This window comes from Carassius auratus, chromosome 41 (genome assembly GCF_003368295.1).
Source record: "Carassius auratus strain Wakin chromosome 41, ASM336829v1, whole genome shotgun sequence".
Taxonomy (NCBI): domain Eukaryota; kingdom Metazoa; phylum Chordata; class Actinopteri; order Cypriniformes; family Cyprinidae; genus Carassius; species Carassius auratus.
Genome location: NC_039283.1, coordinates 8,501,048 through 8,765,464, shown reverse-complemented (window position 1 = coordinate 8,765,464; position 264,417 = coordinate 8,501,048). Strand labels below are relative to the sequence as shown.

At 36.8% G+C, this 264,417-nt stretch overlaps 2 protein-coding genes across 4 annotated transcripts; both read left to right on the top strand.

Moving 5' to 3' along the window:
- Positions 1–35,094: 35,094 nt before the first annotated feature.
- ascc3 (activating signal cointegrator 1 complex subunit 3) lies at positions 35,095–219,225 on the top strand. The gene is made up of 42 exons (XM_026228825.1): positions 35,095–35,210; positions 35,831–35,938; positions 40,363–40,513; positions 45,551–46,134; positions 54,047–54,167; positions 78,422–78,623; positions 87,439–87,574; positions 88,775–88,900; positions 102,010–102,213; positions 102,632–102,772; positions 132,573–132,737; positions 147,639–147,815; positions 147,925–147,996; positions 160,474–160,608; positions 176,530–176,721; positions 176,808–177,032; positions 178,195–178,314; positions 178,476–178,640; positions 179,291–179,377; positions 180,224–180,400; positions 184,831–185,056; positions 185,160–185,314; positions 186,954–187,052; positions 187,512–187,680; positions 188,524–188,744; positions 188,826–188,911; positions 189,002–189,168; positions 191,201–191,346; positions 192,297–192,417; positions 194,545–194,687; positions 198,596–198,733; positions 199,627–199,747; positions 199,818–199,950; positions 200,034–200,159; positions 206,323–206,434; positions 206,669–206,803; positions 209,957–210,181; positions 213,023–213,174; positions 215,704–215,851; positions 218,126–218,332; positions 218,416–218,591; positions 218,667–219,225. The coding sequence occupies exons 2-42, from the start codon at positions 35,849–35,851 to the stop codon at positions 218,812–218,814; spliced, it is 6,624 nt and encodes a 2,207-aa protein (XP_026084610.1). The 5' UTR covers positions 35,095–35,210; positions 35,831–35,848; the 3' UTR covers positions 218,815–219,225.
- Positions 219,226–221,210: 1,985 nt separating this feature from the next.
- Positions 221,211–233,523, top strand: LOC113060038 (single-minded homolog 1-A-like). Of its 3 annotated transcripts, none has more exons than XM_026228822.1 (12): positions 221,211–221,521; positions 221,771–222,295; positions 225,398–225,480; positions 226,058–226,147; positions 226,257–226,365; positions 226,461–226,546; positions 226,861–227,060; positions 227,413–227,528; positions 228,099–228,246; positions 231,128–231,293; positions 231,815–232,217; positions 232,565–233,523. In XM_026228822.1, the coding sequence occupies exons 2-12, from the start codon at positions 222,121–222,123 to the stop codon at positions 233,251–233,253; spliced, it is 2,265 nt and encodes a 754-aa protein (XP_026084607.1). In that variant the 5' UTR covers positions 221,211–221,521; positions 221,771–222,120; the 3' UTR covers positions 233,254–233,523. The 3 variants fall into 3 exon arrangements, with proteins under 3 accessions (XP_026084607.1, XP_026084608.1, XP_026084609.1); XM_026228823.1 differs by having other exon boundaries at positions 221,212–221,521; positions 227,413–227,519; XM_026228824.1 differs by lacking the exons at positions 221,211–221,521; positions 221,771–222,295; positions 225,398–225,480 and having other exon boundaries at positions 226,067–226,147; positions 226,261–226,365.
- Positions 233,524–264,417: the final 30,894 nt, after the last annotated feature.

The following is a 264,417-nucleotide window of genomic DNA, read 5'->3' as shown; positions in this document are numbered from 1 at the left end:
AATATATGGGCTCACAAAGGCAATTATGGGAATTCCGTATTTTCCATATGTTAAAAAGGTAATAATTTTTCTTTATGAATTTAAATAAACGTTCTATACTTTCATTACAATAAATAACCATTTCATATATTCACACTTGATAAGCATATATAAAAGTCACAATTTTGCTGTAAAATATTGTTTCTTTATTCAAGTATTTATACATATACACACAGACACACACATATACATATATATATATATATATATATATATATATATATATATATATATATATATATATATATATATATATATATATATATATATATATATATATATATATTAGGGGTGTAACAATACGCGTATTCGTATTGAACCGTTCGGTAGGAGGCTTTCGGTTCGTTACGCGGTACGCATTATGAACCGAACGGTTCGTTGGACTTATTAATTACATTTGGGGAAAAAAAAGTGAAATATAATGATATGCGTTCAACAAGGTAGCCCAATAACCCAAACGACGTAACAGGCAACGCCCTTGACACCCCCGAAGAAGAAAAAAACACCTATAGTGGAAAACGCAGGTTTTAAGAACATGCTTAATGTAATTGAGCTCCGTTACAATATTCCTTCACGAGCCCATTTCAGCCAGACCGTAATTCCTGCTTTGATCCAAAAAACATAAGCCCTATAGAGAACCAATTGAGTAAAAACACACTCAATATAAAGAGTTATAGAGTTCCATATAAAAAGTTACATCTTTGTATTTGTTCATAACTACTACAACAATATAACATTAAAAAAATTTTATAAGGAGCTGTTTTTGATTTATACAGTATGCTGCTAAGAAAACACCATAGAAGATGGATAAAGAATAGCTCCATCATTGTTTAATGTAAAAAAAAACATACTTTGTTAGTTTTAATAAATATATATATATTTTTTTAAATCAAGGAAATTTATCTGCCAATTTTTCTTTTTGTTGTATCTAAAACGTACCGAACCGTACCGAACCGAACCGTGACACCAGTGAATCGTATCGAACCGAACCGTGAATTTTGTGAACCGTTACACCCCTAATATATATATATATATATATATATATATATATATATATATATATATATATACCACAAGACAAGGCACAAAGCATGCTGTCCCTGACTTTAAATCTTGAATGAGAGTTTAATCAGGCTAGACTTGTAGTGTGTGTGATCAGAGGTAAAGCCCAAATAATGAGATGGCTCCTAAGAACTGCATTTGAAATAGCCATGACAGCTCTGGGGGTCTTCTAAAGGACACACTCGCTATAGTCTCAGCTTTCTGTCTCTTATGTGTGTGTGGCTGTGTTACAAGAGAGAGAGAGAAAGAAAGAGAGGAAGTGATAGAAGCAAGGCATCTCATTGCTTTTCCCATCTCTCTTTAATTACAACCAGTCTACCATATCGGAGAGGAAATTAATTATTCACCTAATCTGCCACAGGAAGAAATACACGTCTAATGAAACACACCTCCAGTGTAACAAACAAAAAGACACATGGAGCACAAATCCATAAATACTCAACCAAAAAGCTGTAATACCTGTACACTTGTGTATAGAAAGAATTAAGAATTGCTTAACTATATATATATATATATATATATATATATATATATATATATATATATATATTAGTTTTGGTGGTATAAATGTATAAATGCATGTAGTTTAGTTAAATCAGTGAAAATAAATAATATTTTGTCTTGAACAAATCCTGTTATAATCCAAATATAAAGAAACCTACTTGTACTGTATGTGCTCATGACCCTTTTTACGGTACTCTTAAAATAGTATTCAAATGGATGGTATTAGACACATAACACATATACTGAACAAAATTCTAAACACAACACTTTAGTTTTTGCCCCCATATTTTATGAGCTGAACTCAAAGATCTAAGACTTTTTCTATCTACAAAAAAAGGTCTATTTCTCTCAAATATTGTTCACAAATCTGTCTAAATCTGTGTTAATGAGCACTTCTCCTTTGCCGAGATAATCCATCCACCTCACAGGTATGGCATATCAAGATGCTGATTAGACAGCATGATTATTGCACAGGTGTGCCTTAGGCTGGCCACAATAAAAGGCCACTCTAAAATGTGCAGTTTTACTGTATTGGGGGGTCGGGGGGGTTTGAAAACCAATCAGTATCTGGTGTGACCAGCATTTGCCTCACGCAGTGCAACACATCTCCTTCACATAGAGTTGATCAGGTTGTTGATTGTATCCTGTGAAATTTTGGTCCATTCCTCTCCAATGGGTGTGTGAAGTTGCTGGATATTGTCAGGAACTGGTAATTGTGTACAGATCATTGTAACATGGAGCGGTGCATTATCATGCAGCAACATGAGGTGATGGTCATGGATAAATGGCACAACAATGGGCCTCAGGATCAGGTCACGGTATCTCTGTGCATTCAAAATACCATCAATTAAATGTTCCTGTGTTCATTGTCCATAACATACGCCTAACCCCACCACCACCATGGGCCACTCGATCCACCACACTGACATCAGCAAACCACTCACCCACACGACTGCCATCTTCCACCTGGGATTCATCTGTGAAGAGAACACCTCTCTAAAGTACCAGACGCCACTGAATGTGAGCATTTGCCCACTCAAGTCGGTTACAATGACAAACTTACGAGGACAACGAGCATGCAGATGAGCTTCCCTGAGACGGTTTTTGACAGTTTGTGCAGAAATTCTTTGGTTATGCAAACCGATTGTTGCAGCAGTTGTCCAGGTGGCTGGTCTCACAGGATCTTGGAGGTGAAGATGCTGGATGTGGAGGTCCTGGGCTGGTGTGGTTGCATATGGTCTGCGTGCTTGTGAGGCCATTTGGATGTACTGCCAAAATCTCTGAAACACCTTTGGAGACATCTTATCTTATAGAAATGAACATTCAATGGTGGACAATCCTGCTGTCAGCATGCCAATTGCACACTCCCTCAAAATTGTGACATCTGTGGAATTGTGCTGTGTGATAAAACTGCACATTTTAGAGTGGCCTTTTATTGTGGCCAGCCTAAGGCACACCTGTGCAATAATCATGCTGTCTAATCAGCATCTTGATATGCCACACCTGTGAGGTGGATGGATTATCTCAGCAAAGGAGAAGTGCTCACTAACACAGATTTAGGCAGATTTATGAACAATATTTGAAAAAAAAAATAGGCATTTTGTGAACATAGAACAATTCTTAGATCTCTGAGTTCATCTCATGAAAAATGGGGGCAAAAATTAAAGTGTTGTGTTTATAATGTTGTTCAGTGTATGTACTGGTTGTAGCATTAGTAAGCCGAAACATGGGCATGTTATGGAAATGTATACATTTCATTTATTTACCATTCGTCCCCTTGGAATTATAAGGTTCTATCTGCGTTCTGAGTAGTTTTGAGATATTGAGCTTTAAAGTTTTTGTGTTCCATATACTTCTGTAGATAGAACCTTATTGTTTTTTCAATAGAAAATCCCAAAATGTACACAAATGTAAATAAAACATCACATAATGTAAATAAATTGTCACAGAATAAGAATATGTGAATAACTCAATTTTGACAAAAATGTCAGATAGAACATTATAATTCCAAGGGGACGCATTGTAAAATATGCATTATTCCTGTGTTTTGTATGGGAAACAGCAAATAAGTGAAATGTGTAGTGTAGTACAAGCTAACTTGTGATTTATTTCACATTTCAGCGGCCTCACATCTTCTGAGTAAACGGGAAATATCAACAAGCAGCTTATCTCTGATCCTGTGTGGTGCAAGACTAATTTCTAGTTTTGAATGTCTCATGTTTGCACCAATTATTTATGGTGACATCCCTATTAAGATCCCTCAGCTGCTTTTGAATTAGAGAAGCACTAATAAGATATTTCAGCATATTATACACTGCAGTCTGTAGACTTTAATGAGCCCCTGGTCACCCCTATTATCCCAAACAAAGATGGAGGTGGATTACTGCAAAGGCTGGATTAGCCCATGCTCTCAGACCTCCTGTCATTCTTCCTGGAATGTGCCTTCTTAATATTAGTCAGGAAACATTCCATGAGGCAAACAAGTGCTGTGATATTTGTGAATTCTGTGGCATTCCCACAAGATTATAAATGTGCTGTGTCTATGGGAATGGGAATGGAGTTAGGGCTTGCTGGTTTTAACACGGGAAAACCGTGTGAGTTCAGTCTATGTAACTTTTCCCTATGGTGTCCAGCTCTCTCTCTCTCCATCAGCTCACATTACATAATAGATGTCATGATACAGTTATTGTGCTGGTTTGGTTGGTAAACAAATACAAAATTAATAATTTCCACAGTTGAATATAGTAGGTAGAACAGAAAAAAGGTAACTTTCATTGTTCAACACTGTGAGTGGTAGTTGATAATTGAGACAGCAATAATTCCACATTCTTATATTTCTTTGCACATCTGTGAAATGTGACCATGAGATAATTTTGAATAATCTCCAATATGCATCATAAATTATTATTCATTTTTTACAGTTCTGCAAATGTTATTAAAAAAGAAAATAAACATAAAATATTGTGTGTGTGTGTGTGTGCGTGTGTGCGTGTGTGTGTGAAAATAGTTTATTTGTGACAGCAAACAAATGACACTATGCCTCACATTTGTATTGTTTTGGAGAATCTGCTTATGATTCTATAGTATTAAATCAAACACTTTACTTTATTAAAACTGTGAGCTGTACATTGGTTGTTAAAGCTGAAGTTACAATCCATCCAAATTGACGTATTTTTTATAGTCTTCATCTTTTAAGGATGTTTATTAACAAAATAAACTGGAAGGAAAAATTCACATGGTCAAAAACTCTAATTCTTTAATCTTTAATCTGTCACGATCATTAGATGGAGTGCCCATGAACTTCAGTAAAGGGCACTCCACTCAGGACCATTCCACCCATCAACCACCTGATGTCACTTGGACAATAGCACCTCTCATACTGTTGCACCACACCCAAACTACATTCCCCATGAGTCACTGCATCACAATCACCTTGCCACACCTGCACCTCATTCATCAGCCAATTTCCTTGCTACACCTGCACCTCATTAACACACACAGATAAAAGCAGCACAATCACTCTCACTCACTGTGAAGTCTTGTTTAGCCTGTCTGATATTTCTGAGTGTTTTTCCTAGTGTTTGTTCTCCCTATTTGAAACTGACTCTGATTCTCTGCTGCCTGCCCTGATCTCTGCTCATTACAGTTGATGATTCTGGATATCCCTAACATACCTGATGCCGTTCCTGATTTCTATGACAATTCTCTTAATAAAGTTTCTGCACATGGATCCGAATGCCTCTGACTCCCTGTTACACTATCACTGCAGGAAATTACATGACCATCAGTAATTGAAATTATTGGCGATTTAGCTTTACATTTTTGGAAATATTGAAATCTTACAGATTACATTTTATTCAGAATTATTAAGTCCACATTTGTATGAAGAAATAAGTAAATTGTGGCTCTTATATTTATACTAAACTTAAAAAATTTAGTTTTTGTTTTTTACAGTATTTTACTCTGTATGTCTGCTGTGGTTTTACAGCAAATATGTTAGGGGTAAATATATTATTTTAAGAGTTTCTTTAAAAAAAAAAAATAATGTACAAAAAAAAAAAAAATACTGGACTAAGTATACGTCATGTCTATATGTCTATCTGTATATCTATCTCTTGTGGCAGCAGGTTGAGGGACATGAGTAAGAGGACTTTGATTGAGTGTCCACTGTGAAAGCATGGTGACAGGTGAGTGGCTGTTGTCTGTGAATGCTTGGTCAACAGCTGAGGAGTGGAGAGCACTACTTTTCATTCACACTTTGAGAGTACAAAAGAAACACGCATCAGATTTGAAGTGGAAGGTAAGCTTACCAGCTGTTTCTCTCCGGCTTGCTTGTTGTCAAGTGCCAGTGACTGGAACTGCCCATGCCAGAATGACGCTGATAGGCGTGAAGATGGGTTTCTGCCAATGCTGATCATGTCGATGGGATAATCGACAACCCCTGCAAAGGTCAGCAACAGTGTGCAAGTAAACTTACCAGCAACTCAGTGAACAGTGCTTGTTTCCTTGTGTCCTATGACCAGAAACATACTCAAGTATAGAAGTATGCAATGGCTTGGTTAACATATTGCAAAAGAATTGTCCACAGATGATGATAATTGGGCACCACATCCAAAAGGCCACCATCATTTCCAGACAGGCTGCCATGTAGGGCTACATAAATGTTTTCAAATAGAGCAAGATGTTGTGCAAAGTCCAAAGAGTCAAGAGTCAAAGTCAATATATGTTGCCTCCTTCTGGATGACTATTTAGGCAAGAACAGCAATAGTGAACATGGTTTAAACACACTTGTTAAATTTAAATGAAAAGTAAAAATGTATGCATTTAGCAGACACTTTTATCCAAAACGAGATCCCTTCTCCTTATTTTATAATCAAGAATGGTATATTGTGCTTTGTGGCATCCAGGAGAGTTTAGACTAAGAAATGGTTGGTATATATATAATTATTATATTTTTTTATTTTTATTTTTTGCACCAAAATTACAATCTGTTGTCTTTAGCAAGCATTTGGCTAAACTTAACCCACCGCCCTTTACAATGTATCCTTGTTACCTTAGCTAAAAGTCCAATGCCCATAAAGATACTACATGATTAGTAATGAGAAATAGTTTCAACTATAGATTGGCTTAGATTGCTATAGCTATAGATTGGCTGCTAAAACATGAACAAATGATTAATAAATAATTAGTAAAGATGTGTGAAAAGGGTCAATTTGGGTATTTCAAGACATTTTTTTGCTATCGAGATGACTGCTCATAAAGGTATTAATGATTAGTAAACATTTATAAACATATGCAAATTATAAATAGTCTCAACTTTAGATTGGGTACTGCAAAAATATGAACAAAAAATGAATTGATTATTTGTTAAGATAGAAAATAGAGAAAATGGAGATGAACAAATGAAGAATCATATGAACTGAAAGTTTACTGACATTTGTAAGCATTTCAATTTACATGAAATAATCATGTTTTCATCACATTGTAATGTTTAGTAAATTGATTAGTAAACATTAAACATTAACAAGAACATTATCTCATATTTGAAGCTATATATATTATATAACTAATGATCTGTTAAGTATTATATAATGTTTGTTAATGATTTATAAATGAACGTTATTATAAAGTTTGACCAAATGTGGTTTTTCCAAATGGACCCAATAAGTATTTGTGTGTTGGTGTTAAATGGATAATTCACCTAAAAATGATGGGTGAATAAAGGCATCCTGTAGTGAATCAATGCATTTTTGTAAGAAGCAAGTCCATATTTAAAATGTTATAAACAGTAATCTCTGGCTTCCACTAACTGTTGTTCACGTGTTCACAACAGAATGCCATTCATGTGGATGGTGTAGGATGTAGATGTAGCGTAAGGTCCAGTGAGAATAAGCTCGCGTGAACCAACCTTTGTTTACAGGAGCAAAGGAAGCAAAGTTCCATTTCTTAAGCAAAGGAAAAACAGTCTCCTCTTGGCTTATATTGGCTTAGATTCTTTATAAATCTTCGTTTTGTACTTCTAATTTGTGATCAGTGTTTTGTTTAGCTTTCTCCTTTGCGCTTTCATTTTCATCAATTCTCACTAGACTTTAAACTACATAAGGCAAAATCGCGTGTATAGTGATGGTCATTCACGTCGCCAATGATGTTATAATTTTTGAATCACGTGACACTTAAGGTCCAATGCCCGTAAAGGTACTACATGATTATGAATACATCAGGTAAGAAAGACTGGTGGGATACCTAACATGTAGAACCTCTTACTGTATTATCAACACAAGGAAGACATAGATGTCTACTAAAATACATTTTATTAACAAAAGATAGACAAGAGCAATCAACAACTGCTAAATGAATGTCATAAATGAAAAAGGAATAAAGTGCATGCGATGTATAAAATGCAAGTGGTTCATTTGGGTTTTGCTATGGCAGAGTTCCATCATCTTATGAAAAGAAACTGAAAGGCAAAGAACCTTATTATGCCTCAGTCAAATAAATAAAAAATTATTTGTTCTTAACTGATCAGCTATATAATTAGAAAATAATATACTGATAATATGCAATAATGCCGTGGTCTCTTGAAGAGGTTGGGATAAGTGATATTTAAGTTCTCTGTGGTTGAGCAGTCTGATGGCAGTGACATCTTCCACTGGTTGTGCTGGTAACAATGAAAGCTGGATGAAGACTCTGAACGTAGAATATCTCTTTCCTCACAGGCTAGAGGCTCAGAACATGCTCATATCTTTTGCTGTCTTAAAAACTGGAGACTCAAAACTTGTCATGTTATTGCCTCTTCCCCCAAGGGCCAGAGGCTCAAAAAGTTGGTGATCTGTTAATGTCTCTCTGGATGGGAGATCCAGAACTTTTGGCTCGGTTAAGGCCTGTTCACACCAAGACAGATAACTATAAAGATTAGCATCCACACCAGTTTATTCCAAGCGCACGCACATCTGCAGCTATAATCTCGCAACCTGTCATAGTAGAAATATTCTGATTGGCTGTAAATGTTTTTATCGAAGATCATTATGAAAGTGATTCCAACGATATTGTTTCTCTGTGCCTTTATTGTTGTAGATGTGGTGTAGACTTCCATGTCTCCTTCAAAGCAGACCAGTGACTCAGATGTTGAATGTCTGTTCGAAGGGTACATTTATCCCTTTCTGAAGAGGAGGAGATTGCAATGGCACTTCTCCATTCCAGTGCTGTGATTGGCTGTTTCCATTAGAGTGGGAGGAGCACATATGGCCCACCTTCTTACCTCCTGTGGAACTTATTTGCATAGTCAAACACACATGTAGAAAAGTGTCACCAAAATTTTACTGGTGCATTTCTCACTTTAGCCCCTTTCACACTGCACGTCGGACCCGCAATATTTCCGGAACATTGCCTGGTCGCCTTCTGTGTGAAAGCAACCACGTCCCGGGATTGATTACCGAATTGAACCCGGGTCGGGGACCTAGTAACGTTGCGGGGTTCGACCCGGGACGAGCGCTGTGTGAACAAAAGCCAGATCTAATTCCGTGTCGAAGTGATGACGCGCGTTATCGCGACTCTTTTACCGGCTGTTTTGAAGGAAGATCAATGTTCGCGCCGAAAACATATGCGCAAACTGTAATGAAGCAGAGATCAGTTAGTTCCTCACTTTCCGTCCTGACGCAGAGATCGTTTGCTTGCTTCAGTGAAAGTATAACGTGCCTAGCATTGTCGACTCGTACATTACACGTCACGCGCTGATGTCACGTGTCGTTACGGGATCTTCAAGGGTTGTGTGTGAAAGCTTCACATATACCGGGTCATCACTGGCAGTGTGAAAATGCAAAATCTAGTGACCAGGGAACAATTGCAGGAACACTTTACCCCTGTATTTGCCAGAATGGCAGTGTGAAAGGGGCTTTTCTAAACCATCACCAGAATACATCTTGGGAACATGATGGGAAAAGATTGAACTGTTTTTCATGCATTCATTTGTCCATTAACAGCTGAGTTTGTGTAAGATGTTGCACCACACATAGCGGTCACTGAGAATAGATATTTTATATTTTATATAAAATGGGTGTGTCGTAGTTTCCATTAGTTTTATCGTTTGAAATCATAGTTATGAATAGATTTGGATGGATCTCTCTTTGTTTGACCCACTGTTGCTGCATCCAGAGGCCATGAAGGGATTTTTGGGGCGGTCACAGGCCAAACCTTAGTCTTTAGGTGGGTGAGGGGCAGAAACTGCATTTTGACCAATGAGAAGTCTTGTCCTTCCCGGGCTTGGTACCAGAGGTCTTCTTCATTTCCCTCTAAAAGGTTTCTGGCTGTTGTCCCACCATCTTTATCTTGGCTTTGGACAGTTTTCTTATGTTAGTCCACCAAGATCCAATAAAAATTTAGCAAACCTCTGTAAACTATTGTGGTCAGAGAGGGAGCCGGCCTGGAATGTGCTGTTCACAACAAAAGAAAATAATTTAGCACCACTTTTAATGACTGTATTGAACTTTAGGATGCAATGTCATTGTGTGGGCCCCTGTGCAAGTTACAGGATGTGAGGCCCCCCAGGTAAACGTGAAGGGGGGACCTCCCCTTTGGCCCATTGCAATCATTTTATTCCATTTGGAATCGCTTTCCAGGGAATCCCCCTTGGTCCAGTCAATATTTAAGGGGGGCTCCACCTTTGGTCTGTTTGAGATTGCTTTCCTTTTCAACCATTTTTTGGTTGATGGCCCCAAAAACTTCGCACAGCCCTTGCGACTGCTCCAGGTCTGGAATGTGTGTTTAACCACCTCATGAGAGGGGCTTGCGCATTTTGGATGGTTCTTATACCTGGACTTTCACAGATGTGTTCATATATTTCTATATGTGCCATCAGTTCACTTTTTTATATATATAAAATCATAAACCTCCAGGGAAATATTCACCTATCAGAGTGTTTTAGCAGAAGGAATCATTGAAAATGAGCTCTGCAGTGACTACCCACTCCCATTTCTGTGATTCACCTGAATGAGAAAAATTCTGAGCTAAGACGGCTTAAACATTACACAGCATTAGGTTCAAAATGTGTTCAGAGTGTAATGTCCATGAATAAAGATCGTACAATGCAGGTGTAACCCCTTCAGTTCTACTTCTCGTAATCATTCCAAGCAGGATTCACAATGGAATTGTTGGCTCGGGGTCCAGGTACGGTAACAAGGATGCTAAGACTTCAGCCTCTAACGTCAGTCACTACTATGCCTTTTGAGATCAGGGAAATAAGGTTAACCTTTAAGATTACTCTGACTAGCTGGACTTGGTTAAGCAGGCTGCATATTTTCAGGAGGTGTCCTCCAGCTGTGCAGCTGCCATTGAGAAGGGGAATGATTACTAAGAGTTTTCTGCAGGTATGACATACCTTTTTGTTTGTGTAACCCTGATAGCATGGCCACCTCCCATGCTAGCTGTGGCCGGTTCGATCCCCATTCGGTGTGGGGTAATCAGAACTGGTTGCATTGGTTCCATGACTCGGATGGGAGAGTGGTTGAGAGGATTGAGTCTAACAGAGACCAGTTGGTATGCAGTACACCTCACTCCCCTGACCTCCAGAGGTGCATAAGAGGATGCCTTTAGGATCTTTGTTAGCACTGTTGCCAGTTCAAGCCCCTCTCTGAGTGGGCCAAGCAAAATGTGCTGCATTTACTTCCTGTATAAATGGGTACATCTTTTCCTGCAAAACAGATCTTAAACATATAATATATGAAAAATATATATGAATATATGAAAGTTTTTATAGCATCTTGGTTTTATACAGAGAACTACTGCAACATGAAAGTGTGCAATACTGTGTTTTATTATTTTTTCAATAATGGGAATAATAAAATATTGAATCAGTCTTATAATGCTGTATCTGATGCAATATTGCAGTTACAGTATTGTAACAGTATATTATTGCAGTGTCGTAAGTGCATTTACTAATTAGTAGAAATGCAATTTATGTAAGCCGAGAAGGAAAAGGGCCAGATCACAGGTCATCCTTCACAGCATACTCTTTAACTCATCACTCTTTAGAAGGCAGGTTAGATGCTAGCTGTCAGAGGGGAACAGGATTACAAAAAGCCAAAAAAGAGAGAAGATTGCTTAGGAGAAGAAGATTGCCGTGCCCACATCATTCCCGGTGCCGAATAATTGTATGAAATTGAAACAGCTGGGGAAAAATATATGTTACCATTGATTGTGGATGTGTAGCGTTTGCCTCCGGGGTTTGTGTTATGTAATTTTACTTCTACAGCACACTCTAATTCAGATTTAATCACTAGAATAGAAAGTTAAGTCCAGGTGATTGTAAACTCACCGCATAAGTCAATGCCGTTGGTGAAAACACCTTTGCAGAGGAAAATAAATCTAAATACACTGGCTTTTTTTCTAACAAATTTGTCTGTTCTTTTTTCAGGCTGTGAAAAGTTTTTTAACTAATTTTCCTGCGGCTTTTCCTGCTTCAAAATCTCAACATAGCCATAGTTGAGCCAGTGTTGTTTTAATATCATCATACTGTTTATACTTTTGAGTAAAACAGAATTTTAATGGATTAATAACAGTTCTGTCTGCAAAGTTTGGATATGATAAAAAATAAAATCAGAATGTTACCCAATTTACAGCTACATAAATATTTTGTGTCTGGCAATCAGCACTGCTTTTTAATCTCAGTCTCTCTGCAAATCCAGCGTCGACCTATGTCTTGTTTACAGAGGAATCCGCGCTGAAACAAAGCGAACAAACGCTCAATGTTTATTTGCGTGAAATGAAACTTCATTAAAAACCAAGTTTCACCATACATTCCTAATATTTGAGTCCGAAGAAAGGCAGCAACTGTGTTCTTCCACAAATTAGGCTTGCACAATATTTCACGATCTTCAACGGCATGTTTATTCCTTGGTTGCTCGATCCGGTTTAGCCCCACTTATGTTATTTCCATATTATGTCATGCACAAATCATTGGATGCAGCTACAAAATTAGGCATTGATTCTTCTCTGGAAGCTGCATTTACATAGATGCATAGATACAAAGACATAGATAGATATTACATAGATAGGCACATTCCAGGATCTTTTAATTACACTGTATGCAAGTGGATGTTTATTAGATGCATTTTATTTAGTACTTTGAACCAAATCTGTATCTGTATGGTGCTATTATCACCCCAGTCACATTTTTTTCATTCTTCTAACAGGTAGAGTTATTTTTCATAGACATTCTATTTCAAGGTGTGGGCAGATATCAGCTGAAGTGAGAGAAAGCAGCAAAGTACATGTCATTTTGAAGCAGTTTTCAATGAGAGGGCTGAGAGAAAAGGAAAGTGGGCGCAATCCCATGAAACTGCCCAGAATATTGTATATGACACGTATAAAGGCAACTCAACATAACGTGTATGATAAGATCAAAGCAAATGCATTTGCAATTAATGTACAGATGTATTTATTTCATAGTGGATTCACATATTGTTGCTGTTAAATATAGTAAAACCATTGGTCACAATTTATTTCAAGGTCCAATTCTCACTATTTATTAACTATTAACTACAATTGTGCCTTAGTAAACTCCTAATTACTGCTTATAAATAGTTAGTAAGATAGTTGTTAGGTTTCGGTATTAGTAGGATTAGGGATGTTGAATATGGGCATGCTTTATAAGTACTAATAAAGATTCAATATGCCAGTAATGCTAATAAGCAACTAGTTAATAGTGAGAACTGGTGCCCAAACTAAAGTGTTACCAAACAAACATAATTTAATGCTAATAATAAGTGTGGATTTTTGACATTGTGAAGTAATCCATAAATTTACTTTGAATTTCTTTGAATATCAAACTAAATTCGGTCAAGTGTGTCCCTTTGATTTGTACATCATTTTGAGTGCAAAGCAACAAATGCCTTATATTTTCTTATTTATTCATTGTTCTTTTTGAATTTTACTTATTTAAATGGACCCAAAGCATCCTGAGACAGTAAAGTCATTTTCTTACTGAACTGTATTAAAGTCAGGAATTTAATCTGTGAAAAGAGCTCAAATACATGTTTCATTGTTTACTGCCTACACCTGCGTTCTGCTTTGCTGCAACCTTGTGAAATTTTCCATCTGTGATGCTATCTGCAACACGCTTTATGTGGTCAGAGCCACTCGTTTTCTTGATTTGAATTGCATTAAAGCCATAGTGTGATAAATATTTATATTTAAACTTAGAAGCAAGGGAATAATAGCCATTAGGGCTCCAGCAGGGTAATGAGGATCTACGGAGAACATACAAGCAAATGCACTCTATGATTTTGCAGGTAACATTTACCCCATATTATTTTACCTACTCAAGAAGCAAAGTAACAATCACCTCAAATCATTCACAAAGAGCCTGGGTTAGATGTGCATGGCTTGTCCTCTATTTGTCACAGTGTATAGGACAAAACAGTAAACAAGAGACATTAAAACAAGACGTGGTTGACATGAAATATAGACATAAAAAAATCTGCAAAATGTAACTATGAAACTATTACTGCAAATCATTTGGACACGATGAACATCTGTTCTCTAAACGTTTTATAGAAGCTCTTAAAATGAATTGTCAGACTCACCGTATTTGTGGATGCAGTTATCAGTGTCATGTTATTCCTCCTCTACAGAAATTCTGAAGGGCAGTGACTCAAATGGGAGAAAAAAATCAAAAACACTCAGAGAATAGGATGTAATGCAGTTGAATCATCACACTGCATCTTTACAGAATACATTTGATCAATAATCATGCAATCAGACAGGATGATTGTCATTAATAATCACTGTATCAAATTTATGATTAATAGGCAAAGTAATCTTGTATCGTTCACATTGTATACTTCAGATAACATTTAACTTTTAATTGCTGATCACAATAATGCAAATGATGCACACTATTAATAAACTTGTGCTATGCTTTAATATGTTGACGTTACTATAAACTAAAACCCATGTAAAGGAGTTGATTATAACATTTCTTGAAGTGTGTTGTTACATTTTGAAACTACCTCATTACAAATGTGTAAATGCATTTTATTTTAAACTACGTGACATGAAAGTTTCAACTGAAATTACATTAAAGTATATTGCAGTTTACAATGATTTTAATTTGTAAAAATGCCAAATGAAAAGTTTTACTTTAAAGTGCATTATGTTCTAATAACATTTTGATCTGTTTGTAAAGTACTGGACTACATTGTAATTGTGTGTTATTTGATATTTATATTTCAAATGTACAAAACTGCAGCAATTGCAATTACACATTTATTTAATATATCTGACATACAAGTTTCAGTAGAAATTATATTAAATTATGTCTTTTTTCTAAGCTGCGCACCATATTTTAAAGACTATAAAAGTACATACTGTATAAAGATGTATTGAATTAAACTCTATAATGGAAATTTAAACTATAAACACATTTTCATTTAATTGCTATTAACATGCAGTTAAGTGTCCAACAAAGTATGTTCAGTTTGCACTTAAGTATATAAATATTTTAAGTGTATAATTTCCATAATAAGCTAATCTTTTTAGAAGTATGCTAAAATGTATTTTTTTCACAAGGGTAATAGTTCAATTTTTCTACATTTCCGATATTCATCCAACTGTACATGTCAAAAGATATAATGCTTGCTGTACTTCAATGAGGGCAACATTGTCCTGATAAATGTAATTTAATTTAACATTAGAAAGGAAATTTGCAGCACTCTCAAACATGCAAAAATGTCGTCCTTGAGCCAAACTCATCACTGGCCTTCACACTACAGAGCTGAATCAAACATGGCTTCATATAATATGAGAGAAAGCAATCGCAGGGCCAGATCAATAGACTTTTAATCGCATCTCTGCAGGCCTATACTCCACTCAGCCACTTTTGTCTTATTTCAAAAGTGTTACCTCACCTTACCTCATCTGACCAAACTCTTTTGTTTCTGCCTTCGTCATCTGCTTCATGTGAATTTTTTTTATTGAGAATGTAGATCATATATGAAATGGTGTTTAGATAGTTTTATGACTATGTCTACCTTCAGTGATAGTGTCGCTGTTTAATTCTATATAGCTTATATAACAGATCATTAAGCTCCACAATCTGATTGGTCAAGCATTTTCCAAGAGTAAAGATATAAGAGTCCAATAGCACTGAGAGTTTTTTATTTGTATCATTCTGCCTGATTGTTATTTATATATATATATAAAGAAATACAACCAGAATTGATAGATAGAAAGTAACAATTACCTTTTTTCATGATTTTATTCTGTGGTAGAAACAAAAAGTCACAATTCAGAGAGAAAAAAAAAGGTCAGAATGTATTTCTAATTTATACTAGAATTACAAATTTATAACACATTTCCGAATTTTTTCTTTCCTATAAATGTGAAAAAAATGTAATCGCAAGCTAAAAAGTCACAGGTACTTACAGCATTTATTTATTTATTTGTTTATTTTAAGGTAGATGGCGACTCACTTTATGAGTTATTGAATTATTCATTTAACCAACTCTTTCAGAAATGAAAAACAGTTCAGAAATGAATCGTAATCGTAATCGAATCTTATTAGCAAGATTTGATGCCATTGTCCCCTTGTTGTTGTTGTTATTGTGAGTGAATTATTAGTGCATGTTATTCTAAAGAAAAATGTCTGTTTGTAAGATTCCAAGTAATAACTTGTATAATAAAATTAAACTTGGATAGTCTTTTAGGCTACCGTACTGTAGGAAAAATAATGTCACCTTCTTCATCCATCTACAGTAGCTTTGTTTCTGCTGCATGATGACTTTTCAAAATCCCATTAATTCCCAATTGATAAAATCAATTCATGCTCTAATGCATCACATTATGAGAGCAAAATGAGTTTTGAATGCTATTTTAAATAGACTTTAAACTCCACAGCTGCATGTTTAATAAATAAGCACAGTGAAAACTTGATAACCTACGAGCCAGACATCTCATCAAAAACATGATGTACTCTAAAGTGCTTTACTGTCAGATTTCAGAGCTATTCTATTAATTAGCTGTAGGATGGTGAATATTCCAGATTACATCAAAACCACAGCAAAGATCATATTCCCTGAAGGATTGGGGAAAGGAAGCATTTTCCCTAGCTTTGCCATTTCTTTAACCATTACTCTCAGCTGAAACCATTACTCTCAGATCTGTCAACCTTAAGTTAATAAAGCTTTTTAGTGTGTTATGTGTGACATTTCTCTGAAGGTAGCAGTGCACTTCTCTTCAATGCTTTCACAGCAACCTATATTCTAAATAAAACATAACATCAAAAAGGTCTCTAACCAGCTTGCCTTCAGGCTATGGGGGGCAGGGGTGGGGGGGGACCAACTGGTTGTGACATCATGGCATGAATACTACTTAGGCCATGCTGACTTTGCTAAGTAACCTTACCACGTAACCTTCTAGGAGCGGGCAATGGAGGGCACCTTCTCGGAACAGGCCCTGGAGGATCAGAAGCCCCCTCAGGGCTGGACAAGGAAACCAATGACAAAGAAGGGCTGGATGTGACCAGTGGAGACGACGGAGAGAGGAAAGGGGGCAGATCAATTTCCAGTAAAGACTCCCAGAATATGAGATCCTCCTCCTCATTTTGGCCCTTTTGATGCACCGTATTCAGCTCACCATCAGCCGCGGTGCAGGGGGTGGAGCTCCTCTCCGCACTCACACCATCCGTGGCTTTCTCCCATGTGGCAGGGGGTGTTACACACCTGGAATGACCTCACAGCCTCTGGCTGAAGCGATACTCAGCTCTGTCGCTCCACACGGCGATGGCTCGTCAGTTGTAATTTGTACTGGCATTTAAACGTCAAACTTTACTTATATTTACAACAGTTATAACAAATGTTTGTTAACGTAAATAAAAACTGTTAACGCTTCATCTACGTTAACGTTCAACATTTTGTAATTTTTGAACGTTAGCAAAGCTACGCGCATAGGATTGTGGGTGATTTTTACTGTGTATGGGATATTCTACGAACGAAGGACTCAGTCCTTGGTTGAAATCCCGAGGATCCTCGACATTGAAACAGTCCTTCGACGGATGTCGAAGACGATCCTTCCTTGACATTGAGAAACACCTAGAAACTAGGTCAATAATGGGATAAAGTGTGACAAAACATAACACCTCAAACTTTTAAATGGTAAGATATTTTAAATTCAGGTGATTGTTTTGTTTTTACATTTTAAAAATAAAATTAGCCAGTTGCAGTCTAAAAAAGTTAATCTTTGTACTGCATGGACAACAAATTAAGCTGTATAATACACCTGTTTATATTATAGTAGAGAGATTCATATTTATTGGGATGCTACAACTACAAAAAATTATCTGTACCTTCAGTGTATCTGGCCTTGTGCAGTTTGGTCAGGAATCTAATTTCTGTTTTTCTCTTCTTGTGGAGGTTTGTGTGTGGTGCCCTAGCTCGGTGCCTCTCTCTCTGCCCCTGTAACATTCAGCCTACGATATGGTGTAATATTCAGAAGCTGAAAATGAAAGAGAATATCACATTCAGTTTAATATGAAGTGGCACCATACAGAGCATTTCTAATTAGTGTCAGGGTCGACTAATTATAGACTGTGAAGAAGCCTTTAATTTCACATTACTTAGGAAGGTTGAGGAGGAGGATGGCAAACAAGCAGGAGAGGTTTAGTTCTCGCTCGCTCATTCTGTTCTGAGAGACAGAGACCTCGTACCTGCAGCTGAGCCAAGCTCATAAAATAATGACTGTTCCAGTGGATTTCGCAATGTTTTGATGTATCAGAGAAAGGCCGTCATTTATCATTATCATTATTTGTGTTGTTAAAATTGTATTGAATAGCAGTTTTAATTACTTATGGGAAATATAACCTAGGGTGATCAAATACAAACAAAGGAATTTTTTACCTAAGACATTTAGCATTGCATCACTTGCTCACCAACCGAGACAATGGGTGCCATCAGAATAAAATAATGTATAAGAATTGAACTTGTTTTAAAGATTTTCAGATAGTTTTTTAAGGAAAACAAGACAAAAATGCTCATTAATTTTTGTTTATTTTTCCAAAATAAATAAATAAATAATAATAAAGAAAATTGGGTATCCAGTGTTTGGAATATTGAAAGAGTCTGATGCTCATCTAATGTTTCCAACTCAAACCACTGCTCGTTCTAAAAGCTGAAGCTGGTGAAAGCAAAAATCTGAAACTTGTGTGGACAAAAACAACAGAACCAAATAGTTGTTAAAAAGGGATATAACATGTACTGCATTTTAATACATTAATAAAAAATTACATTTTTAAAGTGAACGTGCACTCTAAGAACACTTGACGTGTCTGTTTTTCATTATATTATCTGCAAGTAAGATTTAATAAGTGAACATTCAATGCAATTAAACACTCTTCTTTTTTCACAAGGGTACATCCATATGAATTTACTTATTGCATCTTTGGGACGTTAAGCTTTTAAAGTTCCCAAGTTGATGATGTAATATCAAGAATCATGACAGATCTCAATTCATAACAACAGTTTTCATTTCATTCTTGTTGCTGTATTGTGTACTTTAATGAACAAGCTTAGTAACAGGTAACAGGTAAGTGAATTTTTTAAATGTGCTGTACAATAAACGTTACTCTTTAATTGTCTTAGAATATAGGCTATGTGGTATACATCACAGCACATACTGTATGTTTGTCTCCAGGACAAGGAATAAAAGAATCATTGATCTTTACAGAAATTTTAAAGCTGTGAAGCTTTGCTTTAAATATATGCTAGTATATAAGTGTTATGGATGCTTGGATGACCTTTGAGGCCATACGTGTTAAAAATGAAAACTGAAGAACAAAGCTAGCCTTCTCACCCTGAACATCACTGGAGTTCAGACTGACCCTGAAACACACAGATGGAGGAGATATATGGATTGAAATTCACTTCTCATCTTCTTCTCACTTCTCCTCCAGGCTGAAATCGTACAGGCATGGTGAGCACAAATTGCTTCACTCTGCTCCCCCTAAAACATTTATGACAGTGGAATCAGTCATTTAGAGCCCACAATTGTTTTGAACTGATTTGTATTTTCAGTGGCACAATGAATAGAGGAATCGGCAGCGACAGCAGTTTGCATTATAATGCGTGATCATTAGAGCTGAAGACAAAAGACAACTCTTCTCTTCCTCAGAGGAGCAGATTATGAGATATGGATTTCAGTAAAGTTGACTTTAATCTTTTGCTTTTTGTCGGACATTATGTGGAGAACTGAGTGTATTTTTAATAGTTTTATGAAACTCTCTGGAACTGAACAGCAGGGCAGTGTGACATGAGGCCATTTTCTCAGGGTATTCAGAATTTATTCAGAAGCAAATGCTGTTTTAAGCTTCTAGTGCACTGAATTATACAAAATCTTCCATTTACATATGACAACAGTTGATAGTGGCCACAACTGTTAAGCCAATAAAAATAAAATACGAAGTAGTCATTCAGCTCTGGAATATACTTTCTGTTATATCCAAACCCTTGCAAAAGAGAGTTTTTATTGAGGACTAGGGGAAAGAAAGAAATAATATTATATATTTATAATAAAATAAAATATTATTTTTATCAAATATTATTATTTTACTTAGACAAAATATGGCATAATTGGTATCAATGTTCTTGAGTGGTGTCATCTATCATTTATTATCTAATTGGTATCATCTATCGAGACCAGTCTCAAGTACACTAGAAAAAAAAAAAAAAATCATCAAAATAAATTAGCATTTTTTTTTAACAATTATAATTTTAACATTATGTTATAATATTATAGATTGCTAACTTTTTAAGCACCTTCAGAACATGGTGGCGAAGACACACACTGAGTTTTGTAGCAATATGTCCATACTGTAGGATTTCAAATGTAAGAATCGGTTTAAGATCTGCTGATTCTACATCCTGACATAACATCATATGAAAAACTAAGGTGATCTACGTTGTACTGGGCATTCAAGGAGAACATGATGGCATCTGTTTACTGATTAAATTCAATTTAGTTTCCAGTGAGGGGGTTCTGCAAGTCTCTATTGTCTCATGAAATATCTTTCTGACTTATGAACTACAGTGTTTTATTTGCAATGCAGAAAGACAGTTTGTAATGTGTTTAGAAGTTCTATGGACGGAAACTTATGAAAGGGATTCAGTGCTCAGGATTGGCTCATACTGAGAGTTAGCTACATGTGAATGTTTACAAATCTTAACCCATTTTAATTAATTAAATTAAATTAAATTCAAGTTTATTTGTATAGCACTTTTTTTATGATACAAATTGTTGCAAAGCAACTTTACATAAAATTAAGTCTCTTCAATATTTAGTTGTAGCTTATCAGCGGTTACTGTCAGTTTATGTACACATAAATAAAAAAAAAAATCAATTAAAGACGTAATCAAACAGACGATGAACATTATTAACAGCAATTATTATAATATGCAATCACACTTTTAGCTAAATTTGTTATTTCTGTATGTTGTTGTAGGGTTGGCATCATCTGAGGTCCTCTGAGGGTCAGCATCATCTCTTCTCAGGTGTTCTGGATCCAGACTAGAGCTTGTGTAAATCCTAGTTACAGAGGCATATAGAGACATAATTAGCGTAGCTGCTGTTCCAACCAAGTAAAATTAATTAGTTTAACCCAAGCTAAAGAATAATAATGCACATTTTATGCCAGAAATGTACAGTAAAATTAATTAATAATATAATTATTAATAACTAATTATTAATTAGTTAATGACACAATCAAACAGACAATGAACACTATTAACAGCAATGATTACATGTTACAATCATATATGTTGCAAAATTTGGTAGTTTATGTTGTTTCAGGGTTGTTATATTTTGTAATAATATTTTGTAACTGATACGGAACTTAATATGTAGCCAGTGCAGGGACTGTAGAATTGGAGTAATATGATCATATTTTCTTGACGTGGTAAGGACTCTAGCCGTTGCTTTTTGGACTACCTGTAGCTTGTTTATTGAAGATGCAGGAAGACCACCTAGCAGTGCATTATAATAGTCCAGACTAGAGGTCATGAATGCATTAACTAGTTTTTCTGCATCAGAAACAGGTAACGTTTTTTTTTTTTTTAGATTGGCAATGTTTGAAAGAATGCTTATCCAAATTTAATTTGGAGAAAATTATTGGTCATCCAATCTTTTACATTTTACTCTGTTAGCTTAGATAATTTAGAAGTTTCATCTGGTCTCGTTGAAATTTATGTAGTTGTCATCAGTATAACAGTGGAGATTAATCCTGTATTTTCAATTAATTTTACCAAGGGGCAACATGTATATTCTTAGGACATAGGACAGATCCTTGTGGCACTCCATATTTAGCACCTTTGGTGCCGGGCCCCTAATAGCTATAGTCGATTTTGAATAGCTGGCTGAATTTTCAGCAATAATACTCATGCAATAATTAATGGTAATCATTTAAATTAATAATTTAATTTGCTGATCAAGAGACTAGAAGATAATACTTTTTTCAACAACATTAACAAATTTAATTATTGCAATTAATTATTTACATCTTACCATTGCATTTTGTAAAGAAGCAAGCCATCTCGATACTGCAAGCTCACAGATGCTGCCTTAAGATTCATGCAGCACAGTGTTTTTTTACATGATTGCTGCACCTTACCTAGACCTCACGAACACTTGCTGCATGCACAAGAGAAAACCTGGATTTATGGCATAATAAACATCAGGTGCATCTCAACAGAGTTTGGGTTTAGGGGTCCTCCTCTTGGCTGCAGCTTCTGCTGTGAATCTGGACATGGGTCAGTGGAAGGCTGAAGGGCGATGATGATTTAAGGGGAGTTGAATTTTACATCACATTAATGTGATACTTGTCAAACACTGAGAGAAGGCTGATACGGCCATACGGGTTGACTGACATGAGGTTCTGAGCTATGAAAGAACAGTTTGAAGAGCTTATTTCTGATACGGTCATGATGTTTTTACATTGACTTTAGTGTCATAAAGCATCTGCAACATGATGTGGGAATATATTAATGTGCCTTCACAAATAGTGTTCAGATGTATTGCAAAGTCCTGTCTGACTTGTGTGCTCATAATTGATGGGAGATGGATGCTTACTGTCACTGTAACTGAATACCTCATGATTCCTATACGGTTCACTTAAACAACAGATGGCAGTTGAGGAAAGTTTGTGAAATAAAGTACAGGACAATATTAAATGTACAGCATTACTTGAAATAAGAAAATTGCAGCTCTACTTATTTCCAAAATGTATGCAGGTATGATAAAACTAAAGCTCACAGAACATACAGTGGGGTCCATATATGTTTCAGATCACAAATACACACACAAATCTTCTTCTCGCCAAGGGTGCATTTATTTTATTTATGATTAATGATCCAGAATACAGCAAAAACAGTAACATTGTGAAATATTTTTTTTTTTTCAATTGAAAATATATATATATATATTTTTGGTTTTACTTTGTTCTTTTAAATATGTTTTAAAATGCAATCTATTCCTACATTGACAAAGTTTTTTCAGCATCATTACTTCACTTACATGATCATCCAGAAATCATTAAAATATGCTGACTTGGTGCTCAAAAACATTTGTTATTATTATCAATGTTGAAAACAGTTGTGTTTAATTGATTTATTTGTCAGATTTCTTTGATGAACAGAAAATTTAAAAGAACAGCATTTATTTGTAATAGAAAGCTTTTAATATAAATATAGTTTTGATATGAATAGTATTGGCCACAGTATCAACATTTCTTATTCGCACAAAATGTAAACAACCATGTTTCATTGTTTATGAACACACAAAATAACAATTCCACAGGTTACGTAAGGTGCTATGTATGTATGTATGCATTTATTTATTTTTATCAGTTTTTTAATTGTGTGTCTTGATTTATGTCTTCTGCCATCTCCCTACATTATGTTGGTCAGGCCGTAGGACCAGGATGTGTAAAGTATGTCAAACTGCATGCATGCTGATTCAAGAGATGCAGACAGGTGAAATGGGGTAATTATTTCCAAATCAAAAACTTGCAGCACTATTGCAAAGGTGCTAACAATGTGAAACCAGCATTTCAGTATCGACAGCCTCCAGCCAATGGACGCTGCGGTCAAACATGATATTTCTGACAGCTCCACAGGTAAACTCTCATTTCCATGAGAACAGTACTGTGATTTCAAATGAGCAGCAGTGGTACATCGGCTTTACTTTTTTCTTTGTTTCTCCTTTCTAGCACTTTTACCCCTCTTGCTTCAACGACCTGCTTAGTTTGAGACGGAGAAAGGCCAGTCTCATTTGTAGTTAGTCTCGGCTCCCTGTCTCTCAGCCTGGAGTTGATGGAGTGATTCTTACCTACGATGCGCTTGAGAAAGCTATTGTGCGCTGCTGATGGATGGAGTTTGGAGGTGCAGTGTGGTCTGGCCACTTGGAGTTTAAATCAATCTGTTCATTTGTGTTTCTGTTGGACTGAAGTGCAAACAGTTGAGCGGCCGCAGTATGAACTGCCCTCATGCTGAACAGAATGTTTTCATTACAGTGCACTACAACAATCTGAATGCGCTCTCTAGTTTCACTGGCCAAACAAAGTCTGTACGTTTGTAAGAGTGCAAGAGGCAGAAATCTCAAAAAGATCTAAGATTTAGGTGCATCTATCTATGATTCACAAACACATCCCCCCAAAAAAATAAAATAAAAAAATACCTAGGTTGCCATAACTTTACTGTAAAAATAAATAAAAAAACACATAGAAATATATTTTTGAAGTATGTTATGAGAACAATGTTACTTTGCAATGCAAAACAGAATTGTGGATCCATTGCATCGCGTCACTGTCATTGCTTGCAAAAGATTTTGGAAAATTTTCAACTTTTTAAGCACCGATGCAGACGTCAGCCAATCAGATTACCTTTATGCAAATACCCAAGCACAGACGCTAGCTAATCGCGTTTGTGCAACACCGGAGGGTAGAGGAACATCAAAATGGTGGAAAAGGTTATCAATGCGGTGGGTTATCACGCAGTTCCTTAAGATAAGTCTTTAAATGTTACAGTACACCATCCAGGTGCAAGTCTGTGATACTCTCTCCATTGACGTTTCTTTCTGAGAATCGAATGCACCCAACAGCAGCAGGCACCACATCGCCTGAGCTTATGCAGTGCTTTAACAAAAACTACATAAGCAATAGCTAGTGCAATCAAATCTGCATCCATTTCGTATCACAAACTAAATGTCAAAAGCTGGCTTTTAGTGTTGTGTTGCAGTCCAAGCAGGAAGTAATGTGATTGGCTGTTGTCTCTATGATGGGCACATCAGCACCAAGCTTCAGACAAGTCCTCCATCAAGCATTGATTCCCCATGTGAATGCCCCGTTATGTCAGATCAATGTTTATTTTGAGGCTTGTAGTTCATGTTCATATTTTGTTCCATGTTTTGGATTAAGTTCATAGTTTATGTTTTTTAATTATTATCATTTTGGAAAAAACTGTGTTTGGGTTCTTTTACATCTTTATCCTTCTCTGCTACAGGCCATCAATGATACAGAATACACAGCCAGTCCTGAACCCAAAAGTTTGAATTGTTTGTCTTCATCAGGACTCATCCTACAGTAGAAACCATTTTGAAACCATCACGTCATGACTGCTCAGGATTCCCCTTGGGGGGCTGTACACAGCTCTGATGGCTGCAGATATCGGTCCACAACAGACTTTATCGATCATGACCTCCACTGCTCCACACTCCACATGTCTAGACTGCTAAGTCAGGTGCTCTTAAGTTCAGTGATCTCAAGTCCTGTGATTCTTGAGGTCATTCCACTATCATCGGTGCTTCCTGTAGTAACCACCACTATTTTGTGTGTGTTTGTGTGCAGTGTGTGTGTGTGTGTGTACTGCAAACATTTTCCCAGAGACAACATGTCTTTCTGTGATCCCTATTACCGCAACTGAGACGGTCCATGCCTCTTCTGTGTCAAACAAGGAGGCCTTGCTCAGCATCCATGCCTGTACCACAATGACCATAAAGGCCACTTTTGAACTCTGCAGGCTTGTTGTCCCACCGTCTCCACCCTGGCCTCATGCTCTATCGGCTTTGCCCTGGTCCTTGGCCCAGCCATCTCTGCCTTGGCTCCATGCTCCGTCGGCTCGCCCTGGTCCCTGGCCCTGCCGGCTCCGCTTTGGCTTCATGCATGATCTTCTCAGCCCTGGTTTTTTGTCCTGCCATCTGCTTGGCTCTATGCTCCACCATGGTCTCTTCCTCTGCTTTTCAAGTCTAGGCCCGCCTCTGCTTCATGGTTCAGAGCCTCCTCTGCTCCATGGTCCAGGCCCACCTTTGCTCTAACATCCATGCCACCACTCCATGTTCCAGGTCATTTTTATTCATCAAAGAATCCTGTAAAACTTATCACAGCAACCCCCCCCCCCCCCCCATTTTTTTCAGCCCTGGTATATATTAAGCTGTTAAATGGTTTCCATTGTTACTGTTAAATCAGAATATTAGAATGATTACTGAAGGATCATGTGATACTGAAAACTGAAGTAATGATGCTGATGAAAACTCAGCTTTGCATCACACAAATAAATTATGTTTTAAAGTGTCATAAAATAGAAAACCATTTGTTTTCAATTGCAATAATATTTTACAGTATCATATTATAATAGTTCACAGCTCATCTAGAGTGACTATCATGTTCTTGGTCACCACACTAACTCATGCTTGTGGTTGCCAGATGTGAAGAGATTTATTCCCCAAAAAAGAGCTTTTTCCTTTAAGATACACTTTCTGCTCGGTGTTTTTTTAATAATATATTTAATCTGTGCAATCTGGCAACACTGTGCATGCTCACTGATGGCAAAACAAGCGCTGATGATGATATGAAAACATGGTGATCTCTCCACTGATCAGTTTCACTGAACTCGAGTTTCAATAATTGATCTATTGTGTTTGAGGAATAAATGCACTTTTCCAACCTGTGACAATACAATGGAGAATAATGTACATAAATTGGAATATTTGGAACTTATATTAAGAGTTTATAAAGTTTTAACGAGTTTTTTTTGTTGAAAATGGCATGGCAATGTTAGTTTTCAGTGTGCATTAACGATCTTTGAGCAAATTTACCTGTTCGATTTGAGTGGCTTTTTCCCATTTGCGAACAAATTATCACTTAGAAAATGTAATGTGATTACAGATGACAAAACACTAACTAAAACCATGATTTTTTTATTATCATACACTGAAAAAAAAAATCTTGGATTAACTTAAAAAAATTGAAGTAATCAATCACACAAAATATTTGACATTGACTCAAAGTAAATAATTTAATTTAGTTTAACTTGCAAAGTTTAAATCCATGCAACCACTTAAAGGTTGATCAAATGATCAATACTTGAAATGTATATAAAATAAAAAAAATGCTTTTAATACATTTTGATCAATGACTACTCAGAACATTTTCCTTTAGAACAAATATATATTTACTGTTCAATAAACTGACAACATTGAAAATTTTTTTCAAATGTATGAATATTGACAGTCTGCTTCACACAAACGGTAGGCAAAGTTTATTGTTTTTACCTTACCATTATCAATGTTGCTCATTGAAAAATGTGAAAAAATTTCTAAGAACATTTCCATGGATTGTTCTAATAGTGTTTTTAGCGGGTAGTTTTATTTTTGTTTCCAAAACGTTCTCTCAAAAAATAGGATAACGTTCTCTAAAAACATTCTAAAAATGTTTATTAATAACAGTAGTAGAACATTATCCCCTAACATTCTAATTAAGATATAAGCAGAGGTTTAGATGTTGATGTCTGTTTAAAAGTTTGGTTTGGTGTCACCATAATGGTGGTAAGTGTTGGCTTTAGTTGTGCAATTTGACACTTGATTTGTCAGAGTTGTTCTTTAACAATACAAAACATTAAGTGAACATGTGGTTTGATGACGCTGGTTGCTTATTAAGACATCACCACGTATATGGCCTGGTTATCTGGTTTCACCTAATCTAACGCATGGTGGTAGTTGAAAATTATTTAATAAAGTGACTCAATGGGTCAACAGCCTGAGACCCAGCTGAATTTAAAGCAGATAATTTCAAGGGATTTTTTTTGTCGCACAAACATCAAGATTCAGTGTATGAATCTCAACAATGGTGACATGCTTCATGCTGCAATGTATATTCTGGGTACATCATTCAAAACTCATCCATGGCACCCAGAATGCATTGCGGCATGAGTCACGGCACCATTGTTGAGATTCATACATTAATTCTTGAGGTCTCTGTGTGTCGAAGCATTCTGTGGTTCATTTAAAAATAACAGGAAAAATGTGTATGATGTAAATCTGTAGAATCTTATGCATTGCAACACATTTGCTATGGTCACTAGTATTAAATTAATAGCACAGATTATACTCCAAATAAATCCAGTTGAACAGATCATTAGATGATGAAATTTTTTTACATCAACAAGTAACTTTGTCTCTCACTTAGCCATAATATAGTTACAGCAGTAAATACACATTAAATGAACAACAGCAATGTTAGACTATTTTCAGTGTACCTGGTTAAATTAAGTCATAGTCAGTGGAGGTTGGTTAAAGGACACATGAAATGTTCAAATCCCTGTTAAAAAAAAAAAAAAAAAAAAAAAAAAAAAAACACTAAACCCAGCCTAAGCTGGTTGATTGATTTTAGTTGGGGATTTTTAGTTGGTTTTTGCTGGTCAGAAGGCTGGTCTTAGAAGGGTTTTGACCATTCCTTAGTTGGTCATGCTAGGAAACCAGCAGGAACAACCAACTTGACCAAGCTGGGAGAGTTTAGTCTTGTTTTAGCAGTTTTTTTTTTCCCATCAGCATAGAATGATCATCATTAATAATAGTGATTATAATTTTTATCAAAATAATCATGATTATCAGTTTAACATTTATCGTGCAGCCCTAGTCCCAGATAAGGGTGAGAATACTTACGCAATGGAATCATTAGATTAATCTAGATTAAAATGGCTCATTCGAATTCTGCCGAAGGCATTCAGAATATGTGTGTTACCCAAATAAAATTGACAAACAGTAAGTCTTTCAGAAGGGGTTTATCAAGCTAGATGGTGCATTAGAAATGTACATCTCCTGTTTCTAAAATGCATAACAAACCGCTTGAAAAAGCTGTAAACTAATTCCACATTGCACAAGCGGGGACCCGGTGAAGGTTGTACCAGTGGGCCCTGTTTGAAATTGTCTAATTTGTATGTTCGTTTATTTTATTTATTTGTGCTATTTACACAATGTTTAAGGTTTTTTTTTTTTCAAGTTTGTAGGTGTCAAGGTACAGAAACTAAATAATTAAATGTAAAAAAATCACTGGATAGTCTTCAATGTAAAAATAAAATATACAATGAAACCTACATTTATTCAGACACCTTCAACATTTCTCACATTATTACAGTTTTGCTATCAAAAAATATATCTGGTGTCTGAATAAGTTTTGGTTTGACTGTTAAAACTACAAAGTAGTCAAGAGCAGTGAGTGATTTTCATTTTCATTTTCTTGGATTAACATTAACAGCAGCCAGTCGCTAAATTAGGCGCGGTCACTTTAAGAGACGATGAACGCATCCAATATAATACACATCCCATTTTTCCTCAACTGTTTACTTTCACTTAAGAAATAACTAACAGTTTTTTCGAGCATAATTTCCAAGGTGGATTTTTTTGACATATTTTTTGTCGGCACTAGAGCAAAAATAAGCAAATTCGATGTTCAAGTGTTTTGATCAAAACACTTGAAAACGCTTATTTTTAACGTCTCGAGACGCTTTTCTCTGCGTGAATGGCACTCACATTTTCTTCAAAATACGTGAATCTGGTAGATAATTTATGCTCTTCTATAGCAAAGTTTACATTTACATTTATGCATTAAGCAGATGCTTTCAAAAATATTTAACAAATGAGGAGCATAGTCAATTAAAAGTAAATCAATTTATAAAAAGGCTGTAATAATAAAAAAAAAAAACCCTACAAATCAAACTAAATTATTCAAGTCTATATCAGGAAGTCATTAATTAACCTGTTGATGTCTCTAATGATGCTAGCCATATGTCAGCATTGCAGGGAAACATCTTGACATAAATACTGGAATTTTCTTTACAGATATTCTGGTTTTATAGGTGTGTGCTGGTTATAGTTTGAACTGAGTATGCTCTAAAGTGAAATATAACACTATTTAACATGCTTAGAAGTAAAGCACTATTTATTTATTCCAAATTGTGCAGGGCACCAAGAATGCATTCAAGTCATGTTTAAAATGCATTACACAAATTGTTAAGCTTTAAATACATTACGCTGTAAAATGATTGCAAATTATAACCATTTATAAATTACCTGTTCACTTCACATTCAATTCACATTCAAAATACTTTTAATTATTATGATTATTAAATGTGTAAATGTAAAGAGAACAGAAATGTCAAATGAAGAGGTCCTGTATATGGGAGTTTACTCTATAACTATAAACCAGTTAGCCTCAGATTTACCAATACAGAACAGCTCAAGCACACACACAGACAGACGGAGAGAGAGAGAGAGAGAGAGAGAGAGAGAGAGCTCCTGTCGGAGGTCTGGACAGATTGGAGTCTGGATTTGAGCTTGAGTTATTAAGATGCATCCGGTGGAAGCTGCTCCACAGGATAAGACCTTTACTGCAGAGTGCTCTTCACTTTGTGAATAATTAGGATAGGTATCCAAGTCTGAGCGAGACACCAGCGTGAGGCATTCTTGAAGTGCATTAGTGAAGTGTTCAGCACCATTCAGACGTAAACAGATGAGTCCATTCACTGCAGCAGATAGCCCTAGTCCTCCTGTTTTATTAATATTATGATTATTGAAATTTTGGAAAGAACTGGTTTTGATTTTAAGCCGCAACGGGAATATAATATATGCTTTGCGTACAAAATGGTACAAGTAGATCAAGATTTGTATGTGTGTGTGTGTGTGAGGGAGAGAGAGATAGAGAGAGAGAGAGAGAGAGAGAGAGAGAGAGAGATGACAATTGGTCAAAATAACAAAAAAGATGCCATATTTTCCTGTATATATATATATATATATATATTTTTAGATAGCACAATACCAATGTTTCCATTTCAAATGAGCTGAGAAATCAATATGTGGAATAACCCTGATCAGATGTTATAGTAAATAATTGGTTATATATATAAAAAAAGTTCTTCATGATTATGTAAAAACTATTTTATAAATAAAGACAAATACCAACATGAGTTAGATAGATAGATAGATAGATAGATAGATAGATAGATAGATAGATAGGTTAAATGAATTCCCTTTCAATTCATACTTTTTATTTAATTTGAAAAGTGGGAAGAAAATTGGATCAAATTTGAATCGAATGTCATGTATTTACTGTGCGTGTTAGTTTTATTAATTAAACAAAATGTTGGATTCTGAACAATACCTGCACTGTTTCTGTAATAGAAATGCAGTAACGTTTCATTGGACACATTCAATGAACAATGCTCATCTCCATCAGTGTAATGAGGCAATTGTTACAGATATTGATCAGCGTGCAGCATTTACTAAATGAAATAACATCAGGTCTGAATGAACTGGAAGAGGAGGAGCAGACCATAATTTAGAGCTGAAATGATGAAAACAAAGTCAGCAGATCTCAGTTGGCTGGACAGATACGTGTATTGTCTGCTGAGCCGCTCTAACGGCAGCACAATGCTTCTGAACAGATCTCCATAGAAGCACAGGTGCCATAATCACCCTGATCAGAAAATGGTGCAGCAGAACTCTCCGACTTATTTACATTCAGATGGCCTTTGGCGCAAGCGGTCACGCTCATACAGACACAAGGTCACTGTGGGGAGAACCAGTGGCAGCCGCTTTGACTAACACAAAAAGATTAGAGCAGCATCAGTATTGGATGAATGATAAAATACTATATCATCACTACCTCACAGAAAATATGAGAATAAGAGAATGCTTTGCTACAGTATTGCACTTAGTGATGTCACTGAGAAAATTAGAAAAACAGAAATTGTTAGTCAATTTCACAATTACAAAGAAATAACAAGTATCAAATTGAATTGATTGTGCCAAATTGAAGTATGTACACAATGTATATCTCCTTGATCAGTTGCTGATTTCTATTTTTGTCATGATTCATATTTTATTACTTATATTATGAATGCATATTGCACTGTCTTTTTATTTATTTATTTTTTACCTGGGATCAGGGGTGGATATAGAGAATTGGGGGCCAAGAGGAAAAATATAGGAATGGGGCCCTATACATTTGCACACATTTACCAAGGTCAACCTCAAGGTTTCTTTGTTGCTGTGGTGCTTGCTGCTGCACAATGGTGCTCCATAGTTGTGTCCAGTCTTTCTACGTTTTTCATGTACACATTACAATGGCTTTCCTTCATGTTGTAGACCACGAAATAGCAACTGTTGAGATGCAGTTTTCACAAAAACAAAATTAAATTATAAAATGCTAAATCTCACAACGAGTCATTATCCCATTCTTTTTTTTTTTTTTTTTTTTTTAAAGAAAAGGGATAAGTCAGAAGAATGAACTATTATATTAATTTAAAATGGGGTGGATTTTTGCAATGGTCTGAACAAAAACAGCAGATGGAATTACTAAAAAAAATGCACATTCATTCTCTGCCAGTAGGAGGCGTTTTTCGAACATCAGAAATATAGCGGTTTCCACGGTTATGGCTGTACAAGAAGCAGTGCTCTGCTCATAAATGAAAATGCCATTGAAGCTTTTCTGAAGACAGATGGTTCCATTCAGAGATTCAATCATATAAAAACCTGAATTAGTAAGAATGAGAAAAGTGGAAAGTGGAAAAAATCTAGCCTATATCGATGATGGGAGGGAAGTCCAACTGATGAGTTTCCAGCTTAATTGCTCTCCATTCTCCAAAGCACTCTCCAAACGCTGTCTAATTCTAAACTTTAAAATACATTTATTTTGACTTATTTTACCTGCAAATTTAAATGAAACTGAGGGGGAAAAAGTAAAATACATTTACTCATTTATATTATATTATATTATATTATATTATATTATATTATATTATATTATATTATATTATATTATATAATAATATCTTTTAGCAATTTCTAACAATTCCCTCCAAGTTTTCTCCAGCAATCTCCTCAATATCTGCAAGAGAAAGAACATTCCCTGCTAACCATCCTAATACCTACCTGCATCTCCATTTACCTGAGGTGTGCTGCTGGCCACAATCCATCCACAAACCCATCCGTCCATCCATCTATCCGCCCATCCATCCGACCATCCATCCATCCTGCTGATCCCCTGTGTACCTGTAAGTGAGACACTCTTCAGTTCATTATGTCAGTGTTAGAGCATTGCATTAGCAGCGCAAAAGGTTGTGGGTTCAATTCCCAGGGAACACATATACTGATAAATAAAATTATAGCCTGAATGCAATGTAAGTAGCTTTGGATAAAAGCGTCTGCCAAATGCATAAATGTAAATAGTACTAAATTTGTACCCATAAAAATAAAAATTGAAAACTGTGGTTTGCTGTAGTCCTCTTCCTTAACTGTGGAGTCTGCAGCATGTCATTTATAAACAGTTGAATTACTTGACTGTGATTTGTCAGTCATGGCATTCTGAGGTCAAATACTGTTGTCTAATGATTGTGAAACTATAATTGACTGAACTGAATTTCTACATAGCTTGTTTGTGGTTCTTGTACTTGACAAATACACCTTTTAAACACACATATTTACATTTCCTTTACAGAAACAAGAAGCTAAGCGAGTGGTGACTAATAAGAGGAATCATCTACACGAGCAGTTCTCCTGTGGATAACCTTTGAGTATAGAGTCACTTTTTTCAAGTGCTATATAACTGCTGGTCTGTGTTACTACAGGTCTGGATGGAGGGTTTATTTAACACTACACTAAATGACTTTGCCCATGGTCAGGGTGACGCCTCTCTGCTGTTTAAATCAGGTTAGTGTTACGCACTGCTATATCTACAATGACACCATTCAGAGAGGGTCTTCTGAGATATGAACCTCTTTGAACAGCCTTGCCTTGGGCATTTTACAACTCATGGTAACTATGGGGCCAAGTCTGGTGAAAATATAACAGACTGTTTCTGACAGTCCATTAGACATTGTGTATTTCAAAAATTATTTGGATAGAATTATAAGGATTGAAGTTCTATGACTTTACAAGTGCTTTGGATTTAAGCCTTGCAGCATATGTCGTATTGTCCTGCAAACCTTCCTGCAAGCACTATATACCAGAACATCAGTATCGGCCTACATATCATTATGAACACTAAACATCACCAGAATCACTCGAAGGGCTTTTTTAAAAATTATTATTATTGTATCTTGGACTTTTGTGCTACATAATTATCCGGTATCTATATAACCTATCTACCTATGTATTCAGCAAGGATGCATTAAACTGATGAAACCTAAGAGTAAAGACATTTTTAATTTTATTAAAGATTTATATTGAAAAATGCAATTTCCTTTGTTAATCCAATATATATATATATATATATATACATATATATATATATATATATATATATATATATATATATATATATATATATATATATATATACATATATATATATATATATATATATATATATATATATATATATATATATATATATATATATATACTTTGAAGAACCTAGAATATGACATATTTTCAGTTGTTTCACACTTTTTTGTTATGTATATAATTCCATATATAATTCCACATGTGTTAATTCATAGTTTTGATGCCTTCAGTGTGAATCTACAATTTTCATAGTCATAAAAATAAAGAAAACTTTGAATGAGAAGGTGTGTCCAAACTTTTGGTCTGTACTGTATATAATGTATATGGTTTCCAAAAAACATTTTAAGCACAATGTTCTAAACATATAAGAAATGTTTCTCGAGCAACAACTGATTACAATGATTTCAAATTAACAGTTATGATTGAAACAATATTACATTATTTTATTATTATCAATTGTATTATTATTATTATATTATTTTAATTCAAATGGAGCCTTGGTATCCCTTAACTTTTAAACTCTATATTTAAAGTAGATTTTAAACATGATTTGGCTTAGCAAATATAGTCAGACCTACACACACACACACACACACACACACACGCACATTCTTGTTGGGTTTCCAGGTTTTATGGGGAATTTAGATATAGATGTATCAAAAATACAGATCCTGCTTATTAATAACATTCAGGCGTTTAAATTAGATACGTACATTACTGTAACTTTATTTTGAGTCAGGTAGAACTTTGTGGTAATAAGCATCAGTTTCTCAGGGATTGATTACTGCTGCCTTGCTATTTCCGCATTTGACGTTATATCGGATATTGTAGTCCACTAACTATAAATGAACCGTTGAAAAGGGGCATGTAGTAGCCTTACAAAACCACAATTCCCATAATGCACCGCACCATAAGACTGCCGCATGTACGCCGGCTGACGCGGTTCTGACGGGTCCAGCTACGAGAGTCCACTTTACCTCAAACTCTTCACAGCTATCAACTCTAATTTATCAGTGGTCAGTCACCATTCATATTAGTAGAACTTAACGATATTTCTGTGTACCGAGGCTTTTCAGTGCACTGATGTGAACGTGGATAACAGACGCTAGCTCTGTTGTCATGTTCGTCTTATCTCTGTTTTGGTCAGGTTTGGCCAAATTTACACTTTATATCATTTAGCTTATAAACCTTGAAACGCGTGTGTGTGGTTTCGTGAAGTAGTGTTTAATAAGTTTTTTACAAAATTAAGTTGCTGTATTCATATTGTGCTGTCATCATTATATAAACAAACACGTGATGAGATCTTAAACGGATGTAACCTTACATTAGTTATTAAAATATCACGTAACGTTATATCAATATCATAACGCATTAGATCCGATATAACTGAGCAGTCTGCAAGTTCTGTCAGACTTATACTTGCACAGACAGAAAGGATGTGACACTTCAAATTAGATAAAGTGCTATATTTTGTGACAGAAAAAAAAAAGAGAGTAGAGTTTCTCAAATGTCATGGAACTGATATTCTGATTATGCACCCTAAATAACGTAAATGGAAATGATCTGTACCGTCTGCTCCATTAAGACACATAAGGAGCGGTGTATACTGATATTTGTCATGTTCTCACATGAACAGGTCTGTCCACAGAGGAACATGTCTCCTCCTCGGCTCACCGGAGCTCTGCGCTCCTTCTCTTCTGTCAGCAAACAGGACGATTTAACCCAAGACATTTATGATCTAAAGGTAAGACAGCATGAATTCAACTGGAGCTTTGTTTAATGCTTTATTCAATATTTTTTTCATATTTTAGTTTTGTGTAACTAATAAATTTGCTGTTTAGTTTAAATTGTTGCAATTTGGTGCATGCGTTAATATAGAAATCAACTGACGTAATCACATGCTTGTGTAATTGGCTGTTTTATAGTTTCTAGTTCACCCAAAAAATTAAAGTTCGGTCATCATTTAGCTACTCAGCCCAAGTTGTTCCAAAAGTTCTTTGTTCTTTTGAACACAAAACCAGACATGTTGAAGAATTTGTCTAACTGAACAGTTGGTCAGTAGGGTTCATCTGCTGTTTGGTTATCTTCTTTTATGTTCTTGAGGGTGAGTAAAGGATTTTTCAATTTTGGGGGAACTTTTCCTTTAATGATTTATATAGTGCGCGTGTATGCATGCACACATGCACATACATGAATGTATTCTTAATTTGTAAATTAGTGTGAATAATACTTTTCTTGTTGGATCTTGTTTTGGATGCATTCTAAAGTGCTGATTTGGTGCTCAAGTAACATTTATTATTATTATTATTATTATTATTATTATTATTATTATCAACACAGCTAGAACTAAATAGCGGTTTTTATGCACATTTCATCAGCAAAGACGCTCCTGTAATAAGAAGTATATCTCCAGCACGTGCGTTCAGATCAGGGCTGCCCAGTTGCTTCTCAAAACTAGTCCAAAACTAGCCTAATCGCGTTTCCAGAAGGTTCCCCGATAAAAAAAATGCTTCACGGGGTTAAAATATACGTTTTTAACAGGGTTGCCTTGGTAAAATTCACATTTTAGGGGCTAAATATCACACTATTTGTATTGGGGTCACTTTGACCCGTGGACATGAAAAACAACCACCACAGACTTGGCAACATTGGTTGGCATTTACTACACAGAGCCGAAATTCACTGGCAATCTACACAAAATCGATGTTAAAATCACAGGCGATTCTTTGTCGATTTTGAAAACAATTTTGTGTTAGTTGTTGGTAGACTAACTGCCGCTCCACCTTAACCAGTGTTGCCAAGTCTGCAATTGTTTTTCATGTCCGCAGTTCGAAGCAACCCCAATACCAATAATGTGATATTTAGCCCCTGAAATGTGAATTTTACCGAGGCAACCCTTCCCAAAAATGTATATTTTAACCCCGGGAAGCAATTTTTATCGGGGAACCTCTCGGAAACGCGATTGGACTAGTTTTGGACTAGTTTTAAGAAGCAACTGGGCAGCATTTGTTGTGAAAACCTGGCAACCCTGATCTGCTGGAGATATACTTCTACTTACAGTAGTATCTTTACTGATGAGATGCGCATGAAAATCGCATTCGATTTTTTGCACAGCCCTAAAACTAAAGTTGTGCTGCTTAATATTTTAGTGGAAACCCTGATATGTTTTTACTTTGAATTGAAAGTTCAAAGGAACAGTAATGTTTTCTTCCTGGATAAAAGTCCTGAAGCATATTCTAGGGACCAGCAGGCCTACATGAGGTTGTTTTTACATGTTATCATCAGATTCAAATGGGACAGTGTTGCAGGTGTAGATGGGGTCCAACATGGTTTGAGATTTGGTAGCTTTCTGACAAAAATATTTAAAATTTAGTCAATATAGCCACTAAAATAAAAGATAGTTCCTCTTGAAATAGTGAAACAGGTTACCAAATCACTGGAAATAAAATCTTAAAAATGGAGATGGAACAGAAACAGCAGTGTGTCTCGGCTGACCAACATCATTTCAGGTTTAAACAGGACCATTTTAGATTTTAAACTTGCAGAACCACCCATCTAAAAAACATAATACTACCCTGGCTCTCACAACACCATAGGACTGTGATGGTGAGCCTTAGGAAATGTAAGACATGTATTATGGCGTTGTCTGGACAAGCGATGCCTAAACTGTTTTGATCAATCACCTGTAGTCATGTCCACTGCTTGGAACAGAATCAACAAAAGTTAGGAAATTAAACCAATGGGTTAGCTGTGATATATAGATTAAAGTGGATTTAAGGCCACAGATAGTTCTGTAAAGTGCTGTTTTATGCTGATAATATCAGCCTACAGATCTATATCGCTTTAATTAATAGCCAAAACAGCTTTTGTCTCTTTGTAATCTGATGTCCTCTGTTTGTACTTCATTTAATCGTGTTTCTTTGACCTTAAGAGTGTGATTCAAAGTGTATTAAACGAGCTTTGACCGCGCTGTTCCTCTTTAATCTCTCTCTCGCTCTTGACTTTGCTTTTATTGGGATTTGGTTGGAAGCAGAAAGTCACACCTCAGTTCGGTGGTAATTCCTTGCTCGTCTCTAAATTCAGGTTTCTTTATCGCCACTGCTGCTGCTTTTGGACAGAGAGCACAGGGTGCAGGTTTGTCCAAGCGCTCACTCATAGTGCTGAGTTTGAGAGGGCATTGAAGTGCAGATACAGTGGCATGGTGTTAATTTACTTACTGACTTGGTGACATGACCTATCGATCAGACATCACAATCCCGGGCCCTTATTCAAATAACCCTTTCACTGTACCCTGAAACAGCTTATTGAACAAAATAATAATTATAATACTTTTGAAAGGAACTGGATTTAATTTGTTTTATTTTATTGGTTTGTAAGAAGTCGAATCTGAGGGGGCTTTCTCAGTAGCTTTTTTGGTGAGCACCTGGGTCCATTTTGACACCAGAGATCGATTCGTTTGGATATGAACGCTGTTTTCTGTACTGTACGCACACGCAAACTACCAGAGTCTGCTTGAAAAGGGTGGTCTGGGGCGAAAGTCATGTGAACACAGTTGTACACAATCTGTGTGTTAATGTGCTTACTCACATGCTTTCCTGATATGAAACACAAAAACCAAACCAAACAAAAAGATAATTTATGTTGAATATCTGTGCACAGAAATTGACTCCAGCATTCTTTTGAACCCTTTGAATTACATGTATGTGCAGTTTTGTGTTAGAACTTCAGAAATCAATCAACATTTTCAAAATCCCAAGTACAGTAAAGTTAAGAGCAAGCATCTATTCATTTAGCCGTCTTCTGAGTAGTCAAATTCAAATTTTTTTAAAAATATGTTCAGACCACTCATTTGCATACCAACATCTTTGACAGCTGTTAATGCTCAATCACTGTTTTAGATCGACTAATTGTAAAACTGTATAACACTCAAACCGAAAGCATAAATCTAGACTATGTGCTGCTGGTTTCAGAGCAAAATGCAAAACTGACATTTAATTCACTGACACGCTTCACTCGGCAGTGCTAAACCCGGCAGCACATATACTTACTTCAACCCGGCAAAATTAAAGCATGCTGATTTTAGGTTTAAAATGAAAAAAAAGTCACATTAAATGAGTCACATTATGTACAGTGTGAGTACCAAACCAAATCTCAGCGTGCTTTAATGAGAACCAGGCCAAAAAACTTGTGTATATAACGTAAATAATATTTCACAATATTACTGTTTTTGCTAAACATTTTGATCAAGTAAATGCCGCCTTGGTGAGCATAAGACTTCTTTCATCAGAACAGAACCTAAAAGCGTAGTGTACATTATGCCTAATATATGGAACATGCCAGGTGGGCATTTATGTGAACATTTTTGAGAAAAATGCAAACGCATTAAATGCAACTATTAATACTTCTGTCTTGTTAACATACTTCCATTTGTAAGGCATTGCGAATCTAACCAGGTGATGTGGCTTTTAGGAAACTTATTGACAAAGTAAAAACCTGCCTCAGTCATTGCGCACATGTGATGCGATCTGGGAAAACCTGTCGGATGTTGTGCTGGGACGTTTTCAGGAAATTCTAAAAATTGGTCATTTTTTTATTTATTTTTTTCTTCCTTTTTTGGCAATTATTCTTCTATAACATCTTGTCTATCATCTCTGAAAATATATTGGCAAAATTCACTTTTTTTCTGTTTAGTGCAGAAAAATAACAATTTATTGCAGCAAGCAGAAAAGGCTTTCTCTCATGTTAAGAACACACTGCGGTGGTGCTTTCTCTTAACACCACAAAAAAAGTTACCCTATCAAAATAAATAATGTGACGTATATAACATGCACATTTCCCACCACCCGTCTCACTTTAAACCTGTTTTTCTTAAAATTCCATTCCGGAAAATCATAAATATCAGCCAACTTCAGGTAGCCATAACTTTTTGTTACGTTCTCGTTTTGGAAAGGCCTTGAACACAGCTTTCATATGGCATCAAAACCTAAAAAAGGTGAAATCTCACCATGTGTTGGGTTTTCCTAGATGGCATTACATATATATTCACACACACACACACACACACACACACACACACACATATATATAATATTTTTTTATATAAACAAGTGTTCATTGAAATGTCCTTTCTGTTTGAATTGAAGTTTTGTTGAATGCAACTCTCTGCAGAGCAAGCGCCTGAAACGGCAGGAAATATTTGCCCGAGACGGCCTGACATGGCAGAAGATAGTTCAGTTCTTCACCCAACATCTGGAGAAGAAAGATCAGCCGGCAGCCAATCATGAGTTAAAGAATATCCTCCAAGCAGCCAAACAGATCGGTAGGTAATTCATATCTTCAGTGTGTTTGTAAAACAATTGGGAATTTACAGTAAAGTGCACTTTACAAACTGTCGCAGGTGCACTCTTTCAGTGCAGACAGCATCATTGATTTTAACTGAAGTTAGTTTTGATGTAACAAACCAAATGCTTCTAGTGAAGATGGTGTTACTGTAGGTTGTTTGTGTTTGCCAAACACATCTTAATGTGAGTATAATGATTATTTTTTTGTTCATTAAAGGGGACATAACTCACACATTTTTACCAATATCATGTTAATCTTGAGTACCTATATAGTAGTATTGCATTCTTCATATCTCAGAAGAGTCTTTAGTTTTATCAGATTTATAAAAGAAAGATACAGCTTCATGATTCTCTCCGAAAACAGCCGAACCCCTGGAGGCATACTGTGGGTGGAGCTTGTATTTGTAGCGGTTAGTTTTGATATTGTGGTGGGCCGCCACAAATAAATCAATGTATGGGAAACACTGTAGTTATAGACAAATTGGGGGAAGAGACGTCACAATTCCGTTACTTGCAGCTGCACGTGCATTTTGGTGGCAGAAAAACACTGGGAACAAAGGGAGGGAAATGGGTGAAATCCATGGAAAAAGAGAAAAACTGTATTGTGCCTTTGGTTGTCAGAATCAGAAAGCAAATCATATTTATAGAATACTGTCATCAAAGAAGCCATCTGAAGCTAAACGCAGACATTTAAACAGACAGACTGTGGATGTAACCGGCTGTGATTACCCTACTTTTAAAGCATAAATTTGATTTAAACAATAGGTCTACAAAATATTCACATATGCAGTTCATCGGGGACATATCGTATTAGCCCTGCAGTTACTGCATGAAATAGCCTACTATTTAACCCTCAAAGACCGAGACAGCAGCCTGCGGCTAAAAATAACTGTTGTTCTTTAATGTTTAATAACTTTTGAACCGCTAATCCTATCTGAATGCTTTAAAAAGTGATGTAAAGCTGAGATTCTCCGTAAAGCCCAAGATATCATCACCATTTCTTTCATTTGGATATTCAGAGGCACCTCAGTGTACGTGTTTACATCATCACATTTTGACAACATTGATTCATCAGAAGAAACCAATGCATTTCGTTCCTCTGAGCCAAACAGAAACGATTGTTGATGTTTAAGTCCCACCCCTGTGCCCAGATTGGTTCAAACTGACCCATGTTCAACCAATAAACTTAGGTTTTGGTCTTTTGAACTACTATTTAACATATTTCTTTGGAATTATGAATGAACACAAAGTTAAAGGAAAGTCTTTCGTGCATACATGAATACAAAACACAAAATAACACATTTGCATGAGAAAATCCTCTGAAAAAGCCCAGAAAAACACACAACAGAGTACTTTTGACATAAAACAAATCAAAACAAAGATGAAACAATGGTACATGTCTGATAAAGCACTGGAATTTATGCCTTCGTGTTGCTAGATGACGTCCCGGAAAACTCACTCCTGATGCAGATTATAGACAATAATCCAGGATCGATCATGTATATTATGTACTTTAACTAAGTAATTATTATATAGTTCATAAAGATAATTTGCACTGTTTGTATTGTTGCAGATACAGAGACTTTTTGTGCAGTTGTTTTTACTACATGCTGCACAGTTTGTGTTAATTGTTCATATTTAGATTTAAAATATATTAAAATATAAAAAATATATATATATATATATATATATATTCTCTGAAGAAAAAAAAACATTTTGGTTTTGTTTTGCTTTTATGTAACACTCTTTGCATTTTCTTTACTCCTTAAAGGTTTTTGGATGCATCTCTATTTTTATTAAGCAAAATAGTCCTTTTTTCACTTAAAAGCGCAAATAACAGTATTGCAATAAATGGCTATAACTTGCTTGGGGAATGTTATATGTAAACTATTTTATTTGGAATTGTAAAACACCCATATACAATTTATAAAGAAAAATATCCAAACTTTAGGAGTTTCTGTTTGAGTACACAGTAAAAAAAAACCACCCAATTGTTGCTTTGATATATGGCACTTGATGCTGATCCTGTGGCTCAGTGGTAGAGCATTATGTTAGCAGCGCAAAAGGTTGTAGGTTTGATTTAGGTTTGATTATATATATATATATATATATATATATATATATATATATATATATATATATATATATATATATATATATATATATATATATATATATAACCCCCTAAGCCTGGTTCATTTGACTAGTGTGATCGCTCTGTTTAGCAGTCCCTAGGTAAAATCCAAATTTCTCCATCCATTGTTAAAAAAAAGAAAACTTTCTAGCCAGCGTTAGTGAAGCAATCAGAGGAATATTTCTGCCTCCACCTAAGGTCCGTCCATAAAAAAAACTGTTAACTGACCATAAAGAAACTATTTCACTAGAAAGAATTTTGTAAAAATGTATTCGTTATTTCAGCTTTAAAATGTATCTTAGACATCAGACAAACAGATAAAGAAGTAAAAATAACACTTGAAATAACACTTAATATCTCATGTGATACTGTAAACTTTGAACCTGCAATCACCAGTTTTGTTGAATGTCGGCCTCTCTTTTACCAGCAATTGACTTGAAGGTATTTTGGTCTATTTTCCCTCATAAAACAGCTTCATTTCATTAGATTTTTTTATTTTTACATATTCATTCCTGCTTCAGGTCAGATAATGAAAATAATAAGATTCTTCTAAAACACATTTTACTGAGAGTCATTGTGTCCACAGCCTGAACATTTATTTATGCATACTAAAGACTTTATCAAAGGTTTTGTAACCCTTTCTGGGCCTGTGGGCATCCACGTTTCTTTGTTCATACACTTGTGCAGGAAAAAAAAGTTGAAATTAAATTGTTTTCAAAATTCAATTCCGTAATCTTTTACCATATGTCTTCTGGTAAAGGTTAGTTAAAAATTTTTTTTTGCAGCAACTTTGATCTAGTTCATTTTCTTTCTAATACAGTGAAGAACTAATCAAATCCAGCACTGGTAGTAGGGTTACTGAACCACCTTAAGTTCAGGATCATTTTCCACAAGTCATCAGCTCACTTAGCATCTAATGATTCATGATTATATAGCCACCCCTCACCTGAGTGCCATTCAGTTGTCCTGATGAATCTAATTCAATTTGATCCCTCATAGCCCTGCTCTGGTTAAATATCCATGAATGAATCTTGAATCCTTCTCTGTCACTCCATTTAATCTTAGTGTTCTGGTCCTGACGTGAATATCTTGGGTGGGGTAGGAACTCTGGGCTGGCACTGGAGACTTTTCCTGAACAATGCTGATGTGTTGTCTGTCTTATTCACACTTGAGCAATTGCGAACTCCTGGGAACTTGTAGGACCATTCCACATTCATGTTCTTTGTTTTTGATCTCTCTGCTTTGTAGTGCTGTCAAAATTGCTTAAAAATGACGTTTGAATATTCCCTCTAAAAAATACACGAATATTCGAACTATTCGAACATCTGGTTGCGCATGTGGTAAATGACGTGCATTACGTCAATAACAGGCCAAAATAATACAAAGAGACATAACTACTTGTATAGATAGTCTATTTAAAGTTTAAACATATATGACAACGTATTACCTACACAAAAACAAGGAAATGTTTAATGAACGATTATTTTGTTTCTGTTTAGTTTTTTTGCCCTCATAGTTCACTGTAGGCTTGTTGCGATAGTCGGTTTTACCGGTGATACACGGTGTTTAACCCACCTACCGGTCATAGCACTTGACCACCGGCACCGTCCCCATCGTGTTGAAGTTTTAACCTATAGCAATAAAGCACTTAATTCAGTCAGTGACTACGTGCCTTCGTAATTTAGCGTGAGCGGAACGAGCGCCGCAGTAAAGCAGCAAGGGGTCCGATTTAATTTATCATTTGAGGAGAGTGAGGCGAGCTAAAGGATGGCGGAAGATATGGTTTCAAAGCGAAATGCAAAAGCACCTATTTGGAAATATTTTGGATTCAAACCAAATGCCAACAGGGATGTGTTTGATTTTCGTTCGTTGCATATTCGATGGTTGTGCGGTGGTTTGTTTTTTTTTTTGTTTTTTTTTTGCTGAAAAAGCCAAGGCAGGCACTTTATTTAACGAATAGTGAATTTTATATAATTTATATAATATAGTAATATTTTATATAATTTCTTGTTTGATACTTCCACGATGTGTGCAGTGGTTCGTTTTGTTAATAAATGCACTTTAAAGGCGTTTCATAAGTGCTTTTGTTTAGTTTTTGCATGGTGTGTTAAGTTATTATTCATTTTGCAATATGTAATACAAGCGAGTGTCTTATTGTTTTGTGTATTTTTATTAAGAAAAAATAAATTAACCCATGGTTAATTCAAACAAATGCTACTGATTTGTCGCTAATTAAAGTGAAAGTAAATTGAAAGAGCGATCTGACATCATAGTGTACTATCAACAGCTATTTTATCTATGTTCGTAACATTTTTTTGCTCTGTGTAAGAGATAAATAAAGATCAGATAAAGATAAATTAGCATTGTATCAGCACGAGTGATTGCGTGTGTGAATTAGTCTTACCGTCTCTAAATTATTGTGAATCTGTGGGTTTTAAATAGCCTAGTTCCTTCAAAAGTAGAAAAATATGCTTTAATAAGTTTTGAGATTCTAAGCTACGAGTGATAAATCACAGGACAGTGCTGACAACAGGTTTCTGCGTTCCTCTGTGCGCGCAAATTTCACAGCTACTGTTTATATGAGTGTTCGTGCCACAATGCAGCTGTGCAAACTAGGGCTGTCAAAATGGCTGAAAACTAAGTTTGAATTTGCAATTAAATATTATCCAAATTCGAAATATATTCGAATTTAAAATTCATAATTTTAGTTAGGGTGAACAAAAGCTTTTGGCTTCTCTTTTGAGGCAACAAGAGTGCGCATTGGGCAAAATAGTACTAATGCACATTTATTCAAAGCAAGCAGGTTAAGCCTGAACACCTACATTTGTGTTTTTGTGCATGTAAACAAATAGTGTATGTGTTTCTTTTTACATGTTTGCAGTTGGTACAGATCATGGGCAGGACACCATTGAAAGTGCGGGAGTCTTCTTGTTTAAAACATTCTACAACAAAGACCAGATCGGTCATGAGGAAACCAGGGCCATCAAACAGATGTTTGGACCTTTTCCGGCCTCTGCCGCCGAGATGTCTTGTGCAGCTGTGGGTCGTTTAGTGGCCCAGATTGGAGAATCTCAGGTGGATGCTTTCATCCAAACACAGAGTTCTCTCAAGACGGTGAACCGTAGTTCTATCTTTGGACGGAACATTGCTTTCTCATTTGACACATATGTGCTGGATGCTCAGGATCCTCTGCCCTGGTCAGAGGGGACTGATACAGAGCAGGACATGGACTTTCACAGCTTCCTCAATAATCATGTTGGTGAGAGGAAGGCTGGGGGTGACCGAGATGATGCTTACTCAGCAGAAGACCTGGAGCGGAGAAACGCAGACAGCTCCATCCTTAGACAAGAGGTGGAGAAATACCTGAACGAGGGAAATATGGTATCGTCCAGTGCCGAAGAGCTCGCCACTTCTCTTTTTGAGATGCTTGCTTCCACAAGGAGTGATGACGAACTACAAAATGAGGTGAGAAATGTTTGTAAATAAATCTATAAATGTATTTAAAAAAAATAATACATATCTCTATCTTTCAAGAGAACTTCTGTCATGGTGGAAAAAAAAAAAGGTTTCAATCCTGCTGAGCAAATTGGTTGGAGTTAGTTACTGTCGATACATATGTCACTCACATAGCTCATAAGGTTTTAAGCAGGCTATAAATGCACACGTCTGGAATTAAAAATCTATTAGACAGAATTGTTAAACCGTTATCATTGAAGACTGAGAATGGGAGTTCTTTGTGCTTTCAAAATAAAATACTGTTTGGCCAAGCAAGAACAATTTATCGGGCAATGCAGATAAAAAATAAAAATTTAAAAATTAAATTATATACAGTATACACATAGTACACACAGCACCAGACACATAGTTATTTTTTAGTTGATTTTTCTATTATATCTGTAAACCGACCAGATCATGAGTAAGTACCTGATTTTGAAACACACAAACACACACACACGCACACACGCACACACACACACACACACACACACACACACACACACACACACACACACACTGTATATTTAGGGGCCAGGCACCAAAGATGCTTGGGCACCTATTGTATCCATTAGCGTGATTTTTTTTTTCTTCTTCTTCTGCTAAATAAGTCTATGGCAGCCAATAGAACCACTTTCGGGAAAGTTGTGAAATTTGGTGTACTGAGAGAGGACTATGAGAAAAGTCACCATAGCAAATTTGGAGTCTTTAACTCAAACTCTCTAATGCCACCACTTGTCCAAAGTTGCACTCATGTTTTTTCCTCTGAATCCGTGGCTCATGCGGAGTTGATTGAACTCAATTTTCTAAAATCGCAAAGTTTCGTTTTATCGCTATTTTTAATTGTTCGTAAAACCTACTTTTTCGAACTTGTCGATTTTCACCAAAATCGAGTCAGATAATCTTCAGACTGTCGTGACAAAAAGTTATGGATTTCGTGTCGATAAACACAGTGGTTTTTGTACAGCGCCATGATGACATATTGACACCAAACTTTGTATGTTCCATTGTCACCTCATACTGACCATGCCACATTAATTTGGTAACAGTGCCACATATTGGTCAAAAGTAAAAGCTAAGAAATCTTATTACTAGTGGTTTTATTAGATTTTTCAGCCATTTTGACTAAAATAATCTTAAAATGGTTTTAATTACTCATTCCTGCAGTTAGTCTGAGGCTTGCTTCTGTAGTGCTTGGCCCTGTAATTGCTGCTTGCAGTTATACTTATAATGTAATATAATGTATAATTTGAAGCTTGACTTACTTTGTCTACTTTGTGCATTGACTGTACATCAGCATAAATAATACATTCTGTCAAAGATCAGAGAACTGATAAAAATCTGTTCACGAAGGAAATTGGACAAGTCCCATTGTAACCTTGTGCCTCAGCATTAAAAGTTTATATTTGCAATTAATTATTGCATGCACAGAGTGTACCAAGAGTGTTGTCCACTGTGAATAAACCCACTTGTCGATCTGTTTAGCAAACTGAAGATCGCTCTGTCGTACCGCATTCATTGAGTCCCACAGGAATCTGAAGGCCTTTCTGGTAAACAGTGTTCTGGTATGATATGCACGCATAAATCCTCAAGGTAGACAGATACACACATTTGTTTAAAAAGAAATTAAATAAACATTGATAATAATAAGAAATGTGTCAGGGGCAGCAAATCATCATATTAGAATGATTTCTGAAGGACCATGTGACCTGACTGGAGTAATGATGCTGAAAATACAGCTTTGCATCACAGGAATAAATTACATAAAAAATCGAATAGAAAACTTATTATAAATTATAAAATATTTCACAATAGTACAGACTTTAATATATTTTTTGATCAAATAAATTAAGTCTTGGTGAGTATAAGTATAACAAAAACTTTTGGGCACCAGCCAGTGTGTTACATGGTCAACATATATTTTTTAAATATAAAAAGAAAAGCTTAATTGTTTTTTTTTTCCATTTGTAATAAAATTATTAGTTGCCTTTTTTTTTCTCTGTGTGTGTGTGTGTGTGTTGTGTGTGTGTGTGTGAACATGAACACGTGACTCAAGTTAGTTCCAATCTGCTCTGAATATTTAGATTTTTAGAAATCACACAGAGAAGAATAGACTAGGTTTTAAGCAACTTTGTAGGCTAAAATTATAAAACACTATGACCCAGACTGCATTAAGGTTCTATTGAGAAAAATAAATAAATTCGGACCCACTTTATATTAAGTGGCCTTAACTACTATGTACTTACATTTTAATTAATAATTTAGTACAATGTACTTATTGTGTACATACATGTTTTTACATTGTACTTATATTTATAAAAAAACTACATGTAATTACATCTGTATTTAATTTCTGTAATTACATTTATAATTACACTGTTGACCCATACTTTACACCTTAACCCACCCTTAAACTTACCCATACCTCCAACCCTCTCCCTAACCTTACCCCTATCCCACCTCAATAGCAGCAAAAGTGTTTTACAATACAATATGAACACAGTAAGTACATTGTACTTATTTTTTTATGTAAGTACATAGTAGTTAAGGCCACCTAATATAAAGTGGGACCTAATAATCTATAGAAACTACAGAATGCTTTTGGTGGCAAAACCCATAATGTTCATTATGGCACTGTTATTATTATTCTATGGCAGGAAGTATGACATTGTATTTACAGTAATGCCTTTATAGGCCCTTTGTGAGTGGTACTGCAAAACCGTAGGCTCAGAATGCAGGTCGTATGTGCTGTTTTTGATGTGTAATCCTCGATGATAGTGGTAGTCCCCTGTGCCAACATTGAGCACTGTAGTACCTGAGTTACATCGTGTTCTAATGATCCTCACGTAGTTGACATTTTGAAGCCAGCTATCCCACTGACACATTTAGATGTGGGGATGGCCTTTGTGTGCCTTTCTCTTCACTATTCTCAGCACGTGTCACTCCAAAGTCAACAACAGAAAAGTTAAGAGGCTGTCCATTCACTGCCATTAATCCTGACAGTGACAGTGTGAAGAGCAGCTATTGGTATTTCACATTTACAGATATCATTTATATAGTCAAATTACAGTAATATGAATAAGACTTGACAGTTAGAAAAAAAAAAATCCATGTCACTACAAAAACCTTAATGAGTGCAAAAATAGGCTTAATTTTAGTATGATGTATGACCTTGACATATCTCGAGTTTCTGTGAAAATCACCCATTCATGAACAAATAACACTTTCTGTGATGGTGGAAAATAATACAATTAGCAAAATAGCAATATAAATGCATTTGAATAATACAAAGCACAAAAGGCAGATTAATTCACTTGTAATAGTCTCTGGAGAGGACAGGAAATGTGTATCTGCCAGAATGAAAACGCTTTGTTCTCTCAGCATGGAAGTGCACATTTGTCAAATTTACAGATTTAGTTTAGCAACCCTGCAGGACTGCTAACTGTACAACAGATCTGCTGAAAAGATTTTACAGTCATATCAGTGAAGCTGTCATATCAATACCATTTTATTGTTATTTGGCTTATAAAATCATTTTGGCAACAGAGTGATTTTAGATAAGACAGGATGTGGAGAACAGTGGTTTTTACCTGAAGTCAGCTCAGATGAATGAAAGATGCAGCAACATAAAGGTTCATTTACACTAGGAAAACTTGCACCATGACCTGTTTCCTTATGAGCTCCTTCACATTTTGCACTGCAATAAAAATATTTTTTTACTTTATCAGTGTTTTTTAGGTAATTAAAAAAACAACAACAAAAAAAAACCAATAATATTATTTTTAAATGAAAATGAAAATTGGCTGTAAATGTACTCCTCATCAGGCCAGCCAAGATTTAGTTGAGTTTGTTTGTTTCTCTGAAGAAATTTGGAGAAATGTAGCCTTCCATCACTTGCTCAGCAATGGATCCTCTGAAGTGATTGGGTGCGGTCAGAATGAGAGTCTAAGTAGCTGATAAAAAACAAAAACTAAATCACAATAATCCATACCACTCCAGTCCATCATTATTATGAATACATGATTTTACATTGGAAGCATTTTAAAGTAAAAATTGTCTTATTGATGGATTTGTTTCTTCTAAAAAAGCAACTTTTCACTTCTCGAGATGTTAACTGATATCTGCAGATGATCCATTGGTGAGCAAGTGGTATAATGTTAAATGTCTCCAAATCTTGGATGGCCTGAGGTTGAATGCATTTTCAGCAAATTTTCATTTTTGGTTAAACTGTTAATACAAATACAACTAAGTGTAATCTTTTAATCCTGTCTTCTTTTTGAGTCTTGCTGCCACTTTGGAATTTAAATGTGCAGTGTGTGCATTTATTAGGATGTACAGGTGCATCTCAATAAATAAGAATCATTAGGGCTGCACAATTAATCGAATTTGTAATCGTAATTACAATTACAGATGACACAATTATGTAATCGTTTAAAGGCACAATTACACAAAAAAAAAAGTTCACTTACATCATTCTGTGTGCATAAGATATGTTGTTGTTCTCTCTACAGATTATCTTAAGGGTTTTTTTCCCAATTGTTTGAATTTCTTTGTTTTAATATAACATAATACCATGCATATATTTACTTTGGTTTGGTTTCTCAGAAAAAAAAATAAAATAAAATAAGTATAATTATATATATATATATATATATATATATATATATATATATATATATATATATATATATATATATATATATATATATGATATTTGAGGCTTAAAAAAAAGAAGTTTTTCAGGAAGAGTGTTTCCCGCTGGTTTATTTTGATATAACAATATGGCATGCAGTGGCTTCAAACAATGGCATAAAGCTATTAAAAAAATTATTCAATCTAAATTGTGCTAATCGTAATATATAATCGCAATTACAATTTCAAGGGAATAATCGACAATTATGATTTTTGTCATAATCGTGCAGCCCTAAGAATCATGTGGAAAAGTTAATATATTTCAGTAATTCAACTCAAATTATAAAACGTGTATTAAATTCAGTATGCACAGACTGAAATAGTTTAAGTCTCTGTTTTTTTTTAATTGTGATGGTTTTGGCTCACATTTAACAAAACCTCACCAATACACTCACAATACATATTGTAATCTCAACAAATTAGAATATGGCGACATGCCAATCAGCTAATTATCTCAAAACACCTGCAAAGGTTTCCTGAGCCTTCAAAATGGTCTCTCAGTTTGGTTCACTAGGTTACACAATCATGGGGAAGACTGCTGATCTGAGAGTTGTCCAGAAGACAATCATTGACACCCTTCACAAGGAGGGTAAGCCACAAACATTCATTGCCAAAGAAGCTGGCTGTTCACAGAGTGCTGTATCCAAGCATGTTAACAGAAAATTGAATGGAAGGAAAAAGTTTGGAAGAAAAAGAGGCAAAACCAACCGAGAGAGCCGCAGCATTATGAATATTGTCAAACAAAATCAATTCGAGAATTTGAGTGAACTTCACAAGGAATGGACTGAGGCTGGGGTCAAGGCATCAAGAGCCCCACCACACACAGACATGTCAAGGAATTTGCTGAACCACAGACAACGTCAGAGGTGTCTTACCTGGGCTAAGGAGAAGAAGAACTGGACTGTTGCCATTGGTCCAAAGTCCTCTTTTCAGATGAGAGCAAGTTTTGTATTTCATTTGGAAACCAAGGTCCTAGAATCTGGAGGAAGAATTGAGAAGCTTGAAGTTACTTGAAGTCCAGTGTTAAGTTTCCACAGTCTGTGATGATTTGGGGTGCAATGTCATCTGCTGGTACTGGTCCATTGTGTTTTTTGAAAACCAAAGTAACTGCACCCATTTATCAAGAAATTTTCCTTCCTTCTGCTGACCAACATTTTGCAGATGCTGATTTCATTGAGGCAGTAATTAAAGCAAAATGAGCCCCTACCACGTATTGAGTTCATGTACAGTAAATGAATATACTTTCCACTAGGGATGCACGATAATATCGGCACAATATCGGTATCGGCCGATAAAAGCTTAAAATGACCATTATCGGTATCGGCCGATATGAATATTTCTGCCGATGAGCCAAACCGATATTCTCCAAGTGAAATAATTGACCTGTTTTTCAGATGTGAATGTCTGTCTACATTTGTAAAATAATAAATTTATGGTAGAATCAGTACAGAAGAGATACATGGATTTCTCTTCAGTAAAATTAAAGTTTAAATATATCAGTATATATTTGTATATATATCGATATCGGTATCGGCATCGGCCAAAATTATTTTGAAAATATCGGCATATCGAATATCGGCCAAAATCCAATATCGTGCATCCCTACTTTCCACAAGGCCAACAATTCACTAAAAATTTATTTTTTGAAGTTATGAAGTATTCTAATTTGTTGAGATAATGAATCGGTTGGTTTTTGTTAAATGTGAGCCAAAATCATCACAATTAAAAGAACAAAAGACTTAAACTACTTCAGTCTGTGTGCATTGAATTTATTTAATAAACGAGTTTCACAGTTTGAGTTGAATTACTGAAATAAATGAACTTCCATGGCATTCTAATTAATTGAGATGCACCTGTATTTTATTGTACATGTAATTGTAAATGTGCAGCTTTGTGAACCATCCTTAGAAATGCATGAAAATGTGCATGCACTAGGGGGTGGAAAATTTTTTTTTTTTTACTGATACATTTCATTTGGTTATGTATGGACATTAATAACTGCACTAGCAGAGATCTGCATTATCCCTAAGAACTGCTCTTAGAGAGGCAATTGAGGAAGTCCAGCATGATAATTTTATTGGACCACATTTCTCCATTACTGTTCTCATTAATTGAATTATCATTGTCAGTGTCATTGTTTCATCATAAAGCATACAGTTGCAGCTCATCATTTCAGTATCTGCCATACTGCAGTTCCCCTGAGAGATGATTGCTCAACACTATATGTATTTTTCTTTATGTAAAATTGATTTGTGCATGAGACTAGACTGTGGCTTTTGTGGTGATTTTCAACTCCTTCAAGCACATCCTCCTCCTGCTAGCTTTAAAAGCTTTGCTTCTACTTGTGTGTAGCTTAGCTTTGGGTGCATTAAGGTAATTACCTTCACTATATTTTTTACATTACTAAAGAAAGATATTATTTGATTGACTTGATTACATGTTTTAAGTTTTAACAAGAGGTATTGGGATTCTTTACAAATGCCAAAATTGAAGGGTGTTCCGTTTATTTGTTAGGCCTAACTTGCAAAATAATTGTAGATTCTTTTTTTTTATTGAGTTTTTATGGTGCATTTTAATGATTTTTTTTGTTTGTTTCAGTATAGCTTTAGTTTGTCCCTTATAACACTACAGTTGTTCCAATTGCATATGCTGACAATAGCTACACATTAAATTAATGCATAACACATAATAACGCACAAAACAATTAAATTTCAGAATGCTTTTTTTACATTTGTTTTGTCTAATGCACTACTTTTTTTTTTTTACAATGCAGTACTCTTGATTTGTGAAACGTGTTAGTGGGATGTACGTCCCATTGCTGCTGCATTTCACAGTAAATTATAAGTACAGTCATACTTTTATGATTCACCAGTGTACACTGGGTCCACTCATGTCTACTTTCAGTCTCAGATGACCCACTTGGAGAACAATGGCCACTGATTTGCCAAAATTTGTGAAGTTCATCAGATCTTTCAAATTCTAAGTTTTGTTAAAAGCACTTTGTATCACTTAGGTTTGACACAGTTTGTATTGATTGTTGTGGTTTTGTCATATTGTAGCACTGAATGTGTTCTGGTTGCTCTCTTGTGTAAACTTCTCACACATCTGCACACATCCTTTGTATCTAATCTCATATTTTTCTCATTCATCTCTCTCTCTCTCTCTCTCTCTCTCTCTCTCTCACTGTCAGCTGTTTGAGTTTTTAGGTCCTCAGGGGTTTGAGATGATCTCCAAACTCCTTCAGAGTAGGTCAGACATTGTGGACTCGCTGGTGTCCGTCCCTTTGGATAGCAGACCTCACTTCCCTTCAGGTGAGCTCAGTAGCAACTTCTGAGGAATTCACAGCATAACCATGGCAAATATCTCCTCTTGTTTAGTTTGCCAAGATTAGACACATTACTATTGTTCTGTGTTTTAGAATAATTGAATTGTCATCAAATAACACAAATGGAAATGTAAAGCTCCCCCATTTATATTATAGATAAATTGATTTCGGTATATAAACTTTCTCAAGATGGGTCTACCATGATCAAATGGTGCTGAAAAATTACATTACTTGTAATCTTGAAGAGATACATTGAATCCACTTAAACCAGAAAAGTCATTGTTGCCTGTTACTGTCCGACCAGACATGCTTTATAGAATCCATAGTTCTTTTTCCATGTATGTTATGTACATTTTCTACATTTCAAGTTTCTTAATTCTTTGTATGTATGTTCAGATTGTTGTTATTCATCTTGCAGGATTTTGGAATAGTTTCAGAAGACTTGTTCAAGAGAGATTCTTGAGTAGACGTAGCTTGTTTTAACAAGGCTTAGATTCTTGTAACAAATCAAATGGCTTGCTTTTATGTATTCTTTTAACTGAAAAAAAAAGGCTAAAAAATTGATTTGAGAACTGAGAAAACAAAGGGTGGTCAGGTGGTCCAGTCTTAATGCAGTGCAAGCAGTGGGCAGTCTAATCCCCAGTTTTAAGCCATTCTCTCCTAGCTCATGGTAATCTCAAAGACCAGTGTGATCTTTGACTTTGAGCACTTTTGCATGGAAAAGACGTTCAGAATTTAAAAACAAAGAAAGACCATATGAAAGAGTGAGTGGAAGGGAGATGAAGAGTGAAAAGGGGCCACTGACCCTTTAACCTCCATAAAGCTTTACAACCGCCATCTCTCGAAACACTGTAAGTGTGTTAGTCTTTAAACGTTCTCTATTAACCTTCATTTCCTGATGATCAGCTGTTTGTCTGAACTCTGGATGGTGAGCATCTGCACACTGCTGACTTCAGAGATGGGAACACAACTCAGTGCTCACATAAAAGGCGATTTAAGTCACACATGGCCATTTAAGTGCTTCCCACAGGTTTGAAATATACTTGCGGTGGTTACCACGGCACATAAAAACTGTCTACTACGTGTGCCAAATTACAAATAATGTGTCATTTTTAACTATTTTTATATTTAATTATTTATTGAAATTCATTTTAATTACATATAAAGTATTCAGAATTACAGCATGGTGGAGTTCTACCTGCTTTGTCAAATAGTGTCTCTCTCAGTGAATGGGATACAGATTTTACTGATACTAGTAAAATCAAAATATTGAATAATGTGTCAAATAAAGTTATTTGAGTTATTTGACTTTTCTTCCCCGTGGGGAAGCATCCCAGCCAGAAATTACAGTAGTTTACTATGAATTAAATATAAATTAAATTAAATACAATTTATTGTGTAACTAAAAAAAAAAACTCACTTTGAAGCAGTGTGAAGCACTGTTGCGTCAGCCTGTAGAACGCCTTTTGAGACTGAAATGTGCAGTGCTCTTTTTCTATTAAATAATATCCTTTTGAAATGTAATAATCAATAGGCTGTATCGCAAAAATGTACCTCAAATACCCCAAAATATAAGACGTCTGTAAGTTACCATTAAGACTTTTGTTTTACCATTTCATGCATTGAAGACTTTTTATGACATTAAATTGAAGAATACTCACCCAGAGGGATTTTGCTTTATTCACACACATGCTCCTTAATTCATTTTACAGTTTGCACTAGGGCTGTCACTTTTAGTTCGAAAATCGATTGCACAATCGATCGTGCCAACCAAAAAAAGTTTCAAAAATGAAAATAGGGAATCGATTTTAACCAAATATGTCTACTATTAATTTTAAAAGAATAAAACAATAAAAAAAAATAGATGTAACAAAACTCACAAACAAGCAGGAAAAGAAATTAAAGAATTCCGAAAGTGCTGTATGTGTTGCAAAAGATACCGAAACACAGAAAATACCAGACCCAGTGACTTTCGAAAGCGACCTCTTATGTTGCGTTCACACCAAATGCGAATAGAGCGTCTGGCGCGAATGATTTCAATGTTAAGTCAATGTAAAGACGCATTTACGCGCGTCTGGAGGTCTCGCGGCGTGGTAGACACGAATTCGCCTCATTCGCACATCAAGTTACAGGAGATTCTGAGTTATGAAAACGTCTCGTCTCTTCTTGTCTGATGAAGGGCTTGGACCCGAAACGATACACGTGGTGAGCAATCATTAAAATTGCTAAGGAGCATTTTCTGGTGTGCGGACTCATTGTTTACCTGAGTTATGAAAAGGACCATTGCAAGCTGACAGTGACTGGCTTTTGTGGTGGAAAAATTGCAGTAATAACCCCACCTGTACCTGAGTGTCCCTGGGACATCAGTGCAGTCAGAGCACGTCTTCTCAACAGCTGGACATATAGTGAATAAAAACGCTCTGCTCTGGACCCCGAAAATGTTGATTGACTTGTTTTCCTGTCCAATAAATTTGTAATGGCCCTAGTTTTTTGCGCATTTCATTATGACTGCCTAGTGCCGTCTAGCCTAATTGTCGGTTACGTACAATAAAATAAACACACATGGCCTGTTCTCGAGTCCATTTAAAGTAAAATTTTTTGAACAATAGTTTGAAATGGATTGAATCATTAAAATAATCTTGGAGACTTTTTAATTGCCCAAATCATAAATGCAGCCGGGTTGAAGCCTGCAGTGATGTTTTTCTTTTGTTATGGCAGCCGTCCCCTCTGCATTTATTTTTTTCGAGAATGTTGCACTCCTGTTGCTGTTTGTTATTCTGTAGAAACTTCTTGTCAATAAATAAGAAATATTGCTGACTTGTGCGTTTCCAGCGCTCTCTTTACGTTTGTCCGTTATTTGACGTTGAAAAAGGAAAATTCTTTTTTTTTTTTTTTAGACATGGAAAATCGATTTTACAATCGATTCAATGAACATTTATGTCTCAAAAATTGAAAATGATTTTTTCACAAAAGTGACAGCCCTAGTTTGCACACATCTATTAAAGTCACAAATGCGACTGAAGTGCCCGTGCTGTCGAGCGCTGTGTTTGTCTGAGAGATATCCACCACGTCTCTTCTGCGCACACGGGAATGTCATCGGGAGTAACAGTTCTTCAGCACACAGAACCAGCAGATACAAAGTGTGTGGGGCATTAGTCAGTCAATCACAGATGGTTTCATTTATTTTAGCTGGATAAAAGAGGATAAAAATGATAAAAGCAAACAGGTTTCTCCAAATATACTTGGTCAGCTGTTAATATACTGTAATATGTGGGAAGCACTGCATTTTCTTAATGTGTTTTTTTTTTTTTTTCACATTCTGGGTCTGTCTTTAGGTTTAAAGATGTTGATGATTGGACAAGTAGCGCACAAAACAAGCATTTTAAAGAAAGAACGAACCAACTTTTATTCAGTGTTTGTTTTGTTCCCAAGTAAAACCTAATTTGTTGGATATTCGTCTTTATAAACAGACATTTCTAAAAATAATCCATCATCATCAGATATATATGTATGGGCTGTCAGGTGACTAAGGTTTTTGAGGTAATTAATAACATGATGTGCCAATAAATTGCTCATTTAATCACAAATTATTATTATTATTAAGATCGAGAAATTACCCCAGCCAAAAAAATGTACAATTATGAATGTGATAAGTGATAAAAGATAACATTCAATAGACTTTACAAAAAAAAAAAATAGCTCTAGAAATAAATATTACACTGAGTGATTGAGTCACTCATTAAATCAATTTGATCAAACAGCTGATTCATTCAGAAATGAAGCAAGTTTCTGCCTTTTATTAAACAGGTCACAGAATCATTGGCTCAGTGGATTCATAAAAAAAAAAAAAAAAAAAAAATATATATATATATATATATATATATATTCATTCAGTAATGAAACACTACTGTGTTTTGCTCTGTGATGCCCAACAGTTTTGCAGTGGCTTTGTGTGGAGCCGTTGGCGAAACTGAACAAAAACAGACAGCACTCATGATATTGTTTCAAATGTCACATAATATAAACTTCTTGTTTATTGGACTGTTGTATAAAATCATTATTACATTTGAAATCGTGCAGATATTCAGAAAAAAAAAAAATGCACTCGTGGTGCATTTAGCACTCGCTAAATGATATCACATGATATAAGACAAAACCCATACTGGAGCATTTTGTTCTTATATTTTAAATTTTAGAGACCTGCTTTCTAATAGGCTACAACATGCATCTTACTGCATCATACTCCACCTCTATCAGTCCAATTATCAGACCAAACCTTAAAAAATAAAGACTTATTTTTTCCCCAATGACAGATGATCCTCTGTTGGAGAGGTATTACAGAATATGTGATTGTTTGACTGGCTAAACCAACCGCTTTTGAAACCAGATCAAGATGTGCGCATATTAACATAAAAAGCCCTTTTTTAACTAGTGTGTTTCTTCTGCTTTGAGTAAATGCCTGAAAATGACTTCTAGTTACCAGTCTCTTATTCTGTCTTCACGTATCTAAAACAGAGGTCTTCCACCGCAAGTATCACATAAACCCGTCTACAGCCAGCTACAATAATAAACTGTCACTTTCTTAAGCAGTGTGAAGTGTGACAAGCCCACAGACAATAAAATGTGCTGCAATATAAAAAAAAAAAATAACTCTAAATCAAAGCTAGTTCAGTGTTAAGTGTCTCTAAGAGGGTTTCTGTCTTTCTACACTCACCGTGAGAATAAGTGGCTGAATACATGTGCAGCTCTATTGTGGGACTGTAATTTCTAAGCTATATGTCATTTCAGTTAGCACTCTTTTCCTGTGAGCACTTGGCCATTAATGAGGAACTAAGCTGCTCTTGAAAGACTCAATCCATTAAACTTCCACTTTTTTAGTGAAATGACCCTTTTGTGTAAGTGTTCATAAAATTAGTACAATTACCAGAGGTCGCCTCACTGTACAAACACTGGAAGTGAGTGAAGTTTTCAGTGCTGTATAGTTAAAGTTTATATATGCACCTGTAATCTAGGCAAGAAGCAAATATTTTAAATTCGGAATCTTAAAACTGATGCTCCTTAACCGATTAATAACAGGGTTCTGAATTAACTTTTTTTTTTCTGATCACCAGACAATGTGGCTGGTAACTTTACACTTTACACTAAAGTTACCAGCCAATCAGAATTTCCACTAGCCAATTTTATTTTATTTTTTTCAGTGAAAATAAGATAAATTACGAGTGCCAGTAAATGCATTTGGCCATTTTATTAACATTGTTATTAGTTCCCACCATGAAATTGCTCATTTTGTGTTTTTCTTTCGCGTACATGCTGCAATCCTGACAAAACATTTTGACATTCTTGTGATCAAACATAAGCCATTCACGACCCGTCAGGCATTTGGCATTACATTGTCTTTTCTTTTCTTTGTTTCTCTGTCAATAACCTCTTCCCCTGCCTCGTTCCCCTTCTCGCCCCCAGAAATCTGTCCCAACCACCGCCGCATTTAGTTTAATCTTAACTTTTTTAATAGCTAACTCCCTCCTCTTTCAGTCGCTCCTTGCTCTGATGGATGCTCCGTTTGTTTCCATGGTTATGACCAAGAACAGAGCCTCATGCATCACCAGACAAACTGGCTAGTAAGTTTTTAATAACACGCATTTGGCGGGTTGGCGGGTGTTAATTTAGAATGCTGATTATTAACCGCTAACCGACAAGATTATTTTATATTACAATTGAATTAAATTAGAAAGGATAAGTGTCTGTGACTCGTTAAAAATATTATAATTTGTTTCCCGGAGATTAAATAACAGAACATGAGGATTCACATTAGGGCTGGGCGATATATATATATAAAAAAATGATATCGTCAAAGTTTTACAATATTCGATATATATCTCAATATGTTTGCATTTGCATTTAAATAATATAAAAAACATGATTTTCTTTTGCCCATAAAAAAAAAAAAACACAAAAAAACTATTTAGATTAAACAGCTTATTTAAGCAGTTAAAAAAATCTAGACCAAGAGATCACTTACTGCTTTTTATTAAATGAATACATGTAGGCCTATATGTAACTGAAGCAGTGCAAATTAAGTACAGAAAGTTCATTCTGTCAACTTTTTAGTGGATGCAATTCACAATTTATACTATGCAACTGGGATAAGCATTATATTTAACATTTTTTAACAAGTTTTTAAGCTAAGAACACAAGTCTGTCAACTGTCTGCGGTTTTAAGAGAAGCTCTGTGGCATGAAACTATGTTCCTACTGACATTAAAACATTAAAAACCCTCTTAGATGGGGAGCTAGTTGCTAAAGCACATAGCTATTTCTAATATAAAAATATATAGAAATGAATACCAAAGACTTTTGCATTCTCTCTGTCTATATTATGGAAATTGGTAAACATATCAGTGAAATTCCCCAATAGTAATTCCAATTGGCCATAGCCTATGTTTCTCTATTCAAACATCAGCGGTCGAGTAAGTGCATTTATTTTGCGATCACAAATGCAAACAATACAGTTGAGATCTCACGACAAAACACAGACTGGCTGAACGACGCTTTCATTAGATCGCTCAATTCAAGCTTGTTAGTGTTTTCAGATTATCGTCAGCGGCTCTTCCGCAAAAAGGAGTGAGCACGTGCGCATGGTTGCCAGATTGCTTAAAATAAGCAAACACCCGGCAGAAAATGTATCCTTGTAACAGTGGAGCTCTGATTTGGAGATTCAAACTCTTGTTATCTGGCAACCGCTATCATTAAGCTCTCGTAGTAGAGGGGCGTAGAGCAGTTACAGGTTCCTTTTTTGGACATTCGGCGCGTTCTTTTGGGAAAGTATGCTTGAATTTGAAATATTCTATATTCCCGATATATTCAAATTTTACATCGTCGTCAAAATTATTCCGATACTATCGCTAATTTCGATATATCGCCCAGCTCTAATTCACATGGTCTTCAAATCACATCACTATAAATAATGCTAGGCTATAAATAGGCCTATACAAGAAATATAGTTTTACTCAAATAATAAATTAGGAAAATGAATGAAAAACACAGTTTTGGTTCATTTTTGTACTTTGCGAAAGGAAACAGACGGCAGAAAGCAGCACCCTTTTTTCTTTAGGCTTATTTAACGCACAGAGATTAGTTTTTATTGACCTTTTAAATTAAAACAAAATAATTATTTTATGACATTAACTACTGCTTTATTCATTTATTGACAACTCTTCACAACCTGATGCTTTTTGGGCTACTTCATGAAGTTCACAGATGTCAGTAATGATAGAAGCTTCAACAATATTGTAACCCATCAACAAAAATCATTGACAGCTGTGTTCCTGTACCAGCTCCCCATAACTTGAGCGAGTTAGTTGCATGAAAGGACAAGAGGAGGGATATTCAGAGGCCGTGTCTGTAGGGGGCTGAGGGGGTGCAGACGTGACCGAGTCCGCAATACAGCACAGAAGAAAAGCCCACAGCCGCCTTTGAGATGGAAATGTTAAGAAGGTAGCGAGGGTGTCCAAGGCAGTATGAATTATTCAAAAGAACCTTTTGAGTCTTGATGGTCAATATCTGTGACTGAAAGGAGAGACAAGCTCAGAACTGCACTTCTCAGAAGAGGATTCTCAGATCTGAAAGTATTAGTTGGTTTGTCTGTAATAGGCATTTCTGTCTGAACCGTGAGATGTGAACTAGGTTACAACCAGTTTGGCATAAGAATGTGTGCGAGTATCAGGCTTTGTGTTACACTGATAGCACAGTCGAGTTCACACACAATACCATGAATGCATGTTTCATGCTCCTCCTTGTATCCATGAAAACATGAGTGGCCTGTGATAGATTTTATATCAAGAAAAACAGGAAACATTAATTATTTCTTTGTATATATATCAGGTTCTAGTTTTCTTTTGAATTGATTTAATAGTTCAAGAAGCAATATGTTACACAGTTATTGCACTTGTTTTCCTTTTAAGGGTTAGTACAACCAAAAAGTTTTGTCATTTACTAACCCTCATATTATTCCATATTATTTTTGTTCATCTTTAAAATTAAGATATTTTTCCTCACCTTTCATTTCATCATTTTTTGTACATCCATGAAATATGTATATATACATAGAGAGAGAGGACTGGGCAATGATTTTACAAATATATTTTTTCTTGATATTAAACAATATGAAGAGTTCAATAAATAAATGTTCGATATAAAGACTACGCGCAAAAAGCTGAAAAAAACAGCGCGATTGATTTGTATCACGCCACATTGACATTTATCAGCTTGGTCCAATGTTCAAAATGGACACGCAGCACGAGCTCACTAAAGATGAGTCACACAAGCTCTTAACAGCGCTGTGAGATCCAGTGTGAAGATCTTAAACTCAGCGAAAAACACAAATGACTCTGCGATTTAAACTAATTTAAAGCCAAATAGGAGAAACACTGTGTGCCCCGAGACAGTTAGGAGGCTTTTCAATCTGCAAATCACCATCATTTACCATCGATTTACTGTAATAACACTCACTGCACCATGGTATTGGGGTACAAATGTGGGATATTCACATTGAAGAGAAGACCTCAGCTGTGTGGGAGCACTTTAAATTGAATAAGTGAAGACAAAGGCCGTGTGCCCAATATGCAATTTGAATCTGTCCTACCACAACAGATCACCTGAGTTCTGCAAGTAGAATGCCTATAGTATGTTGTTGGTGTAAAAAAAGAGAACTTATTTTATCCGAAATGTAAATCAGTAAATTTACACATAATAAAAACACTTGGAAAATACTTGCAAATATGGCCGTCATAGAAAAAAAGAAGTACAGTGGTCCAGCCTAATAATAATTTGTCGATAGCCTATTGAAAGTATTGCACTTAATAGACCTGTGTGCTTGGTATCACTAGTGCGGTGTCCGTTCTCGGGCAAGTCCTGTCTGCATGAGACGCGCCAATTCTGACTTGCGCTGTTCTGTAGTTTATTAAAAGTTTATTCATTTGTGCATTCTACATTTTGCGTGTCCATATTGCACCAAAATAGACACTGCACTTCCTTGGGTCCGCAGCAACACACTCATGAATTCGATTGGATGAACGGTTCTCAACATAATAAAAAAAACAGACAGACGGACAGAGATTCCTACTTTTATTACATCTACACAGGATCCAACAGTTGTCGTGTCGCGCAACAGATAAAGTCTGTCTACACTGGACCCAACAATGTGACCATTGAAAATCATTTGAGATTTGTGTAAGTATGCCATAAATAGAACACAGCAGCAGTTTACTGTCGAGAATTTGTCAGCTGCTCCACATCCAGTGTAGACAGCATAATGAGTTCTATTGTATTTTATCGCGCCGCACCTCACGCATCCAGTGTAGACACTGTGTTAGAGAGAAAAATATGTTCAGCCCCCTCCCCGCTGAAGCTTTGAATATTTGGTATTGATTACTACTGAAGCTTTGAATCTCAAGAAATGGTATTCGGACTGGCCCTAGTCTGCACTGCACAATTAATCTCTCATTTACATTTTATCTACTCTTTTAATGAGTTATCTAAATTAACTTAAACGCCTCATGTTCAGAAAATCAACAGATATGTCTGTGATTGGTTATAGTGCTCAACACGGCAAACACTGTGAATATAAACATTTGATGCTCTCCAGAACAAAAATACACACTGGATGTTTATTTGCTTATTGGTTAAGTCCATCCCTGTGTGTGTGTGTGTGTGTGTATGTATTGTGCTATTTCAAACCAGTGCTCCTTGTTAATGATCTGTCTAATGCCCCTGAGGCTGGAAATCTAGTAAATGTTTTGTAAGCAGCACAATGAAGACCTGCTGTACATTATGTCTATTTTTTGTTTATCATTGAGCTTGTTTGAAGGTTGCTGTAGGTCTGAGCTTACCTCAACTAAGAACATGGTTGTTTGGGCACCCATAGGCTTTGAGAAGTTGAACTTGCTGGTTTTAAAGCAGCTCAGCCCAGCTGCAACAGCATATTAAGAAGATGAAAGCCAAACACAGTAGTTTAATGTTATTACTGACGTGAGTGAGAGAAGATCACAGCTAAAGACAGCCTTTCCTCTTGGTGATAAATTCTCATTCTTTTTATTTAATGAAAGACCAAAACAGAATTACTTGGTGAATTAAGGTCTTTCATTTTTTATATCTATCTAACACAATTTTAAAGACTAAGAAGAACACACAAAACAATGTGGAGCTTCAAAAGAGTACTGTGTTTCTAAGCTACGGCTTGGAGCGTTTCATGTTTAGAATAGCTTACATGTAAGTGTTTTTTTGGCACATATATAGAACACACACTTTATAGAATGTAAATTCTCTGTATGAATTGGAAACCCAGATGATCTACTATTGTTGACAAAATTAGCAGCATATAACCAGTTCGAAACAATGTAATTCACAATACCATCTTCTGCATGACTGTGTTTCAAGTGTGATGAAGAACCCAGAGGTAATTACAGCTTTATTTTAAACTCATTGTTACGTCAGACAAATGTTTAAACTGTTTTACACAAAATGTAATTATGAATGCTAATAAGCCTGTGGTATTTGGTAGGGTTGGGCGCATATATGGTATGTACGTGACTTCCGGTATTATTTTCTGTGGTATGTATTTTGCTGTACCGTGTATACCATTATATATTCATTAATTCAAATCTTGCATTTATATATTTTTTTCAATATGGTACGCTTTGCAAATTTGAACACAAATGACGATAAAGAGTCGAGGCTGAACATTTTTTTTAGCACTATTAGTAGGGTCCAAGTAAACGCAGCTACTTATAATAATAAAAAATGTTTCTTGAGCAGCATATCAGAATATTAGAATGATTTCTGTAGGATCATGTGACACTGAAGAATGGACTAATGATGCTGAAAATTCAGCTTTGATCAAAACATCCAAATAGATAATTTTAATTGACAATATTTGTGGAATATAGTATATGGAATATATAATATAGTATATGGAATATAGCATATAGAATATAGTATATGGAATTGAGTATAAGAGACCTTGAAAATATTTTTCTCTACAAAAGGGGGTCTACTCAAACACACAATATTTAATTTAATCCATACAGGCCTACCTTATGTTGCATGTTTACACTTTTTGAGAAAAACAATGGCACAATAATAAAAATCCTTTTTTTTTTTTTGTTTTATAAGGTAAAAAATATATATATATATTTTGCCTGTTTATCTTTATTTTTTTTCTCATCACAATATAAAATCGATATCGACTGGACAGTGTGAAATATTGTGATATGAATTTTAGCTCATATCCCCCACCCCTAGCATTTGGCAGACTTAAGAAATGAGGCAAAGTCTGCTTAGAGCCCTGCACAGGCCTCAAATATAGGCACTAGCCCCGCCCCATGTCCAAAAGCTCAGAATTCTTGGCCCAGACTCCAACCGTCTTTTTTTCCACCCACCTTCTCCCAAAACAACTTATACTACTGTTTCAGCTAAAATATGTAATGTCAAAGTGTTTGAATTTCATTGAATTTTTTATTTTTTTTATTTAGAAAAAACATTTGGAGCATTTATCATTAAATGTGAGTTTTTGTTTTTAACAGTTAAAGTAATGACCAAGCCGCAGACAGAGAGTTGACCATAGCCGATGTTTATCAATTTAGCCTTCTCAAATCATCACGGCTTGCCTAAAATTAAATCTATAGTTTTAAAATTGTTCAAGCATATCGCAATGTTAGTTTAAATATTAAACCAATATAAATATGCGCTATTAGAGGCATATCTAATCGTTTGTGTGGAGGGCTAAAGTGCGCTTTAGTGGACATGGAGGCGCTGGTGCAGTCATATTTGCTCATAAAGGCAAGAGTAATACATCACTCAGATATGTATTTGTGTGCACTCAGAATATCAAAAATACTTTGTGCTTTTATAATAAAGATACATAGGCCTACGGGATGCGCTTTCTGCAATTTTGGCGCTTCACAATGATGGACCGAATCTCAGCAAATGCTTGCCTCACAGACTTGATAAAATAAATATCAAAGCTTTAAATTACTACTTTAAAACAGAATAATTCAAATCAAAAACTCTTTTTACGTATAAAAAAAAAAAAAAAAAAAAAAAAGAAATCTGTAAAAAAGCATTTTTCTCTAAAGGCTTGTCCAATGAGGAGGTCAGGATCATCATTTTCATCTTTGCGACATGGATAAAATAATAATAATAATAAAAAAAAAAACTTTTTATAATAATAAATGATTCAAATATCTCCTTACTATTTCCCCCAATACATTCATGGTAATTACTTTTGCTGGGACTTTGTGGTATTTTGACGTGCTGCGTCGCTCGCGTACGTTAGACAGGGTGTATTTAACTTTCTCATTTAGGCTACTTTCTTTAACTTTATTATTTCTTTGATATTTATTTTAGTGTTTTGCAGGCAGCGTTCACTGATGGAAGTGCTCAAACACAAACTGACGAGTTAAATAGGGTGTGTAAGATGAGTGTATTATACTGTATATAATATATATAAAATATATTACATGCATGCACAGTTTAAATCAGCTTTAATCACAAATTTTAAAGTATTAATAAGAAACAAGTATTTTAATTAAACACTATTTATCCAAACAAGAACACATGAAAATGTGCATTTATTTGTCTATTTATTTATTTATTTATTACTCTCGTTCTGGCTAAAATGTATAATAATAATAATAATAATAATAATAATAATAATAATAATAATAACTATATATAGAAGTAAATTAATTGGGGTCAAAATTTATTTGCCAGCAAAATGCCAAAAATAAGTTAAATGGTTTAATGTTTGAAAATGAAACTTGAAGTGAAATGAAGAGATGAAGAAATTATTTCATTAGATGCTGTACATTTTATTTTACACTACAGTATATTGTTACAAAATATTTCATATTTTGATTTAATAATAATCATAGTAAAAATAATTATTTCATTGTCACACTAAATGGGTCAAAATGGTAGGATGTGGCCTATGAAAACTGTCCAACTTTATGGTTAAATAAATAGGTTTGAGTTTAATTAAACCCATGTGTGAACAACCAATTTTCAAGTTTTCCCAAAATTGTTTCCATAAAAGGATGGTTTACATAACAAAAAGGCTTCAGAGTGAAAAGTAATTTTGCATTTATTTATTTATTTTTTCAATTATGGAATCTAGACGATTTAAATGAACAGTTAATTAAACAATTTAATTCCACAATTAATTTCACAAATATAATCGAGTGTTTAATTGTGGAATAATGCCTACTGTATCACCTACTATTTTATTTTTCAAATAGCAAGTTCAGTTAGTAAGCTGCTATTTCACTCTGCACTTAGCCATGCTTTCTTTCTTTTAATCCAGTGTCTGAGTGGGACTGCACCAAACAAAAAAACACACGCACACACACATGCTTTGTGGTTAGTATTATGGAAATTAGTTAATTATTTGTTGGTGCCATGGATAAATAGACCAAACTGGTTGTGTAAATGTGATGCAGGTGTTTTCACTCAAGCTTCTTCACTGGTAATAGAAGAATCAAGAGCTTGTGTCAGGTCTAGAGTTTGTTTGGGATTACTATGTGTGTGTATGTTTCTCATCTCATAATAAATTGGAAGTAGCAACCTACCAAGTGTGCTTGATATCAGCTTTGAATTGTTTTTGATTCGTTAAAACAGACAATTCAAACCGTTCTCAGTTCTACTGACAGTTTTGTTCCTGGGGTTTATATCAGATACCTTACTCAGATATCTTTTGTTTCAACATCATTGTTATGTTTCTTTCATTTTAATCAGTAAGGTCACAGGATGATCAGTGAACAACTCCACACAATGTGCCTTCAGTTGACAAATGCTCCATTTCTTTTTTTGGTATAATGCATCAAACACATTATCCCTTTTTGGGATATTATTTACCTTTATTAACTAAATATTTTATTTTACAAGAATGTAAATACAATTCAATTGTTACACTTTTTTCCTTGACTCTTATGTTGTATTGAAATAATTTGACTTACTTTCAGACAATTTGAGATGTGTCTGGTCTTTTGCTTATTACTTGAAATCATCTTTTTTTTCTTGGTATTTGTAGTTATAACAGTTCAAACACTGTGTAGTTGGATTTTACTGGTATTGTTTTTTTGGAAGTGAAGGCCATTGAACAAGATAGAGACACAAGACTATTCAGTGAGCTTTAGATGGCAATTAAAACAGAAGTGTTGCATATTTAAAATTGTCATTAAAGGGGACGTGTCTGATTAGATCAGGCTGGTCTGTAATGACCTGTCTGAAAACTGAGCTCTGTCACTACTTGGAACTTGAACGTGCATTCAGACAGCTCCATCTCCTGCTTTTTTTGCACACAAAGGTGTCACGTTGGCAGGTCTTGCCTTTCACAGACTGTCTGGCATCAAGTTGAAGAGGCAGGAAGATTGAATCTTTGCACCCTGTCTGTGTCTTTCATGTATGGCTCCCGTTGGACTGCTTTGCTCGTAAAAATTTTTTTTAAAACAGACATAATATATTGGAGAACATATCGAATACATATCAAAAAGTGCATCTGCAGTTTCCGAAAGGGATCAAATCTTTTGAAAAATGCTTGAAATAAGAATTCAGTTTACTGTAATGACATACTGTAGCTTTCAGGACTCAAAATTCCTTTCAGTATCCAAAAAGACTTAATAAAAAAAAGTGTTGTTGTGATATTTTGCTAAATACTGATATCAGATGGATATGCATGAGATAAACACCTTCTGGGTGTATAGAAACATGACTCACCCAGTCATGGAGGTAATAAAGAAGTAGGATAAAGTCAATTATAAGCTTGTTCCTGACTGTGTGTAGCACATACTCCACTGCATATCCTTCCAGAAATTTTAAAAAATGTTTATTATTTAATTCTGATCTTAATGACATGATGACAAATTTCTTAATGACATATATATAGATTTATACTTACAATATATACACTTAAATTACATTATGTAATGTTTTTGTTGTGAATTTTGTTTTTGTGAATTTTTGAGTTGTCCCACCATGCCATATCAGATGGTGGGACAACTCAAAAAGTTCACAAAAACAAAATTCACAACAAAAACATTACATAATGTAAGTTATGTATAAATTAAGAACGGATTCAAGTTCAATAAACTTGGACTTTTTTATTTAACCTGAGCATTGATATTAACAGGGATTTTTGAACTGTGATCTTTTTTAGACTTGTGTTTGAAGAGCAAACTGAAAAGGTTGAATAGAACCACTTCTGTACATCAAAACAAGTTGTATATACTAATTGAAAAGCAAGAAATTTCACAAAACAACATTAATCATCTTAATGGAGACTTGAAACAAACACTACACAAGTTTTACAAAAAAAAAAAAAAAAAAAAAAAGCTACATGGAACTAAAACATTCATTAGTTTTGTCTAACAAATATTTATGTCATCATTAGCCCTATGCTTGGACCAAAAGTAAAAAAAATAAAATAAATTGGTAACAACACTTTTTGGTAATTAAAACACAAATGTGTAACAGGACTAACAGCATCTTTTGGTAAATAAAGCGTTATACTTTACATTAGATTTACAATGTAATTTTTTTGATGTTACACGGCAGTGGCCAGTAAGTTAGGCTTTACATATAAATTGTGGCTGGTGTCCAGAATGTTACACTTTATCTTCAGTTGACAGTTCCTGAGGAGTTACCATGCAAGTACACTGGTATCACAGTGGTGCACCAACTACAACTCGAGATCCAACACCTCCCACATTACATATCCTTAAATCTACGCATTCCACCCACTGGCTGCCATTTCCACCCCTAAACCTACCCATCTTCACCACCTGGATCATATGGTTCCAAATACTCTTATGCATGTAGTTACAAAATGTAGTTATATAATTCCTGTTACACAAGTACTTAATGAAGTGAAAAAGTGTTTTTACCAATTTCCTGTTACACATTTGTACACAAACCATCCTCAGAGTTGTTACATGTGTGTAGTTACAGAAATATTACAGCTGTAGTTACCATGTACCAATGTGTTCTCTCACTATAGTTACATACTAAATAATGTAGTTACTATGTAAGTATACAGGTATTAGGGACACAATATAAAGTTGGACCAAAAAGAAAAAAAAGGAAAGAATAAAAAAGAAGAAAAGCTGTCTAGCTTGTGCTAATCTGAACAGTCTGAAACTTTGTATTGCAAGCACTTCCTGAGGTTGTTTGCCTCTTTGATTAATCGTTTGTTGTATTCCTCAATTGTAAGTCACTTGGGACAAAAGTGTCTGCTAAATGAATAAATGTGGAAGGTGTTTTTTATTGAAAGATGGGGGAGTAAAAACAATATTGTTCCTGACAGCAAACCTGCAGTATGTGTGTGTCAGTGCTCACTCGTGCCACGTGAAGATGAGCTTCACATTTAAATCCTTAAAGGGGGGGTGAACTGCTATTTCATGCATACTGAGTTGTTTACACTGTTAAAGAGTTGGATTCCCATGCTAAACATGGACAAAGTTTCAAAAATGAAGTTGTACGTTTGATTCCAAAAATTCTGTTCCAAAAATACTACTTCCGGTTTGTCACAAGTTTCGGAAAGTTTTTTTCGAGTATGGCTCTGTGTGACGTTAGATGGAGCGGAATTTCCTTATATGGGTCCTGAGGCACTTCTGCCGGAAGAGCGCGTGCTCCCGTATAGCGAGGCTGAGCAGCACAGACATTTCACTGATCAGAGCGATTCACTGATCAGAGCGAGAGCGTCGCGAAATGTCACAAAAGGAGTGTGTTTTTGGTTGCCAGGGCAAGACAACCCTGCACAGATTACCAAAAGAGAAACAGCATTAAGGGACCAGTGGATGGAGTTTATTTTTACAGAGTATCAACAGAGTTGTGCAAGTGTTTGTTCCCTGCATTTCGAAGATGCTTGTTTTACAAACAAGGTCCAGTTTGACGCTGGATTTGCACATCGTTTATTTCTTAAGGATAATGCAGTCCTAACGAAAAAGGGTCATGATCGTGTGTTGGAACCGCATGCAGTGAGTAAAACTGCTTCAAATATCTCTGTGTTGTTAACTTAGCTATCGACGCGTAAAACAACATGCGATGTTGTCATCAAACTGCACTTTCCACATGTACAGCTAAAAAAAAAAAAAAGACGACAAAGAAAGCAAATATATACAGTTTCAGTACATACCACATAGAGACTGATTGCTGATGCTGCTCTTGTTCAATTTCAGCCTCTGGATCTGATTCTGGATCATAAATATACGCTGAATCTGACTGTTAGTCGTGGTTTGTTTTGGTTGGTTTTATCCTCACAGTGTCACAGCTTCCAGACGCGCTCTACGCAAAAGCCTACTGGCGCTCGTGATTCTTTAGCTCCGCCCACACGTCACGCCTCCAGGCACTCGTGTTTTTCTGGGAAAAATCGGTACAGACTATCTTTCTCTCAGAATATAATAAAACTAAAGACTTTTTGGAGTTATGAAGGATGCAGTACTACTCTATAGGTACTCAAGATTAACAGGATATTGAGTGAAAACGAGCATTTCACCCCCCCTTTAAAGCACAGAATTTTTTTTAAAACGTCTACCAACTATCAAGTGTAGGGCCTGGAGATATGACAGAAATCTAAAATATCAAAATATTAATATTTTTTCTATAACATTAGAAAATTTGTTATTTAACTGTTTTGCTTTTCCTTTTTGTTGTTTAATTCAGTAAATTATATATATATATATATTGTTGTAAAATAATGCCATACGAACATTGCTCATGACTTCATTTACAGTTTCTTTGCAGTTATACCGGATGCAAGTTATGCATCATGGTTCAAACATAATAAATACATAAATAAATAAAATAAAAAAATCAATAAACAAAGCTGTTTATGGTGTCATATAGTTATATTTATCAGCTTGCTAACAGAGGTGTTTTCTGTGCCTCCTAGCCAAGACTATGCTTGAACTGTATCGAACTAAACATTTTGTACACAGGTTTTTCCTGGGTCAGAATTGGTCTTCGGTGGTGGCTGACCGACATGGTCATCCACATACACCAAAGAGTACCCTAGTACCCACATGATCTGCAAGTCCAATATTGACAATAAATGTTAAATTTAAAACAAATACACAGAAACTGTTTTTTTTTTTTTATCCTATCCATGAAAAAACGATCACTGTCATCTTTTCTTGACCTCTTTGCAAAAAAAGCTGTGATTTTTCCATGACTGGCTTTCATAGTTAAGAAAGATAAAATCCTTTTTTGATAGACCTGAAAATGATTTTAGTATAATCATATCAATTAAAAACGTAACGTTAAAAGGTATAATAGTTTTTTTCCCCATTTAAAATGTAATAAAATTAGCAGCTAGCTATAGCAACAGATCTAGTTTCATCTCACTCCAGTCTAACTTTAAACTAAATAATTTTATAGGTAATTTACTACACATTGTCATAGGCCTATACATACTGTGGATTATTAAGGCTAATTTTACTTAACACTCTTGCTAAATGGGGTAAGCACACTTACTTTCTCATTCCAGATGTGTATGTTCTTCTAAGAAGTAATGATTTGTTATACACCGATTCAGACACTGACGGGCAGACCAATTGTTTTAACCATTCATTATAAAGAATCGGCTCAACGGAGTCATTAGGTCACAAATCAGACTTTAGCGGACATGTTGTGTGGGAATCCTGGCTTTTAGGACATCACGAAAGATTTGTCAACACACACACACACACACTCAAAACACCTCATAACTGTATAGATTTTTTTTATTTATATATATGGTGCTGAATAATTTTGGTCCCAATTTTATTAATATTATCATTATCAATATTATTATTATTATTATTATTAATCAATTTCACTAGTGGTCCAGTGTATGAAGATTTTTTGGGTATAATATGTCGCAGTTCACTTTATTTTGCTATACTCACCTGCATAAATATATTATAGTGTCCTGCACCTACTAATAAAAATATACATCTGGTGTCTGAATAATTGCTGGTTTGACTGTGTATTAATTCTTGGTAAAACTACTAAGTAATTCAGTCGAGAGCAGTGTGTGATTTTTCTTTCTTTCATTTTCTTGGATTAACTAACATTACAGCAGCTATATATAGCTAAATTAGGCGTGGTCACTTTAAGAGACCATGAATCCATCCAATATAATGCACATACATTATTATTTTTTTTTTACTTTTTACTTTCATTTAAGACATAACCGACCGTTTAATTCGAACATGCTTTCCAAGACGGTATGAATTTGACGGTATTTGTATTTGACGGTACAAGAGCAAAATAAGGCAAATTCAGTGTTTAGGCATTTTGAGACGCATCTCTCTGCATGAGCTCCAGAACACCGCGGTGCTGAATTGGACTTTCCCATCCTTTTCTGTTTGTTTAAACTGCGATATGTATTTGTTCGTTCAGGTGCAGGGGGAAGTTCGAGGAGAACTTCACAAAGGAGAGCTGGGTTCAGTGTTGCTGTCTGTGATATGCGACTCTCTCTCTCCGCCTGCTCACCGAACATAGACGAATAACAGCTTCTCAGTTGAGCTTTTCAGTGTCTTGTGTTTGAATGCTTTAAACTCTTTTTAATGTTTATATCAACAAGTGGCAAGGCTTAAAAACATGTTAAAATGGTAAGCTTTTGTGACCACAAGCAGCAGTGGCCTGTCAACTATCCTGAGCGTCTTTTTAGGCTGGCCTCAGCCAGACTGTTGAGATCGCCAGGGGCACCCCCTCAGCTGTGTGCCCCTATAATCGTCACCACCTTTCACCCCACTAGCGACGACCCTGGGATCAGCTGATTTTTATGTGAGGGAGAGGGCAAAGACAGAACTGAAGACGGAAAGTGCCCGCGTGGGGGTTGAGCGCTGTGCTCGTTCTCTCCGTCACTCCGTCAGTAGTCTGCTTCACTCACAAAACCCAATTACAGATCAAATAAGGCTTTGGCAGGACAAAAAATCGTTTTGGCGGCCGCCAAAACATTTTAAATGTAGGAAAAACCCTGGTACATTCTCCTAAACATCTCCCGTGGTTTTCCACGAAAAAGGTGTACAAGTGATGGTGGAATTTTTTTGTTGTTGTGTGAACTGTCTAGTGAGCAGTACTCATGGAGGGACAGTTTAGCAAAGTGTTCAGGTAACAGGAATGAAAGACGTGTTGTGAAAGGGAGAGCAGATGGGTTTGCCGTGGGTGAGCCTTTTAGAAGAGATAAAGCAGAGATCATTCAGACAATCAGCCCATGCCCCGATGCAATCATCTCATCTCATCTGCTTTCAAGAGCTATTGGGCTTTTTATTGAGCTGTTGTGCTGCAGACAGAGGCAGTCTGATAGCTCTTTAACCCTCTGATAGGGTTAATATTAAACCCTAGCCTTTACTTCGCTGGTGGAACTTAGTCTTACAAGAGCTGAGCCAAAATAGTTTTGTATAGATGAATGGAGCAAAAATACCTTTAGATGCTGAGCTGCTTTCATCAGCAACGAGAGACCAACTTCCCACAAGTCCCACAAGTTAATGATTTCAACAGTTGACCTGTAGTTTCATTTTATCTAGTCATTTACTGTCAGACTGGATGACAGCATTATTTGTGCATTCACAGCTCAGTCAGTTTTTCTGTTTATATTTAGCTTTTAAAGCTTTTTGATGACACTGACCTCCAAATACCATGGTTCCATTGCAAAGGACTTTCTTAAAGCAGTTTTAATGTTTTATATTATTAGGGGGAACTTGTGCAACAGAAAGGCTTTATTGTTTATCACTTGTTGCTTTTATGTCATACTTGTTTAGGTGTTATGTATAGTGAATTTACTATGGATTAGGGTGCACTTGTGCATAATGCAAGTTTAAGGTGGCTCTGATGTGGCATCATTTATACAGAAGTTTACCATTGGTTAATAATCTTAAAGTTCCCATATTGTCAAAGTTGACATTTCCTGGCTTTTTTCACAGTAACTGAGGTCTAGGGACTATTTAACTACCATAAACATTTCAAAACAGTAAGTCCACAATAAAATGCACACAGCCTTCTTAAAATAGCTGTGATTTTTTACGAACCATTGTGACTTCCTTAAAAAGTTGACGTCAGAACTACACAGTCACCTCCTTCAGTCACCTCCCTGAGCACTGCCCAGCGTCCCACTCTCCTTCTGTCAAACCCCCAAACAACATTGCGTCCATGCCCTTGCGGAGCATTGAGCAACAACAGCACTGAAACATGTCAAAAAGATGGGCCGAGATGTTACGTTACACTCTCACTCAAAGGATGGATGATCTGACAGGATTGTTACTATGAGGTGAATCACATCTAACGTGTAAGACAAACGCATCGTGTCTATCTAGCACATCATGTTGAAGATGTATACCCAATTCAATTTCAGCAGGCAGCTATTTTCGAAGCTACATTATTGTTCCAGCCACAATAAATCACAACAATGTATATACTAGAGGTTGACAGATGTATTGGTTTTGCCGATTAATCGGCACCGATAGTTGATTGCTGGAACAATCGGTTATCGGCAAGAATCCATGGCGATTAGTTTTCTGGGTTGTGTGCGTTGCTGAAACGGCTGAGAAGACTCTGTTTTCATTCTACAGCACTAGAGCGGCCTCTAGTAGTTGAAATCACTGACAGCATGTGCTATTTATTTAGAAACGTGATGCTGCATGCTGAACAGAGTGAGAACTTTGGATTTAAATGCAGTTGACAGAAAATCCTGCCCTGCCACTGAGAGCCATTCACATACTTTTCCATTAAATTACATTATATTCATCCAATTCATTATTAATGTACATAATGAATTTGTTTATTGAGCATTTTCATCGAAACATTTGTCTTTCTGTGGCTCTAATAAAGTCTGTATGCTTCATTTATAGAGCTGTAGTATAGATCGCTCTTTCCGTTTGCTCCATTTTTTAAACACTGCACTTCAAACTTATCTATGCCTCATTGATCATTCTTGAAGTAAACTTGTGTTCGTTTGGTAAATAAACTTTTTTTTAGACCACTGCTCAAGCTGAACGTGATGCGCCTGTAGTGTGTGTGATACCGGTGAGTTCTTAATGTTTGTTACACACATAATTTTGGTGTTTTTGGAAAGATGACCCTTCGGGCTTTACTTTTTATCAACCAGATTTGATAATCCTCAAAAATATTAAAAGTTATAGACACTGAAGTGTCTTTTTTTATAAATATAAAAATACATGAATTCAATACTGGAGCAATCTAGAAAAGTAATGTGTTGAAAGTCACATGTCTCATGAGTTTTTTTTTTTTTAAATCAGAAGAAGGTATCATGAAAAATGAGATTCCTGAAAATATTTTTCTTGGACTGTCTACACCGCCAACCCCCCAAATATGAAAAAAATATTTACCAACTTTATTGAAGGCTTCTACAAACTATTTTTGTCATTAAACATACCACTGCATATTTTTTTTTAAATGATAAAATATTAGACAGAAACTTAGAAATCATATAAGTGATTTATATGAGCACTAGAAAAAAATAAAAAAAATAATAATTTGAGTAAGAAAAATAAATAAAATAAAAAATATTTAACTTTGTTTGCCAATTACAGAACATCCTGATATTGCTAGAAATGCAGCATTTTACTACTACTAAAATGAAACAAACATATTTATTTTTTTAGGGATAATCACACAATGTTTTTTCCTTGTTTTAATTTTAATAATAAAATCCCCTTTGTTTGCCAAAAAAAAGTTTGCTTAATTTTCAGTAATTAAAAGATAAATTAAATTAAAGTTTAATGTTTTGAATTGATAACAATAAAAATGAAAATGTATAAGTTTCATGATTTTAATTAATTAGACATGCTTTATGATTAATAACTTTAATTTAACTATTAAAAAGGAGCGGAGAAAATTTTAATGTAAAAAAACTGAATCCAACAAATTTAAACGGAAATAACTGAATTTGGGAAAATAACAAAATTTGGATTTAGGAAAAAATAAAACAGATTTCATAGGGCCCTATTAGAGTGTGGTAATTTCAACATTTACTATTATTATTATTATTATTATTATTATTATTATTATTATTATTATTATTGTTACTTCTATTATTATTATTATTACTACTGCTAATATAGTTCAGTAGAGTCTTTAATTTTTTAAATAAAGCACTATTTTAGTTTTTTTCAGTATCCATTTTAAAAACTATCAGTTAATTAATTAGTATCAGCCAGTTTGGTCCAACCTAGCTATCGGTATCTGCAAAATCCACTATCGGTCGACCTCTAGTATATACAATTACAAATGATTATATATAAATTGTCAGTTTGTTGTTTTACACACATGCAAAGACATTTTTTTCATACAGGACATTGTGAGATATATGGCAAGACATCTGTAGACTCATCCATAACAACAGAAAACAATACTTTATTGAACCTTTTCAATAAATGTGTGCTGCAAACACGAGCGATTTTGATTAATGTTTCTGTCCAGTACGCTCATTTTATCTTGTGTAACCATAGCTGTTATCGGTTTGTTTGTCTGGCAGTGGCTGCAGATATGCAATAAAATTAAAAATTTGAGGCTGTATTATGTAGATTCTGGCACCCAACATCACAACAAGATGATATTTTAAGCTCCTTACGTAGCCGAATCTTTGCTGGTTTGAGTGGGTCGCCTCCGGTTTCCCCTCTGTTTCGCTGCCTCCAGCTAGCGCTGTGACGTTGGCTGACCCTAGTTACCTGAGGTTGGTCTGGCCGTGCGTCACTCAAAAAACATCAGGCCAATCATAGAGGCTTATGAATATTAACTAGACAGGCTAATATCGACCGGTTCTTAGCAGACCTCCTGAGAAAGAAGCTGTAAGAATATAATGAGATATCTTTTTGGTAATTATACCCCAAATTTATATTCTTAAGGACATCAAAGCCTAAAACAAAACTCTGGAAAAGTGTACAATATGGGACCTTTAATAGAAGTGGCATTACACAAACTATGTAAATGCATCTTTTTTAATTGTTTCAGATGCATCTTCTGTTCCAATGTTTTTGAAAATGTTACACATTAATAATTGCCAGTACCACCTGATTTTCAGTGACTATTTATTTGTTTGTTTGCTTATTTATGGTTTGTTCTGAATAGTGCAGTCCAAATTAAATGAATTTTCAGTAGATTCAGTGACACTAGAAATATATAACTATTATTTTTGTTACTATTATTACTACATTTTGCCCTGTTGTTATTTTGTTTATGGCTACTAAAGGAATGCTTAAAGGGATGAGAGATGAATCCGCCAAGCCCACATACGGCTGCCAGGTGACCATCCAGTCCGAGCAGGAGAAGCACATGATGAAGATTTACAGAAAAGAAGAGAAGAAGGAGAGGAAACGTGAGAAAAGAGGGGATGAAGGGGATACCTGTGAAAACACCTTTCATTTTGACCCCAAAGAGCTCAGACTGCAGAGGTGAGCACCTGTCTGTCTCTGTCTGTTTCTGTCTCTCCATCTTTATCTCTGTCTGTGTCTCCCGTCTGTTTCTACATCTGTCTTTGTATGTCTATTCGTCTGTCTCTTTCTCTTTCTGTCTCTGTCTGTCTCCGTCTGTCTCTGTCTGTCTCTCGGTCTGTATCTCTGTCTCTCTCTCTCTCTCTCTCTCTATCTCTCTCAATTCAATTTAAATTCAATTCAAATGAGCTTTATTGGCATGACTGTGAAACAGCACAATGTTGCCAAAGCAATAAACAGTGAACAAGTTATACAGATATATATCTATCTCTGTCTGTCTGTGTGTGTCTCTGTCTGTCTCTGTCTGTCTCTCGGTCTGTATCTCTGTCTCTCTGTCTCTCTCTCTCTCTCTCTCTCTCTGTCTGTCTGTGTCTCTGTCTGTCTCCGTCTGTCTCTCTGTCTGTCTCTCTCTCTGTCTGTCTCTCTTTCTGTCTGTCTCTCTCTCTGTCTCTCTCTGTCTGTATCTCTGTCTCTCTCTCTCTGTCTGTCTCCGTCTGTCTCCATCTGTCTCTCTGTCTGTCTCCGTCTGTCTCTCTTTCTCTCTGTCTGTCTCTATCTGTATCTCTGTCTGTCTCTCTTTCTCTCTGTCTGTCTCTCTCTGTATCTCAGTCTGTCTCTTCATTTGTCTCTGTCTGTCTCTCCGTCTGTCTCTGTCTGTCTGTCTGTCTGTCTTTCTCTTTCATTACGTGAACAAGCACCTCTCTACATATCAGAGTGTGGCCTATTGAAAAGAGGAAGAGAGAGAAAGCGTGATAAAACTGCTATCTGGAGCTTCTGCAGAAGGGATTTTCTCTTAATGTTTAATTTCACAGGATGAAAAAGAGCAATGATCTGTTTAATTAAAAATGCTGCCGTCCAAATGAGGCAGAGCATGAGGAGAGAGATTAGAGATGAGGTGTTAATACCTCACACGTCTCCTCGCGTTCTCAGCCTTTCAATCATCCCACTGCAAGACAACAACCAAACAAAAATAACTCTGAAAACCCCAGCTTTAAATGGGATCCATGACAAACTCTCATCTGTCGTACCTGAATTTCCTCAATTTGCCACACAGATGTCTCTTTTGTAAGATTTGAAGCATTTTATTTGGAGTAATAAGATATTTGGGTATTAATGAATTTTGTTGTCAAGCTAGTAACTTTGAATATATTTGAGGATATTATGCCTTCAGAAAGATAGCAGTTTTGTGTGCTGAAGATTTTTGATATTACAAAGTGCTTTCTGGAGAGATAATTCAGTGTTGATATTTCCAAAAATATCCGCTCCGTAATTATCATTGCATTTGGAAATGCAATCATTTTAAATTTTAAATTGTTATCTACTGACAAATATAACAAAAACACAAAAAGCAAAACAGAGACATTTACTTCACCCCAAAGAGTCTGCAAAATGGATGGTGTAATTTTTAACAGAGTTGACACGCAAGTTGTATATATATATATGTGTGTGTGTGTGTGTGTGTGCGTGTGTGCGTGCGTGTGTGTGTGTGTATTAGGGCTGTCAAAATTGCTCAAAAATGACGTTCGAATATTCCCTCTAAAAAATACACGAATATTCGAACTATTCGAACATCTGGTTGCGCATGTTGTCAATGCATTACGTCAATAACAGGACAAAATAATACAGAGACATAACTCCTTGTATAGGTAGTCTATTTAAGTTTAAACATATATGGCAACGTATTACAGACACAAAAACAATGAAATCAACTAATGGCCAAGACTGCAGACCTCATGCACTCTCACCCTCACGTTCTCTGCGCAAAACGGTTTAAATGAACAAACTAATTTTTGTGCAAGCAATTTAAGGTCGCGACTGTTGTCCCAGATATAGCAGGATTCATTCAGTGATTGAAACAAATATCATTAAAATTAATTGAAGTTTCACAGCATATAGAGCTGGCATTGAATGCTCCGAGCGAGCTGTGCTGTGGTAAACATGGAACTTTTCCTTGACATGAAACGATAAATAATCAAACCTCGGATCCATTGCTTGACAGAACTCCCCGAAGCCTTCCCCATCCGCAATACTGATCGGTCTCATGTCCTTACAAATGAACGAAATTATTTTATCCGTTATGGCCTCTTGTCGTGTTGTGGCGGGCGATGCAAAGTAACGTTAAGTGTCAAGACGTGACTGTTTAGCTGGAGTTCCACACATTATGCCATGCTCATTTGGGTGCACATTTCTGAGATGTGACCTCATGTTGCTAGTGGTCGAATGGTATGCTAACTGTGTCTTAAATTTCAATTCAATTCAATTCAAGTTTTTGTATAGCGCTTTTTACAATACAAATCGTTACAAAGCAACTTTACAGAAAATTATGTTTCTACAATATTTAGTAGTAGCTAGTAGTTTGTGCACGTTTGACAGGATTTTATAAAAAATAAAAAATAATAATAATAATACAAGACGTAGTCAGCTAGACGATGAACTATCAGTATTATTAATTAATAGTTATTATATGATGCAGTCACACATGTAGCAATATTTGTTAGTTCTGTTTGTTGATTCAAGGTTAGCATCATCTGGGGTCCTCTGAGGGTCAGCATCATCTCTTCTCAGGTGTTCTGGATCCAGACTGGAGCTTGTGTAAACCCTAGTTACATTTACATCCCGTGGCAAAACATAGAAACAAAATAGAGACATCATTAGCATAGCTGCTTATCCAACAAAGTAAAATTAGTTTAACACAAGCTAATGAATAAAATGCACATTTGATCAGATGCAACTACTCTCACAATTTAAAAGCTACATTATTCGTATGCTTGGCGAAAGAGATGTGTTTTTAATCTAGATTTAAACAGAGAGAGTGTGTCTGAACCCCGAACATTATCAGGAAGGCTATTCCAGAGTTTGGGAGCCAAATGTGAGAAAGCTCTACCTCCTTTAGTGGACTTTGCTATCCTAGGAACTACCAAAAGTCAAGCGTTTTGTGACCTTAGGGTGCGTGATGGGTTGTAGCGTGGTAGAAGGCTAGTTAGGTACGCAGGAGCTAAACCATTTAGGGCCTTATAGGTAAGTAATGATAATTTGTAACTGATACGGAACTTAATAGGTAGCCAGTGCAGAGACTGTAAAATTGGGGTAATATGATCATATTTTCTTGACCTCGTAAGGACTCAAGCTGCTACATTTTGGACTACCTGTAGCTTGTTTATTGAAGAAGCAGGACAACCACCTAGAAGTGCATTACAATAGTCCAGTCTAGAGGTCATAAATGCATGAACTAGCTTTTCTGCATCAGAAACAGATAACATGTTTCGTAGCTTGGCAATGTTTCTTAGATGGAAGAATGCAGTTTTTGTAACATTGGAAATATGACTTTCAAAAGACATATTGCTGTCTAATATAACAACCAGATTTCTGACTGTAGAGGAAGTAACAGTACATCTGTCTAGTTGCAGATTGTTAATCTACAAGATTCTGTGTAGTGCTTTTTGGTCCAATAATTTATATCTCTGTCTTATCCGAATTTAATTGGAGAAAATTATTTGTCATCCAATCTTTTACATTTTTAACACACTCTGTTAGCTTAGATAATTGGGAAGTTTCATCTGGTCTCGTTGAGATATATAGCTGAGTATCATCAGCATAACAGTGGAAGCTAATTCCGTATTTTCTAATAATATTACCAAGGGGCAACATGTATATTGAAAATAGAAGGGGACCTAGGACGGATCCTTGTGGCACTCCATATTTTACTGATGATAAATGAGATGACACCCCATTTAAGTAAACAAAATGGTAGCGATCGGACAGGTAGGATCTAAACCATCTTAGAGCCTGCCCTTGAATACCTGTATAGTTTTGTAATCGATCTAGGAGTATGTCATGATCTATGGTGTCGAACGCAGCACTAAGATCAAGTAAGACTAGAAATGAGATGCAGCCTTGATCTGACGAAAGGAGCAGGTCATTAGTAATTTTAACAAGTGCAGTTTCTGTGCTATGGTGGGGCCTAAAACCTGACTGAAATTCTTCATACAGATAATCTTTATGCAGGAAGGTGCTCAATTGAGCAGACACAACTTTTTCTAAAATTTTAGACATAAATGGAAGATTTGAAATAGGCCTATAATTTGCCAGTACACTACGATCTAGTTTTGGTTTCTTAATAAGAGGCTTGATAACCGCCAGCTTGAATGGTTTTGGGACGTGACCTAAAGATAACGACGAGTTAATGATATTGAGAAGCGGTTCTTCGGCTACAGGTAACGCTCTTTCAGTAATTTAGTGGGTACAGGATCTAATAAACATGTTGTTGGTTTAGATACAGTGATAAGTTTATTTAGCTCTTCCTGTCCTATATTTGTAAAACACTGCAGTTTATCTTTGGGTGCGATGGATGGAACTGAAGTGTTAGACGCTGTAGAATCTACATTCGCTGTTGTATTTCTAATGTTATTTATTTTATCAGTGAAGAAATTCATAAAGTAATTACTATTTAACGTTGGTGGAATATTTGAATCCGGTGGCGTCTGGTAATTTGTTAACTTAGCCACTGTGCTAAATAAAAACCTTGGATTGTTTTGGTTATTTTCTATGAGTTTGTGTATATGCTCTGCCCTAGCAGTTTTTAGAGCCTGTCTATAGCTGGACATACTGTTTTTCCATGCAATTCTAAAAACTTCTAAGTTAGTTTCTCTACATTTGCGTTCAAGACTACGAGTTACTTTCTGGAGAGAGTGAGTATTACTGTTATACCATGGTACAGTACGTTTTTCTCTAACCTTTTTCAATTTGATGGGGGCAACAGCTTCTAGTGTATTAGAGAAAATAGTGCCCATGTTGTCAGTAATTTCGTCTAATTCATGTGTATTTTTGGGTACAAATAGCAGTTGAGATAGATCAGGCAGGTTATTTGCGAATCTTTCTTTGGTGGCTGGAACAATTGTTCTGCCCAGACGGTATCGCTGACACATATAGTTAATATCAGTTATACGCAGCATGCACGATACAAGGAAATGGTCTGTAATATCATCACTTTGAGGTACAATATCTATAGTAGTAAGATCGATTCCATGCGATATAATTAAATCTAGTGTATGATTAAAACGATGAGTGGGCCCGTTGACATTTTGTTTGACTCCAAAGGAGTTTATTAGGTCAGTAAACGCAAGTCCTAATGTATCATTTGCATTATCAACATGAATATTAAAATCTCCCATGATTAGCCCCTTATCAACTGTAACTAGAAGGTCTGAGAGGAAATCTGCAAATTCTTTTAGGAATTCTGTATATGGCCCTGGTGGTCTATACACAGTAGCCAGAGCAAGAGATACATTAGATTTCTTTTGCATGTCTGACAATGTAACATTTAGCAGAAGTATTTCAAAAGAGTTAAACCTGTATCCTGTTTTCTGGGTTACATTGAGAATATCACTATATATTGTTGCAACCCCTCCGCCACGACCAGTCTGACGGGCTCATGCTTATAACAGTAGTTTGGTGGAGTCGACTCATTTAGACCAAAATAATCATTTGGTTTTAGCCAGGTTTCAGTCAAGCAGAGTACATCAAAACTATTATCTGTGATAATTTCATTTACAATAACTGCTTTTGGTGTGAGTGATTCTAATATTTATGAGCCCAAACTTTGTTTTTGTTCATTTACTTTACATTTTTCTGGTTTAATTGCGATAAGATTTTTTCTAGATCCTACATTATATTTATATTTTGACCTCACTATTCGGGGAACAGACACAGTCTTAATAGTTTTTACAGTGCAAGTACTTTTATCATTTAAGCGGGTGGAACAAAACTCATCATAATAGTTATCTGAGAATTGTTTTACTAGTCACAATGAGCGAAGTGTCTTGGAGATGTTGTCAGAAAGCAGCTCCGCTCCGATTTTGGTGTAATCCATCAGCGCGAAACAGCCTAGGACGCTCCCAGAAAAGATTCCAGTTATTAACAAATAGCAGTTTCTGTTCTTTACACCATGACAACAACCATTAATTTAAAGCAAAAAGTCTACTGAACCTTTCGTGTCCTCGTCGATACGTGGGCAGTGGTCCTGACACGACGATCGTCGCCATGGGCGTCGTGCTGCGAACCGTCTCGATAAGGCTGCTGAAGTCCCTCTTCAGCGTCTCCGTCTGCCGCAGCGTGGTGTCATTAACCCCGGCGTGAAGCACGACCGCTCTGGGGCTCTCGTCGGCCTTCAGGATCGCGGGTATCTGCGCAGAAACATTGAGAACACGAGCACCAGGCAAACAATGAGTGTGCACTTTACCTTCGGCTAACGTAGCACTTACGTGTCGGATGATGGAGTCTCCGATGATCACAGCATCGCGTCCTGTCTCGCGGAGGGGAGCGAAGCGTTTCCGGATGGAGATATCAAAGGCAGGAGGGGGAGAAGTCGTTGCCCGAGACCCGGCTCGCGTCCTACGCTGTGGATGCACCCAGGGTCCGTGGTGTCCCGGCGTCGCAGTGAAGGACATCTGGGAAGATCGCTCTCCGCTCTCTCAGCTGGGCCAGCCTTACCTCCAGGTCGCGAATCTGCTTCCCCATGGCCTCGAGCTGCACAGAGTGGAGACATTCATCCACCATTAAAGCAAGTAACAGTGAGTACAGCAGTCGTAATGTGTGTGAATAGAGTATTAGCAATGTAAGCGCAGTTAGCAGCAACAACGTTTGTTGATGCTAATGGGCTAAAAGCTAATAGCGGACCCGGTAGATCAAAATAAAACTAGTGATAGCGAGGCGCTCTGATTGTTTTTGTTTGTAGAATACAATAGAGGATATATTCATGTTATATAAACGGAAACGATGATGTATAAAATTGATTTTTAAGTTAAAAATAGTCAATGAAAAGAATATAGTGACGGAGCTCAAACGCAGTATATAGCTTGCATACAACTTTGTCTCGCGGGTCAACAATTTTACCTCACTTTCTCTGCTGCGGTCCAGTTGGGCTCTGCACTTGCTGGCATCTTCCATGAAGACGCGTCAACATTCAGCAGTGATAATGTGCCAGACAGTGCGACTCCTGTGACCTGTCCCTGAACCCTCAGGCGCGCTAGTGTGCCCACTCGCAAAACAGGAAACCACGCCTCTACTACCGCAGGCGTTTTTTTCCACATTTTTTTATTTATTCGAATATTAATTTTCACCTTCGAAATTCGTTTTTTAAAAACTATTTGAATACATATTCGAATTTAGAATATTCGTTGACAGCCCTAGTGTATAGGCATGTATACTTATCAAGTTCTGTCATGAAACTCTACATGGGTCCTCAGTGTACATATTATTATTGTGTTACAGCAGGTTTATTTAGGTTGCTGTCTCTTTAAGTCCTCATGCACGGATCTAACTGTCCCACGTAAATTTTGTTTCTTAACGGTTTACATTCTGCCAGTAGCCTATATACTGACAAGGGGTGTAAATCAGATGGTTTGTCACGATACGATATGATACGATATCAATACCTCAAAAAATTATATGATTCGATTCATTACAGGAGTATATCGATAGATATATATATTGATATTTTGATATTATATATCTGTTTTAATCTATTATATATCTATTTTGGCTATTTATACTACAGATATCGATATTTTACGTATCGGTCCATATCGATGAATTGTTACACCCCAATACTGACAGTGTTTAGTATACATAGACTGTTAACATGAATAGTCATCAAGACGGCATTTTTACATGACTTTGTATGTAGTTGGCCGCTTACACTCTATAAGGCACAAAACAACTTCATTCTGTAGTCACGTCCTCTCAGTTGTGGCTCTATGTGTGCACGCTTTGGGTGTGAGCTCACAGAAAGGGTTTCACAGAGAGCGCGCTTGTACTGAATTGAGCACTTGAATGTTTAAAATTGTATGACTGAAAAGCATCCAGTCTTCTTCATTAAGTCTTTAAAGTAATTTAGGACTTTTTAACTCATTTAAGACTTTGACATGGTCACTCATCAGAAACATAATTGTGTGTGTTTTTGTCCATTAAAACGCAAAAGAGATCTCGGTACTACTCTACTGGTGTGGTCTGAAGCAGCTTTCTGTGCGTGTGCACGTGCTGGATTCCTGTATTCACAGAGAGCTGTTTCACAGACAACGTGCCAGTACCCAATAGCTTCTCTTTTTGCGTCTTATCCAGACTGATAGCTTATAGTCTACTGTGAAGGATTCAAGGAAATAAAAAAATAAATTATATATATATATTTACATCAAGTGTTTGAATGGTATAGTAGTGTATATTGTTATTGAAACTTCATAATGTTTCACTTGATTATATATTTAGTCAGGAATTATAGTCTAACTAGAAAAATGTTTACACTTTGTGTAAAAACTAGTCCAAGTATTTATATTAGGGCTGCAACTAACGATTATTTTGATAATCTATTAATCTGACGATTATTTTTTACGATTAATTGATTAATCTTTAAGTACTTATACTTTTGCCCATTTTTTCCAATTGAATTATTAACAAAGGGTCTTTATCATTCAACATAGACTTTTAGAGATTTTAACCATTTTAAAGTATGTGCATAGTGTCCCATGGACACTTTAGGTTTAACGTCTACAAAAGTTTTTTTTTTGTTTTTGTTTAGGGGTTTAGTGTGATTTGTAACACCTTTCAAAAACAGATGAATATTTTAAACTGCTCAGAACATGTTATTAGTCAGTTTTAGCAGATGCATCTGCTGTCATATTTTCCTCAGTGCTAACTGAGACAAAATGGTGCTCTGCATTTGATGGTGATCTCTATTGTTTGTAAAGTTTGTGAAGATGTGACAATCTGTGTGTTCATGTAGGGAGCAGGCCTTGCTGACTGCACGCCGTTCTCCAGTGTTAGGACGGCACAGAGAGTATGAACGCATCCGTTACCCTAACGTTTATGATTCTCATGCCGAAGCCATCAAGACTTCAGCATTCGTCGGAGGAGCCAAGGTAAAATCTCGCCCGCTGCTCACACACACGCCACTAATCTGACTCTTATATGTGTAAGACACAGAGGAAAAATAAATCTCCGCTCTTAAATACAAAATCTCTCCCTAGTGCTTTGTTTACTCAGCATCATGCCAATCTGCTCAATTATATCACATCATCACACACTAGATTACCTACAGCCTTTGTTTTTAATCCAGTTTTTATGAAGACTTAATTAAAATTCCTGCTGTAGGCCATCTTCCAGCGATTGAAATGAATTCATTTGGGCCTCATCTTTTTCCTGCGGGTGGGGAGGAACAGGTGGTTTAGAGCCAGGGCGACCTAGAGCTTTTTTATAACAAAAATGTATAAGCAGCACAACTATTTTCAACATTAATAATATGAATAATTATAAGACACTTTCTATTATGTTGAAAAATCAGCATTACATCACAAGAATAAATTACATTTTAAAATACTTAATTATTTTAAATGGTATAATTGTATATTTAAATTGTAAAATTCAATAGTATAATACATTGTGTAGTAAGAATTTAAATTGTAAATGATTTTAGAAATTAAATTAGCTTTTTTTATTGTATTTTGATCAAATAAATGCATCCTTTGTAAGCTTTAGAGGCTTTCTTCAAAAACATAAAAAATAAAATTCTTACCTACCCCAAACTTTTGAGCACCACTAATAATAATTGAGCACTATTTGAATGCTCACAGTAACAGTTTTAGCTCTGAACAATATGTGACTAAGATGAGTAGCATTGCCAGATACGATGACGTGTGGAGTTGTCTTCTGTGATCAGCAGCTGAATATGACACATTCTTTCGGCATATGCTCTCGGTTTGGTGAAAATTTGTTGCAATTATAGGAGCTGGAGGAAATGCAGCGTGCTAAAAAAAGATATTTATTCTCCTATTTCTATAAATGATCTTCATTAAAGAGTGTATAGCAACCGCAGCTCAACCCACTGCTTTCCACTACTCAAAGGAATGTGCTAGTTGGATTATGACTGCTATTTTACAACTAAAGCACATTTGTGAAGATTTTTTCAGTTCATCTCTGCTGTAATAAAGCACACTGCTGGCCGCAGCCCTTAACATTGGTCTTCACTGTTTGGTTGGAGACGGTTGCCGTGAGCTAATGCATGACGAAGGTTTAATTGTATGTGTTTTTGTCTAATTATGTCCTCTCCGCTGTGCCGGCAGATGCTGCTGCCTGAGGGTATCAAAAGAGAGAATAACAAGATGTACGAGGAGGTTGAGATCCCCCCCAACGAGCCCATGCCCATTGGCTTTGAGGAGAAACCAGTGCTCATCTCAGAGCTGGACGAGGTCAGTGGCTGCTATTTACAGCTGTTGACATTTATCAATGCTTGTGTTCACACTCCATGAGCTCTTCTCAACTAATCACACTCATTTCTCCTATTTATATTGATTGATGGCATTATGCCTAAAATCTCCTCCACATGATGTCGGATGCAGCATATGATGGTTTTGCAGCAGTGGGTTATGTTGGAGTGGAGGGCTGTCTTAATTTGTCTTAAGCCAGCTGGCTACATAGCAGCTCAAAACGCTTTGCACTGATGGAAGATGTTCCAATTAAATTATAAACTGGTACAAATATCATGGGTACAATTTGGTTATAAAGGGATGGACACGGTCAGCAACAATAGTCAGGTAGGCTGTGGCGTTTAAACGATTAAACAAAAATATCCCCCACTCCAATAAATCCCCACCACATGTCTGAACCACTGATACAAATCAAGGATCCATGCTTAATTCTGACCCTACCATCCGGATCTTGCAGCAGAAATCATCAGGCCAAGGAACCTTTTTCCAATCTTCTGTTGTCCAATGTTTGTATATTAGCATATTAAATCTTTCTTATTTGCCATCATAGGAACCATATTTAGGAATATCTTGTTATAGATTTTTGCTACTATTGCTCAACCCTAAACTATCCCTATCTCAGCATAATTTCCCATTTATTGAACAATTCAATGAATATTGACATACATTTCCTCATACAGTCCAATTGTATGACTTCAGAGGACCTGGAAAAGTAGCATGGAAGTTAAATGTGCATTTTAAAACAATTTTATAGTACTTATTGGAATGAAGTACAGTTAATTTTATGAAAAGAGCAGACTGAACACATCCCTCCTTTAGCATACAATACACCTCCAGTTATTACCATTCATCCATAACTTACTAGCCAACTCAATGAAAAAACAATAGGAAAACATTTCTGCTTCTCCTGAATATAAGCAGAATTTATATTTGGTGGAAAAAGATAGGGCTGAGCGATATGGAGCAAAAAATATACCTCAATATATTTTGCTATATCTCGATATACGATATATATATATATATATATATATATATATATATATATATATATATATATATATATATATATATATATATATATATATATATATATATATATATATCTCGATATCTTTACAGGAAAAATAACCCCCCAAAACTACTGTAAAAACAAGTATGCCAAATATTACATGTTTAGGGCCCTATGAAATGTTTTATTTTTTTCTTCACCATATGTTTTATTGTTATCTAATTCTGTGTTTTAGCATGTGTAATTATTTAAATGCATAAAAACAACTTAATTTGTAAAAAAAAATTCTTAAAATAGCCTTATATGAAATGTTTTTTCCCCCCTGAAATTCTGTGTATTTACATTTTTCTGGTAATCAAATGAAGACATAAAACATTCATTTATCTTTTAATTATTGAAAATTAAGCAAACTTTATTTTTTGGTAAACAAAGGGGATTTACTATTAAAAATAAAACATGGAAGAAATGTTTTGTGACGTGCTTCTGCACCATTCATTAACACAGAACGTGCAGGATTCATATTTAAATAGACTGTTCCGTCTTAATATTTACTGATATAACTCCATATTGTGATTTGATGTGAGTGCAATGCCCTACGTTTGATTACTTCATTCAAAATTTGACAAATTCTGTGACATTCCATGTTAAACTGTAAATTCCGTTTTTATGACAGGATTCCGCGATTCCCTCCGCGTTTTCTGCATCGCGGAAATTATACAGTAGACATCTGCATGCTGTTCGCCCAATGACTTAAAATCGAGGTTTCTCCATATAATGGAGCCAGTTGTCCTGTTTTTTTTTAATTTTTTTTTTAACTAGTTCTGTAGCCTCCGGGCTGGTTGTGGACGACGCCATGTTCAACGCGAGGGGAGGGGGAACAAAAGCAAGGAGGCGGGGGCGAGCACAGCACAGAGAAGACAAACAAGCAAAGTGGCGGAATCAAAATTAAATATAAACAATATATCGATATATACGATATGTCAAAATCCATATCGTTTTTAAAAAAATATCGAGATATATTTTAAATATCGAGATATCGCCCACCCCTAGAAACAGATATTGTTGTCACAACTGTCACGTTCAGACCAGATGTGATTTGACCATGCTTACAGCACTTGGGTACCAGATGTTTTTTCAGTGACTTTATTTCAAAGAAACAGTACTTTTCACATCCTCACTAAAGACATGATGTCCATCCAACCCTGACTGGCTTGTAAAAGCCTTTCCTTCCTTACAGGAGTCCAGATCAGAGAGTTCTACAAAGACCAACTTTAGCACATAGTTTAGCTTGATTTTGACTGGAAAGGGCACAGCAACCTCCTTGCAGAGCTAGAGGACATGATAACCATGGCTTATTCAAAAGCATACAGACTTTACTGTGCGTCTCTTTAATTACAGTCATCAGCGTGTCAGTCAGTATGACAGCCGTGTGGTCATGCCTGAGCTACAAGGTGTGTTCAAATTCACAAGATCGACGAGGGTGAAGTCTTGAGTTTAATCAGATTGATTGGTCATGCTGCTGGGTTGTTTTTTGTTGTCTTTGTTGTTATGTGAGGCTCATCTGTTAATGGGCTTTAATTCATCAGTCAGTTTTTAATACACTTTTCCTCACTAATAACGTTAGTCAAGGGTTATTGACCCAAATACAGACAAAACGTTCACCATCTCTCTTACTTTTACAATCAAATGGGTTGTTATTGCTAATTTACCTTTAAGATGTTTATAGAGAGATGATTGGCTAACCTCAAAATACTGGGAGCCTATAGTTAAAACTGGCTTTGTCTGAAAGCTGTATAAGTAAGAAGGGTGGTAATATGTTATTTAGGTTCATATTAATAATTTCCAATATGAGTTGGGCGCGGCTGCTTTTAAAGGGGGGGTGAAATGCTCGTTTTCACTCAATCTCCTGTTAATCTTGAGTACCTATAGAGTAGTACTGCATCCTTCATAACTCCAAAAAGTCTTTAGTTTTATTATATTCATAAGAGAAAGATAGTCTGTACCGATTTTTCCCGGAAAAACACGACCGGCTGGAGGCGTGACGTGTGGGTGGAGCTAAAGAATCACGAGCACCAGTAGGCTTTTGCGTTGAGAGCATGTGGAAACTGTGACATTACTGTGAGGAAAAAACCATCATCCAAAACAAACCATGGCTAACAGTCAGATTCAGCCGTTTATTTATGATCCAGAATCAGATCCCGAGGCTGAAACTGAACGAGAGCAGCAGCAGCAACGACTCGCCCCGAGCGGGGCTTGAACCCGGGTCTCCGATGGGAGGCGGCACACTAACTGTGCGTTCACACCGCCGGCGTTGAGAGCGTCAAAGCGGCCGGAAGTCATTCATTTTCAATGTAAGCTGGCATCGAGCAGCGACGAGGAGCGGCGCGGCGCGACTTGGCCGTTGAGAGCGTCGAGGAGAGTTGAAATCAAGGCAACTTTATGGTAATGAGCTATGACGCGGTTGGGCAGCAACCAATCGGAACGTAGAAGTCCACCGCTTGAGAGGATTCCAGAGAACGCAGCTCCGACCATTAGTTCCCAAGCACAATGGAGGACAGGTTGATTATTGCTGTTTCAAGTTTGCAATAATCTATGAGGTGTCCCTGTTTGCGTACAGGGACATAAAAAATAAATTAAAAGTGATACGTTGACCAAGGTGTCTGAGATTTGTTAATTTTAAGTAAAGGATCTTAATATTTCGTCCACAACAATATGTAATGAGGTTAACTTATAACGTTACCCTCCTTGTGGTTAGTCTGCACGAGATCAACAAGCTTGTTTGCTTTGCGGCCACTTTAAATACAAAATAAGCATTCGATCTACGTCAGAGCGTCTAAGCGCTCACGAATCTTTCTGCAGCGTCGTGAGCAGAGCGGCAAGAGCGCTTTTTGACGCTGTCGACGCCGGCGGTGTGAACGCACAGTTACAAGGAGGCAGAGATATTTGAAGCAGTTTTACTCACCGCCTGCGGTTCCAACACACAATCGTGACCCTTTTTCTTTGGGATTGCATCATCCTTAAGAAATAAATGATACGCAAATCCGTCGTCAAACTGGGCCTTGTTTGTAAAACAAGCATCTTCGAAATGAAGGGAACGAACAAAAACACTTGCACAACTCCGTTGATGCTCTGTAAAAATAAACTCCATCCACTGGTCCCTTAATGCTGTTTTTTTTTTTGGTAATCTGTGCAGGGTTGTCTTGCCCTGGCAACCAAAAACACACTTCTTTTGTGACTTTTCGCGACGCTCTCGCTCTGATCAGTGAATCGCTCTGATCAGTGAAATGTTTGTGCTCAGCCTACGGGAGTGCGCGCTCTTCCGGCAGAAGTGCCTCAGGACCCATATAAGGAAATTCCGCTCCATCTAACGTCACACAGACTCATACTCGAAAAAAACTTTCCGAAACTTGTGACAAACCAGAAGGAGTATTTTGGAAACAAAAATACTCCTTCAAACGTACAACTTAATTTTTGAAACTTTGTCCATGTTTAGCATGGGAATCCAACTCTTTAACAGTGTAAAAAACTCAGTATGCATGAAATAGCATTTCACCCCCCCTTTAAAATATAGGACAGCATACACCCAGCAAGTTTAACTCATCATATTGGGTTGATTCTTCTAGTTAAATTGTGACCCCAAACTAAAAAATAAGTCACCAAAAGAAAACTACGATGCACAGAATCACAATGTTCCAGCACCTGCTTTTGTGACGAGTGCAGTTTCACAGAGATGGAGAATAACTCATCTGTGGTGACTCAAGGACCTTGTCTGTTTTGTCACAAGTATGCTTGAAAAAACAAATGAACAATCCATTATCGGATTTATTAAAAAACATTTCATTTTCAGTTTAAATCATGTCTTTTCAGCAAGGCTTTCCTCTTCCGAACACATTTGGAATGTAATACAACATACTGTAGATCTGAACGAATCTATCAAAGCTCTCAGCATTTTAATCTTCACAGACAGAAGCATCTTTTCCATATTCAGACATTTACGTTTGTCTTCCTGTTTGTTTCCAAGTCCACTAAATGGCCTGCAGGTGTTTGTGGAATAGCAGACGTGGCTGGAAGCTGCAGCTTTTAGCGGCTGCCACTGGTGTCAAGCGTAATAACTGCTCTGAAGCAGTGTTTAAAAGCAGGAGGGGTCAAACTTCTGCCCTAACGGAGACAAAAATGAGCTTGACTTGCCCCCTGTCGGCCACTTGAAGAAGCAGTTGAAAAGTGAAAGCAGATGAAATGTCCCATCTCCGTTGTTATCACGTCACAAGATCTCAGATCATGGCTCATTTCATGTGTGGATAACACAGAGGACGTGATCTGGAATCAGCTCGAACTGAGGGATTGTGTTTGTGTGATTCAGAGAAGAGCCAGCAGAAGAGGGTAAATATAAGAATGGACAGCACAGATTTATTTTCTGGCCCCTGTGGGGCTCATTTCCAGCGTCGTGTTTCCTCTCTTTCAGGAAACCATTAATTAAAGCGCCAAGCTTCACGGCATAATCAATGATGCACCTTTTGTCCTAAATTTGGCTGTGTATTCTTTTTGCACTTTTTTCCTTTTGTTTGTGTTTTTGTTCTTTAAGAGACTACAGAACTATACATCACAGGTAAAGTGAATCTCAAGCACAGAACTAGTACGGTTCCAAACGTGTTTCATCACAATCCCCTTGTCTTTTGGGTTTGATTTTGTGGCACTCGTGTCTGCAGGGTGAACGGATCACTCTTCGTGTCTGGAGCGAGCGACAGAGATTGATATAAGCGGTGTGAATTAGTGGGAGTGGAGAAGTGCCTCTATTCATTAATTAAAGCCTCCGCAACTCAGAAACAAAGTGCTTTCCTTTTAGAAAACAGTGGCGTGAAACGACTAATACATCTTTATGTGCTATTAGGGTCTTTTGAGCAGCTGGCCTGGAAACTTGTCTGTTTTTTTTTTTTTAAGTGCTGCACGATTGTCATTTATTGAAAGCCATAATGGGCAACAGAGACACGGCCGCTCAACGTGTGAAACATTAAAAGTGGGGAATTTATTAGGAAGCCTTTTGACTAATGAATCTCAAGCGATGCTGTTTGCTGTACTCGCACGGTTACAGCATTTCTAATTTATGAAAGAAATATACGAGAGCTGCCTCCACAATGAGAGAAAATCAAAACACATCCGCACTTCTCTACATCAGAACGTTGTTTCATAGCGATGACATGTAATGCTGTTATTGGTGGAAGTGATACAAACGTTTGTTTACCTTGGCATGTAATGTTGCTAATAGCAATGCCGTTTGTTTCACCTTAAGATTGTTCAGCGAAAGTCTTTTTAATGAGTCTGTCTGTAGGTAAAATATTACTATTTAACTCGTCAGATTATTTCTAAATAAATTCAATTTAAATTTAAATTAAACTTTAATGAAAATTGAACATTAGTATTATTTAATAAAAAAAAATAATGTATTTACACCATTTATACCAACACAAATTTCAACTAAAAATAGAAAACCTTTTATGCCTATTGGCTGTTCATTTACACACAAGGGTTTGAAAATCTGTGCATACTAAAATATCTGGTTTTGCATTTCTATCATTTGCATAAACAAACAACATTGACTGGAAAAAGAAAACCCCTCATTACTTTTAATTATTTTGTTTACTTGAATAATTACATGAAAGCTCGAAGCGGTGTTTACCAAATTGAATAATAATTAATTATAATTAAGAAAGTTGTTTTTATTTCAGTTATTACTAATTATATGGACATTTTAGCCCATTATTGTTTATGTACCCATTTATTTATTTCTCCTGTGCTATCACATATATTTCAACATTACACTGGTATTTGTATCACCCACTAACATTTTAATAACATGACGATGTTAGAAATAAATAGAAATAAATTAGCATTTTAGCTCTAATTTTAGTAGATGTTGGGATTTAATAAATTTTCTCTCTTTGATTATTGCAAGAAATTCACTAAAATAATAAGCAGCGATATAAGCAAATGCTGTGCTCCATAGAGAAAGACTAAAAGAGATATGTGGCATTATTACTTAACACAGATTTTACTATGGCAAGTACTACGAATCCTCCTTATATCTTGTGATGCATAAACCATTATGATTCTAACCTTGACTGTGTAGTGATTTATTCTCTTTCATTTGACTGCAGTACATTTTTTATGATAGCTGACTTTCAAATGTCATTGTTTGCAAATTGAATGTTTTATCTCCAGCTTGTTTTTCCCAGTAATGCTGTGAAAACCAAAATTAACACAGATGCTCTTTGTGAATATATATATATATATATATATATATATATATATATATATATATATATATATATATATATATATATATATATATATATATATATATATTAGGGCCGGGACTCGATTAAAAAAATTAATATAATTAATTAGAGGCTTTGTAAGTAATTAATTGAAATTAATCACATTTTAATCGCAGATAAATATTTGACCTGAGAACAGTGAGAAGTATTTTTTTCACATGGATTTATAGTATACCATTGATTAACGACTAAATGCATAAGCTTAAGCAACAAAATATTGTTTATTTTTGTTCAACCAAGTCTAGCAGACCAGTGCAATTTTTGCCATGAAGTGTAGCAATAGCATATTTAGAAACAATTTAGAAATAGTACATTTCAGAAATTCAGGAAGCTTATAGGTGCTGGAACCTTCTGTAAAGTGTTTTTTTAAGTAAAACACAATACTGTCAATTACATTCAGAACATTGGAAACACTGACTATTAGAAAACATCTCTCTGTTGCTTCAGAGGCCATAACATACTAAGTCCAACTCTCAATAACCTTGGCCAAAACAATAAAGAGTTCAACATAAACTGTTGCACCAACAAAATAATACATAGTTCAACATAAAGTGTAAAGTCCACGCTAGCTGCTATATGTTTTGCGTTGAGGTTATACTTGAGGCTCGATGTGCTGCTGCGGTGATGTGCGAACGCTAGTTGGTGCTCCAGTATAATCGGTCCGCCGAAACTCATCCAGTGAGAAACGTTCCGCGGTGCAAAAATAAGTTATTAAATTAATGTTATTAAATCCTGTAATTAATTAATCTTAGTTAACGCGTTATTTTTGTGTAATTAATTAATCTCAATTAACGCGTTAAAGTCCCGGCCCTAATATATAAATATATAAATACATGTCTTAATTTTGTGCAGCTGTGCTGTCGTTTACTTCATTTTCATATATATGCTCTCAAATGAGAATACTAACAAATTATGCTTTTGTAATGAATATCCAGTGTCATGCTTAAAATGGAAAATAATAACTAGATTTACATTTCTGAAGGAAATAACAGTGCTTGCAAAGCAAAATAAAAGAATAAGGTTAAAGTTTTGGTGATAAGTATTGTATTAGTCCAGTCTTCTGCATGCCACTTAAAATAATAGCATTATATAATATTATATAATATTAGATTATTAATTTTACATCAATGCAAATGGCTAAATATTTCCTGACTTTGTGAAGTCAGTTGTCTCTTCTGGAGCTAGCATGTATTTTTGTGAGCTTCATCAAACCCTAATTTACAATATCTATAGATTCATAATAATTGGAAAAGTACGTGGAGATTGTATCATCTCCTCATCTGCATGAGCTGTTTGTGCTCAGACACCAATTATTATTTCTTGCGACTATATTTGCAGCTATTTTTTGAATACGCAGTGGATTACAGATATCTTCAGTGATGTGAGTCAGGTTACGAGTGTTTTCTTCATTAGCTGTGTGGAATGGTAAACGTCTCGGCTCTGGAGTTTGCAGTCTGCTCATAGTACACACTGAAACAGAGAAACATCGCTGATTAATCCCCCATGATTCCTGGTATTGCGTTAGAGATCAGTTTTTAATGGGCGGAGCTTCAGGTTCTTGAGAAGAGTTCCTTCATCCTTTTTCTTAACCTCTATGATTCTCTGTAGCTCTTCCAGCAGGATAAGAGAAATAAATGGCCCTCCTATTTGCTGGTGCTGCACCTGTCATTTTCCAGATCCTTTTGAATGTGTGTGTGTATGTGTGTGTTTGTGTTTGTATCTCTGGAGCGGGTAATTTTGTGCTCGAGGCGGGCAGATAAGCCGTTTGCTAAAACTAACAATTCAAACTTGATCATGCTGTCAGTTCAAATGGAATGAAATGGAACCAAAAAGTAATTAAAAGGATAGCGTGCAAATGACAATGATATCTTTTAGCTTTCTATTACCAGCGCTGTGAATTTAATTATTGTGGCAGCTTCAACAATATTGTGCACACGTTTGCACGCATAAACACAGACTTGAAGTTAAGCAAGGCTCTTGCTGCCTTTCTACTGAGCACTGTGCATTTTTTACTCTCAGCTTTTTTAAATCCAAGCCAACCGGTACAGGTATTTAGATGTTGCTGTGGAATGTTTGCTGGGGGCTATGTTGGTCCAATTAGTGTGTTTAAAGTCACGGGTGAGTTTCTGCTGTTCCCAGCTCACCCAGTCAGCACATATGGCCGAGGGCCCTTCATCCACAGCGTTAATTAGACTGTCAGGATCTATCGGACTCACTGTGGACTCTCTCCTCCCCCCACGTACAGGTGGTCAGATCTCCTACAGTTTTAGAGCTGGTACTTAGCACCATGCACTCGCCATATGTCCTGTAAAGACAACTTTTATCCACTTTCACTCCTTTGATTATATCATCATAATATCTCCAGATATATTTAGCGAACCGAAAGAAATGTGCTTTTGTTCCCTGCGTTAGAGAGAAGGAAACGTGGTCAAGTGAATTGCTGGCTCCCCGCTGATATTGGTTTTGCTCGCCGGCAGTGCGAAGAAACGCTGTAAAACCGTCAGAATGAAAGTGTTAAGGGTGCTCTGGGCACAGACTGTGAACAACTTGAGCACTAGTTGGTGTAGGAGTCGAATGAATCGCTGTCCTGGAAACCATGCCATCGCTGCAGTATGTGTGATTGGTACATTTTGATGGAACAAGTACAAAAATAAAGTATACAAGAAGCTAATAGAAGTATATATACAAGAAGTATATATAATTAGTTTTAAAGGGTCATGTCAATTGTGAGATCTTTGGAGATAAAAACAAACAAACAAAAACAAAAAATAACATGTACTATGAATACTTTCAGAACTGGAAACTTCCTCAATTGTTGGAGAAAGAGCTTTTATTGGAGCTGGAATGCAAACATTGATTTCATTGATGTCCGGAAGTTAAGGATGGATGATGACCCACCAACATTTACAACATCTATTAAGCACCATTCATTTTATGGGTGATTGGGAAAGGAAGCAAATGAAAATAATAAATAAAACCAGCAATTTTGACCTTCTCGTTCAACACAGTGAAGTTTGAATTTCGCTGAAATTCACCATTTACACCTGTATTTGGTGTCGTCCACTTAGACTAGACCAGTAGGTTTAAAAAAAATAAATAAATTCATTTTGATTAATCTTTAGCATGCAGTTTTTTTTTCATCAGTTTTTGGTGAGTGCAAGTTGTAGGTGAGGTGTTGAAAGCAGTCCCCTATTACAACAAAATTTATTCTAATCCTGAGCTCACACTTTGGTGATGTAAACCAGTTCCAGTCCAAGGGGATTTAAGTGCTTAGGTCCAGTTACAACTTGATGTTTTTGAATATGATTCATCAGTGCACCATATGAAAAAGGAAAAAGCATGAGCCTTTTTAAGGAGTAAAATATTTTAAGGAGCAAAGATGAGATTGTGCTTTCAGGTGCAAATGATTTTAGCCACTTGAGGTTTTGAATGGGAGCCTGGTGTGAGCCTGGTGTTAGATTTACCCCCGAGCCTAAAACTCAACGAGCTGAAATGGGCCTCCAGTGTGGCAATCATTCCACTCACACACTGTGATGAAAAGTCCCGTTTACTGCTGCTATTTCTGCAGCCAGTAAAGAGAGATTGAAAACCCTCCTTTGACGTACAGCTCACTGCGAGTTTGTGACTAGTTTTAAAACGTGCCGTGCACTATATGGGTTGACTGATGGATTACCTGAGGGCTACATTGGTGTGCGGAGTGTACAATAGCACGCGGGGGACCACCCTGACCCACGTCATGTTTTCATGTCGTTTAATGAGCATTCATCACAACACTGAATGCGCTTCAAAAGAAAATAACCGAATGCGAGACATTTTGCGAGATCATTAAGTAACGGCAACTCCATATTTGCTACATATGCACATTACTTTGAGGTGAATTTTGGGGCATGCATACATTTGCATTCATTTGCATGCTTAAGGGTGTGTGGGGACACTGGCAGTCCTTTACAGACAAAGCTGATAAATCAAAATGAAGGGGACTCTTAAAACAAGTGCTGCAGTTTGGTTACCATGGTGATACAACCGTTCAGTGGGATAGGAAGAGAGCTCTTAATTACTTATGAATATTTATAAGTTGGTCCTCTGAAGACCCACCCTGGGAATATAATGGGTCAGACTGGCTGGGGTTGATGTTGCCATCCTGACGGGTGGCATAGAGGAATACAACTACTTCTCCTGTTTTCTCAGAAAACACATGGCACGCAGCTGAAGGTGATGTTATATGGAAACACCCATCACCAATGAAGCGAAAAAAGCTTTCGGATATTTTTCCCCCCTTCTTCTTGGTAATTGGATCCATTTGAGCCATTAAAGCTGATGAAGATGAGGTCTGTTTCAGAACCTTGTGAGCTGCTTCGCCCATCTACTGCCTACTTAGGCATCTTCTTTTTAAGGCAGGAACTGAACTGAAACTGACTGATTTGGATGTTCTTTTTGTGAAACTGTTGATTTGGGCGTTCTTTTTAGGTAGCAACTCAAAAAAAAAAAAATATATATATATATTGTTTTTGAGGCACTACCTAAAAAGAACGCCCAAATCAACAGTTGGTTAATACCAATTATCATTAGATTTGAAAAAAAAGTAATTAACTTTTAATGGTGTTTTGCAATTTAAATGCATCAATAGGTTCCTAACAGTGAACTTGAGCTTAAAGCCTTCACATCCTTGACCAGTTCAGTCAAAAGTGGGTGCGGACTTCTTACATAAGCACAAGCCCACAAGACAACAAATCTCTGTTGTAATGATGAAGTTCACAACTGCATAACATTCCTAAGCTCTTCTGCCCAGAAAATCTGTATGCAGTCAGATCTTTACAGCTGTGCTTCGAAGCGTCATTCAGCTATTAATTATCCTTTCTGTTTGGCTTTGAAATCAGCTTGACTTTGAATCAAATCTGAGCCCTATAATAACTCTCTCGGCCTAATAGTTTTTCTTTTAAAGCATGCCATAGCAGAAAGGTAAAACAAGAGACTGATAGCATTGCTAATGAATCCCGATCCCCTGATCCAAGACACAGACACAGGAATGAGGGATGAAAAAACCTGGAGATGGTAGATAGAAAGAGACAAATAATTAGAACCGTTCTAGATTTGTTTGACTAAATGTGCCTTTTGATCTAATAAGCTTGTACAATGCCGCCCCACTTTAATGACAGCTGTAGTGAAAATAACTGTACTCAGCAGTATCCATAAAGTACTAGGTGGCTTTTCATCTCTCATCAGAACTTTGTTGAGATGGATGGCTGTCACCCCCAGTGAGATGTTCATAGTCCACTCTATAGTACTGGTGGTCTTTTGCAAGGTTTTAATGTTTGAGCCCTCCGAGCCCTCTGTATACACTCAGCAATACTTAAAGGTATTGAAGTCCCAACAGTATCTAATGGAGAAGCACTTGATCTGACAGCATCAGCAAAGCTTCTCGTTTTCAGCCAGCACTGCTTTGGGGTTCAGTATCCTTTGACTCTGGCTTACAATGATTGATTAATTTAGATAAAGTCACGGATGATTGCCTTGTGGGCGATCGGAGTCTCTCATTAGCTGTGTATTAAAATGGCTTCATTACGTTTTGGCCTCTGGTGTCTTGTCATTTTGACCGTATGTGTCTCCATCACACATGTGGCTACACCACATCTGCTACACATAAACTCATCTTCAGTATCTTGCCTTGAACAGGTTCATGCCATTTCCAGATTTCCACATCAAAATCTTGTTGCCAATGGGCCATTGAAATGTTCCTTGTGTTTTTGCAGATTGGCCAGTTGGTGTTCAAGGGCATGAAGCGGTTGAACAGAATTCAGTCTATAGTGTTCGAGACGGCCTACAATACCAATGAAAACCTGCTCATCTGTGCCCCCACCGGTGCCGGCAAAACCAACATTGCCATGCTCACCGTCCTACACGAGATCCGCCAACACCTGCAGCCTGGGGGAGTCATCCGCAAGGACCAGTTTAAGGTAAACAGACAGTCATAGAGACAATATTGTTGAATGAGCTGTTGGCTTTCTGGCAGCCAATAACTCATTTCCGCACCAGTCCATATGCCTCTGGTACAAAATGACCCGATTGGATGCGTTTGTTTAGTTTATGTCAAGCAAGGATAGACTTGAGCATTAAATATGTGTCAAGAAGTTTTATCGTAGTTTGGAGATGTAAACGGATGCATTGTCTCGTGAAGTGCATTTTCACACGTGCATGCCAGCGTCAACAATGATCGACAGTCTTCATACATCACTATTAAACTCTTACTTTAAGCAGCCAGCTTCATATTTCTTTGTAAATTGTTATTTGTATTGGTTGCCAGGGAACAAATGGTACTGTGGTGTTTTCTCATTTATCATGAGCATGTCCTGTCTCTCTTTCCTGCCTCTATAGATTGTATACGTGGCTCCGATGAAGGCCCTGGCTGCTGAGATGACTAATTACTTCAGTAAGCGATTGGAGCCTCTGGGCATCGCTGTCAAGGAGCTGACGGGAGACATGCAGCTTACCAAAGGAGAAATCCTCCGCACTCAGGTAACAAAATGGTAACGGATGCACCTTTGGCTTTTATAATATTGGACATTGGCTGGTGGCAGGTAGATTTTGTTTGTCTCACTGGACTTGGCTAACCCCAACCCCAAATCATCATTGACTTCATCTGTTGTCTGATGCCTGGGGATGGTCATACACCATGATTCTGTGAGACTCTTATTTCCTGAGAAAATGCTGGTGTAAAGATGTTGAGGTTGGAGTATTGTAGGTGTCAAAGATCACATGTGGTAGCTGTAGGGTGGTAGTTTAAATCCTGCAAGGGTTGATCCTTAAAATATGCCATTGTGTCCATGATCAAGAAGCTTAACCTTGGGTTACTCAAGAGGACTGAGCCGGTAATATGCCTACAATGGTAATTTAACAAATTAAATTTAGACTTCAGCTGTGTATTAAATAAAACAAATATATAACACCGTTTTAAGACTGCAAGCCCCTCACTTTTAATTATGACTTTATATCACATAGACTTCCTTCACCCTTCATCCAAACATTATTGCTCTGAAACAAATTACAGATTTTTTCTGAATGGAGATGTAAAGCCAAATCCTGCTAGAAGGAGTCCATGAGGTTGTGCTCTTATAAAGCACTTGTCTCGTCTCACCGATCAATATGATTGTGTAACAGAGACACGTCCATTTGTAATGCTGCAGCGCGCACAGTTTCGGACCAATAGTTTCAGGACGGAAGTGTATATGTTTGACACGCAGTGAAGAATACAGAATGTAAGCAGTGATTCCCTGCCCTTGCCATTATACCAGCTCCCAAGGACTGTAAAGTGATGATGCACTCTGTTAAAGTCTTTAGAAAATTTATTCTGTGGTTTAAAACTTTGGTAGGACTTTGTTTTACAGTGAGTGCGCTTGTAGTGTAGCTACCAAGGATAAGTAATTTAAGGAATATAAGGTAATTACATGGCTTAATGTTGGGTTTAGGGGCAGGTACAGGGTTAGTACCTAGATTTTACTCGGGTATTGTAATTACTATAGTAAGTTCATGGTGTGTACATTAGGGATGCACCGGTTGACCGGCCATAAATCGGAACCGGACGGTTTTTGCTTAAAAAACGCGATCGGTAATCGGCCGATTTTTCCGGAAGTTCGCTCGCGTGCACAGACTACATTGTAATCGTTCGCTATGTCATTTGTGTGGAAGAGTATTTCGAAATCTGTGCGCAGGACACGGGCAGCCGATCAGTACTGGAAATGCAGAGCTTCATGTCTGAGGCACAGATAGCAGGAAGCGATCAGCCGTTGGTGTACTGACGCACAAATAAGAGCCTTTCCTGCACGCACTGAAGCTGCGCGAGCGTCTACTGTACCGGTCCGCGCCCTGAACACGAGTAGACCATGAAGAGATGTTCAGATCAACTTCTCACGTGTTAGATGAGAAATGAAACGTACTAAACTGACAAAAGTGAAATGTTTTTTTTTTTTTTTTTTTATTAGAACTTGCATACACGTTTGAAAAGCCAGAAATAAACGTCAGTTCTGCTTTAGGATGATTATTTTTTTTATTTTACCTTAAAATTACATAGACTTAATTTAATTTAAAAATCACCTGCTGTAGTACACTGAAAAAAAAAGTGTTTCATTCATTCAATTAAAACAATTTAGGGTAATGATTCACATCTATATATATATATATATTTTTTTTTTTACTTGAGACAATAAGTTATTTATTTTTCACTGGCTCAAGTCAAAAAATATAGATGTGAATCATTACCCTAACTTTTATTTTTTTTTTTATTGGATGAATGAAACACTTTGCATCTTTGTTTTATTTGTACCAACATTATTTGATTTTAACATTTTGGAAAATGTATTTATATAGAATACTTTTATTTAGTCTCACTGGTAAAGAGCTTTTTTTATTTAAAACCAAATTTAAAAACTAAAATACTGAATGCTGATTAAGAAAGCTCTTACTGAATGTGTGTTGATTGTGTTGTTTGGATTGTAGAACTATGCAGTTGTTGCCTTTAATTTCACATGGTTACAGTTGATCTTTATATTTAAAGCCTCTAAAGTTCTCTGTAGTTTCAACCCAATTCAAAAACAAAAGCTAAATGCTGATGTCTGTACCATCTGTGTTTGTATTGAATGTAGGCTACTTGTTGTGCAGTAACTGCCTTTAATTTCAGATGGTTGCAGTTATTTTTTTCATTAGCCAAAAGCAAGTTTGGCCTATTAAATACCAAATATCTTGTTTATGCACACTTTCCTTCTTTCTTGTTTGTTGCTTAAAAGATTTTTAAAAAAAATCGGAAATCGGTATCGGTATCGGAATCGGAATCGGCCAGTTTGCTTGTAAAAAATCGGAATCGGCCATGAAAAATCATGATCGGTGCATCCCTAGTGTACATGCGGAGCAGGACTGTAAAATAAAGTGCTACCCATTGCTTACTGAGTAATTTTGCAGACAAACCTGGAAGTTACCATTACCGAGGTTGTGTCGACAAATACCAATAATATTTTTTTTTGTGGAAACTAAACTCTGTGACCAACAAGTTTGTGGTTCCTTATAAATGTTTTATTATTATAACCTCTGTAATCCCATTTAAACACTTATTAAAACCTTTCTTTTTTAAGATGGTAAAAGCTTAAGAAATCACACGTTCATGTTTTTTGTGTCGTAGAAAAAACAAATATCTTGAGCTTGTGTTAACTATAGGCTTTAATTCAGGAATTTAACCAAAAACCCAATAACTTTGGGGATATTGAAAATGGCAGTTCAAAAATGCAATGCACGTTGGTGGGTTTTAGGACTCATTCCTGCATCCCTTTATTCATTTGGTGTAACATTACAAATAGTTGATGCTCCCTACTGAATATGTTTGCTTTCAGATCAGTTTTGTGATGTTTCGCGCCATTATCACATTTTTCTTTTGGCCCAAATTCACACTTCCAGGAAGGAAACATCCAGGATGATTTTAAGGGTGTGAATTGCTTAAATAGAGCTTGTACCAGGGTAAGCTGTGGAAATGAAGTCCTCTTGACAACTTCTGGCCGAATAAAATTTTAGAGTGTTTGTTTATATACATGTCCAAAAAAGCTACCACTTCCTTCCACAACCATGTTTTTTCTCCATACCGATGTCCTTTTTTCTGTCTCGCATTCCCTTGCCTGAAGATTCATGCATTAATGGATAGACAAAGACTTCTACTGTAAGAGCACTTAATTGTAAAACAAGAGTGAGGAGATGAAGAATAGATTTAGAGGATTGTAGAGAACAGGAAGGATTCATGGGTCATGTGGTGTGTGGAGTGTACTATCAATGGTTGTATAAAGGGAAATTATCCTTGTGTTTTCCCGCAGGAAGCTTGCCTTCCTCGGACCACATCAATTGAGTGCTCTCGCTGTACTTCCTGAACAGCAGAGCAAACAAAGCAAAAATGAAGAGATATGAATCGAGGAGACGTGTTGTAGAATAATAAAGCATCGTAACACCTTCTCTCAGGCTGAAAGCAGTGCTTTTCTTTCCCCTCAGCCCTGAGTCTTTCAGACAGTGGCAGGCTTGCACAACAGTTTTTAAAAAAAATGACCATCTCTGCAGTGGTTAGCTGGGAGAATATCAAGTATCTTGCCTATTTTTGCAGCATTGGAGATGTCTCTGAGGTGTCTGGTAGACGCTGAGACAGGAAAAACAAGTGGTCGTTACCGGCAGACCTCACAGTTTGGCTTGTGGAGCTCAGAGACACGATGTCATTGAGCGTGCCTACTTTTTGGCCATGCACACGGCTTGTTTAGACCGTTATTTTAGTTAACTGCACATAATATACGGTGATTAACATAAGGTGGTGTGTCATGACTTGCTTAGACCCACAATGTGGTCATTAGATATTGATTGGTAGTTAGCATCAGAGCTGTATCTTCCTGAAGTGAACAGCAGGTTACAACCTAACCATTCTGTGATTTGTTGTGCCTTCCCTTTAATCACGGTGCATTCTTTCTTTTTTCTCTGTCTTTCTCTTTCCCCTCATTTATTTCACATCCTCTCTCTCATGTTCATGTTCATTCTCCTTCTCTCACAATTGCCTATTCAGATGCCTCAACACAATCGACCCAAACATCCATATGAAGCCTAACATCAACCTAACATATCCATTCCTAGCAATATATATATACCCCAGCATCACCCCCTCCTAGTGATGCTTTTAGAGAGCTTGTCATCTTCTGCTGCTTGGATCATAGAGCTTTGTCTGTCTGTCTTATTTTCTTGTTGCTATAGTAACAACTGTATAGTAAAATGCCTAATATATAGAACACACAGCTTTTCAAATGACCTTATTGAAGACTACATTTGTGCTAAATCGGTGCTAATATTTAAATAAGAGGGCATAGGTGATAAGATGGAAAAGACAGATATGCCGGCCATGATAATTAGATTATATAGCAATCAAGGATACATCAGCATGGCTAAAATTGGATAAAGGAATAACCTTGATCATAAGCATTTTGAATTATTTAGAAAGTAAAGAGAAGGATCTTCACTGTTGTAATGGTAACTAAAGTGATAGATTTTTCTTGATCCTTTGCAAATGAATTGCCCAATACTCTCAGATCAGAGGATTGAAGTCTTGGCCCTCCCAGACTGTTGTGGGAGTAATGTAATATGCAAATTGAAACTAATCGGAGAGGTGAAGGATGTTTATTCTAGAAGCACAGAGATGTGAATAGATCCTCACCAGTAATGGGAATGTCACAGAGGAAATTACCTGTTGATGTAGGAAAATTCTGTCACAAAACAGCAAACAGGACACTGAAATGTTGGTTCTGTATTGTCGACACACATAGAGTTTTTCAATTATGTCTCAGAGGAGAGCAGGGGAAAGATGTGAAGTCCAGTAGAGTATTTTTAAAGGGATATTAAGTCAGGAAATTACAAGACAGCGGTATCTGATATTTTTGAACAATGCAATAAAAAAAGAAGAAGAAAGAAAATGAGCAAGAAGCCATGTCACAGCACATGCTAATGCTGAAAAAAAGTCCTGCCGCAACATTTCTTGTCATTTGACTGAGTACATACACTGAGCATTACTGACTGAATATTTAACTAATGGGAAAAAAGTAGAGCACATCGGATAATGTACAATCCAGCCTGTCAATGTGATGCGTAATTAGTATTTGTAGTGCAACCTCTTGTTGAAATGCTTATGTAAACAGAGTATTGTTTTGATAGCACCACTGTGTTTAAACTTTTCAGGAAAATAAAACCACAAATGGTTCAGTGTTAATGGTTTCGCATATTAAAATAGGGTAAAAAAAAACACTCTTTGAAAAACAAAACAGCGCACTTCAACTTTAAATTAGTTTTGCAAATATAAAAAGTGAAATGCAGTACTCATTTTTCATTGAGGTTCACACAGAACACTGTGTGTAAAGTGTGCGAGGATATGATTGCATTGGTTTTTGACTCAATTAACAGTATTTTCCATAAAAATTTATCGTAAAGAATGCCTGAAAGAATGCCTCTTAAATAGGGCTGGGCAAGTTAACGTGTTATCACATTAACGCATTAATTGATTAATGCAATGATTACTTTATTGCACATTAACGCAGTTTTTTTTATTATTATGAAAGTCATTGATTAAATTAAATTAGAAAATATAGTACTCCGATACTACAGATAGCAGTATTGGAAATTGACGGGCTTGTGGTTAAAATGCCACCAAATTAACAAAAGCAGTCCACAAATTCAAGATAAAGGGGTAAAAAAAGATTGTTTAACACATTATTTTTGCAGCTTTAAGTATTGTAACTGTTAAGCGTATGAATGCAATTGCCAGATGCATTTTGATAAGTCTGTAATCTTCTTGCTCGCGAATTCTCTCATCCTAAACAATGAAGTGCAGGTATGATATGATGTATATACTCTTATTTACATTTTATCTGTGGTTCGTTGTTTTTTTCAGTACATTTCACAGCTTCAGTGATTATAAAGGGAGCTAGGGCTCTTTATAACCGATTCGATATGAGGCAATACCGTTTATTTCGATATACAGCAGTTTGATGCAAGCGCATCTGAAAATATAGCTGAGGACACCGACTGAGCTGCTGCAGAGAAAGTGGGTTATCTAATTTGTTTTAAATATGTGACAAGCTTCATATTAAGGCCTTTAAAAACTGGTGAGACATTTTATAGTTTTGCATATTAGTTTAAGAGGCTCGGCCCATCATATACTCTGACAGAAAGGCTGCAGGTGCAGCTGACAGAGACACTAGGCTCCTCGCGCTGTTTAACGTGTTTGAGATGTGCTGTCTTCCTTAATGCATAACTTACATTTCACCGGTAGATTCTCCATCTGTAAATTTGAGAAAATACTTTTTTTTTTTTTTTGCTGTCAGAAGTGCATGAGCTTTCTCTTTTGTAATTCTCCGCTGATCTTCACAGACTTCAGTGAACGAGTGCCTCAGCGCACATGCACGCCAAAAAGACAGAGCTTAGTTAAATAGGAGTTCAATAATTCTAACTAACATATACATTTTGCTGAAATATTTGTAGTTGGACTCTCAAGGTGTTGTAGAATTAACCTACAAGTAACTATATTTTATGATAACACTGACTGTAAAGTGACTGTAATGGAGTAATCAAAACACATAACAAAACTCTGTACTTTTGTTCGCATTTATTTTCATTTTTAATTTAGTGAGTTTAACTGCCATTTAAAAAGCCTTATTTTTGTTTTTAGATTGCAATGTTACAATGAAATGTGATTTTAACCTTTTTTTGCACATAATATAAAGCATTTTTATTGCTTGATAAATAAAAGTAGCATGGCACAAAACTTGGTGTGCTCATCATGTCCTAATTAGGACCTGAAATCGCTAAATATTAGATCTGTCTTTTAAAACAAAGAAAATAAGCTGGAAGATTGGTATTATCCAACTGGAAGCTTGTAACATATAAATGCATACATATATCCAATCACTTTATTTTAACATTCATATAAGCATTGTTTGGATTCCTCAGAACATGTCTCTGACCTGTGTCCATCATGGCTTAGTATTTTCCACCCTATCCTCCTTCATCTCTCACTCGGATGGACATTCAAGCTGCTTTGAATGCCAGGACAAGGACCACACTGAGGCATTCTGGCAGAGTCTTGTGTTCTCGACTCACTTTTTTCACAAGACAGGCATGGCATGGGCATCCCTCACTCGTTCTGAAATCTGAGCTCTTCAGTTCAGGGGGCCACATGATCAAGGAAAGTGAGAATGAGTGATTACACTAGAGCAGTCAGAGGATGAAATAACACCAGGCCGACCTTGTGTTGTCCTCTCAACCCAGAATCCTGAGGTTCTGTGATGTCCGATCTTGATGGCAATGTAATGGTCACTCTGTTGCTGTTTGAGGACTGGTCCATGTTGTCATCTTCTTCTTTACCTGAAATTTGACAACAATGGATTGCAATGGGGCATGTCCCATTACACAGACATCGCCCTGAACAAGCTATATATTTAAAAATAACCCGCAGTTGAAGAGATGGTGACTGCACAATTGTATCTCACATAATGGAAGTATAGTCCTATTTTTGAAGCCTTGTGAGGCTTTTGAAGCCTTTCAAACAAACTTTAACTTTTGAGGGAAAGGCTTATAATTTATAAAGTTAGGTGAGCACCATACTGCCCACAATGATGGTTGCTGGTACACTTTGATTTAAATTTAGCAGGTCTCGTATTGCAAGTTCAATGATGCATGCAGTGACTTATCTCTCCGGCAAATCAGTGATCAGCAGGATTTACACGTCACATTATGGAAATAGTGGTAACGTGCCATGTCTTACCGTGCCATATCATGCAGTGAAAAAGCACCACAAGTTGATCTTCTGGAAGACAGGGAACATTGGACCAGGAATCATTTAGGCTCCTGTGGTTATGTGAGCCTTCCTGCTGCTCCAAGAAATGCATTCACTACTGACGAAAAGAGTGATCGATCAGAAAGGACTGTCCAGTGCAGTGGACAAACAGGTTTGATATCCAAAAAAAAAAAAAGGATTATGTCAGATCTTGACATCTGCGTCTTTAACAAGGTGTTGAAACATTTATTCCAAATGGTCACACAGGCTATGTTTACATGAACATCTTTTGTTTCAGTCGGACTGAATTCATTCCGATTGATGTATCTGAATGTAGTGTTTACATGAATGCAAAATGAAGTGATCAGATTGATGTGCGCATTTATATGCCACAAGCTTTGACATGTGCACACTGTACGAATATAGAGAGTTTCCCACCGTTTGAGCATAATAACGTCCTACACTGTTTCTGAATATTTATTGATTTCTGGTCATACTTTTTAGACAATGAGCATGTAAACCGCTGTGTCGTACTGTTTATGGTTATCACACAATAAAAACACCCCTCCTCTGCCAAAATCCAGTCATCTGTGGATGAGAATCCAAAACAACGACTGGTAGGACGTTGTCATGCTCCACTTCACAGACACTGAGTGAAATGAAAGTTTTATAATAATGGGACACTCATCTATACAACACTTTATTGGACAGGAAGAACATCTTTTTCTGTTCCGTCATGTCATTATGCTATTTCTACTAGGGATGGGTCACAATTTTCAAATTTTCGATTAGTTGATTTAGAGAATATGGAATAGGTTGTGCGATTATTGTCTTTAAAAATGTCCCCATGTTTTCTGAACACATTGTTTCGCGCGCACACAGTAGACTTGCATTGCATAAAAAAAGACTTGCATAGAATATAATGGTTACAGTAACTTGGGACGATATCTTGAGTTCTGTGCTGACCACAGACACCCCCGACTGGGATCTAGGTGTGGCTCATCTATATTCAGAAAGGCATGGAAAACAAATAATGTGTTCTATGGAGGGGACATTGTTAGCGGTAGCCTGTTACATTACAGTACATAACATTTAACTTACCACATAAAGAGAGTAAGGAGAGATGACTGATAGTAAGATAGCAAATGATTTTCAGATCCTGAGCACCACTGAAAAACATCTAATCTTGTAAAATGTGTGCGAAGTACTGCTGCTCTGTAGTATAAACACAGAAAGTGTGACTGCAAATCTCAAAAGTGTTACAAACGCACATTCAGAAGCTATTTAAATGTCACGCATATTAATGGCATCTCCCTAATGTCCGCAGTTTATATAGAATATAATTACCCAGAGATATAATTAAAAATAAAAATAATAATATTTTCCCCCCCATCTCGTTTTTTTTTCCCATTTGAGGGATTCAGTGTTTTGAAATGGATTTGTCCAAGCCTTATGGGAAGTTGATTTATGATAATTGATGGACTGTTATGTTAGTAAGTGCCATCATTCGGTTATGTTTATTATATTGATATGTTTCAGCACTTTACAATCATTATATAGCTTGAGTTAACCCTCTGAGGTCTAAGGGTATTTTTGTGGACTGGAGAAGTTTTGGCATGCCCTGACATTTGTGTTTTTTTCAGCTTCTTATAAATGGATAAAGTCTAATCTCACTGTAATCAGCACAAACTGGGCTATAATAATATCTGAGCAGCATGTATGTTCATGATTGTGTTTTTGAGAAAAAATTGTTTTATTCATGTTTAGTGAAAAACTAAAAATGTTAAATCACTTGAATAAGGCCATAAAACACATACAGAACATTGGTTCTCGGGACTTTTGAGAACTGGAGCCTGTAGCCTAGAATTTTTCTTTCTAAATTATGTGAAAATCATCTTGTTTACTCACAGTATATTGAAAGTCACGTTTTGTTGGTAAAAGTCATATGCGAGTAGGCGTCAACTATCATGAATATCATTGTGATTTACACCTGACAAGACAAAGGCCTGCATAATGAGCTGCATAATGAGCCTTTAAGTCAGCTTGTGTCACTGAGAGGGGAAGAGTTACAAGAAAGAATGTGAGGACAAAATAAATGTATATAATTTTATGTTTGTAGTTTATTTAGAATATATTGCATTATCCCACAACATAATTTAATATTCACTTGCAAGTGCAGTTAAACAGTTTATTAGGAACAATCAAAGCTGAATTTCAAACTAATTTTTTACACCATTACTCCAGTCACACAATCCTTCAGAAATTCTTTTAACAATCTGATTTTCTACAAAGAAATTATTATTATTATTATTATTATTATTATTATTATTATTGAAAAGAGCTGAGAATATTTTTTCAGTTTTTTGGGGGGATAAATTGAAAGAACAGCATTGTTTGTTACATTTGTTACAGTTACATTTATTTGTTTCATTTATATTATTTACATCAAGCTTTTGAATTGTAAAGTATTTTATATTGTTATTGAAACTTCATTATGTTTCACTTGATTATACATTTAGTCATAAATTATAGTTTGGAAAAAGTCTAACTAGTAAAATGTTTACACATTATGTGAAAACTAGTAAAAGTATATATTAAAAAAATAAAATAAAAAGACTCATGTTTATGATCTCATGAATAAAGCACTTCATTGTTTTTTCTGAGGAAATCCAAATTTAAAATCCATAATCCACATTACATAATTTTGGGGTGAATCTTGTCTTATTAGTCTCATCACGAAGCAAACAGTAAAATAAAAACACTTGAAGAACAGTCTGGCTGTGTTGTTTTCTGTTGTGTGGGCGTATTCAAGCCACGCGCTTCAGTGAAACATTAGAATCTGAATAGAGCGTTCAGCGCAGGGCGTGGTCTCATTAGAAGATAATGAAGGGAGACGTGAAAAACAGACATTACGTTGTTTTCATATAGATTATTTGATCACAGAATATTTGTTTATGGCAGCACTTGTTTCGTTTAAAAGTAGACATGCCACGCTTTCTAAAGATATATCTCTCATGTCTCTTCGTTGAGTATTCTCTGAGTTACAGTTCATTTTAATGACGCGTGTCTAAATGAATATCAGCGCAGACAAAGGCTGCAGACAGCACACCTTGTTTGTTATCTTTATTTTATAAATGTACAAAGTTTTGTTGTTATTATGTCTGTATACAAAAAAAGTTAACCCTTTACAGATTCAATTGATGTATTGCTCTTATCTGTACGATCAAAACTGAAAGTGTAATTTAAGTTCTTTTCGGGGTTATCAGGAGAAAATGACTTGTAACGTGTATACGCGTTAATCGACTAGAAAGGGTTAAGGTGGCCTGTCTTTTGAATTAAACCATTTATCATATAGATTGAAAGCGTGAATCTTGTTCTTTCCATCTCTCTCTGTTGTTTATGGTTGTTTTTGTGTGTGCATGTAGGGGAGGGGTGTGATTTTTGAATAATAATCGAATAATACCCAGCAGTTTTCAAATATTATTTTTGCTTGGAATGCCTATCCATAATTTCTACATCATTGCACATGCTCAGTCCTTTCAGTTAAGGTTTTCAATCCGATCAAGTGTTTACATGCACTCTCAGTCATATTAGAAAAGAAATAAAACACCTCTTTCAATGCAATCAAAATTTCATTCGGATCGAACTCAATTAGTGTTTACATTAGTTATTTTCAGTCGATTGAACCATCAATCCAATTACTAATGGATTATTTGGGTGCATGTTGTAACTATTCACTTAGTCACAGAAGTACATCCTGTCTCAAGTCCACTCAAGATATGTTTGTGAATGTAGATCTAAAGGATGCATATTTTTATAACCAGATCAGTCCTTGTCACAAGCATTTTCTGAGATTCACCTGTGGGGGCAAAACAAACCAATTTCATGTTTTTCTTAATGGAGTGCCTCTGGCACAAAGTGCATGGATTTGTGGCTTTAATGGCTTTTTAAATCTGAGAAAGTACAGGAATAAAAAGCTCACTCACCACTTATCAGTGGACTTCTCTCAGCTGGATTTGCATTTGATGGAGATGAAAGCATGTCTGTCAATAATCCATGTCCACTCTATTCAGAGTTATAGAGTGAAATATATTTGTGTGTGTGTGTGTGTGTGTGCTCTTGTTTTTGTGACATATCAGGACACAACTCTGTATAATGACATGGGTATGACAGAGGTATTACAAGGAGAGGGTGACTCATGAGGACATAACCCATGTCCCCATTTTCAAAATGCTTATAAATCATACAGAATTCATTTTTTTTTTTTTTTTGAGAAAGTTTCCTGTGAGGGTTAGGGTTAGGTGTATGGTTGGTGTAGGGCTATAGAATATACAGTTTGTACAGTATAAAAACCATTAAGCCTATGGGATGTCCCCATAGGTTTCACTTTCACTTCTACTTAACGATTGCTGTCTGTCAGGAGCGCTATACTGAATCATTATGAATCATTGTAGTCTGGCGCCGATACAGGATGGCTGCCTCCGTGACGAGCTCCGCATATGTTTTTGTGTTTTTGTTAGTTTGTCCTGTCTTTAGTTATATTCCTGCCATCAGTTTCACCAGGGAAGAACTGCTGAACATTCGGCAGAACACACCACAGGATATTTTACCGGATTTCAATTATTCAGACGTTTTACTGAACGTTGTTATCGGAGGAGCGGCGGCGCTGATCAAGCGCTTCAGGACGCGCAGACGGGGGAAGCGAGCGGGAGCGCTCGTCAGACTCAGGAAGCGCGGATTTCGAACGCCGTTGCCTAGCATCCATCTGGCAAATCTCCGCTCTCTACCCAACAAAACGGACGAAATCCTTCTGCTTTCTCGGACAAATAAGGATTTCACACACTCTGCTGCTCTGTGTTTCACGGAAACCTGGCTGAATGACACCATACCGGACAGCGCGCTCCATCTGCCGGGCTTTCAGCTGTTTAGAGCGGATCGTGACACAGAATCAACGGGGAAATCGCGTGGTGGCGGGACATGCTTTTACATCAATGAACGGTGGTGTACAGATGTAACTGTGTTAAAGAAGACGTGCTGCTCAAATCTCGAAACACTCTTCATTAACTGCAAGCCGTTCTATTCGCCGCGGGAGTTTCACTCGTTCATTCTGGTCAGTGTTTACATCCATCCCCAAGCGCATGTGAGCTCAGCTTTACAGAAACTCACTGATCAGATCACAGAGACAGAACAACAACACCCGGACTCTGTTTTAATCATTCTCGGGGACTTTAATAAAGCCAATCTGTCCCGTGAACTGCCAAAATACAGACAGCATGTTACTTGTCCCACAAGAGACAGTAATATATTGGATCACTGTTACACCACAATAAAGGATGCATTTCACTCTGTTCCACGAGCAGCTTTGGGACGTTCTGATCACCTTCTGGTTCATCTAATACCGTCCTACAGGCAGAAACTAAAATCAGCTAAACCTGTATCAAGGACTGTAAAAAGATGGACTAATGAAGCAGAGCAGGATTTACAATCTTGTTTTGACCTCACTGATTGGAGTGTTTTTGAAGCCGCTGCCACCGATCTGGATGAACTCACAGAGACCGTAACATCATATATCAGTTTCTGTGAGGATATGTGTATTCCTACAAAGACTCAACTAATTTACAATAATGACAAACCGTGGTTCACTGCAAAACTCAGACAGCTCCGTCAGGCCAAAGAAGATGCTTACGTGAAGGGGGACAATGTCTTGTATAAACAGGCTAAATACACATTGGAAAAGGAGATCAAAGTGGCAAAGAGGAATTATTCTGAAAAAATAAGGACTCAGTTCACTTCCAACGACTCCGCATCAGTGTGGAAAAGTCTAAAGAAGATCACCAATTACAAGACACCACCCCCCAGCACTGTAGAGAATCAACGACTGGCAGACGATCTGAACGAGTTTTACTGCAGGTTTGAAAGAACACCCATCACCTGCCCTGAATGCCTCCCCACACAACCATTCACACCCTTCACAACTCCTGCAACCAGCCCAGAATGCCTCTCCAAACTACCGTTCACACCATTAACAGCTCCTGCAACCCATCCTGAACACCTCTCCAATCAAGCACTCTCACCATTCTCACCTCCTGCATCCCCCCTCTCCCCCACACCTGCAATTCAGATCAGCGAGGATGCGGTGCGCCAGGTCTTCCGGAAGCAGAAAAGGAAAAAAGCACCAGGCCCAGATTGTGTAACACCAGCCTGTCTGAAATCCTGTGCTGACCAGCTGGCCCCCATCTTCACACAGATCTTCAACAGATCGCTGGAGCTGTGCGAAGTCCCTTCATGCCTCAAACGTTCCACCATCATCCCCATCCCTAAGAAACCCAAAATTACAGGACTAAATGACTACAGGCCTGTGGCTCTAACGTCTGTAGTCATGAAGTCATTTGAAAAACTGGTGCTGGGCCACCTGAAGGACATCACTGGGCCCTTGCTGGATCCTCTTCAGTTTGCCTACAGAGCAAACAGGTCTGTGGACGATGCAGTAAACATTGGACTGCATTATGTTCTGCAACACCTAGACAGACCGGGGACTTATGTGAGGATCCTGTTTGTGGACTTCAGCTCGGCCTTCAACACGATCATCCCAAACCTCCTCCTGCCCAAACTAAATCAGCTCTCCGTGCCCACCTCAGTCTGTCAGTGGATCAACAGCTTCCTGACAGACAGGCAGCAGCTAGTGAGGCTGGGAAAATACACATCCAGCACCCGTACAATCAGCACCGGAGCTCCCCAGGGGTGCGTTCTCTCCCCACTGCTCTTCTCCCTGTACACCAACGATTGCACGTCTAAGGACCCCTCTGTCAAGCTCCTGAAGTTTGCAGATGACACCACACTCATCGGCCTCATTCAGGACGGTGACGAGTCTGCTTACAGACAGGAGGTAAAAGAGCTGGCTGTCTGGTGCACTCTCAACAACCTGGAGCTTAACACGGTCAAAACAGTGGAGATGATCGTGGACTTCAGGAGAAACCCCCCTGCACTCCCCCCACTCACCATCATGAACAGCACTGTGACTGCAGTGGAGTCATTCAGGTTCCTGGGCACCACTATCTCTCAGGACCTGAAGTGGGACATTCACATTGACTCCATTGTGAAAAAGGCCCAGCAGAGGTTGTACTTTCTCCGCCAGCTGAGGAAGTTTAACCTGCCACAGGAGCTGCTGAAACAGTTCTACTCCACCATCATTGAATCCATCCTCTGCACTTCAGTAACTGTCTGGTTCAGCTCAGCTTCTAAATCTGACCTCAGAAGACTACAGAGGGTAGTTCGGACTGCTGAGCGAATCATCGGTTCAACTCTCCCATCTATTCAAGAACTGTACTTATCCAGAGTGAGAAAAAGAGCTGTCAAAATCACTCTGGACCCCTCACATCCAGCACACTCCCTCTTTGAACTGTTGCCATCTGGTCGACGCTACAGAGCACTGAGCACCAGAACAACCAGACACAGGACCAGTTTCTTCCCTCAGGCAATCCATCTTATGAACAGCTTATAATAACGGCGGACACACTACACTTTATATTTATATACACACACACTTTATTTATCTAACACACATACTTAGTATACACTTAAATTTTGCACACAATATATATGTACATACATAACTTCATTTTGTAATATACTTGCCTACAATTGTCATTTGTATATTGTTATTCACTATCTACTTATTTGTATTTTTTATTCTTTTATTATGTGTTTTATGTTCTGTCGCTGTCATTCTGTTGTACTGCGGAGCTTCTGTCACGAAAACAAATTCCTCGTAATGTGTACATACCTGGCAATAAAGCTCATTCTGATTCTGATTCTGATTCTGATTACACAAACAGACTGACGTTACCCTCAAGAGGATAATTTTCTGTTGTTTATCATGATGGGCATAGTGAACTTTTGATCACCCCTTGTATGTTTAGATTGCACGAATAGTGTACATTGTAAACCTTTGTCTCAGAAAAATATTTTGCAGGAATCTCATTTTTCATAATATCTTCTTCAGATTTGAAATAGAAACTCATGAGACATTTTACTTTCAACCCATTAATTTTCTAGATTTCTCCAGGACCGATGTCATTTCATTTTCCTTCACCTCGGGAAGCAGTGGTGGATTCCTGCTTGTCCCGTAGATCAGTGGTTCCCAACCTTTTTTTCAAGAGACCCCTATTTTAACACTGAAAAATCTTAACGACCCCCATGACCCCCCCCCCATTCAAATACACCAGTATAGACATCAGCTTAATGTGACTGTCAGTTGTTTAAGTTTTTAATAACACCAGAATGCAAACAATTAACTGCAACTTGCAACTACTGAGTTTTTCCAACAACAGATTCCATTTATTTTCCTAAACCCGTTGAGCAAATAACAGCACATTTTAATCTGTTAGCGTAAATATCAAATCTATCCATTTCACTTATTACCTTAAACGTGTAACAACATGCAAGGGTTCACAATGACCGACTTTTGTTTTCAGCCTGTGCTTTTTAACTGATGAACAAACAGAAGCAAATTAAAATTTACTAACATGAATATCACTTATTCAGAGAATTAATGTATTTTTTGTTTTGCATTCTAAAAACTAAAAACATTCACCAATTAAAACACAACAATAACCACTGCATAATAAATATTTACATATTGTAAGTTATGTTTTTTCATGCCTTTTCTCTTGTTCCTGGTTGAATTAAAGCCCTTATTTAATTGTTTTAATGTGACTATTTAATGTGAAGTCTGGGCCTGCATATCCAGGGCTAGAGATTGTATATTAGGCATGATTTTCGTGACAGCCATACGAAAGTCATGGTGCACATCCAGCTTGTTGCGTGCCTTCGTTTTGATGGTTACCAGAGAACTAAAAGCAGTCTCGGACAGGTATGTTGTGGCGAATGGCAGGATGAGTCTGGTTGTAGCATGGTGCGCAAGCTTGGGTGCGACGTTAGGTCCTTTCACCAGCCAGAACCGTTTGTACCCGTGTTCATTGAAGAATCTCCTCAGAAGAGAATTAGACTTGATATCCAAGAGCTCGTCCTCCGCTTGTAAATACTCCACGTCCTCCTCCTGCGCAGTGAATGGATCCATTACCCATGCGCATTTAGCGACATGTTCATCAACATCCGAAAACCGTGACGTCATCTCTTTCTGTAGCCGTTCCATGTGAAGTATGAACTCCTTGCTCAAGGATTCAGGCAAATTTCCCCCGGTCTGTTTAAGAAGTGATGGAAAATGGTGTAGGTCTCGTTTCATCAGCTTATTCCTCCTAAAGTCCACTTTATGCACAAATGCGTCAATAATTTCCTTGCATTCCAGCACATTTGCATCCGCGCTCTGCATGCGCTTGTTTGTTTCATTATAGAGGCTGAAAATATCCGCCAAGTATGACGTTCTGATGAGAAATGCATCTGTCATTTCGTCAAACAGCTTCTGATTGTTCATTTTCAGGAACTCTTTTATTTTTTCTTTTAGTTCAATAAAACGAACCAACACTTGGACTCTTGATAGCCAGCGCACTTCGGTATGAAGGAGGAGTGTCTGATGCACCTCATCTTCACACAGCTCCGCAAAGATTCGCTTGTTTACCGGGCGGGCTTTTATAAAGTTAACGATCTTTACAACTGTCTTCATTGTTTCATTAAGTTCATCAGAGAGGTGTTTGCTGGCCAAGGCTTGACGGTGTATCATACAGTGAAACACAAGACAGTAGGGTGCTTTTTCTTTCAAACGTGCATTGAAGCCCTTGTTTTTTCCCATCATTGAAGCAGCTCCATCAGTGCAGCATGCGACTAAATTATTATAGGGAATCTGATTCTTTGTGAAGTACGTGTCAATCGCATGGAAAATATCTTCTCCTCGTGTTGTTGTAGACAAATTAGTCGACAAAAGTATGTCCTGCTTTAGTTCGGAGTCATCAACGTACTGCACATATGCAATGAGGACTGCTTCATCCGCCACAGTAGACGTTTCGTCAAGTTGGATGGAAAATGGGTGCATCTTTAACTTTTCAATCAGTGTGTTCTCAACATCATTTGCCATTCTGTCGATTCTGTGCTTTATTGTATTATTAGACAGAGGTACAGTTTTTAGTTTTGAAGCTGCCTGTGCCCCGCACATTATTTCTGCCATTTTTACACATGCGGGTTTGAGCAGAGTTTCCCCGATGGTGTGTGGCTTTTTTGATTGGGCAATTAAGAGAGTGCACTCGAAGGATGCAACCGTTGCCTGTCTATTTTCATTTCCAGCTCTTGTAAAAACATCTATTATGTTCTGGGGTCTATTTGACATAACAAGTTCTTTTTTCCTCAGGAAAAATTCTGTAGGTTTACCCACCGTCTGTGGGTGTTTGGTGCTCTGATGTCTCATTAGTTTGCAGGGCTTCATGCTTTCATTCGCTAGTCTCTCACCACAGATTACACACTCAATTCTCACCTTGTCCATCGCTTCAATGAAACCAAATTCAAGATAACTGTCTAAATAAGGCCTTGTTTTCTTTTTAGCGCATTCATTTTTATCTTCTCCTCGCCGCTTTGCCATATTTTCTCTTTGCCTCGTTTTTTTTTCGAAGTTACGTCTGTATCTTCCCACTCTCGCGATATGTTGCAAAATTCTCGGCGTTAAGGATTTTTTTTTTGTCATATTTAATTTTTTTACATTTTTTTTTTCAGAATTATTTTAATCAGAATTAATTTATCGTGCTGTTTAAAAAAAAAAAATGATTGGCGACTGGCGACCCCTCGAAAATTATTAGCGACCCCTAGTGGGGGTCGCGACCCCAGGGTTGGGAACCACTGCCGTAGATGATCTACTCGCTCGCTTTAACTTCCTGTACGAGCAGTCTGGTTTCTTCGCTTGAGAAGCGTTCAGCTTTTCCGCCAACAAATACCGCAATGGCGCGAGCGCATCTCACTCTTAAAGGGAATGGGAGATGACACTCTGATTGGTTTATTGAACATTACCATTACTTATTAAGAGAATAGGGACAACCCATTCCAAAAATGAGCCCCAGCGCACAGACCGTTTTTCCGTAGAAATAGAAATAGAAAAAGTGGAGGTTAAAAGGTTAAGCTTAGTAAGGAAAGTCTCAAGAGGTAGAGAGAGGCTGAATGTCTCTCAAATAGGGGCAGAAGAGAATACTGGCAGTTTATGAGAGCTACTGGTATGTAATAATCATTCTGGTACCGTGAACAGCCTAACACAGAGTTGCATACCAGCTCACTTCAAACCCTGCTGTCACTGTAATATTTCACAGTAACAGGTCTCAAGTAATGAAGATGGAAATGTACATGTATCCATGACGAATAAATAATAAAGGTTCAGTGTATTTTAATGTTATAAAGTTATTAATGACCAGCTATTTAATTATCCGATCTCCATTTTACAAATACAAGTACCTGAAATTAATTAATTGTATTATTATTATGATTATTTAGAGTACCTATTAAATGTCAAAAGATTGAATAAATTTGATTTCTCATGGCATGTTTTTATGCAAACAAAAAAAATAATTAAATTACACTAATAATCAGCAAATGAAAATTCTGGACAGACTGTGTCTGAAATGGGCAGATCTAACAGTTGGAAGAACAACAATGGAATAGCTGTCTCTCTCATACTAAAGTTGATGATTACCCTTAAGTCATATGTTGCTATTGCACGCCTAGAAGCCATCACAACCCGCAAAACAACCCTCCACTTTCCCCTCTACCACCCACTTCAAGTGATGACAGTTGCCATGGAAACTGTGGGAGGCGGGCAAGTGTTTTAACTGGTGTTTGTTTGCACAGGTCTAAAGCAGGTGAATATTTGCTGCTTAGCATAGCGACAGACCATCAGCCTGCTCACAACAGAAGCATTTTCACAGGCAGCTTGGTAATTAAGACACAAGGCCTGTCGTCAGGCTAGACCTGGTAACGAGGAGCTGTCTGCCCGCCCACACAGGTTCACTGTAAACATTCTTCCAACAATCCCTGAAAAAAAGCCACACACCCTCTCCCATATGCAGGCTGTTTCAGAGATCTCGGGCTGCATATCGTGACCACACTTGTTTTTTCCAAGGTGATTATAGCTTTACTTTTTTTCCCTTTCTTTCTTGGTTTAGTTTTATTTTATTTATATAAACATTTATTTTGATTGTGATTAATCTATATTTCTCTTGTAATAATTTGTACTTTTAATTACATAGTTTGTCTTGTAGTAATTATATTTAAAGGAACACTCCATTTCTTTTTAAAACAGTAGAATTTTACCGTTTTCGAATCCATTAAGCCAATCTCCATTCTGGCAGTAGCAACTTTAGTTTAGCTTAGCATAGATCATTGAATCTGATAAGACCGTTAGCATCTTGCTCAAAAAATTACCAAAGAGTTTCTATATTTTTTCCTGAAAATATAGAAAATACACCCAAATTGTGCATTTAGCACAATGAAGTCAGGAACTATTACAGTTTTAAGTTCGGTAGACCATTTTGACCTACCTAACTTTGTGTTTAATTTTTAAATGGGTGGTCCCCCTGGGCCCTGCAAGATGATTTGGCTTATTGTAACATAGCCTTCTGAGGATAGCTGTGTTCTTAGATTGGTTAACGAAGTGTCCCTCCTGATTGACTGGGTTCCCAATTTCCCCTGAGTTATGTTTAGTGACCTCCGAAATGTGTTTTTTTTTGACTGCCGATATATTGGAAAGCAGGTGGCCGATAAAAAGCCAATATTATAATTTTTTCTTATTTTGTTATTATTTATATTATGAATTTTTAAATAATTTGACAATGGATTAAACAACAAATGTGTAAACTAAACATACTTACAATTTAGATGTCAAGGTTTTTTTCACAAATAAATATTTAATAAAAATATAATACAAAGAAGTAAACACTGTAATCAATGGGCACTTAGTATTCTGGGAAGTTTGTGTGCACTGGTTATCATATTTTTCATATAAAGCCAGGTTAACCCTCATTTTACATACAGCACACAGTGAAAATGACAAGAATACGACAGTGGGCAAATGCATAAAGCGCAGCATAATTTGAATCACGAGTTTAAAGCATTCAATTCACACGACCAACATTCACACAGAGAACACTCGATCATGCAGGATAAAAATGCACACATCACAAGATCTCACAGCTAGTTTTGACTTATTTTGCAAGGTTTGTGAAATTAAATGTTCATTAGTCATTCAAAGATTTGTTTAAATTCTATAAATGCATATTTACCTAATGCTGACAGCAAACGAGAAAGTATTATAATGTTTGCCTTTCTATTACTAATAGGCCTAATATAAAAGAAATCATTATGATACTTTCTGTATACATAACACAATTCCTTTAACCATTCCATCTGATTATTAGACAGACTTCTATCCATGCTAGACGGTTGATGACGACAAACAAGAGAGAGAGTGTGAGCATTGTGTGCACTCAGGCACTGCGTCTCTCAGTGCCGTCAAAATGAAAAGTTCCAGAAGAAAAACTTATCGGCCAATGCCGGTATTTGAAAAATAATCAGCCTTGGCGATATATATATTGGTCGACCACTAGTTATGTTAGTGGCCCCAGGCATCAGTGGCTTGCCCCCTTTCTTAAGGTAGGTTCGATGTATGTCTGTAGTTTCCTTTGGTGCTTTGTCACCAGGTGAACAGCCATGCACTGTGGAATGGCTGTTTGGTAGGGGTGTAACGGTTCACAAAATTCACGGTTCGGTTCGATACGATACACTGATGTCACGGTTCGGTTCGGTTCGGTTCGATACGTTTTAGATACAGCAAAATGTAAAAACATCTCAACTTTTCAGAATGCCGCAAGCGCACCGCGGGTCATGTGACAAGAACCAACCAATCAGCTTCATCCTTTCCCGTAACAACGTTGAGAGCTCAGCCAAGATGAAGGAACAGCTGATCATAGTTGTATATGGATTGCAATTTTGAAATAAATTCAGTAGCAGAGCTACTGCAAGCGATTTTTAGAGCTGCAAATCCATTTATCCTTCGCTGAAATTTCCGCGTCTCATGGAGAGAGCACGTCATTGTTGCTTAGCAAAGACAGACGCCTCATGAGCGCTTCTGCCCGAGCGCTTTGGAAAGGAGGAGAAAGACGCGCTTAGCGTTTTCCACGCGTTTTTAGGCACGATATGTGAACGGCCCCTAAGGCGCTCGCTCACTCAGCACGCGCTGAAGGCTCGTTGCAAAATGTCTAATGCATTTAACAGACCAGAAATATAAGATCCTAAAATAACCAACAGGTCTGGTGTTTGGGTTGGATTCCCTGTAAGCTATAGTGTCTAAATGCTGCAGGGATAGTTTGCTGCGTGCATGTTTCTCCTTTTTTTCGTCTTTTCCCAGATAGTACTGACGCATATATCCCAGATATTCCCGCTGTTTTTTTTTTTTGTTTGTTTGTTTTTTTAATCCCGCTGGTGTACCCTGTCATGTTGCAGATGCGACATACCGTTGTTTTTTTATCCACCACTCTCTTGCCATCACCATTATAGCTTAAAGGGAATCCAAAGTGCACCCAAACACCAGACCTGTTGGTTATTGGAGGATCTTCTCATTTCTAGTCTGTTAAACGCATTGGCTATTTTGCAACGAGCCTTCAGCGTGTACTGAGTGAGCGAGCGCCTGCTGAGTAGCCTAACATAAACATATAAGATGGTGTTTTTTTCTTCTTCGGGAGTGTCAGGGGCGTTGCCTGTTACGTTGTTTGGGTTATTGAGCTACCTTGTTGAACGCATATCATTATATTTCTTTCTCTCTCTTTTTTTTTTTTTTTTCAAATATAATTAATTACTCCAACGGTATACATAATGCGTACCGCGTACCGAACCGAAAGCGTCGTACCGAACGGTTCAATACGAATACGCGTATCGTTACACCCCTACTGTTTGGGCATTCAATTCCCCATAGTTTCCACTAGAGGATGCAGTGCGAGTTCCTTAGAAAGGGAATGTCTCGGGTTATATATTTAACCATGGTTCCTCGAGAGGCATCGAGACACTGTGTCCCCTCGACATGCTTCAGAAACTGGTTCTGTGTGCAGCAGTCTCCATAGTGTCTACTAGAGGACCCGACATTTAAATGTTAATATATCATGGCTTCTGTATAAATGTTAAACAGCACAACTGTTTTCAACTTTGATAATGATAAGAAATGTTTCTTGAGCACCAAATCAACATATTAAAATGATTTCTGAAGGATCATGTGACACTAAAGACTGATGATGTGTGTGACTGAGAGTGATGATACTGAAAATTACACTTTGCATCACAGGAATAAATTGTTTTAATATTAGTGTCAAAATATTAGTGTTTTAACTGTATTTTTGAGCACATAAATGCAGCCTTGATGACCATAAGAGACTTAAAAAAACATTTAAAAATCACAATGTTTTCAAACTTTAGACAAGTACTTTTTTCAGTTGCAGATATATTTCTTAACCAACACAGTAATTTTCATTTTAGATTTAATGTACAATAAAAAGCCTGCTTTGTACCATATGCGTTTATTTAATCTCCATGCCAAAAAGGTTGACAGTAGAGTGATACCATCATAGAAGATTGACATCATCATACACTAGGGGTTTGGTGTGCTGCAGAAAACAAAGCCGGCGTATATGAAGTAAAATAAGTAGTTTTATTTTTACCCTTCTGGCTTTGTATTGTAATTAAAATGAGCACTTTAGCTCTGCTACCTGTTTGCCAGCGCTTCCATTTAGATTAGCGGCGGTCTAATTAACAGCAGACGTGCATTTTCCGTTCCAAAGCCAGTCTCTAATGGCTGGGCAGATTGATTTAAATGCAAACGAGAGAGGATTTAATGAACTGCTTTTACTGAAAGTGTTTAATAGGAATTTCAACACTCACAGACAGGTTGGTAAACAGCTCTCGGACCATTAATTATGCATTGTTGTATATTTCTTTAAAATGTTGGTTAATGGTGTCAAAATAATTATATTTTGTGTCTTGAATGATTACACTCTTAAATATGGCTGACATCAATGGAAATAGATTTATATAATTTAGTTGTCACCAAACCACAGCTTGCTCATCATGTGGGCAGCACATATAATTTATGGGTATTCATTAAACGTTTTTTGTGTTTAGCTAATTAATTTAAAGTCTCGCGTAAGCACAAGAGAGCTAGATGAATAGCCTACAGTCTAATTTTTCCCATAATGAATGGTTTCCCAACTCTCATATTACATACACAACCAGACAGTGACACCAGCATCTCCTTCATAATTTTTGTCTAAATGCTTCTACATGTCCTAACATCCCACATCATAACAACAGTGAGAAATACCCAGCCTACCCTCACACAACAGCAGAATATGATTGTCATTCATGTTTGGAGTATGATATGTATATCATTACACAGTTAACTTACTGAACCTGGTTCTATAACCAAAGTAGCTACCTGAAATTTTATTGAATTGAATTTGAAAATGCACGCACAGAATGACGCTTTCGATCAGGCTGTTATTGTTATAATTGTTTATAATTGTTCCCCCTGCTGTATTAAAACTGTACTGAACTGTGATATCAAAACAATTTTTTTTAATAAAAATACATAATAATAAAATAAATTAAATAATTTAAATAAATAAATGAGTTAATATTGAGTAACTTTTAAGACACATTTAATTTCCTGTATGACCAGTTATTGTGTCTGTTTTTTATTGCTGTTTACTGTTTATTATCAGCAGTAATAATTTCAAAAAAGCCAAAGCAGGATCATCCTTTGTGTATGCTGAGCAATGATCAGATTGACAACATTTCTGGAAAGGAATGAACAAAAACATCTAGTGTGATATATGAGTGCAGTGTTATACTTAAAATCTGCATCTGTCTGTCTGTCTGTCTGTCAGTCAGTCAGAAGCTGAACTAGTGTTTTATTCCACAGACCAATTTGTGGAATAAAAGCAGTGATATTTCCTACTAAATCATTAAAGTTGCAATGCATCTTAAATGTGATCAACTGTTATCTGTCAGCACACAAGAGAAACATGGTTCTCTTCCTAACTCACTAATAGACAATATTTTATTTCTATCAAGAAGTACAAATGCCCTTCTACTTCCATAACTCAGGGTGTCCCTCAAGGTTCGGTTCTTGGTCTTCTCGTTTTTCATAAACTATAATATTTTTCTATCATTATTTGTCATGGTCACAGTTAGCACTGTTACACTACACAGTTACACTAATTAGATACACTGATATCTTTCAGTTTGTTCTCTATGTATGCATTATGTAAATATTCAGCTAAACTGTAATGTAACAATGCTTATAAAAAATTAAATAAAAATCTTGATTTTAGCACTTATAAGAAATACTGACATTTGCGTTTATAGCATCAGAACTCTCTCCAAACCCTCCAAAACGATCAGGAATCTGAGCATTAGATTTGACGTGTTTTGAAGCCCACATCAAATCCATCCATCACACACATACATAAGCAACTTCACCAAATCAGACACCTCTGCCCCAAAGCTCAAAACATTGTTTCATCCAAAAGATGCAGAATTGCAGTAGCTGATTTTTTATTATTTGACCTACTACATCCCTGCATTCCAGTTCATTCATCATTCCTCATTCCAGACTGCTTTGTTTAATTTCTGTCAAACTATGTTCAATCACTGTAATGGAATCTAAACTCAGAAAAATTATTTTCACAAAATAATTTCCACTCCTGGTTTCTGGCTGCCTTTTTATTTTGTCTCTTTCTCTCTTTCTTCTTTTTTTCTTGGCTGTCTTTTTAGTAATTAATTATTTGATAGTTTATTAATTGTACATTGATAGTAGCAACCTTACTCATTCATACGGGCATTATTGGATTTGACCTGTGTCCTGCTGTATGTTCGTTGCAATTTGGATTTCACACTTTTTAGTAAATGCAGTTGTCAATACTGACTTTGTGTTTCAGAGCAAGCATGCATACTTTTTATGTAAATTAGACTTAATGTAGATTGCACCTATGGAGTGCAATTCATTTTGATCACAAAATGCGATCACTGTTTTTCATTAAATGAGGGAGAAGAGCATTATAACTAGGCATATGTACAGGCTTTTGGTGTAGTTGAATGCACTTTCTGCATTTAAAATCACTTTCTGATTCAAATTTTTGGGTGGCAGTGTTGGAGGGATGCTAGGCAGTCCCAGTAAAATATCTCAGATTGTGGTAGTCTGCTGCATCCTCAACATCTTATCACTCATCAACCCACATGATGGGGTTTTGCATCAAAAGAAATGCATTCAGCACAGATGATGTATTTAAATTGTTCATAAAACCATTCATAAATCTGATGAGTTGAGGGGAGCAGTAATTGTAGTAAGGGATCACATCTTTTCCTGAAAAATTGCATTATATGTTTGAAATGGCATTCTATTTTTTTATTTTATTGTATTATGGCTTTGAGGATCCATTATCACACCTCAGGACTCCCACAAGGTGATTTTGAAAAACTATTAAAACTGTATGGTGTTTAACAGGCAGAATCAGAGATTCTACGTTGAAGGGATTTCTTGCCTTCTTCCACATGCAATGGTTTTGTGGTTTTGTGCTCATTAATCCAGGTTTTTGTCAAAAGCTTTCCAAATGACAGCCCTAGTGAACAATTATTTGTCTCAAAACAGGAGGCCTATGCTTCGTTCACATGGTTATAGAATACAGTTAAATTCTATTTTATGTTAAATATGGCCACATTATTTTTTAATTGGTCATTTCTAGGACTCCCATGTTGAGAATGACATTTTCTTAGTGACCCTGTTCTTAGTAAATAGAAACGCAGTGGAGGTTGTCTATCACTTCATACTGTGTGATAGACATTGTGCACTGCACACACATTGTTTACATTATTCTTGGATTTTTAATGTGGGGTTTCATTAATTCACAGAGATAATAGATAAATGTAGTCAATATGTTCACTTTTATTTGTGGTCTGTAACTGAAATACTGAAAAATCAGTGGTTAGCCACAAATAATGATTGTGAATGTAGCCTTACACCCTTTTGTACATCGGGCATGTTGGTTGAGGTTATGTGACGCATTGGCCTGAAGCTCTGGTACATCAAAGCAAACCTTACCAAAAGATTTTGATGATATGTTTTTTCCCTGTTTTGAGAAGTAGCACCAACATGCCAGAAACAGAATGGGAAGCTTGTCTCCTGTAAAACAGTATGAAGGCTCACATTGCTACTAGGGATGTCATCGATTAATCGATGATCTATTAATTGTCGAAAAGAGGTGCAGTCGATTAAAGCCGTCGATGGTTGGTTAACCGATTTAATGTTGGGCTGCGTGCGGCTCATGCGCAAAACACCTGCGTGTGAGTAACGGTGACAGTATATAAACGCATCATCATTCATTCACAATGTACAAATTAAGCTTTTAATGTGATTTAAATTTTAAAAGTACATTCAAATAGAAACAACACAAAAGTTATTCAACATGGAAAACATTAGAAATGTAGTAACTAAGTCATTTTGTAGGACAGAAAGGCTATCCTACAACTTGTTAATTCGTTCCTATGACTTATGTTTTGTGGCAGTTGTCCATGTTTCAATAATTTTGTTCCCTGAATAACCCATAATTTAACTGAAATAAGGGAGCAAATTAATAAATCGAACAAATTCTTAATTCATGAAACCATGAATGTTAGTCATATAGAAAATGTTTGAAAATGGTAGAAATCTCATAATCAAATCGCTACATAAAGAGCAAATTGCTCTTTCTTTAAATAATTAGATTGAATTCTAATTAATGTTCTTAGGGACAAAAATCTACCTCAGCTTCTGCTCTAAACTATAGGGAGCCCTTTTACATTACTATAAGGTTAACAGCATAGCCCAAACGTAAATGTAATTACTATTTTATTTTATTTTTTAATAATCAACACTCAAAGTATGCAGACATATTAATTGCACATAATGCAGTTTTAAATTAACTTCTAAATGATAACGTTTCTATTGTTGAAATACAATCATTTACACAGTGTACATCCTAGTTTGCTTCATAGCAGATATGTAAACATAAATTAAATAATTAGAACATCACTAACAGTTAAAGTAAAATGTAATATAGTGTAATATTTCGCGAAATGATCTTCTCTTGACTTTATTTCTACTAACGAACTAACAAGCTGTGGACATTGATGATGTGTCTGAGGTAAAGCAGTTTTATTTACGTCTTTCCATGGTCAAAGAGAGGAAAAGAGGAAGAGATGATCACGCCGTGTTAGAACCAGAGACAATTTATATGCCACTTCCTCAATCCTCCACTCAACTATAAAAGGAAAACCCGTAACTGCTAAGATGGCGGTTGTATGCACATTTCCCGCCCCTCCCGCTGGAAAGCCAATCATCTGCTTTTAACAGTCAAGCCGGGAAACATTTGAGCCTATCGTCTGGTTCTACTGACGTATGCGCACAGTTGAGGAACCCTTGCGCATGCGTAGTAAAAGTATAACCTGTGGGAAAAAGGCGTTTTAAAGCTTATTTTTATGGCAAAGTCATAAAATATTTTCAGCGATTTTGATCATATTTTACTGCTGTTTCTATACATACAGTTTTTATGTCCCGGTGACCAATGAAGTGCAGTTCTGACTCTCTGCCCATTCATTTAGATAGGAGCTGGTCTTGTTAGTCTGAAATAGCTGCCCGGAGGCAATGCCAAGATGGCGGCCGAGTGTCACAACTTGCCTAAAAGGACTTTGGTTTGAACTGGGGATTTATATGTGATTGGTCACGCAACATCAAAAAATGGCAAAATGGCATTTATTGTTTGAATTTCCTGTAAAAAAAATAATTAAATAAATAAATAAATTACATAATTTAAAATATGAAGCTTTGTTTCTTATCAAAAGTAATAATATATAAAACTGAACATTTCCAGTGAAGTTGGAAACCTTTATGACTTAATGTATAAATGTGATTTAGTCCTTTATTTATTACATTTTTTAACTGTAATTGTATAGTTAAGTATTTTTAAAAGAATTACAAATGCAGGTAGCTGAGAACCACCAAACAAGAAAACTTAACATTAAGTGCCAAGAATACTAGAGAACAAGCCAAATCCGCTTCATATTTGGGCACAGAAAAGGACATCACGAAGGTAGCTGTAGCTCAGTGATCATGGTACACTCATATACGTAATGTTTTAGCTTCTTTTGGAGGGATTCTAGCTGTTCATGGGTTCCGGAAAAGTAATCAAACTGGCCAGATTTTGTCTGAAACGTAAGTCATCAAGTCCCTTCACATATTGAGGAGACGTTCAGTTAACTATCAGTCACCTTTGTAAATGGACCGGTGAGAATGATGGCCTTTTCTGTTCATTTGTCTGATGATGGTGGACATTACTGATGCAGAGATATTTCTATACCTTAGCCTCTCATTACTTTTTTAAAAACAAACCGTGTGTAATTCTCTGGAGAGATATAAAGGACATTCTTTTTAAGAGTTAGCTTCTCACAGACCTAGTTTCCACCAGTAATTTGTAAAAGTATTGTTAATGCAAAACAAAAAGTCCTCCAAGAGAAAGTGAGAAAGAGATACCAGTGTCAAAACACATATATTATCAGTAGATGAATGTTGGTTATGTAGAAAATGTTTGAAAATGGTAGAAATCTCATTACATACTCGTACAGTTATCCAGATGGTAGAAGCATCCCATTCGCTTGAGTATGCATTAGGAGTTGCATGACTTTTAATAGTTGACTAGTCATCCAGAAAATTAATCATTCATCATGTACAGTACATGCATCTGAAGTCGTGGGATCTCTTGTTGACACAGACTAGAAGAAAATATCTGCAGCACAGCCTCTAGTATGCACTATTGTTGGTTTATCTTCACATTTGTTTGTTATGTTTAATAGACAGTTTGTATCAAATCTACTGACAGTATACTGCAGAAATCATGTTACTGGCAAACACCGGGACAAGCTGTTGATAATTCACAGCACATGTTTGTAAGGCCTTAATCATCTAATGACTGTATTGTGTTATAGATGTTGGTGACGACTCCAGAGAAGTGGGATGTGGTGACAAGGAAGAGTGTGGGGGACGTGGCTTTGTCTCAGATCGTCCGACTGCTCATCCTGGATGAAGTTCATCTTCTTCATGAGGATAGAGGGCCTGTTCTGGAGAGCCTGGTGGCCCGGACGTTGCGTCAGGTAACACATTCTGATATAGTGCTCACTGTGTTCAATGTAATTAAGCATTAATCAGGAGGAATGCAGTCAAATGACTGAAAAGTGTCAGTAGTCTTTTATAGTCTCTCTTTTTTAATGTATTAAAATTGTAATGTATTATTTTTTTTAAAATAATATTTCACAACATTACAGTTTTACTGCATTTTTATCAAACAAATGCAGCCTTGTTGAGGATAAGAGACATTTTACCTACCTCACGGTTTGGTTCGGTACGGTTCGGTACGTTTTAGATACAGCAAAAAGAAAAAAATTGGCAGATAAATTTCCTTGATTTTTAAAAAAATTTTTATTTATAAAAACTAACAAAGTATGTTTTTTGTTTTTTTTACACATTGAACAATGATGGAGCTATTCTTTACCCATCTTCTATGGTGTTTTCTTTGCAGCATACTGTATAAAACAAAAACAGCTCCTTATATAAAAAAAAATGAAAATGTTATATTGTTTTAGTAGTTATGAACAAATACAAAGATCTAACTTTTTATCTGGAACTCTATAACTCTTTATATTGAGTCGTGTGTTTTTACTCAATTGGTTCTCCATAGGGCTTATGTTTTTTGGAACAAAGCAGGAATTACGGTCTGGCTGAAATGGGCTTGTGAAGGAATATTGTAACGGAGCTCAATTACATTAAGCATGTTCTTAAAACCTGCGTTTTCCACTACAGAGTAAGGGGCTCACTCACTCAGTAGGTTATGCACTGAAGGCTCGTTGCAAAATGGCTAAAGGGTCTTTCACACAGGACGCGGTATGTGCTGTGCTGGACCCTGGGCTCAGCGTTGCCCTTCAGATACAACGCGATTTGCGCTGCACTATGCCAAGAGCAAAGTAGGTGGAGTTTTCAAAACTGCCCGTGCATACGTTCTATTTATAACAGTTCTTCTATCTAATAACGTGCAGGCCTGTTAATTGTATCGTACTGCTCAGGAAATTCTGACACAGTACAGTACTAGTCCATTTTGATTTCCATGCTTGTTTGGATGCCCCTGTAAGGGAAACAGGTCAATTTAGCTCAAAGGGAATCATTTAAGATTTTAAAGGGAATTTGAACAGAATCACTGTTTAACGGCTGATCACTGAGACGCCCTGCGATTCAGTGAACGAGCCGTTTAACATCAAATCTGCGCTGGATACTAATATCCAAACTATAGTGAAACACTATTAATTAGCACAGTAACAAGATCGGCAGTTTAAGACATTAACTTGTAAGCACAAAACACAAGATACTTCTCTTTTCAATATGAATAAGGCTTTATTAGATAAATCTAAGACATATAAACTAATCTAACACATAAACGCACGCACTCACACATTCACAAAAGTTGCAGGAAGATATAAAGTTAGGGAAAGATGAGTTTAAGAGAATGGAAATATGGAATCCCAAGTTTACAGCAATACGTTAAATTGCATAGACATGAACAACCATCAATCACGTAATTAGCCCTCGCATTGAGTTCCTCTGTGAGGTTAAAATTATATTAGATACACCAGCAAAGGTCACAGTCTGGAGGTAAAGTTACTTGCGTCTCCTGTGAAAGAGTCTCGGTGAAAGGGCTATCCCGAGGTCGCTGATTGGCTGGAAGTTCAGTCGCTGAAGTGACGTCTTGGGGAGCCCGTGCTTGGGCGTTGGCTGAAGCTGGAGTTGTTTGGCTGGTTCGAGTTGAAACGCGCAGACGAGGTCGACGTTACAAAACTTAACTCAGAACACGAAACTCTCAAACGGAAAAGAAAAGAAATACAGTTTGACGAGACTAGGTTGTGTTCCTTCTCATCGTGGCTAAGAGCAGGCATGACTTATAGCAGAGACTAAAAGCCTACTAAAAGCAAGATTTCATGGTGTTCAAAGTATTTAACTGGCCTGTTGGCCACACCTCAAATGTTGTCTTGACCAATCAAATTGTCTTGGCTCGGGGGGTATCATAAATCATTTGTTTATCTTACCAAGCATGTGGTCCGAATTTTCCTTCCTTGCAGGGTTTAATTTTGGACATGATTCCTATTACCAGGTTATGATATATTTTACAAATAAATGATTGTCAGGACAATATCAAGCAAGAAAATTTGATCACACACATACCAAACACGATTATAAATCGTTAAGCTATACCATAGTTATTAAAAAAACATACACAATAAGTGATTATAACATGATAGTCAAATGTGTGGGTTACACATAAATGAATATGGAGTGAAGCGATTGACTGATTCATTTATAAGTCTTTTTGAGTTCATTCTGGTCCACATATCTGTACAAAAGAAGTTTCTTTGCCATTCTCTGACAAAGGGACGTTCTGTGAAGACAGAGGTTTAAAGCCCTCCCCCCCCCCCTTAGGAATTTCAGTCTGGTTCTGCTGGGTGGGGGAAGTCAATGGAAGTGTTTAACTTGATCTCCTGGGTTTACATGTGATGTCCAGCGTTGCATTTCCATTACGAACAACAACACATTTGGCACCAAATTTCTCTTCTTTGAATTGAAATTGTAAATAATTGACACTAGAACTGATTTATGACTTCCTGAGGAATTCGGCTCTCGTGTTTCAAACATCGCTTTGATAGACTCTTTAATTTGTCTGGTTCGACTCATTTCTGTTACACCCCGATCGATTGGTAAAGTGCACCCAAACACCAGACCTGTTGGTTATTGGAGGATCTTCTATTTCTGGTCTGTTAAACGCATTGGCCATTTTGCAACGAGCCTTCAGCGCGTACTGAGTGAGCGAGCACCTGACTGAGTAGCCTAACAAAATCATAAAAGTTGGTGTTTTTTTTCTTTTTCGGGGGTGCCAGGGACGTTGCCTGTTACGTCGTTTGGGTTATTGGGCTACCTTGTTGAACGCATATCATTATATTTCACAAATGTTTATTTCTTTTCCAAATATAATTAATTAGTCCAACGAACCGTTCGGTACATAATGTGTACCGTGTACCGAACCGAAAGAATATGTTTGCAATACTTTCCAAGTGAAACAGTAATATTGATTCAGTGCTACTGGAGTTTGACTGAGAGGCAGGCCTGCAATTAAAATGTGTTAAACAGTTTAGAATTGTTATGTTTGTCTTTGGGCCCTATCATACACCCAGTGCAATGCGACGCAAGTCGCGTGTGTTTGCTAGTTTCAGTCCGGCGCCGTTCGAATATTCTCGTGCAGCGCCACGTCGTTTAATTAGCAAATGGATTTGCGCCCATGGATGTGCTGGTCTAAAAAAGGTGTGTTCAGGTGCATTGCTGGCGCATTTATATTTTAAGGATCTAAAAAATAATAGACTGCGCCATAGACCAACTCAAACCTGGTCTAAAGTCAATGGCACAATATTTTTTTTGTTATTTAAAGAGCGCGCTGTTAGAAAATGCACCGCTGGGCGGGTCCACATTGCGCGTTGACTTTGCTTATTACACACACGGATGAGCATCACACAAACATGCCAAATATGTAAAACAAAAGGATTACAGTGTAAAAATATATTATTGTGTTGGCTACATAAACATAAAATGATGGATTGCGTGTATTAGAATTAGGCTATTTATTTAAATTCAGCCTATTACTACTTATAATGATGAATGAAATTGGCTAATTATTTGAACAATTGTGCCAATGCACATATATTAACTGACTTGGTGGATTCCTGCTTGTCTCGTAGTTGATCTGTTTGCGCGCTTTAACTTTGCGCACGAGCAGATTGGTTTCTTCGCTTGAGAAGCTTTCAGCTTTCTGTCGTTAAAATAGCAAAAGTGGATTTGGACACGCCCTGAGTGCACCTTCGCCGTGCGCTTTTCACTGTGTTTAGATGGTTAAAATAGGGCCCTTTAGGTTTAGGTGGTTTATTATAGTAGGTAAGCTAGAAGCAGTGTGTTGTTCTTTTTTTCTTTTCAATATTGTATTGTTAATTAATAATATTAGTTTGTATATAAATGTTTTTATATGTATACATTTCATGTTCTTCCTCTTAGTTCTTTTAGTCTTTATTAGATCAAGAGGTGTGTAATTTGTGCATCCGCTGGGGCAAATTAAAATATATGGTCTGCATAAGGGGACATTATGTCCAGTCTGGCCTTCGACCTAAAATAAGATTGTCACATCTACAGTATGTTAAAAGCTTATGGTGTGCAGAAATAGACGTGAAACTATTTATTTATTTATTTATTTTGGTCTGCTATATAGTAATAGAATAGTAGTATTGTCTTTTCTGCTAATGATTTAGTATTAAATACCTGATAGATACAGGTAGCCCTGTAGTTTGTTCATTCACTCATTTGTGGTCCAGGTCCTATGTAATTTCCTTCTCCATTGGATGCATGTGTGTGTATGATTGATAGGACCCCTCTGATGATGATTGACAGTCGCTCTTACTAGAATCACACTGGCCATTTGGGATATTAGTGTGATTATGCAAATCCTGACAGCTGGAGAGACGACAGCCCATATTACTGGGTGTCCCGTATCCATTTTCCGTTCTGACAAGCCTCAGTCAGGTGTCAATCACACGCAGGAATTTTTTTCAGAATAAGTTCCAGCAAAGCTCATGTATACTCTGTGACAAACTACACAGCTAAACTACCACTATAATTTTGCCCTTCAAGACTCTTTCATAGGGCAAATTGTCAGAAAATTCAGCTTTCTCATTTACATTGCACATTTTTCGTTAGGTGAGTTTTACTTTGAGGTCTGGAGCTGAGAGAAGCTTTCAGTAGGACTGAGTGCCGAGTAAGTGAAAGGAAATGACTTCAAGTGATACTGCTGTTTACTGTGTCCACACTCTATTCGTTTGAAGTGCTAACTGATATCAGTTCAGCGAGGCTGTGTGTGCTTTTCTTAAATCCAAACTGAGCTTATTATTGTAGAAGATCATACCGTGCACCAGATTTTCAATGTCAGATTTTGTTTCTTTGGCTATAATGAATTCAGTCTTTGCACTTCATTTCAATTTTAAAAGCTAAAAGATAACAAGCTGTTACTTTGGCTAATGTCATGGTGACACATCAGGCAGCAGTTAGTGGTAGTGAATTAGAATATTCAGTCCTCTTGGCACCAACATTTTTGCTGCATTAAAGATGTGCTTCTGTACAAAGAACTGAAATGGAAGAAATTTTAGTTTCTTGCTTACAAACTAGATGCTTATTTCTTACAACCCCTACTTCTGGCATGTTAGTCACTACAGATAAATGTCTATGGCTAATACTCTGAAAGAGGAAGGAACTGTGCTCATTAAAAAAAATAAAAAAATAATAATCTATATCTATATATAGATATATATATATATTAGGGATGGAACAGTTCAACTTACTGTTCAGTTTGTATCACAGTTTTAGAGTCACAGTTTTGCTATGTGTTATGTTTGGGCTACACTGGCAAATAAAAATAAAGAAAATAAGAATAATGTATCTAACTACAAGACACAGCACAAATAAATGCAATAGAGTAAAGATACAAATAAAATAGAGTCAAGAGCAGTTAGTGATTTTTGTTGTTGTAGCTGTTTGAATAATATTAAGAAAGCACCATCACTTTAAGAGAATGCACGTTCAGCCGGCTATGTCTACTATAGGATACTTACCAAGATGGGCATTTTGACATTTTTTGTGTGAATTTGTCCATTTAAATATAATAATTCAGAGAGAGCTTGTTATCTCCACACATTCTGAGGTGCGGGTTTGTGCACTTCAGATGAGCATACACACAAATCTTCTCACAGGAGACACACCTTATATTAACACCCTATCATAACCCTAGCCCTAATATAGCCAAAATGAAAGAGAAGCATGTTAACTAACACTCGACAACGGTGTTCCCCTGGGCTCAGGCTTAGGACCTTTTCTTGTTTGGCCACCTACAAAGTGAAATGTTTTGAGCCACCATAGTATTAAGAAGGAACAGTTGGAACAGTTTAACTTAGGGTGCCATATGTAGCTGGCCTTTTTTTTATATATCTATATTAACAGATAAAATGTATATTAATAATACAGTAATTGATATGCAGACAACAGTTTTGACACTTAAGCTTCCACAACAGTTACATTTAAGCTCTTTTTTATTTTAAACTGTTTTACATTGTAAATTGTGTTCATGTTCATATAGAAACCATGTACAAAATGGTTAATTTTTTATTTGTTACATGCACAATAGTTTTTTTTTTTCCTTAGAGAAAAAAGAAGTAGAAATGCCACAAAATCAAGAAATTTTACCCCATAACACAGCAGAAATATTTTCCTGTGTCTCTTATTTTAATTAGGGTATGTGCACAGTAATAGAGCCAAAAGTCAACACAATTTGAAGGAATTCTTGTCTTTGGGAGACTTGAATTATTGATTTCTGCACAGTAAGCAAGATCGTGGCCTGTGGAAGTAGCAAAATGAGGGGCATCATTAATAAAAGATGGTGGAGGAGATGGAAAACAATGTTTCTTGGCTTTTTTTTCTTCAGGAAGGAAAACAAAAACAAGGTTGATATATTAGGGTTGTTGAATCCTCTAGCATCAATTCCGTAATTCATGTTTTTGCCATTTTTGTTTAGACATTGTCAAATGCTTAGCTTTTTTACATCAAAAAGTTAGTGAAGATTGCGTTTGCTTATTTTAGCTAGGCTGCCAGCCTTAGTGCAGCCTAAAGATAGCACACATGCACACTCCTGGGAACCAGAATTGATTATGGGATTGTTAAATTATGATTATTTCATACCTCTTCTCACAGGCAAGTACAGGCATATTTAAAGGGGTCATATGATTTTGCTAAAAAGAACATTACCTATATTTACTATATTTACTTTAGTCTTTGCAACTTTACAAGTCTTCTTTATGCAGTAAGGGCTTGTAACACAAAGAGAAAGGAAAAATGTAAATCACATCATATGACCCCTTTTAAGCTGAGCTTAGGGTCATATTCAAGCTCTTTGGATTGACTGTATCTGAGGGTGATATTGGTGTATTAGATGGGAGAAAACACCTTTGTAGACAGATTCGCATTGGCTGTGCACTGGAGAGCACTACGAACAGTGTAATCAACAAAATAATTGGGATATCAAAGAAATAAAAGCGATTTATTTTGCTAAGATAACTAATGATATATGATTTCATGGTTAGTAGGGTCAGCATTTTATGTGCATATAGCATTTTTGTTTTTAATGAATCAGAAAATACTTGCAACCCATTTAAAAATGATAGAAAAAAATACATCTTACTTTTGAACCAAATTCAGCCATCATGTTTTCGAATGTGCTGAAGGCTTCTCAGATTCAGTGATCCTAACACTGACTATTAGTTTTCACGCATCTGTACATGGTATTTATATGGTGTTACTTTACTCTCCTCAATCACGGTCCTCTTCTGCAAGGGCAGTGAGAGAGATCTCCTCAGCACCATTATCATTACTGTTACCTCACAGACATAAAAGTGCACTCTGCCATGTCGTTTATTAAAAGAAAGAGCCTGTCTTTTAAAACTTGACCCACTATAAAAGTGTCAGATAGTCCTCAAAGGACAAACACAGAGATGAGAGAGTTCTGAAAGCTTTTACTTTATAACCTCTTGAAATTATGTTTTTCTGAACATTCGGCAGGAAATTTCATCATTCAAATATAATTTATTTCTTAATTACGTGGAACTCTTTCTCTCTCTTTTTCTCTGTCATAATTTTACATATAGTCTTTTCACATTTCTCATGGGTTATCACAAAAACAAATTACATTTTAAAACAGAATAGTTATTTAAAATTACTGCATTATTTAACAGTATTTTAAGTAAAATAAAAATAACGCAGCCTTGGTGACCATTAACCTGTTAGCGAGCACCCCGACGCGGGCGTCCTCAATGCCCCTAAACTCGCATGTGTCAGTGTTTATGAATAGATTAAATGAAACGGGACAAATTTAATCTTGACAATCTATGTATCATTATAAAGATCTAAGCTTCAAGCATCGACGACAGATCGCTGTTTTTCAATGGAAAGCTTACAAAGACTGTATTTGCTACATTTGTGTAATCAAGTACACATAAAAACATGAACAAAGGAAACGCTGTACATACCAGATCCGTCGTAATAACGAGTCATAAACACATCCACAGCTGTAAATCCCGGTTTAACTAGAAAGGTAAGGGTCCACTGAACGACATCTCATGAAGCACATTTAGTCCAACGAAGCAATAACGTTGTAATATGGATTATAATTCCTTTGTTTACGTTTCAGTTCTTCAGCAACAGAACGGTTTGTGTCCATCATGGAATAACTCATGGTCAGAAACAGCGTCTTGGTAGTAAAAACGGCATGGTTTTGCAGCGTACAGTGTCGCAAACAGAAAGAGACGATCCACCGGAAAAAAAAAAGTGAATAAAAGATAGGCGAAAGATAGTATATTTGAATTCTGGCGCTCTCTCGTGATGGCTCGTGACGCGCTCTGACGCACCTCTCAGTTTGTTATATTTTAACAGTTTTTATATTTGTGAGAGTGCGTTTTATGTTTAATGTGTATGTATCTGCATGATTACCATCTGTTTGAGTGCAAATCAGCTAAGTTTCTGTCTAGTGTTTTAAAATTGAAAAAAAAAAAACTATGCAGTGGTATGTTTACTGACTAAATAGTTTGTAGAAGCCTTCAATACAGTTGGTAAATATTTTCTTATATTTGGGGCGTGGGGGTTCTAGACATAGTCTCATAAAAATATTTGCAGGGGCCTCATTTTTCATGATATCTTATTCAGATTTGAAATAGAAACACATGAGACGTGACTTTCAATCCATTACTTTTCTAGATTGCTCCAGGACTGATTTCATGTATTTTTATATCAAATAAAAAAATATTTAAGTGTGGTAAAAAAAAAAAAAAAAAAAAAATCAAGGCACTTAACTTTAATTTTATCTATAACTTTTAATATGTTTGAACATTATCAAATCTTGTTGATAAAAAGTAAAGCCCAAAGGGTCGTCTTTCCAAAGACACCAAAATTATGCTTGTAACACACTAAAGTAGGAAACTGTTGCAATTATAAGTTAGGTAGAGCACTTTCAGCTGTGATTCCCATAATGGGGGGTAAGGTTAACAGGTTAAAAAAAATAAAAAAATAAAAAGTCTTACAGGGTTTCCGCGGGGTTGTAAAAGGTAGTAAATTAAATTATGCCAAATTAAGGCCAGTAAAAAGTAGTAAACGTCACCTGACGAGGTAGTAAATTCTCGAAGCCCCATCTAACTGGGTCTATATCATGGGTGTCCAAACCGCGGCCCGCAGCCCAGTTTTTACTGGCCCGCAGCCAGGGTCCGAAATTAACAAGCGCCAAGTGCGGTTAGATTTTCCGTTTGGCGACAGTGAAGCGGCAGTTTCAGCGTCAATTCCGGAAGGAAGTCACACCAAGAAACACGAGACAATCCGGTCAATTGTCAAAATATAAGCAATTTTCAAATTAAAATACCACGAATGACAAATGCGATCATAGGTGTGAACAGGCTGGCGGCGGACCGCGCGTGATTTTCCGTTCCGCGTTGCTTCGGTGTCCGGTGTGAAACAGGCTTAATCTCAAAAGGCTATCTGCCACACTGGCGGGTGAATGTTCCTCATACCAAAATAATAATAAAAAGATATTACAATTTCCTTTTGTAATGTTATGATTCCTGGAAATTAGTTCAAATCTCCTGCAAATCTAGAGCGAGCGAGCAAAAGCGCGCATGCAAACCGTGTAGCGAGCCCACGGCAGAGCGGGAGAGACCTTGCATGGGTGTCTCTCTCTCTCTCTCTCTCTCTCTCATGCAGTGGTGACGCGTTTATATAAACGGCACCTAAACACTGTAAAAAAAAAAAATTATGACATTTTAATTGTTTATTAATAAACAAGTGTTTCTGTGTCAGCTGCAAAGATGAGGTTGACACTGACTCGCGATCTTCGCAGTAGTGAACGCGCCGGAGAAAAATGCATTTCTTACGGATTAGCCTATAGCCAGGGGCGGTATGGCCATCGGGAGCACCGGGACATTTCCCGGTGGCCTGACGGTCATTCTGGCCTGCCGGCTGCACCTGTGCAGTCGATCAGGCTGACGTGCAATAGGCTGTTATGCAACTACGAATTAATTGACGGTCTTATGAATCTACGAATCAGGCGAACGCGGAGTGATATGAACCCACCACATGAGCAAACATCAGCGAAGCACTGCCTAATTGGCTATATCCAGAGGCAGGCTTTATCTCAGAAAATCGTGCAAAAAATGGAGCGCAAAGGAGGAGCAGAGAGGGAAAGGAGAAAAGCCCTGGCCACAGATGCAGCAAGTTGCTGCAAAATCCCAGCCATTTTCGCCAATAAGGGAGCAGGTCGGTCAGAATTACATTTATATTTACTAGGGATGTCAAATTTCGATTATTTCCATGATCGATCGTCGTTTAAATTAACGATCAATTAATCGATTAATCGTTAACCATAATACTGCAAAATGCGTCTATTGCAGGCACGCAGTCAGCGGTATGACAGGATGTGCAAAAGCCACACACACACACAAAACGCTTTCTCACTTGAATTAAAGAGGTTTTAGTCTGAATAAAATGCTAGTAGCAGGATTATAAAATGAATAGATGCTATTATGATCATTTGATAAAATGAAGAGAGCGCGCCATACTTTTGATGTCATTTTACTTTGTTGACAGTTTCCAATCCCGCACGGAGAACGCTGAACGCGCATCTTTAAATGGTTTTGTGGTGCTCGTTGTTGTATTTTAAAGCACAATTGCAATGTTTTCAACTGACATTATTGTATAAAATTATCCGAAATGTGGAGCGCGTGTGACTGCGCTGCACATTAAGTGAACTACATCGGCGCTGCTGCACCAAAACACAGTTGCTCACATTAATTTGATCCTGCTGGATTCTGTCCTAGAAAATGTAAGATTTTAAAAAAATCCGTAATCATTAAAATCATTAGATCGTGACAGTGCATGCGTGCAGACGAGGATGAGCGAGCGGGGCTTTGGCTAGATTTATTTGGAGGTTATTGCTCATGTCTCATTCGGCACAAATCGAAATGTTTCCATATTCGCAATGTATTTGAATGTTAAACTATTATTTATAATGTAAACTAGGCTTGTACTTAACACGCATTCGCATATAGACGGAAAAGATGATCCTCTTCATATGAGCAAAAACGTCCTTGGCATAACAGCAGAGTGGACCGGTATACTATGGTCTATTTAAACTGAATGCTCCAGGAATGTGTCGGTCACAGCGCCTATTAATCGCTGTTTTGAATCCAGCAATTATTTATTTAGAAATGATAAGATCTGATTATGACAAGTGTGGTATAAAAGCTTTGTTTATTAGAGGAATAATAGGTTAACTGGAAAATGTTAGATCACGACCATGCTTTTGGACCCCATAGTCTTCATTTACGCGGCTTTGTTCTGGTTTGCCGGTTAGTCACGAATTTCCTCAAATTCAGTATATTTAGGCATTGTTTCTTTTCCTAAATCTTCATAGTCTAACCCTCTAATTTCCCAGGTTTATTTTATTATCTTTCGCTTTTAATAACTGTTTTCACATCTCTTACTGTGGTAAACATGGGAAGGGAAATTAAAGATTTCATGAATAAAAAATTCGTTCGATTTATTAATTTGTTCCCTTATTTCACTTAAATCATGGGTTATTTAGGGAACACAATTAATGAAACATGGACAATTGCCACATTAATAATTCGTAGGAATGAATTAACAAGTTGTAGGAATGAATAGACTACCTGTCCTGTCACTGTGTCCCGCAGCCCTGCAAAGCGCACGATATAAAACAGTTATCTGATGAAATGATTAGTAACTACATTTCTATTGCTTTTAATGTTGAATAACTTTTATGTTGTTTCTATTTTAATGTACTTTAAAGTTTAAATCACATTAAAAGCTTAATTTGTACATTGTGAATGAATGATGATGCTTTTATATATCGTCACCGTCACTCACAGCCGCTCGCACGTGTTGAGTGCGCATGAGCCGCACGCAGCCCAACATTGAATCGGTTAACCGACCATCGATAGCCTTAATCGATTGCATCTCTTATCGACAATTAATCGATCATCGATTAATCGTTGACATCCCTAATATTTACTGTGGTTCACTGAAAAAACCGAACTGTTGAGTTTAGCACACATGGTTCAACATTTTTTTCCATAAACATAGCATATACAACTATACCGAAACCGTGACTCTAAAACCGTGAAACAAACCAAACTGTGAAAAAGTGGAACTGTTCCACCCTAATATTTACATAATCATTTGGCAGACGGAAGCTTTCATTCAAATCGACTTACAATAGATAAAATCAATTTAAAATAAATATATATTACAAATGTATATAATGATAGATCTTTTAAAAGAGCATCTTAATGACAAACTAGCACACTGTTTTACATATGAAGATACAGTATTTTTTTTTTAGTGCCAAAATTGACCAGAAACTGCTTTTCCATTTCTAGCCTATATAGCCTAGTGTACAATGCTTATTTATTTTGAAGGTGACGAAGGAAGCAACAGTAGCTTTTTTCAGCTTTTGAGTCAGAGCAGGAAACTCCCAGGTAAAGTTTAAGCTATAAGCGAAACTAAACATGCTGGCTATACTCTTAGAAAAATATGTGCTTTTATGATTTCTAAGGTCATCAGTAGTAGGACTGTGATCATTGGGACATACAATTGATCTGTGAAGCGAGTAGCCTAGGCTACCTATATGCTGATTTTCGGTTCATGTCTGAACGTGTCGTGATTATACATGTGAGTGGTATTATTAGAAAGTGAAAGCATTGATGTGACCCTTCGATGGCAGTGCACACACAGTCCTTCGCTCTGCTCACTCTGTCAAATATTCTATAATCCTGATAGTAAATTTCGAACCACTCTGTATCTATTCCATCATGAGTACTTCAACAGTCAAGGACAATCGGAAAAGTGTGTTGAGCAGTCGCCAATACAGAACAAATTCAAAGATTTCGCCATCACCGAAGAGGACCTCGACAACATCATTGCTAATGGTATCAAACTAGCACTTAAAGAATGGCAAAGTACTTTAGACTCGGTTGTGGCCTCGACAGTAAGATATGCGATAGACTCTGTACTGACCCTGGAATTGCGTGACCTACATATGGACATACAAGCAACCAACAACTCTGTAAAAGAGCTAAAAGCAGAGGTTGAAAAACTAGCCATCGCCGTCAAACAGACATGTGACTGGGTCGATTCAGTTCAAGCAGCTACACGGGAGGATAGGAGGGCAGCTACGAATCTGAGAAAGCAGCTTGAACAACTTACTGATAAAGTGACGAACATGGAGTGTAGGAGCAAGAGAAATAACGTGCGACTGGAGGGGTTGCCAGAGGGGGGCGGAAGGCTCCAATGCAGCCAGCTTCCTCAAAGCTAATTTTTGTTTTCTTTGTGCACAAAAGTATTCTTGTAGCTTAAGATCAAACCACTGATGTAATTTTATCAAAAATATCTTCATTTGTGTACTGAAGATGAACAAAAATGTCTTTGGGAGAACACGTGGGTGATTAATCAATGACAGAATTTTTCACTTTTGGGTGAACCATCCCTTTAAGTTCAAAATAAGAAATCAAGTCACATTTTGGAATATACTTTTGAGCCATAAAGACACAATTGCAAGACCTAATGTCACAGTTATGAGAAATAAAGTAAACATTTATGTAAAATAAAGGCAGAGCTGCAGGATATAAAGTCACAGCTGGTATATATAAAGTCATACTGTTATACAGAAGGTCCCAATTAATTAAACTGAAAGCTGCATCTATTTGATGAAAATACAGTAAAAACAGTAATTCAAGGGAAATATTCCAAAGACAACTTTACTGCTTTTTATCTACTCAGAAAGACTTATTGCTGCTTAAAAGCCAGACTAAATTATGGCTGCCTCTTCGCAGTGTTAATATGACATTAGGGCACCATATAAATATAACTGAAATGCATGCATTACCATAGTGTGTATCAGCTGTCTAACAATCACTGTCCAGTGCACCATTTAAACAGTGTCTTTAGTGATTCTGTTGTGTGCTTTAAATATATGCTCAGTGTTTTTTGCCTCAGTTCTGCTTTAGTTGAACCCTAACACAACAGAAGAATGTGTGTATGACACGAGAGGTCAGTTTTCCATAGCTGTGGTTCATAAGGTCATCAATGGCCGCTCTAGCAGAGGTGATCTGAGCTCTCACTGAGCCTGAGAGAAGGTTTCTCTATGAGTCTTTTCATCATTCTCCTAAATAGGGACGAGCTGTGTGATATCTAGATTACCTGGACAGACAGCTACTGCATCATATTAAAGGCCTTACCAATCTTAGCTGTCAGCCGCACCGCAGGAGGAGCACAGATAGCACGGCTGCCTCTCTCTCTCTGCCTCAGACGCTCAGACTGTCGTTAGTTTTGAGTTGTTTATTTTTCAAACTTTAATTCTGGCTGCACAATAGCACATCAGGATGTGGGAGAGTGGTGATACTTGTCAAAAGAAGGATTACTGTGACTGCTGTCAGATACTCTCATCTGAACTTCATTATATAATTGCAGCGTTGGATGTTAATATGAACATATTTTACCTGTAAAAATAGTTGTTCTGAATCTCAAAATCAGCTGCCTTGCTAGATAGCAATTTTTGGCATCATAACCCTAACATTTTTATATATATATATATATATATATATATATATATATATATATATATATATATATATATTAAGGTTTTTATTAATGTTTTGAATAGATTTTGACTTTATATGCTCGGGTTTCATTATTTTATATATATATATATATATATATATATATATATATATATATATATATATATATATATATATATATATATATATATATATATATATATATATATAAAACACCCTGTATCCATCTTTCTCTAGGTGGAGTCGACCCAGAGCATGATTCGAATACTTGGTCTCTCAGCAACTCTGCCGAATTACTTGGATGTGGCGTCTTTCTTGCATGTGAACCCTTGCATTGGATTGTTCTACTTTGACGGTCGTTTCCGTCCTGTTCCACTTGGCCAGAGCTTTGTTGGCGTCAAGACTACAAATAAGGTACCCAGCAGCCAATAAATCTCCAGCTATGCCAAATAAAATGACTTTTTCAGTCATGTTTTAGTCAGAAATATGAAGTGTCGTTGTAATTGTTATGTTCTCGTCACAGGTCCAGCAGCTACATGACATGGAGGAGGTTTGTTATGAGAAGGTCCTGAAGCAGATCAGAGCGGGTCACCAGGTAATGTCAATGTGTGCTGAAGACCTTTTTCCTCATTTCGCAGACTTTAAATATTAATTATGACTGAAGTGTTGGGTTTTGTAAAGTGTCAAGGACACAAAGGAGGTTTTATTGTGATCTCACTCAGTCCCGTTCCCGTGTCACCCTGAATTTGATCTAAACTTAGCTGCTTTCAAACTAAAGATTCTGGGAACTAGGAATGAGCAAAACTAATACAATCCTGTGCTGGTGCCCTCTTTTAAAGTTGTGTTGAAATAGAAGTAGCAACAGATATTTTCAATAGAGCTAAAATACTGTAAAGTACTGTTAAATGTAAATGTAAAAAAAAAAAAAAAAGTTCAGTTTATGTTTCTAAATATAATGTGTTGGTTTATCCAGCAGTTGTTGATTATATTTGGAGATGTGGGTAAAATTGGAGGCAGATAAACATGAGTTTCAAGGGAAGGACTAAATGATTGGAGATGTCCTGCATACATCACCTGAGAGAGATCTGTCTTTTTACACAAAGATGAAATAACAAATATGAATATAATATTTTGATAAAATTCAAAAAGTCAAAAAACAAGCAGTATATCCATGTCCAAAATATTCACAATAAGATCAATAACATCCCTTTAGAAAAATATATGCTTTTTTTGGCTCAGTTTCACCAATGACAGCAATTCCAAACAAACCCTCAGCAGAACTTTGAGTTTATAAACTCAATAAACTTTCCGAATTTATTACTGAGTGAATATTTTTTTTAAATGAATTAAGAACTCCAATGATTCGGTGACTTATTCATAATGATTCATAAAGAAGTCATTTGCTTTGTTTCTGAATGAATCAGATGTTTGAACGAATCAGTTGAATGAATGACTTAATGATTCACTCTTTAAGACTTGTTGCTACCTCCTGAGAGATTGTAGCCTTAAAAGGGACATCAGATTCCCATTTTCCATGAGTCGGCATGATTCTTTAGGGTCTTCATGAAATGTCTTTAACATACTTAGATTAAAATTCCTCAGTGGTTGTAAAACAACACCCTTTTTACCTTGTCATAAACATCTCTAATCACAATGAGCTGTTTTGGTGCATGTCTCTTTAAATGATAATAAGCTACTGCTCACCCCGCCCCTCTCTTCAGTGGGGCGTGTCAAAAAATGATGTGTGAATTGCTGCCATATATATATATATATATATATATATATATATATATATATATATATATATATATATATATATATATATATATATATATATATATATATATATATATATGACTTGGAGGTGGTCTTATAGCTAGCTTTCTGCATAAAGCCACCCACAAATTGAAACGGCTGGCTGGATGACACAGTTTCAGACTCAGACAGCCCATAACAAACTGGCTGCATGTTTTCTTTTCAGCTTTTCTGAGCTGGCAGAGAGACTAGAATAGACCTAACTAAATACAAAAAGCATTTTTTGTTTGTTTTTAGATTGCAATGTTACAATATTACAATGTAAAATGATTTTAGCCCCCTTTTTTTGCACAAAATATATCATAGCCTATGGATGTGTAAACAACAACAACAACAAAAAGTAAATAAATTAGTTTAAATAAATTGTATAACCAAGTTGATTTTACTTCAAATAATATCACATTTATTTATAAAAAAAATAGGTTTTGCAATGCCTTGGATGTAAAATGCTAGTGTTTTGCAACAATAATATGAATGGATTAGTTCATCTTCTCCAAACACAGGGTATGTTCCGTGTAACGCCAGGATGAGGGATGTGAGGATGGTATTTGTAACTGTCAAGCTCCAAAAAGCACATAAAAGTAATTTAATATAATAGTCCATATAATGTGTGCCATATATAATTAGTTTCCCCTTACCTGAAACCCCCATCCTCTAACCATAAATCCTAACACGCATACCCCTCTTCCTAGTCCAAATCACAAACCTCACCTTATTCCGGATCCCAATCCTACAGAAGAAGTCAACACATGTTGGCAGTGTTGGTCCTGATCTGTTGATTGGTTCAGTAACTAAAAATAACAACATGTGAGAAATGTGTCCAAGTTGGGTTTGTTATGTTCAGAGGACAGAGTGTCAGCGGAATGAGAAGTTGTGACCTCATTGTGGAGGATGTGAGAGAAGAGCCCTGATCATGTCCACATGCAGTATGTATTGCTGTCTTTGATCTGTGCACCTGATCGTCATTTGTCTTTTTGAGTATGTTCAGGAAGTGTCTTCTCAAGGAGAAACACAATGAAAGGCCGTGAGCAAGGCCTTCTCGGGAAGGTTTTGCGGTTTAATTGAAAATCATCATTCCCGTGTTCTAGCGTTGAAGGTCACAGGCTCTGCGGTAGCTGTGGTATATTGTGCCCTGTGCATCGTCCTGAACTCTCTTTCTAAATCTCATAAATCTCCAACCAACCCCACCACATAACCTCCCACTTTGCAAATGCTCTGTGTGTCTCACACTCCCGTCTTCTGTTTGATTTATTTGCAATTTTTGGTGTGGTTTTTAGATTCAGTCCATATTCTTTCTTGATCTTAAGGTTAGATGAGTTATACAATTAACTGCTTCTTCTGGTCGTGGACATAAGTGTAGTATACATGGTCTGATCTAATCTTACATCCACCACTTTGGAGTATCTTTTAGTTAAAAGACATGCCACATACAGCAGCCCAAAAAGAATTTGGACTCAAACCACACTTAAAAATTCGATAAAAAAAAATCAAATAATGTGATTTTATTTTTAATGAAGATCGCACTTTGCAAAGCTCAAAATACATAAATAAGCAAATAAATAAAAATAAGTAAATTAATAATAATAATAATAATAAGGTTTAAATAATCACATTATTTTCCACTTAATGTACATTATTGTTGCTCCTCTATTCCCCGCCTTTCTGAAATGCATCGATTTTTACAAAGCTTATCAGTCTGGAAAGCGAGGTGTGCTCTGATTTGCCAGCTGTCAAGTGCATTGTGATTGGCCCGAATACCTCAAGCGTGTGACGGAAATGTTACAACCCTTACCATACTGTGATGATGTTTGTCCCGGCGAGACAAGAAAAAAACAATGAAACCCATTACAAACAAGGTATTTGTTGCATCCAGTGGGGACATAATAACTGATTATAATGACTTTCAGTAGGTGGCCAACCAGATTGCTACTGCTGTGAGTGCTGCCTCATCCGCAAAGTGCATTTGCAGCTTTTGACCGCTGAGTGGCACTTTAACCACAAGTTATCAAACAAACGCATGAAAGCATATTTTCACAAATATTTTGTCGGCTGCAGTTGGCGGTAAAAATATTTAATATTCACAGATGAAAATTTAGTAGCCTACTTATAAAGCTATGTTTTTTTCTTTGAATGAATTAAACCGAATAAAACATACCTACTTTGTTATTCATTACCTGTCCATTATTTTGACAGATAACTACTTGGGGAAAAGATATGCAAGAAACGACTAAATTAAACTTGGCCACGATTTAGCTAAATCATTGAAACTGAAAAGAATGGACGGATTGATAAAATGTCCTTAAGTTTAAACACAAGTTGTCCCATAATAATCAACAAAGTGCACATGATGTAAAAAGTACTTCAGTGTTTTTAAAGGGAGCCTTCTTTACTTGCTTTCATACAATTTAAGTTAAACTCAAAAAAAAAAAAAAAAAAAAAACGAGCCACGTTTAAATGCAGGAGTGTTTTCTGTTCCTTAAACAAGGAGTTTTGCAGCATGTTCCGAAAGTAAGGGCCTGATCTTCTTGATGTTAAATAAAGCAAATCTGCAGGACTGGACAGTTTTAGCAATGTGGTCTGAGAAACTTAGCTGATCATCAATCATAACTGCAAGGTTTTAAGCTGTTTTTCAAGGAGCAAGCTAAGATGCGAGCAGCTACAGTCGGATCATCAGGATGGAATGAGAGGTAGAGTTTAGTGTCATGAGCATAGCATTGGTATGAAAAGCCATGTTTCTGAATGACAGAACCTAATGATGCCATGTAGACAGAGAAGAGAAGTGTTCCAAGAACTGAGCCCTGAGGCACCCCAGTAGTTAGATGTTGTGGATTGGACACCTCACCTCTCCAAAATACCTTGAAGGTCCTATCTGATAAGTAAGACTCAAACCACTGGAATGCGGTTCCTGAGATGCCCTTTACCAGTAGGGTTGACGAGACGATCTGGCGGTTAACCGTGTCAAAAGCAGCGGACAGATCAAGCAAGATAAGCCTTGAAGATTTGGATTCTGCTCATGCCAGTCTTAGGGCTTCAACAACTGAGAGCAAGGCAGTCTCAGTTGAATGTCCACTTCTGAAGCCAGATTGGTTGCTGTCAAGGAGGTTGCTCTGTGTGAGACAGGTAGAGACTTGGTTGAACACAGCTCGTGGTCTGTAGTTCTTAAAGAGCCAGTAAGATGAAAATTCTAAGCTTCCTATCACTGTTTATAAGTCCTGTACATTCGGTTTAAATCCATCCAAGGTTAAAAAACATTGTCAAAATATCATTTTGAAATTACATCAATTCTCAGAGATCCCCAAACGGTTCGCGCAAATCTGTTAAAAAGATTCAGTTTCCTTAAACCCCACCTTTCGTTAGCATACTGTGTTCTGATTGGTCAACTAACATAGTCAGGTTTGATTGGTTGTTCCGCACACACCTCCATGGTAAACTATGCGTTTGGGGTGAATTATGTCTTAATCCTCTCATCGCGAAGCAAACAGTAAAATAAAAAACTTGAACAGTCTCGCTGCTTTTTCTTCTGTGTGGGTGTATTAAAGCTGCGCGCTTCAGTTTGAATCTGAATAGCGCGTTCAGTGTGGGGGCGTGGTCGTGAAGGAAGACATGAAAAACAGACATTGCGTTGTTTTCATATGGATTACTTCATCACAGAATATCTGTTTTCCGCAGCTCTTGTTTAGTTTCAAAGTAGACATGTCAGGCTTTCTATAGTTATCTCTCTCATGTCTCTTCGTTGAGTATTCACGGAGTTACACTTCATTTTAAAGACGTGTTTGTACATGACGATCAGCGCAGAGAAAGGCTGCAGACAGCACACATACTGATAAGACGCTCGGGAGAAAACAGACACATAACTTCATAATCATACTTCGCATTTATGGCCAAGCGCTTTGAAAATCCCGCCTTGTACTCACCGAGATTAGAAAAGCAGTCATCAGTGAAATGTTGTGAACACAACAAGGATTTGTTGTACTGCTCTTGTATGGTGGTAAAAATGAATTTTAGCCATTGGTTTTTCTGATCTTCATTCTTTGGCAGTCTAAATAAAACAAACTTGCCTTTACAATTAAAAACACACTGTCTCCTCGACATGATGCTCTCAAACCAACCAGAGCGTCTGTGTGGGGGGTGGGGCAGCTCAGAGTTCCGTTTCTCCCAAGACGGTAGGCGGAAATTATTATGCAAAGTGTTCCTAGTGACGTACATAGAGATGGGCAAAAGATTTGAAATCTATAACGACTCGTTTCAGCAATTCAGAGTCGACTCCTTACTTTAGAAGCCAATAACTTTATAAATCGTGTACTTTTTGGTTTAATTACTTTGCACATTGTTTACACTGATGGACAGCTACATCATACACTGTAATACAGGTCATTTTTGATTTCCCATCTGTGTGGCTCTTTAAGTAGTGGTTTTATATGAGCCTGTCTAAATGTTGAGGGAAAAACACCAGTGTGGAGGGATATGTTAATGATGTGAGAAAGTAGATGTACAACTGCAGGAGAAATGGCTTGAAGGAGACGCGATGGAATAGGATCAAGTGAAAAAGTAGTAGGGTGATTAGAAAAGATGAGTTTGGAGACTTCTGCCTCACAGAGGTAAGAGAAGGATGCGAATGAGTGTATGTTTGCTGGTGAGATGTGGTTTACGGATTGTGGTGTGGAAAACCGTGCATTGATGTTTTTAATTTTATTAATGAAAAAATCAAGAGATGCTAACAGTTTAGGGGAAGGAAGTAAGGATGAAACCATAGCAGATAGCCGGGAGGGTGAGAGTGATCGTAGGTTACGTCGAAAGATGGCATGTGGAGTGGTAAGTGATGTGTCAGGGACCATGTTGAGGTTAGAGTGAAGGAGGAAGTGATCCGACGTGTGCAGTGGAGTAACCAGAACATGATCAGTGGAGCGGTGTCATGTGTAAATACAGTGCCATTTTAATTGTACACTGCAACGCTGCAGTCGTTTTGGCAATACAAATGTAAAAATATACTGCAGAAATAAGAAACTGTCCAGAGACATCATGTAGGCCTAATTATTTTTTATTTCATTATTGCGCAATTTGAGCGTTACTAAGGTGACATTTGCAGTCAAAGCCTGAAATATAAATTCTCATAGAATATATTCATTACCAATATATTAAACCACCATTGAACAAGTTTATATATATATATATATATATATATATATATATATATATATATATATATATATATATATATAGACTATTTGAGATTTTGAAAATACACGTTACGGACATGACAAAATTAAGACCCAAGATTTTGGGAGACGACATACTTATTATAGAATTTCTGTGATTTACAATGTACAAACCAGAATCAATAAAATCTGCAGAATGGAGAAGGGTTGACCATTCTTAAAACATAAAATTAAAATTGTATTTAAATTTTCATTTTTGTGTTTCAGAGGAAAAATCTATGTCAAGGCATCCATTTACGGACCATTCTGAAAGCAGAATTTATAACGCGTATAAAATGCTTTAAAAAAATATTTTCAAAATTCTTTAATTTCTAAGTATTATATACATAGTACATAACTACTGTTAATGGTGTAATATATTTTGTATATTCTTTGTTTTCTTTTTAATAATAAAAATGGTGGTGTATTCAAGAAATTGAATGAGCTCCAAATTAATGTTTTTGTTTTGTATTATTTATTTATTTTATTAAAAAAATAATAATTAAAGAATAGATGGGAGGGTTTTTGTCATGGTGCAGAAGCTTGCCACATTAATAATAATTCAGTTTATAACTGGTCACAGGCTAATGTATATAATAACCATGTTTCAGTAGCTTCTAAAATGTCTCATATTCAGTCAGATTTCAGAGATAAAACTATTAGTGCTCTAGCAGCTATTGTAACTGTCTAACTAATCTGTTCTTTTGAAAGAGCCATGATTTAATGCGCTCCAGCCATTAAATTGAATTTCAAACTAAATGCTAAATCATTTATAAATGAAATGGGATGAGATTTGGTGAAACTGGAAGTCAGCTGAAGAGATCGCAGGCTGTCTTTTTCCGGTGAAACACCAGAACAGTCTACAGTGGGGAGCGTCTCTCTCAGCTTGATATTAAATCGTCAGAAGTGGCTGTGACATATATTAATTTCATGTGGGAGCATGATGGATTGAATTTTCTTTATGAAATGCCCCCGTAGCCCTACTGTCGGGCCAGTGGTTGGCAGACATGAGGCAGATGGTACTTTAATACGCTTACGGGGGCAGCAGTTACTGTAAACTCTGCTTTCTCACAGCTTTGCAATGATGAAAAAAGTCTAATAAATAATATTTGCTGAAGAAGTCTCTGTTGACCTGAGTAGGACTAGTCTGCTCCGTCTGAGAGAGTCTGAATATAAAGGAATGCCAGAGAGAGATGGAATTCAATCTCCATGCATATTGCAGACAAGATGAATAGTTTTAGTGATTGTATCTGTATGTTCAAATTCAAGATTTGTGAAATCAAGTGGCATGCAAATGGACAAACATTTTTTATAAGTTTCTGCAGTCCAAATTCAAATTTCAAGTAACTAGTAAAGTAATGCACTACTTTTTAATTTACAAGAAAATTTCTGAGTTTTTTAAATAAGTAGCACCAGTTACTTTGTTTTCCCCCATTTGTTGACTGACAGTGCTCCTGTCCCCATGTAGAGAGAAATCGGGAGTAAGTGTGAACATGCATTCACTTATCTCACTTGCACAAAAACAGATTCAGTATTACAAAAAAATAAAAGCAATATGATGGAAACCTGTAATAATTAAATATGTTAAATAGAACAAATATCCTTTATGTATTTAATCCAGATTTATTATCCAGTGTCTCTGCTGTTGTGCCTTCGATGATCCGATTAAACCATACTAATCAAAAATGACTTTATATAAACAGGACATTCTTCTCCTGCATCCTATTCTTCATGCAATCCCGAATGGCTGAATAGTTTTGTTTTAACATGAATTTACATTTCTTTCAACCCGGGGGAATAAAAGGTATTTTAAATTGCCAAAAATAAAACTTTTTTCTTGTATTAAAAATAAGCAAGCAAGGTGACATTTGCTATATTTTAAAGCATTGCTTTTAAAAGTAACTTTCCCCAACACTGTGCACAACAGGAACGAGTGAAATTGACAATGGTAGGTGAGAAGCCTTACACAGTAAGTTGATGAGTTGTTGATCTTGTAATATGCCTTTTTTTAGACGGATGCCAAGGCTTTATAGTTAAGGTAGAATCTGCAATCTCTGTCCCAGTTAATTTGCTGCCTTATGGCTGAAATATGTTTTCCGCCAACCGGCAACCCAGAGTGTCACACAGACCAAAACAAAAACAAACATTCCGACACAGAATGCACTTCTTTAACTCGCTTAAGCTTTGTTTTCAGAGAAACAAGTATGTGAACTTAGCATGGTGCCTAAATATAACAGTCAAAACAGTACTGTACTAGAGACAGTACCTTTAAACCACCACTCACCCCCCACACACACATTTAATAACCATTAGCAGGGCCATTTCTAATGTGCTGGTGCATTCATTTCATGTAAATTTTTCATGTAAATGATGTCTGTAGTGACCATTTGGGAGTGAGAATGCCTTGCCTTAAAAAGTACAGCATGGAAGTTCAGTAAGAGGGGTATTTCTGTGGGATCAACAATAAAACACCCTGCAGCCAAGAGAGATTATGGAAAAGAACACTGAAGTACAGTCAGACAGTGCCATATAAATCCTCCATGCCTCTCTTTGTCCTTCATTGTCATTTATTGTTCTTTTATGACTTTTCTTCTTCGTCACAGTGATGAGCTCATTAAATCTGTTTTCTAAAGAGTGTTTCCACATCCTTCCAGCCCCAAACAGCCCCAATAACCACCCCCCCCCCCCCCTCTCACTCACTCTCGCTCGCTGTGCTCTGGGGAAGAGCAGATTGCTGTGAGCGCTGGTGAGAAACATGTTGGCAGGTGGTCAAGGACATGTTTGTGTTTTTTGGAAGGCTGTTCTTAAATTAGCAATCATGAATTAATTAGCTACCAATTATCGACAGGCCCAAACAATTGTGATGAATGCCAAAGTGTTGGCTCTGTTTCCAGGTACTGGCCGTGGTAAAATAAAACCCAAACAAACAGAACAACAGTGCTCAGCACATCTACACAGAGCAATTCAGTGTGGCACGGGAAATCATGTCTGGAGTGGTGCTCACTTGCTTGAATTTACCTGTTAAAACCAAACTGTTCAGTACGGCAAAGCTTGTTTCCATTTAATTTAGTTTAAATGTTTTCCATTTGCTATTGATGCGGTAAAAACTTACTAATTCAAATCATTAAGATTTATAATAAAACTTTAATTTAAATGGATAGTTCCTTCAAAACTAAAAATGCAGTTGTTTACTCACCCTCATGTCATTTTAAACTGATACCACTTTCTTCTGTGGAACACAAAATATTCTGAAGCATGTTGATAAGCAAATTTGACATCTGTTTATGGACCAAAAAATTCTCAAAATACCTTATTTTATGTTGCACGGTACGGTAGAAAAAAAAGTAAACTCTAGGGAGTTAATATGTTAGAATATGATGATCAAAGAACAGTATGTCAGATTTGTTTCTCCTCCTCTGGCGTCTCCCACACCAGCAGTTCTTTCAGTTAAAGGACAGAGAGAGAGGTCTTTTTTCCATCTCATAACTGTCTTGTTTTTTCTGTTATTGATTGCTTTTGTCTGGGGTATTGGCTGCTTTGCAAGGGCAGTCTGAGTGTAATAGGAAAATTACATCACTCTTTTGTCCTTTGACTAATATGGCACATAGACACCGCTCTGCCCTTCTGCACATCTGATGCTGCATACCTGTGGATGGAGCTTCTGCCTTGTCAGACTGAGAGAGAACAATCCAGAACTTAGAGGACAGATGCGCTTGGTAGATTTTGCATGTAAAAGACCCTCCTTAATACGGAGTTCGACAAATGAAAAAAAAAAAAAAGAATAATAATTTCTTTATTAGTATGTTTTATTCAGTACTGAAAAGTAGGGTTGGGCGATGTCTACAGTGAAACATCGCGATGGACGATGACATCGGTGGGGGCAACCTTGGGGGGAGGGGTTTGGGTGTGTGTGGAGTTAGGGGGTGTGCCTGAAGCATGAATCCTTATAAGGGAAAACCACTCACGATTCCTAACACTGTGTGTACACCAGATGTGAGCGACGTGACAAAATCCTATAAAACCACTGATCTATAATAGAGATTAATTATATATCTCAGTCAATAGAACTCCGTATAATCAGTAATGCTGTATACACTGGATGCAGCACGACACGGCGTGACACCACAAATCCCTGACCCTTGTGACGTGCTGACACAAATTTCAAATGTTTTTCAATGGTCAATTGTCGCGTCCAGTCTTTAGCTGATGTGGGATGGCACAACATGACAACTGTTATGTCAGGTGTAGATGATTGTGGACAATAGCGAATAATTTGCAAATCCTCAGTAGTCTACCAAACATATAATCTTGTTAAATGTGCGGTAAGTACTGCCGCTCCATAGTATAAACAGAGTACCTGCAATCGCGAATCTCGAAAGTGATAATGAAACTAAAAAGCGGTCGGCAATTCAAAATGGGGGGAGATCACGATGCCGGCGCAGCATTGTGATGTCTATCAGCCATCGGTGATGGCAGCTTCTATCGGCCCAACCCTAATGAAAAGAACAGTATTAATAATCAGTTCACTGGATTGGCAAAGCTAGAAATCTCCAAGTGGGTTAATAATGTAGGACAGTTATTATGTGCCTCTTTATCCAAAAGATATGGGTTTTTGAATTAAAGCATTATCAGTTGAGTTTCTAAAAGTTCCAGACTTATAATTTCCCAATGCATTTTTTTTTTGCATACAGCATTGACAAACTGATCCCCTTCAGAAAAAAAAAGAAAAAAAAAAAAAAAAAACTAAAGCACTATGTTATGTATGCCAGGCCAGTAGTAACTACAAAAAAAATGCTCATCACAAATTTTCACAAATTAGCGTTTTAGGTAGTTTATATGAAGACGATAATGGTGTCATTTTCAAACACTTGCACTTTGAAACCTAATTTTAAAAAGTTTGTTTTCAGGCCTGCAAAACACTTGTCATTTTAGTAAATGGCCAAAACGCATAAGTTTTCCATTTTTAGTTGAAAATGGTGCCCTTTAGATGAGACCAAAATCATTACAAAGTCATTTTCAACCAAAATCTTTACCACAGTTTAATTCATTTTCATCCACAGCAAGGAACAACATCATGAAATAGTAATTCTGCCCAAAACCAGAAATTGGTTCCAAATTGAAATTGAAATGGAAGCCATTAAAGTACTGATTATATTATTCTCTTATAGTAGTTTTACTCTCATTTAGAATGAAACTGACAAATAAAATGTCAATTAGGGTGACCGCATCAAACTTTAATTTATATATATATATTAATTAAAATTGATATATTTCTAAATATTTAGTAATAATGATAATACTGAGTTAAAGACATACTCAAGAAAAACTCAAGATTTATTGATTGGTTGGTTGAAATGGTAGCACTTTATTTTACAGTCCTGTTCCCTATGTACATATTATGTACTTATTATAGTAATTACAATAACTATGTAATAACTAGGTACTAACTCTGAACCTACCCCTAAACCTAACCCTACCCTATGTAGTTACCTTGTATTACCAGAACTTCCTTAGATAAATACACTGAAAGTACAATATAAGTACATGTTAGTACACGTACTGTAAAATAAAGTGCAACCATTGAAATTATAAGAAATATCTGAATTCATCAGAATTAATCATCTTTCCCAAAATCATTTAGTATGAACCAAATCTGTAAAATAGAAAATAGTAGACTTTGAAACACTCAAAAACTCAGACAAAAACATGTGACAAATTATCTGTTGCATTCATATAAATAGCAGTTGCAACAAACTAATCCGTTATAGTCACAAAACAACGTTATAATACACAAATTATATATTATTTTGCAGTTTTATTTATATTCTCGCTACTTCGATTGGGTAGAGCAGTCTTCATTCTGCACAGTGGCCTTGTCACAAGTTCTATGGTCTGTTTTAACTGGTATTTAATACATGGAGTTGTATTTGTACAGCCTTTGTACAGTGCTTGAGTTCCGTCATTTATGAAGTTCAGCAGTGGTCAGGCAGCCCACTGTCAGATAATTTCCAGACCCCAAGCGTAACTTAACCAAGTGCTGCTGTACTCTCTGTTTGTTTTAGGTGATGGTGTTTGTACATGCCCGTAACTCCACCGTCCGCACCGGCATGAGTCTGATCGAGATGGCCAAGAACCGGGGAGAGCTGTCATTCTTTCAGGTCGACCATGGTCCAGACTACGGCCAGTGTGAGAAACAGGTACGTATCAAGTACATTCACATTGTGCTTTCCAATTGTTTTCACCATTATAAATTGGCGCAAGGATCTTTTTTAGATATCCACATTTTTTCTGGACAGTCGGCGCCTCGGATCAAAAGATAAATTGAATAACCTCTTCAGTGTTTGCTTCCCTACATATTTTATACCCATCATAGAAAACCTGCATCGCACTTCTGTTTAAGACAAAGAAACTCTGAGCAGGCTCTCTTCAGCCGGATTCGGACGCAGCCAAACAAAGCGGTGTTATTTATGAGCAGTTATTCACCGGCTCTGCAGGAGAGAACAGTGAGAGAAATTGAGGTCAGTCACCTATGCTAGCAGCGGCGCTTTCTGAGAGAATGGTAAACACAGGCAGGAGACGTACCTGTGAGGGCCGAATGGGTGCGGACGCTTTGAAATGAAACCTGAAGGCGATGCAGCTCTAAACTTTTGGATGCTGCCCTATTAGCTGGAGTGGGTGTGCAATTAGAGCCCCCGCAGAGGCTGACATTCAAACACCACTCGAGTGTGCCGTCCGGCTGCTGTGATGCACTTAGACACACTAGATGAGACCAGAGCACATTCATATGTGCTTTAAGTTGTGTCAGAGGAATTGCGCCGCACTTTAATGCTTGGAAAATGTTTTTAAAGGTTCTTCTAGTGAGCCTGCTTGTGATATCAGCCAAGGTTTCTTGCAACAAAAAAAGGCATCATTTTGATTCAGATTTCAAAGGATTTTACTCTTTCTCTGTCTCTTTTCAGATGATTTTGGTGCTACTGTACCTTTAAGACACTCTTATAATTACCAGCATGGCATTCATGCAAGCAAACCCTGTTTCTAAACACTTAAACATTCCTGTTCATCACCGGTTAGCTGCTTTGACACATCTATAGAACTATAGAAATAAAGTTGACTTGAACAGTCTAGAATTTTTTAGAATTTAATGGTTCCACCGGCCTGGTGTTAACTGTGTCCAGGTTTCATTAGTCACACAATGGAACTAGAAGAGCGTCAGGCCTCTGAAGAGGTCTGTGATAGGTTTGGCTGATTCAGACCTGTGCAGACAGACAGACGGATCAATAAACAGCAGGACTCGACCCACTGCTACATCACCTCACGTTCAGAATGCATGCTGGAAACACGGGACCAGATGCATGTGTGTGTCTGTGTAGAAATCTTAGCTTCACGTCTTAAAACCAAGAAAGACGAGTGCGGCTTTTATTCACGAATCTATCAGGATAGATCAGGCTGCTGTGGTTAACCATCTGCTTGCGGTGGGCGGTAGGATCAAAATCTCATATCACAAAGTGAAAAATGTTATATAATTTATATGGTAATTGTATATGTATGACAGAATTCCAATGCAAAATATTTTAGAACACAACGGTAATGGCTGTTTTTGATAATCAAATGAATTAAATACTATACAAATGAAATGTACAAATGCTTCTGTGAAATATTTGGTGCGATGTGAAGTGTGTTATAAGTGATGCAAACTCACAGTGCTTGCAGAGATGGGGATTGTGTGAAGCAGCATTTACTGCAAACCAAGCCGCTCCAAGACAACAAAATCATTGGAGGAAAAGCACCCCTCATTAATATTAATGTGCTCTTAATCTACATATGAATATGGAGGGGGAAAACAAATCATCTGTAAGGTCAGTTTTATATAGTGGGATTGTTTATAATTCTGTTAAAGTCAGAAGTGAGCATACTCAATAATGTGCTTAATGTGTGCGTTTGAACAGACTGTCAATCAGGCTCAGATATCTTAATGCATTCACTAAGATAAGAACCTCCATAAGCACTTTTTCACCCTGTGACTCTAAACACTAACTGGTAAAGAGCAGGTATTTCTTAACTGCATGTGTATATGTCTGTGTGACATTAAAGGGGTCATATGACTTTGCCAAAAAAAAAAAAAAAAACATTGTGCATTTGATGTAGGGCATTGTGTTTATGTGGTTTAAGGTAAAAAAAAAAAAAAAAAACACATTGTTTTCCACATAATGTACATTATTGTTGCTCCTCTAAACTGTAAGAAATAAAACCTCACCAACTCAAAAATGTATATCTAAAAATCAATTTTTTTTTTAATTGGCCGAATTGAATTTAAAAAAAAAAAATTCACACTAATTCATTTTTGGCCAATTGAAACATTTAAATGTGATCGCTAATTCACACAAATTCAGTTAGGCCAATTGAAAAATGTAGATGTTATCAGTCAATAGAAAAAATTGAGTTGGAGAGGTCTGAATTTATTTTACAGTGTATGCCCCACTTCTCTGAAATGCGACGATTTTAACAAAGCTCATCGTTCTGAAAAGTGAGATGTGCTCTGATTGGCAAATGAATCAAGTTTGTTGTGAATTTGCTAAATGCCTCAAGCGTGTGACGGAAATGTTATGCCCCTTACCATACTGTGATGCCGTGTCCCGGCGCGACGAAACAAAAACAATTAAACCCATTATAAACATGGCATTTGTTGCGTACATGGGAACATAATTACTGATTATAATGACTTGTAGTCTTTTATGCGTTGCGTTGCATTGCTTTGCATATTGTGCTGCGTAAACATAAAACCATGCAATTTTTTATGACAAACAACAAGCTCTACACTGCTGAAAACTTATGTTTGAATCATCAGTGGTAAATTCTTTAAACATGAAAACTTACTTACAAAGTTGGAATTGTCAGACTTCATAGAAACAGCCTTTGTCCACAGAAGCATAGTAGCCTACTCTCCCAGGAAATAGTCCTTGTCCTCTGTAAAATGCAATGCACACATCTGAATAGTTGGGTAGAACTAGAGCCGGTTGAAAATTGATTCAAATATGTGGCGATTCACATCGGTTGAGATGCTAAACAAATCGCGATTCAGTTAGGGGTAGGACTTTATATGAAGGTATGTCTGAGGGTAACTTACTGTCTTAAGAAAAGTGTAGATGGCATTTTTACTTTTCATCTTGCCTCTGTATATCGTCTGCATATTAAAGTTCATAAGTGCAGTGCTGCATTGTTTACAACGGAAACCGTGGAAATGCTTTAAGTGCCACCTGCTGGCAAAGAGTGAATTGGCATGTTGTTTTTGTTTCATGCAGATTATTATTTTTCTTTTTTATGTATAGTTTCACAAAACTGAAGTCAAATCATTGTTTTTGCTTAAAATTTCGAAAATTGTACAATCTAATTTAGATTAAAACTGCTCATGTTGCATATATGCACCCTCAGGGCCGTCGCTAGTGGGGTGAAAGTTGGTGACAATTATAGGGACCCACGGCTGCACATTGTCACGAAAGCTTATCTTGTTCACGTGTTTTTAAGCCTTACCGCTTGTCAATTTAAACACTAAAGCATCCAAACACAAGATGCGGAAAAGCTGAACAGAGTAGCTGGTTACTCGCATGTTGTGTTCGGTGCGCACGAGAGAGATCGAGAGTCGCGTATCACGGACAGCGACACTGAACCGAGCTCTCTTCTGCGAAGTTCTCCTCGAAGTCCCTCCTGCACCTGAATGAACAAATACAAATCGCCGTTTGAACAAAAAAAAAAAATGTGAAAGAGCCCAATTCAGTACTCGCGATGTTCTGGTGTTCAGGGCTCACACAGAAAAAAAGGTGTCTCAAAATGCTTGAACACCGAATTTGCTTATTTTTGCTCTTGTGCCGACAAATACATACAAAATATGTCAAAATATCCACCTTGGAAATTATGCTCGAAAAAACTGTCAGTTATTTCTTAAGTGAAAGTAAACAGTTGAGGAAAAATGTGGGATGTGTATTATATTGGCTGCGTTCATCGTCTCTTAAAGTGACGCCTAATTTAGCTACTGGCTGCTATAATGTTAATCCAAGAAAATGAAATTCACTCACTGCTGAATTACTTTGTAATTTTAACAGTCAAACCAAAAATTATTCAGACACCAGATATAATTTTTGATAATACGTGTAAATCATTTAATTTTCTTCATAGCTATATTGTAGAAGTTGTTCTGAAGAGGTGCAACTATTTTCATGAAACTATAACACTCACTGTCTATTACAGGCACACTTATTTCAATAGCCTATTGAAATGTATAAATTTTTGTGATCTTAATCTTGGCCTATGTGACTCTAGAAATGTTAGTTAGCTAGTTGTAATTTACAGTAAATTGCAAATGAAGGCATAAATCAATTTTTAATCAAAGAGTAAAACTTTGTTTTTTGGTAAACAGAGTTTACTATTAAAATTAAAATAAAACCATGCGTATGTGCTATGTACACACAGTGAGGAATGCAGAACATGCTGGATTCATATTCAAATTGTATTTTTGTGGCTTAATATTTACAGATACTAGTCCATATCGGGACTCTTATTTAAGTGTACTAACCTACTTTTGATTAATTCATCCAAACTTTGATAAATTCTGTGACAATCCACGTCACACAGTAAATTGCATTTATGACTAGATTCCTCGGTTTCGTCCACATTTTCTGCATCACAGAAATAATATATATTATTGAGGTGTTTTGCAACTTCAGTGTAACATTAGTGGATTGTGATTTATTGCAAATTAAGCAATGTCTGCTGATGCCTTACCTTTGAGAGACAACTGATGTGTGAGCACTGAATCAGCTCATGTTATCAAACGCTTTCAGAGTGAGAGTGAATTCTGCATTGATTGGTCAGAATCATGACTCCCAACAAGTCAGATGGGTGGAGATTGCTTTTGGCCACATTGTGGTGAGTTCTGACAGTCTGCATCAGAGCAAAAAAGGTAATTTCAAAATTAAATGCAAAATTCTAAATAAAAATGTATTTTATCGGCAAATCAGTTTAAAGAAATCACGATACTGATAATCATAGACATGCTTAATATTAGTGCCGATAATCAGCCAGGCCTATTATCGGTCAACCCCTAGACAGTTAAGGGCGAGAGAGGACCGGGCTTGGATTTTATGTTGTTTTATGCTGCAGTCGTCCGTTAATGGCTGCCTCCTCCTTCCCAATCTACGAACATTTGTTACATATATACTTTTGAATGTTTAGATTGTATTAATTGGTTCCAAAACCTTTGAGAATTTAATATTATTGAATTCTTGAAGTTTAGTGTAATATTTTAAGTAACACCTTTATGTGTGTTTTGTGTGTGTCTGATGTGTGTGAATATTACAGACAGTCCATCTCTCACGTTTGATCTGCTTGAAGGACGCAACCTATTAATAGAAACGCGATGGATAGAGATCCTTTCACATGCCCTCTGACTATTCATATCCCATTCACACATCAGCCCATCAGTAAGGTCACGTTACAGTTTTCAGGAAAAGGTTATGTTTCCTCAGCTATTATGTTTATGTAGGTGGGACAAGACATACCAACGTAACCTGCGCCATCATGATGAGAGATGTGCTTTACTGTGGTTATGATCCTGTACCCTCAAATCCACATGTGTTTTACTGCAGTCAACTGATGGGTCACAGACAGCAGTAAAAAACATTTACAAATGAAAATAATTAAAAGCAACTAATATATTTGTGCAATAATAATGTCAGAAAATAGATTTGTACTATTCTAACCATAAACAAAATGAAAGCTACTCTCTTTTGGGGTCTTCCTCACTGATCAGTCTTGCGTCAAAAGCATGATTTAGTTCAGACCCATCTGATGATCTCTGTCACGCACTCAGATTCCACTCTTTCAGACCGGAGCCCCTCCGTTACGCTCCCGTAGACTCCCAAACAGCGTTCTGTCCCTGCCTCAGATCCTCCTCTCTCTCATCGGTGGATGAAAGGAGACACCTAGTGCTCGGACTAGCAATTCACATGAGAGGTAGAGAGAGAGACGACACTGACGTATCACAGAAGTGTGTGCTGATGATTAAAGCAGTCTAATGCTGGCAGTCTGTAGAATCTGGCACAGACAGAACGGTGGGAGCTGTGAGGTTTTTTTTTTTTCTTCTGTGTGGAGGAAACATCAAGTATGACAGCAGGCCTTCTCTCAGACGGGAGAGTTTCTCTTTCTGTCTAAAGTCCCCCTTGGCCTCATGGGACAGGTCTCCAAGATTTAGCTCATTAATTTCTTTTGTTTGCGCTTTCAACTATTTTTAACTTCTCTCTCCTACGAGGATGGCGTTATTCAGTGCAGGACAAAAAGGCTTTGTTGTCTTGTCTGCACAATTAAGTCAACCAAACGTTCAGCCAGTCTCTGTGAAAGATTTGTGAAGATACAGGAAGTAGAGCACTTCCAGGAAACAGCGGGAAGGCACTTTGTTTTAATCAGTTTGATCACAGTTAATAGGAATATGTAATCGTAAATATGTTAGAAATCAGATATATTTACCATATTTTAAGTGTTTTTCCCCTTTCCTTTTTCTTTTCTCTTTTTCATTTACACTGTATTATTTTCAAATTTTTTATTTTCCTCTTTCCTTCCCACCTCTTTTCTCTTTCATTTCCCTTTATTTCTCCATTTCTCTTTCTATTTCCATTACTTCACTTTTCTTTTTTGACCTATTTCAACTTTTCCTTTCCTTTCCTTTCCTTTCCTTTCCTTTCCTTTCCTTTCCTTTCCTACCCAACCCAACCCAACTAGATGTAATTTCATCATTTGTAAGATGATAGAAAGCCGTGCATCTCTTTTTATTGCCATCATTACTTCACCAATGTGAACATAAACCAGTAAATTACTTAAAGTTGTTGGTTTAAAGCATACTTAGTGTTTAATTCTCTGTCATTATGCATTGGAATCCAGCTAAAAGAGATTTGTTACAATATTTGTAACAAAATATAGCAAGTTGTCTAAGAGATGTAAGAGATGCAAAGTAGACATATTAAGACCCGTAATGTCTTTGCGTCAGCAATGAGCCTGTGTTGATTTCTCAGTTAGGTGTTTTGTTTTTTGTTCGTTTTTTCTCTTTCTCTGAGTGCTATTTGAGAAGCAGAGGTCATTGTGGTTGCTGTGGCCACAGGCTGCTTGTTCAGATCTCGTCATGTCTCAGTATCTATATGACCACAGAGGTGTGTGCCGTGTCTCCGTGCGGTATGGCTACTGTCTGCTTGTGTTAAGGCAGAGTAATGGCTAATCAGCGCTGTCTGCCGTGGCCGGTGGAAGGCAGCCCCGGCTTCTGCTTAGTTCGCAGGGAAATAATCTCTCTTCAGCGACCCTTAATCAGCCTTGATCAGAGAGCCGATGGGCTGCCATCTTGAATCCAACCTCCGAACATGAGCGTCTGCCCCAGCCTCATTTTAACTTCTGCTCAGAGAGTGCTGCATTAATACTCTGTGACACCTCAAAGCAAACCTTAGCGTTTCAATTAGAGCCTCCTGTGAGCCTCGCGGTGCCCTGGAGAACATATGCCACTCCTCACCATCTCAAACCCACCCTTGCATTCATTTCATTGGGTTTCACTCTTTTTTACCTTTTTATTTCCCATGATTACTTATTTTCTACGAGGATGCGTTTTCACTTGCTGGTAAGTTTAGGAAATATGTGATACGTTTAGAGAAACTAAAACAGAGCTGCTTTACATTCAGGGCTTATCGTGGTTGAGATGAGCAAACAAAACTATATTTGTAAAGATCAATGATTTTATTATTCTCTTCTGGCATCAGGGAGATACCTAACAGCTTAATTTGGGTTAAACTTCATCCAGATTGTTTATTTTCAAACCTTATTTTATTTTGGTAATGTTTTACAAAAAGGTATGTTTCATCATCAGTTAATGCAGTATTTAATAAACTTATTTATTTTTTTACCGAATCTTTATTCCCTGGAAATCGAACCCACAACCTTTTGCGCTGCTAACGCAATGCTCTACCACTGAGCCACAGGAACTACAAATTGATGGAAAGTCACAGTAAAGTATTTTTAATTGTTATTATATAACCCTATCTATATAATCTGAATAAACTTTCCATTCATCAAATAATCCTGAAGAAAAAATACCAGTTTTGGCAAAAATGTTAAGTAGCACAACTGTTATATATATATATATATATATATATATATATATATATATATATATATATATATATATATACTATATATATATATATATATATATATATATATATATAGTTGGAAACTGTTAGTAATTTATTTCCTACATAAATACATTTGACTTAAAAATACAAAAATATAAATAAGTTTATTAAATACTGCATTAACTGATGATAAAACTTTTTATAAAACATTACCAAAATAGCAGTGCCAACATTTTTCATGATACAATAAGGGTGAAAAGAAAAGAAACAAATAAATAACTAAATAAATAAAAAGAATAGAAATATGTTGTCTGGCCAGCAAAGTAAGAGAGAAAAGCAATGTATAAAGCAATGAAATCTGCAAAATAGCTAGGTAGAAAATAATCAGCATGCAGGACACCAAACAGGCCAATGAGGAGAGAGAGGTGAATATGTGAAGAAATGACTGAGAGCGAATTGAAAACAGACAACCAAAATGAGGAGAGGGCAGGGCAAGACCAAAACGTGTGTAAGAGTGGCAGGAATAGAATGGCATAAGCTTTTATTCCCTCTCGGATCAAATCAAACATTGATCAATGCATGCATACAAAGACTACATCAAAAATAGTTTGGACGTGGTATGCTACTACCATGACATGCTATAAGTTAGTTTGAGGTTATGAGGGTAAGTAAGCGATGAAAGAATTAGATTTTATGGTGAACTATTATTGAGAATCTAGACTTTGTAACTTCCATGCTTTCAACCAACATCTGTGATTTAGACACAAAATTGCAAGCTATTTGCAGAAAAACATTGTTTTGTATTTTACAAAAGTTTTGTTTTGACAAAGCTCTAAATTTCAACCCTCTGGCTAACTGGTCCAACAAGAAAAAAAAAATAAAAGCCATCTCTGGGTCAGTCTTAAACCTCTTTAGATCCTGATAGGGCTGGAACAACTCGTCGAGGTCAAAAAATATGTTGACGCAAAAAAAATTGCATCGATTCTTCGACCTGTTTTAATTTCTCTAAAAAACGTTTGCAAAATGTTTACCTCATGTGCGCTGAATATACGCGATGGCCGGATCAACATTCTGTCCAATGTTATATAACCAATCCAGGGGTTGTTCTGCATTGATCTTTTTTTTTTGGCGGCTGTCAAAGCCTTATTTGATCGGTGAGTGATGTAGAATAGAATGACTGCTGGGCCTGACAGGGCACGTACGAGAGAGAGCTCCGGCTGTGTGCGCACACTCGACAGCGCTTCTTGTGCTCTCTCTCTCTCTCCCTCGTGCATATTAACCAAAATCATTAAACACGATAGAAAAAGGGCGGAACGCCAAAGTTTCACGTGGAGCATTCAGGGATTTTTTTTTTTTTTTCTCCATGACAGGCTGCTGGCTCCCACTGTTAATTTTCATTTCTTTTTTTTCTTTTTTTGATGGAAGCACTCTCTGTATTAGCTTAAAGCCTTCAAGTTTACATTGGTTACTGTATTCTTTCAATTGCTCTAAACATGTATTTTGGGTGACCTTTTTTATTGAATGCTAGACATCAGGTTGTTGTTATTTTCATCTGAAAGAAGAACTTTATTTTCAGTAAGCTAGGCCCTATATGTTCAGTAAGCTTGTTTCAGTAACTATGTGTTTTCAAGGCTTCAAGGTTTTATTGAATGCTATCTCTATATAAGTGCAAAGTAATGCATTCTTAGTCAGTCTTTTATTTTGTAATTTTAAGAGCAATAAACATATATTGCAATGTTAAGGAATTCATGTTTTTTTCATTCAGATATGTAAATCAACATGTATAAATTGTTAGTAGTCAATTAATGGGGAGATAATCAGAATCGAATCGTTTGGAAAAAAAAATTGTTAGATTAATCGATGCATCTAAAAAATAATCGCTAGATTAATCGTTTAAAAATAATAGTTTATCCCTCTAGAAAGCCATGCTAATATTGATTCTTGTTTTACAGCAGGCTCTGTTGCTTTCCCTACTTGTTTGTCCCTTCAAGGTCATTTTTTGAAGAGACGTGCAAGATTTCAAGTTTAAGTTTGTGTGTGGGTGTTGGGGGGGCTACAACAAGTGATTCTTTCAAAGGTTACCAGTTGGAATGATCCATGATCAGTACTAGCTCATTATTTCAACTTCTACACAACTGCCTCCTCTAATTGTAGCCACAAGCCGAATACGTAAACACACACACACAAAAAAAACACTGACGTAAGCATGCAGTCTCCCAGAAAATCTGACTCCACACACATAAAAATGTCTATTTTTGTACCCAACAACCACTCAAAAATGAAATAAATAACAGCTGCATAGCAAGTCCTTACAACCATGTACAACACCTTAGAAACCAAACTGCAATCTCCAAGTTAACACTGTGCAAGTTAACACCTTAGATATAGAGTTTGGTATTGACACAGATTTCACAGTTTCATTCAGATTTACAAGCTCAGGGCTCCAGACTGCGACCAAATGGTCGCATTTTGCGACCAAATTTTGAGAGTGTGCGACTGAATTTTACATCCAGTCGCACATGTGCGACCAGTAGATTTGCACACGCACTCAAACACACACACACTTGCACACATACGTGCAATCATCTCATTGAGTGATGATTGCACACATCATCACTCAATGAGACGCATACAACGCGTCTCATTGAGTGATGCCTGTCTGTGAGGCGGCAAATGCGTGTAAGAAGAATAGGGAATGGCCACTGTAAGTGGCTAAAATGTGTGGAGGGGGAGGGGCCTAGAGATAATTGAGCGCGCGTAAACATCTGTGGGAAGGAAACCGTGACAAATATCATCACAACCTGATATGTGCGTGCGTCTGAGCTATGAGCAAGCGAACTATTGATTCGTTCTTCCGACCTGCGGCTAGTGTACCAGTGCCAGAGTCTACAGTGTCACCGTCAGATGATGATTCAGAGTCAGAGGTTGGTGTGGCGAAAAAAGTCCGCACCAGGGCCGGTGTTCTGTCGATTTGTCCTACGCTGTCAGATTTTCCTACCTCCCACCAAAACAGTGGGTAGTACAATTCCACAACGAAAATTCTACTGTAAAGTTATGGTTTATTAACGTCTACACCTACCACAACCCTAATCATACCCTTACAGTACTGCAAATACAGTAATTATGTGTTATATTCGCGGTTGTAGCTAAAAGGGATACAGTTACAGGAAACCAACAATAAATATTATTTTCTACCAATTAGATTGCGTTTTTATTAAAGTCTACAACTACCCCAGCCCTAAACCTACCCTTATAGTAATGCAGATACATTAAATATCGTTGTTTAGCATGAGACAAAGGACGCGATATTGATGTGCGCGTGCGCAGTAAACCCGCGTAGGAAAATCTGACAGGGTAGGATAAAATGTCAGGACACCGGCCCGCTGTGTAGGCAAATGCTAAGGGCGCCACTCATCCATAGGGGCACCAGAATGAGTGAACGAGTGAATATTTTTTTTTTTTTTTTTTTTGCATATTTTTTTTTATAATAGGCTACTATTTAAAAACCATTAATTCGAAACACTTCCAAATAAAGCAAAAAAAAAAAAAAAAAAAGTCTGGCTCTTCGATCTTCCCCCGCCCATCGAGTGCTTGAAGTGCGTCAGAAACAGAGCGCGCGCACGATCAGTTGTTGGTAATCTGTTGTGTAGCGTGCCCGACGCCGCATCCAATGTATACAGCACTGCTTTTGTTAACACACAGCTCGTTTCTTTTACTGTCTATGGTAGAAACGGGCCTGGCAGCTCGCGCCAGTTCTAGACACGGTGAAAGTTTCCTGATTGTGACGGAAGGCCGAATTTACATGACACATTATAAATGAGCATAGTCTGCGATAGATACAGTGCCAAAAAGAGGAGAACAGGATAAAGACAGAGGTAAAGAGATGTAGTGAAATAGCAATTTATTGCATAGGAGTAAGATACTATAATTTCATGGCAGTTATTTTTACCTTAAACTTAATGTTAGCAGTTGTTCTGAGTTCTGAGTCCCCAGACTGTGATTTTGTACAATCATGTCAGTTTTAAGACGCATTTTTTATTATCACTTTTTTTATTAATGTTTTACTCTACAGTTGTGCAGTTTTGGGGGGATACAGTACAGGCCAAAAGTTTGGAAACATTACTATTTTTTATGTTTTTGAAAGAAGTTTCTTCTGCTCATCAAGCCTGCCTTTATTTGATCAAAAATACAGAAAAAATGTAATATTGTGATATATTATTACAATTTAAAATAATTTGTTTTCAATTTATTATACTTTAAATTATCATTTATTTCTGTGATGCAAAGCTGAATTTTCAGCATCATTACTCCATTCTTCAGTGTCACATGTGACATCAGTCGATCACATGATCCTTTAGAAATCATTCTAATATGATGATTTATAATGAGTGTTGGAAACAGTTCGGCTGTAATGTGTGTGTGTGTGTGTGTATATATATATATATATGCGCTAAAGCATGAACACAATGACAGGGTGAAATGGGCTGTGATGCATGGGGCGCCAGGTAAAATCTTGCCTAGGGCAGCAAATTGGTCAGGGCCGGCCCTGGTCCACACTCACCATTTTCGAGAAGACTGGCTGTAAGAATTCAGATGGCTGAGGTACTATAAGCATTAGAACTACTTTTCACCAAATACAAAAGCCAGCTCGACCTTCAAAGGAAGAACGGCTTAAAACTTAACGAAACATACAACAACGATACAGCATGCACACAAACTTTTTTACTATGCACATTTTTTATTCTGAGTGTATGGAATTTTGTTTACTATTTGTACTGTCATGACAGCGATGGTGCTGTCAGTTTACCTTGTTGTTGCATCTTCAAAAGTGCAGAATAAAATGTGACACTGAATTTGAAACAGCACATTGTAATTTCTGCATCTATTAAAGTATTTATTAGCAATACAGTGGAAATTAGTAGATTTGGTTAGCATGTTGATTTATGGTGTGCGCCCCTAAATTTTCTGGTTGTGCCCCTAAAATTTTCAGTTGGGGGCCACTGTGCTCCTAGTGAAAAAAAGTTAGTCTGGAGCCCTGAAGCTCTTGATTTGTTTTGCTTGATTTAATTTCCATTTTATATATTGATTATTTTACTTTTTTTTTTTTCTTCAGGAGAAACAATAATGCAGTAAACTATACAGAAAACCTATTTTTTTATTTTTTGTTTGTTGCATGTTATCATAATCAAAACTCAAATAAGCAGTTGTATACATTTAATTTGGACATAATGAAGTTTTATATCAACCTTTTAATGATATGATTGTTTCTACTCCAGTTTGATGTTGAAATATAAACATTGAAATGGTGGCTGTCATAGCTTGTTTTTATAACTGAATTTTTCAAACATGCATTAAATAATGACGATAATAGGTTAAATAAAAATATCATGCTCATATTTATTAGTCATTTTTCTGCCTAACTGTTGAGCTATGGACATTGAATGGCCTTCCTGTAAATGTAATGTAATGTGAGAAATTGGTGTTAAACTTACGTCTTTCTGCATTGATTGAGCGATTACACGAGAGGTGAGATACTTCATTATGTTGTTCTGTTCTCATTCATGTTTATTTGGTGCTATAACTTGTAGCAGAGAGTAAAAGATGATCCCTTCACGAGCACTTGGTGATCCTTCACCACACATTAATGACCACCAAATGTATTGTATTTTTTTTTAATATAAAGAAGACAGAATTGGAAGGCTTAGGCTTTGTTTTGGATCATAAGTAACAAATACCAAGCTTATCGCAATTATTGGAGCCTTGACTAAAAGATCATTTCTTGGGCATCAATGCCTTAGTAATCATGCAGAACACCCTAGCAACCAAATCACTCAGCTGACCTTTCTGATCTGATTCTGATGCTTTGGCAGTTTTACATGGGCAAGCAGCTCTCACATTCAGACAATGTCCACATCACACATCTGAAACGGCCTCATGCTGGTAAATTGTGTAATGGTGATGTTATGAAATTGCATATGACATCATATGGCAATTATACAAAATGACAAAATCGCTTTTTTAGAATCTCACATCAGATGTGTAATTTAGCACTTTAGATTTCGTATGGGGACCTGCATGTGAATTCAGAAAAAAGGCTTGGCAGATGACGTTCTGCTACTCCCATCGTTGTCTCTTAAACGCTGCTGCTGTGCCACAGGCCACATTGAAACAGAGAGCATTGCTCTCAACATAGCTCTGATAGGATCCACAGATCAATGGAGACCAGCTGAGTGGAGCCTAAATTACCTAAAGAAGAACAGAACAAGCAAAAGAGCTTTTTTGGAGCTGAAGTTCGTATGAAGGGCCAATTCATTAAAGCAGTGTAATGATCAGTGGAAAGCAATGAGACGTTTATCTCAAAAAGACAGGATGATATTTTTACATCTGTCATAATGTAACAGATTGAAGTAACTTGATAAGGAAATGTAGTGAAAGCTGTCATAAAGGACTTTTATATTTAGTCAGTCAGCATATTGATCACCAAAGATATGAGAAGAGAGTAACACTTATTAATAACGAGGAATGCCACTCCAGAATTTTTTTTTTGCCAAAACTAAAAAAAAAGTTAAATTTAAGTTAAACAAAACTTTTGTTTAACTTAAATTGAAACCAGAAGTAAAGTTTATTTAAACATTTTTCAACGCATCTTTTGTGTTCATACCCAAGCTATATTCGCTGGCGATAAGCCGAGTGACTTGCAGATTCACTCCCTGACATCAGATGATGCTTAATGAAAAAACAGAAATACCCCGGTACACATCGAATCCTATTCGATTCACTTTTAATCACTTTTAAACGTAGTGCATATAAGCAAAAAATTCAAGACCAAGGGTTTTTTCTTTCTTTCTTTTTTCTCACACTCACATTGGCATCCTTTGTTTAGTCACGAGGCATTAAAAGTTGGTGATAATCATGAATTAGAATGGTAATATAAGGTCAATGAAACTAAATAGTATTATATCATTCAGCACCATATATCCAAGCACCACGGTATATCATGTGATCCCATCACTGTACCGCGGTACAGCACAGAGGAGAGACTGGAGTAAGGCGGATTTCAGTGCAGTTGGTATTCTGTGTGGGTTGGAGAGGGCCAGACGTGTCTGTAATGGGCTGTTCTCAGCAGCACTGAGGCCTTGTTGCTGTTGACCTCCATTTAGACTCGGGCAGAGTGAGATCAAAGCGTCTGATGGTGAGGACGTTACTGTCGGCGCAGGTCACAACCCTCATCGGCAGTCAACACAACACTCATCTCAATCACAGCGCTCTGAGCTCGGCCACTGCTGGACAGAACCAGATCTTTCTGCATGCTTTTATTTTACACAGGGGGTGTGGTTTCAAAGTGGGGTGTCAATTCTGCCAAATGGAATTGCAAAAAACACTCCCACTATCTGACATGGTGGAGAAAACAGGAAGTCCCGCCTCTCCCTCATGTCCGAAATCACATCCCTATCACACAGTGAGCCCAGTAGTATGTCTGAATTCATGAAACAGTAGGTGAAGAGTACCCAGATGATTTACTACTACTTGTGAGAAACTGGAGTGTGTAACTCTTTATTTTTAAAAGTCCACTTTAGACATTCTACTAACTATATTGTGACTATATGTCAACTGGCAGTCATTAGAGTATTAGCAGACTGTGTGTCTAACATCTGCAATATTTTGATGGTCTGAATGTAGTACACAGATTGCATTCACACTACACACACTCACTCTATAGAATCAACTTTTTTAACAGTTTCAAAGTAAATACATAATCAAAATAAAATGTTTCGGACTTAAGAGTATGCAATTTCAGACACAGCCCAGGTTTGACATTGCTCTTGACCTACTGTACCAATCAGAAAAGTGCAGCAGTGAGTTTGTGTGCTTTCTGGTAGTTTACAGGTGAAGAGAATCAAATGTGTCTTTCCCCCCGATGTATCCTGCTCATGTGATGTGTGTGTGTGTGTGTCACAGGTGCAGCGCTCCAGAAACAAGCAGATGAGGGAGATGTTTCCCGACGGCTTCGGCATCCATCACGCGGGAATGTTACGGCAGGACCGCACGCTCATGGAGAACATGTTTTCAAGAGGATACCTGAAGGTTCTGGTGTGCACCGCCACGCTGGCCTGGGGTGTTAACTTACCCGCTCACGCGGTCATCATTAAGGTCAGAGCGTCAAACTCTGCTTCATTAAATGTAATGCTGGAACCTTCAGTGCGGGCTTTCAATGGTTCCTGTTTCTCCACAATCAGGGCACTAATATCTATGATGCCAAGCGTGGTGCATTAGTGGATCTGGGCATCCTGGATGTGATGCAGATCTTCGGGCGTGCCGGACGGCCACAGTTTGACAAGTACGGTGAAGGAGCCATCATCACGACCCATGACAAGCTGAGCCATTACCTGACGCTCCTGACTCAGCAGAACCCCATCGAGAGCCAGTTCCAGCAGAGTCTCGCCGACAACCTCAACGCCGAGGTACAACACACACACAACACTACTGTGACACTGTACGTACATTAGGGCTGCACAATTCATCCCATTTCTAATCACCATTACAATTATGGATGCCACAATTACGTAATCGTTCAAAGCGGCAATTAATCGTTCAAAGTCCACTTCTGTTTTTCTGCGTACTTAAGATGCTTTTTTTATTTTTATTTTATCTTAAGTGTTCTTCCCGTTATTGTAATTTTAACTTTAGTATAACATTATAACACCATTCATATTTGTACTTGTTTATAACTTAAAGAAGAAACCAGTCCATTGTACAGTTGACATTTGAGAGTTTATACTATAGAAAAGCACTTTCATTTAGAGTGTTTTCAGCTAATATACAAATATTGACTTTTCTATTTTCTGTTTTACTGAAGCTGAAGTACAATAGTAAACTAAATAAACCAAAACTGTTAAATAAAGCTTTAATGTGCTATATAAACAAATAAAAATGACAGAAGAACAACAAAATCATTGTTGACCAAAATTGAAGTGAAAACAGAAACATAAAAAAAAATCTATAATAGGAAATAAAGCTGAAATAAAAGACAATGTAAATATTATGTGCAAATTGTGCAATTGTTGTCATGTTAAAAAAATAGAACAAATATTACCAAAAAATAAATAAAAAAATGACAAAGCGCATCTTGTCAAACAGATGTACTTTTTTTTTCATCAGTTACAGTAGAACCACAAATTGTTCTAACACTAAACTTACAGTCAAGCTGTTTCTCTTTGTATTTAACATTTTTACATTCGTTTTTTTGCACACTTTAATTTTTATTTTTGTTTAAAAAAAATTACTGTTATATTTGATCTTTGTATTAAAATTAATCAAAAGCTAACTTGATTAAGCTTGCTCTGCCACATGAGGGCAGCATCTACAAGGCCATCAAATCAAATGCATGATCACTTTGTCCAATAGATGGCGCAGTGACATTAGACACCAGCTCAAGGCAAGCTCAAGATCCTTTCAGCATGGATTTCTGTGTGTATGAATGTCCTATCAGTTATCATATAGCATCCGAGATCTCAGTTATACATGGATAGCAATACCAAACATAAACCACACCTCCAGAAAACATCTGGATTTGGTGATTTGATGTGAGCGCTGTGAAATATAATGCCTGCTTATTCTGTGCAGATCGCTCTAGGGACGGTGACTAATGTTGATGAAGCTGTGCGCTGGCTGAGTTACACGTACCTGTATGTGCGAATGAGAGCCAATCCACTCGCTTACGGGATCAGTCACAAGGCCTATCAGGTGCTCATGCTCTCATTATCTGCTGTTCATACTCTCACAGCAGTCGCTGTTCAGATGCCTTTCAGTTTTCATTCATATTATCCTTTCTTGATATATTTTATTATGTCTAATGATTAATTCTGGAACGTGTTGATGGTAGTTAATGCTGTGCTGGTATTTAGATGGATCCACAGCTGGAGCTGTACCGGAAGGAGTTAGTCGTGGAGTCCGGCAGGAAGCTGGATAAGGCACGCATGATCCGCTTTGACGAGAGAACTGGTTATTTTGCATCCACAGACCTTGGCAGGACGGCCAGTCACTTCTACATAAAGTACAACACCATCGAGGTGAGAGACGCTGTACACATACTCTGTAGTTTGGTAGATTGCACTACATCGGCTGCATGCAAAATCAGATTAATATAGTACATTTTCAGTCAGGATAAAGCATTTGCATGATATTTAAAAAACCAAATAAGAGCTTTAGCCAACACCGAGATCTGACATTTAAAATATATTTTAAAAAATTATTTAATTTTTATTCTTTTTTTTTTCTTTTTCTTTTTTTTTTTTTTTTTACTTTTATTGAACAAGGGTGTGTTAAAATGTCCATTTTAACATTGCTACAATAAATTAATAATTGCTGTTCTTCAAAAGTATGTATGTCAAAGAATCACAATGAAAATGTAAAAATAGTACATATTAGATTGATTTACTTAAGGATTTTGTGAGTAATGACGCTGAAAAATCAGCTTTGCATCACATGAATAAATGACATTTTAATATTCAGATAGAAAACAATTGTTTTAAATTGTAATAATATTTTACAAAATGACTTTTTACTGTGGTTTGATCAAATAAGCGTAGCCTTGGTGAGCATAAGAAACTTCTCTCAAAAACAGGAAACAGTCTGATCAAATCTGACAGTGATGCTCTGGACTTAATGTGTGTTTCTTTCATGTTTGACTGTTTTAACATTGTTTCTTTACGTTCTACAGACATTCAATGAGCTTTTCAATGCGCAGAAGACTGAAGCTGATATTCTGAGCATTGTTTCAAAAGCTGAAGAATTTGAGCAGGTCAAGGTGAGATGACCTCTGGTTAAATAAAGTGTGTATTTTAGAGGTGTGTGTTATAGTGTTTTCATTTGTATTTAGTGTAGTCTTAGTCCTGTGTCAAAAGTCTATTTAAGTTTTAGTTGACTAGTCATCTAGGAATCATCTGGGTTTCTTATACTTTCATTTGAGCAGAATATCATTGGAGATCACTTATTCCAATCTGGAACCTGAGGGGGCCAAAAAATCTAAATACTGAGAAAATCGCTTTCAGAGTTGTCCAAATTAATATGTAAGCAATGCATATTACCAATCAAAAGTTACGTTTTTATATATTTAAGATACGAAATTTATAAAATATCTTCATGGAACATGATCTTTACCCAATATCCTGATGATTTTGGCACAAAAGAAAAATCAATAATTCCGAGCCATTTTTTGGCTATTGCTAAAAATATACCCCAGTGACATAAGACTGCTTCTGTGCTCCAGGATCACATATGCCAGTGGTTGCCAGATAACACAAAATACTTGGAAGAAAATGTGCCCTTTTATGAGAAAAGCTTTGTAAGGGAGACTTAAATTCTGAAATTCAATTATATCTTGTAAGTCAGGCATGAAAACATATGAAGTTCTATATTTTTCTCTTTTTTTTTTTTTTGATGAATATTTGTGAGAAAATTGATTTTTTTTTTTTTTCTGTAACGATATTAGCATGTTGATGTAGTCCCAGTAGTTTCTGTATAATGAAGCTGGTGTCGTCTCATCCTCATCTAGTTAAAGTCATGGAAAAGACGGTTTTAAATCATTTCCATCATTGCTTCTTTAACAGAATGAACACTAGTGTGTTGATGGGTTCTTGTGTCCCACACACAGGTCCGGGACGAGGAGCTGGAGGAGCTGGAGAAGCTGTTGTGTAATTTCTGTGAGCTGCCGGCGGCCGGAGGAGTGGAGAACGGCTACGGCAAGATAAACATCCTTCTGCAGACGTACATCGGCCGCGGGGAGGTGGACAGCTTCTCCCTCATATCGGACCTGTCTTATGTAGCGCAGGTGAGATGCAGACACGGAAAGAGATCGATGCACATACAGACTCAAACTCGCAACCTTGAGATTACGAGTCCGAATCTCTGACCATCATGCCACGACTTCCCAATTGTCTTTATTTGATGCTTCTTAAAAGTGGACTTCACATTGCTAAATCAGTTGAATAGAAATGAAGCGATTAAACTTCCCAAATCATATGTAACTGTACATGGCAGAGGAAGTGAGCTATATGGCAATGTTTATCCTCTTCCCCAACATCTCCTCAGATTCTCTGTGGAAGCCATCTATCCCTGATATCTGCCATTCCATTATAACGGCTTCCATGTGGTCAGATAGGTCCGAGAAATTCCCTCTTTGCTCCTAATTCGGCTGATTTCAGATGTGCAGCTGGGATCCGGCAGTGGGAGGCATTTCCGTGTCCAACATATGTTGATTTTAAATCCAGACCCTCTGAGAGATCTCTCTCCGTCACCCTTCAGGGGTTTTAGATGGTTATGTTTAGATGGACGCACACAATGAATCTTTCAATGGGTTTCGCATCTGTTCAGAGAGGGAGACTCTTCCCATCATTCAGCTGTAGATCGGAATGGCTATGAGCTTTCATTGGTGAAAGTGACAGCATGTGATTGCACAGATACTTGTATGATGAATACATGCATGCATAGATAGATAGATAGACGTTTCTCAGTCTGTAAGCGCACAGCCCTAAAGATTCCCATGCATCCCAGCAGAAGATCAGGCCACAAAGCTGATGTGAAGTTCAAAGCTGTGTGTGTAGTGTGCTGTGCTTTCACTGAAGTGTCGTGAATTGGATCATGGGGACTGTTCTGCAGGTACTCATCCATTCGGACGAGTGTGGGATGAAAGAGTTGGGTTGCTCTTGAGGCCGGTTAAATGGCAGCACCTGGGTCAGCAGGTGTCTGTCCCCCTGCTTCGCTAACAGTCGTCCATTTCTGCTCAATCAATCAGTGACTAGATCAGTCCCTCGTAGCAGTCAGATCTACGAGTAAACCTGCACCTTGTAGATCAAAGTAATGTTGGATTCCCAAAGCCATCTGAACATAACTCACACTCCACCATCAAACACACGGCCGCCTGGCTCTGATTTATACCCACAGCGGTCAAAGCAAATGGACATCAGTCATTCCATAAAATGTGTTCTAGATAATGAACAAAATTTAAAGGTGTCCTTTAAAAAGCTGTTCCCCCAAAACAGAGATTGATACTTGATAAATCTGTTTAAAATGACGCTCTCGCGTTAGACATGCTATTTTATACTTCATAAGGCTGCCCACCCCCAAGTAGCTTTTACTGAGTTACACAACCAGCTGAATACCTCTCACTTTATTTCAGTAAACTCTTAAGATATATTATGAGTTATTCAAAGAATTAATCGGAATTATGTTACTAATATGCCTGTGAATAAGGTATTTCGATACTGCATGTGTTAGCACATGCATAATGCTCTTAAAACACTCTCATTATAAAAATCTATTTTAATGAATAACATGCAAACCAAAAACACAAGTTGTTTCCCATAAACAGCAGAGTTTCTCTGAACCTCTCTGGATTATCACTAGACTATGTCTGGTATAGGAATGAGGCACAGTTCTGCCACATTGTTTTGGGAAACTTTAATAAAACATTAGAAGTTATAAGATTGTGAGAAAGCAGGTCAAGATACATAAATCATACAAGAAGCCAAGCCATTATTATGCAAAAAGTCAAAATTTTGAGAAATCGTAATTATGAGAAAGTCACAGTTGATGGACAATTTAAGTCTACATGCATAAGTCATATACTAAGTCATTGTTACGGGGTTAAAATTGTGACAGAAAAACGTAATAATTAATTGTATTTCAGTTTTGACGTTGTAAAGATTTTGACTTGTTTCATAATTATGATGCTTGCATCACACCTAGGGAAGAGAGACACATGCATTTTCTCCATCTCTGATGTTTTCAGTCACTGTATTTCAACTACAGTATTTATAATGACAGTGTCAACTATTTAAAACCGACTGGCTATTTAAAAACTGTTCAGTTTATAACCGTTTAATAACAGCATAACAACACATATTTATGTATTTTCTCCATCTCTGTTTTCAGTCACTGTATTTCAACTACAGTATTTATAATGACAGTGTCAACTATTTAGAAACCGACTGGTTATTTAAAAACTGTTCAGTTTATAACCGTTTAATAACAGTATAATAACACATATTTATGTATTTTCTCCATCTCTGTTTTCAGTCACTGTATTTCAACTACAATATTTATAATGACAGTGTCAACTATTTAAAACCAACTGGTTATTAAAAAGCTGTTCAGTTTATAACAGATTAAAAACAGTATAATAACACATTTATGTATGCTCTCCATCTCTGATATGTTTTCAGTCACTGTATTTCAACTACAGTATTTATAATGACAGTGTCAACTATTTAAAACCGACTGGTTATTTAAAAACTGTTCAGTTTATAACCTTTAATAACAGTATAATAACACATATTTATGTATTTTCTCCATCTCTGTTTTCAGTCACTGTATTTCAACTACAGTATTTATAATGACAGTGTCAACTATTTAAAACCGACTGACTATTTAAAAACTGTTCAGTTTATAACCGTTTAATAACAGCATAACAACACATATTTATGTATTTTCTCCATCTCTGTTTTCAGTCACTGTATTTCAACTACAGTATTTATAATGACAGTGTCAACTATTTAGAAACCGACTGGTTATTTAAAAACTGTTCAGTTTATAACCATTTAATAACAGCATAACAACACATATTTATGTATTTTCTCCATCTCTGTTTTCAGTCACTGTATTTCAACTACAGTATTTATAATGACAGTGTCAACTATTTAGAAACTGACTGGTTATTTAAAAACGGTTCAGTTTATAACCGTTTAATAACAGTATAATAACACATATTTATGTATTTTCTCCATCTCTGTTTTCAGTCACTGTATTTCAACTACAATATTTATAATGACAGTGTCAACTATTTAAAACCAGCTGGTTATTAAAAAGCTGTTTGGTTTATAACAGATTAATAACAGTATAATAACACATTTATGTATGCTCTCCATCTCTGATATGTTTTCAGTCACTGTATTTCAACTACAGTATTTATAATGACAGTGTCAACTATTTAAAACCGACTGGTTATTTAAAAACTGTTCAGTTTATAACCTTTAATAACAGTATAACAACACATATTTATGTATTTTCTCCATCTCTGTTTTCAGTCACTGTATTTCAACTACAGTATTTATAATGACAGTGTCAACTATTTAAAACCGACTGGCTATTTAAAAACTGTTCAGTTTATAACTGTTTAATAACAGCATAACAACACATATTTATGTATTTTCTCCATCTCTGTTTTCAGTCACTGTATTTCAACTACAGTATTTATAATGACAGTGTCAACTATTTAGAAACCGACTGGTTATTTAAAAACTGTTCAGTTTATAACCGTTTAAAAACAGTATAATAACACATATTTATGTATTTTCTCCATCTCTGTTTTCAGTCACTGTATTTCAACTACAATATTTATAATGACAGTGTCAACTATTTAAAACCAACTGGTTATTAAAGCTGTTTGTTTATAACAGATTAATAACAGTATAATAACACATTTATGTATGCTCTCCATCTCTGATATGTTTTCAGTCACTGTATTTCAACTACAGTGTTTATAATGACAGTGTCAACTATTTAAAACCGACTGGTTATTTAAAAACTGTTCAGTTTATAACCGTTTAATAACAGTATAATAACACATATTTATGTATTTTCTCCATCTCTGTTTTCAGTCGCTGTATTTCAACTACAGTATTTATAATGACAGTGCCAACTATTTAAAACCGACTGGTTATTTAAAAACTGTTCAGTTTATAACCGTTTAATAACAGTATTTCAACTACAGTATTTATAATGACAGTGCCAACTATTTAAAACCGACTGGTTATTTAAAAACTGTTCAGTTTATAACCGTTTAATAACAGTATAACAACACATATTTATGTATTTTCTCCATCTCTGTTTTCAGTCACTGTATTTCAACTACAGTATTTATAATGACAGTGTCAACTATTTAAAACCAACTGGTTATTAAAAAGCTGTTTGGTTTATAACAGATTAATAATGGTATAATAACACATTTATGTATTTTCTCCATCTCTGATATGTTTTCAGTCACTGTATTTCAACTACAGTATTTATAATGACAGTGTCAACTATTTAAAACTGACTGGTTATTAAAAAACTGTTCAGTTTATAACAGTATAAAAACACATATTTGGTTCAAGTACGTGATAATGGCAGCATGTGTGTGACTTCTGTGCAGTCATATCGGCCGGTGGTCCACTTGATTGACCTGATTGTGTGATTGAGAGTCTCTTTGTGGTTTTTGTGCAGAATGCTGCTCGTATCGTGCGGGCTCTGTTTGAGATCGCTCTGAGGAAGCGCTGGCCGGCCATGACCTACCGCCTGCTGAACCTGTGTAAAGTGATTGACAAGCGTCTGTGGGGCTGGGCCCACCCGCTGCGACAGTTCGGCGCTCTGCCCCCATCAGTGCTGTCCAGAATGGAGGAGAGGAACCTCACGGTAGACAAACTCAAAGAAATGGGCAAAGATGAGATTGGTCAGTCTGACACAAGAAACATATGTAGATTTGTCAGTTTTAGACTTTATCGGGCGTTTAAGGACAAACATTACAGATATTCATTGTGTGTGTGTGCATGCAGGTCACATGTTGCATCACGTGAACATCGGACTGAAGGTGAAGCAGTGTGTTCATCAGATACCCGCCATCCTGATGGAGTCCAGCATTCAGCCAATCACACGCACTGTCCTGCGCGTCCGCCTCAGCATCACCCCAGACTTCAGGTGGAATGACCAGGTAACCATGTCAAACACACCCATGCTGCTGTCAGTCTTTGGGATATCTGGATTTTCAATTCCGTAGACCAGCAGATCCCAAACTCTAGTGCACATTTTCCACAGATGAGCCAAGAATTATTTTAATAGTGGAATATTAATCTTAAGTTTGGTTTTAACAAACATTATAATTAGTTTTATATACATGCATATATAAATATTGTACACAATTTGTTATGCACAGTTTCACATATCCTGACTGTAACACATACGCACACTCACAGTAGGTTAGGCAACGGGAGCTGGAGGAGGTATTTGATTTGTACATCTCCTCCCCTGCGTTTAAGAGCACAAAGGCTTGAATAGGCCCAGATCTGTTGCTATTGTTCTCTTGGGGGCCAGTGCTGTGATGGGCCACAGATGGGCCGCTCTGTGCCTGCTCCTCCTGTGTGACCGTAACTCGTCCAGCGTGACACCCAACAGCTGGATGACCATCAGCCAACACTAATCACCCGCCAACATGCTCTGAGCATGACCTGCACTCTGCCACACCAATACGTCATTAACAAACATTACACGTGAATGCATAAATACTTGTATTTAACAAAGAAACATTAAACGGATGTGACAATTTTTTGTTAGGAAAAAATTTGGTTTTCGTCGATAAATATAACAATGTTAATGATAATAACCATAGTGTGTGCTGAGCAGCAATTCAGCATATTAGAATGATATCTGAAGGATCATGTGACACTGAAGATTGGAGTAATGATGCTGAAAACTGGACATAATAAGTGCATTGTATTAAATGATTAATATAAATAAAGGTACATAGTTAAGGATGTTAAATATAAACTGGGTCCCAAACATTTTTGGTTTTATTGTTGTTGTTGAAGCAGCATCTGTTCATAGTCTCTCTTTCCGCGACAAGCTCACAAACCTATTATTAAAAATTGTGTAATTTTATTCATTTATCTATTCAGTTAAGTTCAGCTTTGCTCTTAGATTTATGTTGTCGGAATCATGTTTTATTTCTTAAATGTTTTCAATGAAATGTGTTAAAAATGCAGTTCGCCAGCAGGCTTCAGTTCAGATCTCTAATGTGAATGAAGCTGTGATTCAGATTCAGATCAAACAGCTCGACAATGATTTACTCACACTATGAGCAAAGCGAATGAAATGCTTTAATGAAAAATAGGAGCTTCCTGACAATACGTATATCACCCGCTTTAATGTAAAACAGGCTACAACTCAACAGACAATAAAGATTTCACTCACTGTAAATACAAGCCATCCAATTTAACAGATTTCGCTCTCTGTAAAGCAGTGAATGTGATTAGCAAGAGTTTATGTGCTCTCATTAAGATTTCCGAATCACTGTCAAGTTCCTGTGACAACACATTTTTAATTCTGTATCGGACCTTTGTAAAGTTTTGCTGTTTTTCATGCAATATGAAATGTGAGGTTACATTTATCATGCATGTGTGGTTTGGTGTTCGTAATGTAAGTTTGGTCATGTGGGTTCCATGGAAACAGTAGTTTCCATTCTCATGAAGGTTTTTAAGTTATAAATGGACTTCTGTTTGAAAAACAAAATGCATGTTATTCTTTGTGTTCTCTTTATACCACTTTCATGACACCTCACATCTGGTCCTGCTCAGGTCCATGGCTCAGTGGGAGAGCCCTGGTGGTTATGGGTGGAGGATCCGATCAACGACCACATCTACCACTCGGAGTACTTCCTTCTGCATAAGAAACAGGTAAATATACATGCACATCTGCTGACACGAGCAAACCCAAAAGTATGTACCGTAATACCAGATCACAGCATGAAGAACGAAACTACAAGAGTTGCTTTGGCAACTAACGGAAAATAAGTGTAAGTATTAAAGTGAGTAAATATGTGATTAAATTATGGCTAAAAAAAAAAGAAAGAAAGAGGCATATAGTACAATTTCTAATACTAAAATAACAAATATAAAAATTAGCTAATCAATACATATTAATAAATACTATAACAAGCATATAATAATGTTAATATATTTGCGAATCCTCTAATTAAACTGCAAGTATAATTAGATTTTGTAAAGGATGGAGATTCGATTAATGACGGTATATGTGGTTCTTTAATGAAGACGGCACGTCACACAATGTCATACAGTAAGCAAGATGCAATGTGGTGTGTGTTTCTAATCGTGTTTTCTCTCTGGCGCTGTCAGGTTGTGAGTGGAGAGCCCCAGCAGGTGGTCTTCACTATACCCATCTTCGAGCCCATGCCTTCTCAGTATTACATCCGAGCCGTGTCTGACCGCTGGCTGGGCTCTGAAGCTGTGTGCATCATCAACTTCCAGCATCTCATCCTGCCTGAAAGACACCCGCCACACACAGGTGCGTCCCATACACACACACACACACACGTCAAGCTGTAAACAACTTTGTCCTTCGATTACTTTATTTGTTATGTGGGACGAATTACTTGAAGTTTTTATGAAACCGTGATATTTTTGTTGAGATACAATTTTGTATTCATATTGTAAAATTGTCAATTAAGTTTTGGTAATTTGTTGTGTGTTTTTTGTAATTTGTATTAGTTTTTACTTGGTTTACTTTTAAATATTTTATATGGTTTTGTAGTACATGAAGTTAAATGGAAATGTTATATATATATTTATACACAGTCTATGATTCACTATAAAGACCATTCATTCACCAGTGGTGATTTTTACAACATTAGAACTTTACCATCCCAGATTTGTTTTAGCTTTTTTTTTTTTTTTTTTGGCAAAATCATACAGTGTGCACCAGACTGTAGTTTATGAGATTTTTTCAGAATGCGCCAGAATAAAGTTGCACATCCAGGTAGTGCCCCTCAATAAGTGGCACAATTTGAGATCTCAGTTATCAATTATGTGCTGAAGTGTAAGCTTAAAAAAAATAAATCTAGATTTTTAATTTATTTTTTGTCATTTATGGTTCCATAAAGAATCTTTAACATCTTTAATAACCTAAAATGGTTCCTCCTTGGCTTCGCTGTGAAAACCTCTTTATTTTTTATGAGTGTGAGTGATAGTGTTGCTTGCTTTGCAGATGCCTTGTGTAGGCAACCACAGTGGTCCAAAAACCATGTTTGTGAAAACCACATGTGAAATAAACCTCAGGCTTCAGACTGGAGAAGCCATGCAGATGTTCTTTTGTAGATTACCATTCTCATTTGCTCCATCTTCATTCCAGAGCTCTTGGATCTTCAGCCGCTGCCTGTGACTGCATTGGGAAACCGGGAGTATGAGAGTCTGTACAAGTTCACGCACTTTAATCCCATTCAGACGCAGATCTTCCATACACTCTACCACACAGACACCAACGTCCTGCTGGGGGCCCCCACTGGCTCCGGCAAAACCATCGCTGCAGAGATGGCCATGTTCAGGGTCTTCAACAAGTACCCCACCTCCAAGGTCTGAACCTCTGCCATCTGTTAGGGTTTAGTTTTAGTTCTTTTATTCGATGGTCTAACCGGCATGCATCTGTGTGAGCAGGTGGTCTACATTGCTCCTCTCAAAGCTCTGGTCCGAGAGAGGATTGAGGACTGGAAGGTCAGAATAGAAGAGAAACTTGGGAGAAAGTGAGAGTGTTTATAGATTCTTCAGGCAAATATGTATCTGTTATTATACCCTGACCTTTATTTGCTCATTATCATAAACTCTCTCTCTAGGGTGGTTGAGTTAACAGGTGACGTTACTCCAGACATGCGAGCTATTGCGCAGGCTGACCTGATCGTCACCACTCCAGAGAAATGGGATGGAGTCAGCCGCAGCTGGCAGAACCGCAGCTATGTGCAGAAAGTGGCTATTCTCATCATAGACGAGATCCATCTTCTAGGTTAGAGGCTCCGGCAAAGTTATTTTTTATTCTTCGCTTGGGGTAAAAAGAAGTTCAAAGTACCTGAACAGCCCTGAACAACCTGAACAAAGTCACCTACGCTGCTGGGAGTGGTGCTTAGATGAAATATGTGCTGCCGGTTTTCCTCTAAATAATAAAATGAACACCTATAGAATGACAGTGGTGAGAAAGCAGCAGTTAAGAAAGCATGTAATCATAGCGATGTGCATATGCTTGCACCAGCTTTATAATTTGGCACTCCAGTCATTTCACTTATTTTTATTTGCACATTATACAATAGATGTTTTAAAGCAAGCATCTTTACAAAATTAAGAAACTCCCAATCGCAAAGATTCCTATTGAAATGAATGGAATTGGAGCAAATTCCAGCTGGCATGTTTCACTTGGCTTTCCCAGAGGAGTGGAAGCTATTAGGCTGCATTTACACTGCAGGGCTTGATGCCCAAATCCGATTTTCTGACTATATCCGATTTTTTTGACGACCCGCTTACATCATCTTTTAAAAGTGACCTGTATCTGATTTTTGCTTTTACATTATACACTGCTGAAACTACCAAACGTAGACGTTCTGACCCAGAAAATGAAATAAAACAGCATGAAATACAATGGATGCAGATGTAAATAAAATTATACAGTGCACGATATTGGGAAAAAATTACATTGCAATATTTTATTTTTCTGCGATATGAAATCTAATCAAATTTTTTCTTACAAACAAAAATGGGGTGAGCAGATTTACATTCTCATTTTAAATGATTATGACACCATCGTGTCAATTGATTAATATGCGCGAGGGAGAGAGAGCTCTCTCGCTCGCACTCTCTCTCTCTCGCTGACCTGTCAAAACTTTCACTCTGTGGTTAAGCTGTGCAATAAATCCGCGATTTACATTCGTCAAGGGCTGGGGAGCTGGTGGCCCGTACAGTTAATGAATAACGGATCAACTACGACAGCCTGCATCGCACATCCTGTGATGTGACTATTGTGGATTCGTACATCGCGATATCGATGCTTAAACGACACATCGTGCAGCCCTATTATACAGTGTTTTGCTTTCCACAATATTTTGAAAAGTCAACAAAAAAAAATTTAAATCAGCAAAACATTGGTCTCGTATGGCGGAGAAAAAAAGGAGAGCCCTTTATTTCTGTAACAACCCTGCATTTTTGCCCCATCTCTTCGCCCCAAAGACTTAAAAGACATGAAACCTCGGCATTGCTCCACTGTGTGTATCCTTCGTCCTTCATCTCGCCTATAATAAGTCATGTGATCTCAGTTGGTGGTGTCCACCTGAGTTGACGTCACTTTTTTAATGACGTACGGCTCGCATTTACTGGGGAATATCCGATTTTTCTGCTTACATGGCACACGCAAATGCACGTATCCGATTCATATCCGATTTATTACCACATATGAATGAGGCCTGAATCTGATCTGAGAACATCGGAATCCATGCGTTTTTTTCCTGCTTACACGTTCACCGGTCATATCCGATCTGTGCCACATTGGATTTGGGTCACTTGAACCATGCAGTGTAAATGGGGCCTTATAAACCACAAGTCCTGAACCTTGTGTCATTGGATAACAGTGATGATAACTACTAATATAAAAGTATGAAAAATTATATTGTCTTATTTTTGTCTGACACTGTTTTCTTCAACAGAGCAGCATATAGCTGAATCAAATTTGTTAAAATTGTTGAATTTTGCAACCTCGACACTTGTGTTATTGAACTGAGTTGAATCAACATTGAACTGACTCAAGCTGAAAAATGCTAGTACTATCTTCAGTGCGTATCGCTGAATTGAACTTGTTTTATAATTGCTGAACTTTACACAGTAATTGAGAACTGAACTGATTCAACACTCTGAAGCTGAATTATGACTGTCCTCATTTTAGAGCTTCATTGTTTATTACTGTAAAGCTGCCTTAAAACAATCTATTGTACAAAGCGTTATATGAATAAAGGTGACTTTATTTGACAAATGTAACCTTTTGTTTGACTTCACAGGTGAGGACAGAGGGCCGGTTCTAGAGGTCATTGTGTCCAGAACCAACTTTATCTCATCCCACACATCGAAACAAGTGCGAGTAGTGGGACTCTCGACCGCGCTGGCTAATGCACGGGATCTCGCCGACTGGCTGGGCATCGGACAGGTTCGAAATTCACAGCAATACACAACCTGCATCCATTAGCTCAGCTCAGCTTTCACTTACATGTACTCTTTTAACGCCACATCACTGTCTATTACATTTGATGAGAGACGGATCGCTTTTGGAGTCCATCCATAGACTGTTATATATGGGCAAATTAATATTTTCAGGATCAGTGCTCCTACCTCTTCTCGGGTTTGATGTGATTTACATACGATTCACGGCAATTCAAATCAAGCAAAAAAAAATGATTGGCCCTGGTAAATGGTATATTTAAGGTTGGATGTAATGGATTGGTCTTGTTTCGGTGGAATCATGCTTCACTTGCACCCATAATGATTAGGGATGAAGTCAAAAGAGTAGAATAACGATATTATTTGTAACCTTGTACTAACGGTACCGTCGTTTTCATCCTGTTTCCATTACAGAACATTCTGTCAGCCATTCTGCATATAAATGCATACGTGTGCACATACGAGCACGCAAGGGTCTATAAATACGCAGCACCCTTCTCCCAGCGTGTAGCAGCATGTTGGCACTGTGGCCGCATCAGGACAGACTGCAGTGGTTGTGTAAACGTTGTTTTACTATTGCTGAAATGTCACCCTGCTAGACAGACGGGGAAGGAAGGGCTGGGGGTCTCCATAAATCTGACGTGTGCTGTTTGGACTGAGGCGCGTCTCTAGCTGCCCAATCCATTATCCAGCCCTTTAAATATGTGCACACACGCACCCGGGCCCGGGCCACTTGTGTGAGAGCGCAGTTGTGGGACAGGGGACAATGACAGGCTGTAATTGCCCCCAGATGAGCCACTCTGTCAGGCACACAGCCAGCTGGACACTCCATCTCTCGCTTTATTACTGTCTTTCTTTGAATTTTCTCGCTTTCTGGGCCTGTTTTTCTTGCTCTGTTTTGTGGCCCGTCCTTATTCATCTCTCCCTATGTCTCTTCAGGTGGGACTGTTTAATTTCCGGCCCTCTGTTCGCCCAGTGCCGCTGGAGGTTCACATCCAGGGCTTTCCGGGGCAACATTATTGCCCTCGCATGGCCAGCATGAACAAACCAGTCTTCCAAGGTACAGTACTACAGGAACATGCTCACACATTGAAGGAGATGATCATGCAAAAAAAAATCCTGTAGTTAGGATGTGCATTTTTTTCATGACCAATATCCGAATCGGCTGATAATTGGTTTAAATGTAAATATCGCCATCGGCCCGATATGAAAAATTATACTGATATGTCTTGCCTATAAGAGGAATACATTAACTCAGCATTGAGGCTAATTCTTAAAGCAAAGTTTTGTCTGAATGGTGATTGGATTCACTGTTTTTGGATCACTTTTTTTAAACTGAGAATGTATGTACAGATTTTTTTTATTTATTTTTTTATACTTAAGTATTGAAAGCATAAGTACAAGTAAATGCAAAATGGAAAAGAAGCATATATATATATATATATATATATATATATATATATATATATATATATATATATATATATATATATATATATATATATATATATATATATATATAATGTACATAAGATTTTGTTCAGTTTTAACTCTTTTTATCCATTTTATATTTTTGAATAAGAATAAGAAGCACTTCTACTGTAGTTAGTGTCTTTCATTCTAACATAAGAAAGCATTTCTGGAATCTGCATCTGAAAAAGCATTTAGGTGTATTTACAGTTTATGTATCTCAGAGGGGGCAGGGATGCATTTAACCTGCAGTTGCAGATGGATAAATAATGTTGTGGTTTTATCGTAAAACGTTGAATACTGATATTTTAAATAATTTAAAACATGAACAAAAACGTCTAAATTTGAAAATTAAAACTTCCAGTAGGTGGCAACAAGTGACTGTTAATGAGTGAGTCATTGAGATTCAACTGATTCATTCAAATAGCTGAATCATTCAGAAACAAAGCATTGGACTGTGTTAATGAGGATCACTTGTTTGCACATGAGCAAAGGTATTTTTAGGATTCAGACCACTGATTCGTCAAACCTGCTTTCCTGCAGTCTGTGTTCTTCAGACTATTTTGTAGTAGGTAACGACTATACTTAGGGGAAATGTATTAGAGCGAAAGTATACATTTTAATTAGGAATTATAGTAAAAGTAAAAGTTGGCTGAGATATAAAAACTCAAGTAAAATACAGATACTCCCCAAAAAATACTTATGTACTGTAATAAAGTATTATTACTTCATTGCAATACACCACTGAATTTCGTAGGGGGCCATGTTGGCCTACTTCTAATCACATGAAAGCAAAATACACAAATAATATTTAGACCGTTTCTGATCAAATAAAGCAGTTATTGATTTAAAGGTCAGAAGCTACAGCTTACATGGAAAAATATAAAATAAATCACAAACATGACACTTAAATAATTATATATAATACTGATTTATACATTATGTTTAATCATGTAAATGAGTTGAAAATTATCGGATATTGGCAAATTTAATAATGTGTTAAAATGTGAAGAAAGTGACTTTTTGCAGACTGTGATTTTACCACAGTATTAACAACAAAATAGCATAAAGACATTGTAAGACATGTTTTATATTTTCATTTTTTAATTGATTTAATATCTCTCGTCTGACTACTATAATCGAGTTCTTGATATTGTTTTACTCTTTCATAGATCTTCTATAAAGGATTTTATATTTTGTTGTTAGATCAATTGAAAACACAATTTCATTAGTTCTAGTTTTCAACTTTTCATTCACATCATAAAAGTTTACTCAACTCTGAACATTTCTGTTTCTTAAACCCGTAGAAATGCTAAAATGATCCATGCTCATGAGCTTCAGAAGGAACAGTATGAACATTTTTCTCGATTTGTTCACTGCTCGTTTGTCATCATTGTCAGATTGTATTGTTGATTTTCAGTTTGCTATTAGAACACCCTCTGGCCAACAGTTATGGAGGTTTTAGTCCTTTCCATTCAAGTACAGTAGATGGGAGCTGAAATTTTATTCATAAATAACAGATGACCTAGAGATGTTACCATGATATGGCCACCAGGTTCAGACAAATTACTAAGAATTATTGGTAAAAATTTGACTTGCAGTTTTCTTATTTCTCTTGTATTTTGACTTTTTGTTTAGATCTTTAATGCATTTTGATTGCCACATCCACAGCTGGATTATGATCTCAGTCTGACTCTGTATTTCCACTGTCCTGCAGCCATCCGCACACATTCTCCTGCTAAACCGGTCCTCATATTTGTGTCTTCGCGCCGCCAGACTCGGCTCACGGCTCTGGACCTCATTGCGTTTCTGGCTACAGAAGACGACCCCAAACAGTGGCTCCACCAGGACGAGAGAGAGGTCAGAAGTCATTGTATTAACTAATGAGTAAATGCATCACTTTTTCAATTTACATCAAAAGATATGGGCTCATTTTTCAATAACACAATCAAGGAATCGGAACGAGAGTAAGGTGCTCAGCAGGTTTGTATTATAACAAAAAGGGTGTTAATGTTCTAGTTCTGCTTTTCTGCATTGCTTTTTGTCGTAAACTAGAATAGAGCGTGCAAAATAAAAATATTGTAAACCCAGCATATTGCTTTATTGGTCTGAAAGAGACGGAAAGAGTCAAAGCAAGATGAGGAGAGAAAGAGTTATGCAAAAGTGTAGCGAGCAGTGTAATTAACATATGAACTATTATTATTTGCACCAAACACAATTTAATAGTAACCTTTAATAATAACAATTTGGTTAGGATGGTGTGTTTTCCGAATATTGTGCTTAATCTAGGTTAACTTAAAATGATAAATGTGACCCTTGGCCATTAAGTGTCCATTTATACATCATGTGAAATCTGACTAAATAAGCTTTCCATCGATGTATGCTTTGTTAGGAGGACAATATTTGGCTGAGATGCCATTATTAGAAAATCCTGAATCTGAGGAAGCAGTGTGTGATTAGGACTTACACTTTTTCTGCTTCCTCTTACTCTTCTTGCTCAGTATGCTCTCGGTCTCAGAGCAGATTCTAGTACAAAAGCCTGTGTCATCTCTCATTCAATTCCTCTTTCCGTTCCACTGCGTGCCTTCAGATTATTTCAAGATGTGAACAAACAGCTTTTTTCTGCTCACCATTACAGATGTGTGCTAATATTTTCAAAGCACTCGATTAGAGAGCTAGTCAGGAAAAAAACAAAAGGAATGGTTTTCTCGTCCCAATCACAAAGTAATCACATACAAATTGCAGCCTTACGGAGGTGATAATTTCTTTAATAGTATACACATGATATACACACGTTCAAACAGCACAGAGAGCAGAAATGCATCTTTAATGTGTTTGCTTGAGCACATACACACAGGAAACTGCCTTCTAATGTGTAGTGCAGAGGTCACTAATTAATGAACCGCAGTCCAGATTAAGACCCCAGACTTGTTCCAATCGTACTGCAAATTATGTATCATTATATATATATATATATATATATATATATATATATATATATATATATAAACATGGCAGTTTTTATGTTCTCCCCACAGAGAAAATGTTGCATCTAAAAAGGTGCATTTCACATGTGTTTACTAAACTTTGTATATATAAATAAATTAAATAATAAATAAATAACATATTTTAATTAAATTGGTAGTGTCAAATACAATATTAAACAGCCAGATTTAGAAAAATATAAGCATAAGCAATATAAGCTTTTACTATTATCAATAAAACATTGAAGAAATGTTGTGTGATTAAACCTTAAAAAAATTAATGTTAGTTTTTTTTTTTTTTTTTTTTTTTTTTTTTGTGGTAGGATATATACATTCTACTGAACAATGGTAATACATATCTGGCAAATACTTGTCTTTAAACCGGACTTTTATTTTGACGGGTTGACGTGTTCTGACGTCTTTACAGTTCTGTGTATGTGATGTGACGCTAGTTTTACTCAAATCAAACGGTCAAATGCTCATAAAGTTACTGTCAGAGCAGTACGCTGAAATTACCGGAGTGTCACGCGCGCTTCAGTGTGTGTAAATAAACGAAGAAGCGCTTCTGCGCCATTCATTAACAGAGACAAGCAGAACATGCAGGATTCATATTTAAATAGACTGCCCCGGCTTAATATTTCCATATATTAGTCCATATCGTGATTTGATGTAAGTGCAATGACCTATTTTTGATTAATTCATTCATAATTTGGCAAATTCCTTGCCATTCCGTAAATTCTGTAAATTCCGTTTTTATGACTGGATTCCGCGATTCCCTCCGTGTTTTCTGCATCGCGGAAATCATAGGGCCCTAGTTGTGGTATGCCAGCTCTATCTTGCAATGGACACACTTCACGACGTTCTTTTCTCTTTACGTTTGCCTGCGCCCTCAATTTAACACTGCTGACTCCTTGCAGTATGAGATCTCCGACTCAGCGGTTGTGTCACCTTCCGCTTTGTGGGTGACTTAACGCGTTGTGTCCACTGATCTATATATATAACTATATCATAGATCAGTGGTTGTGTCGCATTAAAATAAATCATTGCGAGAGAACCTGACGTGAGATTTAAAATAAATTAAAAGAGGCTTCGAGGCAGAGGAATTTGCCTCGATCATTTTTTGTAAACGAGTTACTCAAGGAATCGTTTCAGCCCGAGTTCAGAGGTTAAGATATTTTAGATTTAGTCCGAGAGCTCTCAGTCGCTCTATTGAAACTGTGTGTACGGTACCGTATACTGTCTTCTGGGTCTGGTTCACTGCTGGAAAGGGTTCAAAATTCAAATTTCTGAAATAATTGGTATTTTATTTTATTTTTATTTTTATTTTTTGTCTTGTGGACTATATGTAAACATATTTTATGTAAAATATCTTACTCAGGACAGTACAAACTGGCATAAAAAAGGACATGCATTTAGTTAGTAGTGATCTCTCTTATTTTGTTAAAATGATTTACAGTTGCACAATTTCTGCAAGGGGTTCCCAAACTTTCGCATGCCACTGTATATGTTATTAGTGTCCCAAACTAACAAGGTTAGAATTTTCTGCCTTTTAGAATTTCAAATCAGACCAAAAAATAAATAAATAAATAAATAATGCAAATTGTTAGTTATCAATAGGCTTTATGGAGTGAACTGATTCACCAAGGTTAGGGCTGCTTCACACAGAACAGGGTTTTGCATTCCACTTTGGGATTGACTCTGGATTCCCAATAGCTCAGAGTTAAAGAATCAGTTGATGTAGAATTGATTCTATAGTGGATCCTGTATGCAACAATACATGCTGAATCTTCCAGTCTGATTCTTAAGGGGATAGTTCACCTGCACTTTTTTAAAAGAGCTGTTCCTCTCATGAATGCAGATTTGTGTAAAACTGGTTTGACTCAAGCATTTATGTGACAGATACTGATGTTAGTGGCCTATTTTTCTTCTATTACACAGACTGTGTGTAAAGGCATGCAGCCCCATAAAACATGTTAATGCCTGTCTTTTATGAGCCTACCCTGTTAAAGACCCAATAAAAGACATCACACATGTAACAAGCAGAGAATAGAGGAAGACTGCTGTTTATACTTAGAGATAGAATTCAAGTCTGGTTTAAAAGAGTTCAGCCAATTCAAATTCTCTCATTATTTATTTGCCCCCATTATTATTATTCATCACTTTTTACAAACTCAAGGTGGCTTTACAAGTTACAAATATACTACTGTCAGAAGCTTAGGGTAAATTATGTATGTATGTTTTTATCATTTTAATCAGCAGCAGTACATTAAGCTGTGCAGTGACAGTAAAGACATTTGTTATCAATGTTATATGTGTATAAAACATTTATTCTACATTCATAGTATCCTTTTTTTTTACTGTGAACTGCTATTTTGTGCAAAAGATGCTCTTTTAAGATTCTTCAAAATGTCTTTCTTTTTTTGTAAATAAAATAATTTTACAAAGTTTGAAACAACATGTGTGCGAGTGAATAATGTCAGCACTTTTATTTTTGGATGAGCTGTTGCTCAGCGCAGGCCTGCAGCAGTGAGGTTGATGTGCTGATAGCTCCAGCGTCCTGGCTGTGTGTTCCAGTGATATACGGGGCGTCCCGCTGTTTCACTGCACTGAAGCGTGTAACGACCTGAAACCCTGCTGTCTGAGTGACAGCCGGCTGCCGTTAGCCGTCCATCTAACAGCACTTCCCTCTGTTTCCACTGTTGCCCATCCTAACATTTCCATCTCTTTTCTTCTGAAGAAAGTGCATAGCTTCTGCCAGGGTTTCTAACGTCTGTGTCCTGTTAGATGGACGATATCATCGGCACTATAAGAGAGTCGAACCTGAAGCTGACCCTGGCGTTTGGGATCGGGATGCATCATGCTGGACTTCACGAGCGAGACAGGAAGACGGTGGAGGAGCTGTTCGTCAACTGTAAGATCCAGGTGAGGCGCTGTTAGGTGATGTGTGGTTCACCAGCAGATCGACCATTCCCACACTGATCCCCAAAGAAAGGCGAGTAAATTGAATATAGGAACTATTCTGTGGGAAATAGCTGTCAGCTGAGAGATTATATAATTATACTCATTAATATACTCATGGAGAACTTTTTTGGCCATTTTAGAGTGATGAGAGATGAATCTTCATAGGCCTGGCTGTAAAATGTTGATATACCGTATTTTCCGGACTATAAGTTGCACTTTTTTTTTCATAGTTTGGCTGGTCCTGCGACTTATAGTCAGGTGCGACTTATTTATCAAAATAAATTTGACATGAACCAAGAGAAATTAACTAAGATAAATATACTAAGAGAAATGAATAAGAGAAAACATTACCGTCTCCAGCCCCCAGAGGGCGCTCTATGCTGCTCAGTGCTCCTGTAGTCTACACTGAAAACATAGAGCGCCCTCTCGTGGCTGGAGACGGTAATGCTTTCTCTTGGTTCTTGGTTCTAAATAAATGCGACTTATAGTCCGGTGCGACTTATATATGTTTTTTTTCCTCATCATGACGTATTTTTGGACTGATGTGACTTATACTCAGGTGCGACTTATAGTCCGAAAAATATGGTAATGCAAATGTGATATTTCACACATCAGTATTATAGCGGTGCAAAAACAATTTAGCATGTGAAGCACTTCTAAATTTCAGATACCACAGGCCCTCGACGGATAGGAGTCTCTGCGAATTGTGGTTTAAAATAACTGTTTTCTATTTGAAAAGTGAAAAAACAAAACAAATTATATGTATTTAAATACATTTAAAATGTAATTTATTCCTGTGAGGCAACGCTGAAATTTTTGCATCATGCATCAGTCTTCTTTGACTTTTCTCTAAGGTGTTAATTGCAACTAGCACACTAGCGTGGGGCGTCAACTTCCCTGCTCACCTGGTGATCGTGAAGGGCACAGAATACTATGACGGAAAGACCCGCCGCTACGTGGATTACCCTATAACAGGTAACATCTGTTTTTATGTGTGTGTGTGTGTGTGTGTTTTTTCGCTGACTCATTGTCATTCCCATTTCAGATGTTCTTCAGATGATGGGTCGAGCAGGGCGACCGCAGTTCGATGACCAGGGCAAGGCTGTCATCCTTGTGCACGACATCAAGAAGGACTTCTATAAGAAGTTCTTGTACGAGCCGTTCCCCGTGGAGTCTAGGTGTGTATAAAACTATAAATCTCCCTGTTTGGTGTTCGTCCTCTGATAATGACACACAGGGTGTCTCTCCTGTGTATCTGCAGTCTTCTGAGCGTGCTCTCGGACCACTTGAATGCAGAAATTGCAGCAGGCACAGTCACCTCAAAACAAGACGCCATGGATTACATCACCTGGACGTACTTCTTCCGCAGGCTGGTCATGAACCCCAGGTACTGCACTTGCATCACTCACAGCATTTACTGTGAAGATTTAGACTGCATTAGGTATCATTAATTAACAATGAACAATATGGACTTTTACTAATCTTGCTGTAATAAATCACTGCATGCTTTCATAACCATGCTGTCCCAACGTTAACCAATTAGACCTCAAGGAACCATCCAACACAGCAGCATAAATCTACCATCATCTAGATTAAAGATAATATACCATCTTTATTTTTTATCATTGCTGTCACTTACAAGTACTCTGGTAGATGATGTATTTTTAATGGTTGCACTTTATTTCGCTGTGTCCTTGTTCATGTAATTATTCATTTAAGTGCAGAGTAATAATAGTTAACTACTTGTACTTACTATATGATAAGGGTTTGGTATAGGGTTGCATTAAATAATGCATAATTTTTACGATTACGATCACGATTAATCGCATACAAAAATAAAAGTTAGTTTTCACAATAAATGTGTGTGAACAGTATATATTTATGTGTATTTAAAAATATACACAAGTGCACATTAAAAAAAAAAAAAAAAAAAATATATATATATGTTATGTAAAAACACAAAATAAAAAAGACTTTTATTTTGGATGCAATAAATCTTTATTAATTTATTAGATAGCACTAATAATTTATTGTTAAATGTAACATGTAACAAGGAGATGGTAAAATAAAGAATTTAATCTGCGTCATTTTATTACTTTGGCCATAAAAAAGCTTGTGTGTACACTGTATGTGTGTGTGTGTGTGTGTGTGTGTGTGTGTGTGTGTGTGTGTTCCCTTTCCTTTTTTTTTTTTTAAAGAACCATTACCACATGCACATAATGTATGTGTTTTGCTATCTAGAGGTTGCAGTAAGTGGCTCTTCAAAAAAGCAGATAGAAAATAGTCTGGCTCAATATCTTAAATAGACAAGAAAATGTTGAATTATATTTTATTAATTGGCCTAGTGGGAAGTCCGAGCTGTTGGGTGAAAGCGCAGTGACTCGACTGCAGCACAAGACAGAAAAACATCCACAGGACTCATTACTTACTGTGTTTCCATGGCAACATCATCCCTGGCCACAGTTCAGCCCCGACAGTTTACACCTCCATCACAAAACAAGGGGCGAAAGATCACACACACACACACACACACACACACACCAGCCTGGCAGGGTCACACAGGGCAGCTCAGACGTCTGCGATGAACAGGAGAAGATGATTCCAGAACATTCGACTGACATTTGCGCTCCTGTCAGGACACATTAAACACAAAGACCTGTCTGTGCCCTCTCTCTCACTGCCTGAAAACACACTCTCATGACTGAGGTAATCAGACTCTTCATATGGGCCAGATTCTCCACTTGTACATCTCGATTTTCCCCCTGAAGTCCACTTGTAATTTGACCTGTGTTCTTCGTGTCTATTTTTACACCCTTTTCTCTGACCTTACAGTTAAACAAACTGTTTTTGCAAAGGAACCTTGAAGATCATGTAAATTATAAGTCAATTACTGCCAGTCTTATTGCTAAAGAGTGAACAGGTGTTTTTGTGTGGATGCGGGCAGTTACATGCTAATTGTTGGGATGCCTTTATGGCATGGGAGTTAAGTTTCAACAGCTCGTCTGTTTTTAGTACTTGAGCAAGAAAGCTTTGAGTCTTCATAATACCGTCCATGTGATTAAATCAAGGTTTTTTTTTATGTATATATATGTGTTTATTTCATTTTAGTTTCTGCTTTTAAAGTCTTTATTTTATTTTTACACAAATTAAGAACTTAAAATGTCTAAAATCAAAGCAAATCTTACATTCATAAATGGCATTAAATATTGCATGAATAGCAAAATATGATTATCTTCCTTAGTTTTGTTGTTTGTCAATCACAAAAGTGCATGTAGTTCTTGTTCTCTGAGACATTAAACAAGATTTAATGAGTTTATGATTAAAACAAGAACAGATATCATGTAAATTGAATTAAGTAGATGTTTCTGAGCGCATTGGATGATATTTGTCCCTGTTTTAGTTCTAAGACTTCTTCTGTTATTTTGCTTTGCAGCTAAATGTTACCTTTGATTTAAGATATTTGCTCTGGAAACAAGAATACGGGTGACAAACACTGTTTGTTTTTTTGTTTTTCACAGTGAGATCATAAGGTGCTATTCATATTTATATTTAAATACAGCTATGTATATTTTCTTGTGCTTGGATGCAGAGTTATTTAAAACAGGAGTTTTTTTATTATTATTATTAATTCAAATGTAATGAGATCAGTAGAAAGTTGTATTTTTCAACTCTGAATTGTTGCTTATATAAATTAATGTGTGCTTAAGACATTGCATTTACAGAACATACAGACCTATTACGTTCCCTTCAGGTATTTCTCACATTTGCTTGGTAGAGAAAGGTTATTTAATTTTGGGGGTTTTTTTAGTCTTCAATTTAAAGAAATTGACATTTAAAGAAAACATGCAAAAGCCCTCCTGTTTAGTGAATAATGATCAGATGTGAGGGATGATCTTTGATTTCTCATTACGTTTTGTTCTTTACATGATATAACTCTGAAACAACACAACAGCATGTTTCCAGTAAGGTTGTATGTTAATAATAGAGCACACTAGCTCCATCAGTTTCATCAGGACTCATAAAGACCTCACTGACGGAGACAGGAGCTAAATTAATGGTTTAATCATCATATAGATGTTCACTACAGCACACACAACAAGCTGAAAGACTGAGGCTATTTTACACGTATAACACTAATCTTAACCATTCAAAATTAAAGAGGATCTTGTAGAATTAAGAGTTTGATTAACTATGAAAGCTCAGTTTGTTTTGAAAGAAATTGATACTTTTATTCAGCAAAGATGCATATCAAAAATGACAGTAAGGACTTTTACATTGTTACAGAATAGAGCATTCAGCTTCAGATAAATGTTGTTGTTTTTAACTCATCGAATCCTTGGGGAAAAAATTATCACAATTTCTTCCAAAAATATTAAGAAATGCAACTGTTTTCAACATTGATGATAATAAAAAAATTATATAGCAGCAAATCATCATATCAGAATGATTTCTGCAGATCATGTGACACTGAAGACTGGAGGAATGATGCTGAAAACACAGAAATAAATTAATTAGAAAGATCTTACTAAACTTCTGAACAGTAGTGTATGAGAGACAAATTATGAGAGCGATTGAAAATTTCTGTTTTTCATTCAATACAACCAAATAAATCACTTAAGAAAAAAAAGTATTATTTACAACACCAGTCTGCCAATACATTCTGTACTTTAATATACATAATGTGATTTATAACAAATCAAAAATGGGATTTAAAAATGAATACTCGCTTTTCACTTTTATTTCATCTGCAGTATGCATAATTGTGTGTTTTGATGATGGTGTTTAATGACACCAAATTATTGTATTTTTTCTTTGCTAATGCAATAACTGCTCTACATATAAGCTATGGTGTGTAGAACCTTCAGCTCTGCATATCCCAGAAGAAGTCCTAAAGACACAGCATCAAAATAATAATAATAATAAATGTCTAGTTTAAGGATGGGAACTACAGCCCTGTGGTTTTTTCTTAGCTAACTCCCAATGGGTTTGTTTAAGACCAGCTTTTGAACTGTCGAATAATAATTTGACGCTATGAAAAATTCAGAAAGATTCTGTAGACCTGTGGCCTTTGAGTAAAAGACATTTTCAATCTCTCTCTCTCTCTCTCTCTCTCTCTCTCTCTCTCTCTCTCACACACACACACACACACACACACACACACACACACATCCGGCAGTTACCTGCATGACACCTCACTCCACCTGTTAACTGGTTGGAGATTTTCACATTGTGCAACTGTGTACAAGCTGAAACTGGCTTTGTAAATTATCCTTCTGGACACAAAGCACTAAAGAATAGCAGTGTGTGTGTGTACATGGACATCTTTATTTACATGTCACCATGATGTGTTTTTGCTAATTATTAACACACACTGTTCATGTTTGTAATATTTCATTGCTTGAGTGCTAAAAAGTTAAAGTTTCTGCAAAATATTGGGTTTTTTTCTTGCTCACGGCAGGAGAAATGTTTGCCGTCACTCAGAATTAAGGAAGTGCATAGTTGTGTGTGGATCTCATGTGGTGGCTCTTAGAGCTTTGCTGAGCATGAAAGTGATTTTTGCTTTCCAGCAAACCTGGGAATAATCTGGCAGCGCAGTGTTGCTTTTCTGGAAGTGTTGCGAGTTTATATCTTGCAATTCTGACTTTATATCATGCAATTGCGAGAAAAAAGTTAAAATTCTGAGTTATAAATTCAGAATTGCAAGATATAAACTCGCAATTGCAAGTTAGAAAGTCAAAATTCTGTGATATAAACTCACAATTGCGAGAAGAAAAGTCAGAATTGCAAGTTTATATCTGCCAATTCTGACTTTATAACTCGCAACTGCGAGTTTGTATCACATGCAAGTTGAAATTGCATGTTATGAATTCAGAATTGCAAGATATGAGCTCAATATGAATCAATTGCGTGTTTATATCACAGTTCCGAATAAGTCACAATTGCGAGTTTATATCTCGCAGTTCTGAGGAAAAAAAGTCAGACTTGTGAGACGAAAAAGTCGCAACTACCTTATTTTAGTTTTTATTCATAGTTCGGAGTTCTTTTACTCAATACCACAGGGTTTTTCCTGCACTGAACATGTTATAGGGGCCGCCAAAACAAAAACAAAATTCCACTAAAGCTTAATTTGATCAGAGATTTATGAGCAATTAAAATGACTGCTGCACATGAGATAGCGCTAATGTTAACTGAGAGAGAGAAACAGCAGAGAGCCTCTCCCCGTGCACTCTCTCTCTATCTCTCTCTCTCTGTCTCTGTCTCTCTCTCTCTCTCTCTCTCTCTCTGTCTTCAAACTAAGTCCTTCCTCTCTGTCACTCAGACAAAAAACTAAAAATCAACTAATGTAATTACCGAATCCTTGTTTCATGTGGCGCATTTTATTATTATTATTATTTTTCTGATTTACCGGCTGGATGCAAAATTGCACTAAAAAAACATGTCACTTTATCATCTCTGGCATGCGATTCGCACATGCAGCTGACATAAACCACACTTTCAATTAACTAATAAAAATATATGCAGTGATGAAGCTTTTTTGATGTCCTGATGGCTGGGGTTAGCACACATCGTGTCCATGTCCGTTAATGTTCGAACAAGACCTAAGCACAAAGCAATTTGTTGTTATCTAGCTGCTAATTTTATTCATTCAATCTATGTTTTAAAAATGTATACAAATTTAGACAGTTAAATACATTTTTAATGCTACTCTGTAATTTTAATATGATTAAATACCTAAATAATTATCAGGTCTAGCAAAGAAGGATCTTATCTTACAAAGCTACGATGGCCAGTGGAAAAATCAAGGTATTTTATTTATTTATTTTGCAGAAAGGTAAGTAAGAGTGAGAGTAATTTGGAAGAGGTTGTGAAACTGAATAATTCTCAGTCTTCAGTTTTTTGCGAAACTGCTTGAGAAATTAAATTTTGTTTTATGTATATATATATAGAGAGAGAGAGTTTATTTTTAACCCCTTAGTATTTCTGTAAAATTTGCCTAAAATCCCCAAAGTATATTGCATGCTGTCCTTGAACCATATTGTGTATATGGCTGTTTTTGGTTTAATACAACTTTGAACACATTGAAAAAGAAAAAAATCTGCCTACAATTATTATTATTAATATTGTTTGGAATTTTTTTTTTTTTTTTTTTTTTTTTTTTTTTGTACACAGTTTAAGTAAACACTGCAGGTTATACACTGGAATGCAGTTTAATATGATTTGCCTTGAGGTGCTGTTTTTTATTCTATTTTATTTTATTTTTATTATTATTATTGTTAGTCTTTAAAATGAGACATACCTGCCAAGGTAAAAAAAATACACTTACATTCAAGATATATTCATATCTTATCCTATCAGAGATTCTTTAATAAATGATGCTGTTAGCTTGTTTTAAGGGTCTTTAGATGCTCTAGATCTGCATTATTAAAAATGCTCACAGTGTTGAAATATACTCAAGAAGAAGTTTTGTTGTTTTTACTATACAACCTATAAAATAAGTGGACATCATTTGATATACATTATTTATTCCTTCTGCTTTTATCTGCTCTCAGTTACTATAAATTGGATGACATCAGCCATGAAACCATTAACAAATACCTTTCAAACCTGGTGGAGAGGAGTCTGAGGGATCTGGAGTGTTCCTACTGCATGGAAATACAGGAGGTAAGAGTCTTTTATAATAATTAACTTGGTTATCACTAATAACCTGCTGTTTTCAGATATTACTACTGCATTATCATGAGAGTGTTGTGTGTAGAATGTGGACAGTGATGCAGAGGAATGAAGCTGAGAGTTGTTTCAGAAGTGTGTGTTTTTTGCTGGAGGACTGACCGAGTATTTCATCTCTGACCTGCTCACTGTACGGCTGTATCTTGACCTCTGGCGTCTTTTATTCAGGACGAGCAAACCATCGAGCCGCTGACGTACGGCCGCATCTCATCCTACTATTACCTGAAACACCAGACCATCCGCATGTTCAAAGAGCGTCTGAAGCCGGAGCTGCCCGTCCAAGAGCTGCTGGCCGTCCTGTCGGTGAGCAAACACTCATTCTGAAAGCATCCACTCTTTCCTCATGGATGCGTTCGGGGACGGTGCACTTTAAACACCAATGCATCACCACCTTCACTGGCCAACATCCTGACACCGTTAATGATTACTCCACGAGTTCAGTTCGGCTGGATACAGCTGAGCACTCACACACATAATTGCACCCCTAAGGGCTGGTGTGAAAATTAGCAGCTCTTTTCGTTCGCCCCATTAGAGTGCCGCCCCTCTCTCACTGATCGCGGCCATAATTGAGACATAAAGGCGTTTCACACTTCAGTGACGTCCTCACGACATGACATCTGTCTCATAGAGGCACTGCAGACCTGATGGAAACTCTCCAAGAAGATTGTTAAAACATGTTCTTGAGCAGTTTAATAACCAGTCCTGATAGAGCATTTGAGATTAGAGACAGAGCAACTTAATGGGAAAGTAATGGCAATGTGCTTTAAATTTACATTCCACGAGTGTGTTATGAATAGGTGTCTCATTCCGTTTAGTTCTTGATGCAGTTTAATGACCAAAAATAGGTCAGATCTGAAATCCTGTTAGCCATTCTGTCATTTTTGTTGTGTTGTTGATTTTTGTCACCAAATATTGATGAACGTGTTGAAATAAATGAAGCATTTTTATATAATGTATACGTCCAATAAGCAGCGTTTTTGTCCAAACATTTTTTTATGCCATTCCAAAAAATATGTGCCCTGTTCTGTCGCTTTGACCTAGAAAACCTTTATTAATTGTATACACAAATTTAAAAAGGTTTCCACACAAATCTGTTGTTGATGGTTGGACATTGTTTAACATGATCATTTATTTTTTTTTTAGTGTTCCTGTAGCTCAATTGGTAGAGCACTGCGCTGTCAAGCGCAAGGTTGGGGGTTCGAATCCCCCGGAGCACATGATAGGTACAAATTAATAGCCTGAATGCACTGTAAAGCGTCTGCTAAATGCATCAATTTAATTTAAATGTAATAATTTATAAGAATTATACACAAAAAAGAAATTGCAAACTTAAATTGGAATAACACATCAATAATTATTTAAAGGACATCAGAAAAATAAATTACAATAAATTTGGCACAGTTTGAAAATTGAAATTTCAAATTACAAAAGGTTTTTTTACTTAATGTTTCTTCATAAAAGCCCATTGCAAATTCAAATTATATATATATATATATATATATATATATATATATATATATATATACTGTGATGCTATTTAAAATGTTTCCATTATGCTTTTCTCTAGAGAATATTTCCAAATTGTGGTTTTGTTTACTATCACGTTTCTGTTAATTGTGACTAACGAGTCAACACATAACATTGTGCTCTCTGTGGATAATGCTAAATGTGTGATTTCACATACTATTCCTTGATGATATCACCTTGCAAATACTCCAGATAAAAAGAAGTCGCATTAAAGGTTAATTTAGCGTAGGATTAGTTGCCCTTTTGTTATAATCGCGCAAGCAGCAATAGAGTCATTCCTGAGATCTTTCTGAAAGACTGAAAAAGAGAAGAAGACCTCAGAGACTGTGACCGCTGTGTGACCTGAGCAAACAAACTTACTAGAGGCCAGCTCAGATTTCCTGATGTTAAAGACATCGCCACACATGCTTCGTCTGCTGAACTGGTCAGAATACAGACGCTTTGAGTCATGCCTGTGAATCTTAATGCCGGCGTGTTTGTGTGTCGGTAATAGGGAAAGAGCACATGTTAATGTGGTAATGATGCCTGAGGCAGCAGGGAGAAATCACTGATCCTCACAGTTATATGTCTCCCGCTTGATGATCCACTTACCACTCCGTCATTACAGCTCACACTGGTGCTTAACAAAAGCATGACATGAGGTGGGCAGGACCCCCTATTTTCCCTCTAAGCAGTCGTTCAATAGCAACAAATGACCCCTCCGCGTGACGCCTCCCCGATCAGCCCCTCATTCACTCTTATTGTCCTCTAATTACTGTGGAAGGGTTCATAATGAGACAACAAGTCAAGCTACAAGATCTCCCCCCATCCCAGCACAGCACAATGGTCTTGAACTTCTTGGTTGTACTCAGCAATTAAAATCATACAACAAAACTATAAACTGATTGATTTGCAAAAAAAATTTTTTTTGGTCTCTATTTCTTTGGTGCTATATATAAATATTTTTTTAATATAAATTAAATTGTAGGATATTTATTAATTCCCCCCTTTTACAAAACTTTGAATTTTCCATGTAATTAATGAAAAGCGATGTACAGATTTGAATTGAATAATAGCATTTAAGAAGTAACATTATTTGAACATTATTATTTTTGATTATCGTAATTTTTTTGTATTGTATGAAAATTCTTCCAAAGTAAATCTTCAAAAGTAGCTTTTGATTTCTTTTAAAAAAGAAAACCATTAAAATAAGGTGTTTAAACTATAGTTTTCAACTATTTAACTCCATTTACAGTTGTAATATGTGATTTCAAATATGTTGTAGTTCTTAGTTTTTAGTTGTGTATTGATTTTGGGACTTGTATAACAACAATAAAACAATTAATTTAATATGTAATATAAAATGTAATACATCCTGCAAAGTCACAGAAAGTGCAAACAGGCTTTTCAGTTCAAAGGACTGTAATGTTTCTTTCTCTGTAAATGTCACTGAAAGATAAAGAGTCAAATTGAACTCAAGAATTTGGCCTCATATTATATTTATCATTTATTTATCAGATTTTTATTTATTTTTTCACTTTATATTCTGTACAATGCGGACTTCATAGAGAGATAAATCTAAGCTCACGTTTAACAGTTACGAGTAGTGGTAGAAGAATATGCATCATTGCTTCCTGATTCTCACTGAAAGATCCTGATGCAGTTGGAGATTTGGGGGTCCATGATGTAATATATTTCTTCTCAGTGAAAAGGGGTTGCTGTTTGACAGATGGCTGGAGAAAAGAGAATGAAAAAGATGATGTGTGAAAATTGTTACATATTGGGTTTTCTTGTTGTTTGTTTGTTTGTTTGTTTGTTTGTTTTTAATTAACATGCAGTTCTGGATTGTGCGCAGTATGACCAGGCTTTATTCTAAACTCTTATTGTTAATTACGTTTTTATGACATTACCTTTACAACAGGAAGTTGCTTTGTGTGTGTGTGTTTGCAGGAAGCAGAAGAGTACGCCGAGCTCCCCGTGCGCCACAACGAGGATCAACTGAACAGTCAGCTGGCGCAGCAGCTCCCCCTGCAGGTCAACCCTCACTCGTATGACAGCGCACACACCAAAACACACCTGCTCATGCAGGCCCACTTCAGCCGGGCACAGCTGCCCTGCAGCGACTACGGGACCGACACCAAGACCGTGCTGGACAACGCCATCCGCATCTGCCAGGTGTGTGCTGATCTACAGATATGAGCTGCCTGAGCCAGCCGGATAACCTGATGTTGATTGTTCATGCCTTCGAATCTGTTTGCAATTGGCTATGCCTGAGACCGCACTCTTGATTTTCTTCGGCCGGAGACTGGAAAATATGTCCACGCTGCCAATGGCGCGCATGTGTGTGTGTGCGTGTGTGTGTGTGTGTGTGTGTGTGCGTGTGTGTGTGTGTGTGCGTGTGTGTGTGTGTGTGTGTGTGTGTGGGCATGTTTTTGTGACATATCAGGACACAACTCTGTATAAGGACATGGGTATGACACAGGTATTACAAGGAGAGGGTGACTCATGAGGACATAAGCCATGTCCCCATTTTTCAAAACATTTATAAATCATAAAGAATTAGTTTTTTTTTTTTTTTGAGAAAGTAAAAATGCACAAAGTTTCCTGTGAGAGTTAGGGTTGATGAAGGGCGATAGAATATACAGTTTCTACATTATAAAAACTATTACACCTATGGGATGTCCCCACTTTTCACAAAAACAAACGTGTGTGTGTGTCTGGGAGTGATTGGCTATGCTTCTACATGATGTGGTTACTCTTCTGGGTTCCCGCTGTGGCAGTCCCGTGCCTTCATAGCCTTCAGTCCCTCACACAGCTGAGCTCATCCTGCAGTGATGTCAGAGAATTAACCCTTCCCATGATGCCCAGCTGCGATGATTACATTTGAATGTTTATTTGCTGTCTCCCTCTCCCTCTCTCTCCCTCTCTCTCCCTCTCCCCCTCTCCCCCTCTCTCTCTCTCTCTTTCTCTCTCTCTATCAAAATCGGAGTCATTACAGGAAGATACACTATCATTCAAAGGGTTGTTTTTGAATGATAGTGTAGTCTCTTACATTCATCAAGGCCACATATATTTGATCAAAGAGACAAATATTTTAACAGTTACTGTTCAGCAGTCATTACTCCAGTCTTTAGAACAGCATGTATTTAAAATATCAATCTTTTGTAACATGATAAATGTCTGAACTGTCACTTTTGATTATTTTAACGAATCTTCAAAGAATAAAAGTATGAATTTACTTACGTAACTCAAAGTAGTGTAAAATCAAGACGCCAACTTGCTGTTTTGTTTTTGATGGTGTTATACTTTTAGAAATTTTTCAAGTTAGAAATGTTTTAGAATTTAAATGTGACCTGTATGAAAGCGAACAGACATATTGGGCATGAACATTGAAAACATCACAAAGAGCATACAATCTTAAAACTTTATGTGCTCATTTGAGGTGAATACATTTTTTATCCAATAATAAAATAATAATTAAAAGAAAAGAGTGCAATGGAAATGCATTTATATTATAATTTTCTTGATCAGAACTGGGTTAGCCAGCACATCAATCTCATCACATCTCAAATGTAGTTTTATAATAAGTAAATGCCTGAGCCGTTGTCAAATTTTGTCTGTTTGTACACAGCGGAGGTTTCAGGCAATATTCGAGTTTAAGTTTTATTTGCAATTAGTTACTGTGCAAAGTTCACTCCAGAATTTCAAACTAAGTAGTCGATGAACAACTAGTTTCTTGCGGTTTAAGTTCATGTCCAAACTATCATAATTTAAAAAAAAAAAAATTAAATGGATCGTCCGATTGCTCACAGTATATTCTTAGAGGATTTTTGTTGTTGTTGCCTTATAGTCAATCAATCAATCACTTTTATTTATATAGTGCTTTAAACAAAATACATTGCGTCAAAGCACTGAACAACATTCATTTGGAAAACATTTGGAAAAAAACATATATAAGTCGCACTGGACTATAAGTCGCATTTATTTAGAACCAAGAACCAAGAGAAAATATTACCATCTACAGCCGCGAGAGGGCGCTCTATGTTTTCATATATAGTCATTTATCAATTATAATTCTAACATGAATTAGTAATATCAGTAAATAAAATGACCTAATAAAAACTCAAATCTACATAAACGATAGTCTAGTCTAGTTACTCGCTAAACAGTCATTGGATGACTAATAACCCATTTATGTTCATTTTCAGGCCTCTGTTATTTATTTACTAACCTTTATTTGATTTGATTTATTTTTTAAAGAAAAATGACTTTTATTTGCGAATGCCTGTCTGTCTCTTTCTTTCCTTGCGGAAAGGTTTTTCCCATCATCCTCTTGCTGTCCTCCATTTACTCAAGCAGCTACTGTGAAATGTTAATCACAACTTTAATTTGTACTGCATTAGCATTTTGATTAACTCGCTGGGCTTCCCGGTGCTCTTCAGGGGCGTCTTACTCATAGTTACAGAGGAAATGACTTCTTGATTAATTAAGTTTGTTAACGCAGCTGAGCTGGGCAAACTTTAACCTTAGATAGAGGAGGAGAGAATGACAGACACAGAGAGAGAGTGTGGAAGTCTAGAAGACGAGCTGAACCATAAATAAAGAGATACACTACCAATAGTTCTCATTGATATTCCTAATGGTCTGATGGTTTATATTCCATATCAGCATCACTTAGTTTATCTAAAGGTCGGAATATATTTACATTAATATAATATGTCATGACTCTATTTATGCTATATAATATTTCGTTTGTGGGGTTGGTAAGATATATATATATATTTTTATGTTTAAAAATGCAATTAGCATGTGAAATATTGTAAAATTTCTTATTACTATAAACATTGACAACTATTGTTTGATGTACAGAAAGTTCAAAAGAAAAGCATTTATTAGAAATAGTTTATAACATTTTAAATATTACTTTGAATTAAATTATCCATTAAAAAAACACCCCCACCAATGGTTAACCCCGAATGTTGAAGCGTAGTGAAAGTGCTGATGTTGTCTCTGCAGGCTATGCTGGATGTGGTGGCCAATGAAGGCTGGCTCGTGTCTGCGCTGAGCGTTTGTAACCTTGTACAGATGATCATTCAGGCCAGATGGCTTCACGATTCCTCCCTGCTCACACTCCCTCACATCGAGAAGCAGGATCTCTATGTCTTCAGGTAATACGTCCTGTACCGGGTCTATTACTGTACATCCTTGAGTCATCAACACTCATTTTAACATCTCTCCCTACACCAATGTTCTGTGTACTGAAACCTGATGTAATGGAGATTAGAAATTATGCTGAACCTCACTATATAAGACATCATTATAATGTTTTTTTAAAATAATAATTGATTTTTTTATAGTTACTTAACATGACATTTTTTGTAGTGTCATTTTAAGCACATTGAAAACAATTTGATGTAGGATTAACTTAAATGTAAACTTTTTCACTCATAAATTGCAAGTAAATAAAAATATATATATATGAAATTACAAGAAACATTAAAGGTAAAAAAAAAAAAGTTAAAAGACTTAAGTAGTTTTATTTTTCTTTCTTTTAAAAGCCTACTCCAATTATTTTACAACTTTGCAAAATTATAAAAAAAAAACTAAAACAACAAAAAAAAAAAACTAATGAAGGCAAAAATGTTTTTAGAAATGGAACAAAAAAATGTCCACCAGTTACTGGACATATAAAAGAGTTGATGTCTGTTATGAGATTCTCACAACTGTCTTATCACAGGACAGAACATAACTCAAATCACCAAGTGTGAAGTTACTGTGTTTTACCTTTGCTCAGTGGAATGGGGTTATGATGGTGCAGGCATCTTATAGCTTCCTACAGTCTGTAAACAAAGCCAGATGTTGTATGTAGCTCGGCTCATATCGCTATCATGTAGTGCTCAAGGGATCCGAGATAAAAGACTCCCTGCTTGATGCCTCTAGTGCACAAAGAGCTTGTGAAGCAGCAAGTGACGGGATGTTAACCCGTTCCTGCAGCAGAGCCTGATGGAGCGCCAGGTGCTTCGGTCCAGGGTGTCCCAGAGGTGCTGGTCACCTGAGGACAGCTGTGACCACTGCATCTGTGTGGCCTAACATTGTTCTGCTGTTAGCATCTGCTTGCTTTACCTCAAAGATTTAGTGTTTGCTGCACAATCTTATCATGACAACATCAATCAAATGGAGATACCTGCTCTATGTCTAACCAGAAGACCCTGACTGGGGTCAGTAGATTAATCTAGCCTAATTTATACGTGTCGTTGAATGAAGGGCCCATCTAGAACGTGTGGAAATATCAATAGAAAGTCTTTGGTCAGAACGAAAGAAAGTCTGAACGAACTGATGTACATACATATAGGCTAACAATAGTCTAACGATCATATTGTCAGGTTTTTGTTCTGTTTTGTGGATCGTTATTGTGTCATTCTCTTCTGTTAACTTCTCTTCCTGTTTCAGCGCTGTTTGGTTTCGGTTTCATTGGTTTCTGAATATGACCATGTTATATCGTAACAAGTCACGTACACAAACTCATCTACAGTGGGGAAATATTAATTTGATCCCCTACTGATTTTGTTAGTTTGCCCACTTTAGTTAGTGTGCAATCCTGGTGACCAACTGTAAAAAACGTATTACCTCTGTGCTTACCAACAAGGGTTTCTGCACCAAGTACTAAGTCATGTTTCGCTTTGGGATCAAATACTTATTTCACTCACTGAAATGCAAATCAGTTTCTAACCTTTATATAATGTGATATATGTCTCTATCCGTTAAAATAACATTAAACATAAAAATGACTGACCCTTTATTTCTTTGTAAGTGGGCAAATAAAAAAAATCAACAGAGGATCAAATAAATATTACCCAACTGTATATAGGGAGAAATATAGGATTAATTTAGAGAGGATTGCATTATTATTATTTTTTATATACCTTTCAAAATTCATTTTATGTTAGTTGGTGCTCAATAAATAGTTCTTATTATTGTCATTGTTGAGTCTTGGTTGGGGTTATTCAAGTTTTGTATTTTTTTGGAAACAGACATTTTCTTCTGGATTTTAGTAACATTTAATGTGTAAAATATGCAGTTGGTTTAGAGCCCTCTATAAAATAATCACATTTTATTGCCGTGCAGCCTGAAAAGAAGACGAGACAGATTTTGTTTTATCCAGCTGTACTTACTCAGTTTTATATTGTGCAGGCTTATTGGTTTTTCAGAACATTCTTTGCTTTCTCTTCTCCTCTACCCATGTGTTTTCCGCTCGCCCGACTCTGAGTGTATCCTAACATGTTGTCACAGAGAGAGGCAAGTGTTCACTTCCTGTCGGTGGTGTTAAAGGGGTGCAGAGCTTCTCGCCTGTGGCTCGCTGATTATAACAGTGTAACATGGCTTAGCGGCTAATCCCGCCGCCATCTCTTATCTACCTCCGCAAACACCATCAGCATCACTTATCAGCGGTGACGCCTCCAAACTCAGCCCTCCAACCGCTTCTCACACACGCACGCACTAACACCATTGGCATTGGATTTTCTCTCGTCCATAACATGTCCCGCGGCGAGTGTAATTTGGTGGAAACACAATAAAAATGGTAAGAGCGGGATCAGGCCAGGCAGGATCCATCTCGCTGTGACAGCAGGAAACGGGAGCTCAGCCAGCGCTTACTTGATTGAAGGCATCGTCACGTCACCGTCTTTTTTCCTTAACAGGAGGTGGAGCGCCAAAGGTGCGAGGGGCGGAGGTGGCTATCAAGGCCCAATCGAGGGGCTTCCCGAGCTAATGGCTGCCTGCGACGGGAAAGAGGACAAGTTCACATCGATGGTGAAGGAGGTGCTGCAGCCCAATCAGATCTATCAGGTGCGTCCTCTATCGTACCCAAGACTCTCTCTTTACAAAGCCGTCTGATGTATTGGCAGCTCTACTGCATTTCTTGACACCGTTGAACAAAGCATACTTTTGGAGATTGCAGTCATGTGGATGAACCACCTCTTAGCAACATAAGCATTCAAATAAATTCCAGTTCTCCACACATTTGGCAGTGGGCGCGAGCGCGTGATTTCCCGAAAGCGGCAGACAGTCACGGTGGTCTCAGGTAGCACCGAGATCTCCAATTACCTCCCAAATGAGAGGGTTTAGCGCTCCAGTCTAAGTGCTAATTGCAGCGGTAATGTGTGCATCCGAGCCCAGCAGTGAGCCCAGCACCCGTTCCCCATCAGTATTCCAGCGCACCCCGCTTCCTCTCGGCCCTGCTAATTAAATAAGCACATGCGCCGCCGCGTCCTCGTCTCACTCACTAAGGAAGCGTAATCCTTGCATAAATAGCTGTGGCGGGGTGATCTACACCGTCTCCCATGTCTCTAATGCTGACAGAAGAACAGAAAAACAAACGGCCTCCACACAAACACATTCTTTCATTTGTTCTTGACGTTTTGCCATATTCTTTGTTTTATTCTAGTACAGCGCTTGAACGACGAGCTTTTATGGCTTATTACACTGTCTATATATACACGATCAATCAAACGTTTGGAATAATAAAGGTTTTTTTTATTTTATTATTTTTTTAAAGAAGTCTCATGTGCTCACTAAGGCTGCATTTATTTGATTTATCTGTATCCAAAAAAACTGTAAATATTGAGAAATATTGTTAAAATGCAAAATACTTGTTTTCTAGTTTATTTCTATAATTTATTCCAGAAATGGCAACGCTGATTTTGATTGATAAGTTTTCAGTGTCATGTGATTTTTAAAAAAATCATTCTAATATGGTCATTTGGTGCTTATTCTTTTTAATATATCAAAAGAACAGCATTTATTTAGAATCTAAATCTTTTGTAATGTTATAAATGTCTTTCAAAATATGATGTATTTTTTCAGACCCCTCTTTCTATAAAGGATATTTTGCTTGAATGTACTGCTTTAAATGCTACTAGGCAACGTTTTTATTCAGAAAGTTCACCAAAAGCTGTTTTCAACATTGATGACCCGAGTAAAAAAGTCATAGATTTAAAATACATTTCATACTAAATAAACTTCAAATCTATTAACATATTGACTGAAATATCAGTAAATATGTTAATAAAATTATATATAATATAATTTTTATATCCGTAAAAGCGGTATGCCAGTAAATGTTAATATTATATATTTTAAATTATATATAAATACCGGTATGTTAATTATATATTTTTAAACTTAGTTTGGAGTCTTTTAATTTAAGCCTGATATGTATTTAATGTCACTATTGATGAGGATTGTATGGAAGCCCGTTTCCACCACTGAATAAAAATAAAAAGGTCATTCAACTTTTTTTCTCGCAATTCTGACTTTTTTTTAAAGAAAAGTGAGATATAAACTCACAGGTTTGAGAACATATATCAGTCTCTCATAAATATATCATGAAATTCTGAGAAAAAAGTCAGAAATGCGACATAAACTCGCAATTATAAGGAAAAAAAGTCATATTTGAGTTTTTTTTTTTTTTCACAATTCTGACTTTATACTGCATCTCACAATTCTTTTGTGGGAAAAAAAGTCGCAATAACCTTTTTTTTTTTCAGTGACGGAAACTTGAATGATCTTTGAATAATATTGGTCTGTAAATGCATGATATTTCAAGTGTACGTGAAGTATACTTGCAATAGTTGTACTTTTGCACGATCAGATATATTTAAGTGCATCTTTGGTTGGACTTCCGCACACTTAAAGTGCATTAAGTACAAAATGAGTTGTTCCAGTTTTGCAGACTTCAAGTATACCAGTTTAGTATACCAAAAGTGCATTTGCAGGGTACTTTTATTACGTACATAAATATGTAAATATATTTGTTGTATACTTAGCATGAATTACTTGTATTTCAAATACATTTTAGTATGTTTATTTTTTCATTTAGGGAATAAATGTTTTTTGAGCATATTGTACTACTATCTGAAGGATCGCGTGATCACGGCTATTTTAAATTGTAATGATAATACACAATATTTTAGTTTTTACAGTGCTTACAAATAAATACAGCCTTGGTGAGCATAAGCGTAACAGAATAAGTATTGCTAAATTTACCTGATATCAATCAAATCCAAGAAGAAAACAAAAAGCACGTCCTCTTGACTGTGCTAATTGGGGTTGTTTTCACAGGCGTGGGCTTTTCTGAGTCACCTGCCTGTGGTGGAGGTCAGGATGAGTGTTAAGGGCTGGTGGGAGGGTTGTGAGGAGCAAACGGAGCGCGTGATCCCTGCTAACGTCACCAACATCAGGGACGAGTCCAGCTGGGTGCCGCTGCACGCTGACCAGGAGTACGTCCTCCAGGTGTCCCTGCGCCGCCTCAACGCCGGCCAGCAAAGAGTGAGTCCACCCACATTCACTTCATTCACCGTTTTCTTTTTATTGGCTAGCCATTTAATCAATATCGATTCCTTTCCTTTCAGAGGAAGCAGGACAGCAAGGCGCAGGCTCCACGCTTCCCCAAACCCAAAGACGAAGGCTGGTTTCTTGTTCTCGGGGAGGTTGACAAGAAAGAACTGCTGGCTATCAAACGTGTGGGATTCATACGCAACCACAGCAGCGTGTCCGTGGCCTTCTATACTCCTGAGAAGACGGGAAAGTAAGAGCCGTCTGCTGCTCCTCTAATGGTGTCTTCTGTAGGATCTACAGTCGTAACGTCTGAATCTTTCTCCAGGTGTATCTACACGCTGTACCTGATGAGCGACAGCTACCTCGGCCTGGACCAGCAGTACGACATCCACCTGAACGTCATCCCAGCCAGCATCGCTGCGCAAGTCAACAGTGAGATATCAGATAACGTTGCCAAAATGGCCCTGAAGTGACCTTCGCGCCGAGTCAGAACGAAACCAGTGTTTCCCTCTTGGCTTGAGATGTTCATTTGGTGGACAGGTCTTGAGTTCTGCTTGTGAGTTCTAGGTAAAAACTACACTGAATTAAAGATGTAGATGAGTGGAACATCTGGCCATCGACAGGTAGATTTAATATCGAACACTTTCAAAAGAGAGATCTGTGTAATTGATTCAAGAGGAAGCTTCTAGATCAGACTCTTCCTGCCTTATTACTCTTAATTTGTGCTCCTTTTGTTTACTTTTTTTGTACACATTGCATTACATTTGAGGGCAAACCTTATGTGTTTAATTAAAATATGAACATAAGATTGTTTTTGCTTCTGAATTACGGAAATGTTCAGTATGAAAATCAGTTTTGTTAAATATCAAATAAAAACACATGCAGCACAATTGTGTCTCTCAGTCTATCAATAGTTTCTGTTCCTTCCTGATTGTCCACATTTACATAGAATTGCCATTTACTGCGTTCAGCAGTTATTCACAGGCCACATGTTTGTTTTATGTTATTATTTATCAAGTCACCCGTCAGGGAAAAAATGACTTTTGTCTGTTACTATGCATATTTTTACATGCTCATTTCTGCAAGAATATAAAGATGTTCTAGAATTTTGAAGATAATAAGCGCATTTATGCATATTATTTTATTAGTATTAGTGGATGTTGAGTTTTGACTGAAGCAAACAATCATAGTGTTAATCATGATAATTGTTATATTGGCAAATTGACAAAAAAAAAAAAAAAAAAACATTGTATGGGTCAAAATGATAGATTTTTTATTTTATGGCAAAAATCATTAGGATATTAAGTAAATATCATGTTCCATGAAGATACTTTGTAAATTTCCTAATGTAAATATATCAAAACTTCAGTAATATCCATAGCTAAGAATTCATTTGGACAACTTCAAAGGTGATTTTCTCAGTATTTAGATTTTTTGCACCCTCAGATTCCAGATTTTCAAACAGTTGTATCTCGGCCAGATACTGTCCAAACAAACCTTACATTAATGGATTGCAGAATGCTTTCAGAAGATGTATACATCTCAGTTTCGAAAAATTTGAAACTTAAGACTGGTTTTGTGGTCACAATTTGCAAAATGACCAGTTCTGTTAAAAAAAAAAAAAATTATATATATATATATATATAATAAAAGTTGCCTTAAGACCAGACAAGCCAGCATCTCTGACAAACCCTTTTCTGATACAGGTTTGCTTAAAAATGTAAGTAGGCTGTTTTATTTTGCTGTCTCTGACTAAGGCTGTAATTGTTTAATTGTTTTAAAGCGTTCATTTATTAGCAGTGGTTTCGATGGCAGTGGTTTTGAGTCCCTACTGAGGACTTGATATATTGTAAAGTATTTTCGATTGTTCTCTTTTCCACTGACGCCGTTTAATCAGCAGCAAATGCAGGCTTTAGGAGAAGGTTAAAGCAGCATCAAGCGCTCCGTGTGCTGGGCGCATCCTTTCTGATTTCCTCCTGCTGCAGAGCTTTTCTATTACACACACACACACACACTGCTGTCCTCCTGAGATACACACACACACGCACACACACTGCTGTCCTCCTGCGATACACACGCACACAGAGAGATTTGGGCATTCAGATTTTTTTTTTTTTCATCAACATTTACTCCATTAAAAAAAAAAAATTACAAAAATATTTGATTTATATAATCATTTTGTAATCATTTTTATAACAGTAACACGACAAATCATTCATCATATAGTTATCACAAAAAAAGACCGTGGTTATATCTACATAAAATAAGAAACATTACCAAAACTAAACTAAAGTCTACCACAGTGGACAAAATGTCTGGCTCTTTATCCAGCAGGACACTGATGGGATGAACCCTCTTACCTCTGAATCATACTTTTGTTTTTCACGGACAGCGGATCGGTCTGCTTGTATTGCTGCAGAATAAAACCGTAAAACAGTTAAACAGCAAGAAAATAGCACCATAAAAATAACTGCGATCAATTGTAAGCAACGTTCTATGTGATATGCCTTTAAAAAAAATAATAATAAGAAATGGGCTAAACAAATAAAGTAAAAAAAAAAAAAAAAACGAGAACGTACATTTTATTTATCTGTATCGCATATTTATAGATAGGCCTATGTAGTTTAAAATATACGCACATTTAAATATGTGTTGTATTCATATTTTATGTTGAATATGTTAGGTGCCCGATTAATGATCTTATTTTAACGAAGGACATTTTTCTGTCAATTCAATTTCGCTCTTTTAATTTTACCGCAATTTAGCATTTAACGTTAATGAGATAGATAGATAGATAGATAGATAGATAGATAGATAGATAGATAGATAGATAGATAGTGAACCTTGAGTCAGTGAACCTTAAATGTAAATATTATTCATAGTGCGTCACGGGTCAGGGGTCAGCGTGATTGCAGGTGGAGCGGTCTCTGGTGAATGGGGTCCAATGGGAAAATCCTGTCTGGTCCTTCAGTGTCCAATGAGCTGAGATCAGGGGGAGGTCCGCGTGCTGCTCAGAGAGAGACTTCAACAAACTCTCCTCCGAGCAAGGTCCTTCTGGACACGAAGATGCCTGGTTCCCCGAGTGTGCTGTGGAGCTCGGCCTGAGTTAACGCGCGTTTCTCTGTGTGGATTCATGAACTTATGAAGACGATGCGAGTTTGCAGTGCGAGCTGATATGAGGTAAGAAGACGTGCAAGTTTTAACCTTTTCAAAAGTAAAAAGTTATGCTTAAGCAAAATATGAAATTATAAAGGCAGTGTACAGAAATCCTGCAGAAAGAAAATGCGTAGTTCGTTTGTATGAACACGTCTTTATTAGTAGTCTAATAGTAGTAGTAGTAGTAGCAGTAAATATAGGTTTCATAAATCAGAGCGTGCATTTGAAAGTCGGAAGAGAGAGAGAGCTGATCGTGCGCGCCGCTGTTTTCAGGAATATCACGCGCGTCTGATGGATGGATGGATGGATGGAAGTTCCCTCATGAAGAGATTCCGGGCCCGAGTGGATTTCATCTGTGTGTGAAATAAGACTCACGGTTCATCATAGCCATGAAGCTCTGTTCGCCTCGCATCTGCGTGTAGGACATCTCAGGAACCTCCGTGAACTGCTGGGAGCCGGCGATGGCAGGAACACGTCCGGGACGTCCCTGAGACCTCCCCATGTTGGTGAAACTGCTGGAGAGCTCACGCACGCGCTTGAGTTTGTGTTGTGGAGAGACTGAAGCGAGCAGCGGAAGGGTCTGAGACACGCGTGAGTGAGTGAATGAGCGAGTGAGCGCGAGCATGAAGGAGAAGTCGAAGAACGCGGCGCGCACGCGGAGGGAGAAGGAGAACAGCGAGTTCTATGAGCTCGCCAAACTGCTGCCTCTGCCCTCGGCCATCACCTCACAGCTGGACAAGGCCTCCATCATCAGACTCACCACCAGCTACCTGAAGATGAGGATCGTCTTCCCGGAAGGTAGGCTGCGGCACTCATATGCACAACAAACGGGAAAGATTGTGGCCATCGTCTTCTGCGTACATACGGCTTCTGAAAATAATTCAGTTCATTCATTCTTGTCAGCAATAATAATAATAAACAATAGGTTGGTGATAATGCAATGCAGATGTTATTGTTTTATTGTTATTAATTCAGTTCAGATGTATTTGTATAGCGCTTTTCACGATACACATTGTTTCAAAGCAGATTTTACAGAAAAAGTAGGCTACGGATTTTATTGTAGTAGTATTATATTGGTGCTGTAAATTAATCATTAATATATTATTATTAAAACATATTATTTGTTTAAAATTATTATTTTATTTCACAAGTATTTTGATCTAGACGTGTGTGTCATTTAAAGGCCATAAAAAAAAAAAACATTTTTCAATAGGAAAAAGAACATAATTAGCAGACAAGATAGGACCGAGATCATTCTAACATATATTAGCAAAGCAGATATTAATACAGTTAACTGAGACGTGCATACAGAGTTCAGAAGGCCTGTCCGTTTTTAAAATGCAAACACGGATTGAAAATATTCTGCTCCTTACGGCCTTTCGCTTTTACAGCAGCAGAAATCTTCTTCTTCTGTTTAAGCAACAAATACATTTTCTTTCGTCATTTAAATAATAATAATAATAATAATAATAAAGTGAATTTCATTAAAGCAATGAGGTTCTGATTATTATTTCTCATCTTCTGCTGCGCGTGACTGAAGAAGAATAGCAACAATTATCAGCCTTCGATCGACACCTGACTGACGAAACTATTACTATTATTATAATTAATAATAATATAAATAATAACACCAAAACCATAAAAAGCATCGTTTGTTTGTGGATCTACCATCACTCAGCACTCGTTTAAAACACAGACAAAGACGACATTCAGTTACAGCTAAACTGATCGTTTGTGTTCGACATGTGAGAGAAAAGAGACAAACATCTACATCAACAGTTTGCCAATATTCCTTTTAGGTGCATTTTTTACCAATGCTCATACAACTCTTTGTATTATTAGTATTATTATTTCTATTATTGTTTCGTGTAGGCCTATTCCTATCCATATGTTTTCGCCTCTTACATTTTAATAACAGGCCTATTTACTGTTAGATGTACAACACGTAGACTGTTATTAAAGTTATATATTTCTAATGTAATGACTTTTTGAAACCTGCCGTGAGCTTAAAAACGAATTTTCATCAGAAGACTCCGTCTTTGATAACAAATGAAGATGATATGTTTAATTAGGTTTTTTCTACATTTACTGTTACTGATAATATTAATATCCGCGTTATTTAGCTAGCCTGTATGTAATTATTGGGCTCGCACTGTACCTTTATGCATTGTTTGGAAACAATGAAACAGTCTCTGTCCATCTAGGATAGATACTGAAGTGTATTTTAGCAGCATGTGCTTTACTCATTAGTGAAAGTAAATGTTTTTAAACCTACTGCCTCGCGCGAATGAAACTGCTCGCCGGGGTTAAAGGTCAGCGAGGTCACGGACAGACAGGAAATGAGACAGTAAAGTTTTATTAGTAAATGAAGGAAGGTGAAGCTGCTTTTATGGTGCTTATTTATTGCTCGACTGTGAAGAGAATAACTGAACGCTGCTCAAATAATAGTCCAGCAGTTTAATCATTTAACTTTATGAGATATGCGTTGTTTTCTGTTTTTATTCGTTTAGTTTATTTTGGTAACGTTAAATGTGTTATTACGGGTTTTCGCTCAGATTTGTTTTATAATTATTATTATTATTAGCTATTGGTTACTCTTGTGTCACGGTTATTGGAAACTTAATGTCAGAAGCTTATTAATGACGGCTGTTTACATTAGAGAATAGAATATGAATATGCGTAATTTGGTATAAGTCATTATTATTAATGTGTCGGAATAGCCTACATTTCGAAATAATGTTCTCAGCAGCGCTTAAAGAAACGGTTCACAACTTTAACAGGAGAAGCAGATGAATTGTTTCAATGTGACTCCAGCTTAGTGTTCATTTCAGTTTTCTTGTCTTGCAAGCAGTTATTGAAACATTTCTGTGAAAGATGCAGTGATGTAGCTATTCTTCTGCGTGAAGTGCTTTACTCTTATGTCCAGTTTGTTCTGTGATTAGCTCGCGTATATCCAGATCCAATCAGATCTAATAATTCCCCCGCGAAATATTACAACTTTCCTTTTCAGATCCGTCGGCTGTGTGTCAGGATCCACCCGATTCGAACATTATACGCTTTTAACAATTATTATTTTATTGAGAGCAGTTATTACTGTTTCGACTATTTTTATTATTATTGTTTTATATGATTATTATTATTATTATTATTATTATTATTATTATTATTATTATCATCATCATCATTTAATAAACCTAAATATATGGCCATATTTGGCCTAATTAGAAAGTTTGAATTAGCCTTTAGCTTTCACGGAATCTTAATCTTAAAATATTTGAATTGTTTAGGCTATAATTTTAAAAGCAGCAAGAAAAAAATAGATTTTATATATATATATTTATTATCTTTTAATGAAAAATAAAATAAAATGATAATAATAAACGCCATCAAACATGTTTCCACGCGGTTATTTTTTCCGGGAGAGTGTGGTTATTTTCAGCGAGCTGTCTGAGTAATGTGATTGTTTCTGCTGATAAACGCCGAGTTCATCTTTGTTTAATATTAAAGTGGAATCGGAGCACTTGCTTTCATCTGATGTTTGTTTTCGTGTGATTTGCATTTTAATAAGGATGTGTGTGAGTCAGACTGTTTGCTCTATCGAGTTCCTCTGACCATCATAATAATCCTCATTCACATTCAGCGTGTTTACAGTCAATTCAGTGTTAAAATATTGACTGACTGATTGCCAGATGACGATGGACTATTATTTTTTCTGTTGTTATTTTTGTGTGTTGTTTTTGTAGGTTTTGATTATGCTTTTTTCGTCAATCTATTTTCATATTAGAGATATTTCATGTATATTATGTATATGCGCTAATCAGCACCCTGATGGATCATCAGATATTTAAGGCTCGCCATCACAAGTCAGTTTTTGGTGTTTTCTCTGAATGCGTCCCGCAGGTCTCGGGGAATCCTGGGGTCACGTGAGTCGAGCGAGTTCTCTGGACAATGTGGGCCGAGAGTTAGGATCACATCTGCTTCAGGTATACGCTTTAAAATCATGCTTGACTAGTATTATTATTGTTATTATTATTGTTATTATTATTATTTTTATTATTATTGTTATTATTATTATTATTATTATTATTATTATTAATATTATTATTATTATTATTATATGTAGTTAGGTATAATAAGTAAAATATTATAATGATATCGAATTCTGAAACTATTCTATCGAACTTTTTTAATGATCGAATAAATTTATAATTCGTCTTCATTTATAATTTTACATTGCTACTGGGTCTGTTCCATGTCATTTGTTGTGTTTCTAGCGAAGATTTTGTTTCAAATTTTTAAATTATTACTTTTTTTTAAAGTGCTTCCTCCATCTATTTATATTTTTACTTATTTTTATAATGGAATATGAAGGCTTAATTGTATCTCCTGACTCCTGAATGTTGAATATTACCTCAGCGCTACCCGATCTTGCTTTAAAATAAAATAAAAAAATAATAATTGATTTCTAAGAGCTAATGATGCTTTCGTAATAAAAGAACTAATCAATGTAAATAAAATGCCTTAATTATTATTATTTTATTATTATTATTATTTCTTTAGACTTTGGATGGCTTCATTTTTGTGGTAGCTCCTGATGGAAAAATCATGTACATTTCTGAAACTGCATCAGTGCATTTAGGGCTGTCACAGGTAAAGTGCACATTTTCATATTTACTACTGATTGCTTTTATTAATATTCAGCCGAAATCACAATATTTGTGGCAGCTTTGACAGCAGTGACAAAAGTCCATTTTAACAGGTAGAGCTGACGGGGAACAGCATTTATGAATACATCCACCCCGCAGACCACGACGAGATGACCGCAGTCCTGACCGCTCACCAGCCGTATCACTCACACTTCGTCCACGGTGAGACAGCCACTAAACACCTCTGTACACAAATCAATCCAGCTTCCCTCAAACCGCTCCGTCACCGTCCCCTGCTTTCTGTTCTATTATTCTAGAATATGAAATGGAAAGGTCTTTTTTCCTGAGAATGAAATGTGTCCTTGCTAAAAGAAACGCTGGCTTGACGTGTGGTGGTTACAAGGTAGGCTGTCAGATTCTCATTCAGTCCTTTATGTGTGGTATTAAACACATGTCTCCACATCTGCATAAAAATAAATTTATTATATAAACTATTTAATGTTTTTTCCTTATTTAGTGTATTTAATACATGTATTTTAAAACATCAGCAATGACAAATGTTCAGAAAGCGATCCACCTGCATTTTCTAATTGAGATTGTATATACTCAGAGAATATTTACATGCAAGAATAATATAAGATAGCATGGAGATGATCACAGTTGCTGTTAACTAATCTACAGATGCGTATATGTGTGTGTGATCCTGATTTCTGACAGGTCATCCACTGCAGCGGCTATCTGAAGGTCCGTCAGTACAGTTTAGACATGTCTCCGTTCGACGGCTGTTATCAGAACGTGGGTCTGGTGGCTGTGGGTCACTCTCTTCCCCCCAGCGCAGTCACCGACATCAAGCTCCACAGCAATATGTTCATGTTCAGAGCCAGCCTGGACATGAAACTCATTTTCCTGGACTCCAGGTACCATGTGTTCATACGCTTACACATAGTGCTGTGCTGCTAGTTTTATTAAAGATAATGTAGGCAATGGGGACCAAAAGGCCTGAGGCTATAAAAATTCAAAGTTAAACATAGATATCAAAATGGTTATATAATGTAAAATTGTATTTTCAAACCACCAAATGACACAATCAGGACTTTCTTGTCTTCTGCATCTATGATTTTGTAAGTGCAGCTGTGTTTAATGAGACGTAAATTTGCGCACTTATGTTTAACCGAATCTGTGGCGTTCTCGCACGTGCCAGTGTGTGGACAGGTGTTTGTGCTCAAGCCAACACCATTGTTATCCCGTTCTGTGTTCTGTGTTTGTCAGGGTTGCGGAGCTCACTGGCTACGAGCCGCAAGACTTAATAGAGAAGACACTTTATCATCACGTCCACAGCTGTGACACTTTCCATCTCCGCTGCGCGCACCACTTGTGTGAGTTAGGTTTGTTTTTCCTCATTCCTCTGCTCACGTCCCCTTCACAGCATCTAAAAATAACAGCAGCTTTGATGGACATGGTCCACCGGTACACCGAGGGTACAACTGAGCGTGCTAACTGATAATGCCACGTTACAGGTGATCAACATCAGCTTAGATTACACATGCAATCAATTAGGAACTAATTTAGTGAACCACATTGAAAACTACAGCGTTAGTCTTTAAAACACATTTTCTTTAATCCATTGTTTTATCCATTACATTCCTGATTATAGCACAACGCAGCCTATTAAGAGACACAATATTTGATATTATTTGCTTTAAATAGTTATTAAGGCTGGAAGAAAAACAGCAGCTTATGGTTTAAACATGCAAATGAAAGCAGTAATTAGCTTTCCGGAATAAAAAAAGATTAAATGAACCACACGTACACATAAAAAATCATCACAATGTTGCACATTAAAGTGAACAAATTAATGAATCGTCGTCTTCTTTTTTTTTTCTGTTTAGCAAAAGAAGCGTATGTGAAAGTGTCAGAAATGTTCTCTAATTGATTGTGTGTTCTTCTCTCTGTAGTGCTGGTAAAAGGACAAGTCACCACCAAATACTACCGATTCCTGGCGAAGCAGGGTGGGTGGGTGTGGGTACAGAGTTACGCTACTATCGTACACAACAGCAGATCGTCCAGACCGCACTGCATCGTCAGCGTCAACTACGTCCTCACGTGAGTATGAGCAGATCTTCAAAACAGCATGTGATCTTTATGCACTGTTGTTTCACTTTCATATTTACATATATTCATATATATATATATTGCATATATATTGCATTTGTAACCCCTTGTTTTGAGTTTCTGAGTACTTCATTGTTTCCGATTGTTTTGTCTGATGTGTATTAGGCATTTGTAATTAGTTTAAAATGAAGATTCTATATTAATGTTTAAATCTAATTCATTCATGTGATGCAAAGCTGAATTTTCAGCAGCCATTACTCCAGTCTTCAGTGTCACAGAAATCTATAGTCTAAAATGCTGATTTGATGATCGAGAAACATTTCTTAATTTTATCAATGTTGAAAATGGTTTTGTTTTCAGAGATTCTTTGCTGAATATACAGTAAAAAAAAAAACTTGAGATGGAAATCTTTTGTAATATTATACAAGTCTTTATTGTCATTCTCAATCAATTTAATGCATCCTTTCTGAGTCTTAATGTGTATATATATATATATATATATATTTATATAAAATTTATGCATTTAGCAGGCACGACTTACAGTGCATTCAGGATATAAATTTTAACTTATCATGTGTTCCCGGGGAATCGAACCTCCCACCTTGCGCTTATATATATATATAATTTGAATTTTGAACAGTAGTGTATATGCATGTAAAATAAAATATTTTCAAATTACTTCATGTACTTGCACTGTAACATGGGATAAAATAAAAATTACTAACAACTTCAGCAGTCACAATTTATTCTACTCAATCAATTCTCACTATTAACTATCTACTAACTATGACTCCTGATTTACTGCTTATTAATAGTTAGTAAAGTAGTTATTAAAGTAGTAAAGTTTTGGTGTGGGATGGTCATGCAGAAAAATGCATTATTATGTGCTTCATAAGTAGTGATAAACAACCAATATGCTAGTAAAACTCCTGCTAATAAGCAACTAGTTAATAGTGAGAATTAAACTAAATTCTTCAAAATTGTTCAGTAATGCAGTTCCATACACAAACTTGAATCGATTTGTACATGGCTAACATGCATGCAGTGTATTAGGCAAGAGGGTAGTATGCCATATCATTTCTTAAAGCTTTTGTCTACAGTTGTGTTGAATTGCCCTCATTATTCCACTATTACTCAACTAAAAGGCCTCTCTCAGTGACTTACAACTAGCAATAGGTTCAGTACAATATCATTAAGGTTTAAATTTATGGTGTTTGCAAGTCCGGCCATGACAGTGACAGAGCGAGTTAAAGCTGCCCTGATGCTCATCAGTCAGTTTGGGGTGTCATTCCTGTTCTTGGTTTATATAATATGCCAGCTGCATGTACAGGAACTGCATGGGAGCCAGGGGTTGTGGATGATTTATTTGTCATGCATTCATACTGACAAACTCTGTGCATTACCACAATGAACTTTTCCACTGGAACTCTCTGGAAAGAATGAGGTAGGATTGAGCAATGTAGCCATCGCTCACACAACGGTTTTGAGCGAGGGATGTATGGAAGAGTGAAACAGCATTTGTGTGCACACTTCAAGAGAGCCCATTAGAACTGATGCCAGCATCTGGAGCATCGACCCCCCCCCCCCCCCCCCAACGCCACTCTTTCTTCCTCCAGATGTAAATTAATTGTGCACTATAAAAACCTTCATTAAAAAAAAGTTGATTAGTTCTGATATGCCAGTCTGCCAATAACCTGCGAGTGTCAGATAGCTCTTCAGCCACAGCTATAAAGGAAAAGTGTTTATGAGGTTTAATTAATAGGTTGTAAAGATGATGAGTGTTTATAGCTCACAGCTTACTAGGAGTGTCCATGAATGGACTTTTTTTTGTTGTGATATTCCCTGTCATCGTCCAAGATTCAGTTTCCTTGAGAAGAATGATTTCCATAAAAGTGTGCGTTGCAGTGTAGACATCACGAGTGTGAGATCTGTTTCCTGTTTAACCTCTCCACATGTGCTCTCATTCAGAAATGCACAGCTCGTCTATAGTGAGAAAAGGAAGCAAGGTGGATATGTCTGGCATCTTATTGAGGTGTTATCAGAGTCTACTCACACGGGCTGTGAGGTGTGAAATGAGATGGTGTGTGTGTGTGTGTGTGTGAGAATGGTAGCTCAGCTGAATGAGATTGTGTGTATGCGCTAAAACACTCACACCTGCCAAACTGTTGCACCTTAAAGGTTTTAGCTTCTGTCTACAGGCCCTGACCTCGTAAAAACTCTTTGTTTACACAGAGCGTACATCAACGATGTCAACTTAATGAGATCGTATGGATCTGCATGTGAATTTGTGCAGGTGCTTGTGAGAAAGTGTAGAAAGTCGGCCTTTTTCCAAGATTTTGCCATCTGCATACAATCCCATTAGTCTGTGTGCTGTCTGAGCCAGACTACTAGGCCTCCGGAGGGAAGCTGGCATCGGTGCCTGGCTAACATGCGCTCCAGCCAACGTTTTCTGAAAGTTATCACTGGGGAAAGAAATCCATACACCACTTTACCGACAAATCAATTCCCATTTCCTAGTTATATCTTATGTGGTGATCCCTGTGTGGGTTTGATTTAGCCAGACATAGCTCTTAATCTCACTGTGTATTTGAACAGAGCCCCCAGCCCTCCAGCCGTATGTTTGTAGGAGCCTTGTTCCAATCCTGTAGGAGAAACAGTGCAATTGTCCTTGAGTCTTCCACACACACTGCTTCACAAATGAGCATGGAGCCTGAAGTATCTAAAACAATTCCTGACCATACATTTCTCTGAGTGGTAAACTGAAAAGGAGAACTGCACCAGTAAACATTAATATAGAGACAAGCAGTCACAAACCATAAGGTTGCATACACTGTTGGGTTTGAGGCTAAATGTTGCTGTCCTTCCCCAACAGGGACACGGAGTACAAAGGACTACAGTTGTCCTTAGATCAGGTGACGTCTACTAAACCCTCGTTCACCTACAACAGCCCCTCTAACCCCATCAGCGAGAACAGAAGAGTCGGCAAAAGCAGAGTCTCCCGTACCAAGACCAAAACAAGACTCTCTCCCTATTCACAGGTCAGTATCACAGTAAGGCCTTCTATTTGGATGGTAATGGTATGTTGGGAGCTCTAGAAAGGTCTTCTGTTGCTGGGAAGACTTCTAATGTGACAACTAGGACATTCCTTAAGTAACATTCCATAAACTAATCATTGCCTTCTAATTTTAGGTGTTGGGTTAAGGATAGGGTTAAGGGCTGGAACAATCATTTTAAGGGTAAGTTTGAGGGAAGGTTGAGGAACTATAGGACTCGGATTGGATGGCAGGAATGTTGGATGTTGATCCAGTGTCATGTTCTGCGTGTGTAAATCAGTGCCCTCATTGATAAAAGGAAATTGTGCTACTGGAGGCACCCCAACACTACACATTTCCAGACTCGTCCTTATAAAATACATCAGAAACAGCACATTAGAAGAAACTCCATGTCATCAAATGGGTGGATCAGATAAGAGAGACATCCAACATGTGTACTGTTGGCGTGCCTCCAGGAGCATGGTTAGGAAACACTGTATTAATGCATATCTGTTTCTTGTGTGCAGTATACAGGTTTCCCCACAGATCGCTCAGAGTCGGATCAGGATAGCCCGTGGGGAGGAAGCCCACTCACTGACTCTGCATCTCCTCAGCTTCTGGAGCAGTGTGAAGGCGTAGACTCCTCATGTGTATACCGGCAGTTCCCAGAACCACGGCCCTTGTGCTACAGCCGACCGCTGACAGATGACCATCATACCTCCAGTGACTTCTACAACCACACTCACTCCGAGTCCTGCGAGAGGGGTCGATGTATGGCTGGCCGATACTTCCTTGGCAACCCTCAGCCTGGACGAGAGGCATGGTGGGGAGCAGCCCGCTCTGTTCTACCATTGCCCAAGTCTTCATCCGAGAACGGGGACAGTTTTGAAGGTGTGATGCCCCACATCACCTCTGTCCATAGCCTGCAAGGTGTGTTTCTTTCACTGGATCTATGGTTGGAAACCAAATGCAAACTACAGTCCTGCTCCTGGAGAGCTACTTTCCAGAAGACTTGAGTTCCAATCCTGCATTAACACACCTGCCTGTAATTCTCACGTAACGTCTTGATTAGCTGGTTCAGGTGTGTTTGATTGGGTTTAGAGCTGAAATCTGCAGGACGACAGGTCTTCAGGAGCAGGATTGTAGACAGTATTTTACAAATGTGTTGTTCTGGTATTTTAAGCCCTTGACTTTATCCAAAGAAAAACCTTGATTGTTTTGGTTCCTTGAACTGTGGTAAATTCCTCATGGTAACATTGTTTTTGTCCCACTTGCAGCGAGAGGTCACTGGGACGAGGACAGCATGGTCAGCTCACCTGACACGAGCGATTCAGGCGACCGATACCGTGGTGACCAATGCCGTGCAAGTCCTCAAGAGCCCAGCAAGATTGAGACGTTGATTCGGGCCACACAACAGATGATCAAAGAGGAGGAAAGTCGTCTGCATTTGAGAAAGGCTCCTATAGAAATACCCTTGGAGTCTACAAACGGTCTGGCAAAGAGCCATGGCTCATCGTTTCACAGTACCGACTTTTCCCAGTCAGCTTTGCAGAGTGTGTTGTGTCGAGGGCCAGCTCAGGTTATAAGCCCCGCCCCTAGTCCTGTTCCTCTTTCCCGTCTGTGCAGCCCCATTCCTGACAGACTGGGCAAATGTAAAGACTTCCTTTCTAATGAGCTCTCCTCTTCTCAGCAACACCAGCAGCCGCTGCCCCTGACGGGCACATGTGCTGTCTCTCCGACTCCGGCGCTATACCCCTCACACCCCCGCCAGTACCTGGAAAAACACACAGCCTACTCGCTCACCAGCTACGCACTCGAACATCTGTACGAGGCAGAGAGCTTTAGAGGATACTCCCTGGGTTGCTCAGGTCCCTCCCATTACGACATGGCCACTCATCTGCGCATGCAGGCTGAACAAGCACCGGGCCATAAAGGCACTTCTGTCATAATCACCAACAGCAGCTGATGCTCATCAAACCACGAACCGCCTCTCAGCGATTCACCCTCTCACTCAAGCTAGCCAAGAATTCCTGATTTGATTTGTTCTTGTTCCTACATGTTTTACAAATACTTGTTTTCTAGTAAAAAAAGTAAGCATTCTTAAAACAAACAATTCGATTGCACTTTATTTTACAGTACGTGTACTTACATGTACTTACAGTGTATTTCTCTAAGAAAGTTCTGGTAATACAAGGTAACTACATGGGCTAGGGTTAGGTTTAGGGGTAGGTTCAGGGTTAGTACCTAGTTATTACATAGTTATTGTAATTACTATAATAAGTACATAGTATGTACATAGGGAACAGGACTGTAAAATAAAGTGCTATCAACAATTCATTAAGAAGCTAAATAATTTTTTTTTTTTTTTTTAATACTGAGGTTTATGCAGGAAAAAATAAATAAAAAGCAGAGAAAAATAATAAATAGAAAAATAAACGAATCCTATATTATGCAATTTTTTAGAAGTAAATTGAAATTATTTGAAGGATGTTTAGATATTTTTGCTAGAAAACAAGACAAACATATCAATTAAGTACACTTTTGCAGTGTAATAAGGGATGTGAGTTCTGTCACTATTATAAGCCGTAAATGCTTGAATGAATGGGGATTGTCCAAATGATTTCTGGAAGTAGGAGAATATGAGAAGCATGAATTACATGATCTCATAACAGCACATTGACGTTTCAAAAATCTAAACAGAAAAACAGTATTTAATTGTATTTATTTAGTTTTTTCAGTAGTTTGCATTTGGGTTGTGGAGTTGTTGGGTCACAATACTTTATGTATTATTTTTTTCTTGTTCATTAGTTGGTTTCTTTATATACATATATTATTATTTATTATTATTACTATTATTATTATTATTATTTTTAGCATGCTGATGTTCCAGAGATTGACAACGAAGTCTAATGCAAAATGCAGCATTAATTTATTATTGTTTCAGTAATTGTTTAAGGTTATTGTAGGATTCAACCTTAGCTCATTTGTGTACTGCGATACTTTTTGTAGTTGCATATGATTTTTTTATTTAGTCTTTTAAGTCAAATGCTTGAAGATTCCATTTGAAGCTTTTATTTTTTAAACAAGACATTGGTTGAGCATGTTATTGTGTTATGGACTTGATCAAATTATTCTTCTGCAGGTCTCTAACATGTCAGCTTTTAAAATGAAATCTGAGATTATGCAATTATAAAAACATCTGATTTTATTCAAACAATTGGAACAATAATGGAGTCTTGCGCTGGTTCGATTGGAAGGTGTGGTGTTTTTGGCCCGAGGAGTGATGGACTGCGCTGGTGCTGGAGGGCTTTGGATCGAGCTGCTGTTTGGTGTATTGAAGTTCCCAAAGTCTGGTATGAACGTTAACGGGGGAATTATCTGACAGACTCTACCCTGTACCTCACTACTACTTTGTGTATTTATATAAAAAAATAAAAATGGCTCTGTTCGGAAAGCTGTTTTACTCTGAAAAAAAAAAAAGAAGATATTTATGATGTACATACGCAAAATTCACCCCCGCCTCCCACCCACACCAAATAAAATGATGCAAAAGTTGCAAAAAGGTATTGCAAAATGTATTTATTATGTGAATGAAAAATGTCTTTTGCTTTGAAATATCACAGTGTTTGTGTGTGTGTTTATTTATAATTTTCAGTTCTGCATCCAAAGTAAATGGCATTGTTTCTAAACATACTGTTTCTAAACATACAATGACAAATATTTGAATTTGTTTTCATATTGCAGCAAAACTGTTTAGAATGATAGATTTCTAAATTGGTTCTGCATTTGTTTTTAATCTTGACATTGCTCATCCAGCGAGACTTTGGAGAACTCAGGTGAAAAGGATGTTGAAATAAACACATCCACACTAATCTGATCATTATTCATGTTTAATATGCTATTTCATACTCACGTGAAAAATTAATAAATGACTGCAAAGATGTTAATTCATTGAAAGGCTACATGGTTTTTAATTTTGAAATGTTTATTCGTTTTATTTTTAGAAACATTTTTGTCAGTTAAATTTTAAATTAATTAATTAATTTAAATTACAGCATCTTTCAAGACAATAGATTTAAGCTAAAAATTAACTGGAAAAATTATTAAAACACACACAAATACATTTTACACCATTAATTCCAATGAATACTTAAGTACCTGCAATAACATCACACATGAACAATTTACTGCTAGAAGTGATCTGCTTCAAACAAATAAAGAGCTATGATATATATATATATATATATATATATATATATATGTATATGTATATGTATATATATACGTATATATGTATGTTTACACACACACACACATATATCATGTTTTTATATCATTAGCACTCACATCATTAGCACTTTTCTGCAGATAATGGCGATCATTTTGATAATAAAATACAGGTCTTATTCTATATAGATACAATTATTTTCAGCAAACAATTGCAAATAGTTTGCATAAATGTATTTAATCTCTGTTCTGTGTAAGGTCAAATGAAAGAGCAGGAATCAACATGTAAGGATCCTTGAGTTCGGAGGAACTAAATGGGTGTTTGGTTCACCTTGCTGTAACTAAAAAATACAGATGCATTCATATTTTTTCATATATATTCATTTATTCGTTTGCCCACCATTCATTCATTTGGTGTTTTCTTTTTAGTTTAGGGATTTTTATTTTCTTTTATTATTATTATTTTTCTGGCTGCAAATCATGAAAAATGAGACTGAAGCACACATTGCAGAAGACAAACATTGAGAAAGGGCTCTTTGTCTGCTCTGTATTTCACGTGTGCTGTGAAGGAAGCTCAGGTAAACTCTTGGCTGTCCTGACAGGTGTGTTTCTGGGAAACAATGTCAAACACAGACATGAGTGAGCTGCTGCAGGCCTGACTCCACACATCCTCCAGTCCAACCGCACATCTCACTGCTTGCTTGCTGAGCCTCATGCATATTAGGAGACATTAAATACATTGGAAAAGTTGACATCCTTGTGTGACTGACAATATTCTAACTTCATTTTATAAACACTTTAACTCTAACTCTTGGTGTAAATAGACAAAATGAGTACAAATGAGATAGTAGATGTAGAGATTTTCTAGTAAAATGTCCTCCAATACAAAAAATGAATGCTGATAAAACGATTTTATTTTATTGTAGTATATTTTACAAATATATATATATATATATATATATATATTTCAGTCTTTCTACTTTCAGAAAGTTTTAACGAGGTCTTTATAATTATTTGTAAAATCTAATAGCAATTTTTTTTGTGAAAATAGTTTTTACATTACTTTTTATACAACTTTGAATACATGGTTCTATATATATATATATATATATATATATATATATATATATATATATATATATATATATACATATACTGTATATATATATATATATATATATATATATATATATATATATATATATATATATATATATATTTAGAGTCATGTTATATATGTACATATTATTGTGTCCAGCTGTACAGTATTGGTACTATCCAAAATGCTTAAAGTGAAATTATTTTTTCATTGCATTATTATTCATGTTCTTCTGCATGCATTGATTTCTTCCTATTTATTTATGGCTTTTTAGACATTGAGACTTTACTTGAACTTTTGTGTTATCCAGATGCACACTGTTAAAATTTTTTGTAAAAATACGGTCAAATTTCCATAGTAACATACTGTTTTTCATTAAAACAGTGCATTCTGGGTAATATTCATCATTTTCGAGAAGCTAGATATTGTAATATATTGTATATTGCTGCTATATATTGTAAATTAACCACATTCAAAGTCGACACTCAGCGGCTGTGTTTCAAATCAATTCCCTTCATGAGTTTACTAATATAGTCCACCTGACAGAGACAATGAAAACTAATGAGTGAATTCAGACACTGATCAACAGCAGCTGTTAACGAGTAGAATCACTGAAGAAGAAAAAAACAAGACAAACACATGAAATACAACTGACTTCAGCCACAGCCTTAGATGAAATCAACTGAAGATTTAAACAATCAACAAACAGCTTTACAAACTTCACTCATTACTAAACAGACTGACTTTATTTTTATCAGATCAAAAATCAAAAGATCTTATTGAGAATTACAGAGATTTAGATGATAATGTTACTGTTTCGTTTGAAGTCACCATTGTGGAGATCAGTGTTTGCTTTAGTTGGGCTCCTGGCCCTTGACTTTTGTACTTTACATTTTGTTTCATTGCTGTATTTGTATCTTAATGGTACATCTGTTACAGCAATATTAATATTACTAGTCAAGAGATTATGGTTGTTTCTGTCAGGCATTATCTACTAGACTGACTTAAAGTGTTGCTATAGTAATCTAATATTAATATGGTGTTGAAATATGTGACATGGATTTAACGACAGTTTTAGATTTAAATATTTTGGGCAGCGGTGTCCACACCACTTAAAGAGAGACATCAACAATCAGCATATGAATCTCAACCAGCACAGGATAAAACTCATCCATGACTCCCAGCATGCATTGCGGCATGAATAAATTATGCCCCTGACTTGTTCACTTATTTTCTTGAATTCATATGTGCTTATAATTTTGCTTTTGTCTTAAGTTTTAGTAGCATGTTTTGTGATGTTCAGAACTGATCTGTTTGATCTATTTATTTTGTGGATTGTCACCATTGTTGTGATTCATACGCTGATTCTTGATGTTTCCATCTAAATTTCAGCAAAGGTTTTTTTTTTTTTTTTAAACAGTCTTTTATAACTTAAGTCTCAGCAGTGTTTCTTATTATGTTGTAGTATCAATATTCAGTAAGAGAAGGGACATGGGATTGGATCAGAAATAATAGTGTTTGTTCTTGTCAATCTATAAACAACAATACCAGATTTATTTCTTCTGTTGACTTTTTTTTTTTTTTTTTTTTGCTATAACAAGTTCCAAAGAAGCATTGTTACAGCATGTAAAAAAAAAAAAAAAAAAAAAAAAACACAGTTGCTGAAAAGTCACGTTCAAGAGCCCAACTAAAGTTAACACTGATCTCCATCATGGTAGTGAAAAAAAAAACACCTAAACCTATTTAACTCTCAATAAGATATTCTGTAGACATCTGACAGAAATAAAGTCAGTCTGGTTAGTAATGTGAATCTGGTGAAGCTGTTTTAGGAGTTTTTTAATCAGATCTTGAGACATTAGATGAATTCAAGGCTGTGGCTGAAGTCATTTGTAGTTCTTGTGTTTCTCTTTCCTTTAGTGATTCTGTTTGTTAATAGCAGGTGTTCATCACTGATGCTCAATCATCAATTAATCACAGAATTATCTCATTAGCTTCACTGATTCAGTGTTACTCAAACACTCTGTAGTTTGTACACATTGTACGTGTTCATTTAAAACTGAGGATTTTGTTGTGGGATTTAAAGGGTTAAAGATTTAAGATGAAGAAAAAACAGCATGAAACATAATTTAACAGTAATAAACTGTAATTAATTTACAGGAAACAAACTGTAGAAAAAAGTTATTTACTAGCAGCAGGGGTGTTTGTTGGTGTAAATTAATGGTTGCCAGCAAAAAAAGTGTTTTTCTACAGTTTGTTGCCGTTAAGTCAAGGAAAAACAGTAATATACTGTAAAATGTAAATGTCAGATTTACCAAAAGAAAAAAAAAGTTAATTTAACTAAAATATTAGTTAATAATAAAAATATAACATCCATACAAAAAAAATATGCAGAGTCATACACTGATAATGAGAGTAAATACTGAACTCGACTGTATTAATGTGTGTTTGCACAAGAGAGATCTGTTAGTTTAATGTAGTTTTGTAGTTCACCACTGTGCTGGAGAGTAGAGCCTGTGCTTCAGTCAATGATGAGACACAAATTCTGATCTTTTGCTGCTTTATATAAAGACAATAAATTTGGAGTCTCCTGATACAGTGGTGATCTCTGTGTTAAGTATTTTTTAAGCACATATGTGTGAGCTGCAATGATTTGAGTAAAAGTCATGCATTTAGTTACATTACTATTACACATTAGGTGTTTGCAGTTTTATATTAAGAAATATTCCTTCTCAGTGGACTCAAATGAAAGAAGTTCATAGTACTAACATTGTAGGAATGCTAGTTTTTAAACTCGAACGGTCTGAAGCAGTGGGAGTGGAGTTCATTTCCATGGTAGAATTTACGGTAAAATACTGTAAAAAAAAATGAAGAGTGGTAAATTAATGGTTGAGGGCTGTAAATTAACAGTACTTTACTGGCACCCCTGCTGCCAGTAAATTACTGTTATTTAATGGCACAATTTTTTACAGTGCAGGACTATCATATTTATGAGTAAGTAAAGATTTTCTCACATAAAAATCAGAACACACATGAAATATATTTTTTGGATTAGAATCTGCATTAGAAAATGTTTTAATGCATGAAAATGTACCAAAGCACATGACAGTGGAAAAAAATCCAGTTTACCTCAAAGACACAAAGTGTTTGTGAGAGCCAGCTGTTCAGGTTTATTGATGAGTGAAGCATGGCCCTTTGACTTCATTACAAATGTTCCTCATTTGACACATGCTGAATAATATACTTCAGACAGAGATATCTGTGTCTTGGTCTGAGCGAGAAACAGCTCTGGAAATCAAACTTTTATATAAAGCGTGAGATCAGAGCGAGGAAGAATATTTCTACTTAACATGTTTTCAGTGTTGTTTCCTAGTCATACATTTGATTATCACTCTAACAGCTGACTGCAGTGTTTGTACTCAGTTTGAAGAAGAAAGAATTGGAGCCAGTAAATGAGGAAATGAGTGTAATCTTTCTGGTTCTCACAACACGTCTAGAGAGAGCCAACGCATGAAAACACAATAAGTCAAACTGTTTCTTTCACCTATCTCTTTTCATCCATGCATGACACAAGCCTTTTAATCATTCACAGCAGCATTCAGAGTAACATTCCCACCTTATAAATCTCTCATTTAACTATTTACCTCCAGTTTCTTTACCTTAAGGCTAGTTTACATGAATAACTCAAATGCAATTAGAGCTATACTTTTCCAAAAAAGAAAATAATAAGTAAATAATAAGTAAATCAATGAATACAGGGACGTTTAATGTGTCGGACGTGTAACGCAAGCCCAATACAGATCTACAGAAATATAAGTCTGATGTATCAGCACAGTTGGAAAAGCAGGCAAACAGAGGTGTAGGTTTCCCTGCTGTCACCCTCAAAGAAAGACAAGAAGGCGCAAAAGCAGATTGGCTAATCCTGTAGCGTTTACAGCCGGGCTTAGGAGCATGTACCCCACCGAAACCAGAGAGCCTTGTTGTAGCTCAGACCAGACAGGTGAAACCCTGCCGGTGCCTTTACATGTGTGTGCGGCACAAATGCTGAAAACACCATGTGTTACATTCTCCACACCAACCGCACATATAAACTGCTACGCTTTTACACATACATACACTTACAACATATTCAAATGTGAATACAGAGCACTGACTAATACTGATTTATTTATTGCACCTATACTTTATAGGTGTTTTTAACAGCTGGGTACTTACTTTCAAAAATGTAAAATGATGCGATACTTGAAAGCTTACAACCCGATCTCACAGGAAACATAACTATTTAACAAGGTGGCAATTTCATACGAATCAGCATAGTGTGAACACGGATGGCCCAAATATACCTTGGCCTTAATTCCTATGAATTTCGGTTAGGTTTCAGGGAGGACCTTCATGCTTACAGTTTTTCTAAAAATCCTATGTTTGCTTTACGAATCACATTGACTGAATTCATACGAAATGTCTCCTTGTAAAATAGTTACATTTTCTCATGAGATTAGGTTGGCATAGTAGGTCATATAAGGTACATAATATAAAGTGAGCCCTAAATGCAAGTGTAGCTTGTTTTGTCAAGAAAATCGTTATTATTTCGTACTCCTCTAAATTGTAGCATTCAAAATAACATGAACAGGAAATGAGAAATGTTTAACTTCCGCCACCCAACGGGTTGAAGCAGTAACATCATATTTTAAGGACCAATTCTCTCTATTAACTTGCTGCTTATTAGCATGCATATTACTAGCATATTAGCTGCTTATTCTGCATGATCATATTTTAGATCCATTAATCGTACCCCATACCTAAAATTAATAACTATCTTACTAAGTATTAATAAACAGCTAATTAAGAGTTTATTGAGGGAACACTCTTAATTAACAGTGAATATCTGTTCCTAATTCAAAAGTGTTGCCGTGCTTTTTTAAAGTAAATATGTAAAACTGATTAAAGTATTTCTCTTTTAACACTTCATGGTAACTGTGTGAATGATTCTGTTCTGCGTGTGTGAGGTTTGAATAAAGACCAATCATGGCTCACACGTCTGTAATGCGTTTGTGTGTGTGTGAGTGACTTTGATTCTTTTTTTTTTTTATGTTCTGATTGATCCCTCTGTTCCCAATTTCACGCACGATTTCTAAAGCGCTTTTGCCCGTGGCTTGTTTTCACAACCTTTCCTCTCTAATGCCAGTGAGTCCTGAAACACCTCCGCTGTGTTTTCTCAAGGCAGACTGCTCTCTCACCGCATCAAAGCACGGCTCAAGTCTGATAGCGCGGGGAAAACCCTCTTATCCGCCGCGATGCTTTTATTGGTCTTCATGGGTGGGACTGGTGTTAGGTTGTGCTCAGGACAAGAGAAATGCAACACAGCTATTTGAGCCTCCCTGTAATTGTGTGATCCAAACACGGCTTTTATTCCCTATAAAACAGTTTGGATAGCTATGCCCCAAACATTAATAACATATGTTGTTAGCAATGCTTGGACAATACTTTGAGTGTTACTTGTTTCGTTGTAGCATGTGTAATCTTCAAAAGCATTAAAATGAGTACAGGAGGATCTTCACTAGGCCTGTGTGTGATGCTAACACAACAGATTGTGAGAAAAATCACTTGCTTGTGACATTGATGCTTTGTCATTTTATGTTGGTGGGCTCAGATGATTCCTGTGAAGGGCAGTAGCTTTGAAAGCTGTTGTCAGGCTCTTTTGTGTGAACTCAAGAATAGGTCTTTCTCTTTAAGAGGGCAGCTCTTGTTGTTCAAATAGATCTGAAGCATAGAGAGGGTCTTAACTGGGCATTTTGCATGAAGAAATCAACTCTAATGCTGGATTATTTCAAGAGGCACATGCCAGTTCTTGCCATCTGTACTTTTAAAGCAATCCATCATGAACCTCTCTCTTCCAAAAGAAAAAAAGAAAACCTGTCCAACACCCCGAGTGCACTAAACACCAGTTTGAATCATTCCTGATTAGAGAAAATGAAAGTGAAAATGTGTAGGCGATGTTTGGGAAATGAGTGTGTGTGTGGTATTGTGGAGTGTATGGGTGGAGAAGTACTCGTGACCATCTGTCTGACCACCGGAGCGGACGGGTGACAGCAGCCAGGGGAGACGCATGCTTAAGGAGATAATGGATGACAAAAGATGGGGCTCTGTGTGTGTGAAAGAGAAAGCGCTCTCCTCTCTGGCCGACTGAGACATGGAGCAAGCACATGGCTCCTCATTAAAGCCGGTGTTTAGCACACAACAGATTGGTGCTGAGGGTACCTGCGGGGTCATCTCTGGCGTCTTGGCAGAACCGCCGGACCACCACTCCCATTCTTTAACATACAAATTGCTTTTTTGTGCTGGAGGATCTGAGATTAATTGCACACACCATTTGGTACTGCTTGTTCAAAGCCCTTAGTGTGTTTTTTTCCCTCTTCTTGCTTTGATTCTGGTTAGAGATTAGCTCAACAGAGATTGCATCACATTAAAAGGCTTTTTTTTCTTCCAAGTGCTACCGCAGGGGCCTGTGTGGTTTACATTTGAACATCTACAACAACTGAATTTGCTGTCAGAAAATGCACACACTTTTTTTTCCCCCACAGATCTGTTAGAGCCTTTAGTCATCATGCCCACATGAAATAGTTTCCTTTTTGTGTCATCTGTTGAGAAAAATAAGTATAGAGCAGTCATTACTCCACATATTTTGTTTCACATTTTGTGTTTTGAGGGGGAAAAAAATGTCAGAATTTTTATTATTATATTGCAAACATTCTGGTTTTGATAATTAAATCAAAATAAAATATAACTGAAAATTTGCCACGTGCAGTTGACTTATTCCAACACTTCAGAACAGAAGACTTTAGTGCAAGACAACTTTACTAGAACATAGAACGTGAGGATTTTGTCATGAAAAAGTCTTTAAAAGATCATTAATTTAACATTAATTTACACTGTAAATATAGGGCACAGAAAAAAAGGAAAAGGGAAAAATGAAAATGTAATGGTAATTTTACAGTACATTTTGCCCTATTGTTAAAGATTTTTCCCTTTTTTACATTGTATAATATGACTTTATATAACATAGGATTTTTCTTTATTTTATCTATTGTGATTTCCAAACATGCGTCTAACCAGTGCATTCTTTATACCTCAGTATTTACAATTTTTCGTATAATATTTGGCACTGTATTTCAATGTGTCTTTATTACCATGTAATTACACATTAATAATATGTATTATTAATTAACAACTTCCTATACACTGTAAGAAAAACAACATTAGGAAAAAAAATCAGAATGGTTACACATTTTAAAAAGGGGGGAGAACTGTTAAACTGTAAAAAAAAAAGTTGTTAAAGATAATAATAATATAATAATAATAATAATAATAATAATAATAATAATAATAAAACATTTCTTGTGTATGTTTTACAAGATAATATTATTTGATTGAAAATCGTTTCTAACCTTTTTTTTATTTTATTTTTTTATTTTTTAGTGTACTAGTAGTTTTCAAAATCCTGTAACATGAAAACACTACACGATGCGATGCGTAATTCAAAATACAGGTAAAAAATCTGAGATAGTTCTTTCATATTAACACATTGGGCCTTATTTTAATAACTTAAGTGTAGGTGCTACTGTAGTTAGGCTTTAGATACCGGTTTCATGTAATTAAGCATAATTTATTATTATTACTGTATAAAATATACAGTATGTAATGTATAACAAGGACATAATTAAAAACTGTTACCAATAAACGTTACCATTTCTGAGCAATGTTATATTTTATGAATAGCTCTACTTGGTGTATTCTGTTACTCTTGGCGTAAACAGGACACAGTAACAGTGTGGCCTCTTGAAGAACACAAAGAACTGCGAGTGAATGAAGGTTCTCAGGCAAACCCTTCCAGATGTGAGGCCATGTGTTTGTTGGACTGAAAGAGAAAGTTAAGAAAAGGGAGGTGAGCAGCCCACACGCCATCACTGTTTACCTAGCCTAGGTACCCACAGTTGCCCCAGCTCACACCTTGTGACCAGCTGTGTGTACGTGGAGAGATATTCACACACACACTTGTAAATGGTTAAACAGCTTGCCTCATTGCACAGAGAATAAGCAGAGAAAGCTTACTCTGTTCAGCACTAAGCACCTCGGGCAGTGCAAGGGAAAAAAAAGACATAAAACTCGGGCATTAAAAATGTTCAAACACATTTCACTACATAACAACCCCTTGTGAATGTTCAAGAGTGTCTGTATTCATGTGTCCATTATGAGATGTTAATATGTCAAGTTAAGCATTTGGGGGAGCGAGAGAGTGTGTAAATAGCTTTTAAAGAATGTGCCGTGTTTTATTGACTGAAAAACCTGAGGTCACCCGCACCTCGAGCCATTTCCACCTTCCACTTCCTCTCTCCCTCAATACTTAACAGACAGTGATTGCTGATATATGATGGGGAACGAGAAGAACGAGTAGAATCCGTCTGGGAAAGGTGGACCGTCTGCTTTTTGGTTCAAACATAATCAGTTAATTTTAGTCTAATGCACTGCAACACATTTTTTTTATTTAATTTTTTTCTGATTTTCAGCTGTTTAAAGAGATAAAAAGCGTACATTTGCAGGTCTATGTGCTCTCAAACTCTTGGTTTCTGCACAAGGGTTTTTATAAATATCTCCTTGGCTACGGTTCGGTGTGAAGTGTAAGACTCATTCGTTTTATTGAACAGTCTGATGCCGAGAGACGTCTAAAGCGGTGGTTTTGAACTAGTGGGTCACAGTTCTGATGGGGTCACAGCAGGGAAAACAATGCTGAATGCAAATAGCTATATCATCATGCAGAGTGTAGAAGACTGCAAATTAAATAAACAAAGACTTCTCAGTTTAAAATAGACAAAAAAAGTATGGTAACACTTTAGTATATGGACCAACTCTCACTATTAACTAGCTGCTTATTAGCATGCATATAAATAGTATATTGGCTGTTTATTAATGCTTATAAAACACAACCATATTATACATCCTTAATCCTAACAAATACCTAAACTTGACCACTACCTATTAATAAGTAGCAATCCTGAGTTTATGAAGGCAAACGTTATAGTTAATTTTGAGAACTGTGCATTAAAGTAAAGTGCGACCAAAATATGTTTTGTTGTTGATTTCAAAGATGTAGTATGGTTAATACTAAAACAATATTTGGCAATGTGTCAGCCAGCCTATATGTTACGTTAATAATTCATAATTATTAATAGTAATTGTGGCGAGTGGGGCGGGGCCTAGAGGCCTGGGAACGAGGAGTGAGGCCAGGTGTAGTGATTGGAGATGAGCTACACCTGCGCCCCACCGCCAGTATCGAGTCCCACGTAGGAGATGGAATGATATAAAACTGGAGCGACGACCGTGAAGGACGAGAGAGGACCAGGCCTGGGACATTATTTTATGTGTTTGCTTTTTATTCATGCGCACCAGTCGTCCGTGAGGGGCTGGTGCGCCGTTTTGTGTTTATTTTGAATATTAAAATTATGTTTTGATTGTGCGCTGGTTCCCGCCTCCTTCTTCCCGATGAATATGGAGATTTGTATATCGTTATAGTAATATACTTATAAAATAATTTTGGTACTTTGTTGAGTCAAAACTTGACGTAATTCCACTGTAAACTTTGGGTTCTGAACCAGTCCTCTAAATCACTGTCAAAGAGTGAAAGTTCACGTGTTTTATCTATCGTAAAGCTGTGAAGGAACACAAAGGACTAGGTCTGAGGTCAGGCAGAAGCAGCAGTATGCACATGAACCTCTGTATTCTGTAGATTTACGCTTGTCCTGACAACAGGATCTTTCACCTCTCCTAACACTATTCTTTTATATTGCTGCCACATTGCTAACAAGGACTACTGAAGCTCTACCACTCACTAACAGGTTCTAACAGTTGATGCCCAGGGCCCCTGGACACTAGTGGTGGTGAAGCCCATCCATACACACAGAGAACCCAGACTAGTCCAAACAAGACTTTTTGACGGGAATGGATAATGATCAAGTTTTGGGGGAAAAAATTCTAGGCAGAAATTATGTTCATTATTGCAATGTGATATAAAATTTGGGGTAACGCTTTATTTTTAAAGACCAATTCTCACTAATAACTAGCATGCATGTTACAAGCATATTGGCTGTTTATAAAGCACACATTAATGCCTTATTATGCATGACCATATTTTAGATTCTTTAATCCTACTCCATACCTAAACTTAACTAGCTTACTATGTAGAAAATTAGGAGTTTATTGAGACAAAACAATTTATAGTTATTAATAGTTAGTTTATAGTGAGAATTAGACCTTAAAGTGTGACCAGAATTGACCTAAAATTTCATAACAGTATTTCATAACACTTTGTTTTAGTGTCTTTACAGTAAATTTATAAACGTAAATAACTTAATAATCAATCAATCAATAAATCACCTTTATTTATATAGTGCTTTAAACAAAATACATTGCGTCAAAGCACTGAACAACATTCATTTGGAAAACAGTGTGTCAATAATGCAAAATGATAGTTAAAGGCAGTTCATCATTGAATTCAGTTATGTCATCTCTGTTCAGTTGAAATAGTGTCTGTTTTTATTTGCAATCAAGTCAATGATATCGCTGTAGATGGTACTTCAGTACTTTTAGTAATAATAACTAAATTATGCATGATTAAATAGCAACTAATCCTAAAACCCTCATCCTGACCCTAATTATATAATAAGTAAATGTTGTTAATTACTATTGCTCAGTATTTGATTGTATATTTGCACTGGAACAAGGGCACCTTAAAATAAAATAAAATCCATTATTTCTACAATTCTGTGAAAATGCATTAGTAACAGTGGTTGCACTTTTTGTTTTACTTACAGAGTACAGTACCTCCCATAAAAGTACTGTAAAACAAGGTTACTACATGGGTTAAGGTTAGGTTTAGTTACTGAAATTATTATAGTAAGTACATTGTATGTACATGCAGAACTGGAATGAAAAATAAAGTGCCACTAGTATTGATTATTATTATTATTATTTTTATTATTATTATTATTCAATTTAGATTTTTGTTAGTTTTCTTTTGTATGTTTGTCTTTGGTTTTAGGTTATGTCTGTAAAGTTTGAGCAATATATATATATATATATATATATATATATATATATATATATATATATATATATATATATATATATATATTAACAAGGATTAGCAGTATAATGTTCATTGTTAGTTAATTATAGCTACTGTAACTCATTATTAATCATCACAAATATTAACAAATGTGACCTTGTTGTAAAATATTAGAATATTATAAATGCATTTATAAAATTTTCATTTTGCGTAAAGTGCAAAAATAAAACATTATATATGTTGACACATCAGTATTATCTTTTTTTCCAGTAAATATTCAGACATTTTAAACTTTAAACCTCCTTGCGTTTAGTTTGCATCTGTTCTTCTCATCATTAACTTGATATGTTAGGTGGTGAATTTGAGCAGTAGGTGCGTGCAGACCAGGGTAAATATAGTGAAAGCTGTGGTTTGAATATACTAAAGGAATATAAGCATTGGACGGGTGCCTTAAGATGCACTGGATGCTCTAGATTTTTCCATGTGTCAATCACAATAAGAACACACTCAAAAAAAGAGACTTTTGTTTGAATGATTCAGGAGCTTGCTAGGTGTTAATAAGTTCACAAAAAGAAGTTGACCTTTTGCTGATCTGGCACGCTCCACCCCAGACGGGATGTCTGCATTGCTAAGACGTCTGACGAGGCAGGAGCCAAATATTGTTCAGGGTGATCTACTTTCTCCACACACAGACATAGACATACACATACATCAATATAATGTTCACATGCAGCATGATCCTAGTAGCTAGTAGGGAAAAAAAAAACTATCCTGGAAGACATTTTCATGTATCATATTGCATGTTTAAGAAACTGGGTGATAAGATCTTAAGCTATTGTTGACATTTGATAATGCATTAACTATTTATTTTTTATTTTTATGTCAGTTAATAAAAATACAACTGTTCATCTGTAGTTCGTATCAGCTTATGTCCATTAAATAATATTAAAAGATAGAAACTTTTGATTTTCATACTGTATTAGTACATTTCAAATTCATGTTAAAATTAAGAAATGCTTTAAAAGTATTTTTTCATAGTTAATGTTATCTATTGTTAACAAATAAAACTTCTAGAAAAGTGTATACATTATTCTAAAAAAGTATAATTGAGATACTAGTATAGTTTTACTAATATTTTGATTCAGTTTTTTATTTTTATTTTCCATTTTCATTAGATTTCCATTTTCTGTTTTAATTTTTACAACTTTTGTTTTACTACTCTCTCTCTCTCTGTATATATATATATATATATATATATATATATATATATATATATATATATATATATATATATATATATATACACACACACACACACACACACACACACACACACACACACACACACAGATACCGATTTTAGTTTTAAAAATATAATACATAAACTATATTTCTTTGTATTTTATTTTACTTTACAAAGTTAGAAACTTTTCAAAATGATTTTAAGATTATTTTCAATTTCAGTTTTGGTTAACTATAACAACCCTGTCCTTTACATTAATACTTATGTAATACTATTGTTGTGCCCAAACTAAAGTTGTTCCATATATTTGAAAGTATTGTTAGTCAGTGCAAATGCTTCTATTATTGGCTAATGAATTAGTTAATGTGTATGGAAATGCTCAGTGCAAAAGACAGCAGATAGTGATTTAATAGACTTTCCTCTCTAATAAGTAACTCGGTAGGAGATGTGTGTTTTGGGTGCAGATATCAAGAGTTTTTCAGACCTCTCTGTGCTCTAGTGCTTATCCATCCAGCATGGCTCCCACCCTATTAGTGCAATATTGATACATCAAGTAGGCGTTCTCACAGACACAACAGACCAATCCCACCCCCAAACTAGATAGAGACATTAAACATCGCCTGGGCTCTGTTCATTTACCACCACTCATTCCACCCTTCCCCCCTCTATTGCACAATCCATAACCCCCCCAACCCCCGAGTCTAAACCTCATTCCAAGTCTATCGATTGTGGCCATCTGCTGCTCGGACCTGTCGCCGACTCTGGTGATGTGAGTTGGCTCTGACCTGACTCCCGACAACTCAAGTTTCTGATTGATTGCACAGAGTGAACAGGCAGAGCAAGTTGGATTGGTTCAAATATCAGCATTTATATAATGCCCCCTACCAACAGTGAGAGATCCCACACTGATAGATGTGAGGGTGGTTAAAAGGGTGGTGATGTTCTTGTGATAAGTTATACACATGTATGTGTGCCGAACCTTATGATAATACATGACTTAAGGTTTCATCAACCCTGGGTATCAAAGTCCAAAGCAACATCAAGCAGTTACAACAATAGTCACTGGAGTTATAATCATTCATAAATACCAAAATGACCATATAGAATATGTTTAAAGCTAGTCAGTTTAACTGACGACCATCTAATACTGCTTTTCAACTGAGACTGGAGCTGGAGCTGGAGCTGGAGCCAGTGCTTGGCCAAGAGAAGCACTCATTCAGAATCCGCTCACGTTTCCACTGACAGGAAGCAGAACCCTCTACGTCACCAACATGTGACCGGAATCACTTTTCTTTTGTGGTAGGACAGCGCAGATTTTTTCTGCATATCACTGCTGAACTAATTTTGTTGTTAATTTTGTTAGCTTACCTGAACTCTAATGGCTTTTTAAAATGGCGCTTCTCAAACTGGGGTCTGTAGTGGAAGCTCCTCCTATTGATGTCTTAGTTTCTCAGCAAGGTTTCTGGGGCTGAATCGGAACCAGGATCCAAAGATCTTAAGTGGAAATGTGAAGCCCAGTTCCCAATTGGGCTCCGGCACCAGCCCTGTTGGAAGAGTAGTATAAGCTCCCAGTATCATTCTAGAGATGCTTTCACTTCAGATTGAAGGATTCTGTCAAAACTTCAGCAATATTTGGACATTATTATGGAAGTAGTCTTAACTTCAATATGCTAAAAGTATATTTAGTATATACATTTATATATAAGTATATACATGTTTGAGCTCACCACTAACCTCTTTAATACAAAAATGACAAAAACCAACAAAAAAGGAATTCATTTCAAGATAATTGAAGTTACTTAGAGGAACTGTGAGTGGCAATGTGTTAAATCATTCTAACAAAATGTTAAAAGATGCTAGCAACAGGGTAAATCATGCTAGCAATGTGTTAAATCATACTAGAAAAGAGGTGTCAAACTAAGGTTCACAGTCTTTCAGAGTTTAGTTCCAACCCCTCTCCAACTCGCACCTACCTGTAGCCTGAAGGACTTGATTAGCTGGATCAAGTGTGGTCAATTAAGGTTGAAGCTAAACTCCACTGTGGCCCTCTGAGTTTGATTCCCTTGTGCTAGATAAATGCTAGAAATATGCTTAAAAATGTTCACAATGGGCTAAATCATGCTAGAAATATGATAACTCATCTAAGCAATCTGTTGAAACATACATAAAAACATGATTGAGCAATGTTAGCAATTCTAAAACATGCTAGTTATAGTTTATTGACTTTTTCTGGCATCTCTGATAACAACCGTCAAATTTTAATCTTCAAGCTGTCACATCAAAATGTTAGCCATTATACTTATCTCATCTAGCTATTACACTACTTTAGCCTATAGGCATTTTAAGGTCATCACTAACAAATTCAACACACACACACACATAATCAGTAACATTTTACATTAAGTTTCCATTGATTAATATTAGTTAAATTCATTACTTAAACTATAATGAAAAAAACTTCTAAAGCATTTACTGTTTTTATTATAATTTATTATCTAATAGTTTATATTAATTTCAACATTTACAAACATATTATTAAAATCAAAAGTTGTATCTTTAATTTAATTTAATTTAATTTAATTTAAAGGACAAGTGACCAGTTGTATTTTCTTAACTGACATTAACAAAGATTACTGAATACTGTAACAAATGTACTGCGCATGGTTAGTTAATGCATTACCTTATTTTAAAGTGTTACCAAGTAATCAATTCAACAGCTTTGTGTAAGTAATACCACAAAACATAAGTTAGTTAGCTACTATGTGGCGATTCTCAAACAAATGACTCTGGTTCTTTTAATTAATTTTCCATACTTGTGAACTCAGGAGTTACAGCCTGAAAAACGTTACACTGAATAAATTCATGCAGACATGCAGATTCCCACAAGGCTCAATTCTTTGACCGCTCTTGTTTAGCCTGTATATGCTCCCACTAAGTCAAATAATTAGAAAGAACCAAATTGCCTATCACATCTATGCTGATGATACCCAGACTTACCTAGCCTTATCTCCAAATGACTACAGCCCCATTGACTCCCTCTGCCAATGCATTGATGAAATGAACAGTTGGACGTGCCAAAACTTTCTTCAGTTAAACAAGGAGAAAACTAAAGTCATTGCATTTAGAAACAAAAAATAAGTTCTCAAGGTGAATGCATACCTTGACTCTAGGGGACAAACAACTAAAAATCAAGGCAGGAAACTTGGTGTGATTCTGGAGACAGACCTTAGTTTCAGTAGTCATGTCAAAGCAGTAACTAAATCATCAAACTATTGTCTAAAAAATATTTCAAGAATTAAATATTTTGTTTCCAGTCAAGACTTGGACAAACTTGTTCATGCCTTCATTACCAGCAGGGAGGACTATTCTCACCGGCCTTCCCAAGAAGACCATTAGACAGCTGCAGCTCATCCAGAACGCTGCTGCCAGGATTCTGACTAGAACCAGAAAATCTGAGCATATCACACCAGTCCTCAGGTCCTTACACTGGCTTCCAGTTACATTTAGGATTGATTTTAAAGTACTTTTACTCGTTTATAAATCACTCAATGGCCTAGAACCTAAATATATTGCAGATATGCTCACTGAATATAAACCTAACAGACCACTTAGATCATTAGGATTGAGTCAGTTAGAAATACCAAGGGTTTACATAAAAAAACAAAGGGAATCCACTTTTAGCTATTATGCCGCAAGCAGTTGGAATCAGCTTCCAGAAGAGATCAGATGTGCTAAAACATTAGCCACATTTAAATCTAGACTCAAAACTTGCATCTATTGAATGAGCACTGTGCTACATCCGAACTGTTTAACTCTTTTAAAGTGGGGGTGAAATGCTCGTTTTCACTCAATATCCGGTAACACTTTAGAATAAGGTTCCATTAGTTAATGTTAGTTAACTACTTTAGTTAACATGAACTAAGCAAGAACAATCCTTCTAAAGCATTTATAAGTCTTAGTTCATGTTAATTTCAACATTTACTAATGCATTATTTAAATCAAAAGTTGTGCTTGTTAACATTAGTTAATGCACTGTGAATTACCATGAACTAACAATGAATAAGTGTATTTTCATTAACTAACATTAACGAAGATGAATAAATACAGTAATAAATTTATTATTCATTGTTTGTTCATGTTAATTAATACATTAACTAACATTAACTAATGGAACCTTATTCTAAAGTGTTACCCAATATCCTGTTAATCTTGAGTACCTATAGAGTAGTACTGCATCCTTCATAACGCCAAAAAGTCTTTAGTTTTATTATACTTATAAGAGTATAAAAACACGAGCGGCTGGAGGCGTGACGTGTGGGCGGAGCTAAAGAACCCCTTTAAATACATTTTAAATACATTTTTAAATGATTGTAAATCTTTGTTTTATTGTTGTGATTTATTATTATTTTGCTTCTGTTTATGTAAAGCACTTTGGATTACCATTGTATGAAATGTGCTATATAAATAAACTTGCTTTGCCTAATTAATTGATTCAATATTATTATTTCAGATTATTATAGTTCATTTACACAAACAAAATTAAGTTGTTAATTTTTTTTAATCACATTATGGAGTATGGAATTTACTCCCATATAAAAGGTTAATTCAGCTTCTGTAACAAACCTGGCACCTGGCACCCTTACACATTTTTGCAAATGGGCTCAGTGCACAAAACGCAGTTGATTGTTCCATCTATCCATCTTCTTCCGCTTATCCGGGGCCGGGTCGCGGGGGCAGCAGTCTAAGCAAAGATGCCCAGACTTCCCTCTCCCTAGACACTTCCTCCAGCTCTTCCGGGGGGATACCAAGGCATTCCCAGGCCAGCCGAGAGACCCAGCGTGTCCTTGGTCTTCCCCAGTGGGACTTGTCTGAAATACCTTCCCAGGAAGTAATCCAGGAGGCATCCGGAACAGATGCCCGAGCCAACTCAGCTGGCTCCTCTCAAAGTGGAGGAGCAGCGGCTCTACTCTGAGCTCCTCCCGAGTGGCAGAGCTCCTCACCCTATCTCTAAGGGAGTGCCCAGCCACCCGGCAGAGAAAGCTAATTTCGGCCGCCTGTATCCGGGATCTTGTCCTTTCGGTCATGACCCACAGCTCATGACAATAGGTGAGAATAGGAACGTAGATTCAACGGTAAATCGAGAGCTTCACCTTGCAGCTCAGCTCCTTTTTCACCACAACAGACAGGTACATCGGCCGCATCACTGCAGAAGCTGCACCTATCCGCCTGTCAATCTCCCGCTCCATCTCTATTTAAATTGAATGAACAATATAGTGGTATTACATGTTACTTTGCTTCTTGTGACAAAGAGCTTGAACCTATGCTTCTAACCACAGGTTGAGAGCTGTAAGTTCCATGGCAATGCGCCATCACTTTAATATAACTATTAGGCTGCCCTTATTTCCTGTGAAGCAAGACAGAAAAAAATAGACATACATATTTTATTATCATTATACCTCAAGGCCTTGATATTCTCTTGGCAAAGTACTTTGTTCTTCGCTCAGGGGTGAACTGTTTTCAAACCACCCTACATGACCCATGCTTTTAGGAGCAGTGTTAAAATGAAAATGTAATAAATGTTGCACCCATTTCTCTCAATAACACAACAACCACACAATCAAAAATGTCAGCAGTGAGAAAAGAATAGTCCTGCAATTCAGCACTCCAATGTATTGATGCACTGAAATTTCAGCCATCAAAAATATTAATCCGAAAATGAAATTTCCTTTTTACCCAAAACAGGTCAGAAAGGGCCAAAATCATTGATAGAAACGTATTAGTTATGAATGGTAACCCTTGTTCCCTGAAGGAGGGAACTGAGACGTCACATCGGATGACAGACGAATTGGGATGTCGCTTAGAGAAATCAATCTACTTCAAGTGTAAACTAAACAAGCCAATGCATATTGGCATGCGATTATTCATCCAGCTGTCGCTGATCACAGCGTGAGTATAAGTAGGCAGCAGGTGTAGTGCAAATTCAGATTTTCGCTGAGGAGCCAAGCCGGAAACCCTGCCACTCACTGGTTGTACAGAGGTATGGTGATGGGACGTCTCCATTCCCTCCTTCAGAGAACGAGCGTTACCATTCATAACTGAGACACTTCCTTTAAGTCGGTCAATCTTAACAAATTGGGATCATTACCAGATTTAAGTGACAGAACACACAGAAGTGGTGTGCACATCACATGAACCCAAATTTGGGCCAGGTGCAAGACAACTGGATATGCAATCAATAAATACAAAAATGCAGTCTGCACACTGAAAAATACTGCTCCATACAAAAGTGTATTTAATAATTTACAAGGCAACGTTTCGACCCTCAGGTCTTCATCAGGCACAATCTCAATAAGTGAGGAACACCTTTAAATACATAACAGGTGCTCACCTTAATTAGACTTCCTCACTTAGAAATCATGTGACAGAAACAAATCATGTGACAGAAACAAATCATATGACAAACACTCAAAAAACAACATCAAATAACTTGAAAATCATATAACAAACACTCAAAATGCAGCATCAAATAACTTGAAAAAAACAAACATATGAAAATATTTATAGAAATGGCTTGATATCAAAATCCTCATTCAACCCTAATGGTGACAAAGTATTTAGAGAATAAATCCAAAAACATTCTCTCTGTAATAATTTCTTCTCATAGTCTCCACCTCTTGATGGTTTAGTTACCTTTTCTATACCGATGTACTTTAACACACTGACATTATGACCCATTTGCCTAAAATGAGACGCAATGGGACTGCGCATATCACCGGTCCTGATGTTGCTGCGATGTTCACAAATACGAATACGTAATTGTCTGGATGTTTTACCCACGTAGGCAAGACCACACGGGCAGCGAATCTGACTCCAGTATGGCAGATGAAGATTGCCCGTCTCTAAGTAAGACCTTTGAATTCAGTGAAGCAGATTATTCTGAGATTCTGCTAAAAGACTCTATTTTTGATGAAAATGATACTCCATGTACGACAGATGCCGAAACACTTATGGACAAACTTCAGCATAATCTTCAACGGGAGATTAAGCAATACTATCATGCAGTTACTCTCAGTGATTATCTCCGCCAGAAAATTATACCAAGAGGTCTACGTCTGCAAAAGTCTCCTGCATTTGGGTTGCAGAACTCAGATTTTTGTACCCGTTGGTGTGAGATATTAAACAAGTGCTCATTTGATCTGATGGCATTGGTGATTACAGAGATCACCAAACAACTTGAGTCTACAAAATTGGAGACTAAGAAAATGGAGATTCAACTCGGTGAAATGGTGACTAAAAGTAAGCTTACTGAGTTTAAAAAAGACTTGGAACGTCAACGTGCTGAGATATCTAAAGAGATTAGAGCAATTAAACGTACTAAGTTTGCGAGAGACAATGCTGATTACCAACAAGGCAAGATCTATTTTTGGAAGGACGGAAAACCTGAATCTAATATGTTCCATCGGAATCGGGCGGCTACTGCTGGTTTTCGCACACGCCAACAACATGGTAATAGATCCCTGGCTTCTTCTACCTCTTGTGATTCTGACTCAGATTCTGTTGTACGATGGCGAAATGGCTCCACTTTTTTGGGCCGTACCCAGCCCGACAATCAACGTATAGATCGAAGATTAAATCGACCAAGAAGAGGGAGCAACCAGGGGACACACTGATGAACTTTTCAGATAAGTCTCTTTCTAGCTCTTGCATTTCTGCTTTGAGTAAGGGTCTTTCTTTTGTTCCCACCACTGAGGCTAATGATTTTGATACTATAATTGACTTTCAAAAATTTTTTAGAACTTTGAGACTTCGCGAATTCTTTGGCACGAATGAACAGTCGCTTCCTTCTAACGAAGTATCACCTGCTACCACACAGGACAGCATCACTATTGAACAGTCCACCACTCGTCTCCCTTTTAAAAGAAAGTCTACTTTTATTCCACCTAAGAATAGGAATTCATCCCTTGATACCTATTGTAGACTTGTGGAATGTGATGTAAAGACTGCTCTTAAGAACAAAAGGCAGTATAAGGTTTACAACAACTTGTCGAAAAAGGAGAGGGATGCTTTACTTGATCTTGGCAAAGATAATACGGTGATAGTGCGTCCTGCAGATAAGGGTGGCGCGATTGTACTTCAACGTGCTTCGGATTATGAACAAGAGATTCGTAGACAATTGAATGACCATACTTTTTATCAATCTTTACCTGCTGATCCTACCAATAAATTTAAAACCTGCATTGACTCCAAGTTGTTATCCCATTTTGAGAATGGGGAGTTTAGCAAAAATGAATATAATTTCCTTAAGGTAGACTTTCCAATAATACCCATTATATATACTCTGCCTAAGGTTCACAAAGGATTAGACACCCCTTTAAAAGGCCGTCCAATAGTGAGTGGCATTGGTAGTCTTACTGAAAACATCTCCTCTTATGTGGATTATTTTATAAAACCCTTTGTACCAATGTTGTCTTCCTATGTCAGAGACTCTATGGATTTTATTGAATCACTATTTTGTGTTGATTTTGCTATAGATGATGTGCTCTTGGCCACCTTTGATGTTCAGAGCTTATACACAAATATTCCTCACATTGATGGTTTAGGTGCTTTAGAACAATTTCTAACAAAAAGACCTGCAGATGAAAAACCCAGCACAGCATGTTTATTGGACTTAGCGAACATTGTCTTAACTAAGAACTTTTTTCGTTTTCAGGACGATTTTTATTTACAAATCAAAGGTACTGCAATGGGTAGTAAAATGGCACCAAACTATGCTTGCTTGTATATGGGAATTTTTGAAAATGATTTTATTTTCAATGAGTCAAATTTCTTTTTTCCTAAGATTTTGTTCTACAAACGGTATATTGATGACATTTTTATGATTACCAAGGCTACACCTGCAGAGATGATGTTATTTCTAAATTATCTTAATTCAAGGAATGAGCATGTGAATTTTACTATGGAATATGACTCTGTTAGCATCAGTTTTCTTGATGTTAGAGTATACAAATGTGACGGCAAACTTCATACCGATCTATATCGTAAACCTACGGATCGAAATACCATTTTGAGAGGGGATAGTTTCCATCCTAGACCTTTAGTTAAGAGTTTGCCTATCAGTCAGTTTAAACGTGTGCGTAGAGTGTGCAGCACGGATGAATCTTACACTTACCAATCTAATCAGTTAACTAAAAGATTTCTGAATCGTGGTTACCGTATGGAATGGATAGAAAATGCCAAACAGAAGTTGAATGATACATCTCAAATGCAGTGTTTACAAAACAAAAGTAACAACAAAACGCAGGCCTTTAATGCTCCCATTTGCACAACGAAGTACTCATCTTTGGGTGCGGAGTTTCGTAGAATTTTAAAAAAACACTGGCATATTATTTCTAGTGATCCTAGTTTGTCTGGCGTTTTTAAAAACAGTCCTAAATTAGTTTTTAAACGTCAAAATAACCTCCGTGATTGGTTGGTAAAATCTGAATATCCTGCACGCATGAAAGGTATTCCATCTCTTCCTCCAGGTAACTACAGGTGTGGCAATTGTGCTCAGTGCGCTTTCACACACAAATGTAATTCTTTTAGTCATCCACGCACTGGTCGCGACATTCCGATACGAGGCACTATCACATGTGCTTCAACCCATGTTATTTATTTAATTCGCTGCCCGTGTGGTCTTGCCTACGTGGGTAAAACATCCAGACAATTACGTATTCGTATTTGTGAACATCGCAGCAACATCAGGACCGGTGATATGCGCAGTCCCATTGCGTCTCATTTTAGGCAAATGGGTCATAATGTCAGTGTGTTAAAGTACATCGGTATAGAAAAGGTAACTAAACCATCAAGAGGTGGAGACTATGAGAAGAAATTATTACAGAGAGAATGTTTTTGGATTTATTCTCTAAATACTTTGTCACCATTAGGGTTGAATGAGGATTTTGATATCAAGCCATTTCTATAAATATTTTCATATGTTTGTTTTTTTCAAGTTATTTGATGCTGCATTTTGAGTGTTTGTTATATGATTTTCAAGTTATTTGATGTTGTTTTTTGAGTGTTTGTCATATGATTTGTTTCTGTCACATGATTTGTTTCTGTCACATGATTTCTAAGTGAGGAAGTCTAATTAAGGTGAGCACCTGTTATGTATTTAAAGGTGTTCCTCACTTATTGAGATTGTGCCTGATGAAGACCTGAGGGTCGAAACGTTGCCTTGTAAATTATTAAATACACTTTTGTATGGAGCAGTATTTTTCAGTGTGCAGACTGCATTTTTGTATTTACAGATTTAAGTGACACACAGACAGAAGTGAGTGTCGTACAGACAGAGAACTGGGTTATGGCACTTGTAATGCTATAAATAAAGTAAGCGATGCTTTAATTGTCCATTCTGTATAGTTTGATAAAGTGGAACAGAATGAAACATGGTGGCAGCGGTCGTGAATTCAGCCAAAGTTAGTACCGAGCCGTGAAGAGTGAAAAGTGCCGTTAGCTTGTTGTAGTTAGCTTAGCCCACGAGCTCGAGTAAGAGACTGCACAGTGTTTACAGAGCCTAAGTCGGAGCAGAAAAGAGTGCCATACATCGTGATGGATGGTCTCAAGCCGCTTCCAATACTTTGTTTGGATTCAGCCAACTTAGCGAAAACTTGGAAAGGTGGAAGGAGGAGTTTACGCTGTATATGGACCTCACTATGCCTGAGGCAGAGGAGACAACTAAAGTTAAGTTGTTTAATAACCTCCTCAGAGAGAGAGGAAAGGAACTTTTAGCAACGCTGACAAGTGGTGATACATCTGCGAGGAGGACAGTGAGTACAATGATGACGCAGTTCGATAAACATTGCAATCGAATAAACATTGCAATCCAAGACTGTTGAGCGAGTTTTTTGTTAGAGACCAAGGACAAGACTAAAAAAAAATTACAGATATCTCACAGATTTGAGAGTATTGGCCAGCAAATGCAATTTTGCCGACATTAAGGACTCACTAATAAGAGACAGCATTGTGTGTGGTACACAGAGCCCTGCGAAGAGGGAAAGACTGTTAAGGGATGAAAACTTAACACTGGATAAGTGCATGCAACTATGCAGAGCTACTGATCTGTCAAAAATGAACAGCAAAACCATACAAGGTAAAACGGTGGATGAAATACATGGAATGAAGAAGAATTCAAGGAGAGACAAAAAGGAAGAGATCATCTGTAACTTTTGTGGCAACACACATGAGAAAAATAAAAACAGATGTCCAGTCTATGGAAAGAAGTGTAAGAAATCTTGAAAAGAGGACCACTTTGCTGCAAAATGCAAGTCCAAGTTTGAGAAAAACAAGAATGTCAAACCGGTACACACAATTTCAGAACCAAGTGAGTCGTGTGAAAACATCTTGACAATAAAAGACATCAATGAAAACCAAGAGACAATAAAACAAATGAAAGAAGCACATAGCAAAAGTCAAAATCTCTTTGCAGGTATGTTGTTGGACAAAAAGCTAGTTAACTTTCAGATAGACTGTGGTGCTATTTGTAATGTTATCCAAATGCAACTGTTGAACCCAAATATAAAATTGGATAACACAGAGAAAGTACTTGTCATGTACAACAAAAGCAGATTACAACTTAGAAGGAGATAAGATTGGAAAATCTAAAGTCAAACTCCTTAATCCGAGAAATTATAAACTATATAGATTTGAGTTTCAAGTGGTGGACCAGGAGGACAGGATCCTGCTACTGGGAAGAAAAGCTAATGAAGCCATGAAGTTGATCAAAGTGCAGTATGAGAACATACTGGCTATTGACAGTATAGTGAAAACACAATGTACAGACAAAACGGCTAACAACAGTGAGCAGCTGACAGATATGGAGAAAATAAAGACAGAATCTGAGATGTTTTCACAGGTGTTGGCTGCCTAGAAGGCAAGTACAACATTGAAGTAAACAAAAGTGTACCACCAGTAAACCTGCCTAAATGCAGAGTGCCTGTTGCAATGATGACCCCACTCAAAGAGGTTTTGGGGACATATCCTAATGACAATAAGGAATAATTAATAGTCAGAAGAGGATCTGTGACTTCTGGAAGCACCTCTTCTAGGAGCTTAGATGGAATAGGGTCTAACATACGTGTTGTTGGTTTAGATGATTTAACAAGTTTATACAATTCTTCCTCTCCTGTAGTAGAGAATGAGTGGAACTGTTCCTCAGGGGATCTATAGTGCACTGAATGATGCGATACTGGACCTGGCAGCTGAATAGTTACAATTTTATCTCTAATAGTATCGATTTTAGAAGTAAAGTAGTTCTAAAGTCATTTCTGCTGTGATGTTGGGAAGTGTCAACAATTGTTGAGGCTTTATTTTTCGTTAATTTAGCCACTGTATTAAATAAATACCTGGAGTTATGTTTGATTTCTTCTAAAAGAGAAGAAAATCATAAGACCTAGCAGTTTTTAATGCTTTTCTGTAGGACAGGTTTCCCACAAAGCAATGCAAAATACCTCTAGTTTTGTTTTCCTCCAGCTGTGCTCCATTTTCTGGGCTGGTCTCAGTTTGCTGAGTTTGTTCATTATACCATGGTATCAGACTGTTTTCCTTAACCTTGCTTAAGCATAGAGGAGCAACTGCTAGAAAAGAGAGTCCATAGTTTTTGGACTCTTTTTTCAAGTTGTTCTTAGGTTTTGGCAACAGACGCTCCGCCATCTCTGGCTACCGAGGGGATGGAGGAGCTCGACAAGGTCTACTGTATGGGCTGGAGCAATTTTAGCAAGCCAACCTAAAGCCGGGGCCTCTCAGTCCTTAGTCCTCAGTCCTCGCCGTTTTAATTGAGAACACAGGAGAATACTGGCTCCTCACAATGGATATAGAATCTAGCGAATGTGTTGGGGATTACCCAGTCCGCAGCTCTACTGACATCTGCCAGCAAGGCACCAGAAGCCAGCGCCCAGGAGTATGTGACACATCTAGTAGCGTGGGCCCTCAATCTGAATGGGCAGGGCACACCTTGCCAGATAGGCCAGAGTGGGCCATCCTCTGCTTAGAAATGGCATTCTCCTTCTGCTGGCTTCCACAAAAGACAAAGAGCTGGTCTGAGGTCCTGAAGCTTTGTGTCTGGTCTACGTAGTACTTTAATGTTTGGATGGGCCATAGCAAAGCTAGGGCTGGGTCTGGGCAGCGCTTGCTGGCTCACCACCTGATCCCTGATAGGAGTAGTAGGAACCTTGGGCACAAAGCCTGGCCAGGGCCTCAGGGTTACCTGGGAGTCAGCCAGACCAAACTCTAGGCACAATTCATCGACCAAAGATGTGTGCAGGTCCCCTACCCTCTTGATGGAGGCCAATGCAAGCAGGGGCAGAGTTTTCATCAAAAGAAACTTTAGATTGACTGAATGCAAAGTGATTTGAGCACTAAAGGAATGCCCAACCTACTAATTTAAAACTAGAGACCAATGGCAATGCTTACAACAGAGGACTTAAACAATGGTTAAACATCAATGGGTGTTGAGGATTTAGCCTTCTCGCCCCCCTAAGGAACCTGATGGTCAGGTCATGCTTCCCTAGCAACTTCTCTTCTATGTGGTCTTGGTTAGCAGCAATTGCAGCCACATAGACTTTGAGGGTGGAGGCAGACAGCCTTAACTCAAACACTTGCTGCAAGAATGACAGCACGACTCGAACCAGGCATCTTCAGAGTTCTTTTCAGTGAGAAGAGCACCAATCGATGAACAGGTTCCACTTCAAGGCTTAAGCATGTCTGATAGACGCTGCTGTGTCCAAAGTGATGGTGTCAACTACCTCTTGGAGTAGGTCACCTAGAACTTCTTCATCTCATCCAGGGACCAGACATGAAGTTTCCAGAGGTCTGGACACGGGGGCCACAGGGTACCCCATCTCTGAGTCAGTAGATCCTTCCTCAGAGGAATCGGCCAAGTAGGGGCTGTCACAAGAAGCATTAGTTCCAGAAACCAGGTCAGGGTGAGCTCTCCTCCTTGACCTTGCACAGTGTCTGCGCTAGAAGGCCCACTGGGGGAAACACATTTTCACAGACCTTGCGGCCACCTGTCTGCACACCTTGCATCTGTGCCAAGTGTTCCCTAGGTCGGGGAGTACAACAACTGGCAGTGAGAAGTTTCTGGAGAGGCAATCAGGTCTACCTGAGCAGCTCTGAAATTACTCCAAATCAGCTGGTTCATCTGGGGATGGAGTCTCCATTCCCCTGTGTGCTCAGCTCATGACAGCTCATTGGCTGCCCGGTTGTGCAGACCAGCAATGTGAATGGTACGAAGCGACTGCAGATGCTTCTGTCTCGCACAGATCCAAGGTCGGTCTTAACCTACCGCCTTTTTTGGGCACAATGAAGTAAGGGCTGTAAAACCCTGACCTCATATCGACTGGAGGGACCTGCTCTATTGCATCATTCACCAGTAGGACTGCGATATCTGCATGCAAGACAGGGCATCTGCTGCCTTCACCAAAGAAAAGTGGATGCCCCTGAACTCTGGAGGGCACCTGGCTAACTGAATCTCTCAGTCGAGTCTGATGGTATGGCGGAGCCAATAAGACAGCCTGGGAAGTGCTAGCCAGGCTCCCAGAAATCATACAAGTAGCTTCCAGGCAAACACCAATGTACCCGCGGTGGGACAGTGAGGGGGAACACAGGGACCTGTCCCGGTGTCTCAATGCCGGTCCGAGGCATGGGTCTGCGTGTGTGTAACACTTACCTGTGTTTGGGCAGTGGGTGCGTGAGAAGTATGTTTGATCGCACTCTCGAACCGCCCACAGCTGCTCCCTGGCGAGAGAGGAGGGTGAGTGTGATACGGGGCTGACCCGTCCAAAGCCAACAAGTACCTACAGCCCCGGGAGGGGAGCGATGGCTTGACCTGCCAAGTGGCAGTGATATTTGGACACAATTGCATTGCAACCGCAATGGGAGCATCACTCGTCCACAAAATCCACCTCAGCGTGCTTAATGACCAGACAAGAGAAGCATTGATCGTGACCACCACCTGGCACCAGGTATAGACTGCATCCAGAAATTCACGTGTGAAATGGTATCTTGACAGCTGGTTTCAAAAATAGAATGCTAATGTGCATTGGCTCGTTTAGTTTACACTCTAAGTAGATTGGTCTCTTTAAGCAAGATCCCAGTTCATCGGTCATCCGACATGACGTAGAGAGTGACCGACTGAAAGGAAACTAGACATTTAATTAGTATTTCATCACTGGTGCATTTTAGTGTGTCAGTGTCTATTTTGTGCACACATAATGTGGATAAGCTATACAAGGTAAACCGTGATGTGAAATGTGAAATATAGATTCACCTCTAAGTGGTTAGCATGAAAAAGTCTGGAAAGCCCTGCTCCAAGCCATGGATCTCATTCCTTCAAACTTGACATTTAAAGCCAATATAATTTGGCACCTTGTCACAGTACATATGAGGCAGAGAATTTTTAATGTTC

Coding starts and splice junctions, on each gene's coding strand:
- ascc3 (XM_026228825.1), top strand. CDS start 35,849: ATGTCTCCTCCTCGGCTCACCGGAGCTCTGCGCTCCTTCTCTTCTGTC. Junction 160,609..176,529: donor ACGGCCAGTGTGAGAAACAG/GTACGTATCAAG, acceptor TGTGTGTCACAG/GTGCAGCGCTCCAGAAACAA. Junction 213,175..215,703: donor CAGGATCTCTATGTCTTCAG/GTAATACGTCCT, acceptor TTTCCTTAACAG/GAGGTGGAGCGCCAAAGGTG.
- LOC113060038 (XM_026228822.1), top strand. CDS start 222,121: ATGAAGGAGAAGTCGAAGAACGCGGCGCGCACGCGGAGGGAGAAGGAG. Junction 226,366..226,460: donor TCACTCACACTTCGTCCACG/GTGAGACAGCCA, acceptor CTATTATTCTAG/AATATGAAATGGAAAGGTCT. Junction 227,061..227,412: donor CTCATTTTCCTGGACTCCAG/GTACCATGTGTT, acceptor TGTGTTTGTCAG/GGTTGCGGAGCTCACTGGCT.